The sequence below is a fragment of the Crocodylus siamensis genome, chromosome 4, assembly GCF_052110815.1.
Source record: "Crocodylus siamensis isolate JL-2025a chromosome 4, ASM5211081v1, whole genome shotgun sequence".
In the NCBI taxonomy this organism is placed as follows: domain Eukaryota; kingdom Metazoa; phylum Chordata; order Crocodylia; family Crocodylidae; genus Crocodylus; species Crocodylus siamensis.
Window position 1 is genome coordinate 202661522 of NC_143398.1, and position 252022 is coordinate 202913543.

General features: G+C 42.2%; 3 protein-coding genes across 6 annotated transcripts; all 3 read left to right on the forward strand.

Annotated features, from left to right (window-relative positions):
* Positions 1–22587: 22587 nt before the first annotated feature.
* LOC149867447 (uncharacterized) lies at positions 22588–34587 on the forward strand. Of its 2 annotated transcripts, none has more exons than XM_090045432.1 (2): positions 22588–31030; positions 32356–34587. In XM_090045432.1, the coding sequence occupies exon 1, from the start codon at positions 28121–28123 to the stop codon at positions 28826–28828; it is 708 nt and encodes a 235-aa protein (XP_089901558.1). In that variant the 5' UTR covers positions 22588–28120; the 3' UTR covers positions 28829–31030; positions 32356–34587. The 2 variants fall into 2 exon arrangements, with proteins under 2 accessions (XP_089901558.1, XP_089901559.1); XM_090045433.1 differs by having other exon boundaries at positions 22588–29027.
* A 1178-nt stretch (positions 34588–35765) lies between these two features.
* CHN1 (chimerin 1) lies at positions 35766–192420 on the forward strand. 3 transcript variants are annotated; one of them, XM_090045431.1, is made up of 14 exons: positions 35768–35990; positions 36118–36457; positions 71261–71299; positions 77059–77114; positions 93569–93620; positions 94784–94897; positions 121362–121650; positions 155101–155178; positions 164706–164790; positions 183792–183965; positions 186079–186156; positions 188079–188216; positions 189019–189124; positions 191485–192420. In XM_090045431.1, exons 6-14 carry the CDS (start codon positions 94794–94796, stop codon positions 191654–191656), a joined length of 1224 nt encoding a protein of 407 aa, XP_089901557.1. In that variant the 5' UTR covers positions 35768–35990; positions 36118–36457; positions 71261–71299; positions 77059–77114; positions 93569–93620; positions 94784–94793; the 3' UTR covers positions 191657–192420. The 3 variants fall into 3 exon arrangements, with proteins under 3 accessions (XP_089901555.1, XP_089901557.1, XP_089901556.1); XM_090045430.1 differs by having other exon boundaries at positions 35769–35990; positions 93589–93620; XM_090045429.1 differs by lacking the exon at positions 36118–36457 and having other exon boundaries at positions 35766–35990; positions 93589–93620.
* Positions 192421–220596: 28176 nt separating this feature from the next.
* Positions 220597–238175, forward strand: CHRNA1 (cholinergic receptor nicotinic alpha 1 subunit). The gene is made up of 9 exons (XM_090045434.1): positions 220597–220754; positions 225764–225909; positions 226334–226378; positions 227081–227190; positions 227741–227936; positions 229322–229559; positions 231687–231910; positions 233717–233956; positions 236407–238175. Exons 1-9 carry the CDS (start codon positions 220715–220717, stop codon positions 236536–236538), a joined length of 1371 nt encoding a protein of 456 aa, XP_089901560.1. The 5' UTR covers positions 220597–220714; the 3' UTR covers positions 236539–238175.
* The last annotated feature ends 13847 nt before the right edge of the window (positions 238176–252022 follow it).

Here is a 252022-nt window from a genome sequence, read left to right on the forward strand (position 1 = left end):
CTGTCACCATAGCTGTACTTATGTCATTTTCTTCATCCTACCTATTGGATGGAAGTTCCAGTACATTAAAAAGGAAATATGTTACATTGATTGGCTCCCCTCCTTTTATTTCCCCTTCCACCTGACTTTGGAGCCATTTTCTTTACAAAAGATACCATGACGTTTATTTGTTGCTCCAGTTTGGTTCTCAGGTCTCTTTTGTGGTTCAGTGTCACTTGCCCTTCATTACATTTCTGTTATTACCAACTTCCACTGTGTTGCCAGGCGAAAGGAGGTGCATGGATATCATGTGATCAGTCTTTATTATAAACCTGTTAGCCACCTGGGAAAGCTCATGGAAGTTGCATAAAATACTTATGGTAGTGTTAGAGTGATGTTGCCATGATGGTCTGGGAATTATGCAAGAGGTAAGGATTTCTTAGTGTGATATCTTTTTTTGGATCATCTGCATAGTTGGGATAGTTAGGCAAGCTTTTGAACGCAAGACCTGATGAAGAATGTCTTGCATTTGAAATTTTGCTTAACTGTATCCCAACTCTGCAACTGGTTCAGTAAGATACCAACTTAAGAAATCTTTGCCTCTTGCATAAAATGTTTAGGCTTTGCCTGCATGAGCCTGTTGTGGCAGAAGTACATTTAAACTGATGTAGTTAAAATAGTGCAACTCCTGTATGAACACTCTTCTTTTGTATAAAAGTAACTTGTTTCACTTTGGGTTGTCAATTGGGAACAGTGATAAGTTAAACAAGAAACTATCTTAAACAGAAGCAAGACTGTCCACACAGGGATTTGGATTGGTTTTAAAAAGCTATGCAGTTACCCTACTTACTATAATTTTGCTGTCAAGATAAGGCCAAAGAAACCTAACTTGTATCCATTTTAAAAACGAACAATCTCCATTTTAAAAGCAAACAGTAAACCTGAGAAATAAAAAACTTAGTAAACACCTAGCAGCTAGTGTGGATTTATTAAGAATAAACCAGCCAACTTTATTTCTTACTTTGACAGAGTAACTAATTTTTTGAACGAAGAATTGTGGTGGACATAATATACCTGGATTACAGTAAGGTTTTTGGCACAGTGCCAAATGACATATATATTAATAAGCAAACTGGAGAAATGTGGCCTGGATGGAATTACTGTTAAGTAGATACATAACTAGTAGAATAAGGGCAAGTAAAAGAACTGTAAATGTATCCTTGTCAGAATTGATACATTTATAGTTGGGTTTAAAGTGTCATACCACAGGGGACTGCTCTGGGTCTAGTGCTGTTTATTCCTGTATCCAAATCTTTTACCAAAGGGATAGCTTATTGATCAAGTTTGCAGATAACACAAAACTGGGAAGTGTTACAAAAATTTGGAGGATAGAATTAGAATTCACAAAGTTCTTAACAATTTAGAGAACTGCACTTTATATAGAGAATGAAATGATGTTCAATTTTTTAAAAGTAAGATGCTTCACCTTGGGGTGGGGTGACCATATGTCTCAGGTTAGCCAGGACAGTCCTGGATTTCAGAGGCCAATCCAGGCCAACTGGTGAGAATTAAAATGAGTGTCCCAGAAGCGCAGGGGTGTGGAGCACAATCTGATAGGGAACAGTGCGGGGTAGCATGGCAAACCAGGCAGACATCACTGCTGCCTGCCTGCCTGCCTGGTGCACCACACCACCCCATCCTGTCCTGTCCTGCCCTGTCCTCATTTTTGCCTGTAGCAGTACTGCTGACTTGGGAGGAGGGGTGGGTGTGTCCTGGACTTCCCATTCTCCCATGTGGTCACCCTACCTAGGGAGGTAAAACTACGTGCATGAATACAAAATGGAGAGAGGAAGCTAGCAGTGTTTACTCTGGCCTTACTCCTGACTGCAGAGATGCACCTTATGGACTAACTGAATAAGGCGTGCATAAGCTTTTGTGATCCAGAGCTCACATCGTCAGATGCTATCAGTAGGTTATCAGATAGTGATTTGAATACAAAAGATAGGGAAGGAAGAAAGGGAAGTGAGGTTAGGGCTAAGAAGCAAAGAAGTTTAATGTTTCGATAGCCTGCTTTGTGCATGTCTTTTCATGGCATCTGGTAAAGCGAGGTATGGCTTATGAAAGTTTATGCATCTCTGGCTGAATTAGTCTATAAGGTGCAAATATGGAGTGGGCTTGACAGTAATACTTCTGATCAAGATCTGTAGGTTATGGTGGAACTCTCTCCAGACAAGTTCTATTTTTTTTATTTATCTGGCATCTTATTCTGCTTGGGAAGTGACATAAGTATATTCTGTAATGAGTTTTATAACCATAAAATTCTCATAGATGCAGCCCTGCTTCAAGCTAAGTATACCAGTTGTGGCAGTCCTATAGCTACTCCATACTGTGTTGATTTGCATCTGGAGACCATGAAATGCTTCATCCTCATCATCAACATTAATTATGTGACATCATAGAGGATGGTATTGGCTGGATGAAACTCCGGAAGTGCTCTATTTGTATGATAGACAGTAATGATGGTTTGTATCCTGGTGTTCAGCACTGCTTCCACCATGCGTCATGGCAACAGTTTGAAAATGGTACTGACCAACTAAACGAATTATGGGATATCAGGAAAAGATTGATGGGAGTTTAAGTTTGACCATAGGTCCTACAATTCCACTGGTTTTCAGTAGACTATCCCAAAAACACCACAAGAAAAATTCCCAAATTTATTGAGCCCAGAGGTAAAACATTACACCGTCAAATATCAGGCCAGAATGTAGTGGAGTTATTTAAAAATGCAAAGAATTACATGGATTAAATGAATTGTGAAGGAAGTACATTAAGTCAGTTTAAACATTGCCAAGTGGTTGCATCGGTTTGGTATAGTTACACAGGTATAAATGTAGTGGGAAAACTACATCAGAAAATCTCTGCTGTGTAGACAAACCCTGTGTATCCAAGCACAAGTAGCCCCGGCCTATATGCTATTTGCAGGCAAGCTAGCACAGACGTGTGTATTTGTATAGAATCCCAACACTTGATAACAGTGCGGCAGTAAACATGTTGCTCATTTGTTAAATAGTAAATGTTTGCTTTTCGTACTTTTGTTACTGTTTCCTTGGATAGCAAATTGATATTCTGCTTGCTTGGTGAATTTTGTTGAGGTTGGTGGTTACCATAAAACTGTACACTGATGTATTCCGAGAGACTTTTAGTTCCTTCAGTAGCTAAAAATTAGCTCTTCATAATTCTCCTTTTGTATCATGCCTCACTTTCCCACTTTCAGAGCTAGGGAACCTTCTGTTAGACTAGTTTAGTATTTGAACCTACTGAGAGACATTGAAGTGGCAGTTTCTGGACACTAGAAAATCATCTATATATAATTTTGAGATGCACAACAGAGAACTGCATTGCACCCCTAAATGAGGATTTATTGCACTATAAATAACTATGTAAAGATTTAGGGACTATATCAGTCATTTTCATAATACCATTTTAATTCACAATTTCCAGCATGGTTTCGAATTAAAATGATCTGATATGAGATACAATCATTCACAGGCAGAATATTTAACATCTTTGCTCATGGACAAAAATGCCTTTTTTGTGCTACTAGTTGAAATTAATTTTTACCATAAGGTAACCAGGAAATGCTACATCACATAGCCACTGGAACAATGTACATTTTCCAAATTTTCCTGTTAATTTAAGAATTAACGACACGCCCCACCCCAGTGCATTTTTGTTATGCACAGTGTACTTGACAGAAACTGAAAAGAACCACGATCTAAAGAAAGATAAAAAGTGGAAGGGAAAAGTTTGTAAATTTGCTCGTAAAACAGTTTCATTAATACCTTCTTATCTGAATATGAATGGTAAATTATAAAAAAAAATACTTCATTTTCCACTATAACTTGCTTCCTATGACAGTAAATAAAAAAAAACAGGATTTGTTTTGTTTTTCTCTGGAGCAAAATGCCATCTAGTGGTAAGTGAAAGAGATCTTGAAGAAGTAAGTTTCTTTGTCCTAAAATTCATTAAGTTATATATATTTTGTATATTTTACTATAGTTTGCTGCAAATTATTGTTTTTTATCTGTTCTGTTGGGAAAATTCTGTATGAAGGGTACTAATCTAACGACAATGGAAATCTATTTGAAGAGTCAGATTAGATAAATTACAAATATGAATAGCAACATGAATGGAAAATGTATCTTGTCTATGCACAAAACCCTCAGAGTTCATGGGAGCTGCATCAACTTAAGTAGCTCTGTTTGTAATCCTACTTAAAGCCACAGCTTTTGTGTGTAGTCAGACAGAAAATCCATGCAGCCTTCCTTAACATACTAGTAGTTTATTGCAATTCTCTTCAGGAGGCTAGGTTTCTGTGTGGGGAGAAGTATCAGCCCTCCCCTACTCTCTGAGCATGGTCAGAACAGGATTGTCATTAGGCTACATTTTATGATCTCTGAGTCCAAAGGAAAGAATGATGGCCAAGGAGAGGGTGTATAACTTTTCCCAAATTACTCTTAATAACAGTCCTTGCTGCTGCTCCTGTTGGACTTGCTGGGTGCATCTACACGAGACACTCCTGCTGAGAATGACGAACAAGTTCTATCAAGAACAACACTTTTTTGTTACAGTGGTTGGCAACATTTTGGAGACGGGGAACATTTTAACCGAACTTAGCTCTGAGCATGGGCCACTTCCAACCCAGCCCACGAAGCTGCAGCCTGCTACCACTTCTCCCCACTGCTCAGGCAAAACCACAAAAACACCTCAGAAGCCCCGTAGCTTGGCAGGCCAAATAAAAAATGGCATGTAGGACACATCTGGTCTACAGGCCATTGGTTGGTAACCGTTGCTCTAGTAGGAGTGTTTTCCAAGGCCCCCCCATCATCACAGGAGGCAAAGGCAAGCCTCTGCCTTCCAACACCTGGGATCTTTGGAAAGACTTTTTCAGACCTATTTCTTTAAATGTTTTCTCACCTGCATTCAAACCACCCTGTCCTATCTGATAGGGCCCAGGGCAAAACGCCTGGCCCTTTAGATTTGTCCCTCCAAAGCATCTAGCATTGAAAAAATGAAGGAGAATTACAGATTTCCTAGACTCATAGATTTCATAGACATTTGGGCTGGAAGGGACCCCAGAGGATCATCGAGTCCAGCCCTATACCCTATGAGTGGTAAGTCAGCAGGGATCATAGGATCCCAGCAAGATAAGCATCCACATTTGTCTTAAAGGCGTTCAGAGTGGATGCTTGAACCACCTCCGGTGGCAGTCTATTCCAAGCCTTGGGGGCTCGAACAGTAAAGAAGTTCTTTCTTATGTCCAGCCTGAATCAGTCATGGCAGAGTTTGTGACTGTTTGACCTTGTCATCCATTGGGGCGCTCTGGTGAACAGATGTTCCCCCAGATCCTGATGAGCACCCTGATAAGCTTATAGGTGGCCACCAAATCACCCCTGATCCTGTGCTTTTCCAGGCTAAGGAGCCCCATGGCTCTCAGCCTATCATCATAAAGTCTGTTTTCCCGACCTCTGACCATGTGCGTGGCTCTCCTCTGCACTCTCTCAAGCTTCTCCACATCCTTTTTGAATTGTGGAGCCCAAAACTGGATAAAGTACTCCAGCTGTGGCCTCACCAAGGCCGACTACAAGGGGAGAATGACATCCCGGGATTTGCTTGAGAAGCATCTATGGATGGAAGCCAGCATTTTGCTCACTTTACTAGACGCAGCATCACACTGAAGGCTCATATTCATCTTGTGGTCAATCATGACCCCCAAGTCCCTTTCATCTGTAGTGCTAACCAGCGCAGCACTGCCAAGCCTATAAGCATGCTGCAGGTTTTTCCTGCCAAGGTGGAGAACCTTGCATTTTTCAGTGCTAAGCACCATCAGGTTCTCATCTGCGCATTTCATTAGAAAGAGCACTGATATTATAGGGCATTTTTACATATGCAAGTGTCACAATGACAAGCATTTTGGAAAGCACCCAGCACTGTGACACTTACGGTTGTATAAGCGGCGAAGTGTACATCAGCACTGAGAAAATGGCGGCAGCACATTTCTGAACTAAAACATACAGAAGGTGCTTTAGTTCAAAAGCACACTGCCATTTTCTGTGTGCCGACGCATGTTTCAGTGCTTATACAACTGTATTCAACACAGCGCAGTGCGTGTCCGCTCGTGTGCAGAAGCGGCAGATCGATGCATGTTACGGGACCAAAAAGAATGCGTTTAAATGCCCATAGATGGCATGTATGGACTTCTGTGGCAACAGGTGCCAAAGGTGGCTTTAACTGTACTATTTGAAGACGATACTCTTTTAAAAAGTCAGATTTTGTGTACACAATGGAGTCTTTTCTGTCATTATTAAACCCACAGAGTCCCCAATTGCACATGCAGTATATGTTGATAAAAAAGAGTTCTTTTGCCAGCAGAGCTCCCTTACTTCTCCAAACAGCAATGCAGCTAATGTCTACAAAAGTTCTTTCATTGGCATGTTAAATCTGCGTTGGGGGCTTTGTTAGATTAACTCAGTTGTGTTCAACCAGCATGTCAGCACAGGTGAACACTCCTGCTGCTCACCCTGTACTGCTGCTACTCATTCCCGCTTTTGCCTGCAGATGAAGTCAGTAGGGGAGAGAAGGAGGAAGTAAACAATAACAATGCTCAGCTCTTGGTCTCCAAAACCCTATAAAAACTGTGGTAGCGGAAGGGGAAAGGCAGTAGACGCTGGCCTTTGGCAGCCCCACTCATGCATGTCCATGGAGCTCTGGTACAACACAAGACTAGCTACAGCACTCAACTTTTTTTTGGCTTTTTTTTTTATTTCAAATAAAGCCCCACTGCACTGGAACAGAGCATGGTGCTACTCCCACCATGTCCCCAAAGCATGTGGCTCTGGAGACACTGGTAGAGTACTAGGAATTGCAGGGAGCTGAAGTAAGGTATAGTGGTAGCAGATGAGCAATATCCAATTGATACCTGAAAGAGTTTTTTAATGATCCTATATATTTTGTTTGGTCTTATTTTTGCAATGATTCTGAAGTTTAATTATTTTTTATAAAATTTAAGATGATACTACAAAATAGCAAACTTTTAACTTTGCATTAATAAACCTATCATTATTAAAAGGTATGTTTTCCTTTCTAATATTAGTTAAAATGCTTCATATTAGTTCCAAATATAGAACTATAATGTTTTCCTGTGTGGCCCTCAGCTCATTTCTGAGTGTCAGATTTGGCCCACTTGATTATAGAAACATAAAGGCGCACCACTGGCTTAACTATCAGGTGGGAGTTACAATTTTTTTACATTCCTCTAACCAAGATAGCTTTGCCAACAAAACGTTGTTGTCTAAACCAACTCACAAATACTGATAAGTAATATTTGCTGTCAGAGTTGCTTACTGCAATAAATGTTACTTGCAGTAGCTATATTCCTGGCATGCTCTTGTGGCCCTGAAGCTCTTCCATGTAAAACCTTCTAGCTGATTTAAGGTGATACCTGAAATATATTTGCAACTGGGGAAAATTTTATAAGAGTTGCCTCTATTACATATTCATAACTTTCCAAAGTACTCTCCCTTGGGTTTGTAATTCCCCATGCTTGTCTTGGGGTGAGGGGATATTTTTGAAGAATTAGAGCATCTAATCCATTAATGAATTAGCAGCACAAGCCACTTGTTAGCACAGTTTGACCACAGGGGAGCCCTTCAAACAATCTCAGCTTTCATTTTAAGACAAAAAAAAATGCACCTCCCCATTTTTTTTTAAAAGAGCATTGAAAATATAATTCGTATAAACCATCTGCCAGCATTGGTTGACATGGGTTAATCATGTAGTTGGGCTTCTCTGCAACAGCAAATACCAGAAAGCTAAAGCTTAAATAGTCTTCCTTTTCCATCTCATGTCACAGGAGTCATGCAAGCTTTTAAGTAAAATGCCTGGGACCTGAGCTGTCTGAGGCTATGAACCATTTTCTCTCCATTCCTCTTGAATCAGTGAATCAGTTCCATTTATCAGTCTATATTGTTTTGTCTTCACCTGGTTTAGCAATTTATTGTGATTGATTTATTTATTTATTTACATTCATGTGATGTTTTCGGGTCAGATGTTCAAGAGCAGCCTTCACATGCCTGAGCAAATGGGGGTTTGACGATCACAATATCAGATCCAAAACAAAGTTCATGGTTTATCAAGCACTTGTGATCCCCACCTTACTCTATGGAGCTGAGATACAGGCAAGAGATAGGAGACACCTCAAGTCACTACAGAAGTACCACGGACGCTGCCTGCGGAAGATCCTTCAAGTCCAGACACACCAATGTTAGCATCCTCTTGCAGGCAAACACCGTGAGCACTGAGGGATGATCATCCAACATCAACTTTGGGCCAGCTACATCATCCAGATGTCTGACTCCAGACTCACAAAGCAAGTTTTATTTTCCAGTTCAATCAAGGTGTACACTTAAGAGCAAGAAAGTGCTTCAAGGATGTCCTTAACTTGAAAAAAATGCAACACTGATATCAGCTTATGGGAGATTATTGCCCAGGACATCCCCAAATGGAGGAAAAGGCTGCTGCAAGAATCTCAGAACTTTGAAACTTTACAAAGACAACAGGAAACATAAAAACAGGAGCATTAGAAATAGTGTTTCATGGACTGAACCAAGAACCCAAAACCACCCACCCTGCATAGAAACATGTGCCTGGGTTGCAACAGAGTCAATCGATCCTGGATAGGCCTCATTGGCCATCTTCAAATTTGCAGATAAGACAATCATTCTCAACTGTGACGGATTGCCAATGATGATGTGACTGTGGTGTTTTCTCCTCGCACTGCTCGTATTTCCCAGAATAGTGGTTCATGTTACCTACTTCCACTTCAAACTGTTTTCTGCAATGAATCTGACCCCCTGTTCCCTAAAGAGATTCTGTCAACTGATACAAAAATGCAGTCTACTCAGGTAACAATGGTGTTTTGAAGCTTTTTGAAGACATGATACCAGCCTAATGGCCTGTGAACGGGCTGTTGACAGGATAACAAACCCTTTCACCCATTCTTACTCTTGATTTCTTGCATGTTAAGTAGATTTTACAGCAGTTAGAACCCTATAAAACAAACTCATATATATGGTATATTTAGAAGGTGGGTTTGTTGTCCTGTACAGATTCAGGCATGCTGGCAAAGTCAGACCTGAAATGTGTTAGGAAGTCAACCCTGAAATAAATAAAATCTCCGTTGTCCTAGCCAAAAATACCTGTGAAGTTAGTAGATATTGGACACTGCCCTTAACCAAGAATGCCGTCTTTCTCTGCAGTCTGATCAGCAGACCTTGTAGCTGCAGCAGAGACCCTTAATTTCCAGGTCCTTCCACAGAAGCAAGTTTTAAAGAGCATAGTGGGGGGGGTTATTGTGTTTTGTTTTGTTCTCCCCACCCAACCCACCCACTGGCCTATACAGCACATTCATACTGCCTTGATCTGAAACTAAAAAAGATCTTTAAGTATAAATGGTCTCTAGAATCCAAAATGTTAACGTGTCAGAGGAATGTACTGAAAACTATCAATCTTCTTGGGGGAGTAGTGCAGTTAATGTGTATTTTCTAGATGTAAATGAACTGTGCTAAACAAAGCCCTACCCAAATGAAGCCCATTCTCAGAGCACTAGAATAACATGTTCAAATTCAACACTTCAGTGCTTTCCAAGGATATCAAAACACTTTACAAGCATTAATGTATTAATTAGAGTTGCACTGATAGATCAGTCTGATATTGGATTGGCACCAATATAAAGAAAAATGATTATATTGGACATTGGTCTGATGTGGCTGATAATTGGGCCAATAACTGCCTATGTGTGCAGCCACAGTGCAGCACGTAAGCAGCGAGGAGCACAGCCTGGTCACGTGGAGAGCTGGGTCCAGCTGGTAAGTCTGTAATGGTGGAAGGGTAGGGGGAAGGAAAGCCGTGGGGGATACAGATGCCCCTTGTGATGAGGGAGGAGTGGGGCTGGGGTAGGTGCTGGCCAGCTGGTTCCGGGGCAGGACAGGCACGTGGTGGAGCCACGGCTCATCCGGGGGGTATGGGGAGGAGGGCAGCAGCTCCCGCCACTGCGTGGTGCTAGTTTGGTCTGGGAGTGGCTTGTCCGCTCAAATGGCAGCTCCCACTGCTGCTCCTGCCACTCAACTGGGAGGGCATGGGGGGGCATGTGTTCCTGGATCTGTGGGGTGGGCCAGGTCAGGTGGGCAGGCTGCAGCTGTGGGCTGGGGCCAGGGGCCATGGGCCATTGGCCATGTTGAACTGCACTCAGAGCAGGCCCTAGCAGCGCTGGGAGTGTGGTCTGCAGCTCCAACCCCCTCCCTCCCTTGCAGAACTGGGGGCACATGCCCACCCTGTGCCCTCCTGGAAACAGTGGCATGCAGCAGTGGGAGCCACCCCCCCTCAGATAAGCTGAAGCTCCATCCCCCTGCCCCAGCTGGGCTGTGCCTACCCCAGCCCCACTCCTCCCTCACCACAGGGGGTGCTGATCTGCCCCCCCCAATGCCCCTTCCCTCCCCTTTAATCACAACAGACTTACCAGCTGCACACAGCTGTATCAGGAATTGGATCGGTATCCACTGATATGCCTCCTTAAAAATCAGCTATCAGTATTGGCCCCCAAAATCTCTATCGGTGCACCCCTAGTATTAATAAGAATGTGCTCATACACTGGCTTTCATTTCTAGATCTCCATTAGTTTACAATAGAAAGGAGCGCTATTACTCCCTTCTTTGAGCCTCAAAAGGTAAGTCAGAACCAGAAAGAGAAATAGAAGCAATGTTTCCTGGTGACCTGATGAGAATCTGACTCCTTAGCTGAGAAGGGATTATTACTTGAGAGTGTACCTACTTGATAGAATGTTTTATTTTGTTTTTTCTTCAGGTAAAAGTACAATGTTTCTGGTAAAAGTACAATGTTTCTAAATAATTGTGCAATTTTCAAAAAAAAATAAAGTATTTTAGTGCAGAGTCTAATCAAAGGTTATAGCAATTTCAAAGCTGCCTGTAACTAAAGCCATTTGCTGTTCTATGAATCATCTTACTTAGTTTCCTTCTGTGTAATTATCATAAATATCTTAAAGATTGGATCACCTATGAGGTGTAATGGTCCGTTAATGCTTTTGACATTCTTAACAGGTGACATAATCTTACTTCTTTTTCTTGTACTTTAAAGACATCTTGATCAATGCTTACACGTAGGCCTATCTATGAAGAGTGAAATGAACAGATGTGGTAAGTAAACTGCTACCTGAAAACCAAAGACAGTTTTGGGGGTTTCGCTTCTCATGAATGTTGTTCTTGTAGTAATGAAGGCTCTGGGTCTGTCTGCTGATGGTGATGACACCATCCAGAGCTTGTTTCACCATTTGCTGGATGATATCCTTTCTATAAAAACATTTTTGCAAATTCCTGCCAAGCCTTGAGACAGAAAAAGGAACATTTTTTTCTAATCTTTGAAATTCACTCCCCTTCCAGTTTCAGTAGTCTACATACAAAAAGTGTTAATGCAACCAAGTTACTGGATTGATTTGTACAAGATGAGCATTTTACTTAAGGGCTTGAAAGATGAGCCTTTTATGTATATATAGAAAAGAGGTGGGGACTGAATTTTGTTTGTTTTTTTATTAGATTTATATCTTGCCCTATCCAAAGGTCTCAGAGTGATTTACTGTAAGCAAACAAACAACAGTCAGAATTCCTGAAACACCCAAACCCCAAGAACTCCAGCTACTGTCTTCCTGCCTAAAATGCCACACAAGCAAACCCTCCTGCCAATCCCAACCACACCTCCCAACTGCTAGTCACATCCAATTGCAAGAAACCTTTTCCCATCCATTCCCAAGGGAAGGATACATCTCTCCCCCAACATCCCCACCAATACCACACCCTCTCTCCTAAAGAGGGGCTGCAGCTGTTGCTTTCCTCATCACCCCCAAAAACCCCATCTAAATCCTTCCCCTCCTTCCAGTAAACACAACTCAAATACCAAAGAACCTTAGAAAAAGTAAAAAGACCCTCCATCTCTGCCTCAGGCACTGACAAAAGGCAATGCCAAAAGGAGCCTTTAAACAGCATTTTTTGGTGGTCCCACCTAGGGAGGCATGCTAGCTTTATAGGGCCTGCAGACTGGCTGTCTGGGCTGAGCTTCAGCCCTCCCCCAGAAGGGAATGGGATAGGGAAAGGGAGTGATGGTAACAGGTTCTTCATCCCAGAGAGGACTGCAGGCTGGCCAGGACCTTCTCTTAAATGGTGGCTGAGATGGTGCAAGGATTAGATAGGAAGGATTCATCAAGGTGTGTAAGTTTCCAGACACTGCTCATTTTCCATTCCTGGTCTTCCCTGTCTTTGTCCTCTTTGGAAACTGATGTGTGGGGGGTTTTCTGCATAAATCACAACCTGCCACCTGAATTGTGCAGGTCTACATGGCTTTTGGTGACAAACTTAAGGCCAGCATAGTTACCTAAGCAGCAGCACTTAGTTTGTTCAAAGCAATACACTTCCTATAAATTCACACAGTTGGAAGTAAAAGGTCATTAAAGACATCCCATCATTCTGTCATATATGAGCTAGGCTAGCAGTAGCAGCAAAAATGGGATCCCGAGAGAGAGGTGGAACTTGAGTAAAAACCTTCTCACCAGCACAGAAGCTCTAGCTTATTGGGCACTGAACCTTCCCCTAGATACTTTTCTATTTATAAAATACAAATCCAGTGTCAGTTTCCTTGTGCCTTTTATAAAACGTAAAATTTTTACCCTTTTTAGGAAGTAGTTAAGTCAGTGAAGTCAAATTTTCCACTAATATTAAATGGTCAGTGACTAACTCTCAGGACTAGAATTTTATTGATAATTTCGGTAGAAAAAGCAGCCTAATGCAGTGCAACCAGACAAGAAGATTGGAGCTGAAGTCATAACTACCCCTGTTGACATCAGTAAAAGTTCTTGAGTGCTTGGCATTTTTGACAGTCTGGTCACTTATTTCAGAGGTTAAATATGGATTTAGCAGCATATTTCTGATACTGATAATCTTAACCTAGGATTGATGCTCCAGCTTGCTGGGAAATGAGCCATGTACCTTGAAGATCCATAGATAGATACCTTGTTTTTTAATGCTGCTTTTGCTGATTTCTAGTATCACCACATTGTATCATGCGCCCGCCCCCAACCCCCCAAAAAAAGAAAGCCATGTAAGAAAGGATTATGAAATTTAGTCTCAAGACCTTATTGGGGTTGGTGCTCTAAGTACTTGGATGGTCAGGGAAACTTTCTATAGCTCTGTGGCTGTGCTAAGAAGTGCCGTATGTTGCACTTGGCAGGAAGAAACAAAACCGGCTACATTTATGCCTCCCCTCCATACCTAAATGTGGTCTTACATTCCTCTACTATAGGGTTGCTGGACACAAACCATGTAATGGGGCCAGTGCAAAAATTCCTCCCTCCTCGCTGCACACCCATCTGGGTAGGAAAGTCATGGCTTAGACCTTGATACAGGTTCAGAGAGATGTGCCATGTATTGAATCCTGAGCTGTTGAGTTCCATCATCCTAATTTTGGCCACACTGAACCCTGCTTTACTTTTGATATCAAAATCCAAGGTAACAAAGTGTAAAACAAACCTGTTTTCTAAGACATATCAATCTACCTGAATGCAAAAGTAATTTTTAAATTTAAGAAAATTTCTGCTGTGCATAAAACATCTACATTCATTTAGTGTATTCATAAGTAGCATTAGGGCTGAGGGCTAATGTTTCAATGTTCTGTCTCTTTATGTCCTCAATCACTGCAATTTTAGAGCACCTTCTAGTAGTGCCATGTGACTAACATAATGTGTGGTCTCCAAGTTATTGAGTACTTTGGACATAAGGACAAGACTTTGAATTTGAATTGATAGTCAATGGGCAGCCAGTGTGGACACCAGAGGATAGGTTTGATGTGTTCCTAGTAACCTGTGTTGTTGAAGAAATGTATGGTGTGTTCTGTACTGCCCTGATGCTTTTGCAGGATAGATGATCAGTCTCAATTTCCCCTTCAGTTCCAGTTAAATGCAGGCAAAAATAGTAATGCACAATTTCTGATGGGGTTTGACAGCTGTGTGGTAGAGAGGGATGTTTCATGTTGCTGAACACCATGTAACCTTATCCCCAAAATGATTAAAATTTCAAGGTCTTAAAGAAAAAACAGTAGACTAAAACTTAATAATTGTCTCTTGTAATGGCAATTCAGGGCCAGGATTTCCACTAATATGGTCACATAGCATTCTTTACAGACCTTAGGACCCATCGCAAGTTGATTGATTAGAACAAATTGATTAGAACAATGATTGCAAATTTATAATGTCATTAAAGAAAGGAATATGGAAAACAAAACAGAGAAGACCTTAGAGGGGACCAAATTAATTTATTGTTACAGGTGTCCTGTTTTGCTGTATTATAAATATTTGCAACTATTTTAGATAGGCAAGGGATTTCACAATGTGTATCTTGTGTTGGTATATCATGGAAAACTGTAATAGTTAAAGGTGATTAATCTTGACTAATTCCTCTGAAATCAAGGACATTGTTTAAATCAGGTACTCTCCTTTCTCCTATCATACTCTCCTTCTCTTTAAATCAGTTATCTTCTTTCCTCTGTTGTTACCAGAGGAAAAAGGCACACTTGTTTCAGAACATGGGTGAACTCAAAATTAGTTGCTATTATTTTGCCATTCATTCAGTGTCTTCATGGGTTAGCCTTAGGGTAAGCCTTAGGCCCCTGCTATACATTGCATATATATGCAATTAACTGATTAATAAATTGAGATCAGCCACACAAGCAAAGTAAGAGGGGCCACAAATGCAAAGTAATTAACACACAATTAACTAGTTAAGTGCACAATAAATTTATATAAACCACATGTAAAAAGTAATTATCACACGATAAAAATTATTTTTCCAGCTAGAAAAGGAACCAACCAACTATTAAGTAAGTGCTTAAAAATGTGCAACAACTCTATAGCTGGTTCCTAATCTGCTTTAATTTGAACATATAGCAGGTCCTTTAGTAACATGAATATGCAATGGATACTATATGAAAAAGTGGACTTTTGTCCTTATCATTTTTATGTATATTGTCTTTGCTTTTATGGCAGGGAATTTTAAGATCATCTTTAGAACTTTTTCTTTTATTCAGTCCATAGTTAAAATCCCATTTACTTTGAGACATAATAGGAGTTGAAACTGCCTCAGATTTTCTGACAATATAACCTGTTTCAAAAGAAAGCCAGTTAGCTTTAAAATAGACTTTTTAAATTTACTGGTGTCTCAAAGAGGCTTCTTAGATATGAATAATTATTAAAATCTTAACAATTCTTAGAGAAATTACTTTTGTCTGTGAAACGTATAAAAGGTATTTAAGCATTGCCTGATAACAGCCCCATTAAAATTTGTTGTAGAAAAGAGTTTTTCTTGCACACAAAAGAGGAAATTAAAACCATGTTTTGAAATCTGATGATGATAACAGATCCTCAGTCCTAATCTTGAGTAGAGAGCACTTTTACAGTTCTTTAGGCTAGGGACAGACTTTCAAAAAGCCTGAATCGATTCAGTCTTTGCAGGTTAGTCTAAGAGGGCTAGGCTAAATCAGTTTGGTAACTGGACAGACATCCCAGAAATGCAGGTGTGCCTGCAGTGGCTCAGGCTACAGGCCAGGGGGCACTAGAGCAGCCCTCCTTTCCTTCCACAGCATGGAGCTGAGAGAGGTGTGGCCAGGCTCCTGCCAGAACTCTGATTATCCAAGCAGGGAACTGATAACAGTGTTTATCACCCAATTAAGAAAACAACAGAGGGACACTACCAGCTATTAGTTGGTTCTGCCTGTTGATTCTACCTGTTGATTCAACAGGGATTGTAGCCAGCATGTGGTCTGCTAGCTAATACACAGAAACCTCCTCAGCAAGACAGAGGGGAAGGGGGAATTTCTCCTTAGCAGGGAGTTGAGGGGAGGGTGGAAGCAGCCCACAGTCTCTGGAGCTGCAACCAAAGAACAGAGGGGAGGGCCAGCCCTGCAATGGAGCAGAGAGCCCTGCCCAACCCAGAGAGCATGCCAGGATGATGGGGGTGTCCAGTTTGTCTTAAACTAACAAGAGGCCCAAGACCAACATTGCATAAAACAATTTGAGCCAAATCAGTTAAGTCTGATAATACATTCAACTTACTTCAGACCGGTTCCAGCCATTCTCAAACTGGTTTATGTGCATCAAACTTCTGTACTGTTACAGGTTTAAACCAGTTTCTGTTCACTTAAACCCGTTTATGTGTAATGTCTGTCCCTAGCCTAAAAGTAAGGACTTGTCTTAAATCATAAATATGATGTAACTAATTTTCTTAATTAAGTTAAAATTATGTACCCCATCTAGTTTTTGATAACAGTTTTGGTTTGCCTTTCAACTTATAACTTGAAATCAAAGGTGTCTATTATACATTCTATGCAGAGCACAATTACAGTAAACTAATATTTATATATTGTAAGGGGGTTTTCACGCTGACAGGAGTCACCTAGTCTCCTGGCTGGAATAGTAGTGTCTCATTGTTGTAGGCATCCTGCCACGCCTTTGATGTTATGGGAGATTTGCTAAACACTGCTGGGAGACAAACTGAGAATGTTTATGAACTCAAGACATTAGTGGCTCTTCACAGGGCTCCACCATCCCCATAACCTGCCCTCACCACACCTGATGTTCCAAATGCTGTTAATTGCCTCTAAGGTCCATCACTATCTTTGCTTGTAGGACCTCGACTATGGCCCTTGTCTAAATGGCTGCTCACCCCCTTCTTCCCCACACAGGCCCCAAGACAGCTATCTTTCTCTCTGGTTCTCCCGTCACTTTTGTGACTGGGATCCACTCTCTCTTCTTCTTCCTCTTCTGGGGAAGTAATGTCACCTTCATCTCTTTCTTCCCTTAGGTCCCCGGGGTGGTTCCCTTCACCCACCAGAATCGGACTCACTGGCCATCCAAACCTCCCTGTCAGCCCCAATTTCTGTCTGGACATTGTTAGGTAAGTTGCAGGGTCAGAGCTTGCACTTTGGCCCTTTGATTGATATCCTTCCCTCACCTGCTCTCTCCTCTTCTTCTCTTCTCTGCTTTCTCTCTTCTTCCACCTCTCTCAGGATGCTCCCTCTGCCTTTCTCTTTGTTCTTTTACCATGCCGGGTTTTTTTCTGCCTTGAACTCTGGTGGCTAGGTTTGCCGTGGTAGCCTTTGATCTGCCACATCCCCAGCCGACTCCTCCAATCATCCTGATCGCAATGGGGTTTGCCGCGGCTGCTCCTGCTCTATGAGGTAAGTTTTTCTCTTTTATTCCTTCTTGATTCTGTCTGTGGCAGGGTGTCACATATATGTATTTCAAATTACAGTATACAAAGAAATACTATAAAATTTTAAAGTGAAATAAAAATTAGAGGCTACATTTTGAAGTGTAGGTGTTTTGTGACCAAGAATCATCTCCTTTGATGCTTGAGGCTTGTATTTGCATGACAGAAAACAAACATTTTGTTTAATAAACCAAGAAATAAAAAACAAACAGCTGTTAGGTTTTCTAGAAAACATGCATATAAACATAATGCGAAGCATTTCTTAAAATTCAGTAAATTTGCAGGCAGATTTTTAATAACCTAATAATTTTGCAATTTTATTAATAACCATTTTCCATCAGTGTCTTGAAGACTTAATGTGTACATCCCCTACACAAAGACCCTACACTCTAAGTTTAATTAATTTAGTTACATAAACTTTAATCAAGCTATGTTACCTGTCATTATTTGTGAACTTCCCACTTTGCTATTGCTTGCACTGAGTAATGCCTGGGACCTGTCTATGGCAAAGTAATCCTCACAACATGTTTCTTAACAAATAGAGCTCAAATCAACAAGAGGCTGAGTGCCCACATTCCAGTGTACATTACAATCAAGGAGTTGTGTTTTGCACTTCATTTGAGTGTACTTCATGCACTTCTTGCCAGGAGCAAGTCCTTATTATGTTCTAAAACTGCCACCATGGTCTGTACCTGTTTCCCAAATTGATATTGGTCTCACTTGTTTCTTTGGTCTCCTATGACTGACTAATTGTATATTACTGATTGTAATGACATTAAAAAATTACCAGCTCAGGACCTTACTGGAAGTCTAGTGCTTAATTGCATTCTCTGTCTGATGACTTTCCTTTTCCAGGTTCTAGTCTTAAACAATAGAAACATAGGAAACAGGAAAACATGCCTAAGAATGGTGCTTTTCCTTTCTAACAGGAGAGATTGGAATCACTTTTAAATTTTTGTTTAAATATATCATAGGATCTTAGCTAACCCCAAATTAAGCAATGTTTGTGAAGTAAATATATGACCAACACAGGATTATGCTATCCTATGGCCTGAGCTAGCAAGCTACTTGCCTTCACTCTCAGAAGCACTCTTGTTAATGAAATGGGACACTATGAAATTGGAGCTGGGAAAAAACTAAGGAAAAATACAACAGATTTGGGCTTGGAAGTTGTTTCCATTTCACAGGGTTAAGAAAAAGGCCCAATTTCCCCAAATATGGGAGACAGGTTGTTTTTTTGAGGGGGGTTTTAGCCTTTCCTGGAAATGTTTTCCCATAGAAATCACAGTTGTTGGTAACCAAGTATTTTGGTAACCATTCTGAGAATGGCTGAAAAAGGTTAAAAAGTCACAACATTGTGCAAAGCTTCATTTTTTTAAAGGAATGTTATATGTTGAATGAAACCTCCAATTTTGGGGAGTTGTCTTAAATCATCTCTTATAGGTATAACTGGAATCTAGCTCTTATATTTTAAAGAGGAGACCCAAATATAGTTAGGTAAATATACTGTTATTAAGCAAAATAGCTCTGGTACTTCCCTCTTATATCCCCTTTCATAACTGACCTCTGAATCCATATGCCATATTTACTTGAATCTAAGTTGACCCTAAATTTAAGATATCCCCCCACCCCCCAGTACATATATTCATATATGTACACACTATCTTCAGCAAGCTGCTATTTAGGTAAATGTTATTTCTTTCTCACAACTGAAGTTATTATGGTAGCCAATAGCTTGTAAAGGCTGGTAACTACAAAGTTACTCTCATAATCTACAAACTGGTATAGATCCAGGGTGTCATACATACATACAGCCCACATCAGTCCAGATCTGGCCTGAGGGACTTGACCAGTTCAACTCCCCTGGTATAGATCAAGGCAAGGCACTGGCTGAGACTGGCCTGTAAAGTCTGGCCACAGATGAGTCCCTTTCCTACTCCTTGAGGCAGGGAATATGTCTCCCCCTGTGTTCATAAAGCACTGTGTAAACTATGGTACTAATTTATGCAAATGATTTTTATTATCACAAATAATAAATTATAATGATGTACCTAATGGAAGGACCAAATGCAAATTCTAATACTAGGTCCATCATCCCAGAGATATAAAAACTAGTCAGCACGTTGGTATGTGTATTCCCAAATCTGAATTTAACAGCAGGATAATTTTATGCTTAAATCACTGTGATTTTTATTAATATTCATTTAACCAGAGCCTTTAGAAAGTGAGAGCCATAATAATCCAACTTTATTTATGACTTCTTAGATTATATAGCACAGTTGAATTTCTCTCACTAAACAAGTAGTAGAAAAACTACCTTACTGTTTTCAAAGACGTAAATGTTCCATTACAAATAACTCAAACTCTGGACAGAGTGATGCAGCCTTTGTTCCCTTTTTTCTGCTGCAGTAGACTCAGAGACTACACATTAAAAGCTAAATTAAATTCTATAGATGACACGGGTCTCTATAGAGCTGTTTTCCTGCTGTTAGGAGAGCCTGTCATAGAGGGACTGTAACCATGATAAGATGCCAGCCCTATTCATCAGGTAACATTTCACAATGTCCTCATTTATACTATTTCTCATTAATATTGGACAGCTTTAATTTATCTTTTTTCTTCAAACAATATGATATTTACAAGCTTGAAGCCTTCTTTTATAGTTGTGTATAAATCTTTATAAATGTCAGTCATTAATTTTAAAATCTCATTCATCAATATATGACTAGTGAATTAGTTAAGGTTTGAAGAATAAATGTCTCGTAATTAGGAGTGATTTTGCATCAGGCTTTTAGACCAGGTGAAGGATGAAGGAGAACAGAGCGAAAATCAGGCTCTTGCTGAATTAGGATTTAAGTTGTAAAGCGTGGGGACAAAATACAAAATTCTATGTTAAAAATCAAAAGCAGGTACCAACAGTAGAACCTCTGCTTGAAGGAAGCAGCAGTAAGCTATCAGAATTGAGCAACACTGAAGAGTCATGAAGAAATGTAGTAGGTGACATGGTAAGAAGCTAGATGAAGGAAAACAAGCAGACCAGACGCGTGTGTGTGTGTGTGTGTGTGTGTGTGTGTGTGTGTGTGTGTGTGTGTGTGTGTGTGTGTGTGTGTGTGTGTGTGTGTGTGTGTGTGTGTGTGTGTGTGTGTGTGTAAAGCTAACCCTAGGGAATCTTACATATATTGAGAAATCCACGTCTCTGTGAAGTTGATTATTTTAACAATGTCCTGCATACAGAAGGAAGATAACTGGAGAGTTGACTGATACTCCAGAATCATTATGTCAATGATAATACTGGAATCCAATACTCTTAGCTATGGGTGGATCTAAAATTTTAAAAAGGAGGGTGCAGATGGTGTGTTTTATCATGTAACAAGGCATATATTAGAAGCTTTACTAATATGCTAGACCCTAGAAGATGTAGTAATATGCTGGAGGCCTAAGGCTATATTACTCAGTTTAAGACTGAAGCAAAAACAAGTATATCTTTATTGGAATGTGCATTAATTTGCTATATTGTATATTATATTTAAGAAAAAAGCAAGCTAGGCAAAAATACATTGTTTCATTAGTCCTATAATCGTTAGAACTAAATGTACATAAAACAAAATCTAGCCTACTTGAGCATCTTGACAGTTAATCCAATACTTCACTGAAAGTTATTTCCACACCTGGGTTAATGTTTCCACACCTGAGTTAATGTTTTTAGGTAAAGTTGAAAATAGTCTTCAGGGTTGTGAAACAGGAACTGCATTACCAGCAGCAGCTAGAAGACAGTAGAATTGCAGAAGAAAGAATAGCTTGATTAGTGGAATATTAAGGCGATTCAAAAGGAGAGTGGGGTTGTTAACACCTGTGGAATGAAGAGTTTAGATAGAGTATGGTCAATTATAATGAGCCATGAAGTCAGTTGACTCCCTCACTGCTGCCTGACTAGAAATGCTAGTGCTACTGCCAGGCAGTCATTTTTAAACTTTGGGTGGAGTAGGAATAAAAAAAGGACGGGGGGAGAAATGTAACTACACCCTCCCCTATATCCACTCTTGCTCCTAGCACTGGCACACCCACAGCTTCACAAATTCCCCCCACCCCCAAACATACAACGTACCTGCATCATTCTGAAGTTTTTCTGTGCATTTGAGATTTTAGCTGTGTAATTAAAATGATGATTGAGATTTTTTAATTGCACAATTAAGCACAATTAATTTTTTTTAATAATTATAATAATTTTAATAATTTGACAGCCCTACTTTTGTGCATGGGGCAGAGGCCGGCTGCTTGCTACAGGCTAGGCTCTGTGCCTTGCTGGCTTTACCCTGGGATCCACACAGCATGGCTAGTGCGCAGCTCCCAGAGCAAAGGCGGCAGGGTGCAGAGTCCCAGCCTGCAGTGGGCAGCCTGCCTCTGGCCCATGTACAAATCCGACAGGCACATGCCCTCCCGTACCTCCCCCAAGGGTATGTGCAGCAGCAGGGACTGTGCCCCCCCCCTCCTGCACCCCTGGACAAGTCTCTCACCTGTGGTTCCATCCCATGACCTGCCTCATTATAACTGCCCCACCCCAGCCTCTGCCCCACTTACTCCCTCACTGTGGGGAGGGCCTCGATTTGGCCCCCCTTTTCCCTCTCACTCTACCTTTTCCCTTCCACAGACCCCTGTGGGCCTCCACAGACTTACCAGTTGGGTGCTGCCCTACATGCCACCAGGCTGCGTTCCTGGCTGGATGCATACTACGGCTGCTTGTGTGTCTGTGTCTCTGTCAGTGTCTGTCTCTGTGTCTCCGCGTGCCCCCTCCCTACCCTTCTTGCTGCAGCATTCTGGAGCTTGCGCTGTCCTGTGGTTCCTCTGCACTGACACTGCTGCCCTGCTGGGCAGCCTGAAGGCAGCAGTGTTGGCAGTGGAGCGTGGGTGCGGGCACCAAAGCCACGTGCACAATTAACACATTAAAAAAATTAACACAAGAAGCAATTTAAGCGTTAATCATGCAAGTCAGTGGTGATTAATTGACAGCCCTATTCAAAAGATATCATTTTAACAAATAATAGATAAAAAAAGCAAATCATATATTAAAAATCAAATATCTACTATTTTTTGTTTCAAAAAATTGTTTTTGTCCTGATTTATGATTTATTGAGTAGTGTATTGTAGAGGCAATTTTGTCAAACAATTGTCGAACAAATAGTTTGTTGGACAATTGTACAACAGCTCAAAATAAAGTCTTACTCGTGTATATTGTGTGTAGGGTGGCTGGGAGAGTGTGTGGGGGGGGGGGGTGCTGCCCCTGCGTTAGGTCCCAGGAGCCAGCTGAGGGTGGGGGGTGGAAGGAAGAGGAAAGCAGGGGGCATGTGCAGTAGAGACAGTGTGATGCAGGTCCAGTCCAGCTGCCCCTGTGGTGCCCTGCATGGGTCTGAGCCCTGCCCAGGGCAGCCATTGCATCCACCGACAGAACAGCCCTGACCCTGGCCCTGGTCAATTTGCATAGCTTTCTGGCAGGGCTGCCTTCCACCCACCCAGCTGCACACAGGTGGCTGCTCATCCTGCCAGGTGGCTGAGTGGATGGAAGGCAGCTGGGAATCTAAAGCTGGAGCTGCATGCTGGGATAGAAGCTGCCTGGCTGCAGCTTTCCTCTCTGCCTGATGGGGCATGTGGTGCCTGGCTCAAGTGCCCACAGCTGCCACTGCTTCCCTGTGCTACCTGCTGCCCCAAGCAGTGCAGCAGGGACAGGAGGAGGAGGAGCTGTTGGAGGTAGGGGGAGCTGAGCAGTACCCCAAGTCTCTGCTGCAGCAGCAGCAGCAGCAGCAGCAGCAGCAGCAGGAGAACCCCTGCCGGGAAGCTGTGCATGCTGGCCAGGACTAGGGCAGTGCCATAGGCTGGTGTGGGATGTGTGCAGGCAGACGTGCAGTGTGGGCTGTCCTGGTAGGAGCAGGCAGAGCGTTCCCATACAGAGTGTTGTGGAGGCAACCATGGGCTGAATACAATCAATTGGTGAGCCAGACCTGGCCCAAGGGCTGTATTTTGCCCACCCCTGCCCTATAGGTTGTTGTGGTTCTTTGTGGTCTTTGCAGGTCACCAGAGCATGAGCTAGATTATGGCCCTCCCCCAGCAAGTTACTTGGTAAGAAAATGTGAAAGCAGGTTACCTCATTTTGAAAACTCAAGTCAGTCACAGAACTCCTAGTAAAAGTAAGACATCATCTTAATAAGTAATAGCTGACACTTCTTTAGATTTCAGCCATAACAGTAAGAGAGACAATATCAAACTGATTGAAATGACTGATCAGATTCATCTGAGTGATTGTAACAATTCTATCACTTATAATATTACTATTACTTTCTCTGAACAGGAAGCATTTCTTATGTAAACAAATAGTTCATTAAATAGCAGAAAACTTTTCAGAATAATAGAAGTTCCCTACTTAATTCAAGAAAATTGGATTAAAAGCTTGGCGTTTAATTCCTGGAAATCCAAGAAACAATCTGGGTAAAAATCCAACTCTAATAAAAAAAAAAAAAAAAAATCTTCAGGCAGAAAGCTGACACATTGTTTAAGCAGAATAGAAAACACAAGTTTGTGTTCTTCATTATTTCACAAAACTTTATTTCATTATTTTTAGTGTATTTCCATCCCTTTTTTCTTCCTATTAAACCTTTATTTCTCAATAAAAGAGTAAGTCAGAACATTTTGATGGAAGTCTGTTCCATCAGGATCAAAATGCTTCACAAGATCAAATCAAATTTTGTTAGGATTTAATTTTGGGAGAAATGGAGGAAACTTCCCGCACCCCCCCCCCCATGTCAACAAGTTCAGAATTAAAACATTTGCATTTTAATTTGAACTTTTAGGGTGCCTATACACCAGTGTGGAGGCTATTCCAATGCCCTGTAATTACAGTGTCAGAGCAGATTCATTTGATTGTGTCTGCTGGAGTCTGGTAATTACTGCACTCCAGCCAGCCTCCACCTCTTTTGTATCAGTATCTCCGCGCTTCAAAATGGCACCAGGGGCACTTTATCTAAAGTTTGATAAATTAAAGTGCTCCCCTCCCCTCACCGTCTGAGCACATATATAGACAACCCTTAATTTCCATAGTAGATCAACAGAAAAAAAATTAAAAGATAAATAGATATTTTACCAAAACAAAATGTTTAAATTGACTTGAAACTCCCCAGATTATAGCAATCTGGGCTATAATCACTGATTTGAAAACTTCAGTTACATATTGTCTAAGATATACAAGGAGGAGCAAGAAATTAGTTAAATAATGGGATGATATAAATTATCGTGTTCTAGGCAAGTACCTTCTTTGAGGGGCGGAAAAAATTAAATGTTGATGTGAATGCAACAGCCCAAAATTTGTAGCTGATTTCCTAAAAGATTGTACTCGTTCTATACATGTATTTTAACTTTATCCTCTGCTTATGTGAATGACTTTTATTTATAAAAGCAAACTCCTTCATTGTAGTGGGAGTCACTCTAGACATAGGTTATGTCCCTACATGGCCTGATTCAGAGTGATCTAGCTTTGCTCTGAATCACATACATCTTGTATCTGGGTCTCCTAGCCTCCAGCCAGATAAAAGACCAAGACCCTAACATGTAATATTATGTAACATGTATACTTACATATTCTCTGTACAGAGTCCAGGATCCAGAAAAACTTCCTAGTTTGAAAAGCATGGGTTTCAAGCTGACAAGAGACATTTTAACACAATTCCATTCTCCAAATGAACAAGGTTCAAAACGCTTGTAGAACAGATCTAATATGAAAAGTAGAATTGGGAACTTCTGTTCATAATTTCTCAGTGATCAGCATATGAAATCAGCTTAGTACATAAATAAGAGTGAAGAATTTTTCTAACTACAAGGGCTGAACATTCCATCAGCTCTCCGTGAGTTGAGCTTGGATATTTTCCATGTTACATATTGCCACAAATAACAGTTCTGTAGATAATATTAAGACCACAATGACATCTTGCTACTTCCTTCTCATCAGGGGATTTACAGACATGTTATTGATTGGAATTTATTAAACGAAGTTGATGTTCAGGACCGACTAGAATTCTCAGCTTAGCTCAGTCTTAGCTGAGTTGGCACAGCGGGGCTAATAGAAGTAAAAGCAATAAGAAGTTATTGTTGTCACTGAGCTAAGCATCTCCGACTATGAACACACACATGGGAACAGATCCTAAGTAATAAGTTGTGACTTCTTATTTACCCGCTTTTCAAGGTAAATCTGTACTTCCTACATCTACATGAAAACAGGATAAAAGCTTCAAAGTATTAGTCATGTTGGTTGCATGGCACAGGGCCAGTTTAGAGCCTAGATAGTGCCCCATGCTGCCCCTGTGCATTGGTATTGGGACCTGGGGACCAACTGCGCAGGAGTAGCAAAGGTCCTGGGGCTTGATCCCAGTATGAGTGGGGGTGACAAGAGGTAGCTTGGGGCCCAGTCACAGCCAAGGAAGGTGGTGGAGAGCCCAATCTGAAGGTGGGTGGATGCAGTGCATGGGGCATGACATGGCCAGTGGGTGGCTCTGCACCACCCATCCAGCCCCCCCATACTGAAAGGTTGAACATCACAGGATTCAGTTCCCAAGGCTGGAATTAGAATTGAAAAGCTCTCCAATTCAAGACTCCTATATCTCTAGCAATGCCCATCCAAAGCAGAGCATTCTCTACTGATACCCTTGTAAACACCATATAATCCTACATTTTGCGCTCTCTTAGCAGTCTTCATTTCTGGAACTTTCTTGTGCATAATCTGGACTAGGTCAGCCTCTGTGTGCCAATACTGCAAGAGAAGCAAACTGTTTGTCTTTCCACTTGTGGCTTTTTCTCCCTTCACTCTTGTAATAATAAAATAAAAGGGAAGGAGAAAACACTGCATCTGGCTATTATCTTAATATTTTCTTTCACTATGGATGTATTTGTCAAATCTTGTGTGGAGAGCAGAATGGAGGCAATTTGCTCTTGTATCGCGGTTGCCCCTGAAGGCTAGGAGTATTCCTGGTTTTGAGGCTCTCAATAACAGTCTTTTGTTAGTGTCACTCACACAGGTGTTTTTCTCTTGTTCATAAACTTCTGCACCTTATTTCCCTTTGTAGTGAGTAAGATCAGGGGCTGGTTGAGGGGGTGTTAGAAATATTATTAAAAATGCATTATCAATAAGTCTTGTTAAAACAGCGCAGCTGTCAGCCCTCCCTGGTGAGAGAACTGGGAGAGCTACTGAGAGCTCTTTGTATTAAGGTATCACTCTCTCTTTGTTTTGCAAAGTTACTATCTCTTTGTTACAATAAAGCATATACTCCTCAGCTTTTCTCATGCAGATAAGAGTAAATTGCAATTCTAGCCTTGAAGCAAGGAAAATTCAAACTCTTGTAACCTCAAATATTTTCTACCCATGCGCAATGAATGAATACATATAAGCCTATCCGCCCCGCATACTTAAGTAGTTAATTATAATACACATGCGACGCATGATTTGACGTATTCACATACATGTTTGTATGAATCGGAAATGAGTTGTAAAAGTTCCTCCTTCTGCACACGTGGTCAGGAGAAAGGGGATAAAGCCAGCTGGGCAGCTTCCCTCGGGGGCAGCAGAGTGTTTGATCTTTTGTCTCTCTCTCTGACCCTATTTGCAAATATATACCTTTTGTGTTGCTAATAGAGTGTGTCTGTGGCTGAAGGTTTTTTTCGCCTCCCGAGAAACGAACCGCGATTTTTACATCAATAATTGGCGCCCAACGTGGGGCTTCTCGAGGACTACCCCGGAATTCAGTGATGGAGCGCCTCCGGTACCAGGGGAAGTGCGCACCGAGCCGACTTTGGACTCGCCCCTGGAATTTGAGGTTTAAGTCCGAATATCCGGGAAGTTAAAGGAAGTATCCCGTGTAAATTCTGAGTTTCTGGAGAGGCAGACACACTTTGGAATTTGGATCGAGATCTCTGGGGTATCTGAGTGAGTATACGAATTCCCTTTGCCCAATCTGGTGTACGGATCTAAACAAAGGATGTGTAAGTTTGCTGAGAAATTCTAGGCTCAGCTCTCATTGTAAATCATCTGTTGTTGAGATCTTTTTGGTATTTGGTGTGCCTTGGGCGCATTTTTGTGGGCAAATGGGTACGAGTCGCTCTCGTGTAGAAAACAATATTGATACCCCTCTAAAAGTCTTATTACGTCATTTTAATAAATTTGCAAAGCCGGCCGATTATGGAATAAAAATGAAAAAAGGTGATTTAACTAAGTTTTGTCAACTCGAGTGGCCAACATTTGAGGTCCACTGGACCCCGAAAGGATCCTTTGTGCTAAAAGAAGTGATAGCTATCCATGAAATTGTTATGCAGAATGGGTATTGGAATCAGTTTCCTTATATTGATTGTTGGTTGTGGGTGGTTCAAAATCAGCCACCTTGGATTAAGAATTACTTAGTAAAGTCTCATGTGATGCTTGTTAAGAAAAAGACTCGGGGGGGGGGGCGCCTGTACTTCCTGAGTCTAATGAGGGGGGAGATTCTGAATTGGCTGAGTACCGGACCCGCGCTCCGGTTGCCCTGTTGGGTAGCGAAGATGAGTCAGATGCCTCCTCGGGGTCCAGTCCTTCTGCACCACCGCCCCCTCCCTTAGAGAGACCACCACTGACGTACCAATGCATACCTAATGAGTTAGAGCGTGAGCCTCAGCCAAGTGCCTCATCTGAATCAGGAAATAAGGGTTATTATTTGCGCAAGCCTGTAGAGTCACAGCCAGTGTTGAACTGTCCGATGCGAGAGGTTATTGGGGAAGGAGGCACTGCAGCTTTTGTCTACACCCCATTTAGCACTTCAGATTTATTTAACTGGAAGAATCAGAGCCCCTCTTTTCGTAAAGACCCTGAAAAGATGAGGGACCTGTTCCGATCTATTGGGCAGACTCATCGACCCACTTGGGCTGATGTCCAGATGATGCTCCAGACCCTCCTAACCCCGGAGGAGAGGAGATTAGTGTTGGGGACAGCGGAACGTATTGCGGCGGCTAGAGTTGAGTCAGAAGGTGCTGCTAGTCGTACTCTGCGTGATACCTGCCCTGTAGAGGAGCCAAGATGGGATAATCATACTGCAGAGGGCAGAGAGCTAAGTGCACGGTATCTGGGAATTATAGTGGAAGCAATGGGAAAGGCAGTGCCTCGGATTACCAATCTGTCTAAATTGTATGAGGTGGGACAAGGAAGAGAGGAGGATCCCTCAGCTTTCCTTGGGAGGCTGTATGAGGCGTTTCACAGGTTTTCGGATCTGGATCCAGAAGCCCCGGATAACCAGCGCATGGTAAATCTTATGTTTATTGGTCAATCTGCTGCTGATATCCGTAAGAAGTTACAGAAAACTGAGGGAGGTGCTGGGAAACCGATTTCAGAGCTGGTGGAAATTGCATATAAGGTGTATGGGAATCGTGAGCAAGTGCAGGAGCGCAAGGAGGATAAAAAGGCTCAGTGACAGATGGCAGCACTAGCAGCTGCTATAACTGGAGGGAACCCTGGAAAGGCTGGGATACAGAAGAGGAAGGGAGAAAGAGTGGGAGCAGATGTTTGTGCTTATTGCAAGGAGAAAGGACACTGGAAGAGGGAATGCCCGAAGTTGAAGGAGAAGAGAGAGGGGGAACCGAGAGGTCACCTCATGCGGGCAGAAGACAAGGGTGAGGATTCAGAATGAAGGGGACAGGGATCTAAGACCACTACCCTTCGGGTTGGAGCCCGAGAAGATCCCATGGTAACCATTAGGGTTGGTGGCAAAAACTTTGAAGCCTTGGTGGATACTGGGGCTACATTTTCAATGATTCCAGAAAAACCCCCCTGTGCAGGAACTAGTGAACAGCATGTACTTGTGGAAGGGATTGAGGGAATGCAAACCCGACTCCCTGTTTGTAAACCACTCCTCACCAAGGTGGGGGACCATTTGCTCGAGCACTCCTTTGTGTATTCTCCAAGTTGCCCGGTTGCACTCCTTGGGCGGGACTTACTCACAAAATTGCAAGCTGAGCTCTTTTTCAGAGACGATCAGATGGTGGTCCAGCTACCTGTCAAGCAGAGCTCGAACTATCAGATGGCTCTCCTGGAGGACCGATGCCCTGCAGTAAGTCCAGAAGATCACATGATTGGAGTAGACCCCTCGGTATGGGCTGATGGAACCCCTGCGCGAGCTAAGTTCGTCTCCCCGGTAAGGATTGTACTCAAGGATGGGGAGGGGCCCGTTCGGATAAAGCAGTACCCGCTCAGCTGAATGGCCAGAGCTGGACTCAAGCCGTTAATAGAGAAATACAAGAGGTACGGATGGCTAGTGGAAGGGTCCTCACCCTATAAAACCCCCATCCTTGGAGTGCCGAAGGCAGATGGGGTCTCATACAGACTGGTCCAAGACCTACGAGCTGTAAATAAGAAGGTCCTTTCAGATCATCCTGTAGTCCCGAACCCTCACACGATCTTGACACAAGTACCGGGGGAAGCTAAAATATTTTCAGTGCTAGATTTGAAAGATGCTTTCTTCTCTATTCCCCTTCACCGAGAGAGTCAAAAATTGTTTGCTTTTGAATGGGAGGATCCAGATACTTTCCATAAAGCCCAACTCATGTGGACAGTTCTTCCACAAGGATTTATAGCAGCCCCCCATATTTTTGGACTTGCCCTTCAGAAGGACTTGGGGGAATGGAAGGGATCACACCCTGCAGTGACTCTCCTCCAGTATGTGGATGACCTGCTAGTTGCAAGCCCAAACTTGCAGCTCTGCGAGGAAGCCACCAGGTCACTCCTAAACACTCAGGGGAAAAAAGGATATAAAGTCTCTAGAGAGAAAGCCCAAATATGTCAGCCTGAAGTCACATTTTTGGGATATAAGCTCTCAAAAGGAGTCAGAGCCCTGAGTGCAGATCGCATACAGGCGATTCAAGGTCTAACCCCACCTAAGTCACCCAAGGAGCTGCGGGCATTCCTAGGGCTAACTGGGTTCTGTCAACTATGGATACCAGATTACGGTGGGAAGGCTAGACCACTGTACGAATCCCTGACTAAGGAAAGTCTCACTAAATGGAAATGGAATAAAGAAATGCAGCATGCTTTTGATCTGCTGAAGGCAGCATTAACCCAGCCCCCTGCCTTAGCCATCCCAAACAGTAAAAAACCATATCGACTGTATGTTCATGAGAATCGAGGGGTTGCATCAGGGGTGCTGACACAGCCATCGGGCCCGACCTGGAGACCCGTGGGATATTATTCAAAGGTTCTAGATCCAGTTGCACTCGGGTGGCCAGCCTGTCTTCGGGCTGTGGCAGCCACAGCAGTGGTTGTTGAAGAAGCCCAGAAGATAGTCATGGGTGCGGATATGGAAATACTCACTCCTCATGGAGTTCCCCAGATCCTAGGGACTGAGGGAGGGAAATTTCTTAACCCCTCCAGACAATCACGGTATGAGATATTTTTGCTCTCTAATCCAGGACTTACTTTCAAACATACTACAGCCTTAAACCCTGCAACCTTGCTGCCGAAGCCAGGGCAACCGACGCATGACTGCCTTAAGGTCCTGAATCAGACCACGCAGGTGCGACCTGATCTTGCTGAGGACCCAATTGAAGACCCAGATGTTGAATACTTTGTGGACGGCTCCAGCTCTGTCATCGATGGGAAAAGACGAACAGGATGTGCAGTGGTAACCTTGGATAAGGTAGTATGGAGGGAGTCATTGCCGAGCTCATGGTCGGCACAGGCCGCGGAACTCACTGCGCTCACCCGAGCATTACAGCTGGGGACAGACCAGCGGGTTAATATATACACTGACTCTCGCTATGCTTTTTCTACAGTCCATGCGCACGGACTATTGTGGAAAGAAAGGGGTTTCATTACTGCCTCTGGGAATAAGATTGCTAATGGCCCCCAGATTATCAAACTACTAGAGGCACTCCACCAGCCTAAAGAGGTAGCAGTCATTCATGTGCGGGCCCATGGGAAGGCTGTTGAGAAAAAGCATAAGCTTGGAAATGCAAAGGCTGATGCAGCAGCAAAGGAAGCTGCATTTATTGGGGGAGAAGCGGAAGAGGTATCCAAGCAGGCCATGTCCCATGCCATATGGCCATACGTTCAGGATTTAGTCCCACAGTATTCCCCTGAAGAAGATAAATTTGCACAGAAAGCTTGTGCAGAAAAGAACTCCCAGGGGTGGTGGATAGTACCAGGAGGAAAAGTCATGATACCCAGGCCATTGCTTCGGGAGGTGCTGCAACAGCTCCATGCAAGAACCCATATGGGAGGTTTGGCCATGGGTGATCTAGTGATCCGCCAAGCAGTAGCCCCAGGGCTATATGTAGAAGCTCAGCGCATTGCTACCAAGTGCATCACATGCCAGAAAGTAAACCCTCGAAGGAAACCCCCTGTGCCAATGGGAGGTAGACCCTGGGCAGCGTACCCTGGACAGGCATGGCAGATTGATTTTGCCGAGCTCCCACGGTCCGGACATCACGGGTTTTTACTTGTCATGGTAGACCAGCTCTCTGGTTGGGTCGAGGCTTGGCCCACCAGGACTGCCACTGCAGCTACAGTAGTGAAGTATTTGTTACAGGAGATCATTCCCCGGTATTCCCTGCCTGAGTCCATCGAGTCGGATCAAGGACAACACTTTGTGGGAAAAGTGGTTCAAGAAGTCGCACAAGCTCTCAAGGTTACTTGGAAACTACACACACCATGGAGACCACAGAGTTCAGGACAAGTGGAACGCATGAATAGGACTTTAAAGACTTTGCTCACCAAAATCTGTATTGAAACACGCCTTAAGTGGCCTCAAGCATTGCCGCTAGCTCTTACTTGCATTCGAAACACTCCCCGACGGGGCCTCAAATTGACCCCATATGAAATTATGTTTGGCAAGCCACCTCGAGTCTTACCTCCTGGGATGCGAGAGAATGTAACTTTTGAGTTAGGTAATAGTGAGCTTCATATGTATGTTATTGCCTTGCAGTCTGTCTTGTTTTCTCTTCACAGGTATGCAGCCTCCTTTCAGCGTCTGCCTTTAGATGTACCGGTACATGACTTCTCCCCGGGAGACTGGGTCTTGGTGCAGCGGTGGAAAAAGGAGCCTTTGACTGAGAGGTGGAGTGGCCCTTTCCAGGTACTTCTAACAACCCACACCGCTGTAAAGATTACTGGCCATGATCGTTGGATACACCATACCCGTGTGAAGCGACATCCACGAGCATTAGAGGACATCAACTCCCGAGACGAACTCACTCCGGAAGCTGAGTCGTCTTCGGAACAAGAAGCCAGCAAGTGGAGTTGTGAACCTACTGGTGATCTCCAAGTGCGCCTGAGACGGCTTAATCAGAGCTCAGAAAATTAGACAAGAAAGTAAAAGGGAAAATATGGTGGGAATCTGAATATGCCTTGTTGTTATCTGCATAATGAAAGGAGCAGAATTGAGCAGCCTTAACCGCTGGCTCACACCCTCGCTTTCCCAAATTGCTCCCCCAGGGACAAATTTGTATGTTGATATGATGGAAAGAATTGCAAGTACTTTTAATCTTACCAACTGCTGGGCCTGTGGGGGGCTCCAAGAGGCCAAAGAACAGTGGCCTTGAAGGGCTTTTCCTTTGGCCCCAAAATGGTTGGTCAGTGCCAAGGCGGATGTTAAGAGTACTGGTCAAGAATGGGATGAAAACCGCAGCTGGGATCTTTCCCAAGTGGCATTAGAAGAGTACTGTATTAGCAGTAATGGTACGGGGAGAAGTTTGGAACATAGTCAGTGTACATGGACATTGAAATGGGCCCAAATATGCACCAAGTATGCTGATCAATGGAATTCTGCTGTTAGCATCCCAATCTCCCCGCAGATGCAACAGACCAAAAAGACAAGAATAGTACCTTTCGATCCTAACCCTACCAGATGTCAGGCATATGAAAAGGCCCGAGGTGAACGATTTACCTATGTCTATAGTTGGAAATGGGTACACCCGAATGGCACAGTGGCAAAGTTTAATACATATTGGAGTGCCTTAAATGACACAAATGAAATAACCAAGTGCGAGTATAGGGATAAAGATGGCGTATGGAAATGTCAGTTTAAACGGAGTAACTATTACACTGACCCTTTAGGGCAGACGGGCAACAAACACTATCCCCTTCTTTTCCACAGCCGTGACCCCCTAGCCTTGGGAGGGGAAAACAGGGCCCTGAAAGGACATTATTGGATTTGTGGAAGGAAAGCCTATACAGTACTACCACGAGGGTGGACAGGAACCTGCTATGTTGGAGTAATTGTACCATCTTTCTTTTTGTTACCATCTGAGGTCGGAAATAAGCTGGGAGTCTCTTTGTATGATGATTGGAAAAGAGCCAAGAGAAGTATTGATGTAAGTTTGACACAGGGTGGCTCCCAAAAGTGGAAGGAGGATGAGTGGCCTCCTCAGAGGATTATTGAGTATTATGGACCAGCTACATGGGCTAATGATGGAAGTTAGGGTTACTGGACACCAATTTATATGCTAAATAGAATCATCTGGTTGCAGGCCATCTTGGAAGTAATTACTAACCAGACTGCCACTGCTCTCGAGTTGCTGGCTCGACAAAGTTCCCAGATGAGGGAAGCCATATACCAAAATCGAATGGCTCTAGACTATTTACTCACAGAGGATGGCGGAGTCTGTGGAAAGTTCAACCTTTCTAATTGTTGCCTCCAAATAGACGACAACGGAAAAGCAGTCTTAGAGATTGCCAAAGAGATTAGGAAAATAGCCCATGTACCAATACAAACGTGGGAACCCACATGGAGTAAAGACTGGTGGTTTCAATTATTTGGAGGACCCTGGTGGAAAAAGTAGGATTTGTGCTTTTGTGTGCTCTGACTGGTTTGATTTTTATCCCTTGCCTTATTCCTTGTCTCACTAGATTGATAACCACTACAGTAGAAGGAATGCAGGTCGCAGCAGTTCCTTTGAAAGCACAGACTGTAGCAAAAGTCATGGTCCTCAGAAAAATTCCTCGTAATTATCTTGATATGCCCAAATGAAGTAAAGATCAGAAAGCATCTTGAGGGGGGATATTGTTAGAAATATTATTAAAAATGCATTATCAATAAGTCTTGTTAAAACAGCACAGCTGTCAGCCCTCCCTGGTGAGAGAACTGGGAGAGCTACTGAGAGCTCTTTGTATTAAGGTATCACTCTCTCTTTGTTTTGCAAAGTTACTATCTCTTTGTTACAATAAAGCATATACTCCTCAGCTTTTCTCATGCAGATAAGAGTAAATTGCAATTCTAGCCTTGAAGCAAGGAAAATTCAAACTCTTGTAACCTCAAATATTTTCTACCCATGCGCAATGAATTAATACATATAAGCCTATCCGCCCCGCATACTTAAGTAGTTAATTATAATACACATGCGACGCATGATTTGACGTATTCACATACATGTTTGTATGAATCGGAAATGAGTTGTAAAAGTTCCTCCTTCTGCACCCGTGGTCAGGAGAGAGGGGATAAAGCCAGCTGGGCAGTTTCCCTCCGGGGCAGCAGAGTGTTTGATCTTTTGTCTCTCTCTCTGACCCTATTTGCAAATATATACCTTTTGTGTTGCTAATAGAGTGTGTCTGTGGCTGAAGGTTTTTTTCGCCTCCCGAGAAACAAACCGCGATTTTTACATCAGGGGTGCACCTCTCGAGCCACCCTGATAGCACTGTGCCTGGCTCACCCTCCAGACTGGCTTTCCCCCACCTTCCCTGGATCCAGGACAGGGGTGTACTAATAAGATATTTGCATCTCCCTTTCATTGCTGCTGCACCCAAAGTTTAAACCCAAGGTCCTGGCAGTGGCAGCAGCTGAGGGAGTCAATTAACTTCATGGCCTATTTATAACCAACCTGACGCCTTCTTAGCGAGACTCCTCCTTTCCCAGGTGTGAAGGCCGGGCCGCTTCTGTGCGACGCTCTTCCACCTTTGTCCTGCCCTTCTGTTGTCTGCTCGCGGGAGTCGCAGCCCCGCAGCCTGCTTGCAGCTTATCCCCGTTAAGTGACACGTGCTTTTGCTTCCAGCTTAAACGGGGGTAATACAACCCAGGGCCCTCGCCGACTAGTAAAGCTTCTCTTTGGTTTTAAACTGGAGAAAAATACCTGCTCGTTTCCAAGGGGTGATGCCCCTCCCCACCCGTGGCTGGCACCCTGCGCTGTGCCGCTCTTGCCCCGGGATCCCGCGGGAGGGCGATGCCCCCGCCCGGCCCGGCGCGGCGACACCAGCCGAGAGCCCCCGGGGTTGCACACCAATGTCCCGTTGCTATGGGAACCCCGGGAGGCAGGAGCTGGTCATGTGGCGAGGCAAGATGGCTCCGCCAGGCTGCGGGCTGCGGTGAGCGCGGGGGAGGGATGGGGGGAGGGAGGAGGCAGGGCGGGCAGCGCCGTCGATCAGCCGCGCATGCATCCCCGCCGCCGCCGAGCCCGCTGCCCGTGCCCTGCCCAGCGCGGCGGCCCGGGGACCCAGCGGCTCGGTGCGGCAGCGAGCGGCTCCAGCACTCTCCCTGGCCAACTTTTACTGCAGGGTTTCCCCGTGAGCCGATGAGCCCGAGCCCGTGCAGCGCCAGCCCCGCCGCGAGCCGGGGCCGGGCAGCACTTCGGAGATGGCTCTAACCTTGTTTGGTGAGTACACACGGAAACAATCGTCATCCGTGGTCCCGGGTTCGCGTCCGCGCGGGGCCGGGTCCTGTGGCGGCGGCGGTGATGGCTAGCCAGACGCGGCGGGGCTCTCCCATTGTTTCCTCTCCAGGCAGAGCCGATGGGCGTGTGCTCCGCTCCTGCGCTTAATTTCAGGGTTAGAAACTCCTGCCTAAGCCACAGTCCCTGAGCTTTGCAATACTAGGCGAAGGCAATTCCGGATCGTCTAAGGCTCCAGCCCTGTCTGCACTTACACATCCCTCTCTTATCGCCATAAAGTTTGTGTTTGAAGCCCTGTGAAAAAAAGAAGCAAGCCTCCTCCAGTTTGTTCTTTGTAAGCAGCCAGCTATTACTTCTTTCTGTGCTGTGCACCACATCGTAGAGTTCACCGAGGCTGCTCAGTGCCCTGGACTTTGCACTCAAGTCTGTTTGGAAGGCAATATAAACAAAAGGTATGCTGCTTTAAAATGGGTCCTGGTTGTAAGAGGAATTGTACAGTGGGATGATAAATTAGCTAATGAGCAAACCCCTGCTCTTCTGGGAATATTTCAGTACAGTGCTTAATTGTCCATAAAAATTAGCTGTGTTTCCTTAATGATATTTAATAATACAAACTCAAGAAAGGACGATTTCAAGAGGTTATGGATGTTGGCGTTGAGTGGTTTTGCAGCATCAGATGCTGTGTTTGCAAACAGCGTCAAAACCACAGTTTTAACTGTTGAATATTTTGTTTCTCTTAAGATTAAGCTTTATTGTGCATCAATTAAAGAAAATATGTTGGGTTCAGTTTACCTAATTATGTTAGAACCAACAATACAAAGGGAAGCAAAACTTGCCATGGTTTATTTTAAACATAATGTTTGGAACCAGTTTCATTGCTCTCACAATTAACTGATGGATCCCACTTACTTCAGAAGTGCTTTGTGAGAAGCAGTTTTACATAATTCTCACTTATTTGAAGTGTGCTGCTAATGTTTTAGATCAAAGACTTGACTATTTGTGTAACTATATAATTTGTTTTGATTTATTCTATGACAATTTAGGGGAAATTTTTATAAGAATCAGAATAGCTCTTAGTCTTTTCTCTTAACATTTGATATCTGCTATAAATGTTGCAGTGTTGTGAACCTCCTAAAGACCAAACACAGCCTGCATAGTGAACAGTTCTTTTTTAGCTAAAGTCTAGCTGGGATTGCATGTAGCTGAAGAGCTCTCATTTGAATATATATTTCTTATCTCAGTTTTTTTTCAGGTTGTCAAAGGTTTATAAATCACAGGTCACAGTAGAATAACCCCAAAATCTTTTAGACCCGAATCCTGCAGGTGACTCCTTGCGGTGGACCCTGTTAGGGTTCCTTTGACTTTGGTAGGCTTCACTGTAGGCATAAGAATCCTGTGCGGTGCCATTTGTAGGACTGGGACCAGAGTCCATTCTTTTGTCAGTGCAAGGTATATATAAAGCAGTTATATAGACATTAGACAATAATATGACCATATTACAATAAACCTTTCTAGGAGAAAGAGATGGTAGGCATAGGAATTCAACATGTATTACATAAATGTAATGGTTATTTAATCATACATTTTTTTGAGAGGGTGTAGAAAATATAGGGCCACAGTAGCTTCTTACATTGGTGAGAAAATACTCATCCAGGTAGCTCCATCATGATTTTGGTAAAAAAATAATTAAAACAAACACTGAAATTTAAAAAATGAAACAAAACAGGGCAGGTTACATTATAGTTGATATTTCCTTGTCTCTCTTTGTTTTGTTTCAATAGCATATTTTATCCACTAGATGTGATGATACTGTTCTTTAACAGAAATCTAAACTGCAAAATCAAGCTTAATAGAATATTGAAAAAGTCTAGTTTGTGTTGTTGGACAAAGTGACATTAATATGGTTCAATGGTTCTGTGCACTATTAGCAATCTTAGGTGTACAAACACCTGCACAAGATTAACAAAATGAATGCAGAGATGGCAGATAAGCATCCAGTGTCAAAACATTCTGACCTGTTGTGGTCTTTCTGAGTTCTCTGCAACAGAAAAACAGCTCTCTCTCTTTTTTTTTTTTTTTAAATTATAGTCAAGAAATAAGTAAAAGCTGATATTTTTTAAGAGTACCTTGAATCTAGTTAAGGTTGAGAACCATTGGGATCACTGGGATAACTGAAAATTAATAGGCAAAGACCTATTAAGTGAGGACTATCACTGTGTCCTCTAGTCACCATTATATTTTTCAATATCTTGTAATGCTTAAAGGAAGAGTCCTACAGATCTGAGCTGATATAAATATTCATTGCCCTATTATTTCACCCTTTTTAAAAAAAACAAGACGGTGAATAAAAACAACAATAAAACAATGTACAATAATGTTGCAGATCAGCACAATAGGTGCTAATAAACGCACATGATTCCCTTGAGGAATGGAAGAGAAAGTTCATCTTCATTGCTGCAACTGAATGGAGAGATGTGAGTGGAAACATGCAAGATATGTGCCATATAGTTAGGTTACAGTTGTAAGAACCACACTTTTGAATTCTCTTGCTTTTATGTATATAAATCTCAAGTATAACTTTCTTGTGGGTTTGGGGGTTTTTTTGCGTGTACCACTTTTTATTTCTTCGTTATTTCAGGGCTGCAGTGATTACAATTTGAATGAAGGGCATTATCAGACTGGTGTTTTACTGTAATATTAAAAAATTAGATATTTTTTTCAAATCAGAACAGGTGGGAGAGAAGACTGAAGGCCTGTATCCAAAGGAAACTTCTACCAATATAAGTAAACTAGTGCAGCTTTAGTGGTATAATTTGTTGTATGACTTTTGCTATTCCAGAATAAGAAGCTTATTTTGGTTTACCTTTAAACCTTTTCCAAAGTCACTTGAACTATGCTGAAAAAGTCACTTATGCCAGAATAGGTCTATCTACATGCAGGGTTATACTGGTGTAATTTGTTAGTTTAAATTCACACCTAATGTATACCTTAGACAAGTTCTAGTTTGACTGTTCTTATAAACATCCAGATAAGTTCTAGTCTTATTTTTGTGCTTACCACACGGTCAGCCAAATTTTGCATGCTTTGGGATTATATATACCATTGTGTAATTCACAATCTGCTACAGAGGCTGTAAGTTTGACATAGCTATGTCAATTTTGGAAAAAGTCCGCCACATCTGCCAAGTCCCTCCCAATGCTATCAGAAAGATGTGTATATCATGAAAAGTTTGAGTCATGAAAAGCACTCTTAAAGGTGTTGATGAGACATTGTCACCTAATGATCATAGAGTCAAAACCCCTTGTTTCAGGCTTGAAGAAAGCAGGATGTAAGATTAGGATGATATGGGGCCATGTGCTGTGTTGAAGATTACAATGGAAGTGTGACTATTTGGGAATATAAAGGTAGGAGTGATAGGCCCTCTACACAGTATAGTTAGCTTGAGATCAGCTACACATGCAAAGTACCTATCATGCCATAAAAAGCTCCAATCAGCTCTAAAGTTAAGACATCAAAAATATGTACTAACTTTATAACTGGATGCTATCTAGCTTTAATTTGCATGTGTAGCAGGGTCCCCCCTGCCATTGGATTGCACCATGCCCAGCCAGGGCTAGGAGTCCTGCAACTGAAGGACTCAACACAGCTGCTGCTGATTCTGGGTCCCTACCACACCCTGAAGCTGCTAGAATCCAGAGTCCCACAGCTTTGGACATTGGGTCCCTTCAGCATACCTTCTGGTGCTGGAACCCAGCTGGGTCCTGGCAGCCATGGGGTATGGCTGCGATCTGTCAGATCCAGGGGCACATGGAGTCCCCAAGGCTGGAAGACACAGCTGCCCCAGTCCCCCAGCCGCGGTTGCTGTAATCTCCCTGCCTCAAGGAGTTTCATGTACTGCTGCAGCTGGGAGATCGTGGCAGCTGCCATCTCCCAGCCTCAGGGTTTTCATGCACCCCTGAAGCCGGGAGATTATGACAGCTGTGTTCTTTTTGTTTTGTTTTTTGCCAGTGAATGGGGAGCACAGGCAGTAAAGCACAATAGGATCTAATGTGCACTCCACACAATCATGCCTCCTGGCATGTTACATGTGGAGGTGCAGTTGTGTGGATTGCGCATTGGATCCCATCACCCCTATACTTGCACGTGTAGAGGAACCCATAGTGAAGCATGCTTTGTTCCTGAATTCACTTGGAAGGGGCATTGTGACCTTTCCTTCCTGATAATGGATATTCCCAACCCTGTGGTTTTATCACATCAGGGCTGGATTACTGTACTGTGGTCTATAAAAGCTATACCTGAAGTCCACTTAGAAAGCTCACTAGAGCCAAACACAGCTGCCTGTAGGTTAAGTACTGTTTCTTACATGAACAGGCTGACCCCTGTGCTCCATGATGTGCTCTGGCTGCTGCTTTGTTTCCTGTTTCAGTGTAATGAGCATCTTTTAGCCTCTAAAACCTTGGTGATTTGAGGACCTGATTATTTCAAAGTCCAGGTCATACCCTGCCTTATTTTCTGTTTCATGATTTTCTGAGGTGCTTCACGTTTACGGTTGTTTGGTTTAAAGTTTGCAAGGGTCTTTCCGTTATCCCAGGCCTTGTGATCCATTGGGAAATATGATAGGATTGTGTATAGAGTACATTAATGGAAGAGACACAGAAAAGACTGTTCCAGATAGAGAGAGGTCTGCAGGAGAGTAGCCACTGTCAGACTCTTCACTTAGAGTGCTGACAGACATGCAGCTCCCCACTGTAACTCATAGCGCTTTACGGGAAGTGCCATGAGTTACAGATGTTCTCTGTTGGGTCAGGGTGCTTAGTGGATTGAGCTCTACATTGGAGCCAGTTGCGTGTCTGCAGCTTCTCTCCCCTAGCCCTGCCCCATAACCCTCCCAGTTCCAGTGCTGTCTTCAGGATGGGAGGAGGAGAAGGGAGAGGAAGGAGCTTGGTCTGAAGATAGCACCAGGGGCAGGGCTGGATTACATGAGCCCAGCCCTCTTCCCCGGGCAAGCACTAGCAGCAGTTAATGAAGGCACTCTGCTTTGGAGTGTTTTCAGCTGAGCCCTGTGTAATAAGGGTTCATTTGTCACATGATCGGGCACTTTAAACCACTCTGCAGCTATGCACTTGTGTCATGTCACAGCTATAGAGCACTTTTCGGGGGGCTGAAAATATTACTTCTCTCAGTGCCCATAGTTCCAGGAAATGAATAGTCTACAGACTTCTGTTGGCATAGCTACATCAGGTAGAGGTATGAAGACATGTGATCCTTGGCCAGTCTAGCTGCAACTGCAGAAATCCTGGTTGGATACGGTTATACTAGCATAGTTAACCCCCTTTTTTCATTTTTGGAGGGTCTTACTATCCCAAACAAAGCATACCTTTTCCTGTATAGTACACTGGTATTCTTTGACTGGTATAACTATAACCTAATGAAGAAGAGCCATCTTTTTGCTGTGATTGGATTAAAACTCAGAATATTTTAGATGAAAAACAGCTGTATGAATTATTTACACTAGATCTTGAGTGACCGGGTTGGCATGAGGATTTGCTACTTGTGGTCTGTTACTCCCCTTGTGAAACTAGCCATCCATTTTCAATGGTACTGCTCCTGTTCTGTGAGTGGATGATCTAAAATTTGTTTGAAAAAAAAGCTGTGATTTTATTTTGAAATAAATCTACTTTCAGGCTGTGTTTGTTTCAGTGTTTGGAATTTTTTCTTGATTTTTATGAATGTTTGTTTTTTATAATTCCTCATTAACTTTCTTGTGTGAATAAATAAAACGTCTCAGTTACCCAGAGTTACTTTCCATCATGCAGGTATTTTCCAATAGCAATTCATGTTAGGACTTGTGTTCTTGATTTTTCCAGGAACATTCTAGTGGATAAAAACTTACTGTCTGATTGGTGAATAAGAAATAAAGGGAGTCAAATATTTCACTTTTAATCTTGTGAAGTGCTTGCATTCTATGGTGATGAGCATCATAAAAGCACTGACAGATAAAGGCAGAGCCATGTTTAATGTGCCTGGTAGGATTATTGAAGGCAAAGTTGGACTAGCACCAGAGAACCAGGAAAGATATTAAGTGAAAAGGAATCAACAGTGATGCTAAGATAGGAATCAAAAGTGGAGAAATGAAACCAAATAATAAAATATATTTGTACTTTGGCAAGCGTATGCAAATATCACTGAAATAGCCTTTCAATATTACAGTTATTCACTGTTGCTCAGTAGAATTAGTTCTACAAATAAAGCTATATATTACACTACAGTCCTAAATTATATTAGTTGAAAATGTAATGGTCTGAATAGCTAATTTACAGTTAATTTATTAGGCTAAAATACTATAATGGCTTTTCTGTATCTGAAGTTCTAACTGAAAGGTGTCGTTGTTAATCGCATTCATACTTAATTTATGTTGTCCTTGTAAAACAACTACTAGTCTTACTGCTGCTCTAAAAGGGATACCCTTAAAAGGTGTGTTACACTTATATTTATACTAAAGTATAAATTTTTGTAATGTAAAACTAACCAAGCAAAGATGCTGCATAGAAATAAAATGAGTCCTGTTAGCATGGTCAGTGTTACCTGGTAAAGCCTTTTAGTTAACACTGAGTTTGGCCAAAGTAGTCTAAAATAGCCTTAAAAGTTTACCTTTTCTGTGAAAGATTGCTGGGCCAAAGGCCGATGCTCAGTGCTGGGCCAAAAGTAGGAAGTAGGTGAGATGCCTAAGGATATCCCAGGAAGGGATCCACTTCCAGGCTTGCCCTTTCCTGGCAAGGCTAAGAAGAGTAAAATCAGTTGTGCATCCGTTTGAATGGTTCCCTTTTCTAACCACGTCTGTGTTTAGAGAAGCCAGACTGGTAGAGTATATCAGGAAGCCCCAGTCATGCAGGCGCAGCTTAGACAAAGCTGCAAAAGGGTTCTTTAAGCCAGTTCCCTGAACAGACTATCCTGACAAAGGGCCTTTCTTGCTTGTATAATGCATTTACCCTAGGGCTTTTGTCAGTCACAGGTATGTCATCCAAGAGGGAGAATAAATCAGGCCTCTGACTAACATGGATCTGTTTGCAAAATTTTTAAGCATAGAGCAGGTCAAAGGATCTTGAAGCACTTTTCAAATGTAGGTAAATAGTGTTAAACCCCACTGCACTAAGCCCTTGTCTATAGTAGAAATGTTTCACCAGTGAAACTAAATTGATTTTAAAGCAATCTAGATAAACCAGCACAAATCAATAAAGCAGATGCACTTAAATCAGTTTTAGTCCTTACTTAAATTGTTTTAGTTTAATTCAGTAAGTTGCCAACATGAACTAAACTAAATCATGAACTAGTAGGGGTTTGAACCAGTGAAATTCCACCTGTGTTAGGAGTTTTCACCTGGTCAATGAGATCTATTTAAAATTAATCTAGTTACACTAGTGCAGCATTTCTATTCCGGGTTTTTTTTTAATTCATTTAAAAAAATAGAATGCTTTCTAAAACATGAACAAAAACAGCTCTTGGGACAGATTTAGAAGGCAGTTTTATACTGGTCTCTCCAGCTTTCTGTCACTTAGACTTGGCATGGAAAGTGCATCCCAATCAAAAGACTTTTTGTCCTAGGTGCAGGGCTACCTTTACCTAATTTATAGAGTCTAGTGAAGCAAATAGGACAGTAACCTTGAAAAGGTTTTGCTGGCATTGCAATCTCTGAAAAAATCAAAAGGGAAACCTGCTTAAGAACTTGGAGGAGAAAATTGATCCATTAGCTGGTAAATTGGTATCAATTGATCAAAAATTTAGAGACCTGAATGTAAGCACTTACAAATGAGATGAAAAATGTTAGTCATAGCTCCTTAATTCAGGACCTCACAGATTTGGTTACACAGTGTCCAAAGATAAAAACAGCACTTCACTTGGAATGTAAGTATTGGAAAGGAATCTGAAAAATGGTAATTGAAGTTCTCAGGATTACTGACTGAAGTCTGAAAGGAGTAGTCTAATTACTTGCATGGGTAGTTGATTAATTAAAAGGTGTAGGGAATGGAATTGAGAAATGGAAGTCATTGTAGAACAGTGGTTCTGAACCTCATTAAACTCATTAGCTGGTAAGTCTGTTGGAGTTGGGGGAGGGAAGAGGTGTGGGGGCGGGAGGGATTGAGGCTGGGACAAATTGCCCAGCCAGGGCAGGAGGACATGTTACTCGGGGAGGGAGGTGCAGGATGTGAGTGCGGCAGCACTGGGTGTGGGGGCTCTGCCCTGCTGATGCTGGCCCAGGTTGGGGGGGTGCAATGCAGGCACGGCTTGCTCCGGGCAGAAGGGGGCAGTCAGTGGCAAGACATATCCCCCACTCCCAGCGCTGCTGTGCCTGCGCTCTCCCCTTCCCCCCCATGCCAGTTGGCAAGTGGCAGCAAAACAGAGCCCCTATTCCCAGCAGTCATGGGCATGGCAGCGCTGGGAGCGGGGGCTATGGCCTGCTGCGGCTTGCTCCCTTCTGCCTGCCACGCCCGCATTGGGCTTCCCTCTCCCACACCGGCTGGGCAACTGGCAGCAAGAAAGAGCCCCACTTCCCATGCTGCGGGTCCCACATCTTGTCACCCTCTGCCCCCCTCCTCAAGTAACGTACCCCCCTGCCCTGGCTGGGCAGCTTGTTCCAGCCCCAATCCCTCCCTCCCCCATGCCCCTTTCCTCCCCCTTTTCCAACCCAAACAGACTTACCAGCTGGAGGCAGCTGTGTCAGCTGCCTATTTAGTCTATGGCCTAATCTCTAAAGTGGCACTGAATCTTTCGGATCCGATTCAGCCAAATTGAAATGGGACAGTGATTCTAATCTCCAAGTCGAATCACTGTCCTATGAATCGGCCAAATCTAAAGCGAATACATGCTGCTTTGCGCAAGCCTGGTATTTGCACACCTTATGGCATCCCAGGGCACCACACCAGCCTGAAAGATGGTCATCACTATAGAGAGTCTTTTTAATGTTTATATGTGGAACCTTCTTATGGTGCTCATTGCTGAGCAGAATCTGTGCTGGTCTTTTCAGGAAATACCTGAAATGTTTAAGGATGCCTCAGACCCCAGAGCTATGTGCTGTAATGGACTTGTTCCTTCCCATCAAATAAAGGAGAAGGTATATACTAAGGGGTTAAAAAGTGAGAGAAGTCTGGTCTGTTTGGGCAATGCCTTGCACACTCTTTTCCAATCAATCCTTCCTTCTCAATTAAGTCAAAACAATCATCTCCCTATACCCTTCAGAAATTAATCTGCAAGTCATCATTTTGCGTCCACCATCAAACACGCATAACTTGATGTCAAGGAAGGAATAGGTTTTTGGGATCCTTTGACTTGTACCTTCTGATGAGGAAGACTCATTGTAGTAAAGAAGAATTTTTTGCTGGATATTAGTTTTTTAGTTTTTCAGTGAGGGAACTCAGCCATCTCACGTGACATCACTACAGAGCTGCGTAAGACATGGTCTAGATCTGGGGTAGGCAGCATTTTTGGCCAGAATACCAAAAACACCCCAACCTCAACTTGTAAGATGTTGGTGTGCCAGGGTAGATGGTAGGGGACTGCGAGGGGCCTGATCTTTGTTGTGGCAGTGTAGCCATGACCTCTTTCCCACTGTCTGCCCAGAGGTGTGTGTGCACCAGCAACAAGCCAGGCCAAGGCTTCGCAGACCTCAGTGCAGTAGCTTGGCTCTGGGCATGGCTCTGCCACCCACCATGGAGCCTGGGCTGCTCATAGCAGGTTGTGGGGAGGCTGCAAGCGGTTGCACCAAGGTCTGTGGAGCCCTGATCTGGCTTGTTGCTGGAAGCCGTTGCATGCACACCTCTGGGCAGATGGCTAGGGAGCCATGCGGGGCCTGATCCTTGTTGTGGTAGCGCAGCTCCGGCCCCTTTCCCACTGTCTGCCCCAAGCTGCACATGCGAAGCAAAATGCCTTTGCATGCCACACTCTGGAGTCTAGCATATACTGGGGGTTGCCAACTCCTCATCTAGATCAATGGCTCTCAACCTTGTTAGTCTCTGGACGTCCCTCAAAAATGCCAGCTTTTAGCTTTCATTTGTTTTTCGACTACAGAAAAATAGTAAAGCAGTTCTTCTGTTGCAAAGAACGGAGAAAGTCCACAAGTCAGAATGTTTTTCACAATAGGGATTCTGATTTGAAATCTCAGGGTTTATCTTGTAAATCGCATGTAAGTGTTTGCACAAAAAATGATGTTAATATTGTGTAGCACTCACAACAGGATCTTGCAGCAGTCTAATTGAAAAACACTGGTCTGAATCAGTGGTGCCCTGCAGGCCAGATGAATGTGCTGTCACTGCCTGGACCTGTGCACCAGGATTGGGCCTCACATGCTGAATATAGCACAGTCCTATGTCCCACAGACTGTGGGTTTGCACCCGTGGTGCTCAAGAAGCAGACCCAGCAGCACTGAAGTTTCACTGCTCTCCTCTGCCTTGGGAACTGGGTCTTCCTTTGTTCAGCCTGCTTTTGACAAAGCTGTTCCTTTTGTCCTCTCTTGAGTTTTTGGGATTCATCTTTCCTGCTTTTCTCTTTCCAAGAATTCTAAACAGGTTGCATTAAGTTCAGTCTCAGTGTTTAAATGTATAAACCGCTGCCTCAGCCTTTCTTTGGTAGTGCTCTCTTTCCCTCCTTCCATTCCCTGTTACATCCCCAGTTGTTGCCCATCTTTAAAAGAGAGAGTTTTTGTACAGAACAAAGGAGATGAAGCCAAAGGGACCCCTGGAAACTGGCAGAACTGCCCTCCCTGAATTTATCAATGTTTGAGCTATCTAGTGGAAAATATGCATAAATCTGCTTCTCAGGTGGTAAAGCTGATTAACTGAAAATGTGAACAAGCTCCCAAAAGCTATCTCCTCTGTAAAGCACGGTGGGATTCTCTGACAGCAAAACACTAGGAAAGTGCAAAATATTACCACATGTTTTCGGTTGGAGTAACCACAGCATATAAAGGACTTGAGTGACTTGCCTGGGAGGTGGTGAGGGCTATTAGATTACACCTTGCTTGGAAAACAGAGGATCTAGGTTCTATTTGTAGACCTGGCTACAGTCTGTTAACACAATGTTTGCAGTGAAAGTAGGCTGTGCTGTACATGCATGAAAAGCTAATTTTGCTGCATGGGGTGAGATTTTCAAAAGCACTTGGCTTTATTCCATTCCCATTGAAATCAACTGGGGAAACTGCCATGGACTTCAGGGAGAACAGAGCTGTGTCAGTGCAGAATGCTTTTGAAACGTTTATCTGTGTTTTGTCAGGTGCTCCAGGATGAGCAGACAGATCATTCATTCCTCCTGTACTGGTTTTTTTTGTTTTTGTTTTTTTCAAATAAAAAAGACTGTCTCCGTTTTCTCAGTTTCATGAAATGCACACATGCAAACACAAACTTGGTATGTTTCCAAACAGTTGAAACCATTATTTAAAAAAGGTAGCTGAATAATCACATAATCTACACACCAAAGAATTTAAAAACAAGAAAATACCTCGTTAGAGCAGTCATGAAGGATTTTGTTGCACATATGATCATAAACACGCTTGTATATGATATTAAGAAATAAATGTTTCATCCCATCACCTGAGGCTCATCTTGGATTTGAATATTATTTTCTTCAGCATTCAAAATATAAACCTAGCAGATATCTGTTTTTGAAGATTTCATTAAAGCTGTTCATGGGCATAGCAACAGCATGCACTGTTCAGCCTCAGTGAAAGTTCACAAATATGCATAACTTTTTTTTTTTCCGAAAATGTGCTGCTAGCTTTTCTCTTGCAAGCGGTGCTGGAGTTTGTCCATTTCACTATGCTTTTTCTTAAGCTATTTAGTTGCTCCACCTTGTGGGCAGAGATCACACTGAATCCTCCTCAGAGGAGCTAGTTCAGCCAACTGCTGCCCAGAAAGACAGTTGTGTAGCAATTAAGCAGAGCACAGCTGAAGCCTTCTTTCCCCTTCTTTTTCTCCTTCCTTGCCAGGACCACTGTGTCATCTTCCCCAGCAGGAAATTCAAAAAACAGGAACCTTGATCAATAACTGATCAGAAACCCCAGGGCAAATTGCTAATGGGAATTTCTAACTCTGAAAGCAAAGATAGCTAAAACTTCTTGTGATACTGTATATATATATATTAATTAGCTTTATTTTGGTCCCACTTCATGCTATCAACAAATTAACAACAGAGGTCAAGTGAACTTTATGCATCTAATTCACCGTTTGGACTTAGTAGGAATCCCACCACTCTAAATTTACTCTGTTTGAAAGTGTAAGAAAGGAACTTCTGGACCATTGCTGATTCTGTGCAAGTCATCATATTCATTCACCTGGTCCACGGTGCATAGTTTGCATAGAGAGACCTAGAGCTGGGGATGATGGTACTTGAACAGTGAGCTCATGATTCTCATCACAGCCTAATCTGACATCCAGATGTCTAGTTTTCACCTGGCAGAATACAACTTAGTATCCCTGACATTAGTCCTAATATTTGGTAAGTGTGTAGACAAGAGACTTCTCACAAAGACAGTGGAAATTTATTTGGTACCCCAAAAGTGTGATCTTCTGTATAGCCTCTTGTATGTTTTGTAGAGCTGTATTTAACACTTCAGTGCAATGATATTTTTTTTTTCTTTTACAAAAGTGCAGCTCATAACTACCTCTGTAATAATGAACATAGAACTTTGGTGGTGGAAGGATCATTTTGGCAGAGAAACCAATTTAGTTTCATTTCATTTTCAGATTTTCTTGGGAGGAATTATGAATACATTTGGAAAATTATTAATGCTGCAGGTAATAAAGGGCTTCCAGATCATTTTTGACAAGTATATTAAGGACAAAATATATCTTTGATTCTAACTCACCCTTTCAGCTGCATGGATGTTTGGTTCCCCAGGGACAACTAGCAGCAGTACACCTTGTGCTGCCACTAGTTGTCCCCAAGGAACACCTGTGCCACGCACCCTCTGGCACACAGCAGGTTACCCCAAGTGGGTTAGGGGAGGCCAGCACTAAGCTTCTGTCCTGGGTGCCGCCTTGGACTGCATTAGTGGTAATCCTGCTGCTTGGAGCCGGGCTGGCAGATGGAGCATGGCTCCGGCTAGCCAGGCTCTGGTTTTGAGCAGTGTGCGCTGCCCCTGTGTGGACTGCTTTGCTTTTTTCTTTTTTATGTGCACTGGTTTGTTGTTTGTTTTTTGACCCCTGGATATCCAGGGGTAAAAAGAAACAAACCCTGCACTGCTCCCTTGCAGTGCTGAGAACAGCTGAATGCTCAGTATGAGGTGCCACAGACATGTCTGCAGTGCCACATGCCACACGGCTGCACTTGTTTGGACGTGCCCTTTGTGTCTAGATTAAGGACTGGTAGTAAATAAGGTTCAACTACACTTTTGTTGTCATAGGGAAGCACAGTGAGCGTGGAGTGGGAACAGAGTGTAGGCTTAGGCTGGGCTACACTATAGTGACAGTAGCTCCTGCAGCTATACCCAAGCTATCATTGAACTGGGTGCTTCAGGTATCAATAGCTGTAGGTTGAGCTCTGTGCTGTTAGGCACAGACCTAGCATTGATTTGTTTCTCCTTGTTGCCATTCTTTCGTCTACTGGACTTGTTCCTGTGTTTAGATTGCAGGCCCCTTACAGCAGAATCTACTGCCTCTTATGTATCTGCAAAGGGTTCCTATTTCATTTAGGGCCTGTTGAGGCTCTTGTACAAGTAATACCCATTTAAAACATTCTGTTTCAAACAAGCATTTCATTTCACTCTCTGATCCAGAGCCATACTTTTCTTTAAAAGAAAAAGTCAGGGGGGAGAGAAGGGAGGGTTGGGGCAATAAATTTAAGCTTTCTGTACTTACAGATCAATCTTTCTGTCTTTTGGCTGTGAATAGGAGAGAGTACTTTACTTATAAGTGGAGAGGGAAAGGAACAGGGAGAAATGATTTTTTTTTTAGGTATATGTTACCTAAGTTACTGTCAAAGGCCAATCATTCTGAGTTTTGTAGACAGTTTTCCTGCTCCTTCTGGGCAGTGATAGACCTTTATCTTCAGTTTTCTTTCCTCGGTGCTATTCCTTGCATTCCCCACTCAGAGGAGCTCTTTTTTCATGTACAAAAGAAACTGTAGACAGATGGAGTGCACATGCAGAAAGCTTCTCCTTCTCCACAGTGCTTTCAGAGTTGTTAACTGTCTTCCAGACAATCATTTCTCCATTGCTTTAGTCTGACAAGCTTCTAGGAAGCAAGAGTGGTCCTAGTACATTGATTTTTTTTTTCATTCATTTCTCTCTCATATATAGTTTCTTGAAGTAGAACAGTTTTTTTCTAGACAGAAGGAAGGCATGGCAGTATGACACCATATAGACTGACCTGTTCAAAGAGGCAGGAGCTTTCGTAAGCTATTATCAGAAGGGTGGGCAAAATGTGGCCCGTGGGTCAGATATGGCCCACCAGGCCATTCTATCTGGCCCATGGGGCCCCTAAAAGATTTAGAAAGCTAATATTTATCTGCCCCTGGCTGCCTGTCATGTGGCCCTCAATGACTTGCCAAATTCAGTAAGCGGACCTCCACCTGAAATAATTGCCCGACCCTGTATTATCAGATTCTAATCCAGGTAATGGGATAAAAATCCAAAGCATCTGTGGATGAGTTCTTGCTCTGCAATTCAGCATCCAAGTCAATTTTAAAGTTTTTTGTTCTTTTAGAACAACTGTTCTGTGGGTCTTGTCACATGGGACACTTAACATGTTTAATCTGAGAACATAGTAAGCATTACCATGCTGCATTAAAAGTTATAACATGTTCTAAGCAGTCACGCAGTGGTGCTTACTATGATCGAGGACTGTTTGTCTCAGCCCTTGCACTGCAGCAGAGTCTTGAACTGTGCTGGGGTTGAACCAATGATCAGCTAATTGTTGGTCCCAGCCCCCTCCACTGCCATCCGGGCCAGATTAGAGTCTTGAACTGGCTTCAGTGCAGTGCTAGGGCTGAGACTGACAAACAGTTGGGGTTGTTTTGTTTTGTTTTTTTTCTTGGGGGGTGGGGTTCGGTCAGAGCCTCCCCACCATACAACACTCTCCAACCAACTCAGGTGTGGATTCAGGACTGAGACCAAATATCAGCAGATTGTGGGTCCCAGCCTCAGAACTGCAATTGATTGTATTATCTGACATTAAGTCCACATATGTTACTTAATACCATCTAGAGCAGCGGTTCCCAACCCTGGGTTGTGACCCAAATGAGGGTCGTGGGGGCAATGCTGGCAGCAGTGCACACAAAAGACTAACAGCGCTGCATGCTGGGAGTACCCCTGTGCCTGGGCCACTGCTGCACTCTGCTCCCAGCAGCGGGTTGTGGGGGGGAAAAAAAAGATTGGGAACCACTGATCTAGAGAGACTCTTCACTTCAAAAGACACAACTTGGCTACAATGCAATAGAAGCACAGTTATCCCGTGTTATCCTGCTTGGATGCACTGACTGGTGTTTTAAATGCATTTAACACATGCTGAACATCCCATACAGCATGGGCTTGAGTTCAGAGATGGAACATCCAGGGAGGTTAAAGTGTTCTGCATGGGCCTCTGTATCTTTCTGCAAGTGTTGTCACATTGGTGTCCATTCATTCTTTCGCATAGGAATTGCCCCATCTTTCCACTGTAAACAGAAGAATCTTTGATTTCTTCAACTTGCCTTTGCGTTTCTTAGCAGTGCCCCCTTACTGGGGGCAAATCCTGACTTTCCTCCTTTCTCTATCCTTTGTTTTTAAACTACCTTATTTCTTTCTATTTAGTACTCCTGCTCTCTGCAAGTCCATCTATATCATCTAACAAAGTAGGCTGTTCTCTATAAATGCTCATGCGTCTCTGAACAAGTTGGTCTGTAAGGTGTCACAATACTCTGCTTTGTGCCTAACTTCAGACTAATGCAGCTAACTGCCTCTCTTAGCTTTTTCCTAGTGCAGTGAATATATTGGAGGTAGGGAAAAGGTTTTAAAAGAAGAGTCAAATTGCAAAGCTAAAGTAAGTATTTTTAGGTTCTCACTGAAACACGATTTCATTCAAATTTTTACTAGAAGTTTTATACTGCTTAGAGAAAAGAACTAATACAGTAGTTCCTCTTTTACTCACCAGGATCATCAGAAAACAATAAACAATATGTTTAAAATAGTGATTAACTTTACCTGTATTTCTACTGGGAGCAAGAATCTACATTTTTCAATAGCGTGTGGTCTTTCGAGCATATTAAAAAAAAACAAAACAAAATGGGGGTGGAAAGAGGAGGTGAGGAAAGAGTGAAATTACAAACTTAAGAATCTCAAAAAAATAATCCCACTAGCTGCATAATTCAAATTCCAAATAGAAAAAGAAAGCAAGCTCACACTTAAAAATAATACATTTATTTGAAGATAAAAATATGTCCAACAGAATGATTTTCCTTTCCACCAGCAGGCAGGGTAAATATGCACCTTTGTAGACTAACTAATATCTATGTTGTCTTCTGACTGACTTCAGACTAACGGAGTTGGCTGCCTCTTTCATTTCCACAGCCATGCAGAAGGGTAATCAGATGCTTAATGGTACTGTAACCTGATCACATTACAGGTCTGACTCGGCAGTCTATCCTTCCTGCCCCTAACAAGAGGGATTATGTCATTATATCTGTTCCAGAAGTGAGGGTATAAATACTACTCATTATTTTCATAGGAGTAGGGACTTATGTTTTTGATGGCTTTCAGAAACTAAAAAACCTATTTGTATTGTCAGAAATCATATCTGTTTGAATTCAGATTAAATTGGAGACTTAGATTTTGTCTTCACTGCTAAGATGTTTTTTCATAGCAAGGTGCATAACGTAAAATGGTTCTTCTGCTGTAAAATCACAGAGGAGACAAACTCTTTGTATATTTTACACTTAGGTAGGAGGCAATGTCAACACTATTCCCTCATCAATACTTCATCTCTCAATAAAACTACAGTGCCTTTTCTTCTCAAATATTTTCTGTTGGGTTAGTGAATGCATATTAGTTATCTCAGGATGATCACATCCTGGCAGGTAAGATAAAGTCTTAATTTCTCAATGTAAATGGGGGAAAAAATACAACAGCGATCCACTGATGATAAAGCATGTTTTTGCTTTAATTGAGCACATTTTAGCAGTGATTAGAAGACTTGCACTTCAGGAATGTTTGAAAGCTTTTTTTTAGTTTGTGGCTTTTTGGATTGGGTTGTCTTTCTTTTACGTTTAGTTATAGATAGAACATGTTTATACCTTTATAATAGATTCCCTAGATGACGGTATTTCCAGAATGTTTCATTTACCGGGTCTTATTCTAACTTCCCAGTTGGTTGTATTAATAAAACCAAGAAAAAGCATGTGCATGTTCATTTTGTCTCCACAAATCATTTCAGTCTCTGGTCATTTAAAGGAGTCACTGGTTAGTAGACCTGTTGAAGTTGGTATTTCATAAGTTTACATACCTCAGGGACAAATCCTGACTCCTTTCACCCACACTTCAGAAGACGTGTTACAAGAGGGGTGAAAAATAAGCAAGGATTCTGAACAAATAGATTTTAAAATGCTAGGCATGGAAGGAACAAAATACAAAGAAGAGTTTCTGATTGGGCCAAACAGTAAAGCAAGGATGGAGAGGGTGAGAATTATTTTTGCTACCTTTGTCTTTCTTGCAATCAATTCTGGACTTACTGTAAAAAGGAAGTGGAGTGCAATGTGAGAGCCTTGTTACATGTTGCACTTTGAGCTGCTCAAATGTTGATTGGTGTTAATGCTAGCTCAAGTAGTCATACATTCAAACCAGCAGGGGCTCTAAGGACTAAAAGTTAAGAATCCCCTCCCTTCCTTCCCCCCCCATTCTGGGCTTTCCCCTGCCCTCCTGTCCCTGGGGTGCCCCCTTGCCCCCCAACCCCAGGGCTCTCCCCCTGGCTCTTGTTACGCACCTGCAATCCTCACATGTCCCAGCTTACAGCAACCCCTGCTTAACACTGTTTTACTTAGCACTATAATGCTCATTTTAAATTGATACCTGATTTTACTTAGTGCTCAGCAAGTTTCATTATAACACTCACAGTCACCATCTTGGGGCATTAAAAACACTTGTGGTCACCATCTTGGATCGTCAGATTGTTTTGGTTTCACATAACACTGGTTTTGCTTAACGGTCAGTTTTTCAGGAACCAATTAAGAGCACTAAGCGAGGGTTGCCTGTACTTGTGGCTACCTGCCCAGCCCAGAAAGCAGCCAGGCAGGCAGGTTTTCCTTCTCTGCCTGCTCCCCTAGGAGAGTGCTGGCAGCCAAAAGTAAGCTGGGGGGGAATAAGAGGGGTTGAGTGAGGATCTGGGGTACTGGAGAGGGGTTGAGAAACAGTGGGCCCAATCTGGGGTGGGGGCAGAGTGTCAATTTGGGCCTGTAGATTTCCCCCTACCCCCCTTCCCACCACCCCCCATCTTGCTTTTGGCTGCCAGCACGGTTCTGAGGGAGCAGGCAGGGAAAGGGAACCCACATGTCCAGCCCCTGTTGCTGCTATCACCAGGCTGCCACTCTTCTCTGGGCTGAGGCCAGCTCAAAGAGCACCTATGGGAGGGACTGGCCAGGCAGGTTCCTCTTCTCTGCCTGATCCCGCAAAACAGTACCAGCAGCCAAAAATAAGCAAGGGAGGAAATCTGGGGTGCTGGAGGGGGCAATGGACAGTGGGTTAATCCAGGCTAGCGAGGGATGGAGGGAAGGGGTTGGCGGGCCTGATCAAGGCCAGTGGAGGAGGAAGGGGCAGCAGGGGATGGTGACCCAATCACGGGGGCAGTGGGTCCAATTCAGGCCAGTTGTGGGGAGGGGGGAGTTAGAGGTGGGGTTTTTACACTAACATGTAGATTACAATGGCTACACAGTGTAACAAACTGGGTGACACAGATCAGAGATAAACATAGCTTGGAGTAGCATAACTTTAAGCTGCCTAAAGAGTGCTTAAAACTAGCTTCACGTGTTAATGTGTGGACAGTCCAGGGGTTATTCATAGAATCATAGATTCATAGATGTAGGATCGGAAGGGACCTAGGTAGATCTTCAAGTCCAACCCCCTGCCCTGGGCAGGAAAGAATACTGGGCTTGTGACCCCAGCTAGGTAATTATCAAGCCTCCTCTTAAAGACCCTCAAGGTAGAAGCCAGCACCATTTCCTTTGGAAGTTGCTTCCAGATCCTAGCCGCCCTGACTGGGAAGTAGTGCCTTCGGATGTCTAGTCTGAACCTACTCTCAAACAACTTATGGCAGTTATTCCTTGTTACTCTGGGAGGTGGTTGGGGGAACAGGATCTCTCCCATTCCCTGCTGGTCCCCCCTGGTAAGTTTATAGACGGCCACCACATCTCCTCTCAGCCTTCTCTTGTGAAGGCTGAAGAGGTTCAGGCCTCTCCTTGTAGGGGCTGCCCTGTTGTCCCCGGATCATGCAAGTGGCCCTCCTCTGGACCCTCTCGATGCTGGCCGCATCTCTCCTAAAGTGTGGCGACCAGAACTGGATGCAGTACTTCAGCTGTGGCCTGACCAGTGTCGCCTAGAGGGGGAGGATCACCTCCTTGACCCTGCTCATGATGCATCTGTGGTTGCATGACAAGGTGCGGTTAGTCTTACTGACTGTGTCCTCACATTGGGAACCCATGTTCATTTTGGAATCGATAATGACTCCAAGATCTCTTTCTGCCACTGTGTTTTCAAGAAGGGAGTTCCCCAGCTTATAGGTATGCTGCTGGTTCTTACTGCCCAAGTGTAGTACCCTGCACTTGTTGGTATTGAATCCCATCCTATTCTCATTCGCCCCCCTGTAACCTGTCCAGGTCCAGCTGTATCCTGTCCCCAACTTCTAGCATGCCCACCTCGCCCCAAATCTTGGTGTCTTCAGCAAATTTGAACAGGGTGCTTTTCACCCCCTCATCCAAGTAGCTAATAAAGAAATTGAACAGTGCAGGCCCAAGGACCAAGCCCGGGAGGACTCCAGTGCCCACATCCCTCTAGGTCGAATGTGACCCATTCACCACCACTCTCTGGGTGCGGCCCTTCAGCCAATTTGCAACCCATCTGACAGTGTAGGCATCAATACCAGTCACCTAGCTTTTTAATGGGAATGGGGTGGGAGACAGTGTCAAAGGCCTTCCTGAATTCCAGAAAGACTGCATCTACCGCAACACCTGCATCCAATCATTTTGTGACCTGATCATAGAAGGCAATTGGGTTGTTCTGACAGGACCTTCCCCTAATGAGCCCATGCTGGTTGCCCCTGAGCATCATCCCCCCTGCTGGTCCTTCACAGATGTGCTCCTGGATAATCTTCTCAAAGAACTTCCCCAGGATCAAAGTAAGACTAATGGGCCTATAGTTGCCTGGGTCATCCCTCCTCCTTTTTTTGAAAATGGGGACCACATTGGCCTTCCAGTCATCTGACACCTGGCCAGAGCACCACAAGTGCTTGTAAATCTGTGCCAATTCCCTCAGAACCCTGGGGTGGAGAGCATTTGGACCTGCTGACTTGAACACATCCAGCCCCTCCAGAAGTTCCCTAACTCCATCCTTCCTGACCCTAGGCCTGGCAGAGTCTCTCCTGAGTCTGTCCTGAATCTCGGTGGGGGAGTCCTGGCCCCTGCACAAAAAAATGGAGACAAAGAAATTGTTACAAAGGTCTGCCTTTTCCTCTTGTGCAACCACCAGATTGCCAAGCATATCCTTCAGGGGCCTCATGTTACCCGGTGCCTTCTTCATACTCCCTATGTATTTAAAAAAGGACTTTTTGTTGTCCTTGATGCTAGCCCTAGTTCCGTATCTGCCTTAGCTTTCCTAACACCCCCCCTACAGTCCCAAGCAATGGAGGTATACTCCTCTTTGGTGATAGCCCCTCCCTTCCACTGGGTGTATGCCTCCTTTTTGGCTTTCAGGCATTCCTGAATATCTTTGAGCCAGGGGGACTTTTGAGCACTCTTGCCTCCTTTGATTCTTGTTGGGACTGTCACCCTTTGGGACAGGAGGATCGTCTCATTGAGGAACGACCACTCATTTTGGACACCCAGTTCCCCTACCCTCCAGGACCCCAGTGCCTCTCCTACCAATCTCCTGAACTCATTGAAGTTGGCCCTCTTGAAGTCAAGGGCTACTGCCTTGCTGCAGGCCCTTGACACCCTGCGCTAGATGGTAAATTCCATTAGGCAATGATCACTGTCACCCAGGTGGTCAAGAACCTAGATTCCCCTCACCAGGTCATCGCCTGTGGCCAGGACCAGGTCCAGCAGGGCATCCCCTCTGATGGTACTGTGCACCTCCTGGGTTAAGTGGAGGTCCTGTACCTCAGCAAGGAACCTTCGTGAGCGGTCCGACCTGGCCGAGTGCCCCTCCCAGCAAATGTCCGGGTAATTTAGAACACCCATGATGACTACATCCCTTGCCTTAAATACCTCCTCAAGCTGACCCAAGAACTGGCGGTCCAGCTCTTCCCCTTGGTTGGGTGGTCTGTAGTAGACCCCCACCATTAAGTCCCTTTCCCCATGACCCCCCTGTATTCTGACCCAGTGCACTTCAGGCTGCCCCTCCTCTGACCCCATCCTGTTAATTGAGGATGTATATTGCTCTTTGATGTAGAGCACCACACCTCTGCCTTTCCTCTCTATTCTATCCTGCCTGTATAGTCCGTAGCCTCTAATGTTTACTGCCAGTCATAGGATGAATTCCACCAGGTTTCTGTGAGACCTACTATGTCTGGGTTTGTACTAGCTATCCGGAGGGTGAGTTCCTCCTGCTTATTCCCCATGCTATGAGCATTAGTGTAGAGGCATTTAAGGCCTGTATTGGTATATGCAGCACCCCCCAATTCTTAGGACTATCTGGACCCCCGTCACTTACCTGGGTACTCCTTGTGCATGTCACCTGTCTTGGCTGGGAGGTGTCCTCATGTCCTCCTGTGGCCCCATCCCCCAGCGAAGCTAGTTTAAAGCACACTGTACAAGATCAACCAACCTGGAAGAAGAGACACACTTACCTTTAGGGCAGTTAAGAGTTCCAGGAGCTATCTAAAACGAATGTGTAACAAGGCCCTAAGATGGACATTATATCAATCCTAGTAAAACTGGCCCCTTTCGGTATCCCCAGTCAGAGTTGTCCAAGCTTTTTATTTTGAAGGCCTGATTATGTTTAAGCTTAAAAGTTATCCCTAGATTTCTTTGAAATCTTCCTCTATAAGAATCTAACACACAGTTTCTACTAGCAAGCATGTTTGCTAACTTCCTGCACCACGTAGACATGCCTTTGTTAATGGTTTGGAACTTTCAGATCTGGCTCCAAAAGACTTCAGAAAAATCACTTTGGAACTACAAGAGGCTGAGGCCTAATCCAAATTTCAGTAGGAAAAGGTTTGGAGGACTAAACAACAATCTCAGAATAGCCCTGGTTTAGCCATTGCTGAATGTTTTGTAGCTCCTTTGGCATTAAAGCATACAATTGTATAAATACTGCATCCTGTGATGGTCATAGTTTCTGACTCCTGTGTTAAGCTGAACTGACATAAGGAAATTTCACGTACAGTGAATGTCCACAAGATGGCACTTTTCTTCTTTTTACCTCTATTGCAATTGTACAAATGGATCTTTAATGGCCATTTAAAAAAATTGTATTTAGGGATTTTGAAAACAGGAGGATTTTTAAAATAGTTCATTAGCCATGTTTTCATGTGCAGTTAGTGTTCGCCAGGTGGTTCCATCCATTTGGAGTTTTTTTCCATTGCACTAACAGGAAGATGGAAAGGACCTTGTTACTCTAATCATTGTCCACAAAATAATTCAATTTTTTATGATATTGGATATAAACTTTTATTGTAGGTCCTTGTAATATTACATCTTGATTTTAAATAATTTCTGATCATGGATTAAAAATGTAACCCATTTTCCCCATGTTTCAAATATTCCCGTAACCAGCTGCCAGTTTGTGTGTGTATACATATACATATACAAGATGGCTAGATGATATAGCATCAGACCTACAGAAACTAAATTTGGACAACTGGAGGATAAAGGCACAGGTTAGACATGAATGGATGAAGATAGTGGGCATGAAAAGGGCCTGTAGTGCAAAATTATCGATGCAAGTCAACATCTACAAACTAGCTGGTTCTGGCTTGATTACCTATTCACATTGTTTCAATGAACTGATCAAAGAAATTTTAAAAACAAAATTGACACAATCTGATTTAGTTTGAAAGGTGAATTAATTTTAGCAGTGGCTGTCACTGGCCAAGAGAGTATTCATGAATACCGTATTTTTCGGACCATAAGACGCACCTGACCATAAGACGCACCCAGTTTTTATGGCAGGAGAGACTATGTGTGCCGGTGGCCAGCCATTTTTGTTGCCGGCTCCCGGCCACCGGCACGGGTGCCGGCTTCCGGTGTAAACAAGTGGCGGATGTCCCGTTCGGGCTCCGCCGCCTCTGCGGGCAAGCTCCACCCCGTCTCCCCGGGACACGGCATAAACAAGCGGCGGGTGTCCCGCTCGGGCTCTGCCGCCTCCGCGGGCAAGCTCCGCCCCGTCTCCCCGGGACACACACCTTCGGACCATAAGACGCACCCTCGTTTTCCCCCCACTTTTGGGGGGAAAAAAGTGCGTCTTATGGTCCGAAAAATACGGTATTTGTTGTGTTATTCCATTTAGAAGTTGTAGTTGTAGGTCTGACTCTAGGAGATGCTGGAGACCTGCAGCCCAGTTGCCTGTAGTGGATGGTGAACATATTTAATACCACTTAGCCTTGGGCCTGACCTTAACCCAGTCACAATGGGGGGAAAAAGCTCCTCATCTTACAAGGAAATCTCATGAAATACATTGTCTATCATTAAGCTGATGCCAAAAGCAGCATGTGCTCAGTAATGGAAACAAACTATGACATTGATCAAATGCAGCCAACAATGAGCCCAACTATAAAATGCATCGCCCCTATTGAGTAAACATATTGAAGGTAGCTTACCACAAGGATCAGTTAGTGTATCCCATCTGGATGTGGTATACAGTAGTGCCCATTGCACTCAGTCTCCCTCAGCACTGATTCTCTCCCAAGTCATAGTGAACCACTACTTCTGAATACATTTCAACTTCCTCTTCACTTCCACAGCTGAGCTGTGCTTTTCGTTTCCATTTCCAGTTATTCTCGTTTCTTCACCAGTCTTAAATGTTTGGCAAACATCACCAAACAAGGCCCCAAACAGTTAACCCAGAATCCCTTTGTCACCCCCTTTCTCAGTCTGTCGCATATGCTTAGTGTGATCCTACCCTCCATGAGGTGGAGCTGGACCAGATTGCCCTGCACCTCACTGCATACAAATTATGGGGGATCCCAAGACCAATAACAAGAAGACCCAGTTTTAGTCATGTGTGGGGTGCTAATTAGTACATGGATCCTTTGTGGGGGAGGAGGGAGAAAAATGGTATCTAGTATACACACACATACTGAGTAGTGTTGAGCTATGGGGTAACCATGGCTTGAAATGCTGTTGGCTCTGCTGGGGCCCAGCTCAGTGAAGTGTATGATGAATCATACGCCTTTTGGCTTTGGACTGATATCATGTATAGTTTCTATTGTATACAAGTAGGTACAAAATGCTGCCTAGAAGTGTGTTCATGGAAAATCTGTACTAAAACTTGCAGCAATTTAAAAAAAAGAAACGTAAAATGCATCAATTCTGGATGAACTGTGTCTATGAGTACCCATAGTAACTTGCCTGTATGCAACTAATGTGTTTGTTTCAAGGTCAGTGTTTTAAAATTTGCCCCTCACTTCCATGTCCTCACCAAGGCCTGACAGGGAGTTGCATGGGGAAGAAGTTAGAGGGAGTACAGAAAGCAAAAGAGCCACCTGACTCCCCCCTCCATTGTATTTTCCCTGCTGTAGCAGTGAAAGAGGGATAAATTCAAGGCACCCCTCCAATAATTAGATTCGATACCTGGAAAGCTATAACAAATTAATAAATTTTACATATATAGAATCTAATTATTGAGGGTTGTCTTGTATTCAAGGCCATCTTATATTTGAGTGAACACAGTACTTTTTTTCCCCTAAAGGCTGATTCATTTATTCAGTGTACAGGCTTCCTTACGCCTCTTTATTTCTGTTCAGTATATTTGAGTGCAGCTTCTTTTCTTCCATAAGCAGTGGAACCACTTGGACAGATTCGTTGGAAAATCAGAATCACCCTTTCTAGCCTTCGTGCATTTAAATCACTGTTGCCTATTTTAATGCAGCACTGCAACTTACAAACCTAATTACATTTGTTCAATACAGTAATAACGAGGCTGCACTTGTGAAGTTATAAACTAAGTGAATGCCGAAAAATAACTAAGTTTTGACTCACTTAAAAATGCTAATATACATTATATGTAATTTAGTGTGGTGTTACAGCTGAAAGAGCACTTCTATTCTATCTTGCTATTTTCACTGGCTTTTATAGCTTTCCCCCAAATTGCATTACATTCTTATTTTCATCCCAAATGTGAATTTCTGTGGGAGATATGAAGAAATCCCATTCAGCTGTTTTGTGTTTTATTGCTCGGATAACTCAAAATGATTTAATTTTAAAAGTCAAAGCTTGGCACATCTGTACTGTATTTGCAAAAGATGCTGTAGCAGTTCCATGTGTTGCTACCTAAAACTGAGTCTAGAGGGGAAAAAAATGAAAAAGTTAGTGACCTACATTGTATTTCCTTCCTAAAATTGTTTGAGACATGAACATGTATGGAGCAATGTTGTTGGGGATGAGCTTTAGTCACTTAACTGCAAGCTGCCCCCATTACTCCTCTGCTGATTCCAGAGCCTCCTCCATGGGACTGCTATGGAGTGTTGTTTATCAGGCAGAGGTGTGGGATGCTTTCTTTGTAACTATCCTGCAGGGTTGCCAACCAAAACAGTTTTGTTTTATTTTTTTAATTGACAGTCTACCACGTTTTTACTGATAACCAATCCTTCTTTTTTAACTGACGTACATTTTACATAATGTAGATATTACACTTCTACAAGGCACTGGATAGTAATAATAAAAGCTAGATTCAAATTCAGGGGTTTCATACCAACTTTTGACATAGTCTTACTTAACTCCAGCAATGGTTTTATACCATGCTAACAGTCTTACTTGATGGTCTTACTTAAGACGGTCTTACTTAAGACGGTCTTACTTGACTGCAGCACTGATTTTATACCATGCTACCCTCATCACAGGGGTCCCCTGCTTACCCACAGGCACCCTGATATCCCTGACTGCACCCTACACCATGCTGCTCCCACCCCAGCCCACCCCCCACAGGCCGTGCTCCCCCACTCCTGGCACAGACCTTTACCTACCACCTCCATAGTGCTGTCCCAGCCACACCACTCCTCTCCCTGTTCTGCCCGGTGTCTCACTGCCCTGAGCCACACAGCCCTGCCTACATTAAAGGCAGCAGCCATTACAGGCAGGACACAGCAGCAGCACCTGGGTGGGTAGGAGGGGACTACAGAGGCTCCTGTGGATTCCAGAGTCCTGACAGAGCAGGGTTTCTCAACCAGTGGGACGCATCCTCTAGGTGGGACTTGGGTTGCGGTGGTGAAACTAGAAGTGACATGGCGGGACTTCCAGTTTCACTTTGCGCATTTTGATTGGCCACCAGGGGACACCCCCCTGCTCATTGACCAGTGAGACCAGGAGTTTTTGACCTTACATAGGTGGGACATAAGATGTAAAAGGTTGAGAACTGCTGTGATGGAGAACTCCCTGTGGGGTGCTGAGCTGCACTCCTGCTCAGACACACGGTGGAACTTCTCTGCTCTGCTTGTCTAGCAGCAGTTTTATCCAGCATCATTCTCACTACAGATCTTCAATCAAGCTCACTGTTTCTTAGCTTTTTGCAGACAGCTCCATTTTTTATGAACTTTGTGTTTTAACCTTTTTAAGGACTGTAAATTTATGGACAGTTGGTAACCATGCATCCTGCCCCTTCCTCCACAATATGCTCTTTATTTTAGCCAAAGAATTTAGCCTTCCATGTGAATTTAATGCTTGTACTGACATATTTACTCTCTCACCTGAATATTTAGACTTAAAATGAATGCGTGTCCAATTTCATATATAGGTGAGATATTCAAATAAATATTTGTGTTTTTATTTGGACATGGGTGCCTTGAGAATTATGTGGCTTTGAAGCTCTTGTTACATTTAGGGGAACTGGTAACTCAAGAAAACATAGTGCTTCAACACGTTTTAAAACGTATTGTCTCCCTTTGTGCCTATTTTTCAAAACAAAGAATTAGCATATAAAGAATGGCCCTAAAACAGTGTTAAGGACCAGATATTTTTTTTAAGACATCTATAAAAAATAGTTATGGTTTCTGATTAACTTGAATGGTCATGCTTTACATACTGGTATTATTAAAACCAAAGTTTACTACTTGAGACACCAGCAGAATACATGTCACCTTTCTTTACAAATGAGATATCATGATGCTGTAATAAAAATTACTTAATGTGCTAGCGAGTCTTGGTCCCCTCTGTATTTATGTGCCCCTCCAGAGAATTATGGAGGTAGAATGACCTAATGCTAAAAAGGTTTGTATTCCTTGGGAGGGGAGGTGGGGAAATTGATATGTCAAAAAGTTCAAAAATAGCTTTCATTTTTTTAACCAAACATCTAATCAAAGATAAACTATGGTCAGCTGACTACTTGCTTTAAACCTGATGATACCTCCCGATTAAAACAGGTCTTCAAACCAGGGGCCAAGGCCCACATTATTTACTCGGTCAAGGTTTATTAACCTTTGCACAAAGACTTTGCCTTCATCTGGCACTCCACTCCAACTTATCCTTCCAGAATCAGTAGGAGATCACATACTATTGATAGGAGTCAGAAGTCAACTGTTTTTATGTCTACCTTGAAAATATGAGCTTATTGACCCTATGTCCAAAATTTTAATTAGCCTAATTATTTTTGTCTGAATATTTAGAGTTCCTGACTTCTTATCCTTGCCTTGCTAAAAACATTTCTTGATGAGCAGAGCTTAGTCTTTGAAATTCTGTTGCCATTCTTACTTGAAAAACAGGGAAGGAATGGCATTTCCTGTTTAACTCAGCTGTCTCCTTGGTTTGAGAATCTCATCTCCAAAATAAATAGTGGCTTTATTTGTGTAGTTCAGGTAATCTTTTGAACATCTTGTGCATTCTGGAGGGCCTAACAAATAGGCCCTTGAAGCTGTGAAGGAGTTCAGGAAACTGTTTCAGAAACAGTAAACTGGCCACAGTGATTTCTGTCACTCTTCTAGCCATTATTCTCCCACAAAGTCATTTTGTTGATCTCCTAAGATTATTTCATTAAAAAAATACTAGTGATTTGGGTGTCTCATTTTTATTAGAGTCTACCTCAGGGGCAGGCAGTTATTTTGGGTGGAGGGCCGCTTACCCAGTTTTAGCAGGCTGTCAAGGGCCTCATAGGTAGCCCTGCCCCTTGACAAGTGTCCCATCTCCTGGTCACCATCTTGGGACCAATGTCTTTGGTCCCAAGCCTTTGGGACATTGGTCCCATGTCCCATGGCCAGCACCGGTGGGGCCCAAAGCGGGTCACAGGCTGGCAGGGGTCTGTGGAGCCAGGCTGGGCTGCACCAGCAGGGAGGGGGGGGAGCTGCGCCCCCCCCGTGTGCCTCACTGGGCAGTGTTGGCTGCTGCTGCCCGCCCAGAGCTCACACACTGGGCAGCCCACAGGCAGCGGTGATGGCAAACACTGCCCGGCATGGCAAGTGCAGGGGCCGCAGCTGCTGCTGTCACATGCAGCCCCAATAGGCGAGCCCAGAGCTGTGTGGGGCCCAGGCTGGTAGTGGGGCTGGGTTACGAGGTGGTGCTGCGTGCAGGTGGGGGAAAGCAGCCCCTTGCCCACCCCATGCTGCAGCCGCTCACAGCCTGCCTGGGGCTGCCTGTGCCTGCTCCGGACAGCCCCGCACGGGCTGCAAGTGGCTACTCCAGACAGCCCTGGCCATGGGGCAGGTGAGGGGCTGCTTTTCTCTGCACCGGGAAAGAGCAGGAAAGGAGCCTGGGGAAAGCTGAGTGTGGGGGGGGGAAGCAGCCCCTCCCCCACCTCCCTGCTGCAGCTGCTCACAGCCCACGCGGGGCAGTTTGGAACAGGCACAGGCAGCCCCAGGCGGGCTGCGAGCAGCTGCAGTGAGGGGCACCAGGCACGGGGCAGGGGAGAGGCTGTTCCCCCCCCGCCACGCTCAGCTTTTCCCTGGGCCAATTTTCCCCAGGCTCCTTCCCTGCCCTTCCCCTCCCCCTTCCCCCCCTTTACCTGTGGTTACAGCATGGGGCAGCTGCATGATCCCAGTCCAGGAGCCCTGGCTTGGGCTTCCGACTGGGGGGCCAGGCTGGGGGCCCTGCTGTTGTGGGAGCCCACCAGGGCTTCCCCTGGATCCTACTGCCCTTGGTTCCTGTCATTTTTGACAGAGAAACTTTTTCTAAATTTTTTAGGTGCCCCACAAGCTGGATACAATGGCCTCGCAGGCCAGATCTGGCCCACGGGCTGTATTTTGCCCACCCCAGTTTACGCTCTGTAAGATGGACCTTTTTACAGTGTCTGTACTTAAACAGCAATGCTTACTTGTCACCTATGGAACTTAGGCCTAAATATTTAATCATTAGTGTGCCAATAGGAACATTGCCAAGATCTCCTTTAATATTTTAGGGTATGCAGCAAGGATGAATGTACTGTCTTTTACATGTCTTCCAGAATAATGTTTGAGATGCCTCAAATGTATGATTTATCTCTTCTCTCTCCTTCCAGTAGGAAACTTGCACTGTTCTCAAGGGAGTTTTTGCTCACGAAGAGACTCAACAGAGCATTAGAATAGAACTGCCTCTCTTAGCCAGTTGTCGGTTCTCTTGGGTGTTTCACTGCCCAAAACTCTTGACAAAAGCCTTTATGCACATACAGGAACAGGCAACAATTGTGCTTTGCCCTGTTCTGATTGTAGACCTAATACTTTCTGAATGCTTGTGGAATTCCATGGTAAACATAGCATGGGTCAACAAATGGGCATATCGTCTTTGTCCTGTTCCTTCATTCTCCAGCATTTAAATGTTGACATTCATTGTTGCAGCCAGAAGCAAGATAGAGGTCCGCAGCATTTAAAACACTGGCAATGTGCACTGGCTGGTGAACTGGTCATAACACACAGCAATGTTTTAAGGTTTCTTTCATCTTTTCTAAGTTAGGAGTCAAACCATACTTTTGTCTTTAAGTTGTAAGAAACTTATCTTCATTTGATTCTTTTCCTATTTTCGCTTCGGCCCATCTGGATATCTGCAAGGTTAGCCAGTGAGGAGGTCCTGTCTTTGTTTAGATATGATATTGCCAAAGAACCGGTTTTGGAGAAACATGCTGGCAAGTTAATAAGTAGCATTATTTCTTTTAAAGCGATCCCCAGCATTGTGTTACAGAGCACAATGCTGTTGGAGATGACCTGTATTAAAAGAAAAGTCAAATGGAATTTGCTATAGGAAACCCCACAGCACCTCATGCACAAGTCTCGGGTGGTGCTGCTGTTGTTGTGCATGGTTAAGCAGCTAGTGTTCCACCCCAGAGCCTTCTGACTGTCAGTAGGGAGGTGCGAAATGGTTTTGTTTCTTTCTGCTAAATACATAAATGAATATTTTATTCTTTCTATAAAAGGAATACACAGAGATAAGCAGTCTAAACAGTTTGAGGCAATGATAGCAGCTTTGAGATGTATATAGTTTAAGTGTTCAGTTTGCAAGTGTTAAAGCTAGACTAGTTTTATATAAGGGAGATAAAGGAAAGGTGGCATTGAAAAGAAAAAAGGAAAATTGCAAAGGAAATACTATATTTGAATGTCAGAATTATTTATGTGTCTAGGAAACAACTTAAATATTCTCTTGCAATCTGTATCTGAATTCTTGTAAATGGCTGCCTCTAAAAAGGACTCCATTTTGTCAGTGCTTGTTTGTTTTCCTACTATCAGTGTCAGTTTATCATTCCTTAGTTGCCGTCATTCTGAGGATGAGCTGTGTTGTTTTTGCTTTCCTAAAATCCATCCCTTTATTAAATGATTCCCTTTTCTGAAGGCAAAATGTTCCTCAAGCCAAGTAGGCCACATGTAAAGTTATTTTCTCATGCTCCTTTCTTCCATCCTTGCAGATAATGCAGTCTATGCCCCTATAGGAGCAAGGGGGAGATACGAGGAGACTACAGCCAGACTCCGAAGGGGCTTGAGAGTCAGTTGAGTTAGCTACTGAGGGATGTGCAAGAAGACATAACACAATGTGGGATTTATGTGCTGAGCAGATGGAGTGATGGGTAGACAGTTTGTAGTGGAACTGAGATGAAGCTAAGGCTAAGTACGGACATTCAAAAAGCCTGAGGCAAAATTGATTTAAGTTGCATGGTTTTCTGTAAGCTGCATAGTTTAGATCATTAGGAAACAGAACACATATATTCACCCTTTTGTGGGGTAGGCAAACTTTAGCCTGGGTTTTGCCATTTTTAAACTAGTCTGTGTGCTGAACTTCTGTTTTGGGTATAGATGAGTTTTGTGTGCCAAACTTCTATTGTGGGTATGCACTGGTTTCCAATCACTTATACCAGTAAAAGTGTGACATCTGTACCTGGCCTAAGATGGAGAGCACAGCTTGCAGATAGTGTTGGGTATGGATGGGGGTGAGGTGTGATAGTAGAAATTTCAGGAGTTGCAAATGAGAAAAAGAAGTGCTGTTTATAAGGAAAACAAAGTGGAGGCTAAAGAAGGGTGAAATTTTGTCTGTGGACCCCAAGGCATAAATTCCTTTGCCCGCTGAAGGGAAGTGTAGGATTTTGGGGCATGACCTGTTAAGTTTGTTACTTATTGTCTCTGTGAATGGCTGGAGTCTGATGTCTTTTTAACTGCCATATGTTCACAATGGAACTGAGTGTGGAAATTGTGCTTTCTTTTGATCTGATGGGTGGAGCAGAGACTTCTCCTCTCTCGTGGCACAGGCAGTTCTCTGGGTCTGTGGTGTGGCACTCATCTTCAGTGCAGGTCTGATTCTGCTTTTGAACCAGTGTAGCAGTAAGTTACTGTGGACAGCTCATCCTCATTCTGTTCATACTTTTAACACAGAAGTATCCAACAGTATTTTCCTCCTGTATTGTAAATTGCTTTGGGTCTCAGATTACTGAGTGCTATATCAGTGTAAGAGTTTTTTTGCTGTATGTAATCTAACTGTATAGATATATCTGACAGGTATTTTTAGAAGCTTAAAAGGTTAGGTCAACTATTGAAAAAGCATCTGTTTCTTACTGATCTGGTTCAGGCTGGCAAGTTATTGGATTTCATTGTGGCTTTAGGATAGGTATTTTCCAAAACCCCATTATCATATTTCAAGAAGTACTTTTGCACACCCACCTGCCAGCCTTTTTATCTTTCTTGTTTCTGAACACAGCAAAATTTTGTAGTCTTTAAAAGTGATCACTGCTTGGGGGAGAAGGGATATTGGTAACTTATTTCTGAAACATTTCTGTTTTTAAAGGTACAGTAACTAAATACTCTGTCAGGCTAATCCAGCTAAGATGCTATAAGCACAATTCTGAAAAACCTATTATTCACAAACTTATTATTCACAATTCTGAAAAACTTATTCACAACTTATTAGTGAAGATAGCACTAGAATCCTATTGTTTTCAGTTCGAATTTGTGCATTCATAGCACTAAGCTTTTTACATGCATATTCTTCTGCAGTATTGTCAAACCTTTAGAAAATCGATGTTCAGATGAACTGGACATAAATTTAACTAGAAAATAGAGTAGAGGAAAAAAATGATGCATAAGTTACCATTTTATCAAGAAACCATTTGAGGTAGACCTCACATATTACAGAGTGGAGCTGCAGTAAAATTTCGTGGGAGGTTATAGTGATAGCTAGAAAGTACTGCTATGTTAATGGGAACCTGTAATTTGGATTCAGTTTTGCAGCACGTTTTATTTTCTTTATGTTTGCATCTGGCCTAAATTTCCAAAGCAGTTAGCGATTCTAGCTTTAATTTTTGGATTCTCAAATTAAAACTTTAAAGAAAAGCATTCAAAATGTTAATGCATCCAAAAATACTAATTATATTTTTTTAAAAATAGGACCATATCAATCAGGTTTTTTTAAATGGATGCTAATACTTCCACGTAATGTTTGGACATTTTTTTTCCTTTTTGTAGCAAAGTAGTTTATATCAAATAATAACACTAACAGTATTCACAGACTCAAATGAACACTTAAAACTCTGCTTCACTATCATCGTTGCCCTGTGCTTGCTCTATAGTATTTTATATCAGATAACATTTTTTAAAATTACAATAGAAATAAGCTTTGTTTTTTTATTCCCTAATGTGGAATGGCCTCAGGGCATTCTGACAGTGTTAAGGCAGTAAAACATGCAGACAGACTTTTAAATAAAATACTTGTGCACAGCTGCATAACATAAATCATTCCTTCCAGTTTCTGAATAATAAATGTTTGCTGTATGAAAGTTTCCGTGGTTCTTGTTTGACTTTATCAAGCTGGGGTTTTTTGAGGGGTGGGGGTTGTTTTATTTTGTTTTTTGGTTTGTGAAAAATATTGCTGCTTAATTTTATAATCATACTGCCCTTTGTTGCAATTAGAATATAGCCATGGTGCAATCACAAAGAGGTTAGATTGCCAAGATCCATTTATTTTCATAAGAGTCAGCTCATAATTTACAAATAATATAGATGCTGTCCTTTATTTATGTCATTTATTTGTAAATCAAACCAGTGCATACATTGCTTTTAAAGCAGCAATAGGCAGAAGAAAAAAACAGCTAATAGTGTAATAATATTCAGCAGGGAATATAAAACTGTTATTTTTACACACAGGTTTTGCCTTTTTTCACGTGACATCAGAACAGCACTGAGGGATCATATTCCAGTGCTTCTGGAATGAATCTCCTAACACTACTTTAAATTAAAATATAAAAAAAATCGAAGTACCAATGAATAACGATTTCTGCATCTGCTGCTGCTGATTTTCTTTCACTGATAGAGTATCGGGTGGACAGCTGAAGACCTCCCTCCAGTTGCAAGGCACTTGGCAGACAACCAGGAGTTGGTGGCACATCTGTGTGACCTCTTGAGGATTTTGATAATGGAATTTTGGGGAGCCATTTATTTTACACCTATGATCATTTGTTAGTAATTATTATATTTATAAAGTGCTTTAATATGAAGGCACTTAAGGCACTAGATAAACAATTACAATATCATCCTGTGAAATAATTAAAATGTCTCAAAATATACTGTAAAAAGCTAAATAAAATTACATGATGGAGGGGTTAGGGTGGAACAATTACTGAGCATAGCTGACAACAGCAAAAATAAAATGTCCCTGAATTAGAAATGTTTTGAAATGTCAGTGGATGAGGAGAGATGGAATAATGCTACGGCGCATATGCAGGGAAGAATGTTTCATACTTTAAGGGAATGCTAAACCAAGATTTGTACAACCTAATTTTAGCAGTGGACTTTCTAAAAATATGGATAAAGGATGCCCTAGGACAGATATGACAGTACAAGGTTCATAGAATAGGTCTTAAATATAGTCATATCTCTACATGTCTTTGTGACAGGTGAAAGCTTATGGATATGTTTTGATGCATTAGACAGTATTGGTGCCAGCAGGTATTTGCCTACTAGAGCCTGGGATATAGCAGAAGCCGGCTATCGAATCCCAACCATGGTTGGCTAAATTCACAACAGTCATATCCTATAACATACAGAGTGGCAGTAACTGTCATCCACTTCCAAGGGAGATGAACTCAACTTCTTGCAGGAGACACTTTGGTATTTGATAGGAGCAGGAATCATATTTAGGGAATAATGGCAGGAACAGATGGTTCAGTGATCTGCCACGATACAGCTACAGTGGAGGCCAAAATCTGGTCCTCTTTTGTCAGCTGTGGTATTTTACAGCTCCTGATGAATTGTCAGCAAGTCAAAAGACAGTAAGTTAGAAAAGCAATTTATTTTAGTGACAAATGCCAAAGCAAGTGATCATTAAATTTAGGGGTTGTTAGGTGTCCTGTTGGAGGCAAATCAGTAAGGCATTGTTACTATTGGCATCTGATAACTTTTGCTAATTGGAGCTTGTACTTCTTATAAAAGAATACAAATATTGTTTTTACCTTCCAGAACATTATTAAACCTATATTTAGATAAGTTTCATTATTCTTTCAGATACTGATGAATACAGACCGCCTGTATGGAAATCTTACTGTAAGTATTCCAGTCTTTAAAAAGAAAAAAAGTCTGATAGAAGTCTAATATGAAAAAGTTTCATGTCTGGTGTTTTTAAAACATTTAAAATATATTTTTTCATCAAAATATGAGCTCAGGAAACATTGTGCATTAGTGAAATGAATAGCATGTAACAGGATTTATCATTGTTTGGTGATAACTGCAGTCCTCGATGCCAGAGACCAAGTGCGCATACGTAATTCAAAGACTGGATTCTAGAAAATTTACTAACTTGAGTGACCCAATTAACGTTAGGGGGAATATCCAAATGCAAGAATCTGGCAAGCCATATCCATTACAAACCTGTTGTCACATGGGAAATTTTAGGACCCATGTGACTTAATCACATGTATCCCAGGACTTGAAACTAGGTTTGATCAGAAAAATGCATGTGAAATACTATCTCAGACTTGACAGAATTAGTCCTGTTTCACTCAAGTTCTCTTAGAACCCAGTGAGGTTTGGGGAGCCTGCCAGCCATCTCACCTGCTTGGCTGCTGGATAGCCTGGGCTTCCAACCTGAATTCCCCTTGCTGCAGTTTATGACCATTACTCCTTGCCTTCTCCCTTTGGCCAGAGAGAAGTGTTCATCACCACCCTCTCTGTAGCCACGCTTCATGTATTTGAAAAATATTATCAAATCTTCCCTCAGTCTCCTGTTCTTCTGAATAAATAATCCCAGTTCTTCCAACTTTTCCTCATAAGTCATATTTCTTAGACCTCTAATCATTTTGACTTCACTCTGAGGCATCAGCCTCATGTTTCTTAAAGTGGGTTTCCCAAAACTGGACATGGAAATTCTCATAGAGAATTTTAAAATGTTTTGGTTTTCTTCCTTGAAGGAAAAATAGAAATCCTCTATGAAGCATCACCACCTTTCTCAGCAGATCTCTAGAACAGGCTTCACTAGACCCAGATGAATGAATAAGAGAAGTGTAAAATGAGATATAAAACTATTCTAAAGATGACTCACCTGTATCTTTTATTTCCTTCCTCTTATATATATTAAGAGGAAGACAGTAGACTTGATAAGGTGGGGAGCAATGAGGAAAAAAAGTAGGACTTCCTTTAACAGAAGATTTGACGTACAGTTACTTTTAAAATGCCCAGCCCTCCAAGTCTACACTTGTTAAAAAGTTCAAAAACACATTAACATCTGTTGTCAAGACATATGCAAGTGACACTTAACACAGGAAAAGAGTTTACTTCTCTAGGTTAGGACTTACGATCCAACATCCAAGAGAATGTAGCTATTTCAGCGTGTCTGCATGTCTCGGAACGTGTACTTCTTTTTTAATTATTTTATTTGCATTTTCAACAAAGTTTTTAACAGATATTTTTAAGTATGAAAAGATCCTAAATATTATAGTGTGTGAATCAAAACTAGAATTCTTATTCACTGAAAACATGTAATAGATCTATAAAAATGAGATTGGAAAAGACCTTTTTTAGATAATTCAGTCTCCCTTCTACTGAACTAGGATTGTTCTCAAAATGTAGGTTTTTAAATATGGGTTTATAAATGAAACAGGCATTTTTAGTGTCCGTGGGTCCTGTAGAAGTTGGATGTTGGTTCCAGCAGTGTTTCCGTAATCCAGCTTTCAAAAAATCAGGAGTCTGTCATAAAAAAATCCCCTAAAATAAATCTAAAAATAACAATTTTGATTTCTTTTTTTGATTTCCTTTCTGACCCTTTTGTAATTACAGTAAAATCCCTGTTATCTGGCATTTGAGTAACCGGAACACTCAATTAACCGGAATTTCTGGCACGGGGGGGTGGTATTTTGCATGCTGCAGCAGCCGCCACCCACCACCCGGCACTGCAGCTGCTCTGCGTGCGGCCGCCACCAATTCCCCTCCCTCCCCCCGCTCCACCTCTGGCTGAATACTGCCAGCCTCACGTAAACAGAAGTTTTAGAAACCTGTCATGCCCCATTCCCTACTCATGCCAGATAACAGAGATTTTACTGTACTTGCCTGCAGAGCTGACCCCTGTAGTAAGGCACTAAAAATTACAAGACTCATGACAAAATCATTAGTTTTGGCAATACTGTGTGTTCCTCAAAATTCTAGTTACAACATCATCTTTTGATACTTATTTTAAATAGTTAAAATAAATGAAAATCTAAATGGGGAGCAAAATAAATAAAAAGCTAAAGATATATCCTGGCTGTCTTCAGATGAATACATTTCAGGGAACTGAATGTGTATAACAGCCCCTGCAACTGCTGTCATATAATTGTAATGATTAGAACCTTAGTCTACTTGTGAAGTTTTGTCATATGCCAAGCCAGTAGCCAACCTTATTTGTGGCTTTTGAATTATAATCTGTAACTTCAGTAGTTTGTCATACACCAAGCCAGTCACTTAATATTAAGTCGTTTCAATATAGTGATCTGGAGCAAGCTTTTGCCTTGCAGATAAGAGCTAACAGATAAAATTGGTATACACTCTATCTTCAATATTAAACATCATTACTCATAACTGCAATTCATCTAGCATTCATTACCAAATAGGCTGTTTTGCTTTTAGTTGTAAGTATGAATAATGAATCACAGTATTGTATCTTCTGTGAACTCAATGAATGCTGCTTTTTTGTTCATTTTCTTTTGTGCCATATTCTGTTACAGGGATGTTCAACCTTTATAATCAGCAAAGCTTGCTTTACAGCCTGCCAAGAGGTGAAGGCACACACACCATTTGTAGCTACATAAAATATATTTTTCATTCCTCCATAATGAGAATTAAGTACAAACAACTGCAGACTTTGTTTGTGCTTCAGTCTGTCTCGGTGAATGAAGAGGAATGTAATGTTTAACTCCTCTGCCAATGATTTCAGGAAAGAAGCTGTAGCCAAACAGCTTTGCTCTTCATGCAGAAATTAAAGGAAAGGGGTAGGTGTAACGGGGCCTTCCCAGGGCCAGTCAGAAGTTGGCCTGCCCACCTGTTTCTGGGCTAACCACCCACCTTTCTATCCTGCCCCACCTTGTTGTTTAATAATTGTTGTCTTCATTAGGTGGGAGGCTGCCCTTTGGCAGCTGTGTTCTTCTAGGCCTATGTATGCAGCTCCAACCACCCCTGTACTGCATCCCAAACCTTGCAGATGACACACACACACACACACACACACACACACACACACACACACACACACACGATGTTCCCTTACACCACAGCTGGTGCTCCTGGGTCTCACAGGGACCCTTACTTCCTCCCTGGAGCAACAGGTCATTGTGCTGTCCCTTTAGGTCTTTCTTTCGACCCACACTTGGCCTCCTTGTGGTAGAAGACTTACCAGGGTCAGGACTCGCCCCTGACTCTGTGGTTGAGCCTCCCTTCCCCCCACTCAGCCTCTGGCCCAAACTACAGCCTTGGGCATCCACAAAATGCCTTGGCCTCTCCCCCACGCATGGGACTATGCCCACACTAGGGCCTCTACACCACGCCGTACCCTGGGGTGTTCTCATCATCCCCACAATCAACTACTCATGGGGCTGGTCCTTGTGCTGCCCCAGTTCGGCCCTACCCAGCCCCCCTCATGCACGGCCCTTCAGGCTTACTCCCCTTCAACACTACTCTGTGCGGGGCCACCTATATCTCTGCCCTTCCCAACTGCCCTCCCTCTCACACTACACAATGGGCCACCCTTCTCCAGGGCCACGCAACTATCCCCAGCCAGGGGCCTCTGGGGTCTCTCTCCCCTGCTGACTCAGGTGGCTGCAGCTGTGCCTGGCCCCACTCCTCTCCTGGGCTCTTCCACCCCCTAGGGCTCAGGTGGCTGTAGCTGTGCCTGGCTCTCATACCTGCTGAACTGTTGGGGCTAGGGGTTAAGGTACCCTAACCTGCCTTTTACCGGGCTGGTAACTGGCATGGCTTTTTCTGAGAACTCCTGCACCACCAGCAGCCCCACCAGGCCACCCGTCCCTGGCAAGGTGTAGTTTTAGGTCATGCCCAGAACCAAGAGCCTCCTAGCCATCCCCATTCACTCTTACCTTTACCTCCACATGTTCCTGCTGCAGCAGTGTTTCTGCCTGGGCTGGCAGCAGCAAACTGCAGCCTTTACATACCTACTTCTTAAAATGGCTGCTGCCTTCAGGCATTGGGCAGCTGCCTGACTCTGCCCTTAAAGTGCAAACACCCAAAGGTGCACTGCCACAGTAAGGAACCACTTTTTTGTAATTTAACAAACCAGACAAAAGGAGGACAGTGTTTGAGGAGAAAGTCCTCTTCAGAAAATTTTTCCAGCATTCACTGATATATGTCAAAAAATTATTAGATTAAGCCCTTAATGAAGCTCTACAACAAAGCATGTAGATTCTGATACCTCTTGTATTTTTGTATCTAAAATTTTCTCTTTTCATATAAAATTTGAGAATTCTCCATTGTTCCTAGATTTGGACATGGTAATTGTGCCATTTGTGTTGGAGAAACTAGGGAAATTCTACTTGGGTGCATATAGCTGTTCATGCTGTGCTTTAAAGTGTACTAATTCTGTACCACTCTGCTGTTTTTCATCACTTGCAAAAAAGTGCTAAAGTTTGATTTGAGGACAGTAAAGGAAAAATGCTTTTTTTAAATTCAGAACAATGGGTATGAATTTTTCCAGATTGCTGTTATTGATTGCCTTATCATTCATCACTTTGCTATTTTTTCCATTCTGGTCTTCATAGATTTCAGGCATTTAATGCAGTTTATGGTTACCAAAAAAAAAAATGTTGAGGGTGAATGACAAGCATGGTGTGAGGGGAAAACAGCTCATTGGTTCACCTAATGTATGTGCTTGTTAACTGAACAAAATGACAGCATGTTTCAGAGTCATTTGCATATATTAATGATTGAAAGTTAAAGTAATTTTTAGAGATTATTCCTCTGTTGTCAGGGGCAGAGTACTCTACAAAGAAAACAAGTGTTAACAGACTTAGTTTGAAGGTGATTTGCCAAGTCAAACTACTTGAATAGAAGTTAAATGTGTGTCCTTTACAGTACGTTAGTATGTCAGCACATCGATACAATTTAGTTAAAAATGCTCTAGCATTGTTAAGATTCAGTTTAAAGAAAACAATAAAAATATATATTTTGGTTTTAAAAAACCCAACCATTTATAACCGTTTTAAGATAGGTCAGTGTGGACCCAGTGTGGGCCCCCTTAAATTCTAATTAAAGTTCACATATGCAGATGTCATTTTGTTACTAGCTCAGAAAGATTAGTGAACAATCGTGAAAGGAGAGGGTCTGATTCTGCTAAATCTTGAATGCCTCCTGCAGAGTGCTGAGCATATTTGTCCCCAGGGAACAAATAGACCTATGTGGGAGATGGCAAACACCTTGCAGGATTGGACTGTGAATCCTGTTGCTGAGAAAAGTGTTCTGAAACCAACATATATTTAATTTATTGTAAAATGAAATTTATATTGATCTTAACTTCTGTTATTTTCTCCTGAGTCAAGCATTTCCCAACTTGCCCAGTTATTACCTAGTAATGGATAAGTTGAATTGTTTCTAATAGTGACTGGTGATGCTTGTTTGGCTGGCTACTGAATCTTTTCTGACCTGTTGTTAATCAGTTGAAATATAACATATATCCCCCTGCACAAACTCTTGCTACAAGCTTGGATATTCTGTTTTGGAGGGGGCGGGGGTTAATAAAAGAAATTAACTCTAAGTTAAAAATGCCTGACTTAAAATCTTTCTGTATTAAATAGAAAACTAAACTGCATTTAACTTCTGCCTTCTCTCAGTATATCAGTTGCAACAGGAAGCTCCCCATCCTAGAAGGATTACCTGCACTTGTGAGGTGAGTATCATATCATACCAAAGCTATGTATTGTCCATTAACTACACATCCTGAGTTAACACTGTGCATTCCATACAATTGCTATATGGGAGACGAGCAGTATTATGGAGAAGGTAATTTGAATGTCACTGCGGGGGCCACCATCAGTTTAAAATGAGGTTGATTCATATGCAAGAGTTAAAAGGAATTTCAGGAAGTATACATGTCCCTGAGGAACTGTTAATACTTGCGGTTTTTACAATTTATTTTAAAAATATTTGAAAAATTATTTCACACTCCCCCTTCCCTTTTCACAATTTAAAACAAAAAATATATATTTTTGTCCTCTAGAGTTGGGAAACTGCTTGTACAAGGGCAACTTTGGGCTTGTCTTTAGACAAACTGCTGTGAAATGCGCATACAGAAAATAAACAAAAAGGATAGTGAATTTCTTCTCCCCTGTCAGTCTTCCAGTTAATCATCTGAAGTGTTACGGATGGTGGTAACTATTATGCTTTCTTGCATATAACACCCCCCGCCCAAATATAATACACATCTTGTTTTTGAAAAGCATTGTGAAGAATTTTTCCCCCAGAGTCATCACTGCAAAGAGCAGGGACAGACCCTAATCTTCAGTTGACTCACTGTCCCTTTCCTACTTAACTAAAACCCTAGCTGCTGCTAAAGACTGGTCTCCATGATGATGTCTGATTAATGCCATTTGGCAAGATGAGTGCTTGTTCATAGCTGTTTTGAAATCATAGATTAAAACATGGTAGAATTTTAATTGTTATTGAACAACCGTGTTAAAGTTCTTATTCATAACTTTGTCCTATTGTTATACCCAGGATTTTGGAAAACATCAATTTCAATTTAAAAATTGCTGAAATGTTCTGTTTGACTGTTTTAAACAATATTGCAAAACCCTGTTCTTACCAAACAGCAATTGAAAGTTACTAATTTAAGATTTATTGCAACATTTTCATTGTGCATCAAGAGAAAATAATTTAATCTCTGGAATGTGTTTATCAGTTTGACATAGCATTAAATACAGGAAAGCATACTAGTGTCAGGGGCATTAATAGGTTATAGCTTAGATCATAAAAAGGATTAATTTATTAAATTAAATAGGGATTTATTGGTATTCTCTTTCAAATGGCCAATTGCAGTTCTTCAAAATAGTCTGTCAACTAGTAAGATAAAAGATCTTAGTAGTTCAGCCTGCCTGCCCACACTGTGGCACTTGGCCTTCCTGTCAGACTGTGCCCCATGCCCCTGTGATTTCAGGACTCCTGTTTTCATTTTCACTAACTGGTTGGAACCAGCCTATGAAATCCCAGACTGTCCTGACCAAATCGGGACATATGGTTACCCTAGTGATAGACCAATTTTACATGAAACATACATCTGGGAGATAAATTAGCTTTAAAAAATGTGTTTGGGGCAATTACTGAGTGCCCTGACAAAGAAACTTTACCCAGGCAATGATGGTGATATAAATAAATGTTAATTCAATATTGAAAATGAGATTTTAATTACAAAAAAAATCAGTATGTTCAAAGCCAAGATTCCCATTTCAGCCTTTGAAGGTTGTTTCCTCTTATATATTCAACACAGTAGGTTTTTTCAAGATATACAAAAGGTTGGCCCCTGTACTCAACTCCTTAAGTGTGTGACTAGTCCCATTGAAATCAATTTGATTGCTTCCAATTCTGTGGCACTCTGGCCATATTGAACTCACTGGGAATTTTGCCAGTGATTTCAAAGGGACTACTTATAATCTTTAAGTGTCTGCCTAAATGTTTTGACCTAGATGTATTGTTCTGTGTCCTTCAAACCTCTAGCAGTACAGTTTGTGACACAGACATGAAAAATGCAAAACTTTGTAAGATACTAATGCTTTAAATGGATATCACTTTCTCTCTGTATGTCCCTTTCCCTCTCCGTTCCTGAATTGTTTTCAACAAAATTCCTTTTGCATTTTCTCCCTTTCTAACTTCTTCTTTTGAAGAGGAAAGATATTACGAATTATTACAGTAGGAATAATTTGAGGAAGACTGCACTAGAAAGCTTGTCTAACATCCTAAATGCATAGTTGGTCCAATAAAAGATATTGCCGTCAGAAATCTTTACCTCTCTACAATAGGAAAGTCATTACAAAAAACTTAATAACCATTAAGTTCTGAAGTTCTGAGGCTGCCTGTCACAAATCAAGCCACTTTTGAGGGGAAGCTCTGCCTTGGAACTCCCCAAGAAGCAGGCTTATTTGGTCTCCGTCTCCTGGAGGACCCTTTGAAGCCAGCCCTGGCATGGTTTCTCAAGGAAAGCTACTGGCTTGAGACCTGGCTTCAATTTGTCCCCGACTTCCCTAGTGATCTGATCTGACCCTAGTTCCCTGCCTCAGAGAACTCCTTCTTTTTGGCCAGGTCCCAAAAAGGGGGTATTTTCTTCTTCAAACAAGGCAGAGGGGTCAGAGTCCTGGTGTCCCAAACAGCACTGCAGACTGCTCCGCATCAAATAGTCTTTATTGTGCCACAGTAGTCTCCTTTGTCCTTCTTTGGGCTCCACTCTGTCCTCCCTGGGACTATTCTTTTATCTCCCTCTTTGTCTCCACCCTGGGAAGGACCCTTTCTTCCCCAGCTCTCTCAGAGCCTTACTTTTTCTCTTCAGGCACAGTCAGCAACATTTCCTACAAAGCTGTTACAAAAGTATAGTATTCAGCACCTGAGCTAACTGTCACACAATAAAATTAAACATAATGTCATGGGGAGCTAATCAGTAGGGCCAGAGGGTCAGGGGGGAGAGGGAGCTTTCATTTTAATAACAGATTTTGGGGGGTTTATCACAGAATTTGCATTTTTTTTTTCAATCAGGGAAAACCAGGATCCCTGCTGATTTGGCTGTGTGTTTATTTTATTATTATTATTATTACCCCTGCACACTACACTAACATGAACATTGTGATCTCTTTTCTGGGCCATATCTCTTATTGCACATCAGCGGATGCATCTACACAAAATGTTTAATCCAGAGCTGCCTAATTAGCTCCACAGTAAAATCTCCATGTGTACATGTGTGGCCCTATTAGGTCGTAGTAAACTAATAAATGCTGCTGTAAGCTAGTATGTGTAAATACAAGTACTGTCCTGCAGCAGTGTTATTTACTGCCCAGCAGTGTATCTATAGACACTGACAAGATCGGCTGGGGCACAAGGGTGCTACAGTGTGCAAGCTGCCTGCTGGCTAGCCCCACACTGGAGCACACTTGTGACCCAGCAAGCCTCTCCACAACACATCAAGCTGAATCAGAGCAGTCCCGGGCTGTCAGGATGACCTGGGCCCTTCGCCAGCTAGGGCTGCTCCAACCCAGCACAATGTGCTGCGGTTCTGGGCACACATAAACGGAGTGCCTGGGAGCAATAAACTCCAACAAAATATGCACCAGAATTTAGTGATTTACATTAATTGCAAGTGTAGATGCTCCCACTGTTTGCTAATGTAATAAAGTACTCGCTTGTAATACCTCCACACAAAGGTGCTGGATTCTGCAGTGGTGGGGTACTGCTTAAATTAGTATGGCAACCTCGACATTGAAAACCTTTAATTTTTGTGCAGCCTCACTGTCTTAAAGACACAAAAAAAAGTGAAGTGTGGTAAAAAAGTATGACTGCAGAGAAAAGACTTTACAGGTTTGCAAGTTGTATAAGTCTTGATTTTTTCCTCATTGACAAACTGTAGTACAAAAGAGGGATACCTTTGTTTATCTTATAAGAACTGTCAGAAGAACAGCCCATGCCTGTTCAACTACCAGCTAATGTTTTTAGTCCTGTTAGTCATCGAAGTGTGAGAAAATGAGAAATAATGAATAGGATATATACTAAGATTTGCTTTATAGCATTATCTAGCAATAACACTAGACCACCAAAGCAAGGCATCAAGGTATAAAATAATATACTGTATATGAACATTACTAGTGGCTTTTGCCAGTATAATGATGGTGGAAAAAGCCTAGAATATTAGCTTAGGACTGACCAGACCCACACTTGTTTTGTATATAAAATATGACAAGAACTGGCTCAATGATACTATGAAAACTTTCAAGCATGCAGGTGTTCCTCTTTTAATTACAATTTATCCTGATTTTCTCATCCCAGGTTGTAACTAAAAGGTGTTGTATAGGTGATATATTGAAAAAAAACAATTGGGACCATTTTATAGAGAGAAAAGTGCTTATTATGTAAGTAAGCAGTGCTTATTATGAGTTGGTGACCCAGCTGCCTCAAAAGGTTTACTGAATAATCTGCAGAACCATTCCTCCAGGTCAATGTAATGTCTGTCAGAAGCAATAGAGATAGTGAGAAATGATACAGAGCACCTTGAACTCTGAGTAGTGTCTGGTTGAACACTGAAGTCAGTTAGGAAAGTAAGGAATGGCTGTCTTGAGTATAACCTGAAATGTTCACAATTTTAATCCAAAACAAAATTATAATGTATGACGAGCTTGAATTTTTAATTATAAACATATCATGGGGCGGGAGGGAGGAAGAAGGAATACATTAATTTAGGTTGATTTATAAATAGTAGATTAGGTTACAGTCTTGCTGAAGAACACTTCAGTATACCCACCATTTTTAGAAATTGTGAAGATTGTGAGCTGAAAGAGGCATATTTGCATTTGCTACATAGATTTCTACAGTTTGTAAAGGATAGGTTATTTTTAATAGATTTCCATTTTGATATGAGGAAAAGATTATTTGTGTCAAAAGGTTATTTAGCTCAAAATTGAAGATAATCTAGACCTATTTTTACATAAGAAAAATAACATGTAATAATTTACCAACAAGATGCATATTCTGCTTATCTTGATTGATTTTGTTCTATGGTGCACAACAGTGTTTTCATAATAAGTATTGAGCATATTGTGTAGCGGGGCCAAGTCTGAAGTGAAAATATGTTCAGTGAACAGCCACGTGTTTAACCTTTCTCTGCAATCTAAGCTCCTCCTGCTAGCACTGAACTTTGTGATCTGTTCTTTCTCAGCTGGACTTCTATTAGCAGCCATGAGCAAGGCAGCGGGGAGCAGAATCTTTTTTTTTTTAGTAGTTGAATTATTCACCTGTATAAACAAATTCATAAATATTAGGAAGAGCATTCTAGTCCAGGAATATTAGAGGTTAAGGGGAAGGAAAGATGTGTAATTCAGTAAAATATTAGAACATAAATTGTTCCCTCTGTATTATTTTATTTCTCTTGCTGAAATAAGCAAGAATGATGATTAAAGGAAAAAAACACTTGTTAAAGAGTAATTGGAAATCACACCATAAATAGTTTTTATTTAGGGTGCCAAACATACACACTGCTACAACAGATAATGTAAAGAGTTATAACCAAGCAAATAACCCAGTAAGTTGAAAATGCTCCTACAGTAGTTAAAGCTTGACTCTCCAATCTGTTATGCCACTATTGTATTGGTGTAATTCTGAGGTCAGTGGAATTACATTGGGGTAAAGCCAGCACAAATGACTGGAGAATCAAGGTTTGGATTTATGCGGTGGCATAGTGCAGCTAGGCTGTTAACACAGTATCACAGTAAAAATACCATTTGGAGTCATGTTGTAATATTTAAAGGTCTTTTAAGTTAACATCAGCCTTATCCCATTATAACAGGAGATGTGGACATTGTGGGCACATCTACATGTACAATTAAGGAAAAGGAATAAACTCCAGCGCATATCATGCCAGAATTTAATTTCTCCTGGGGACTGTGTTTACACGTGCGCCCAGGACCACAGCAGATTGAGCCAGGTCAGAACAGCGGGTGGGCCCTGGGGAGTCAGCATGCTAACCCAGGGCTGCTCCAATCCAGCTCAACATGCTTCAGAAGGCCTGGCTGGGGCATGAGGGTGCTACAGCGTGGGGCTAGGCAACAGGCAGCCCCTGCAGTGAAGCACCTTTGTGCCCCAGCCAGCCCTGTCAGATTCTACATGTGCATTGATTTGCAGTAAAGAACTTCGCCACAGGAGTAAATACAAGTACTGTCCTGCAGCGGAGGTAATTCGTTTACTCTGTCCTAATAGCGCCACATGTATAGACAATGACGTTTTACTGTGGAGCTAATTATGTAGCTCCTTGGTAAATGTCTTGTGTAGATGCACTTTGTGTGTCCAAAGCACAGTACCTGTGTGCTTTGCATTTGTCCATATGTATACATATGCTTATAATATTCATAATGTTTGTATGTAGGCTACCTTTTTGCTGTCACATCAATGCACCTCATAATGAATTTGAAACAATTATTTGTGAAAAGATATCAGGCAGATCACATGAGAGAGTTAATTAAAATCACTATCCCTTTTTTACCCTGCAATAAGATGCCATCCTAATTTAGTGCTAATTGCTAACAAGCCGGATTGAGCAGGGTCTCTAAATACAATTGTCAGAGACCTTTATAGGTAGTCCAAAAGCACTTGATTTCACTGAATGGGAGTACCTATTGCAAGTCTTTGTTTTAAGTTATCTTAAAGATAGGTTTATATGGATGATCTTCACCCTGAGTAACTTCCCAACTGCCATTGCAGTGGTAAATGAGCACATTTCAGAATGGGTCAATGTAAGACATTTGCAAGGTTATGCTGTTCATCTGTTTGCTTATTTTATTAGCCATATGTGACTTCAGGGGAAAAGTCTGAAATGAAACCAAAGCCCCTAATATAGTAAACGATTAGCTCCTTTTGGGGGTCTGTGGGCACCACTACAATAAAAGTAAATAATAATTCAACAATACATAACACATACCTCACAATTCAATTGGTTATTTCCCATCTTTGATGCAAGGAAACACTGCCATCTCGCACTCCACAGAGTCATATGGCAAATGCTATTTTCATGTTTTGATTTTTTTTTAACATAGACCTATATAAAAGGTCTCTGATGAAAACACCATTTTTATTAGCCAAATGTCAGTGGTGATGCGTAGGAGGTGCATGGGGGTGCTCACCGCTTAGGTAATGGGCAGGGGGGGCAGGCAGGTGCCAGGTGATCACTGCTCCCAGAAGCGGCCGCACCCACTCCTGGAAATGGCGGCAGCGATTGGCCACAGGGCGGTGAGATGGGCTGCGCCCCCGCCCCGGCCAGCAGGACTGGTTGAAGGAGAGGCACATGCCCCCCCGACTAAGGTGGCACCAGTCACCCATGTAATAGTATTGAAATGATGAAATAATTTACTAATTACTGTAATTTCAGGCTGTACAAACAGCAGTAAGAAATTAAGCCCATAAATAAACCTTTGTAAAGCTTAAAACATTTTGCAGTGGCACTTACCTGGACCTGGATGCAGGAGAAAACAAAGAAGCTGAGATTATGGTCAATGCTCATGTTAAAAAAAATTGATCCCAAAATACTGAGGAGAAAATACAACATTATGTTGAGATGGGACATATGTTGACTGAATTTTAGCTCTTTCAGGAACTGATTTAATTAAAATGATCATCCTCCTTCAGTTGCTTCATTTAGCCATATTTCTTTTCATAGACAATAAGTGGTTCCAAACTTAGAAAGCATTATTTTCCTGCTGTACATGAGGGTTGAGAAGAATGAAACTTAACTGTGGAAAATCTAAAAAGGAGGGTGATTTCTGCCAAATAGGTGTAAGTGTTTTGACAGTTAAATTTTAGACGTTCCTTTGGCTCTGTCCTGGATTACATGGATCTGTCCCACACTGGTGACTCAGAAAGCAGTTTTTGGCAGGAAACTACCATATTTACTTGAATATAACCCCCTTCCCCCGCCAGTAATTAGATTCTACATATATAACGTATAAATTTACTATAATTTTTCAGGTATAGAATCTAATTATTGGAGGTTTGCCTTCAATTTTTCCCTCTCCCACTGCTGTAGCAGAGAAAGTAAATCTGAGGGAGTCAGGTTGCCTCCTTGTTCTCTGCTGCCCTCCATATTCTTCCCCCCTTGCAGCCCCTCCCCGCTACCTTACTGTCAGACCCAGCTGTCCCTGAGCACATAGAAGTGAGAGGCAAATTTGAAAACAGTGACCTTGAAATAAACATACGTGTAGTAATTTGCACATGTACCCATAAATTAACTTTTCTTAATTGATTCATTTTACCTTTTTTTTGGAAACCACTTTGAGTTTTAGCACAGGTGCTCCATAAACACACTTTTAAGCATCACTTTTATACCTGCTTGGATATAGTGGCAAACAATGCTTGATATTAGTCCAAAGACAAAAAGCTTATGATTTACTATATAGTTCATTGAGCTGGGGCTGAGCAGAGGCAACAGCATTTCGAGCCACGATTACAAAAAGCACATATTCAATACCAAAGCCAAGTTCAACACACAAAACAACATTCTGCATAAGCTCACAAATTCCAAGTTGGGAGCACATCCATCTTTGTGGTTAAATATGGCTGCACCACCTGGAGACTGTTATGTCACAATAAACATATTGACACAGCCCTAAATGATGCATGTAAAATTATAGCACACTGCCTAAAACCCCTGTTCCCTGCCTATGTGCACTAACTGGTATAATGCCCCCTTACATCAGGAGGAAGGCAGAAGGTGACATTGACCGGTAGGTCCAACGACTGCCACCCACTATATGGACATCAACCAGTGCACCATCATGTCTCATCAAGAAATAGTTTTTTGTCCTCTACCACTAGTTTTTTGTCCTCTACCACATCATTGACCACATCACCAGAATCAGCCAGAACTACCCTCTGGCAAAAAGAATGGAAAAAAGAGGCAACAAAGCTGGTGAATGGAGCCAGTCAGGAATTTGCCCCCATTGAGGAGTTAGAACCGGCTTCAACTACAAATGGCACACATGGCAGAGCCTGAACAGATTGAGAGTGGCTCTTGGAAGATGCAACTGTCTCATGAAATCATGGAGCCTCTGTGCAGCAGATCAATGTTTTTGTCAGGAGAAGCAAACTATGGATCATCATCTTTTCAGTATTTATGTATACTCCACATATCTCCCCTCTCCCCCAAAGGATTTATGTGCTAATTATCCCCCCACTCATGACTGGAACCAAGTGTTCTTGTCATGAGTCCTGGGAACCTCAAAAAAAATTATATACAGGTAAGGCACAGGGCAACCTGGTCCAGCTCTTCCTCATGGGGAGGAGGGTCACTAAACATATGTGACAAGATGAAACAGGAGTGACAGGGATTCTGGGTGAACTGTTTGGGGCCCCATTTGGTGATGTTCGCCAGGCATTAAAAGCCCGTGAAGAAACAGGAATAATTGGAAATGGGAAAGAAAGGCACAGCTCAGCTGTGAGAATGAAGGGGAAGTGGAAATGTTTGCAGTGTAGTGGCTTACCATGACTTGAGAGTTGGTGCTGGGTGGACTGAGTGTAGTGGGTACTCCCATTTATCTTATTTCGATGGGCTGTCCTAACCTATCTTTGTGGTAGGTTCCTATCAGCATTCAAAGCCTGATCTATGCCTTGAAGGCTGAGAAAAGGATTGTTGACAGGACGTCACAGTATAAGGAGTAGAGAAGGGCGACCCAAAGCTCAAAACAATGGCAGTGGTGGCAAGTAAACATGAGATGGGAAAAGATTTGAAGAGCGGAAATGAAGATCTGGAGAAGGAGAGTAGGCAAAGGTGCAGCAGAAGGAAAGAAAAAGCAGTAGCAACAAGAGCAACGGTGGAGGCAGCAACGATGAGAGTGACGATGCCAGAAGGAAGACACGAGCAGAGGAGAGTGGGAGATGGCAAGAGCAGTAGGAGAAGGTACGTTGGGCAAGAAGCAGAGGATGACATGCTGGCTGACCAGGAGTGGCACAGCAGAAAAACATGGAAGAGACACTGAGAGGAACAGAGGCTGCAGATAAAGGCAACTTTAACTGGTGACAGGAGGCAGATGGGGTCGATGATGAACAGATATGATTTCTTGGAAAAGGTCCTGTTTGAGATTTTGGAGGCGCAGTTAGAGCATCTCACTGGCCTGATTGCTTTCTCTAACCAGAAGACTTGTGAATTGACTTACTGGGATGAAGAAGGGTATGAGAACTTTTGGAAGGAATATGCAGAGAAACATGGGAGGGAGGAATTAAGAGGGATAATAAAGTTCATTGCAGGGGAAAAGTCAAGAGAGACTGATTTATTGTTTGAACATGCATGGATTTACTAGAGGCAGAAGACATAGAAAGATGGATGGAAAACTATGCCCAAAGGGTAATGTTGGTATAGAGAAGAACAAATATGTATCTGGACAGAGTCTTGGAGAGCACGAATAGTGTTACAAGCAGACAAATGGAGACCAGATGGTGTGCTGCGTCTCCCATCAGTGATCCAGATTGGGTCACATCAGGGCTTTATAATGTACCATGGGCAACCAAAACAGTGCAGCAAATGCAGATAGGTGGGGTACCTGTCTGTACAGTCTCCTCATAGTGTACTACAGATGAGGAGGGGTGGGACATAGAGCAGCAGAGTACCAAGAGTCCCTAAAACACACTGTTTGTAAGGAGCTAAGGGTAAAGCGGGTAGAGAAGCCATAAGTGGCAGATTGCAATGAATTATACTATCAGTCTGGGAACAGTATTAGAAATTTTCAATGAATATGTACCACCAGAGAGGGAGAAAAGGAATGTGCTGCTTAGAAAACTAGCGATTTACTTGATTGGTGGGAGACTGCACATAATAGAGATTTCAACTGTATAGTTGAAGTGGGTGACAGAACAGGGAAAGAAGGAAATGGAGCTTTAGACAACTCATCTAGATTATTAACAAATGTAATAAAAGAGGAGTTGCTGAGAGATGTGTGGGTATGGGAGAAAGTTTTCACTAGAAAAGATCACAGTCATGGGTGACTGGTGGTGGGGGGGCACAATACCCCCCCCCCAGTGACCAGTCGCAGTGCACCCCCTGTGAGCGCTGACTGGGGAGTGGGAGTGGGAGTGCTGGATGTAGTGCTGCGGCTGCTTCCGGGTGTGCTGCAGCTGCTTTCTGGTCAGTGAGACTGGCTGCGGGGAGACCCGTCCCCAGTCTCACCGACTAGAACGTAGCTGCAGCAGTCCCGGAAGCGGCCACAGCACTACATCCAGCACTCCCACTCCCACTCCCCAGTCAGCGCTCACAGGGGGTGCATTGCGATTCCCACCTGCCCCCCCATGCCCATCACCTAAGTGGGGAGCACAGCCTGTCAGGGTGTGCACCAGAGCTCTCAGGGGGTGCACATGCACCCCCTGCACGTCACCACTGACCCCAGTGGAAAGAATCAAGAATTGACTTTGTGCTTGTATCAAAAGAAAGAGGTATAAGGAAGAAAGAAATCATACATGTGGCTTTTAGTGATTACTGGATGCTGAAGAGGGAAATGAGTCTTAGTAAGAGCCCCATGAGCATGAAGGGACTGTGGAAGTTAAACGTGTGGCTGTTAGAAGGAAGAAATACATCAAGTGTACACGAGACATTGAGGGGTGGTGAACACTGAAGAAATATTCAGGAGTACCAGAGATTGGTGGATGATGAGGAAGAGTATGGGAGAAGTCTTCAGGAATGAAGGCCAAAGATGTTTGGGGAAAAGCGTAAAAGTGCTAAGAGAACTGCAAAGAAAGATGTAGCTGCTGCTAAAGAAAGCTGCAGGAGGAGGACGGGTATGAGAAGAGCTAGAAGAAACAAGGCAAGAGTTAAAAAACTGGTTTAAAAGCAATATGAGAGAGAAAATATTCTTAGCAAAGGCACGCTGGGTGGGGGAAAACAAAGAGTGGTCCCAATACCTTTCAGGCAGAATGAAGGTGGCAAAAGGAGAGCTTAAAGCAGTGAGGGAAGAAGGTAGTGCCTGGGTGGAAAAGCAGGAGGAGGTGTTGGAGATGACAAGAAGATTTTATGAAGAGCTATACCACAAAAAGGAAAGAGGAAGAAGATGAAGTATTTATTGGAAGAGTTTGAAGAGAAAGTAGAGGAGAAGGAAGCAAAGATGGAAAAAAAACTTAAAGGAAGTGGATGAGTGCTTAAAAACCATTAAAAGAGGGAAATCAGGAACGGGTGGACTGCCTATGGAATTTTACAAGAAATTTTGGGTATGGATAGGGAAGGGATAAAGTGGAAGTGTTCGAGGAAATAACGGAAACAGGAGAGGCAGGGAAAGATTCTATAAGAGGTGTTGTAATCTTACTCTTCAAGAAAGGAGAGAAAGAACTTCTGAAAAACTGGAAACCGATTATCCTCCTTAATATGGACTATAAGTTAATGGCCAAGATGCTGGTTTAAGAATGAGGAAGAACCTCTAGAAGATAATACATGAAGACCAAATATGTGCAGTACCAGGTAGAACGGGGTGGGCAAAATACAGCCCACCAGGCCATTCTATCCAGCCCTCAGGACCCCTGAAACATTTAGAAAACGTTTATCTGCTCCTGGCTGTCTGTCAACGATGACAGGAGACAGGGGCAGTAGAAGCCCAGCCTCACCCTACCCCTAACCATTTCCCTGCCTTCCTGCCCCCACACTGCTACAGCACCATGTTGCTCCCGGCTGCATTGCCAGCCCAGGAGCACAGGGCCTTGCTGGTACCCTGGTGCATGTGTGTGCGCGTGTGTGTATTTTCATAGGGTGAGTCCCACACCCCCCCCCCACCATACACGTACACCCGCACACCATACATGCAGACCCACACAGTCTCACACACCCCAGCCATCCTCCATACCCACCCACACCCCACATATCCACACACGGCCACATGCTCCCACCGCCTTCACACCTACCCACCCCCACAGATGTACCCACATTCACCCGCCCACAGCCTTGCCACAAACCTATACTCTCCCCCCACGCACACAATATACAAGATTAAGTCTTCATTCTAAGCTATTATATACAATCACCTCTATGTACACTACAGGAATGCATGTAAAACAGGACAAAATATTTTTTGAAATCAAAGTAATGAATGTCTTAGATGTTTGCCTTTTAGAATATAATTTGGTACTTCTGGGGGCAAGGGAAGAGACTTCTGATAGAAAAGGTCAGGGGTTAGGGGGCAGAACTTCCTATCCCAAGATGGCAACCAGGGGGCAAGACCCTTGTCAAGGGGTGGAGCTATGTGTGCGCCCCTCGACAGCTTGCAAAAACTCGATAAGTGGCCCTCGATCCGAAATAATTGCCCACCCCTGAGGTAGAAGTTTCTCTGAAGCTATCAGGATGATCAGAGATGCACTGCCCTACTTCAAAGTGGCGAACACAAACAGTTATAGCAAACCTAGACTTAGAAAAAGCATATGACAGAATGGATCATGATTATATATTTGAGGTGCTAGGAAAAATGGGTTTCTCAGAGAAATTTATATGTTGGATAAGGTTACTGTATTAGAGAAGCAGAGAATCAAGTCTAAATTAATGAGCATCTAATGGGCCCATACAGGAACGAGACAAGTTTTATGAGAAGAGCACACGGCCAAATCTGACCAGTCACGTTGCTTTCTCACTTGCATTGATGACCTTTACCTAATGCAAGAAGTCTACAGGCCAATTAGGAGAGAGGCACTGTTGCATCTGGTTTTGGCCAAAGGGGATGATCTGGTGAGCAGTCTGAAGATTGAGGGGAAGCTAGGTGACAGCAACCATGACCGCGTGTGTTAAAACTAGTTTATGGAAAGTAATTAACCTCTGTGTGTTTAAGGTGTTATCTTTCAATGAAAGAAAGTGCCTGAAGCTGGGTTGGAACAAGGAAGAGATCAGAGATGAAGCGATGGAGGAGAAGTAGAGGAAGGAGGATTGGACACACTTGTTTCCCTAAACCAACAGAGAGGATTGATGGGAGGGCAAAGCATTTCTGTTGGTTACTGAAAAATAGAGGTTTTTTTATAAGGAGGGAAGTTGCCAGTTTAAGATCCCAGTTTTGACCATTAATCTCGCAATTCTGAAATGGAATTCTTTTGCCTGTGGAAATTCTCCAGTCCTGTAATACAAAATCATTGTATCGTGCTGCTGTGTTTGGTAAGTGACTCAAAACATGCAACTGAAATCAGCTATTAAAGACTATTTGTGACAGGATTTATCTTTTATAAACTCTTTGCAACAGGTATTTTGCCTTCCTATGTGCCATATAGAGGAGGGGAAATACTTTTTCTCTCTTGCTACAAGGAGTAGGACATGAACAAACAGCTTAAAGTTGCAGCAAAGTAGCTTTAGGTTGGATGCCAGGAAAAAACTTCTTCACTGTTGAAACAGTGAAACAGTAAAATACACTGCCTAGGGAAGCTGTAGACTCTCAATCTCTGGAAATATTGCAGAGAACGTTGGACAGCCACTGATCAAGAATTATCTAGATGTAGCTATGTCTATGTTAGTCTATGGCTTTTTACCATGCTTCTGGGCTTTCCTAGTTGCCACATAGGGCCAGGGGGAATTTTTTCCCCTCTTGCTACTACATGTATCAGGTGTTTTTTAAGCCTTCCTCCAAGGCATTAGGGTTGGCTGCAGCCAAGGCTGGGGATTTTGTGTGAGGTTTGCCAGTGCTTCTGTTGGAACCTAAACCTGGAGGTTCCTGGCTAGAGGGTCTTGCCCCTCCACTTGGGGTCAGACCAATTGTCAAGTTTGGAGTCAGGAAGGAATTTTACCCCATAATCAAATTGGTATGGACTGTGGGAGTTTCTGCCTTCCTCTGTAGTGGAGGACAAGGCCCTCTCCCTGGGATCTCTCAAGTGTATTTGAACCACCCTTACAGCAGCAGGATATTGCCCACTGTGGTCCCCTTGCTTTAGCTGTGGCAGATTAGGGTATTATGTCTTGTGTTGTGTCAGGGTTGACTATGTGGTTTTGCTGGGAAGTTAGACAATAGATTTGTACAGGGATGATCCGGCCTCAGGCAGGGAGTTGGACCTGATCTCTAGAGGTCCCTCCCAGCCCTACTTCTCTGTGTGTGCCGACAAGCGTGGGGGAGGGGGGAAACACCTCCTTTATTGGAAGCAGCAGTGCGTTACTTTGACCTGGCTTAGCAGTGTCTGCATAAATCAGTGGTTCCCAACTTTTGGTTGCGACCCAAATGAGGGTTGGGGGGAAATACCGGTGGTGCCACATACAAAAGACGAGCCGCACCACGTGCCAGGAGCTCTCCTGCCCCCAGGCTGCCCCTGCCGCACTCTGCTCCCAGCAGTGGGTCACAGCAAAAAAAACTGGTATAAATTCTGGTGCTTCTACAGGGCTTGTTGGTGCTTTTATCTAAAGCTGATTCAAAAACGCCCCACTAAAGTGCCCAATATATATAGAAGTTGAGAAAGCCAGGTCCCATTAATGCAATGCCTCCTCTGGGCATGTGCTAGGCTTAGTTTGGGAGCATGCTGAGTTTAAAGTAAAGCATCCCTTCTCCCTCCCCCCCCATCTGCAAGCAGCCTAGCATTCTTTGATTCTCTAAAGTGACTTGATACTACTATATGAATAATTAAGTGTTTATGTATTAGTATTTACTAAAAGGGTTTAATCTTGTCTGCTTTCATATTGCTTCATATGTTAATGAAGTTGGTATATATTTAAAAAATGCCTCAATGTTGCATTTACTTAGCTTAGCCCGTTAATATTAGCATGCTCAAAGTTTAGCCTGTCTTGCACACCCAAATATGTTTCTTTACTCATAGAGGATCACTAACATTATACAAGGCCTTTGTTACCTTTGAAATATGATAATATATTCAGATGCTAACAAGTAGCAAAACAGTTTCTTCTTATAAAGGAAAACGATCATTTTAGAACAGTATTGATCACTCTAATAATACAGAGCAATCAACCATGAGAATAGCTCTCTGTAAATGTGGGAAAATTATTACTTCCAAACTATATCATATTTTCATTTTTGACATCACAAACATTGAGAAAACAAAAATAAGTTATTATTTTTAGTTTGCTTGAAAAAAATGTGAGGATGAAACTGAAGTGAAGATTAACTTGGAATATTTTGCACTTTTTTTAGCTGGATTATCAATGATTGTGAGAATTAAGGTTCTAAGCTATTGAAATCTACTTCCCTGCTCTGAACTCAGAAGAAGAATGGTTGTATGCTTAAGATTATTCATGATTACAATGATTTTCTTAAATGCTTTAATAATTTGTTAGCAATAAGTAATACAACACATTTATGCTAATAAAACATTGCCATGCATCAACTTCAAAAAATCTGTAATTTCCATATACTCTATGTGGATATGCTTACTAATTTGTTTTTAAAAATGCTGACATAAAAGGCTGCGGTTCAGTTTTGCTCCCTCTTTTTTTCAGAAGCCAAATGCAGTGTTTCCTGAGATTCAATATTTGGAGTATTTTCAGGGTGTGTTGTGGAACCTTATATTATAGTTTCATATACTTTACCTACTAAACAAGTTCCAGGTGAAATTATTATGATTTTTGTCTATCCCTTCAGGTACCATCATCTTCTCTCATTTTTAAATAAGTCATAAGATATAAAGATGTTGTGTGTGTGAGCTCTTCCTTAATGTCTTAAAAAGGCTGTTTGTTTTTTCAATAGGTCGAGAACAGACCCAAGTATTATGGAAGAGAGTAAGTAATATCTTATTGCAAAATACAGTCTAATGTGAATCACTGTTACTAATTTTTGATGTTCAGTGAAGGCTCTGGAAGTTCACTGCATAGTTGCTGTATCTCATCTGTATATTTAACCCTGCAGGAGTGTGGGGCTAGTTTAAATTTGCAGGCCCATTTACCTGGCAGGGTGGTGACTTTGCAAGAGGCTGCCTCATGGGGTGCTCAGCATACTGTATGTGCGAACAATCTTGCTGTGGTCATTATCCTTGGTGTCTACAGCCTGAGCAGTAACTGCACAACTCTGCTGTGCCATGTTCCTATCAGTTGTCTCATTGTGCATGGGAATTGAGGAACTTTTATTCCACTTCACCACAGTATTTCTTGCTTACCTGCAGCTTCTTATTTAGGTAATGCTATTTTGTCTACCTGAAATTGCACCTGCTTCAATTGCTGTTTTAGCCAGGAAAATGTAGTGCTTGCTATCTGTGCTGTAGTTTTAAATGCTGGCTTCTTTTCACCACAGAGATGGTGGCTACTGCAACATATCTGTGTGTGCAAAAATCTCTTTGGAACCATATAAGAGGTTAAATGCTATTTTAAATATACATTATTTATATTTCCTTGTACTCTATCATACTATTACACACAGATGGTTACGTTTCATACAGAGAATTAAACCAAATTTTATTTCTGTGTTTACTTTGCTATAAACGTATGTACATTGGACAGATTATTTGGAAGATTATTTAAAATCCTCAGTGCCTGGCAGATTATGAAGCTGCCCCAGAGTAGTACATATGTAGGTCCCTCTAGCACATAATATTAAGCCAATAGAGTAAAATGGACAGATCTATCTACTAAACTGATGTTAGAGGTACACTTGTTTGTAGGGAAAAAGCATTCTTCTCTTGATATATTTAAGCAATTTTAATGATCTAGACCCAGTAGTCATAAATAAATATGTGGGTCAAATTCCAGGCAAGGAGAGAAAATTAACAAAACAAAAAGATTCCTGCAAAATATCTTCAAGTTCAGTGGAGTTTCTTTTAAAAAGCCCGGGATAGTTGTGGCTGTTTTTAAAAAAAAAAAAAAGAGGAAAGAAAAAGATGGAGTAAGATTCTGAAAAGTGTGTTTTGAAACATCTTTGACTGCAAATAAAGATGCACTTTGTTTGCTAGATTTCATGGTATGATCTCAAGGGAAGAAGCCGACCGGTTATTAAGTGTTGCAGAAGGAAGTTACCTCATTCGTGAAAGCCAACGGCAACCTGGTACTTACACTTTGGCGTTAAGGTTGGTAATGAATATTTCACTTAAAAAGTTATAAAGTATAGATAATGGTGGTAATATGTGAACCTCAACCACTTATTTCCTTTGTACATTTTCTTGGAATAGTCGGTGTTTAATGAAGATATATTTTTTTACCTAGTTACAGGTCAATATCATTAGAATCCTTTAAGCCTTCCAGCATGAGATTAATATTTATCATTTGAAATATTGAGATAAGTATTTACAGCTGGTTAGTTTTATTTTCCTATAGATTTTTCCTCCTTTTTCTCTTCTGCCTTTGCTTTCCAATTCTGCCCACGGATAGCCACATGGGAATGTTGAGAAAGGAGGTGAACAGGAATTAGAAAGTGCTTCTGTGTTCTTACACCATTCAACCAACTCTGTAGCAGTGCTGATTCTTCCCTGGTTGCTTGTTTTAAGAGCCTGCCTGATGCTCTGACTTCTGTCTACCATTTATGCAGCTTTCTGTGAACTAGTCTGTATACCTGGACAGTTCTGACCTATCTGGGTATGCAAGCCTAACCACCAATTCTATATATGTCTAATAACAGAACTGGTTTATATCCTCAATGTAATAGGCAGAATATGATTTTATGGTGTCTAGTTATTTTGCTTTCAGAGATAGCTTATTAAATAAATTGACTTTTCAGTTCCATTTCAACTTATCTGCAGATGTCTCAGATCCATTTTTGCATGTGTTTAGCTTTAAGAGCAAGTAGTACTTCAGGAGAACTGCTAGAGTGGCACTGGTCCTGTTTATTAGCGGCCCATCCTGTTTGTAAGCCCTTTTTACCCTGTCCATTTCTGAATCAGAAATGGACAGCAAAAAGTCCTGTTTTTCAGGTCACTGGTGGAAATATATGTTAGTCATTTGTCCTCATGATTCTATTGGCTGTGCCTAGTGGTAGGATGGTGTGAAGCCTGGAGGAGAGGGGATATGAGACAGCTAGGAAGGGAGGGAGATGGTGGCTCCACCCCTTGCTGATTGGCCAAGGAGCCCAGTGCCCATCCCCCCCCCGTCCCTCCATGCTGATTGGCTGAGGTGGTGGCAATCCCATCTCTCACCACTGATGAGCTGAGGGGAGCTACCCCTCACCAAGGGGCTGGTCAGTATTCTGGGGATGAGTCAGTGGCTGCCCTAAGAACTGTTCTCACATACTTGAAATGAAGCGTGGGCTTAAAGTGCTTTCCCAGGTCAGCAGACGCCTTTTCACATATCAGTAATCACACAGTTTTTTCTCAGGCAGATTAGACCAGACAAAAACATATCTAACAAATCTGAATTTTAGTTCATTTCATTTTGTGAAATACCACAAATTCTTTTTCCTACCCTTTTGGAGGGTCAAGATTTTATTTGAATCCCACAACTTACGTGTGGCAGAGAGAAAAGTATAAGGAGAGGGGAAAAAAAAACAACCTCCTCTTCTAGTCTCTTGTTGCATAGATTTGCATGTAATATTTTAATTAGTAGATTGTACTTTACTCATGATCTTTGCAGTGTAAAGTATCCACAGTCTTCTTAACAATAAAATTTAAGACCATTTTTTTTGCCACTACCTTCCCCTTCTTTGGGCATGATGAAGTGCTATTCAGTCCATTAGTAACTATGGAGAATGTTAAAAGCAAGTAAAAGGGATAAACCATGCACGCTGCATGCCCCTGGAGGCTGGGGGGGCATGGCAACCACCCGCAGGTGGTGGTGGCAGGAAGCAATGTCAGGTGAGGGGTGGCGAGTGCCAGCTACTGCAGATGCCACTGGCAGCAGTGCCCATTGGCAATCAAGGACTGCCCACCAGTGCTGCTGGCAGTGTCGGGGGGAGTGGGGAGGGTGACAAGTGGTGACCGCCTGCAGGTGCCTCCGGCAGCATCAGCAGCACTTTTCGCATGGGATGCACCGCCAATCTCAGGGGGTGCACATGCACTCCCTACTCATCGCTAATGTGATAAACATTTTTAAACCCATTTTTTAAATTTAATTTAAAGATTTGGCTGACCAGACCGTTGGACTGTTGCTATTCGTTTAAAATAAATGAATATTAGGGAAATTCTAAAAGACTGGAAGAGTGGTAAAGTTCTGCTAATACCTAAAAAGGGCATGTGGAATGGACTGGGTAGCCATAACCAGATAGCCTGGCATCAGTCCTGAGCCAAATAGTAGAAAAGGTATTGTAGGTCAGGTATTGGGACCTGGATATCTGATAGTTCATCTGATATCTGGTTATGGCTACCCAGTCCAACTCGCTTGCCCTTTTAAGATTACATAGAATCACCTGCAGTCATTTCAGAATCTGAGGTCTTCAGTGAGATGACTAAATAATTAACCCAGTTTACTAGGAAACTGTGCCTAAGTATGCATATAGCACAAGTGAAAAATGTTGTTTCCTTTCTGGCCCTTTTTGCCTTGTTCTTGCAAACAAACCAGTTGAAACTGATGAAATTTCTGTTGTCTGAAGAACAAGTTGCAGTCTCCAACAAGTTTAATTCTTGTAAGCTTTTAATAACATCTAGAACTGCTTGATCACATCACAGCAAGCTCTTGACCCCAAAATTAAGCTCTGTTAGTCGTTCTGCATAATGCCACAAAAAGGTGGGGTTTAAAGAAAGCTACTATGTCAACTAGTGAAACAATGGATAGGAAAAAAGAGTTTTTCTTGAAACTTCCCATCCTCTGATATCAGTGTTCTAGATATTCCACAAAGAAACAGAAACTTTGCTTTCGAAAGTTAAGATTTACTATTGTTCTCAAAGGCCAACTGATAAATTTGCCTCAGATATCTTGAATACCAGCACAGCACAGGACAAGATATGTTGAAATGCTAGTGCATATGAACAGGAGCCTCAGTAATATTTATCCAGCAAGAGTTTATTTTTTGGATAGGCTGGACATCTGGCAGAAAGAAAAATATGATTCATTCTGGGATTGTGGAGAAAAGGTAAGCATACTTTGGGAAATTTGAGGTAGAGATATTAATAGAAGTGTTGAGTCTAAGTAGTGCAGAAACATTTTAAGGAAAAAAATTGCTGCTGAAAGTATTATACAGCAAAAAAGAAATATGATAAAAAAGTACTAGTTTGCATTGTTGTAAATGAGTTTTCTTAAGAACACTTAAAAATAAAAATAAATAAAGGACTGCCAAGATATTTCTCTCTCTAGTAATCAGACTAACAGGGACACATTTATATTGATTTGTATTAACATATGTGAATCCATTGGTGGTATTTATTGTGGTGTAATGGCTCTCTTTCACTCTAGTAAAATAAATTCAAATATGAAAAGAACTGTTGTTTTAATGGCTAATCTAAAGGCAGAAGTTCTGTCACTGAATCCTGGTCCTGCAAAATGCATGGTGCTTTGTGGCCGATGGGGAATTGTGGTTGTTTGGCAGCTTATAGGATGTAAGCCAATCAGTGCCTTTTTTTTTTTAATATGCAATTTTTTCTCAAGGTAACAGTACATTAATAATGCTTTTACCATGTCTGTTACAAGGTAGAAAGAACTGAAAGAAATTCTTGAAGACAATAAAGTGTGTTTGTCCCTACAGAAAAATGTCATAAGGTAGCTCTCCTGCTGATACAAATTTGTTTCTGCTTGCTTGGGGAAAAGTTTTAATATCCCAGTTCCGAAATAAATTTTCAAGTGATGACAAAGCTATACTTAACTTTAATGTCACAGAAAAATAGTCTTTCAGTTTTGCTATGCTCATCAGTTAACATTTGCTATGTTATTAGTTTATTTGATAGAAATTTGCATTTGGGAGTATGCTTTCAAATTGAAATGTTGAAAGTAAAGATGCCACTTTGCCATAATTAAGCATTTAACTAATTGTGATTTTACCAAGGTAAATGTTTTTTCTTGCTGCTTTCTACTACTAGAGCAAGTAAAATAACATGCTGTCTTGGTCATTTCCCTCAGTTTCCCTTGATATTGGGTCTGAAAGTGTTGTATTGTCTTTTATACCTTAGCTTGTCATCTTGCCATCCTTCCCTATGACTGGCATAGCATCTTTTTGATATATTATTCTACCCAGTGCAGAGGATTTTTTAGTAGGGTGCCATTGCATATGGCTAGCTTTCTCCTTTAAAACTTTTACAACTTTCTTGTTTACTATTAAAACAATGAGTACTTTCATTCAAAAGAAGTGCCATATTTATTCAATTCCAAGACAAGGTTCCTTCCGCTCCTCACACCTACTCCCCCCAGTTCAACTTGGGGAAAGAAGCCATGCATCTTGGAATTGAACATGAGATGGCCATGGAGGGCAGGACAGGCAGCTATGGCTCTGGCCTCATCCCCACTTCAAACAAGTATGCGCTTTCCTTACACTACTTGAATTTCAGTGTTTATCTGGATGGACTTCAATTTCATCCACTGTACTAGGTATGGGTGTATTGAATATATGGGCAACTGGTGCCTCCTGAGTTGGGGGGGGGCACTTGCCCCACCTCCCCCCCACGGCCAGTCAGCAACCAGGGAGAAGAGGGGGTCCTCTGCAGCCGATTGCACCAACCTGGAAGTGTAACTTCTGGGTTGGCATGGTCATTGGCCACAGGGGAACTCTCCTCTCCCCTGCCCCCTGTCGTTGCAATTTACTGTAGGGGAGACCATGGGGATCACAACTCTTGGCACCCCCACTCCCTGGCTAGCACTCTCAGGGGGAACACCAGCACCCCCTCCTGCCCCCATTGCCTAAGTGGGGAATGTTGGCTGTAAGGGGGTGCACCAGCACTCTCAGGGGATGCACATGCACCCCAACACATTGGCACTGATTGAATAGTGGGCATGTTAGAACAGATTGGCAGCATTGTGACCATTATGAACAGCACATTGATACTGTCCTGATCAGTCTTTCTGGATTTGAGGCAGCCCTTCATAACTTTTGTAAATGAAGTGCCACCCAATATCAAAAACTAAAATTACATATAGTATCTACGTCTTTGCAGAGGGGCTGGGCAGTGGGATGCAGGATTCTCCAGGCAGGGACAAGCCTGAGCCTGTGCTCAATTTATCTCCTCACACCTTACCCTGGCATTTTGGTTGAGAATCTCTGGCTTTAATGGATCAAATTTGCCCCATTTCTGCACTGCAACTTTTAGGTTGTTTTAGTATAGTGCACAAGGGGTCTCTCTTGCTGTGGTGATTGTCAGCAGTCTCATGGCATACACAACAGTTGTCTTAAGACATGAGGGCAGCGTCTCAGTAGGAATCCTTAAGGCTAATGTAAGGGACAGTTGAGGTTAACAGTAAGTTCACTAATTCAGGTTAGGCCATTGAGACAATAGTAGCTCCTGTTTGCTGTACCAGCCCAAGTTTTGCCACAGCAAAGAGATGTTATACTAGGTCCTCCAGTGTGCCTGTTCTCTCCTACCAATATATTCTGTAATTTTTGCAAGAATGTTGTCCTAAAATGTGTTTTGACTGTGTTTTGGATTTTTTTGGCACATTGGGGCATTGTTTAAAAAGAGTAGAACTAAAGCTAGGTTGTTGTAATGGCATGCACCTTAACTTTGTATGCCCTGTTTTCATATGTTTAAGTCTGCATTGCTTTACTACATTTCCTGATTTCAGAGTTTTAAATTAGCCACTATGCACTTTCTGAAAATGCAGGAGGCACAACTATACCATCTTAGTTCTGCATTGATGACATTTTTGGAGTATTTTATTATACAATATTTTTTGTTAAAATTGATCACAAAATTACCAAATAATGAGAATCAAAAGGTTAAGAGTTATTTCTGTGTTCACAGATTGAAAAACATATCATTATTCATTTTATATACTTTTTTTAGAAATATTCTAATTAAAAGATTAATCAACATAGAAGGCCTTCGCTTGGCTTTGGCTCTTTTTCATCTTTCCCACAATGCAAAGCAACAGTAATACCAGTCTGTGACCACTCTAAGAGTTACCTGTGTGTAAGAAGAATACCCAGGAGCTATGAAACCAGGATAACTCAAATGTGTGGGGCATTCCCAGAGAGAGCATGGGTATGCATATCTTACAGAGATTTCGAATTGTCAGTACAGTCTTCAGGAACCAGCTGTATAGGCTGCTGCTGGACAGAGCAGCCTAGAGACCTGCATTAGCCATATCCCCTTCCGGTTCCTGCACCAAGCTCAGGCAAACCAAAAAAAAATCTAGACCCCTGTGAACAGAAATTTTACCAATTCTATTTCCTTGAATAAAGGCTAATGGACGCTAGACCATCTGTGTGAATCTGAGCAATTGCTTTTCTTCTAAATTGTTGAACCACGCTTATCCTGCAGAGGGATGTATTGTATGTAGGAAGAGACCACCCACGGCCCTTCTCATTCTGTTCCTAACTCCTTTGCTCATTCACACCTTGTCAGACTTTATTCACATAACAGTGAACAGCTCCAAAAGCTATTCAACTTCACTGCTTGAATTTGATGCTAAAGAGTTGCACTTCTGGAACAATCAAATCCAAGTAAAAGTTATGGAGTATAGTGTCAGCATCACAAATCCCACCTGATGTTCCAAATGCACAGGTAAGTAGGCTTAACACCAACTACAGAAGGAATTGGTTTGGCTCTGTGTCAGTAAAGAAATACCAACCAGTTCTACAGTACACTAGCTTTGTTAACTTTGGGAATAGATTGGACAATGGTATTGGACCAGCACTGGAAGTACAGCTAAAATAGGCAAGTCATGCTGTCTGGTTTAGGGGGTTGAATGCTGAGCTCTGGGCCAGAAGGTTCTTAGCCCAAAGTTGGCTCTGGGCACTGACCAGTACATGGGTTTGGGGTGTGCAAGAAAATTATCTCCCTCCCAAGGTGATGCAATCGCCTACCCTGGAAATCTTCAGGAAGACCCGATGATCTTCTGAGGTGCCTTCCAGCCTCGCAGTCTATGAATCTATGCAAGCAAAAGAGTTGTGCAGAGGTTCTCAGTTTCTCTTTCCCAATCCTGCTGCATTTTCCTTCCTTTTTTCTTAGTTGTTAGGATAGCCTGAGGGATGCCTTAGCATAGGGCTAGTCCACACTGAAAATTTAATATGAACTAAGTTAGGGTGTGAATTTAAAGTGTCATTCTTGTTCCTAAATAAATTCATGTGTAAAAACCCCTCCATGCTGGCCTGTAAAAGCGTAAGCCAAAAATGCTGTCACACACTCAACATAACATATAGGCCAGGTCAACTTTTCTCCTTTGATATCAACAAACTGGGCATATGGTATAATGAGCCCTTGTCAGCTATGTATGCCACTGTACAATCATGCTTGGTCTATGGATAATCCATTTTTGGATGGTGTGGACTTGTTTTATGACTAGAATGGCTCCATATTCAGTGATTTGTGCTTTTCTGCACCCTTCTCCAAAAGGCTTAAGCCCTTTGCAAATAATTACCTAAATCTCAGTACAGTTCTGTCTCATTATAGATCTGTGTGTGGTTATCTGGGGAGCATCTTTCTTAAGCACACCCTGCCCGCCCACTTCTGTTCTGAGCATGATGTCCTGGAAATGAAGTAGTACAGCCAGGTTGTTCCCCAACTCTGCTGTCAAGCACTGCTGACAGAAATCAGAGTTGCACTCAGAGTGATTCTGCTGCCTTATTTCAAGGTTTGGTGCAGGTAGGGCCACAGCAGGCCATGCTTGAGAGCTGCGCCCCCCAGAGCACTGTGGAAGGGGACAGATGCACCCTATGGGTGCTTTGCTGAGATAGGATAGCCATGTTCCTATGTGAGTGCAGTTCTCCTACAGTAGACATAGCCTAAGTTAGGGGTGTCAAACATATGGCTTCCTGATTGGATCTGGCCCACAGAGCTGCTCTATCCAGCCTCCTGCTTTACCGATAGGCTACTCAAAGCTGGGGAGCATAGTCTGCCACAGAATTCAGGGCCCAATGGCCCTGCTGGCCATGGCCATTGATGGGAACTCACCTTGCTGCCACTGCCCCCAGCCCCTCCTCCAGATCCACTTCTGCCACCAGACACCTGCCCCTGGACTCCTCACTGCTGCTGGACCAGTTGCCACCATAGAGAGGGCCCCTGTGCCTCAGGCTGTTTCCAGTCTACAGGGAGCCATGCAGGCTGAATCTAGCCTGTGGCCCCAGGTGAGTTTGACAACTCTGGTGTAGGAGGTTTGCTTTAAGAGGCTCAATCTTTGCCTGAGCGCTGAGTAGCCACCACAGTCAGTAATAATATTTAAAAAAGAAAAGAAATTAATGCTAACAGTTCGAAGTCAGGTTTAGAAAAGTACACTTCAGATTCTTTTTAACGGCTGTCTCTGTGCTATTGTCAAATGGGCTTTCCACTTACATAGGGAGCTGCATTTTGATTAGCCCTGACTAGAGGAAAGTAACCGTTGCTATTCAGTTATTTGGCATCTTTACTGTTTTTCTTTGAGATTGAGTGCTCTTTTAAGGTGACACATGAAGCAAGTGCGTTTTTGTTTAAACTCAAGATAAAGGATTACTCAAAGATAGAAGTAGATTCACAGGAAAAAAAAGAAAAAGATAAAGTAAATGCTTTTGTTTGTGTGTGTGTTGAAATTAAGCTGTACTTCAAATGAAATTGATGGTCGGAGCCCAAGTAGGCCTGCAGAGTTGCATCATTTAAGGTATTGATCAGAGGAGAATGATGCAGAGAGACAGGAAGAGCAGGGAACACCAGTCATCAAAGTATTATATAATTTCATCCCTTAATCAGCATTCAGTTTCTCATATTTTATTTAAAGAGAATACAGTGGCAAAATTTATTAACTAATTTTAAATAAGAAAATGTTACTTATCTTTTTTGCAACCCTGAAGTAAAGTTTTAAAAAATTATCACCGTTGCATATGTAGTCTCTGTCAGAGAGTAAAAGTATTATAAAATATATTGTGGTGTAAATTAGATATTCCCAGTGGATTAAAAGAATTAGAAATTCCTAATTAATTCCTGCGGGCATTAGAACTGCTTTAAAGTCAGCAAAACAGTAAGACCCGGCTTAATGCCAGGGCCTGTAGCTGATGATGATAACAATAAGACATCATTCACAATGTAGCCTTTTGTGGTCAAAAACTTGTTTAATAATTAAGATGAGGATAAAAAGGAAATACGGAGAGATTGTGCTAGTGGTAGGCGTTGAAGTGTGATGGTACTGTGTGTTCTTTTGAGCTGATATCTGCAGTAGCAGATTTAGTTGGTTACCATGGTTTCCTTTCCTGCAAATCCTATTGTTGCAATATTGAGAATAAATTGAAATAAGGTTCAGCCACATGATTTTTTTTTAAAAGGTAATTCTGTTAGTCCTGATTATGAATCACAGGTTTTGTTTACACTGTTGGGTTTCAGTACATTGGAGAGTAGGTGGCATCAAGACAGAATTCTTAAGGGAAGTTAAATGTTAGGAAACTTAGTGATCCTTAGTTTGTTTTACTGATTTTAGTATGCATTATACAGGAATTGGAAAAATGTTTTAATGCTCTGAACACTAACAGGAATCCTAAAATGATAAAATGGTATTACAAAAAATTATAACTAATATTCATTATAAAATGAGCCTTCAGCTAGAGTGTACATAATCTCATATCCTATTAATGCATTTACTATACAATACTGCAAAAGCATCTTTTAGATTTTGTAGGACAATTTCTTGCATTTTGGAATGTTGGAATTTTCAAAAGATATTTCATGAGGTTTCAAGGAACACCCATGGGTGGAGGGTGGGGTCACAGCCTGCCTGCAACGATGCAGGTGGGGGCACTTCAGCAGCCACCCAGCCGCCCACTCCCCAGCCCTCCCCCACAGCTAGCAATTGTCAGCAGCAGCTAGGAAGGAAGGGGGAGATGGAGACCCCCCAACAGTGCAGCTCCTGCCCCCTGTAACTACCCCTGCTGGGGTCTTGGGGGGGATCCAAGCTGGGCCCATCAAGTGGGTGGGGGGGAGGGCTCCACTTCCCAGCCCCTCCCCCAGGTCTGGATGCAGCAGCCTCTGCTGCTGTCAAGATGTGTAGGGGGTAGGGCAAAGAAGGGAGCCCCACCCCCACCATGTGGGCCCAGCACAGCTCTCTCCAAGACCCAGTAGGGGTAGCTGGGTGGGAGACGCATCCAGCAGCAGACTGCTTTTCCCTACCTCCCCACTCACCCCTTGCAAGCATCTTGACAGCAGCTGCTGTGCCTGGACCTGGGGTCGGTGGGGAAGAGGAACAGAGCTTGCCCCACCTGCCTGGTAGGCCCTGTCCAGCCTGGCTTCCCCTTCTGGGGTCTGTGAGTGAAAGGGCTCCATTTCCGGCCTCCCTTCCTCCCCCCTAGCTCTGAGCATAGCAGCCTCTGCTACAGTCAAGATGCTAGTGCAGGGGACAGAGGAAATGGAGACTCCCTCCAATGCCAGCCCAGCCCAGCCCAACCCCTCCCCCCCCCAAGACCCCAGTAGCTGGGGGGCTTGCTTCCCTCACCCTCTCCCCCCGCCTGGCTGCACAGGGAGGAGACAGGTTTTCTGTCCCCTCTCTGTGATGGCCCCAGAAGGAGAGGGGCCGATGCGCTCCCCCATGTGAGCACCAGTCCAGACCTGCAAAGTCATGTGGGATGTGGGCAGAATCACCAAAACTTAACCTTGCAGGGAACCTGTACACGGGTTCCTTAAGGCACTCTGCCCCAGAGTGCCCTTGTCATGGGATGAGGGTTAAATTTTTGTGCAACTGGCCATTTTAAAAGTGCTCTGGAGCCATGAACGTTTGTTGTGTGGTAGCTACAGAGTGCTTCAGGGGCCTTATTGTACAAGATATGTAACTTCTGTACACACCCCAAGTTGCAATCCTGCAAAGGTTTCAATTACAGTATCTTCATTAGATTTATACACATCAGGGTAAACTTAAGCATGTCTTTGAAGGTTCAAGACCCAGGACTGCAGACGTCACATTGCTTAGCACAGTAATTGCACAGATGAGATGGAGAAAAGAGGCTAAATCAAGGAAAGAAAAGAACAAGTGTTTCTTACCTGTAGAGCAGCTTATTTTGTGAAGATGGATGAATTGCATTTTTAATTATGGACTATAGCAACAAAATTAAAGTAGATATTACACCTTGATCCATCTTCTGCCTCACACAAGAAAAACAATCCAGAACACTCTTAAGGTTATTGATGTGTCTGCCATCTCTGTTACCTGATTTGTGTGCATAATTACATGTATAGTATAGGCACACAGCTGGGTGTCCATGTTTGAAAATCTGGCCCTCAACATCGTTATTCAGAGGCTCCATTTAGATGAACAGAGATAGTTCATATTGCTTTTACAGTCATCATTTTAAGCTAATGCAACAGCGTACACTGGTTTTCTGGAGGTTATTTTTACGTAAGAACCAAAATATTTTTTCAAAGGGCTTGAGTTCTGCAAAAAATTAATCTTTCCTTAGGGTCATGTAAACAAGCCATGCTGGCTGGGTGTGATATCACACCAAAGCCTTTAAAATTTATCAGCAATCTTAAAAACAACTGGATGTCTATCTAAGTTGTTGTCCTAAAAAGAGAATTTATTTCTCTGAATAGAATTACTAATTAAATAATTTAAGTTCAAATTTAAATAATTAATGTTTGCTCCATCACCCAGGTCAGCTGGATGAAAGGGCTAAATGTTAAGTTGGCAATAGATGATGTGATCTTAAAGGTTAGGTCTTCTCTTAATAGTCTGAGAACAATGTTTAAAAAGATTCTTTGATTTGCAAATACTGAAGCTCAACGTTTTCTTCGAGGAGACAAGAATTTGAGGACTTAAATCTGAAAGAGATTCGTAAGTAGAACTTCTTTGCCTACTCCATGTCTGTCTAGAAGTCCCCTTAGGAATTCTGTGTGCATTGTGAACTAAGCATCTGTATGTAGGTAAGTATGTATTTGTTTATGCATGAAAGAAAAGCAGGGATATTCTTTCTTCTGTTTCATTGCACTATTACAATAGGCCAGCTATGGACTATAATAAACTAACCTCAGAGAACATCCCTTAGACATAATAGATTAAAAACCAAGTTAGGGTGCCTTAAATGCTTTCAAGCAATCAATTGTACAGTATTCCTACTACTCTGGGTTGTAATTAATTAATCCCAGTTGTATTAATCATGGTAGAAGAAGGCAAACTTCCTAATGATCAGAGATTTACTTGGCCTATTTTAGTGTACAGTGTATTAAATGAGAAAGTGTTAGTACATGTTATATGGACTACTCTAAACCTGATTAACCACTACATCCCAGGTGCATCTGCATAAGTGCTTCACTGCGTAGTTGATTGATTAGCACTGTAGTAAAGCATCACCATCTACACGTGCAGTGGTATTCGGGTGTAGTAAATTAACTAACTCCATCATAGTATAGTACTGTGCTGAAACACGCATGTAGACGGTGACGGGTTGTCTGGGGCATGAGGGTTCTGAAGTGCGGGGGGTGCCTGGTGCCTGGCCCTGTGTTTTAGTACTCTCATGCCTCAGCTAGTCCCAGTGCCTCCAACCAGAGCCCAGGGCCTGCCCCAAGCCTTCTGCCAGCTCAGGGCTGATTCACAGGGCTCAGACTGCTGCTGTCCTAGGTGCATGTGGAGATGCTGCACCTGAGAGCAGCCAACTCTGGCAGAGTTTATCACATTGCCTTAATGGCACGTGTAAATGCACCCCCAGTGTAACTCCCTGGATTCCAGGGGAGTTCTTGTATTGTTAAAATGGAGCAATCCAGAGGTGCGTCCTGAGTCTTCCAGAGAGGCTAAGCACTGTACACATATGTTGGAAGGCATAATCTCTGCCTAGAAATGCTTATGCCATAATAGGAAAAAAAGGTAAAAAAGGAAGGGGAAGAAAGACAAAAAAGTAAGAAAGTGGTCAAAATGGCAATTGATTTGATAGTTCTGTTGCAGGCTTTTTAAAAAATACTTGTTGCATACAAACAACCTGTCCTCAAGTCTACTAAGCTATTATTGGCTGGTTTCTTGTAGGTGTTACAGAAGATGCACGATTGAGGAGGGGGTTTCTCTTTGTCTCAACACATCTGCACTCACTATGACCATGTAAATCACCACTCTTCTGGTAGACACTGTAAGATAACAGATGTTAGTTCAGTTCCTCCTAGAGAAATCATGCCCCCTCCAGGGGGAGAGATCTTCCAGGTGTGTGCAGTTCTTACTGGTAGAAATGAAAGCCTGTCTGTAGCCTAGGACAAGCCCTATTGCATCTTGCTGTTCTTGGCCTTCTTTGAGTGGCCAGTAGCATGCTAAGGCCCTCTAAATAGTGGGTTCTCTCTTCCCTTGTAGTCTGAAACTTACTTTCCATCTATGATGCTTGTTTTTTCTGCTGCATTCTGTGGGCCATTTCTGTGGTCTTCCCTTGCCGCTTATTCCTCTGATGTCCAGTTTGCTAAAAGGCTCTTGTAGTTCTGTTATGGCATATTTTTCATCTTTTTGGTTAAGTTAGTCCAGGAGTTAATAATTTCTCTTTTCTTGTTATGTGGATTGAGGTGAAATCACAGGAATAATAAAATTAGGTTTGTGGTTTACATGCTTATCAAGGATGCATCGATCCAGGGCTAGGTTTCTGTATAAATCTAAATAAATGCAGGCTTTGGCAGAGCTTGGATTCACTGATACCAGCAGTAGCCAGGAATTCTGTCTTCTTCAGTCCGCATAACTATGTCATTACCTCTCAGGTGAAGTGTTCCCAGGCATATTTCTTATCATAGAGAGGTGATACTTCCATGTGCTCGGCTTAGAGCCTCAGACATTACTTAGAAGTTCCACTGATTCAAGGTACAACGGCCTTTTAGATAGGCCAGATTGCTGCACCTGTTTTGCACCTGTGCTATGCTCATTACACTTATGTTACACTTTGCTACCAGAAAAAAATTAGTGCTTCCTTCAAAGCATTTCTTCATTTGGGGTTCATAGAAAATGCCTTTCTCTGCCCTATGCCATTTCCCATGCTACTTGTACTGATGGGCAGGAATGCTTTGGGTTACTGTCTCAAGGGTCTCAAGCAAAGGAGCTGCAGCAGGGTGGTGTCAGGGATGGATTCCGTCCTTCAGAACTTGCTCCTCATGGAAATATATCTGTGCTTAGGAATGACTGCACTACAGCGTTTGTTCTGTAGGGCTCTTAGCTTTATTCCAAGTTGCCATTATGTACAGCTCTGGAATCCCCTGATATTAAGATTTCCCTGCCTCTAGCATGGCCGCAGAAGTGATTTTAGTACTATATATAGTTTTGATGCATATATTCCAGGCACAGGGCATGTGCTTGCCTTGTACATGATCTACCTTATGTAAGTGCACCTTTCATATGACTGACATGGTCTCATAAGCGCGTGGAACGATGATAATCCTCTCCTAACCTTAATGGGTAATTAACTGGCTACTTGAGCCCTCCCACAGACTAGAATGCTTTTTTCCTTATGGTTCATGTCTTCTTGCGGTGTTCCTGTTCTCCTTCCCTCCTCTTCCCATCTGTTGTTGTTGTCTGTACTGTTTTCTTTTGGCTAGATCTTCTCATTTATCTGTGGCAGTTCTATAATTTGCAGGCACTTTTCTACTAGTAGAACTTCAGCACTTCCTGTAGAAGCATTCCCTGCTTTGGTAGGGTTTTAATGTCTTGGTAACTAACACCCAAAGCTGTGTTCAGCTCTTGCAGCTTAAGTCATAGTTTCTTGCTGTACATATAGCTCTTGTTTGACTGCAGATATTTCTACGCTATGAATATCTTCTCTAACTCTTTCTACACCATGGGCAGATGGACTTCTGGTTAAGCCGATGGATCCATATTCACTTCTTGGATCTGACACACCTCCTGTGTCATGTAGGCCATGTCTAAACTGCAAACTTGCTGTGTCTTAAACTAGTGCCCTCAAAGATGCACGGCTCTGTCCGCATTACACCCCTGATTGGAAGCCATGTAGCAGTGTACCCTCACAATGCAAAGGAGCTTGCTTTTGGTGCCATGCAGATGAGGCTGTATTACTTCCAGTCAGGGAAGGTAATGCACCTGGACCACATAAGACTGGGATTTTAGAAAAGGAGTTAAGTTGGGTGGTCTGTGCTCATTAATATTCAGTGCATCTTAATCACCTGACTTCTTTGGGTCCTTTTAAAAATGACAACTTTTGATGAAGGTGTAGTTTTACTGTTTTCTTACAGAACCGACCCTCTTCTGAAGGATTCTAAACACTATCACAATCGAAATAAATTTTAAAATAACTAAAATATTAAATAAAAGTCCAGCAGATGAAGTGTGTCACCCCAGATTCTATGTTGTGATCTTTTGCATGCACACACCTGCTCGTGCACTCTCTCTCTCATTTTTTTAGCGGTGGCCTCTACCCTATTTCTTCTATGACTTCCATTAGTAGCACTGTTTTCTCTTGCATTACAAAACCTATGGTTTAGAATTCCATTTTCCAGCCAGTCCTGTAGCTGCCTTCTTCTATTGTCCACTTTTGCAAATAGGATGTTTTATAAAAAGCATTTCAGAAACTGTTTTTAAATAAAGAAAGCTTATGCCTGCCCGGAGGAGTTTTCCGTCTATTGCCTCCTTTGTGAAATCCTATGAAATATGAACTTTCATTTCTATCCAGGAGAACTTTTTCAATCTTTTCTCCGATGCCTGATAAAGGGTGTTTGTGCCTGAAAGCTTGCAATTAAAGGATTTTTTTGCAAAAACCTTGTTGCTCTAATAAAAGATATGATATCTACCATTATCCCTGATTGCATAAAAAAGAAAGCTTTCAAATATTAACTCTTTGCTATTTTGAAAAAAATAGCTTCAAACTGGCCAAACAATGGCTCCATACATTATTTTTTGATCTCATAACTTTTCTTCTCAAAAACCTATTTGAACAGAAAAAGCTCTGTAAATAGTAAATTTATTTGGGCCAGATTATACTTTTACTTATAGCTGTTTACATTCAGTGTATCACTCCTTTCTTTGCCAGAGCTAGGGGAAGAGAATCAATTTTTTTTTTAACTTTATACCTTGAAACCAGAAAATAGATTTTAATAATTCTCACCAAATATAAAGATTTGTCCCAATAACCAGGATATCTATATATCACCTTCATGCATGGAGTGAGTTTTTACTAGTGAGTAATAGCCACCTGAAAAAGAGAAATATAATAATAGAAACATTGCAGTCTTTATTGCTGAACTTTTCAGAGCAGAAAATTTTTTTATCATTTGGTCAAACAATGCTTAGATGTCTACGCACCTTGTATATGTATGTGCTACATAAGCTGTACACACATCTAGGGTCCAGCTGGATAGTCTCTTACAAATTTATTAAGTTTCACTAAATCCTATTAAAATGAGAAATTGCTGGTACAGTAGATAATTTTAATAGGCATATTACTTTACAATAAGTGTTTATCATCTGTTCTCTCCCAGTTAATGCAGAAAGCATTTTAATGGCAGATCAGGCATCACCCCAAAATAGTTAATTTTTTCATAGACAGTGAAACATCAGAGAACAGTAATTAAACTGTTCCTGTGCAGTTTATTTATGTAACTGCAGTCAAGACAAGGAAAGGGGAGTACACAAATAGAGCAATTAATCTGGTTTATTATCAACATAGCACCTATTTTGATAGGACTAAAGCCTCCTATACATTATCCTGAGTATCTTAATTACTATCCTTAGTTTAGTACATTAAATTGAAACTTCCTCCAAAAGACTTCACAAAACCCAGAGTTTTATTTTGTTCTACAAAGCAAAATTCCAAGAGAACAACAGGAAAGAATTCAGACTCTCTTGAACAGTAATTTTATAGTAACTAATAACTGAAGTGTGCATAGCAAGCAAGCCACTTTACATCCAAAGTTCTTAAAAAAAAATCCAACCTATACATAGAATTCAGTTCATGAAGCATTAAATGCAATCATCTTTGGGTGCAAGTGCAGCAGTTTTCAAATGGAATACACCAATATTAGACAACAGTAAGGAAAGAAAAATTGCAATTTCCTCTTCAAGTTAAAACTACAGGATAGTTTTGGAATTGAGGAATAGATTTAAACCAGGATATTAAAGCAAGCATTGCATTTCTTGTGAGAAATATCATAGTAGTTGTAATGACTGCAAATGCTTAGGTTTTAAATTTCTTAAAGACTACAGAATAATATCACATTACCACCACTATTCCAAGGTAATTATGAGAACAGTAGAGGAACCTAGTTATTTGGTGGACACAGGGCAGTGCAGTGCTTGGAAGGCGAGAGCACTAGGTGCTTGCTCCTCCTGTCTTAGAAACCAGAGTTTTATGTCACAATGGGGAAATCACTTAAATACTCATCCTTTGTAAAATGGAGGAAAAGCATTTTTGAGATGTGTGAACAAAAAGAGCTCTATCTGAACTGACGTAGCATCACTTTTATTGTACTGCTTAGATCAGTAGTTTTGAAGGCACCCCTTAAAAGCTTTTCTGAATTTAGCAGCACCTCAGTTCAGAACAACTTTGATAGAGGAATATGAAGCCATATTGCTTTTACAGTAGTCTAGATTTCAAGTTAATTGTCTCTCAAGGAAAAACAAAACTTTAAAATATAGTTTAAAAATAGTATTATTACATAAAAGCTGCTTTTAAAATGAATTGTGCAAGTGAGCCTGGGAAGAGCTCTGCCTCTTCTCGGCCTATCTTCAGATCAGATCTTCCTGTGCTACTCATGTGCAGCCATGGAAGCACACAGCACAGCTCTGTAAGACAATCTGTGACACAGTCCAGCTTTGCCTCCCTTGGCGGAGGAGCACCTGTCACCATACTGGCAGGAACATGCCTCATCAGAGATGCCCCTAGAGGGGCAGTCACAGGATTCTGTCTTCTTAGGAGTTATTTTTTAAACCTAAATTTGTGATCACTTCTAAGCTTAATTCTGGGACCTACCTGCAAAGTACACATGCCCGTCTTTATGTTTTTCAGCTGGTGGTTCTGTGCAAAGCACAGGATGTTTGCTGGGTTCCTGCTGCTTATTTCATGGGCCCCAGCATAGTGAAGGAACAAGGCTTATGCCTGTTCCCCTAGCAGGGTTGCCAACCTAAGATTTTTTTTAAATTTTTTTTATTTTTTTACTGACAAAGGAGTGTTTTGTTTAATCTAACCTGTTTTTACTGATATAGATTTTATATAGGGTAAATGTAACACTTCTGCCAGGCACTGCCCACCCCCGGTTAGAAGGCCTGGGTTCAAATCTGGGGGTTAAACAGCCATCATAGTAAAGAAAGTAAAGTAAGAGTTTCATTGTAATAAAAAGTTTGCAGTAAAAAACTTTTCTTGCATGGCAGTTCTGTTTGACTGCAGCAGTGGTTTTATACCTTGCTGCCCTCAAGCGGTCCTCTGCTTACCTCAAACACAGATGCCCTGCCTGACTACACCCTGTGCTGTACAGCTTTCCCCCAACCCAACATGCAGCCTGACCCCTGCCAGTCTTACTGCCCTCATCCTGGGATGGACTCTAACCTGCTGCTTCTCCCCCCACCATCCTGCAGCTCTATCCCAGCCGCACCATCTTCCTCTTTCCAGGCCTGGTACTGCACGGCACTATGTCTTCATGGTGAGCACTGAGCAGTCATTACAAGAAGGCAATGGCCAAAGTATGCAATAGCAGTGCTTGGTACAGTGGAAAGGGAAAATGAACTACAGAGGCTCCTGTGGACAGACTTAGGTAAATTCAGAAGTCTAGTTACAAAGACCCCTAGCAACCAGCAGCTGGACAATCTGAGAGTTCAGGAATGCTGGCACTTCCTTAAGGAGGCAATTCTCACTGCTCAGAAAGAAGCCATCCCCACACGATCAAAAAGAGGGAGAGGGGCCAAGAGACCCGCTTGGCTCAGCAGGGACATTAGGGAGTATCTCGAGAAGAAAAAAGAAGCATACATGCAATGGAAAAATGGTTCAACATCCAGAGAGGAGTATACTCATATGGCCAGGGTCTGCAGGTATGAGACAAGAAAAGCCAAGCCATGCATGGAGATCAAGATGGCATCCAAAATAAAGGACAACAAAAAAGTCTGTCTATAACTACACTGGAAGCAAAAAGAAATCAAGCTCCACTGTGGGACCCATACTGAATACGGAGGCAAAGCCCACAGTTGATCCCTGCAAAAAGGCAGAGCTCCTTAATACTTACTTCACATCTTAAAACAAGATGGCAGCTCATCGCCTGTCCAGAGGCCCAGAGAATACAGCGACGACAGCAGTCCACAGGTTAAGGTACAGTCCTGAACAGGTAAAGGTACTTTTAGACTATCTGGACACTTTCAGGTTGGTTGGGCCAGATGACCTGCAGCCATCTGAGATGGCTTTGTTAAGGGGATGTCATGCCTAACATACCTGGTGTCTTTTTACAACCAGGTAACTAACTGGCTGGACATGGAACATGAGGTTGACGTCATCTACCTAGAGTATAGCAAGGCCTTTGATACAGTGTCCCATGAGATCCTCTCAGTTAAGTTGGAGAGTACTGGCCTGGACCAGTCAACAGTGAGATGGGTTAGTAACTGGCTCAGAGGTCAATCCCAGCGAGTCATAATCAATGTGATGGCCTCATTCTGGAAGGCCATCTCCAGTGGTGTCCCCCAGGGATTAGTGCTTGGACCCATACTCTTTAACGTCTTTATCAATGACCTGGATGAGGGCATGGAAAGTTTAATGATTAAGTTTGCGGATGACACCAAGCGGTGGGGAAATGCAGGCACATCTGAGGACAGAGCAAGGATCCAGGATGACCTTGGCAGGCTGGTCCTATGGGCTGAATGCAATCAAATGAGGTTCATTAGGGATATGTGCTGGATCCTTCATCTGGGTAGGAAGAACCTTCACCATACCTACACTACAGGGGGTGGTCCACTGGCTGACACCACATCTAAAAGGGACTGGAGGGGTGACAGTCAACCATAGGATGAATATGAGCCAAGAGGGCAAATAGAACTCTAGCATGTATCAGCTAATGTGTTGCCTGAAGATCCAGAGAGGTGCTCCTCCCCCTCTCATCAGCATTGGTAAGACCACAGCTGGAGTACTGTGTCCAGTTCTGGGCACCGCACTTCAAGAGGGATGTGAATAAGTTCAAAAGGGTGCAGAGAAGGACCACCCACATAATCAAGGGCCTGGGGGATAGGCCCTATGAAGAGAGACTCCAGGAACTGGGTTTGTTCAACCTGAGTAAGAGAAGACGGAAAGGTGACCTGATAGCCACCTACAAGTATGTCAGGGGCCAACACCAAGATCTAGGGGAGAAACTATTTAGAAAGGCACCCCTTGGGAGGCTGAGGTCCAATGGGCACAAGCTAGTTGGGGAAAACTTTAGGCTGGACATGAGGAAAAACTATTTCTTTTCTGTAAGGGTATCTAGAATCTAGAACAAACTCTCAGTAGAGGTAGTGCAGTTGCCATCAAAGGAGGTGTTCAAGAGGAGACTCCTCTGAGCCCAATCACTTCCTGCCCATGGCAGGGGACCAGACTGGATGAGCTTATAGGTCCCTTCCAGACCTTTTATTCTATGATTCTATATTTTTTCACACCACAAACTACATATAATGAAGCATGGTGATGACTAATGAGCATATTGTAGAGGGTACATTCATGCATTTCTGCTTTAGTAAGAATGCCCTTGAAAATGTGGATAGATTTGTGGTCACTAAAAAATGTTCCCTTTATTTCACATCTTCATTTCAACATATTTCTGGTGCTGAGACCTAAGTGTTCTCTTCCTGCCTTTGTGTTTAGCTACCATTGCCTCTGCTATTTAATCCAGTCTCCAAAACTGTTATCCTTTTTACCCCACTGGTAGCTGAAAGAGCAAGGCAGAGCAATTCTCTTTCAGACAACTTTAACTAAAATAAGTCCATTAGCTTCAGTTCTGCTGTTTCCTAAAAAATGCATGATAGATGCAATGAGACTGTTCAATGACATGATTTTATTTTTTCTTTGAAAAGCTTCTAATGTTCCACCGTCAAACAAAAAGAGGGTATATATTGTATGCATCCTGTTTTCTGTTTATTAAAGTTGGGAGAGAGCTGTATTGTATTTAGGAGCGTGTCAAGAAGTGGAAGCACCAACTTGGTGACCTACTTAATGTGGAAGCAATGTGTAAAGTAACATTAGGGATAAGGTAAAATACTAAAATACTGAAAAAAATTAAAGTCTCAATAGAAAACAATACTGTAAGGATTTTTTAAAAATTCTAATCGAGAACGCTTGCTCCTGGACTAACAAGAAATAGGTTATATTTCATTAGAATAGTAATTATGGACTGGAAAATATAAATGAGTACGGGTGAAGCAAAACCTGGAACTGGTGAAGAGGTGGAAATGCTTTATGGACAATAGTAACTATATAAAGAAGCAGATGTATTTTCATGATTTAGTATAGTTTTTCTTTTCTCTTTGCTAGTACTATATTACTTTCAAAAAATGCATCTCCACCTGCTCACCAGGAACAGTTCTAGGGAAGCAGATGAGGTTAAACCTTACTTTTCAAGTCTGACAGAAAATGCAGAGGGGTTCATTCAGTCACCTTTTTCTTATTATTGTGGTACTGATTCTATTTTAGAAATGCACACTAGATCTGCTTATCTCAATACCTTGCTTCAGGGGATATCTATCAAATTACAAAAATGCACTATAAACTGATTAGTTATCTTGAGAAGATTCTTGAACAGAAAGAAAGGAATGTATGTGATTCCCCACATCCATGCAAAAGAAATAATGGGATCAGTTTGTCAGATGTATGAGAAGCAAGTGCATTTGGGAAAGTGGATGCTGGGAATCTGATCTAGTATTAAGACTGGGGCAGTGTATATGAGATCCAGTGATGTGGTATTGGTCTCTGAGGGGAGGAGTAGTATGTACTGTTGGAGTGTCTTTGCTTTTGAGATGAATGCAGCAACCTCAGCTGATACTCAGCATAGCACTCACTTTTTGTGTTTAAATATTTCTTTGGGGCATGATCCTGTTTTCAGTGTTTTGTTTTGTTTTGTTTTTGATAAGAAGAAATCGGTGTCTTAAAGTTTAACTCTTTTTATCTTTCTTCTGTACCTGGCTTCTGGTTTTTCCAAACTTTGACAACATTCTTCAGATATTAATACAAAATCAAGACATCATGTGACAGATGATGTGGCTTTATTTTCTCTGGATTATATTAACATAATGGTTTCCTTCCTAGAAAGGCTAGCAGATTTATAAGTGACCATCAACTTGTCTTAAACTTTGCTATCCATGTATTAGTTCTTAAGTAGCATAGAAGTGTATGTCACAGATTTGAATAGCATTTGCTTGACCACATCTCTTAATAATCATGTATTTTGTTTCTTTACTTATAAGGTTCTTTATTCTAGCATTTTAATTATATTTCAGACTTGCTCCATTCTGATCTCCTCTCCGTTCAAATCCTAAAACCCTGGACATGTAATGTCCATGCTTGCTTTGTGCGTGCTACATTTGTTGACTTTGGTGGCAGTTAGTTAGGGCTGCGCAAGTGGAATCTAGTGTCACCTGGTGTCAAGCACCCTTAGGTCACATTGACTATGTTAGAAGCTAAGTGCATGGCTTAGCACTCAGGATCATCCCCGAGAGATTCATCCCTAACAGATCATATATACTGCACTCTTAAATCTAAGAGTTTCTGTCACTGTGTTTAGCAGAAATATTACTTGTATGGCAATAGCACCTGGGAGCACCTATTTTATCACAGCCCAGGGTGGGCAAAATAAAGCCCACGGAGGCCCTCAGTTCTGCCTGACCCAGGCACTACCTAGTCGTGATATGTCCTCCTGCCCGCTGGGCACACAGCAGGGCTGGGGTGGCTCCACGGCTGGACTGCCTTTCTAGGCAGTCCAGTCAGCAGCAGCTCCTTCTGGCTGCTGGGATTACTGGCCCCAGCCCCACAGTACTGGCAGGGACCCACACACAAAGCCCCAACCTGGCACTCCCCACACCTGCTCTGGATTTGCCCATCCAGGCTTAGCAGCCGTGGCTGCTGGGCAGAAACTGTTGCTCAGCATGGAGGAAAAGTGGCCCCTCCCCCTTGTTGTCGTACGGTTCTTGGTGCAGCTGCCCTGATCCCGTGCCACGCTACTGCTGCTGCTGCTTCTGCTGCTGAGCTTGGACGAGCAAATCTGGAGCAGGCATGGGGAGTGGTGGGTCAGGGCTGTGCTTGCAGGTCCCTGCTGATACTGCAGGGCTGGGGCTGGCAGTGGCAGCAAGTGGAAGGAGCTGCCCCAGGCCCGCTGCGTGCCCGGGGTACAGCAGGACACACTATGGCTGAGTGGTGTGGAGCAAGGGCGGGGTGCGCTGTGCGCTGTTGGCCGTGGCAGGGACATGCTGCAGGGTGCACAGGCTCCAGGCAGTTGCAGGGCGGGTGCTGACTGGCTCAGGAGGGCATACACAGAGGCTCCCATGCACACCCCTCAAAACTCCTGCTACAAAACCCACAACCAGAGATGACTTGAGCAGGCTGCAGGACCCAGGGCAAATCAGCCTGTGTGGGGCCCCACCCCTGTGCGCCTGAGGTGTGAAGAAGTCGGCAGCAGATTTGGCAGGGGTGGATGTGGGGTGCTGAGTGGCCAGATGCGAAGCCAACAGTAGTGGCAGCACTGAGCCGCCATGGCCACTCTGCCCAGCTCTGCAGGACCCCCAAAGTGCGGGGCCTGGGGCAGTTGCCCTGATTTGCTCCCTCCTAAGGACGGCCCTGTCCACAACCACACCTCCCCCCACACAATCCCATACCCCACTAACCCCCCACCCCCCACACACACCCATGTACCTCTAGGGAGGAGTACTGCTCCCTGCTACATGCACACATCCCACCACACACATGCACACACACACCCCCTCAACACACCCCACAAACCCATACTCACCCACACATGTGAACTGTGCATGCTCCCAGTGGCTGGAGGGTCACAGCAGCAGTGGGAGTGCAGCAGCAGTAAAGGGGCGAGCTCCTGCAGCCACTGTCGGCGGGGGGGGAAGGAGTTGCGAGTGCCGACCAAGGGTTCGGCACCTTTTTGCAGGGGGTGCACCACCACGCTCAGGAGGTGCACATGCACCCATGTGCACTCCCTACGCGTTGCCCCTGCCCGCACATCCCCACAAACCCCCAATACTCACTCGCCCACATCCTTTATTCAGTTCAGCAATCTGTCTGTATCTTTGGTGTGACATCTTTCCTGAAGTCTTTCATGGCATGTTATTGGCACAAAAACAGACATGCTGTTACAATGGCCTTTTGTCATCCTAAGTATATTTTATATACTACAAGACAAATTTACACTTGTCATTTGCCAGGTATATGGTGAGATGATGCTACTTGTTCATTGAAATTTAATGTACTATTTATTCTCTTGTTTAATCATTTGACTCTTTTACCCTTAGGATCTTATAAGCTCTCGGGAGTAGGGATGTCTTTGTAAATAAGTCTATCAAGTGCTTATTGGAGTGGGGTGCTAATCCTTGGATGATGCCCCTGTACTCTCCTCCATAATAATAAAAGGAATATAGGAGTTGCCATGTCAGATCAAAAAAATGTTTTCTCTGTTTCAATATGCTAACTCTGAAAGTGACCTGCATTGGATGCTCCAGAAGAAACTCGTGAACTAACAGCCTTAGAAAGAAATACTTCCTAACCTCTGCCAGTTATTGATTGGCTTATGCCTTGAAGCATGATGCTTCATATACTTTTAATATGTTTTTAACACATTCTTATGTAACTCTGGATGTTTTCACTACCCAATGAAATCAATACTATTTACTTGGTCTCAGCAGTATCAACAGTGTCATGTAAATGAATTCTGTGGGCTAATGTCTATGTTTGTGTTTCTTTCTGTTATTTTTAATTCACTGCTCTATCTTTTCTTTTTGTTATATTAAAACATAAATAGAAGCGCCTGCCATATCTTCCATACATCATTCTCGTGTCCCATGTTATTAGTGAGCAGGAAGGAAATTACAATGAAAGCCTTTTCAGAAACTTTTCTGAGTATTATTTTTGAAGAATGGTACTTGAAGTTATAGTCTTTTCTAGTTTATCTTTTTTCTAAATAAATCAGAATATATTTAACTGGATGCATCTACGCGTTATTGATATGAAGTAGGCTTACTGTGCAGTGAGTACTTTACGCTGCCCAGAGCTGTCTGGGACCTGCAACTCCCCTGCAGCTCTTTCCCAGCCCCATGCCCCGATCAGGCAATGGAGGAATGGGGCTGGGAAGAGCTGAGGTGGAGGGGCAGGCCCCAATTGATTAGTCTGCTGTGCAATAAAGAGTCTCGTGTAGACACACCTACTGAGAATCAACTCTTTTGACTATATTATAACATTAAAGTTCATAATTTTTCAAGACAGCTAGTGATGTTGGTTGAGGAATATGCATTATTAAGTCTAAGTGCTAATTCATGTAAGTTGTGTTTTCATCTATTTAGGTAGTCTTCATTAAAAAGGACTCATTTTAGTAGAGCCTGTATGTTTCCTGTATTTTCCAACAGCTTTCTTTCTGAAAAGAGAAGAGCATTATACTTTCAAATTTTTGTTTTTAATATTTGGCTTGATATTCTTGGAGAATCTAATATCCTGAACAGCAGCACCTGCTGCTGTCTGGCCAAGGAGTGACATTGAAGTCAGCTGTGAAAGCAGCGTCTTTCCTCCATCCTGCCTGAAGGAAAAGTGTTGGGAGTTGCCAAGTACACACGTTGATGTGTTCATGAATGTGTGCAGATTGCTTCATAAAGCAAATTGTTCAAGGGTGTAAGATTTTTTAAAAGGTGCTTTTTCGGGTAAAGCCAACATACTCGTTTATGGTTATGGAAAGGTTATAGCAAAATACTATTCAAACCAGGCTGCAGAATTACTAATGTTGGATAGCTTATAGGTTATATAGCCCATATATTACAAGGATTTACTTGAATCTCAGGACTTAACAAGCATAACACAGAGGGACTTTTGTACAAAGCTTGAAGAGTTAGTCCTTGGCTTTTGGCCAGAAATAAAGAATGCTTGCCCTTGTGTCATTTTGTCCTACAGTGTTCAGATTTTGGCAGCAGTTCTACTTCAGTGTAATTGTTGGCACTAAAGCTGGACTGTACCCTGAATGGCCTCTTCCTACAAAAAGGCAGGGGTGCAGAGGTCTAACACAGCATCAAACCTCTGTATTGATCAACTGTAATAGAGGACTGTATATGAGAGTCCTTCATATCAGAGAGGCAAGCAATTGAACATAGAGAAGCAGCCCTAGAAAACAAAACAAACTTAGTGTGAAGTATTTTTCAGTTTTTCCATGGGATAATGAAGGGACTAAAAGGATAAGAGAACAAATAGCTCCTTCTGGGGCAGACATTAGTTTGGCTATCCATCCACAGTTGTTGTTAGTCTACCCTTCTTATTTGTACTCAGGAGTTGAATTTTATGTTCCTCATCCAGCCCATGTGCAGAGAGCTTGGTCACAGCTTTTAACGATAAGGTATTTTTATTGTTTGCAAAGGCTTCACTTGCTTACTTTTCTTTAAAAAAAATACTTTCCCATTTCATTGAGGCAGATTTGGAAGTCAAACCAGAAACTTCAGACTCTACTACGATGGAAAACACTTTGTTGGGGAGAAACGTTTTGAGTCCATCCATGACCTGGTGACAGATGGATTGATTACTCTTTATATTGAAACCAAGGCAGCTGAATATATTGCCAAGATGACAATAAACCCAATTTATGAACACATAGGATATACAACTTTAAACAGAGAACCAGCATACAAAAAACATATGCCAACCCTGAGAGATGCACATGATGGCAAAGAGTCTACAGGAGAGGATGAGGTAGCAGAAAAGAGGGTAAGCAATTTTTAACCCACACATTTTTTTTCTGTTAGACTTTAATATTATACTTTTAACTCAGTGCCTTTGAAAAAGATTAATTATGTCTAAAGGTATTTAATATAAATAGTTGCATCAAATATTTTATTAATAATAATATGCTAAGATGTTTTAATCATGTTTTCAGGTTTTAATGCTGATGTTTGCTTATTGCAAATTTCTCTGATACATAAACTTAGTTATCTTTTACTTCATTTTTTAAAAACTAGTTAATTACAGATGTTAAGTTGCCCCCTTGATATTTCAAAAGGAAAGGAATTTTTCATCTTAAAATTATTTATAATGTAGAAGAACAATTGCCCTTTAGTACAAAAAATGCATTCTACAATTTATTCAGCTTTCTCCAAACAATGACAGTGAAGTTGTCCATTTTATAAATAAGTCTGTTCATTAACATGATAAAATGTTAAAACATTTCACATGACTAAGTTCAGCCTGTCAGAAACTGACAGAACTATTTTTGGCCTCAGTGAGACTTATGAAGAAGGATTTCTCTCTTCAGAGAGTTGCATTATCAACTGAAAACTAACTGCATTGTGGATTTAAAAAAATAGAAGCAATGCAAGATAAATTTAAGAGTATATACTGCCATGGAACTTCTTGAATGGTAATGTAGAAAACTCTCCCAAAAGCATTTGCTTGTAGCTTCATTAGTTTGATAACTTCTCTTTTTAAATTCCTATAGAAGTTAAATGTTAAATCATTTAAGAAAAAAATGGCTTCTTCCTAATGATTTAAAAGCCCATAAATTGAAGCTTTAAAAATGTGTTTTTAAAGAATTACTTTAAATCTCAGTGTGTTTAATAAGTGGTTCTATGCTATATTGTGTATGCTTTCATCTTATATTGGCATTTGGCTCTCAAGTAGCAATGTTGTTAGGAGTATCAGTAATTACTGTAATACACACAAGAAATACAAAACTGAGATTTAATTAAATGTTCCTCTTTCCAATCAGATTTCAGAAATGCATCTATAATCCTTTTTTAACTTAATATTCTGTATATGTATTACTACTAACAGAAGGGGGTTTTTTAAATTAAGAGGTTATTGGTATGCCTATTGCTTTTAACTGACCATTTAATCCCCTGAATTTCTTGCCTGCAGACTAACAGTGGCATTGGTTTGATTTCACCAGCATCATTCATAGTTTCATAATTTCTAGGGTTGTAAGGGACCTGAACAGATAATCAAATTCAGCCCCCTGCCCTGGGCAGGAACGAGTGCTGGGATCATAATACCCCAGTCAGATATCTATCCAACCTCTTCTTGAAGACCCCCAAGGTAGGGGAGAGCACCACCTCCCTTGGGAGCCCATTCCAGAGCCTGGCAGCCCTAACTGTAAAGTAACTTGCTAGTAATATCATCGTCTTGATGGTAATGTTGGGCAAGTCACTGCCATTCTGTGCCTCAGTTTACTTCCCTAAAATAAAGATGATAATACTTACACACTTCTGTAGAGTGCTGAAAGACCTGATGTATGTAGCCATATATGACTGTCTCTTGGCTGTTTTTATTTGATAGGTTGTCCCCAAAACAAAATCCATCAGTGCTGCCCACACATGGGGACCATCAGGTATTTTCAGGTATTTCAGGAGGCCTAAATTATCCTTTTTTTTTAAAGGGGTCACAAATGGCTTCTTACATAAAACTCTTCTTTTCTTTTTACATTAAAAGCATGATAGGGCTAGAGTAGTTTTAATACTACAGAATAATACAGCTTAGTAATATGCAAATGTAAAAAAACAGGCCTTCCCTTCAGTGGCCACAATGAAGTGTGTGGGCATCAGGTATAGAGGGGGGTTTGACTTAAGAAATTGTCCCCAACCTGAAAATCTCTTCAGGTGGTACCATTACAGCCATCCCCAAATATTAACTATAGCTTTCAAATATAGCCTCTGCCACACTCTAAATAGGTTGCTTTTACACATTCCATTCACTAGGAACAGGGAATCTAGGTTCAAATGACAATACTGATGAAAAGTTTGAAGTATCAGTTCTGACCTTCTAGGTGACAGGTATAAGTAAGGTACCTTCTGAGTGGCACAGACTGGCTAAATATCATTGTAGACTTTTTCTTCACTGTTTCAGAACCTACGAGGCTCCCTATTCCCATTGAACTCACTGGAAATAGAGGATGTTCAGCAGCACCTTACAGTATATCATGCTGTTTGTTCTGAATTTAACAAATCCTAATACTAGGAGGTGCTATTACAAGAAAAGCAACTTATTATTTATTGGTAAAGTCCAGCCTAAGACAAAGAGCTTAGGCAGAGCTATCTATTCCAGTGAAAATCCATGGAAAAGACTTAATAATAGAGGGTCTTGTGGGCTTTTTTCATTGATGTGGATGTCATCCTACTAATGTTCATTATAATGCAAACCCTGAATATGAACCTTGGACAAAAGTTCTAGAGATAACCAGATAGGTTTGCGTTTTGTGGGGAGTTGATTGGTTTGGCACATATAAGTCCTGCTACCTTTATCAGATTTAGGTGCCACTACCATTCAAAACAAGTATAATTATCACAGTCATTTTTGTGAGGAGGTAGTAGACTTCTGCTGTGTAGTGTTGTGATACTCAACACTGATGGAAAGGTTTGTACAGTGTAAGGATTGCTTAGGAGATTGTTATCGAAAGAGATTTTTTTTCCTTAGAAAGAATGCTGTCAAGTCAGACTTCCATCAACAAAAATGTGCTTATATTTTCTCAAAAAAATGCTACAGAATAATTAAGTAGCTCTTTCAAATTGAAATCTTAGATAGAAAAACTCATAGGTTAATCATGTAATTGCAGCATCCCACACCTTTTATTTAGAAATTATACACAGTTAAAGTTTTTTCATATCCAGAATGGCACAGTTGTGCCTGGATTGGCCTGAAGCCCAGCTTTTAAGAGTCTGTTTTCTTTTGTGTCTTGGAACCTTATTGAAGTGGACAGAGAAACAATGAGACACATACTGTGGTACAGTTACATGCAGAGGCAGCTTCTTTATTTAAAACTGGGTATTTGGATAACTACACCAAACTTAAATAACAGAGTTGTTCATGGAGCTCAACCAGGAGCAGCTAGGGCGGTTCCCCATGTGCTCCCTCTGCTTCCCTCTCTCCCCTTCACTTGCCTTCAACATGTATGTGAAAGCATACACATGCATAGAGGTGTGGGTGTGTATCAGGAAGGACTACAACTGATTCTTCCTTTGCCTTCTCCCATTTTGGACTCTGTTTTAGCTTTCAGGGTTCTGGGTAAGCTTGATGGTGTCACCCCCATCCTTAGCTTGGTACCATCTGGCAACTAATAATTTATTTTCTGCAATGGAAATGTCCAAGAAATCTTAGAAATATGCATTGAAAAAAGTTTATATGCTTTTCCAAAAGTTAGATTTTGTTCTTTTGTGGTTCTTTAATACTTCCCAGTGTTGCTTTAACAGGCTGTACTTATAATTTATTGATGTTAGTCTATCATTTATATTAGCATTAATGATAATTAGAATGCTTTAACCATGGTATAGAGGAACTAGTACTGCTCAGAGAATGTGTTTTATAAATGGGAAGTTTGTCTTTCTCCTCCATGATAGAAAAGGGAATACCAAATCCCTGTGGCCCAACATGAAGTGTATCATCAAATTGAAATTCGGCAATTCTAATAAAGGGTTCATAGAAAGTTGAACAAAATAGGAAAGGTCTTATGATCTGAAGAGTAAATGGTGCTTGTAACAACTTTCAATAAGGAGAATTATGCCAACAGATGGAAGAGAAAATAATTTCTGCAGGGTTCAGTATTTGGTATGCAGGCATCTTTACCAGCCTTAACCTGAGGCTATGTAGTTTCTCCCTGATTTTTCTTTTCTAAGGCTATAAATTTTTATGTTTTCTCCAAAGCACAAAGGAGAAACAAGACTCTGTATCTTGAACAGAGATGATCTATTCTGTGATCATTCAGATCCAGATCTGAGTTTTGTGACTCTTCTAAATCAGAAGCTAAGCATGTGAGGTGTAAAAATATATCTTCTGGAGAAGAACATACTGTAAGGACACATGGCCTGGCTGGAGAACAGCTGCTGGGACTGCAATTTCACATTCTGTCATAAAAGTGAGTAAAGGAAACAGGGCAAACGCAAAACACACCTCAGACTTTCAAATAGAATATTAAAGAGCTCTAGACCTAGCAGTTAATTTGGTAAAAGGTAACAGCTGGGAATCAAAGTCTTGTGAAGTATTTTCTATCATGTAACATTGGGTCTTCTCCCACCTCCCAAATACAGGTAATTTAGAGCAGAACAAACGGGCACATCTTGAGTTAATTTTAAAAACTTCTTGTGAGCAGGGTATTGAAAAGCAGCTGTAATAGCTGGACTTGAAAGGCAAAAATAATTCTATTGTTACATGAGGATTGCAAGATGTAAATCATACTGGGTAGAAGTACTGAGTCCTGTAAGAGACCAAGTTGTGGTGTGATTTAAGATAAAGATTTTAATGGTAAAAGAATGAGAATATAATCCACTACTTGGCATATGCGTTGCTGATTACTAAAAGGAATTTAACTGTTTGCTGTATGCTAGTGCAAATAGAAAAAGAAAAGATCTCTTGGTTTATTGATAGATGACTTTCATGGCTTGTAATAAAATTAAGAAACAGTCAAAGAGATACTGGAGGGTTTGAGACTGGAATAGGGAAAGGGCTTGATATGGTTGAATGCCCTGAACATATAGCTGCTGCAAAAATGATAAATCCCAAAATAGGCTGCAGACTGGTTCAGAAATCGAGGTTTTGCAGCAAGTATATAAGCCTCTGACTAGAAACACTTTTGAAAGTGTGCTCCACTGGAGGGTTATGTTTGTACAACCTGAACCAGTGGTGGCAAAAGTATCCAGTACCACAGAACTACAGCCATTTCTGCTCTTCAGCCCTTAAGTAGCTTTTGGCACTTTTGTCTTTGGGTATCTAGGGACAATAATCAATCCAGTAGGAAAAATATGGGAAAGCAGATACAATGTATATGATGCTTTCTACACTTGCTAACAAAAAAAATGTATCCTATAGTGTTTACCCTTTAGCTTTGTATAAAGCTACTGAGCCCTAAATTATTCCATGGGTTAATTCCCTGAGATTGTCAGTCCTTTTCGCACAGATGTTCCATCTTAAGTCTCTGGGTGGATGTCCGTGACAATCACTCCTCATTTAATTTACTTTATAAATAAAACAAATCAGTGGAAGGCATAAACTTGTGTTTGTTTCTCTAGTCTCATCCTCAGAGACTTCCAAATGTTCACAGCTTTGCCAACAGGAACATGGGTCTAGTAAGGTCCACGCAGGCCATCAAGTTCAATCCCTTGCATTTGCAGGCAATCACTCTGAACCCTCTTACACAGCACAGTGACATAGTGCTTTATGGGGGTGGAATTCAGTATCCCACAGGTAAAGAGTAGGTGAAACCAAAGTATTGGCACTGCCTTTCTACTTTGGTGACAGGGAATTAGTTAAGCCATGTTCAGATTTTAGGAAGAGGGCTGCATCCTACGGATGGAGTCAAAACTCAGAATCTTTACCAAGCTAACCTGGGGGGAAAAAATCTTTCCTGCCCACAAACCTAGAGTCAGTTTAACTCTGACTGCATGAACAACACCCTCCCAGCAGACACTGGAGAGGTTTTTAAGTGCTGTTAGGAGTACCAGGGCATCCCAGCCACATTCTCTTCGGTATCTGTAAGCAATACATAATATTGCAAAGGAATAAGAATGAGTTTTCTTTCAACTTCAGCAGGGAAACACTTGAATCCGTATATCATATGAACTGAGCATTACTCCATGAACACAACTGGGTATCAATTTGATTATGTACCACTCTTGCTTTTTTTTTTACTTAAATAGCTCTTCTCCTTCTCTAAGGCTGAGTATAGACATTCCAGGGAGGTTAAATCAAGTTAAAAACGGCCACTCAGTTTAAGGTAAATCAGGATGGGGGTGGGGCTAGCCTGGGGGGAAACAGGTTCCAGGGCGGTGTGAAGGGGTCTTCAGGAGGATTTGGGGGGACAGGTGGGGTATGTGGGGGAATTGGAGGGGGGGCTAGCTGAGTCTGTGGGAGGGAGGGATCCGGGAGCAGGGAGTATCTACAAGGGGGGGTTGGTAGAATTCAGGCAGGCATCATCTGCAGGACGGATCGGGGAGCTGATGGGGTCTGTGGGAGATCAGGGGGGCAGGCAGGGTTCATGGGGGAGTTCCTGGGGTCCAGGAGAGTTTGGTGGGATCAGGGTGGCTTGCAGGGTCCGTAGAGGGCCCTGAATAGATGGGGGACTCTCTCCCCCACTCCCTGGGACAAGGGGCTATTTTAGCCCCTGAAGACTGATCAAACCAGCAACAGGAGCAGCTTGTGGGATGCAGGGGGAGGGTTGGTGGGCTCAGGTGGAGCGGGGTGATGGCTGGTCTGCAGGGCAGAGAATTCTCTAGCTGGGGATGGGGTGACGGGCCAAAAATAGCCTGGTATCAGGGTAGCAGGTAGGAAATGTGCAGCCCCAGGAGTAGGGACAGCAGCTGGGCTTTCCTGCCCCTGGCGTTTCCCTGGGAACTGTATAGAAGTTTTGGTTAGTTACATTATTCTAAAAATGGCCAATCTGATATTAGGCTACATCACAGGTAGGTTGGTCTTAGATTGGGGTGGCCATTTTTAGTCCAGGCTAACCTTCCTGGAACTTCTGTAGAGTTGCACTTAGATCTACCTAACTAGGGATCCAAGTGTAAGGTCCACACCTGGGCAAGCTAAGTTAGATCAGGTGGCCATTTTTAATGCAATCTAATCTTCCCCAAAACTCCCTGATTGTCTGTGTTCACCTTTATAGTCATCCTATGTATAGTCATCCTATGTATTTATGACGAGAAATTATATCCCCAGTTAGTCTTTGCTTTGCTAAGCTAAATAAGGGTAGAAAGCAAGGTAGATATGCACCTTATAGACTAACTAAATCAGAGATGCATAAACTTTCATAAGCAGCAACTTACTTTATGAGATGCTATAAAGGGACTGCAAGAAGCAGAGCTGCTGAATAGAAAACAGTGATTAGAATAAAAAGGGTAGGGTGGGGAAAGGGACAAGGCAGGGGGACGTAGGGCCAGTGCTGGGGGAGACAAGATGGATAGAAGAGAGAAAAACAAGTCTTTTGGTCTCATGTAAAACAGATTTCCTCTTCCCTTAACCATCCTATTATCCCTTCTTTATATATATTCCAGTTAAATTCCATTTTTTTTACTAGGTGACCAGATCTGTAAACAATCTTCTAAAAGGTGACAACAATTACTTCTTCCATATCTCTATTAAACATATCACTACTAATACATCCTAGAATTGCATTAGCCTTGTCACACTGGTGGCTCATGGAATCAGCTATTCCCTCTGTCTCTCCATTGCCTCTATTCTGTGAGCCCTTGGCACTGTTAAACTCTAGAACATTTCTACTGATCCACTCTACAAAGTTGCCTAATTCTTTTTCTCCAGTTTAGCTAATAAAATCCCATGAGGTGTTGCTTAAGTCTGGAAAGATTAGATCCACTGCATTTCACTTATCTAGCAAGCCAATTTCCTGACCATTAGGGGTGTGCGAAGTGGGCCCTATTTGATTCAGATTCAGCCCAAATCAGGGACAGTGATTCGATCAGTTGATTCAGATCACTATTCCTGATTCGATTTGGCCAAATCCTAATTTGAAGATTCGATGCTGATTCGGAGAATCAGCAATTCAGACATAGACACAGCTTTAAATATTTTTTTCTACCTACCTCAAGGTACCAGAGCAGCTGGGGCATATGGAGCATCGAACAGGAGTGCATGCTCAGTGCCAAACCCGGAAGTACTTTCAGTCCACTTCTGCGTCTGCTGGGGAGTGCACAGGGTCCACCCCTAAGCCCCCTCAGCTTGGCCATGGTGGGACCCCAGGTGCCCCCCAGACACAGGACGAGTCTGCAAGCTGGTGGGCCCCCCTGCACTCTCCCCAGCAGACCCAGAAGTGGACCGGAAGTGCTTCCAGTCCACTTACAGGTCTACTGCTGAGCACTCTGGGGATTCCCCCCACACTTCTGTGGGACGCTCCATGTGCCCCTGAGCATAACAGCATTCATGAGCCACCTGCTACCTAGAGGTATGTAGAAAAAACATTTAAAGCTGTTTCTATGTCTGAATTGCTGAATCTTTCCAAATTGATTCAGAGGGTTCCGACTTGACTTGAAGAGATTAAAGGGTTCTCCGATTCGATTTGGATTTGGAGATTTGGCCACCGAATCGAGCCGAATCTCTGCCAGATCAAACCAGGGACTGAAGCTTTGCATAGCCCTACTAATCATAACAGGATATTACATTGGTCTGCACAAGCTTCTTTCAATAAACTTTCATTTTGTTCCATTTCTGTTCCCTTCCATGCCCTTGGTTATTCCTTCTTTCTTTTAAGGCCTTCCATCACTTTTCCCCCTTTTTGTAAATAAAAGCATTTCTTTTGCTGTTCTCCAACCATTGACTACTGTCCCTAAATCAACAGATTCACTGAAGATCCTTGCTAAAGGAGCTGCTTTTTCATGTACAGGGTTTTTCAGTATTATAGGATGAAATTTATTTAGGCCCCCAATTTTGCCAGAATACATCATTTACATTTAACTTCTATTTTAGATGTGGTTGTTTCTGTTACTGCATCCACATTCCTATTTGGCCTATCATTCTTCTCATTTACAACTTCACGTTATTGAAAACCAAGTTTAATTATTTGTTCAGTAATGAGGCCATACTTAGAATAGTCTTGATTTTCCATTTATCTTCAGTGTATAGAGGGCCCAGTTCTTCCTGCCCCATTTTCTTTCCATTTATATGAGTGAAAAGTCTTTTGCCATCTAATTTCATTTTCTATCATGAAAACAACAAAAACAACTCAACAAAGTCTCTGGCTATTCTCAGTTTATTTTCTGCACTTTTTGAGTTGGACAAGATATCCTCATTATTTTCTTGTAGATCCTCTGATTTCTTGCATACTTTCAATAGGATCTTTGTTAATCCAAATAGGTCTTTAGCCCTTCCATACTAATGCTTCCTCATGTGATGCAAACTCCAGGTAGCATTTGAACTTTACCTTAAATTAATTCCATGCTGCTTCTACAAATATTTCCAAATGCAGTTGTACTTCAGAACTAATTTCCTTTGTTACTCAAAGTTTGCCATCTGTGCATGGGGTGGGGGCAGGCTGCCCACTGCAGACTTGGGCTTGCTGTCCTGCTGCCCTCCCCTAGGTTTTCCATGGCCCAGTGGATGGGATCTGGTGTGGCAGGGCAGAGCAGAGCTGGACGGGGAAGCTCCTTGCCACTGCGAGTCCTGCATCACTCTGGCAAGGTATCCCCTGCCTGCCTTGAAGCAGCAAGGGGCACAACCCCATGCTGCTGTCCCCACTGCTGCCAGGCACACAGAGGACACCTTGCCAGGGTGATGTGGGGCTTGCAGCAGCAAGTAGTTTCCCCGCCCAGCCCTGCTGTGCTGGGTCCCACCCACTGCACCACGGAGGCCCCAAAGGAGGGCAGCAGGGCAGAAGGCCCAAGCCCACAACAGAAAGCCCACCCCCACCCTGCACACAGATCTGGGTGACCCCCCTGGAAGTGCATGTAGTGATGGAGAGCCAACCTGTCGCCCCCGCCCGAGCCCACAGCAGGCAGCCCACATATGCCCCCTGCCCCCACAGGCTCCACTCCACCTGTGCCACCCACAGGGGAGGAGAAGGTGGGCTCCATGCTCTGCTCCACATTAGCAGTCACCTGCAGGTGGCAGCCGGGACTCAGGTGCTGCTGTGGGGGGGGCAGGGCTGGGAGGCTGTTGCTTGGAAGTGAAGGGCCTGGACCTAGATTATGGTGAGCAATGGGGGCAAGGGAAACTCTGATTTTTCCATGATAAAATAGCCAAAGTTGAATACCAAAATTGATAGGTGTTTAGAATTTATTTTATTATAGTGACGGAGGCAATGGTAGGGTTCCAAATTGCTTTAAAATTGTAAATATATCAATAAAATATTGTGTTCAACTGATACTTGTAGTGGCTTTTCATTCTAATCATGAATTTAAAATTATTTTTTATCAGAGAAAACCAGGATCCCTGTTAATAATTATTTCAGCCTAGTAACAGCCTTTAATTTTACTAAATGTTTATTATAGTTAAGACTTGGAGAAGATGGGTGGGTCAAATTATTGATGGTATCTGTCAATATGTAAAGTAATATCTAAGGCACGGAGCCTCCGACAGTGAATCTCAATCTGTCAGAGGCTACATGATCAGGAGCGGCAGGACACACGTGGCTGGCCTGAGCCATGCCCCCTGCTCCTGGGGCGGGCTGGGTGAGGTGGGTCAGAGCCCGGGGGGAGGGGGAGGGGAACAGCTGCCGGGGGGCAGGGCGGTAGATCCTGGGGTGCCTTTTACTTACATAAAGTGATCTTCACCATAAAAAGGTTGGAGACCACTGATCTAAGGTATCCTTTCTGAAATTACTGAAAGAAGTGGATTTTCCATTTATAGTAAGTTAAAATAACATGAGCTTTTATTCAGTGGTCTTAACAAAACTGATCCATAAAAAAGAACTATACAGAGTATGCCAATTTTAAGATTCGAAGCTTCTAAATGAAGCATAAAGAGATTTTTCTTAAAATAATCCTATAAACTGAAATATTTCTTCTTTCAAATCCCTCTGCTTCTTCTTCACAAAGAAAAATTTAACCAGTTACATTATAGCCAGTCTTTAACTGGACTACATAGCCTCCAGTACCAAGCTTCCTTTCGCAGCCCTGCATCTTTTCCAAATCTTTCTTCTCTTTTATCTTTGCTAACTGAAATCAGACACTCTGCTCTCCACTGTTAATTCCTTCTCTTTATTTAATAGGATGTGTACATAAGGATACAGCTAATTCCAGATAACTCTTTAGGATCTTACATGACCAGCCAGTAACTACTGATAGAATCCATGTCCAAGGAATGTTAGCTTAATATCCATGAAATGACGTCATTAAGGTGAATCTAAAGTTGCAGATCCATGTTCAAGGATCAAGTGCATATTGCCTCACCAAAACATAAGAGCTAAAAATAAGTAAATGCATAAATATGCTAATTAGAACTCTAGGAATTGCATAATTCAGATTTAACTTGTAGCACAAGACAGACTTTGCTCCTGGAACGATGCTGGCCTATTATCATCCCTTCTTTGCAGGTATGCTATTGAGAATATACATTACAGAGAAGTGATTCGGCTATTTTTACAGATATGTTGATGTTTAGGGAAATATCCCTCTTTTTTTTGCTGTTATCACACTGATACTTGGGTAGCATAACCTAAGAAAATAAGGTTTATACGTGAAGACCTGTTAGCTCTGTGGGTATATGGGTAATTGATTGAAATGTGGTTTCACAGGATCCAGTCCTGTAAAGGAGCTGAATGTTCTCCTGCATTCACCAAGTCAGACTCATCAGCAAAAACTGAGGCATGACTGCTTTCAGTGTGTCCTTTGTCTATTCAAGAGTTTAGAAATTTCTATATGAGTACTATATGTGGCTCTTTGGAAGGCTGTAAAACAGCCCAATTGTTGTGCAGTTAAGAATAAAGAATTTTTAATCGCTGATAAAATGAAACTGCTATGGGATGAATAAGAAATAAGAATTAATAATTTTTGTATGTCTCTCAGAACATTCCTATTTAGGCTCAGAGCAAAGGTAGTTTGAATGCCTTCTTGCTGAAGTGCAGCTCTTTCCACTGCTTCTAATGTCTGAAACTTTTTGCTTTGGTTTGTTCGCTAACTTGTAATGCTTTTGAAGGATTTTATCCAGTTCAGACCACTTCAGGAAGCATGATATGGGGCAACTGCCTTATTTTCTATCTTCCTGAAGTCTGGAACAGGGTAGCTTCATCAATGGGTACTCCTAACATCCTCAGGCAAAGCAGAACTTAGGCAAACACCCAGGGAAGAGTGCAGGTGCACGTGTTAACCCCTGGGAGGCCTTTGAAGACTTGTTAAGACTTGTCATGGCCCCACAATCCTGACAAGCTTTAGGCTCTTCCCACAGGCCTTAAGTTTGTGGGCTTCCAACAGCCTGCAGTAGCTTTAAAACAGAGTGGGAAAAGCGAGCTACTCCACTTATGCATCTGTAGAAGGAAAAAAAAATACATTATGTCCAAATCACAGCCTTTGCAGATCTCTTCACAGATGTCTTCTGTGGAGTGATGTGTCTTCCAAAATTTGCTGGAGCATCTAACTTCCTGTAGGTCAAGCATGTCTTAGAGGAGTAATCTGGTTTCTCTTCCGTGACTTCTTCACCAAATGTCAAATGTATTGTAGCTTGTGAGTGGGAATTTTCACTGCTGCAAACAAATTAAAGTGAGTTACAGAGATGATGGGTCTAGGCAAGAATTGGGTTAAGAGATCAGATCATCCTATTACTTGCCTCAGATCTGCAGGGAGAAAAATCCCACAGTGAGGCATAGGAGGCGAATCATTCCATAATACATGGCTGTACCAGCTCTTTGTACAGTTCATCACGGTAATTTTCCATTTTAAACACAAAACATTTTGTCAGAAAAAAGAATTACAGAAGCCTGTGTGGTTATTAAAAGAAATAGTGCAGTATATACTGATTTTTGCCAAACTGTCATAGCTGCCTTGTCCTACCAGTGGTCATGGCTAAGGAAAGGTAAGTGTCTTGTTCAGTATTTCTAAACTTGGTATTTAATGATCATTTCATTTGAACAATGGGGCTACTTAAGAAACATCCCCAAGCTCTGATGTATGGTTGTTGGTTTGCTCACTGTCAATTCCATCATTTGTTAGGCTGTTTCCTGAGCTGTAGAAGTTGTTTTCGTTTAGCTCTCCTTCTTCCATCTGGCTTCTCCTAATTATTTTCTATTACTAATCACTTCTACAGGAAACAGGCTGGATTGCTGAGTTGGGAGAACTATAAAGGCATATTTTTGTTATTTACAAGTTTCTTACCTTGCTTTGACTTGATAATGTGACACAGTATAGCTGGTGATAACCACAGTGGGCTATAATTGTGTCTTATGTCATAAACTATGCTGGGTCAGAGTTGGTCAGTATGTGGATATAAGATCTTTTAATTAAAATTCAGAGGCTTTAAGAAATCTTGTTAATGGCTCTTTTCACTCAGACACAGTTTTTCACAGTGCCCAAGTTTCTAATGCCTTATGTTTTAAGAGGTTAACATGAGATCTTCTACACTCTACAGCTCTATAATAAGAAATTACAGATACTATATGTTTTTACCATGTCAGTGTACTATGCCTCTTTTAATAAATCTCTTAACCATTTTCTGCTTCTCCTTTAATGTATGGAGATGTTGTTCATTTAGATGGGAAAACAAGTTTTATAGCAGTCACCCTTTAAATCACCCCAAACAGAAGTCCACATCATAAGTTCTTATGCAGAAATCAAAAAGTTATGCAGCGTAGTGGCCTGGAATCCTTCCCTTTTTAGTTAGATAATCCATATTAGGCAGACATATCTGGTGCATCTACAATTGCCCACTCACAAGTGATCATCCAAACCTCAGAGACCTATGAGGACTGAAATGCTTGGGCTGAAGTGATGGTAGAAAGAAAATAAATCTAAACATCAATTAGAAACTGAATAGAGAAGCCAATAGGAGATTTGTCAGTTTATTGGGAAATAAAATGAGGCCCCTTTGATTAAAGCTGTTCACCTTATTCTTATTGTTAGTTAAACTCCTTTAAACTAAAAGGTCCCCAAATTTTTTTCACATTGAATTTCTCATGCTTAGTCTAAACATATAGTTGACATGTTTTCTGTTGAGTTTGAACAAAGCAGGGAGAACGGTACTACTATGTTGTTACCTCAGTAGGTGGAGTTGGTTTTTATTACTCCAACCTAGTTGCACTTTGTCCTCCGCAAGGACCATGACATTAGCAGGTAGGCAAATCTGGAAAAATCTTTTTCTTTTACTTTCTTTGATATCAGCACCAATTACTTTGAGCTTTACAGCTTTTAATGATCAGTAGCATGCATCTCCTAATGTTTGAGCAGTGAAAGAACTACAACAAAAACAAATCAGAGTCCCATTTTAGCACTGACTTGTCATCTTAACCTTAATATTCTTGGCTTTCAAAGGGGCTACTCACATGCAAAAAGTTAACAGCAGGTTGAAATGTTTTCAGAATGAGACCCAAATGATCAAATTATACTTTCAGTCAATAACAACATTATAGCAATTTGGTTGGAATAGACTCTTCCCAGTTCATCTTTTCCCTTCGGATGTTAGCACAAGCCATTAGGAGATGCATGTTGCTCCAAGGTACACAATGGTATTGTTTCAACTGGAGATGTGTACAGTCCCTATTGCACCCCCTGCTTAAAACCTTTCAAAATCACTGCATCTATTTCTCTCCAGCCGGGGGAGACTGCAGGGACGAAGAGTATGGGGAACCAGGAGACAGGGGAGGGGCAGCAGTGAGGGCTTGGAGTTTGGCAGGGCCAGTGGTAGGGGCACAGGGGTGTAGTGAGGAAGGCCAAAGATTTATCAGGGGCCTGGAGCACAAGGGAAGGCATGGGGGTTATGTAGTGGCAGAATATCCTACTCTCTAGGCCATAGTCCCCTGAACCTCTTTTCTATCCCAGGATCAGAAGTAGAGAGCCTGGCTTCAGCACCAGCGTGGACTCAGGGTCTGGTGGAGGGTGGGGGAGGGCGCAGCAAAGAGGTCATTCAAGTACGAGGAGTGTTCCAAGTGCCCAGGGTGCTCCCCAGGTGGAGAGTGCGCAGGAGGAGTCTAGTGGGAAGTGGGGGGAGGTCTCAGAACTAGTGCAGGGCTCCCACCAAATACCCAAAATCTCTCCTCTCCTCCTCTTCCTTAAGTGTAGAGGGGGAGGGGATTGGGGCTGTAGTGCCTGGCAGTGGTGTGGAGCCATAAGAGCAGGACAGAGTGGCTGGAAAGCTGTTAGGCTGGTCACCTAGCTGTCCTTCCCTCCTTTTCTTTTGTGTTGGGGGCGGAGGGAGTGGGGCAGAGTACTGAGTATTGTGGGATTCTGGACAATCTATAGATCTCCATGCAGACTTAACAAAAAAGTGAAATGTTTCAAAATGGCACTTCATTTAAAGAAGTAATATTGTTGAGCATTTCAGCCGCTTTTGGAATAGGTTTGGAATATTCCAAAAGGCTAGTGTCTAGCTGACCCTTTGAAATGTTTCAAAGGTATTCAGAAAGTTACAGTTTTTACATCTATCCACACCATAAGGAACTGTCTTCAGCTTCTTAAATGCATGTGACTTTTTCTCATACTTTTTCTTAGTTTTAGTTTTTAGAATAATAGCTTACGAAAGCAAGCAGCTTTGCCCTTTCCTAGAGTACTAAGGAAAACTTAATTGCCTGTTTCTCTAGTAAACATTTTAGTAAAATGTTTAAAAGTATTCTATATTATATTATGTATCCGATGTTTTATTGGTGAGGGAAGATTTTTGAATGATTTTTACGATGCAAAAGAAGTCATTGTAAACCAATTACCTCACTGCCGTGTTAGCTTTGGTCTATTTTCATTCAAGCAATGTTATGATTCAGATGCAGATTACAGAAACAGTATGTTTAATACACATGCATGAAAATTGCAAGTAGCATCATAAGTATTTGTATCTTTCAGATTTTAAAGTGTTCAGATTCTAAATGGCAGCTTTATATTTACTTCAAACTCCAAATGCTTGTTAACATTTCAGTGTCAATGCTGCAGCTTGATGCTTTGAAACTGACAAAAGAACTCTGAACTAACAACCATCTTTGTCATAAGCAAAATGTTTAAAAGCCTTGTTCAGCAAGTTAATATATTAGCAGTCTACCAAATAACTTGGGATGAGGCTCTGATTTAATTTTCCTGAACTATTTTTGCAGCTGAGGATCCAGATAGGTTTCTGTATGATTTATACTGGTATACTGATACTGGTAGTACTAAAATAAAAGAGATAAGCTGCAATGGGGGAGGTGGAGGTTAGTGTTGGTCTCTCGTTTATTCTTTTCTTCTTTTTTTATTTAAAAATTTTAGGGGAAAAAAGGTAAAAAAAAAAAAAGAAAGAAAGAAAGAAAATGGGTAAAACAAAAGAGAAATATTATAGCTAAATAATCAACCTAAAGTATTTCTGTTGATAGAGGATTTAATTTAACCCTAATAAATAAGGAATTGAAAAAAAAATCAATGGCTCTTTAAACCATTGTAACATTTTTTTACATTTATTTGGCCTGATAGTTGCAAAAAGATGTTCTATTCAAAGATCTTACATCTCTGAAATTCCAAAAGAAAGGCCAGACCTTTGTATTGGCAATGGGGCCTAAGGATGATAGGTTTGCTTGGCTTCAGCTGAAATGCATGTTTTATGAGTTACAGTTCCATTTATTCTAAAAACAATAAACCAAAAAACCTCAATTGAGATGGAAGTTAATCTGGCTGTTTTTTGTTTTTTTTTTAGCCAAACACTGCTGTGTTTCACCACAGTTTCACCAAGAGCAAGAGACAGTTTCCTGATCCCTTGAATGCCTGACTCACAGTTATATACTTGAAAATTTTAAGGAATACAATAATGTTACGTTTAATGGCAAAGTTTAAGAGCCTCCAGCAATTAAGATTACTTCTGATTCTTCCTCTTCTCTTGGCTCTTTGCCATTGACCCTAATTCATCAAGGAACATATATGTACATCAGTAATGCTCAGTGCACTGAGTTTGAGTTGGGTACAGGTTTACAGACCTTGCTGCATTAGTTGCAGATGGCAGAAATCTAACTAACCAGTTCCTGGGATTTCTTTAGAATATTTTCTCACATTCAACATACCCCAGAATATAATGCCCACTTCTTTTTTGAAAGGCTGGATATAGTAAAAAAGATCTCTCCTTGTATTAAATAACTGAGTAGCTGGAGCTAGGGAACAGAGCGTGCTCATCGTTCTACCCCCAAGTCATATGCAGATTTTACTTTTACCATTGCCAGTAATTGAGAGAAACTGTTCTTATCATATTTGTTGCATATGCTGTGCACTGAAATTTTCAGCAGTTGGTTTTGGGGTGAAAGTGTGTGTTGTATGTGAGAAAATATAATATTTCAGTTGCTGGAGATGTGGGATCAAAATGACCTCATTTACTTAAGTTTTCAATCAGGTGTCACTGTTGCCATTGATGGAATTACACCAGATTTACACAGATATAACTAAGAACGTATGCATTAAGGCAAACAGAATTTGGAACTTGATCAGAAGCTGATTCATTTTTCTGATTCTACACTTCCCTTGTATAAGATCAAACTTGAACATCATTCTGTAGTTCACTGAGCACAAGCACAGCTGTGCCTATGCAGAATCCTGCATGTAGTAAATTGCAGGAGGAGCGCTGAGGTATGGTCTAGCACACATTTCTGACATCCCACTTTCAAACATTTTTCACTGTTGGGTGAGCAACAAAGTACTCCATAATAATGATGAAATTACACTGAGATCTATAAGCATGTTATTTTCAGATTATCACTTGGAGTTTTTTTGTTTTGTTTTTGGGTTCTTTTTTTTCTTTTGTAATATATTTTTTTAAGCTGTGAATCTACCAAGATTACTTGGGTTAAATCAAGTATTATTTTAAGAGGGATTAAGAGCCTTAGCACTTTTCAATTATATTTATGCTAAACAAGTATGATTATGAACTGAAAGTATGCTAGAGAGAGAAACTCTGACAACACATGTATCTTAGCAACATGGCTTACTTGGGAGGATGTGGATGAATTCAGAATACAGGATGTGCCAAAAGAACAGGTGTAGTTTGAAATACAAAGAATGTTTAGAAATTAATGAGCTGCTGTTTTCAATTATAAAGTGTATTGAATCATTTTTAATTGAATTACTAGACAGAAAAAAGCTAATATTGGGGGCATAAATGCAGACTCCAATGAGAAGATTGATATGGAAGTGAAATATTTTGCATGAGGTAATAACATTTTAGTGAAAGATAAAGAACTTACATAATGCCTACTCACATTATATCCAAGACTCAGCTTCCTATTCCATGAATGGCACACATTAAAATCAAGTAAAAAGAAAGCTTCGCAGACCAAATAATTATCATCAGCTCCAAATGTATATTTTTAATTACAAATATGATGTAGAAGATCAGTGAGACCGCTGCTTGTATGAGCGAGCAGGTCTGATACAGGAGTAACTGTAAAGTAATTATTTTCCATAAAATTTTGGCACCATCAGAAATTTCATTTCTTGAAAATAATTGAGGTCCCTAATAAAAGGCACTACATAAACTCTTCAAGATGCACATATTGTGCTCCTCTGTATTCTGGGGAAATGCTGAGCACATTGTGGTTAGAACCAGAAATAAATCATCGTTGTCACCTAAGGCTTCTAGCACTAAATGTAACTAATGAAATTTTGTCTGTCAGCTTTATCACACAGATAAAATATCAAATGCAATATGTTACTGATAAAGCCATTTGCAGGAATAGTACAGTTTATGCAGGTGTTGCTGTTCATTATATTTTGATTATTCTCTCTACTATAGACCAAGTTATGCCATGAGGTTTATAACCAACTTAAAAGTTCTTGCTGAGATAAAAGTTGCCATGTAAAACTAGAACCCAAAAGGGGTACACTCCTGAAATTAGCACTCCCAGTGGCACAAATCTCTACTGGCTGGGTAAGGCAGAATGGCAACAAAAGTAAAAAAAAAAATGTGATGCTATTAACTGGAAAAAAAATCAAAATGGGGAGTAAAGGCAGGGCAGCCAAACTAGGATGATAGCTGGATAGTTGCCCTTTAAGTGCAAAATTGTCTCAGTCAGGAACTATCCAGAATAGTTTCTGGATGTTGTAGGTAATACTTATTTCTTTGCATTATGCTAGAACTTGCAAAGCTTAGCCATTTACCAAAGCCAGATTGTGCTAGGCATTGAACAAACATGAACTAAAAAAGACAATCCCTGACTCAGACACTTTATGGTCTTGGTTTGTGATGAGGCAAACAAAGTGCGCACATTTTGGTGGAAATGGGAAAGATGAGGTAATAGTGAAAGGACTGTATTTGCACAGGAAACAATGATTCTGCCTCCATACTTGTCTAGCCATGTTCTTTTGTGAGTGAAGCCAGCTTAAGACTAGAAACAGGCTCAAGGCTATGCATTACCTCCTAAAAGAACTAAGCACCACTGCAAACCTTACCAGCTACTGCTGCAAGTGAAAGGCACATTTTGCTTTTTCAAGCTCTGTGCATGTGTGCATGTTTAAAAAAAATTCAAGCAAAACAATGCATTCTGCAGGGAAGATGAGAAAGCAAAAATGTGACAAATGTTTGTCCCACTACTTAACATGCATCAGGAAAATCGTGGGGTGCTATGGTGATAAATATAATATGATTATATATATGTTATATACTAGTCTAGGACCCTGGAGTGCAAGATGCAGTCAGATAGAAAATACGGCATTAGGAACATCAGAAATAGGACTGGAATATGTTATTCAGATTAGAGGTAATGTTATGGGTAGGCTACTGATAAAAGAGGCAGAAATAGGTCTACAGCCCAAACTTTTATTTGCTTGCATCTTAAAACATGAAAACAAACATTTATCCCAAAATCTGTCTGACTACCCATGACAGCACAAAATAGATTATCACCTGTATCAGATAGGGAGACTCGAGAGGTGGGAGGAGGGTGGTCAGCAGGTCTTCCTGAATTTTGAGGATGCTCCAAATTTCCCTCCCTTGTATGGCCAATACTTATAAATGGCTGGTATTCATATTCTAGTAAATGATCCCTGACTGGTTCTATTTACATTAGTTTCACTAAGACTTTTGAAACTGGACTGAACCAGATCTCATGTGGACTTGAAAGGTGTCAATTAGTTGGAATTTATATCCTTGGGAAAGAGGGAGGGTTTCTTATCTCCTTTCCTTCCCCATTGTGGAATGCTTTTCCTGTTTCTTCCTTTCCTTTCTTTATGGTCTTCTCTGACAAAGCTGTATTTGTTTTTACAAATGATCTAAGCCTTTTAACAAAAAGGTATCTATTATAGTAAAATAACATCAATACATTTGGTAACAGCTATCACTACTACTATTTTAAGATAAAGCTATGATAGAATATATATGGATTATGTAATGTATTCCCTTATTGCCTTTCAGGCCTTGTGGTTTCTTTAATTGTGTTTGTTGGCTTCCTTTACCTGTTGACCAAGTTGGTTGTCACAGCTGCAAAGGTTTACACCACCATCACTCAGAAACAAGTTTTGGGTCTTCTGCTTAACAACACTTCTTTAACTTAGCCTAGGCCCCTTAAAAATGGTCAAGGCTGACAACAAAGTGACCTTCTGGGCCACTAAGTCCAGGCTTAGTTGTTACAGGCAGCCATCCTATGCAGTCCTTTTCATAAACTTATCTGGCTCCAGCCTGAAGCTAATTAGTTTTTTGCGCCCATTATCATTCTTGAAAGACTATTTTAGACTTGCAGGATAAGCACATTAATGTTTCTTCAAGAACTTGAGCACAGTGGAAGATCGCACTTACATGTCTAAGGATTATAACGGGATCTGGCACAATGTTTGAGTGGTTTTTAAGACAAAGCTTCTGGTTTGTAGAGGCTACCTAATAACTAGTTATTTGAATGGCTGATCTCTCAAACTGTTCAGCACTGAGTGCAAATGATAGCAAATTAAGATCCTCTTCAGCCTCATAGAAACGGTGAGTACTCTCTTCCCTTGAGGCTAGTCTCAAATGAATGGCCAGGTGTAAGATCCCATGAAGAATGCAGCTCATACATACAGGGTGGAGGTTTCTGTCCCAGGAAAAGTAGGTCTGGGAGGGACCTCAGGAGGTCAGCCAATACAGGAATAGCCAACCCAAGGCATGCACACCACAAGTGACAGACAGCTACTGTATCTGGCCTGCAAGCCCTGGGTTCTCAGTAAAGGGAGGTGCCAAAATGGAGGTAGGAAGGCTTTGAGCCGGTGGCCACATGGATGAAGTGTGGGCAGGACACTGTTGTGAGTTGTCAAGTGCCACTGCCAAGAGTCAGTTAAACCCTTCCCTGGTTCTTCACCCATCACTGAATTCAAGACTTTGGATCTTCACTTGCTATATAAAACTGTGGTGGTTGTGGCTCCAGGGAAGTGTTAATCTGGCTCTTGGTGGTGACACCTCTCTTGTGGCAACATCCTGCCTCTGTCTCCTCTTTGCAGTTGAAATCTCAAGGCCCCCTGCCTCCATTTCAGCACCCCAAGGCACTGACTCTATCAGGTATTGCCTCTAGGGAACAGGAATCAGAGGGGCATTTTGGGAAAGGGCAGAACTTAATATGTGACACACCTGCTATAAAAATTGGACACCACTGATCTAGTCCAACCCCTGCTCAAGGCAGGATCTTACCTAAGCCACCTGATAGAAGTGTTTGTCTAACCTGTTCTTAAAACTACATGACCCAAACCCTTATCCTTCTAAAAATATCAAAAACACTGTAACTTGCAATAGACTTGAGGGTTTGTGGAAGATCAGTTGAGTATGAGCTTGCAATGCAATAATAAGACTAAGAGGACTGATGCAATCTTTGGATGTAGAAATGGAAACATCAGGGGGTAGAGAGCTACCCATCTGTGTTTGACACTAGTGTGATTGCTGCCAAAATACTACATCTTGTTCTAGCAACCACACTTTAAGATAGATTTTGGAAAAATAGAAGAAGTTGAGAAAAGAGCCCCATACCTTATAGAAGGACCCCAATCTATTTTGTTTCTCAAATAAAAGGTTATAGGTTAATCTCTGATTTGATGCATTCTTAAGGGGGGAAAAGAAATTAGTAATAAAGGATTCTTCAGTCTATTGGACAAAGAGCAAGATCTAATGTCTGGAAGTTAAAACCATGTAAATTGAGACAGGGAATAAAGTGCAGTATTTTTACCATGAGGATAATTAACCATTGGAACAACATATCAAGGGAGGTACTGGATTTTTTACTACTAGAATTTGTAAACTCAAGATTTGATAGTTTTCTGTAAACTCGGTTAGCCACAGCTACTGGACTTGAAGCAAAAATTAATTGAGGAAAGTCCTACACAGAGGTCACGCTAGATGAGTGGTGCTCAATCCCCAGTCCACAGAGCCAAATCTGGCCCCTTGTGCCATGTCATCAAGCCCTGAGGCCTTGCATGGGAAGCCCATCAGGCAATGGCTTGGTGCACTAGATTGGGCACTCGGCTCTAGATGGGGATGCCAGGGCCCCAGGGCCTGATCCCAGCACACAAAGCAGCGCAGGGCCACGGGACCTGATCCTGGCATGAGGGGGCAGGCAGCAGCAGTGTGGAGCCCTGGCATCCAATCTGGGTGTTTGGACCTGATTATGGCATATGGGGTCCAGTCTGGCCTGTAGACCAGGCACACGCTATTCATCTGGGCTGTAGGGCCAAAACGTTGAGTGCCACTTCACTTGGCGATTGTCTTTTCTGGTCTTACAGATCTATGAAGTGGTTTCGGAGAGTACTTTTTTGTAGGTTTCTGTTTAAAGAATGAGGAAATTGATAAAATTCTAAATCATACTAGGTCTTGTAAAAAGGCACAAGAAGAGAAAGATGACCTAGGACAGTGCTCTCCAGTGTCAAAGCAGCCAGGGGCCATATGCCCTGTAGGTTGCACTAGTAAGGACCACACACAATGAAAGCAGCACTAGTAGCAGCCATGGGCATGCAACCTTGGGAGGCCCAGTGCAGCCTCTTGTGGTGGGCATTCAGTGCGGCACATTTAGATCTGTGCAGGATCCCCTGTGGCATGGTGCTACATGAGCGATCCAGACTGGCTCCCCTGGCACTGTAGGCTGTCTTACACTGCCTTACCCTCTGGGTCAGAGGCATGCAGTGGAAGCTGGGAGAAGGAGGGGGAGCAAAAGAGGCAGCAGCAGCCAGGTGGGAGCCCAGGAGCTGCATGTTACCCTGCAGGCCCACAGACCACCAGTTGGACATTGATCTCTGGAGGAGAAATAGCACAGTGTGGCTTCTAATGGGGGAAAGGGGTAGAAGGTATGGATTAAAATCAGTACTGTAAACGCAACATTAATTCTGAGGGAGTTTTTCTGGAAGATCCAACAGTTTTATTATGGATAATTTCATCTTGATACTCCCCAGATTTGCTCCCCTACCAGGAGGCTACAGTCTCCAGCCCTATGTGATTTCATAAAGAAAAAGAAATCATGTCAGTTAGACTCCACTTTTCCCTGTCCCTTGTCTTAGACCATTGTTGGGCCTGTGCATCTAGATCAAAATAAACTAAGAAATAAATGTGATGGGGTTTTCTTTGCAATTTAAAAAGTATCTTGTTTTAATAATGCATTTGTATCCTTAACCAGAACAGCCAATGTTAACTATTTCTGCCTTAAAATTAATTAGAGGGAGAAATAAATGGTCACAGTAGATGTTCTTGCCAGTTTTAAATTTCTTCTTGTCATTTCCAAAAGTCCAATTTTGATAACTTGTATCTAAAAGTTTCTGTAATAGATGATGCTGATTTGTTTTTCAAATCATTGCCAGACTGTCCTGAACTACAGCCATTGGTGGGATGTAAAACGACAACTGCTGAAAAGCAATTTTTTAAGTTGGCTGCATAAAGATTATTTTAGTTTTATATGTTCACTTGCATCTGAAGACACTTGCACTTGTTATCATAATTCAGGATACTTCTAAATCTTCATTTTTTAAAAATATTATTGTGAACCTAATATTCTTTCTTAAACAATCAGAATGTTTATTTTCTGCACATGTAACATATAAATATATAGATAATTCATTTTTTATGCAGTACTATTATAAAACTAAGATATATTAGATTATTTTTATGCTTCTATTTGGGTTCAGATTTAGTCTTACAATTAAGGATGTCATGTGAAATATTTCATTTTATTAACTTTTTTGTTAAAAGTTCCATTGAAAACAAATTTTTCGTCAGTTGTTTGCAGATCTAACATTGGATCCATTTTTAATACTTTGGAATAAAAATAACTTCTATGTTACCAGATTTTTGCAGAAAAGAACAGGTTTTCATTTCTTAACCAGATAAAAAAACAAACTCATGTCTGGGTAAATTTTTAACTCAGAGTTGCATGCAGAAGTTATGCATGTCTTAGTATGTTCACAGTGTTATATAAACATTATGAAGCCATTGTTCAACATAACTGGAAATATATTTTTTTTGAAGATGTCTTTTTTTGGGATACAATGTAATTGGTCTTGTATTTGGACAAGTGGAACCTTTTTTGAATATCATTGCTGAAGCAGCAGCAACCATTATCCTAGTAATTTAAGGCTGCATGATACTTTCTATTCTAAGATTTCTAAAAAATTAACATTCCAGGCATAGGTTTTGTGTGGATTTCCTGTGCCTGAAAATCCTGAATAAGAAAGTCCATTTTCAAGTTAAGACAAAGTGTAATAAAAATATTCTTGTCACAAATTCTAAAGAGAGTGGGAACTTTTGTCATCTTTTTGGAACAACCCTTTAGCTGCAATGACAGGGAAAATGAGATTTGGCATTGAACTAGCCTTCAGTGAGGAAAAATGAGTAGTATTATGCTGGAGGAAATTGGGCTTGTTTTCACAACCTGACCAATTTATTAGCCTTTGAAAATTGTGTACTGAGCCCATAAAATATGCTCATAAAATGTGCAGGCAAATATGGATTTTCTAAGCATCTGTGCATGGCAAATTTAGCTACACTTGAGGGAAAAAAGAATGTTATTGGATGTACTATACCTAAGTGCATATAAAATCAGGTTTGTTTTAAATGTTTTGTTCCCCGAAGTGTGCATAAGTACAGTTGTGCTGTTGATTGCAAATAAATTGTATACTGTATAACTGCTGAATAATATTATTTAAATAAATTCCTTGGAGGGAAGAGAATTTATTATATTAAAGTCTAAATCATTACAACAATGTAAATACCATATTAGGATGGAAAAATTGCAAGGTATTGCATATGTATATCTAAAGTTGAAAAAAATATGATACTGTACTGAGTTTGAGAGAGGAGCCGGCTGGTCCTGAAACTTAACACCGCCTTATAATGAATTTGCACAAGGAGTTAAGATGGTCCATACGTACAGACAGCTTATTCTTTTATTCTGAACCTTCTATTTTTATATCTTTTATGAAAGTTTTAATGTATTATTTAGCAAATTAGCAATATATTGACTTGCCCTTTTTTAGAAAGGTATAATGTGTGATACGTATTGAATGTTATGACTAAATTAAGCTTTATAACATTGGCTAGTCATAGTCAGAGAGTGACTAATTAGAATTCATTGTGAGGCATGGAAGACTATCCAAATCATTTCTGTAGATGGGTCAGCATAAAGTTAGGCTCACAGCTTGTGAGATTAGTAAAAGAAAATGTGTATATATAGCCTAAATAAATCTTACATACAAAGAACAAGTTGCAAGTCACCATGCTCTAGAATGACAAAATCTGCAACAGTGCAAAAGCTTCATAAATTAAAAAACAAAGAGGAAATATAGTAATAGTAAGTAGTGGTTATAGATGTTTGTATAATGGTATCATAGTAGATACAGCCCTATGCCTGAGGTTTTGTTATGAATTGGAACATTTAAAAAAGGACAATCTAGTTATTTTTTCTCCTAAAGACCTTAGGTACAACCATTCGACAGATATCTTAGAATTTAATCTTTTTTATACATTTGATACTCAGTTAAGTTACTTAAATGCACAGACCTATAGATGATATGCTGGGTTTGAGCATCAAGGCTAGTATTATCAGCTGTTTGCAAAACCACTTCTTCCTTTATAGTCAGCCTTAATCTTGTGAAACTGTAGCCTCAAATACCTTCGACAAACAAAAAAACCCTGCTCCAGTCCTCTCCCTCTTGGGACCTAAGTGACATACAAAGGATTGCTCCCAAGTAATCTAGTGGTTTGTAAATTGGAATCACAAACCATTATAAAGAAGAATCTTCCTTATTTAAAAAGAGAAAGGGAAAAGATCTTCTCCCCAAATTCCTATTTTATATTCAACTAATATATGGTATCTGGTATCTATTATTTGCTCTTACTAATAAGGTTTGAAATATAGCAAGTTCCAGGTATGTGGAAGCATAGTGTATAGTCACAAAGAAAAGCTGAATTGCAGGAAAGAAGGGCATCCCCCAGGTTTTGGGGAGAGGGTAAGAGAATGAGTTTAGGGAAAAATATTGTGGGTAACTTCTTTAAAAAAAAAGAAAAAAAGGATTTCATTAATTCTGTTATGATGCTCTAATGCCTCCATGTTTGGGAATATAAAGAGACAATATAGTAGGGAGGAAGCCTTTGGTTAAGTACAGACAATCAAAAAACCCAAGGCTGAATCAATTCATCATCCCAACTTAGTCTAAGGCAAGCTGCATAGATTGAACCAATAAGCAAGTGAACAGACATTGACTTTTGATTCCAGAAATACAGCCACATGCCTGCAGTGGCCCAGGCAAGAAGCTGGGGGCAGGTGCTAAAGCATGCTTCCCTGCTCTGCTGAAACAGACAGATTGAGCCAAGGCTAACCTGCCCTCCCTTGAAGAGGGGATTTGCAGAGGATGTGCAAAACATCCTGGAATACTGGGGGGCTGTGAGTTAACTCCCACAATGGGAGGGTGTGGGGCAGGGCAGGTGGGGGCAGTGCTGGGGAATTTAGGAGTGTGACTATAGCCCACCCTATAGCCACCCCTCCTAGTAATGCCACCACCCACCTCACCCCTGCCTGTTCAGAGCCTAGGCCCAACCCAGCCTCCTTACTGGGAAGAGGCTAATATAGCTCCTGGCTCCAAGCCCACAGTAGGCAACCCAACTCTGCCCCACACACAAATCTGCTGCTCCCAGGGTCACATTCACCACCCTGGCTGGGCAGTGACTGACCCTGCCCCACTTCCTCCCTCACTGTGGGGACCTTGATTTTTCCCCCACACACCCCTTCCCTCCCCCACACCCCTTCCCCCATGGACTTACTGGTAGGAGCCTGCTCTCCAAGCTGCCTGGCTGCATTCCTGTAAATCGGCTATTGGATCGGGATCGGGATCAGCCAATATGGCTGGTTCATAATTAGGCATCAGTATCGGCCAAGAAAATATCAGTGCACTTCTAGTAATTTCTGCCCCTAGCCTTTATGTCTTACAGGTTGCCTTTTGTCATCCTTTGAAAATTGGTCCAAATCTGGTCAAGTTGCTCTTGTTATGGTCCCTGCCCCCTTGGTGCTCCAGCAGCAGGGGCAGGGTGCTGCCAGAGGCTGGCCAGCAGGGCCCCTTAGCCAAGGATGCAGGGAGGGACTTAATCCTCCCTCCCTCCGGCATCTGGCGGAAGGAGCAGGGAGGATGCTTATCCTGCCCCTTACTGCCAACGGGGAGCAAGCAGTAGTGACAGCCGGGGCTGGCAGACCCTGGCTGCAGTCCCCCAGGGGAAGAGGGGGCAGAAGGGGAAATAATCCTCCCCCCTTTACTTCAAGAGACAGCGTCTGGCCAGGCCCCTGCCTCTGCCTGTCCCTACTCCGGCTAGGGAGCAGAGGGGTGGGGCCAGCCCTGCTCTGTTGGAACAGAGAGCACAGCCCAGCCCAGAGAGCATCAGGAGATGCTGGAGGATTCTGGTTTAACTTAACCGAGGAAGGGATCTGGGACAGAAGTTGCATAAACTGGTTTGAGCTCAATCAGTTAAGTCTGATACTACATTCAACCAGGTTTATCTCAAACCAGTTTCCGCCATTTTGAAACTGGTTTATGTGCACTGAACTTATGTTCTGTTACAGATGTAAACCAGTTTCTCATCACTTAAATCAGTTTATGTGTAACTTCTATCCCTAGCCTGTCTCTGCTTCAGCATTACACCCTGCTTTTTCCAGCCACAGAGCTTCAGTTAGCACTGGCGGCTTAGAGTTTTTACAGGCAGCTCCAGATTTTTACAGATTTTATTGACAGGCTTTGTTAGCCTGATTTTTTTTTTTTTTTTTTCTGACACTGTAAGTTAACAGACAGTTGGTAACCCTGCAGAAGACTAAGGGTGAGAAGAGAATAGGGCAGAATCCAAAGTATGCACGGCAGTAGGAAGAAATGGGAAAAGAAAAGAAGGAGTTATGGAGGTGGATGGGAGCTGAGATCCCCAAAAGCCACAGGGTAAAAGTATGGGGGTAGAGTGGAGAAATGGAGATAGTGGAGAAGTGAAAAGCAGATACAGCTAGATACTGTCCAGGGGCACAGGGGCAGAGAGATGAATAATCATTTAAAAACACTTCCCAGTGGATCCTGGAATTGGCCTCAGAAGTTCTCTGTCTCTGCATTCCTTTACTGCTACCGTACAGAGACAATCACAGCCTACTCCCAGATTATTCCAGTAGAGGAGAGAGAGATTCTGTGGTAGGGATCTATTTAGTTAATCTCAAGGTCTGAACCTTGTCAGTGGCCAAGCTTAGGTTACATAAAATAGAATTTTTATTTTTCTATTGATAGAATGTTATTGTTATAATTTGGTTTTTCTTAAAAATTACTTTGTTCAATCAATAAAATTATGATAGAAGAACATTAAGGTTGTGAAGGCAACCACTGCAATGAAAGTTAAGAGAAGTCAAATTGAAGACTACTTGTGTCTATGCTATTTAATATACATTATGATACAGGTCTTAATTACATAGCCACTTACTGTTTTCTCTAACTTTGAACTGTCTGATTTTGCAGCTTAAACATTCTTTTAGGATTGTGCTTCAATGTAATAATGATGTATCAACAAGTATAAGGGATACCTATTATCTATTTCTATCTTGTCTATTTCTACATGGAATAATCAGAAAATCCCTTACCCTGAGCAGTGTAGAGCTAAGGCCAATAACCGGCTTTATATAAATGTATCTTACATGGACTAGTTTTAGATTAAGATTCATTATTTTAAACTACTTTTCAGATTTCAAACCTTTTTCATAATATCTGTAGCAAGAATATGACCTTTCCCTGTTGGGTATTTTTTGTTTACCTTTTTATTAGTGTTCTCAAGATTAAATTTTCCAGGACTCAAAACTTTTTTTCTATTAATTTCTATTAGTGTGATTCTAAATTATAGCTGAAAATAAATCTGTCTTTTAGGACTAGGGAAAAGGAAATTGATGACTAAGAAATATGTCAAAATATAAATGTGCCTTTTGCCAAAGGATAGAAAGGAAAAATCAACATTCTTGTATACTTAAGTAAGAATATTCTTTTTTCACAGTTACAAACAACTCAACGGGTGTGTTCTGATGGTGTCCAGGTATTGTCTGGATGCAGATTTCTTTTAAAGGATAACTAGGTATTGAACTAGAAAATATATTGTTTTCTTGATAGTTCAATGTAGTCTCAGTAAATGAAGTTTCAGTAAAGTTTCTATGATTTTTGTGTTTTTATTAGTGGATAAGGGAATAGGAATGTAGAAGCTTGTTATGAAACGTAGTATTCTAGAAAATCATCTAATACACCCATGAGCTATCCATTTGCTTGAACCATAGTTATCCACAGCTCTTTGGAATCGGTATGCTCAGCCATTGTGAGTCAGGTTCAGCTGTACATTATTTCCTACTTACTATTTCCAAATACAACACTGCAGGGATATGTCTTCTAGCCAAAAATATGTGGGAAGAGGTGAAGCCCAGAATTTCAACACCCTAAGGAAGTATGCATGTTGTATGCCCACCCAATTTTCATATATCCTGCATCCATTTTCATTTCCACCTACTTCCAGATGAATGTTACAGCAACCTTTGCCGGCCCCTGCAACTTGCCTGCAATCATTACCTCTCCCTGTGTACTTAAGGCTGTATTAACCATGTGGGGAATGAGAGAGAACAAAAAAGGGTACTTACTATTCATTTTAAGTATGTCAAAACTAAGGTCAGATACCTCAGCAGAAAGGAATGAGAAAAAAACTCACAGATCAAGTCAGCAGTCAGGCAATTATTTTTAAATAGAGTGATGGCAGAGAAAAATTCCCACAAGTCATTTTGGCAGCAGTATTCAGAGTCTGGTTAACTGATTGCCACATGATTTGAACTGAACTACTTATGTGACCAACCTAGGAACCCCCTCTGCATTACAGCTACATCCACAGACTACTTAGCTGCTAAACCCCAGCAGTAGCAGTGGGTAAAGCTTCTATATTGTACCTAAATGCACCTGAATGAGTAGGTTTGAGGTGCAGTATATTTTACAAACCTTTGAAGAATGTTAGTCAAGAAGGGAAATCAGAAAATTCTACTCCAGCACCTTCGCTGTCTAAGCTTACATCAGTGGGCTGTTCCACTGGCAACATTTCCCTCACAAACCTATATGAGATATCCACCATGGGAAAATGACTGACCACCACAGTCTGCTAGCTGTACACAGCTTCAATACAGCAGTCTTCACACTTAAGCTCATCTTTTTTGTTGTGCTTTGGCTGGTGAAGGTTAAATATTGTTCCTTAATGGAGACCCTGCTAAAGGAAATAAGGGGTTGGATTTTAGCCAGTTGTTCTAGCAGCCATCTGCAGGATGGGGTCCTCTGACTCCATGTTAAGTGTGGTGGTCAGCCACAGCTGCAGGAGTCAGATCCTCTAGTACAGGCAGTCCTCAGACTTAAGACACAACTGGTTCCTGAAAACCACGTCTTAAGTCAAAGCATCGTAAGTCAGAGCCAATTCCCCCATAGGAACAGTGTTACAAATGGCAGATTGGTTCCTTTAAGATGGTGGATACAGCAGCCTGCAGCTGTAAGTGAGTTCTGTTGTGTTGTGGTGGAAGTAAAAGGGGAAGGGAAAAGGCGTGGGGGAGCAGCAGATCAACAACCCCCCGCAGTGGGGGAGGGGCTGGGGTTGGGGCAAGCACTGCCCAGCCAAGGCCAAGCCGGCACAGAGAGGTGGAGGTGGAGGTGGAGGTGGAGGCTTCCAACACTGTGAGCTCCTTGTGTGGCCACTCAACCAGTGGTTTGCACCACTGCCCTAACTGCTGGTCCAGGAGAGCACGGGGAGGCATGTGCCTCCAGATCTGTGCAGGGTGGGATAGGCGGGCCAGGGCTGCACTGTGGCCAGACGGCAGGGGCTTCTCCAGGCAGACAGTGAATTTTTGGGTGGCTCCAATTTCCCCATGGACCCTGCTCCACTACCTGCCCTGCCCTGATCAGCAGGCACACAACCCCCACCATGCCCTGCACCGCCTGCCCAGCTGGGGCAGGGCGGGTGCTGAATAAAGCAGCAGGGAGGCGGGGGCCGCTTGTCTACAGGCAGTACAGCAGCTCTGCTCTGTGCCCATCATGCCCCAGCTGAGTAGGCAGTGGCAGGGCATGGGCGGGTTGTGTGCCCACGGACTGGGGGGCAAGCAGTGAAGCAGGAGCCATGGGGAGGCTGCAGTCACCAAAAATTCACTGTCTGCCCACAGTGTAGCTCCAGCCTGCCCACCCCACCCCACGGAAATCCAGAGGCACATGCCTCCCCATGCCCTCCTGGATCAGCTGCGAGAACAGTGACATGAACCACTGGGCAAGTGGCCACATAAGCAGGTCACAGCAGCAGGAGCCTCTACCTCCCCTCCTCCTCCCTGTGCCCACCCAGCTCTGGCTAGGCAGTGCTTACCCAGCTCCAGCCCCAGTCCATTAACACCACATGCCCCCAGAGGCTGGCAGGGCATAGTGAGCTTCCGCAGGTGGTGGTGGCACTGTTGGTGTTGGGGGGGGGGTGGTAACAAGCACCAACCAGTGGTTGACGACCACCTGCAGATGCCGCTGGCAGTATCGGCAGTGCCTTTTTGCAGGGGGTGCGCCGCCACACTCAGGGGGTGCACACACACCCACATGTACCCCCTACACATCGCCAATGCCCCTCTCGGTGAGGTGGTGTTGATCTGCCCCCCCCACCAGCCCTTCCCTTCCCCTTCCACGTCCACCACAACACAACAGAGCACACTTACCAGTTGCAGGCTGCTGTATCTGCCCTCATAAAGATGAAACCCACATTGAAACAACGAAATGGTGTCAATTTATAAATGTTGTAAGTGTTGTTTGTCGTAGCTTGAAACATCGTAAGTCGAGGACTGCCTGTACCCTAAACATTATGTAATCTGTTTCACCAGTGTAACATCTGATTTGGTAGCATTTTATACCCACTTTATCCTCATTTTGTGCTGATGCAAAGAGCTACACAGGGCAAGGCAGCGATAAATCCAGTCCTAGGCCTTTGGGTAGAAAGAGGCATGGACTTAGTAGCATACATTTAAAGTGCTGAGAGCTGCATGAGGTGAAAGAAAAAGCTAATACATGCATGCAGTCGGTGGTATTTGGTTGATAAATATATTTTCATTTGACAAGCACAGAAAAATGTTGTTTTAAACAAAAAACCTCTGTGGCTCTAATAATCGCATTAAGAGAACCAGAAGTAGGCTCAGCATTAATTTCAGTTGCCAGCCTCACTTAATAATTAACAAAATCATAGCTGTTTTCCTTAGCCTCTCCTAGTTTATCTCCTCACAGTATTTCTAAGCACAAAAATGTATTGCAATCTTCTCAGCTTTTAAATGGCAAAAAGATGCCATTTTGTAATGATGCATGACTCATTCATTGCTCATTATCTTCCTGCTGATATTTTTCCTTGAGCCAGCAAGAAAGTCTTACATGGGAGGAGGGAGAGCGAGTGAGTTGAAGAATACAGTACTTAAATACTATTGCTGTTTTTTCATTGGTTTTCTGTCGTCTTAATGTAACCAGTCTAATCTACTGCTGACTGCTAAAGCCCACCCCTTCACCTCCCCCTTGCTAGACTGAGGTTAGCAGTGTGTCTGTTGCTAGAAACTGACTATATGCAGTATGTGAGCATCTTTCATTCAAAATGGACATCAGTATGTTGAATAGGAAAGAGAGCTTTTAGAAATGCATGATTTGACTAAATAACGTGGCTTTCTAAATGGAAGAAGAGGCTCTGGGTTTTCTGATGTTAACACTGACTCCAGTTTTATTTGTATCCAGACCCTTAAGTTTTTTAAGCTCAAATTAGAGCCCTTTTAAAAACCAGAAACAAGAAGAATCTGTCTAGTTAAGTCAGTCTTTTTATAAGTGCAACATCATCATTATGGTCATGTCTTTTTTCCGCATCACTTTAGGTTTCTGAAATGTTCATTTTTGGTTTTTGAATTTAGCTTGATCCACAGAGAGCACAAATCAATATAGGTTTTTGTTTCTCTTTTCTGTCAGTTTCAAAATGCCATCCAAAGAGCCTTGGTCAGGGCAAAAAGCTAATAGATCTGCAGTTCACAACTCAAAACAAGAGAGCCGTCAACAAGATTTATTGATAGCAGCCTTGGGAATGAAACTGGGTTCTCAAAAGTCATCTGTGACAATTTGGCAACCTCTTAAACTCTTTGCTTATTCGCAGTTGACATCACTTGTCAGAAGAGCAACTCTGAAAGAAAATGAACATATTCCAAAATATGAGAAGGTTCACAATTTCAAGGTAAGGAAAAAAGCCTACTTCTTTCTATTTATATTTACAGAAACTGTTTTACTGCTTCTAAAATTGGTTCAGTATTGCAAGTGAGTAGTTTAAAAAAAATCTTACGCATCCCAATTGAAATCTTGCTAGTTAAGGCAATTAGACATTCTGAAACTTAAATTAGCTGTAAAGTCAGCTGTTATGCTTAAATTACATGTATTTGTTTTGATACTACTTACAGTATATGGGGCACTATTAATTAAAATTATTCAGATACAGAGAGAGGAGGTGTTAGCAGTGAGATGTTATGGAAAAGTTCTCTCAATTCTAATTATTTTAGTTTAATTTTGATTTGTGTTGCAAAAATGTCAAATAACCTTTGTTCAGTATTTGCTTAGAGGATTAAACAGATCTCATTTCCGTTCATTGATGGTAAATAGCTTTGGATATAAGAAGCATGTTCTGGTGCTTCTGGATTGAGCAGATGGTCTGCATTTCCCTTAGTTTCTGGCTTTTCTCCGATGTTAATGAATTGACCGTGATGAAAGGAGCATGGTTTACCATAGGACTGTTGAAGCTAGTGATACTAACTACAACTCTTCATTTGAATATCATTTACTTTCACTTTATATTGCTTCCAATTACTGTTTTAATATGTGTTTATAAACTATATCCCACTTTCATCTGTTAAGTGATGTGTATCAATAAAAAATAAGTATATTATGTGTGTGCATGTGTATGCTTATAAATAGTCTCTAAAGTCTTGGAAATTCACCTTTTTGCAGCCAGATACATCATCATAATATTCAGCTGTTATATGCAAGACTGTATAAATAAATTGATTTTGCACTGAATACATTAAGGGATCACACCAACTAAAAGTGTCTGAAATACAGACTTTCTCATATAAAATGCTTATTTTATTAATCTTCTAGCAAGGGGAAAATCTTGACTATAATAATCTTGACTATAAGAACAAGAAACTCAGACATTCACTTGCATAGTGTTTTTGAATTCCAATATACATAGTTACTTATATTTCTAATAATCAGATACTCTGATTTTATCAAACAAAGCTGCTTTTCAAATTCATAGCATCACTAACATTTTAAACTGTATATGATTGCAATCTGTTGTTTGACTTGGGTCCTCCAGTAAAGTATAAATTGGAACACCATGCATAGAAATATTATATAAAAATGTTTTTATATGAACACAGAATCATTCTGTTGTCAGTTAAATCAACAGTATGATTTCATAAGGTCCTGGGTTGTACAGTAATTCTTTGCAACTTAGACTTTTGCCTTATAATTTGAAAATAATCCCGGCACATGATGCTAGAAACTGTCAAACAGCAAGCTTTTCAGTGTTTCTTTCCTGTAAGTCAGCAGGATCTGTCAAGTCTCCTGTATAGCTGGATCCTCTCAACAGAGAATGCTTTCTCTTAACCTTTTGCATATGTTCTTGCATTTTATGGAAACTATGTAATCCCAGAAGAACACAACTGCAGTTTGTAAATGAAGATAGCCTTTCATGTTGCTGAGACCTAACCTATTAATTGGTTTTAAACATAAGGCTTTTAACACAGAGCAGAAGCAGACTGGAAACTGCATTGTAATGATTTCAGTGGAAAATGGATTGGGCTTTTGGACAACACAAACTTACTGCTAAGTATTTATTCCAATCATATCCCACAGACGGTATGTACAATCTTGTACACTAGATCAGACAAATAATTTATATAACCGTGCCTCGACTGAGGGACATCAGAGTACTTGGGGTCCCTTAACATGCATAATAAAGAGAGAATAAAGCATTCTTTTCAGACTAATCATGAACATTAAAAGGCTATGTCGAGTGGTGTTCTAGATATTTCATAACTCCATATTTCCACATTCAAATACGCCTTCAGACTAAATTAGTGCTGCACTACTTCCCTAAAGTAAGGAGGCATTTGTGTATGTCAGACAGGACTAGAATCGCGTTTCCCTGATTTTTTTTCCCTAGGATGCTGCCTTATTTATTTTGTAACGGGTAAAAAGGCCGTCTGTTTCCAAACAATATTTAATATTTTTGTGCAACATTTGCAACTGTTCTACTTTTTTTTGTTGTTCCTGTCCTGCCTGCTCCATCTGCTAGAGCTAAAGCTATTGGTTGCAAGTCTGCTGTGGTAAACCTGGGAGAAGCAAGCTAATTTAATCTCTTTCAGACCAAAACTTCATTTCCCTGGGGCACATTTTCCACTGGTTGACTTAGTTTATGTCACTAGAGATGTTAAGGAACATTCTTCATGTGATTCCCTTACATTTAACTAATATTTAGGCATTGTTACAACACTGTTCTTGAAAACTAAATATTCTAAGGGCCAAATACTACTTGCCTTTACACTGGAGGCAGTGGGTTTGTTCAACTCACTGCTATATGTGCTTTAAAGGCACAGATTTCAAGTGGGTCAAGTCTGTACTAGAAAGGATTGCCAAACTAGCTATACCAACAAACTAGTAGCAAGGCTGTTTTGTGCTACCAGGAGTCCATTTGTAGATATTGATTATCCCAATAGCTGCAAACAAAATAAGCTAAACCAATGTATATTCAATCTTTCACTAGTATGAACATCTCATGAAGAATTGCACTTCTGAATGACATTATACCAAAAAAGGTTTCTAGTGAGGCCTTGCCTTTAGAGTGAAAGGAGTTGAAAGATTCAAGACATCACACCTACATTGCAGAAAGAAAATAATTGATGGCAGACATGTACGGTGTTAACTAACAGCATCTTTTTATATCATGTCTCATTTAGTTTTATTTTTGATCGTTTTGGATTTACAGCCAGATCAGTACCGTAGTGGCGGGAGAAGTAGAGAAGGTAAGTGACCAGAGCCGGCACTGTCTCACAATGGTGGGCAAGAGTGGGCAGCCAGCTCTGCCCCATACACTAAAGCTGCACAGGGCCCAGAGCTGCTCTGTTACTCCTCTTGGCCAGATTGTGAACAGGGATAAATTTGCCTGAAGCTGTACATCTGGTCATGTCCCTGCAAATAGTTTCAAACCAACTTTTAAACTATTCACTACATTTAAATTAACATTCTGAGAAGAAGCCACGTGCTTCAACCTTTATAAAAACACAGTGTACTGAGATAAGTTGTTGTGTTACATTTCCTTTGAGCTAAGAGAGCCCTAGGAAATTGGAGGTTTCCTTTGGACACTTAGAATTTTAACAGATTATTCAAAGGTAAAGAAATACCTCCCTCCTATAAAGAAATACCTCCCTCTTACAACTCTAGAGAGAAGAGTTTTCTTTTAGTAAAGATCTGCAGAGCTTCTCTGACAATCTCAAAGGTACTATAAACTCATAATGTGCTACTCAGCAGTTTAATGCCATGAGCATTTGGGCTTCAGTGCATTCTCCTCATCTAACGTATTTCTTTAATGTTTCTTTCATCCTAGCTTGTTTTTCAGTCAGTTTCTTTGATTGCCATACAACAAATACACCATTTTTGTGTGTTAGATGCTAGCCTTTTATTTCAAGAGTCTTGTTGTTTAAAAACAAACTAGCTGTTTTTTAAATATTTGATACCTGAGGCAGAAGTAGCCTTATACATCCTTATACATCTCGTGGCATGGCTTATGTGTGTCCCCAGAAGCTGAATAGTTCCTGTATATGGGGAAGCTTAGAAAGGCTCTAATGAGGCAGTCAAGGCGTTTGCCTGAAGGAACGTATATAGTATGTCACAGTCTCTCATCATCACTTACTTTCCTCCAAGTTACCTAGAGCATCATAGCAAAGTAAAGCCCCTTTGTCTGCTCATTCAGAGGAGTCCTAGATGTTTTTTGTATACATGGCTTTAAACATCAACGCGTTCTGCAGTTCTCAACTCTGTGTTCTGTGTTTTTACATGGACACTGTACTAAGTGATTTGGACCCCAAGTTAAAATGGCACATATATTTTACATCCTAAATGCTAATTTAAAGAAGAATATGCTCTTCAGTTGGAAAAAAAAATGCTATTTTGTTGATATTTTATTGTTATCTCTTCATCTCTCCGTATCACCCCTAAGTTTAGCACTACTTAAATACATTTGCCAGTTGTTCTCATGTCTGTTGACACATTCAGCACAAACCAGGAAATAAACAAGATCTGACAGTACTTGGAGTGGATGAAGGCCTGCACATATGTACACCTGCTCAATGTTCAAGTCAGCATACCCAGGTGCTGTTTATATTTGACACTGATGGCGGTGCAGCATGTCCCCACATCTCAAGTAATACTGGACAAACTTGTTAACACAATACTGGACCAGTCCTGTGCAGTTAACACCAAACCTGATACAATCATGGCCTCGTCTTGTGTTCAGAAGATGTACGCCGTACTGTTAAGTCTTTCACTTCTGTTCTGTCCTCGTATGAAAGCAGCTGTTTGTATGTGTTATTTCCCTTACCCTTTATATCTTCATGACTTCAGTTTCAGATTGCACTTGGGTAAAGAGTTCAGGTCTTAGCTATAGAAATTACAGATGGTTAAGTAGTACATTTACTTTCTAATACTTGATAAAAGCTCGTGTCATACAGAGCACAGACATGAACAATGTGGGCTGAGTTCACCATTTTAACTGACATGTTTAAAATGCCTTGGAATACAATATATATGCAAGCATGCAGGTTGATATTGTTGATATTTTACAAAATATTCAAAGTATTCTCTCTTCTACTCTCAATTTTGGCCCTGTTATAGCACTACTTTAATATAGTTTCCATTTGTTCTCATTCCTGATGACATCTGTATGTGTTTGTATTTTATAATATAAAATATTCAAATATATTGTATCCACTTGAAATGGCAGGGGGGTTTCAGTAGGCAAAACTTAATTGTCAAAACCAGAATATAATTGTGGGCTCTGAGCTAACACTTTAGCCTATGATGCTATTGTTGCCAAAAACAATATAGGATTTTTAATAACTGCACTTCCAGCAGAACAGGACACCCAGAAGACCACATCAGTTTATTAGTTCAGTATTGACATGGAAGGTGTATCATTTGTTCAGACCCTAGCACTACTTCTTGTAATATCTGAGTTTCCATAGAGTTTTCCTGTACAAGCACAAGCCAGGCCTCTATCTGCGTCCTTTGTCATTCAGATGAGATTTGCAGGAGTGGTCTTTGACGAAGCTCTTCTAATTAGTCTTTTTCTATCACATCATATTTTTGAAGCATTGTCATTGTTTTCCTTCATAAGTTATCTAATTTGTTTTTGTTGTTAGGGTAATGGTTAACAGGGTTTGGGTGGGGGGGTTGTTTTTTTTAGCTAAAATAAAAAAGCTAGATTTAGTCTTAATTGCTGGCATTTTAAGTATAACAACGTTATCAGTCTTACCCCGTTAGTAATTATGAGTTTTAATGATTTCATCGCTCTTTCATTAACCTGGCTTTCCTAAGAGCAGCCTAGTAGTTTCCACATAAGATGAATATGCTGGAAAATGGAGTCCAAAAAGCTATAGACAACTGTATCTTCTGGCTGGTATGTCAGTGGTCCATTTTAACAAGGCCTTGTGAAAATAATTGCAAATGAGAGCTGCTTAAGCATGTCACACATGGCATACTGTACCACTGGAGTCCTCCGGGGAATTATTCATTTGGCTTTCTTGAAATGTCAGTCCTTTTGCCATAAGCATTTCATAATTATGTAATTAAAAACAACAAAAATAAACATACTTAAACATAGATGCAATAATAAATCATAGGAGTTGATCTAGATTTTTTTTCTTTGTAGTAAAAAATGACTTTCAAGAAAATAATTAAGAATTACATAAACCAAAGAGACAAGCTCTTGCCCCATGTCTCATCACAGTAGTTCTGTCTTCTATACCTCACTTATACTCTGGAGAGTATGAGACGGTACAAATGTAAGAGAGTACAAACATACCTATATTTAAACATATAGGTAAATTTATTTAAACAATATAATATATATATATTAAACAATCTATATTTAAACATATAGATGCCACAAATAACAGGCAACTCTCAGTGGAGAGCCGTCTACCTTGGATCTTGTTGTCCTGCCTGGTCTGACAGAAATAATCAAATCTGATATGGGGTTTATCTTTTAAGGAAGGTTATGGAAATGGCTTTAGGCTGGATTGGAAATGGAAATAGATTTAGGCTGCTTTTGAGGCAGATCTTGCCAGAATTATTTTTTTCTATCACATTATATAAATCTACATGGGATTTAATAAATTAAGACATCAAAATAAATTAATGTATTTTCCCCCTCTTCTAAGACTTCCCTGAAAGACAGTTGTTGGATGAGCTCTTGAAGAGAAAACAACCAAAATAAGATTTTTGGAGGTGGGAAATATACAGTCACAATTGGCAACTATGCTTTCTCACATCTTATAATGCAGTAAAATCTGCTTTTGGCTGAAGCTTTTTTTAGTAAGCAGAAAAAGCCTACAATTTAAGTCAGGATCTTTGAAATTCTGCAGTTTTCAGGTATTTTTCTGGAAAACAGTTTTTCAAATGAGGACTTGAAATATTAAACAGAAACAGTATCTCTTTATAAATATAATGCTGTTTGCAGGTTCTATCACTGTAATCAGCAAAAGTAATACTAATTCATGTTCTAACTCGTGTATCTATTTACCCAGTTGCCAGATCCCACTTCTCTACATGAAACAGAATTGCAGGGTTGTTCCAACTTTAAAAAAACAATTTCTTGCTATTTTTTGGCATTACTTACTGTATTTAATTTAATTTTCAGATATTTGTTATAGCACAAAAATATACATACAAAGCACTGCTGATGCCATTACACTTGATAGTAGTATCGGCAGATCAGACACATGCAGGGTTAAAAAACTGCCATTCGCCTCAATGGCCCTGGGAAGATTAATCCACTAGGTAAAGGCACCAAGTAGCTATATAAATTTTATTTATTTGTTAATTTTATTACAAAAAAGGCATGGTCTTGCCCTTAAAGGTTCTATGACCTAAGTCTGCATACTGGTAATGCACACCGTTACGCTCAGACTGAGCCCCAATGAATTAGTTTTCCCAGAAAAATACCCCATCCAAATTAAGCCAAAGTATGAAGAAGATATATAAGTGTTTACTAATTATATAAGCTGTTTTGTAAGTTGTTTTTAAGTTTGTGTTTAATTGGCAGTCAGAGTGATGGACATGTAAGTAGCTGTATTTCAAATGGGCCAGTGGGGCTTGCTGTGAAGGTCAGGTAATGGTAGGCTACTGTAAAAGGTTGGACAGTAAATTTAGTTGCATAAAAAGACAAGTTTGTTTCTTAGGGACATGATAAAAAAGTTGTGATGTCATCTGGACACATCCTGAACTAGTGGTATGAGGGAGAACAAAATGTCTAAGATGATAGTCCTAAGTAAGAAAATGAATACTCTTGCTCTCAACAGTGACCAAGAATGTGGAGGAAGAAGGAAGATTGGAGAGGATTGTAAAGGGGCTAAAGGAGGGGCTCCTATGTAGAACAGAAGAGGGGAATAGGAGGGTCCACCAGGGTGAACCAAGAAAAGATGGAATCATGAAAACCAAAGGAAAGCAATTCGCAAGGAGAGGGGGATCAAAAAAAACCCAAAACAGCTAGGTAAAGAGGGGTGAGGGACCCAGAGAATTGGCCAGAATGAAATTTGTGAAGATAGTGTGAAGTGGAGAGGGCGAAAGCCAAAGTGCAAGCAGAGCATAGAATGAGAGGTGATGGTTTGAATGGCAGTTTGATGAATTTGAGGCTCGATTGAGAATGGTAACCAGAGCAAAACATGTTGCTGGATGTGTCTGGAACAGAATTTTCAGCCCACCAGAACATTAACTTTTCAAATTAGTGTCTGTTCTGAACTGAAAAAAAAGCCAAAACAGTAAAGCATTTCAGGAACAAAGATTTCCAGAAAGCTTAACATTGGAATAAATAGGAGGAAAATGATCACTATTTTCAAATAGCACATTAGAAACTGACATTTTGAAACCGCATTTTAAAAATAAGAAATCAGGGTTTAGTTCAAGTCAACATTTCCACCATGGAAAACATTGATTTCAACAAAACATGATTTTCTGAGGGGAATTTTTTGTTTGAAAAATGTTAATGAGCTCTGTGGGTGTGTTGTACGTAGTAGAGTGCAGTGCCATGAAGAGAATTGGCTGGTACAACACCAAAAGCAGTGCCTGTGTTAGTATAACATGCCACGCAAACTAATTAGCCCTGCTGAAAAACATTATTTACCAAACCACCCATCATGTTACAAGAAATAATTCTTCATTGGCACAAAACGTCTGAGGATTTATGGACACTAATCAAGATTAACCAGAAACAAGTGTCGGCCTAAAAGTCCACGTATTGCTCTGGAATATCATGTTGTGTTAGTACGGCTCCAGTTCTGTTTCCTTTTAATTAGAGTTGTGGATGCTCAGTGCCTCTGTGAACTGGATTTCTTCAGATCCTCTGGTTATATCCACTGTGAAGTCTGTGAATTTAGATTCCTAATTTTAGACACTCAAATCTGGAAGTTGTTCAGCTTTCCCTTTGATTCACCTTATCATAAGATTACTCTCTTTTCTGCTACCCATTCCAAATTTAAGTAGAACTAAGCAAATTAAGCCTTAAGTGTTCTTGACTATAAATGTCGTTGCTTTGTAATCAGCAGTTACTGGTTTTCTCTGAGATTTCTGTCTATTACAAATAGTCACTCCGAGTCTGTTATGCTAGTTAACAGAATACTGGTTTTCTCTGTTAAGAATCGTGTGGTTTTCTACAGCAGAAAGCCAGTCAAAATAAAATCAGATGCAGCTAATTGTGGCTTCACACAGGCACAGAAATTTAAGATTGAGAAGAGCCTTTCTTGCTTAAGTGGTTTCTTGTTTATTTTCCAATCCAGGCCTGTAAAGGTAAGTTACATAACCATCACCTGCAGAAAAGGTAATCTTTCTTTACAGTTACACCAAATCAGAGCATTTTTGGCCTGTGTGTTCAGCTCTTCTGCTGTAGGTTCTCTGTCTCTGCCTTGCAAGTTTCTGTCAGGTTTAGTCCCAGACCATTAAAACAAAGAAGATCCTATAACATAAGAAATCCTGAATGGTGGGAGGTATCCCTTATTGTTTTCTGTTCTGGAAAACATTTGCCTAGTAGTTCCACTGACTATGCTGAATCTCATACATTGGTAGGGAAGGAAAGGAAGCTATGGCTGCCTTTCTTCCACATCTTGGAAAAATGAGCCTCATCCAGGTGCACAGGTGTGGTTCAGGTGGGGTGGAAGTATCCATTATAGAGCCCTATAATTGGATGATGGAAAGTTCACATTTTCATAAGTCTGAAAGAATCTGGGCAGTTAAATCTTTCTCTTAAGTTTCTGTCATCTTTCCCTGTAGCAATTAAACATAGAATCAGAGCAAAGAGTAACAAATAAAGCTTTTCCTTTTAATAAGGGGGAATTTTTGCCCATTGTACCTATTCCTGCTTTGTGTACACTATTATTATGTGTATGAAATAGCAAGCCATTTGCTATAATTTTCCTTTCTGCTACTGTTTTTCAGGTTCACACGTTCAGGGGTCCACACTGGTGTGAGTACTGTGCCAATTTTATGTGGGGCCTCATTGCTCAGGGAGTAAAATGTGCAGGTAATGGCAATTCAGTCTTCTCTTCCTAAGACAATCCTAATGTTGTAAATCCTTTGACATTCTGTTTGTTTCAGAATCAACCCGTACGCTTAGGCCAGGTACAGACATTACATTTTTCTCAGTATAAGTGATTGGAAACTGGTCTATACCCATAACAGAACAGAAGTTCAGCACTCACAGACTGGTTTAAAAATGGCAGAACCCAGTCTAAGATTTGATCCCATCACTAAAGGGCAAATGTGTGTTCTGTTCACTACTGATCTAAACTGTGCCTCTTACAGAAAACTGCGTAACTTAGATTGATTCTACCTTAGGCTTTTTGAATGTCTTTACCTAGCCTTAGGGTCTGATGGAATGATGTCCAAGTCTTTCACTGATAGTTGTTTTAGACACTTATATCACCAATATCATGCTACTACTGGAGCACTTTCCAAGCATTCAAAGATAGAAATAATCGCGCTCTCTCCTTTTTTGCAGCATGGAGAGAAATAGCTTGATGAGTTTTTAGGTTAATTTACTTTGTAACAGAAATTTGTGAAACTTACTGATGAGCTCAGTGTGTTATAGCTAACAATTACTTAGGGGGTAGATATTTTACAGATGGATATATTCAACTGGGAATGTAAACCATGAGTCCTTAATCCTAGTTCTTCTAACTAGTAGAGCATGCATTTTCTGTCTCATTTCAAAAGTTAAATGAATGGATTGAAAAGAAAAGAAATAAAGACAGTATACAGAAACTTCATAACAGGGGCTATGTTATAAGGAATGTATGGATTTAGTCTTTCTGTTATAGCTAATAAAACCTAGGTAGAATAATTCAGCAGTTTTATTGATATCCCCTGGAAGGTGAAAGGGAATCTGCCATTGCGTTTAGGTTGAAGACCAAGGTAATCAGAAAACATGTTTCATTGTACAGGCATACCTCGTTTTATTGCGCTTCGCTTTATTGCGCTTCGCAGATATTGCGTTTTTTACAAATTGAAGGTTTGTGGCAACCCTGTGTCGAGCAAGTCTATCGGCGCCATTTTTCCAACAGCATTTGCTCACTTCGTGTCTCTGTGTCACATTTTGGTAATTCTCGCAATATTTCAAACTTCAGCAACCACCACCCTGATCAGTCAGCAGCCATCAACATCGAGGCAAGACCCTCCACCAGCAAAAAGATTACAACTCGCTGAAGGCTCAGATGATGGTTAGCATTTTTTAGCAATAAAGTATTTTTTAATTAAGGTATGTACATTTTTTTTTAGACATAATGCTATTGCACACTTAATAGACTACAGTATAGTGTAAACATAACTTTTATATGCACTGGGAAACCAAAATATTTGTGTGACTCGCTTTATTGAGATATTCGCTTTATTGCGGTGGTTTGGAACCGAACCCACGATATCTCCGAGGTATGCCTGTACAGTGCAGCATATGATGCTCCAGTAACTAAATTGACAAAAATGGTACAAAGATATGTTGATGTACAAATGCTGCATTTGTTGCCCTGGAAACTGAATTTTCAGGCTAATTTAAGACAAGTTACTGCATCAAAAGCTTTCTGAAATCTTGTCTTGGGCAAATAATATAGACTGTATAACAATGGGCAATGGTGTAAACTTATGTGGAAATAAATGATGTGAAAGAAAAACTGTACATGAAAAGCCTGGAAAGTGGTCTAAGTATTTGACATATGATATTTTTGTGTGTTGTCAGCGTTAGCAGACTCTCCAGTGTCCATAACATTTGCATTCACTAGTTACAGAAAAAAATGAAGGAAAAGTACAGTGATTTCTGTAAAAATGGCACTTGCTTGCTTGCTGTGTATATCCAGTTGTATAGCTATGTACTTCACTCATTAAAGTTTTTTCCCCCCATGTTTCACTATTATTAGCCTGATACAGCTAATAAAGCTCTGGTGAAAGGAGCTTGACTTTCGCTCTAGCTTATGCAGCAACAATGAAGTTGTTTAGCTACATTTCCAGAGAGGACTCTATTGTTGAGAATACATGAACATCACACAAGCTCCCTTTCTGTTCTCAAGTTGTATCCGCAGTTAAAAGAAATAATGGGGTTTTTTACTGCTATTTTAAAGAGCTTTGATCTGGAAATTCAAGACAATAAGCACGAGAGGCCATAAGCTAACAATATAGACTTTACCATCAAAGCTACTGTACTACTTTTCCACAAGTTTCCTTTATAATTATGGTAGGAAACAGAGTTCTTCAGATTAAGCTGTTTTCCTAGTTTGCATTTTAATGTAGATTTTTCTCACAAATATCCTAAGGTTTCCCACAGTGGTTTTGGGAAATAATTATAGTGCTTTCTCTTTGTTTTCTCTTTTGACTCTATATACAGAAGTCATTATGCTAAGAGAATATAAATTATCTTGTTTACTTGAATCCAAGATGAAGGTGTTCCCCCCGCCCCATTCAACCTGGTGGGGAAAAGAGCCTTGTCTTGGATTTGAGTTCATTGTGGGATAGTATGGGTGACAGCAGGTGGCTGCTACAGTTCCATATCTGGATTCAAATTCAGAGTCAGAGCCACAGCCCCTGTGCCACCTGCCTCCCACCTTACCACCACTTACCTCTGCCCCCCTACTATAGCTTGCCCTCAGTCATGGCTGCGTTTCATATCCTAGCTAGGCAATGGCTCTAGCTCCAACCTGGACCTAAGGATGGTGCCATCGCTGCCTGGCTGGGTGGGAGCTGGAGCCAGCATATGCTCTGTGCCCAAGCTAAAACAGGGCCAGAGCTGGAGTCATGACCAAAAATAAGCAGCAGAAGTGGGGAGTGACCAGGTGACAGGCGGGGCCAAATGGAAGAGGTAATTCGGGGGGGCAGGTGCCAGAGGGTGCAGGCCCTGCAGGGAGGGGCAGGTACAGGGGAGATGGTGGCAGGGGCAAGTCATAGGGGGGCAGGTGGCAGTGACCACGATGGGGGGGAGAGGTAAGGGGCAAGGTTCAAGCCACTTGACTTCCCTTCTGCTTCCCCCCCTCCGCTGCTGCGGTCAGCAAATTAATTTGAGATGCCCTTCCAATAATGAGATTCTATATGTGGAGGATTATAACAAATTTATACATTTTCCAGGTGTAGAATCTAATTATGGGTAATTGTCTTAAATTCAACATCATCCTGGATTTGTGTAACTACAGCATGTGGCTTTAGAGTTGCAAGCCTAAAAGAAGATTTCTGTCTGTCTTTCTAAGGTTGTCTTACTTAACACCAAATAAATGCAGAGATCTTAATTTTATTTATAAATCCCACTTCACAATATCAGTGAAATGTGCTAAGGAATAAAGTATTTCTGAGAGATTGCAGTAGTTCCTCAGTGGTTAAGATGATTTAACTTATGATTATAAACCTCATGCAGCACTTGAAACATGTAATGAAGTCATAGACATGCATGGGTATCATACTTGTGTAAGGAATAGCAAATGACAGGATGTGCAATAGTGAGATACCCACATGACTGTTTTTGTGCTCTCAACTCACTGGTCAGCAGATTACTTAGCTCACTTGGAGGTAAAGAAGAGAAAGGACCATGTGTTAATAAGCAAAGAGCCTTCTAGCAAATTGTGGACAAATAGTTTCTGAACTGGGGAAAGTTCTGTCATTTTCAGCAAGGTAAAAGACAGGGGAAAGAACCTGAAGAGATGCAGCATTATGTGCAGGAAATTGGAAATAGTGAGACCTTGAGCACATCCCTCACAGATAGGTAAGGAGCAACTAGCTTCAATTCCATGAAGACCTTTAATGAATTGAATGTGGTTCTCCTCTGAAAAGTGACTGTGGAAATGTGTCACCTCTTGAATGTGGCAGACCTGTTCTCTGCACATGTACAGAGGAGTCTGGCTTTCTCTGGGAAGAAAAATAACTTTTTACTGCAGTTTCATGTGAGCCATCACAGCTAATGGCAAGTTGGATTCTCCCTTGTTTTGATCACCTGAATTGTTTATTTGTTCTAGTTAGTTAGACTCCTGTGCATGTGTGTAACTAAGAAGACATGAAAAGAGAGCTCTGGATATCTGTTATTACTAGTGCACAAGAAGGAAAGATCTTAGGCAGAGCATCACAACCCAGACTGAGTTCCATGGGCGATGGATTATAAACAAATAATCTTTTTGCTTCTAAACTAAGACATTTTTATCTGGAAACCATTGCGATGCAATTACCAGGGAACCATGCAATCCCATCACTTTCCAGAGAAGAACAGTACATTAAAAATTATAGGGCTAAGCAGGATGCAGCCCACTTGCATTCAAATTGAGCGCAGCGCTACTCCTGGGAAGTTCACAAAATCTGACTTGTGGTCTGTATAATAATCTCATTGAAAATGCTTGGTGAACAAAACAGTGCTGATTATATGTATTTTATACTTTCCAAAGCATTTGCTTTTTAAAGCAGACAATTACAGATCTCAATAGGAATCTATTAGCTCTACAAAAGCGATACATATAACAGCTGTAAATGAATGCTGCGTGGCAACACTATCATTTTAAGTCTTGCTCTCTGCAGGACACAGAAAACATACACTGGAATATTATAGGATATTCCTGGATTCCCCTTACAAGGATAAATGTCACCTAACGCAAAAAAAATAGTAGGAGGAATGGAATAAAAGGTAATACAAGAAGATTGTTACTAATGGTATATGGATTATTTTATAACATAAGAACATAAGCAATCCTTTTAAAAATAACCTAGAGCCAGAACATTCTCAACAATGCATATTGGGCCATAGCAACTAGCAACCAGCATGCCATAGCAACTGGAATGCACTTACTCATTCTTTTTTTAAATTTGGCATGACTACTTAATCTCCAGCTAGAATATGACCTGGTTTTTATCCATGTTCTGTCAGATACTACCCATATACATGATGATTATCTTCTCCATGTCAAATTGTCAGTAGCCCTTTTATGGGTTGTGTAGCAGGGAAAGAAGTGTGATTATAGTCACCATCCTCCATGAAATCCTATGATAATCACAATTCCAGTATCTCCCTGCTAAGTCTGCCAAATACAGAAATTTGAATAAGAGCAGATGCTGCCATCTTGGCCACAAATATTTCCAGAATCAATATGTTGTTCCTCTGCATTTCTTGAAACAGAAAAAGATTTCAGCCATTCAGAGCTAAGACTGGATAACTACTTTATGGTTCATGGTCTGGTGAAATGAGCTAGCAGACTTAGTCTGTTAATTCATTCTCCATTTTGTTAACTTCATTATTTTTGACAATTGAACTATGTGAACCATGCCTTTCCTTTTTTGCATTCTACTGCACTCCCATACATTCAAGTGAAGACTTCTCATTCCCTCCCATGCATATAAAAACAATACCTTTTGCCATGAACTATCCCAAACGTTTTCCTTAAGGCTCCTGCTACAAGTAGGAATGACTGAAGATGTAGCACAGTCTTTGAAAGTCATGGTGCCAGATAGTAACTTGTGTAAATTGTCAACACTGGTAGTATGGCAGTTTACACCAGCTGAGGATCCAGCTGGTGAACTTTAAAAATGAATCCTTAATTAAATGCATATCTTACAAGGCATCCTTTGTGATTTCAGTACTCGTGCCAACAGCCCAAACAGTCAGGAGTGCAGTGAAAAAAAAATTCAAAACAAACTTCCAAATAAGCACCATGAGGTTTATTTTTTATGAATGATGCATGTACATTACCATAAACACTAATGGGAGTTGTATGTGTTGTTATAAAAAGCATTACATTAATAGTGATGGTGTCAATATGCTGTATTGGCTGCTAGATGGCTAAGTTGTTTGTATATTTATCCCTTCCTTTTCCCCTGCCATTACAATGTTTTAACACACTGTACAATAAGCTCTTTCTTTAGCATCATTTTACTCATTGCTTTTAATGAATAAATCATTCCATCAGTGAATTATATACACCAGGCTGATTTAAGGATATTAATTGAATATTAATTGGCTTACATGAAAAGGAAGGCTTCCAGGTTTTAATGGACTTACTAGGTGTTTTCAGTACTGCTTCAGGCAGCATGTTTTTCTATCAAGCACTTTTAAAAAATATATTTAAAGTGATCCAGCACTCTTCTTGCTGCCTTTTATATGCTCTGGATGATATCAACCTGTCACCACAATACTAGTTGCCTATCTCTACTTGCCTTGTAATAGATGATCTACCCCACTTAGAAGATAGCAGACGGCCTCTCTGGTAGCAACTGGCTGATATTGAAATGTGACTGAGCAGGAGCTGCCAATACCAGAACTAGTTATCGCAGTGTGGCCCAAAAGCAGAATTGTTTTGTGATTACTTTTAAGCATTTATCTCCCACTTGGCACTAGTTTCCTTCTAAAACAATTTAAAAGTTCTCGTTGTCATGTTCCACGTGTAGGAACGTGTTTCCCCTATTAAAGCTCTTGGGCTGGGTGTTGCCGCAGTGTTCTACGGGTGTGTAAAAGTTTGAGTGAGCACAGTGTCCTTCCTTCCTCCTGTGCCACATCTTAGGGTATAGCATGACCTTTATGCTTCCACTGGGGTGGGGCACAAGGCCTGTGTAGTGCCTTGATTCCACAGGACTACCAGCGTCACCAAAGCAGAGGGCACAGGAATGGATCTGGTCTGCGGGCATTGCCCAGTCTCCTAAAAGTATGGCATGTGCTTGAGACATGATACCGCTAAGAATCCCCACTGGCCAACAACTCAGAGTTATTCCTAATAGAAATACTTCCGCCCCTTTTTTCCCTCCCTTTGCTTTCGCTTTGGTAGCTGTATTGCCTGTCTCTGTGGTTCTTTTTTCTTTACCCCTAAACCACAAACTGATTCTACGTTCAGTCAAAGGTAGATGCATTCACTTCTCCACTGCACACTAAGCAGTAAAGGCCAAGGTTGCCAGCATTGAAGTACAGCTTGAAGGGGGAAAGAAGAAAAGAAAAGGCCATGGAGATATCATTCACAGTCTGCTGCTGTGGGAGGTGAATTTCTGGCAGAACAGTCAGTTCACTGATTTCAGGAATGAAAGCACAAGAGCCAGGTTGAGAAGGCAAATTCCATCCCGCAGATTTTCATTACTCAGAATCTGATGTTGTTCCAATTTTGAAGAAATTCTAAATTTTGTATTGCCTTTGAAAGGGAACGATAAGTTCTGGTGCTCAAGGAGTCTAGCAGCTGGGCAGCTTTAGAGATATGGATCCTAGAAACTAGGCACCTAGAGTCTAGGAGAGTTCATGTGCTGTCTCAGTGTCATAGCCTGTGCAGTAATCATGGGAAATAAACCAGGAGTTGAAAACCCCTTTTGCCACCATGGACCCAGCCCTGCCAAGGTCTACACCTCAGCATTTCCCTAGCAATCAGCACATGATGCAAAGGGAATAGATTTGAAAAAGCAGGTGCTAGGACCCTGGAATTCCTTCTCTTCTGCACCAGAGAGAATAAATTGAATGTAGGAGGCAGTAAGACCCTAGGGATGCCTTCTCTGCTACTGGGGCTGGAGCGTATTAACAATTCCCAGATCCAGTCTGTTCATGGACCAGATACAGCCCACAGGCCATAGGCTGCCAACCCCTGAACTAAGCAGCAGAGCTGGCAAGAAGCCAGGAACATTTCTAGCAGATGCCTGTCTGGGTTCTCTCAGAACCTCAGCAAAATAAAACCCATCCCTGCAAAACATTTTAGTATTATGGAATTGAAACTGTAGCATCTTATTTTTTCCAACCAGTTCTAGAAATTACAACTATCCAATTTTTTGGCAAGGGGGAGCTTCAGAGGAAAATCTCCAATATCCCAGATTTTTATGTGGTTTTAGCAATTCTGCTACTGAGTTGCCTGCTAGGAATAGCCTTAGTGACTATATTAGTGACTTGGACAGGGGGGGTGAATAGCACCCTGTTCATATTTGCTGATGACACCAAGATTTGGGGCAAGGTAGGCACGCTAGAAGGGAGGGACAGGATACGACTGGACCTGGACAGGTTACAGGGGTGGGCAAATGTGAATAGGATGGGATTCAATACTGACAAGTGCAGGGTACTGCACTTGGGGAGCAAGAACCAGCAGCTTACCTACAGGCTGGGGAACTCTGTTCTCGAAACACAGTGACAGAAAGAGATCTTGGAGTCATTATCAATTCTAAAATTAACATGGGCCGCCAATGTGAGGATGCAGGCAGTAAGGCTAACCGCACCTTGTCATGTATCCACAGATGCATCACGAGCAGGACCAAGGAGGTGATCCCCCCGGTCTATGCAACACTGGTTAGGCCACAGTTGAGTACTGCGTCCAGTTCTGGGTGTCACACTTCAGGAAGGATGTGGCCAGCTTCAAGAAGGTCCAGAGGAGGGCCACTTGCACAGTCAGGGGGCAGCAGGGCAGGCCTTACAAGGAGAGTCTACAGGACCTGAACCTGTTCAGCTTCCACAAGAGAAGGCTGAGAGGGGATCTAGTGACAGTCTATAAACTTACCGAGGTGGGGGGATCAGCGTGGAATGAGTGAGACCCTGTTCCCCTGAGCAGCTCCCGCAGTAACAAGGAATGACGGCCACGAGTTGATTGAGAGTAGGTTCAGGCTAGACAGCCAAAGGCACTACTTCACAGTCAGGGCGGCCAGGATCTGGAACCAGCTTCCAAGGGAAGTGGTGCTGGGTCTTTAAAAGGAGGCTTGATAATTACCTAGTTGGGGTCATTTGAGCTTAAGCTTACCAGGGATCATATGAGCCTAGTATTCATTCCTGCCCAGGGCAGAGGGTTGGACTTCATGATCTGCTCAGGTCCCTTCCAACCCTTACATCTATGAATACTTTCATACATCAAGATACACCTTTCTATCAGTTTGGAAACAGTGACACAGAGTAGGGCAAATTGATTTGGCTTTCATTCTTAAACCCTGCTGTTCTCCTGTTGTGACTTAAGAACAGCCCAAGCCAGCAGTTGTACTGCAACGACTGTCAGATCAAAGCAACTTATTCACAATGGTTATAAAGAATAATGTAGCATTTGTAAGAAAAAGATACTCATAAGTGGTCAAAAAACTAAAGAATGGCAATTGATTTTGTGTGCTATGGAGATTATAAACTTTAATTCTCATGCTAACAAAACAAATATTAGACTATTAAAAGAGGAAAACTGAATGATTTGCTAGAGCAGTATGAAAGTAATAATAATGATCATTAGTACCTACATAATATTCATAACCAGAAGATCTAAGAATGATATTATCCTAGTTGGTTCTTTGGGAAACTGAGGTGCGAATCCTAGGTCACTTGCCCAAGGTAGCATGATGATTCATGCTAAGCCCATGAATACAGTACATCCATGGTTATCTGAACCACTTTGGAAAACACCTGCTGAAAATCTATTGGGTATCTAAAATTGTTAGGAGCAGTGAAGCCACAGCATTTTGTGAGAAATTACACATGCTAATACTAATGCACAATGTAAAATTAGGCCAAGCTGAACAATAGAGATATCAAACGCAGCAACACTTAGAGCAGTGTGTTGTACAGTGCCAGCAGTTGCAAGTTATTGCAGCAAACTTTAGGTACTGCACTCACTGTACTGAGTAGCTCTTAAAACAGAATAACAGTTATCCGTTACAGCAGGGTTGTCCAACTTGCAGGCAGGTGGGGGGCACATGGACCAGAGTCCCAGAGGCCATACAAGGCATGGGCTGCAGACTTGGGGCTGCTCATGGTGTGGGCAGCCCTCACCCTGGGCTCTACCCAACCATAAGGGTAGTCTAGTGCTCCCACTTTTTCTCTTCCCCACTGTGCACACAGCATTGGCAGCCCAGCTTCCTCTCTTTTTGGCCATGCAGGCAATCTGTTCTGCCCAGCTGCCCCATGTCACGCATGCAGCACCCCTCTCCTCTCTTTACCTCTCCTCTGCTGGCCTCTGACCCACCTGCAGTGCAGGCAGCCTGGCTTATGCCTTGCTCACACAGCAGCTCAGCCCCACTCCCTGCCATGCATGCAGCACAGGCAACCCGGCCCTACCATATGTGCAGCTCAGGCACCCCAGCCCCCTCCTGCTGCACCTCCCCACCCTTAGAAGCAGGGGGAGGACAGAGGAGTCCTAAGAACCCAGCTACTCCAGCAGGAAATCACAGCAGAGGTTTGAAAGGAAGGCAGTGGTGGTCTAGGAGCCTATAGGCCACGTGCTAACCCTTTGGAGCCTGCATGAGGCCCAGGGGGTGCCAGCTGGACAGCCCCAAGTTACATCAGAGAAGTGCCATACTGGATCAGACCAATGGTCCACCTAGCTGAGTGTCCTGTCTCTGACAGTAGCAAATGTGGATGCTATACAGTAAGAGCACTGAACAAGGTATCTCCAGAGTGATCTAGAGATCACTCTGTGTTCAATACGCTTCCTAGCATACACATTTTTGGGGTTAGAGATGCCAGAGGAAACATCTCAACCATTCTGTTCAATAGCCATTAATGTATCTATCATCCTTTTTGATGATTTTATCATTTTTGAATCTGTTATAGTCTCCACCAACTCCTGTGGCAAACAGCATAAACTCTTTGAGTATTTGTTTACAGCTTTTTGAAGAAAATGTAAATACACTTTCAGTTCCCACAGCTTCCCTTCAAAGAGACAAAATACATACATTTTCTTCAATGTACTATATAAATAAAATTATGGTGCTATTTATTGTACCTGATATAGTTTCAATAGAGCATGCTCAGCAACCAAATTTACCAGTAAATCATACGCCAAAGGAAATCTAAAACTGACTCAAATCAGCAGCATAACAAATAGTGACAGCTATTTTATTCTCATAAACTTGTGCTCGTGGGCCAGTGTTAATATATGAATATCATTTGGCTCTGCTCGTAAATTAATATGAGCACACTATTTCTTCATTCAGGTCACTGGACTCTGGTCAGCATTAGTTGTTTCTAAAATATTAGGAAATCTTTTTCTAGGCCTCCTGGAAAAGTTTCAGGCTCTTTGTAAATGTAATGCTTCTCATCTGTCACAGCCAGCCTTGGATGTTAGCATCAGATAATATGGTATTAAAAACCAAATACAGTCCCTGAGATTTTTTTAAATCAACATCAAAAATAGCTGTTTAATTGCTAAATTTGTAAGCTTTCTACCTGCTCATGAATTTCTAAATGTATTTTGATAAAAATGGCTGCCACTGGATGACAGTATATATAAATCAGTTTATGAATCCAGACACTGAAATGATCTTGTAAGACGAAATTCTGGGATTACTGAAGTCAATAGACATTTTGCTTTGCCGTGTGTGGGCCCATGGTTTCACCCAATATCTTTTAAATCTTTCTTTCATTCTGGGCTTTACTGGGAGATATGGTATTTTAGTTTTTGCATGATTTTAACATGTTTCCCTTTCTAATTCCTATGTAAGGTAATAGAAACACACTGATGAATCTAGGAGTAAATAAAGGGTAAATGTACTGAAGTGATGTTACTCCAGATTTATTTTGTTGGAACTAAAAGGTGAAAGTCGCCCTATGGATAAAACAAAGTAAACTCTTTTAGGTCTAAATCTTCCTTACTTAACTCATACAAGTTCAAATGAAATGAGTGAGATTACTTGGGTAAATTAGGAAAATACATTTGACAGCCTGATCCCATGAGATTTTGAGCTCCGTATAGCACAGAATTAGACTTGTTTGGCCCTTCTTAGCTGATTCAAAAACAGTGAGGTTCTCTGATGCCATAAGCTGTGTTGCATTCTGGCATGAAAAAGCAAGACATTTTGTTCAACAATATATAAGCTGCTTGTAACAGGGAGGGCCTCTTTGGGGTCTGTCTACTGGTGACCCCACCCACTTGTTATGGGCCAACCGCCCACCTTCTTGCCTGTCATGCCTTGTTGGTAATTAGTTAAATGATGTAATTAAGCTGGGAGGCTGCCCGTTTATTGCCCTGATGCTAGGGGGCGCTATCTGCGGCTCCAGTCCTCCCCTACACCGCAGCCCAAGCCTCGCAGATGGTATTTGTAAATTCCTCTTTATGTTGGGGTCTAGGCTGCTGTGGGCCTACCCCTTTTTTCTCTCTCTAGAAAGGGCTGTCAGTCAGAAAAAACCCCCCCACTAATCAGGGTTTGATTCCCAGGCTCTAACTCTCAAAAAAAAAAAACCCTCACTCGGGCTCCTGCCCCTCTGTGGTGCTGGGGTCTACTCACCCCTGAATACTGCGCCCTCTCTGGCGTTGGGGTCAGCTCAACCCCAAATTCTGTGCCTGCTCTGACTCTGGGGTTGGTGCACCCAAAAATGTTGCACCCTCTCTGGCACCGGGGTTGGTGCACCCCAAATGCTGCACCCTCTCTGGTGCCAGGGTCAGTGCACCCCAAAACGCTGCGTGTTCTCTGGCACCAGGGTCAATGCACCCCAAAACACTGCAACCCATATGGTGCGCCCCAAAACCAAACAACAACTGTGTACCAGAATGAAAACACACCGAAAATCTATCAAAGACGAGACTACCCAAATACATGTGGGGGCACATTTCTTACAAGAAAACCATTCTCAGTTCTAATCCTCAAAGGGAATTTACAAAACACCTTTCACAGACAAACCTACAAAGTTCACTGCATCAACTTACTGGATACAAAAAATCATGGACTAAAAAATCATCACCAGAGGAGAAAGCAGACCTCTTTAACCAATTCTTCACCTCCATTTTCTTCAGCAGGGACCAGGACTTCCCCATCGCGATGCAAGATGGACTCGAGGGGAATGCCTCCAGACCTCAGGTTGGGGAGGACCGGGTTAGAGAGCTTCTGGAGGGGCTGGATGTTTTCAGATCAGTGGGTCCAGATGCTCTCCACCACAGGGTGTTGAGGGAGCTAGCAGGGGTTATTGCAGGGCCCTTGGCACGACTTTATGAGCGCTCGTGGTGCTTGGGCCAGGTGTCAGATCATTAGAAGATAGCCAACGTGGTCCCCGTCTTTAAAAAAGGGAGGAGGGAGGACCCGGGCAACTATAAGCCCGTCAGTCTTACCTCAATCCTAGGGAAACTCTTTGAGAAGATCATCATGGATCATCTGGGCCAGCCTCAGATGTGATGCTCAAGGGCAACCAGCACGGTTTCATTAGGGGCAGGTCATGTCAGACCAACTTGATTGCCTTTTATGATCAGGACACAAAAGCATTGGATGCAGGTGTCGCCATGGATGTAGTCTTTCTGGACTTCAGCAAGGCCTTTGACACCACCTCCCACCCCATCCTCATTAAAAAATTGGGCAACTGTGGCACTGATGCCTACACAGTCAAATGGATTGCAGATTGGCTGAAGGGTCGCACTCAGAGGGTGGTGGTGGACGGGTCATATTTGACCTGGGGAAAAGTGGGCAGCGGAGTCCCCCAGGGCCCGGTCCTTGGGCCCACGCTGTTCAATCTCTTTATCAGCGATTTGGATGACGGGGTGAAAAGCAACCTGTTTAAATTTGCTGATGATACCAAAATCTGGGGTGAGGTGAGCACGCTAGTAGGGAGGGAAAGACTGCAGCAAGACTTGGATAGGTTACAGGGGTAGGCTAGCAAAAACAGGATGCGCTTCAATAGTGACAAGGTCAGGGTGCTGCACTTGGGCAGTAGTAACCAGCAGCACACTTATAAGATGGGAAACTCCCTTCTTGACAGCACGGAGGCAGAAAGGGATTTTGGAGTCATTATTGACTCCAAGATGAACATGGGCCGACAATGTGAGGTCACGGTTGGCAGGGCTAACCGGACCTTGTCGTGCATCCACAGGTGCATCTCTAGCAGGGCCAAGGAGGTGATCCTCCCCCTCTATGCAGCACTGGTCAGGCCACAGCTGGAGTACTGTGTCCAGTTTTGTGCGCCCCACTTCAGGAGGGATGTGGACGACATTGAGAGGGTCCAGAGGAGGGCCACCCGCATGATCTGGGGACAACAGGGCAGACCCTACAATGAGAGACTGCTGGTCCTCAACCTGTTCAGCCTTCACAAGAGAAGGCTGAGGGGGGACCTGATGACTGTCTGTAAACTCACTAGGGGGGGACCAGAAGGGTTTGGGTGAGACCTTGTTTCCCCTAGCACCCCCTGGCATAACAAAGAATAACAGACACAAGTTGTTGGAGAGTAGGTTTAGATTAGACATCCGTAAGAACTACTTCACAGTTAGGGTGGCTAGGATCTGGAACCAACTTCCAAGGGAAGTGGTGCTGGCTCCTACCCTGGGGGGTCTTTAAGAGGAGGCTTGATGCCTACCTAGCTGGGATCATTTGAGCCCAGTTTTTTCTCCTGCCCAGGCAGGGGGTTGGACTTGAAGTTCTACAAGGTCCCTTCCAACCCTGCTTCTATGATTCTATGAAATATAGACATTGGATTTATGACACATTATAACTTGCCTGACATCTGACTCCTCAGGTAACCTTTCTGCCATTTACCATCTATATTCATCCCCCTCCCCTCATACATACACCTGTGTCTCACCCATCGACTGCCTCAATTTAGATTTTCACTGACTGGCTTTCTCTTATGCATACTGACTTCTGGTTTATTTACTATTCCATCCAGGAAGAGCACAGACCAATTGCAGATGCTTTGTCAACCTGATGAAGCGTATTGGTACCCAAAAGCTTGCAAAAAAGATTTTTTTCCAACTATTTGAGTTGGTCTAACAAAAGATATCAGGTTTACCCAAAGAGCCTATGTCTTGTCTGCCTATGTCCTTAGACCAACACACCTACAACCTATACCCTCTCATATATTAGTAAATTTATTATTACAACACTCCTGTTCAATGGTAGATATTTTTATCATCCTTATTTTACAGAAGAGAAACTGAGGCACAAATAGATTCAGATTAAGGGTCTTCAGAGAATTTAGCACTGAAGCTTTACACCTCTACTGAGTATTTCATACAGTTTTGAACAGAACTCAGGAATTCCTTGCTCCTAGTGCTGTACCTTAATCACAAGACAATTTTCCTCACCTCAGCTATCCCAACACTGATAGAACTAAATAGAATTTTAATCAGCCGTTTTGTTTGGAATGGGTTTTGCATAATTTTTGACTGATTGAAGGTAGCATGTTGAATTTTAATTGTTACCAGGAGATTGAGCTTAGAAAATTCTAAGCAACAAAAGCTTTTAGCTTTACAGCCCTATTAAGTATACGAAGTGGGGGGTTTTCAGTAGCCCATAAATGACTGAGCTGTAATTAACCTTAGTCACTAGCACTTGCTTTTGCTATTATTTTGTGTAGTATAGGCACAGCATCTATGGAGTAGATTAAAATATTAACAAAATCAACAATTATCCAAATGCAAGACAACTACCATATAGACCAGGGGTGGGCAAAATGTGGCCTATGGAGTGGGCAGGCATGGGGCGGGGGGCCCGCTTCCCCCCCCCTCCATGCTCAATTTTTCTTCGCGCTTCTTCCCTGCTCCTTCCTGGCATGGAGGAAAGCAGCCCTTCCCTGGCCCATGACTAGGATTCCTAGCTGCAACTGCTCGCAGCCTGCACAGTGCTGTCCAGAACAGGTGCAGGCAGCCCCACGCAGGCTGCAAGTGGCTGCAGCGCAGAGCGCCAGCCACAGGGTGGGCGAGGGGCCACTTCCCACCCCCCGTGCTCAGCAGCACCTTGTAACCTGGCCCTGCTGCCCACCTGGGCCCCGCACTGGCTCTGGGCTCACCCGTTGGGCTGCCCCCCCCCGCTTGCTGTGCCAGGCAGTGTTTGCCACTGCTGCCCCTGTGCTGCCCATCACGCAACCTTCAGGTGGACAGCAGGACCCAACACTGCCTAGTGTGGCAAGTGGGGGGGCTGCTGCTGCTGCTGCCTCCACGCACACCTCTGATGGGCGAGCCCAGAGCCAGCATGGAGCCCAGGCTGGCAGCAGAGCAACGTTACAAGATGGTGCTGAGTGCAGGGAAAAGTGGCCCCTAGCTTGCCCCGTGGCTGGCACCCCATGCTGCAGCCGCTTGTAGCCTGTGTGGGGCTGCCAGTGCCTGTTCCTGACAGCCCCGCATGAGCTGCGAGTGCCTGCAGCAGGGAGCACCATCCATGGGACAAGAGAGGGGCCACTTTTCCCCATGCTCAGCACCAGCTCGTTCCCTCCCAGTGAGCAGGGGGCTGTGGCTATGCACTGCCCCCCCACCTGTACTACAGGGCACTGGGGGTGAGTGGGCAGGGAGCCAGCACGAGCACGAGGCCAGCGCTGGTGGGGCCCAGAGTAGGGTGGCAGGGGTACAGGGTCCCGGCCAACAGGGGCTCTATGGAGCTAAGCCAGCTCCCCCATCTCCTTGCTGGTGCACCCCAGCCCAGCTTCACAGGCCCCTGCAGCCTGTGCCCTGCTTTGGGCCCGCCAGTGCTGGCCCTGGGACATTGGTCCCAAGATGGTGACCGGGGGCAGGACACCTATCAAGGGGCAGAGCTACCCATGCAGCCCTTGACAGCCTGCCAAAACCGGGGAAGCGGCCCTCCCACCCCGATATAGACGCTCAGAATTACAGATAAAAAGCAATACTCTTAAGTCTTTTACCAAGGCACTTATCCTGCAAATGCTTACAAACGGGCTTAACTCTAATACCATGAGAAGGCCTACTAGTAGGGCTAGTCTTGGTAGCATTACTGAGCGTATGCATAAGTGTTCACGGGATTTGGGCCTGAGAAAAACTGCATTTCTGATATAGCAATTCCTCATGTCATCTAGAGCCTGATCTTGCAAAGTGTCACACTCCTCACTGGTAATCAATAACAATTGAAAATACTCAGCATCTTGAAAACCTCTTGGGGTGTATCTATATCACATTCCTGGACATTCCCAAGAATGGACACTTTCAAGCATGCCCCTCCCATCACATCTCACATCTCACTTGCTTGTACCAAATCTGGAAATACCCTGGTGACATCACTCTAGGAGCATTTCCAGTGGCTGCACTTAAGCGCAGTGAAGACACTGGTCTCGAGAGTGTCTGCAGGAGGAACCCCTGAAGTAGCTTCACGACTGCATATCTAGGTTTGGTATGTGGGACTTGAAATGAAACGGGGGGCATGCTCAGGAATGTCATAAAGTATCAGGGGGACAGTATAGGCCAGAGTCTTTACTGCCAGGCACCAGAGACCCTGATAGAATGGCCAGTGAAGTCAGAAAGAATTCAACTGAGCTCTGTGCAAGACAATGTGTTCATCAAATTGAATTGTTCTACACATCTTCACAGCTATTTCTTGTGTGGCCATTGTTGGTTTCCTACTTTTTCTGCAAGAGGACTCTTAGTGCTGATGTTTATGCTTGACACAATTTTGACAATTTTAGTTACATTGCACTCTAAAATGATTAACATTTAATTTATAATATAATTACAGTAACTCTGGTTTTATTTTTAAAGAAAATATTTCTTAATTCATTTTAACATAAAATTATTTTGTGATTGCTAGCATTCTCATTCAATGATAGTATGTGAAACAGCATTTGAAATAAAACTATTGTGTATTGATACTTTCCCCAATGTACTTGCTCAATAAGAACAAAAGTTTGCAAGCCTCGTCCCCTATAAACCAAATCCATTTCCAAACCGCAGAATAGATAAGAAAACTAACAGTGTTAAACTTGAGTTGCTTTTCTTGGCAAGGAAGGCCAGTCTCCAGTAACATGCAAGATATGATAGATATAGTATCAGTGCAGGGCACACATAGTGAAGAAGGATAGTAGTTTTCTGAGGACACAGTGTCTGCCAGGTCTTTCCTTATTTTGCTCAGTAGTATGGTAAATGTCATGGCCTGACAGGTGCTAAAATACCTGTATTTTCTCATATACTACACACCCTCAAATAAGTCTCATGCCTCATTTGGGGAAGGCAGAAAATAGAAAAAAAGATTTTTCCAGACTTGTGACTACATAGAGTAAGGACAAGACCTAATCTTCAGTTCACTTGCATTCCTTTTCCTCCTTAGGTAAAAGCTGCAATGTAAACCCTTTTACTGCTGAATTGTCAGCAGCTCTTGGTTGCTCAGCCAAAAGCTAGAACTAGCTGCTGCTGAAGATTGGATTCTATCAACAAATCTAGCATCTTGAAAACAGCTAAAAACAATCTGCAGGGCTATGAAGTGGGAGGCTAGAGACCAGAAGTAGCTGATCGCAGAATAGGCTGGAGAAAGGAAGGCTTGATTAAGGGAACCTCAAAACTATTAAAAAGGAAAGAGAGTGTAGAATAAAGAGCAATTAGCAGGAATCAGGTAGATTGTAATGAGTTAATAAGTCAGTTGATTCCCTTAGCCCTGCCTGAATAGAAATGCCATTGCTGCTGCAGGACAGTTGGTTTTAAACTTTAAGTAGAGCAGGAATCCAAACAGATATGGCTGTATTGCCCTTAGATCTGCCCCTTCTGGATTCTGCCTCTCCCTCCAAGAGGTCGTTTCTGGAGGGAAGAGAAAAAAAAAAGAAGCAGAAGTTATCTTCTCTTCTATTTTGGGTAGAAAAATAGACTTCCCTGCTTAAGATATGCACCCCAATTTTGCAAGGCTATTTTTTGGGGAAAAAGTGTATGTGGTATATGAGTAAATACAGTAATTGTGAAGGAGAGGAAATAAAGAAGCTTAGATCGTAGACTAGTACTGCAAAAATGTAAGAGAAAATGATTACTTAATGGTAGGTTTCTTCCCAAGGCATAAGTCCTATTAAATATAATAGGGTTTATACCAATAAGGTTCTATATAAATTACTATGAAAAGCTGTCAGATTTAGTAAATAATTATATCTTTAATATAGATTTTGAATTATTTCATTTTCTTTAGTCAATTCTATATGTAGATTTAAAAATCTATAAAAAAAGTTATTATTTCTTAAACTCTATGGGAGTAAAGATCTGTTTTTGACTCTTAGAATGGGAAAGTGGTGTTTGATTAACAAATGTTCTTTAAAATCTTCACCAGTTCTATGTAATTTACTCACATGAGTGATCCTTGCAGCAGTAGTGGCTGCAGGATCAGACCCTGTAAGAATAATATCTGCTTTTCAACACTGACTTCATAATACTTTTTTCATCCAGCACTGGGTTAATTGTCTTTTCATTTTTCTCCCAGATTGTGGCTTAAACGTTCACAAGCAATGCTCCAAGATGGTCCCAAATGACTGCAAGCCAGACCTGAAGCATGTAAAAAAAGTATACAGCTGCGACCTTACAACACTAGTAAAAGCACACTTCACTAAGAGACCAATGGTAGTAGACATGTGCATTAGGGAAATTGAATCTAGGGGTAAGGCACAGTTAATGGACTTTCATTGCTTTGCTAGTAATCTGTTTAGATTGATCTGGGTCATCTAGATTTTTGCTGAATTTATGATTTCTTTTAAAACCATTTTACACAAGGTGCTTCCCTTGACCCGACAAACGTTCGTCCGGTCGGTCAGCAGGGGGCTGGAGGCAGCCAGAACCAACCCAAGCCAGCAGGTGGGGATGCTCCAGCAGCCTCCCAAAAATCTGCCAAACCACCCTCCCAACCCCTGCCCCCAGCTCTGAGGCTATCAGCGAGGGAGCTCCCACCTGCTGCATAGCCAGAGCAGGGGGGAAGGGCAGGAAATGGAAGATGGGGTGAGCCCCCTCACCTCTTGGGCCCACACCAGCTACCCAAGCTCAGATATTGGGAGGAGCTGGGTTTGGCCCCCAAGGTAAGGGCTCCATTCCTCCCCCTCCTACCAGCTGAGGGCCAGAGCCGAGGGGGCATGGGCAGGGAATGGGCCCCCTTTGCCTCATGGACCCACCCCAGCTACCCCCAGCTAAGATACTGGGGAGTCAGGTTGGGTCTGTGAGGTGAGAGGGCTCCATTCCTCCCCCCCAAACTCCTCCCTCAGCTCTGACCATTCAGTACCCCACAGCTCCCTCCTTCCCTCTGACAGCCCACCTTCCACCCAAAAGGTGAACCCTGTAGGGAACACAAGTTTCCTAAAGTGCTCTACTTTTGAGCCTCTTAATGTAATACCTGATTTAACTAGTGTTAATTTATTGTGTAATCAGCCATTTTTAAACTACTCTGCAGCCATGTCCATGTGTTAAGTCATGGCTGTAGAGCACTTTCAGGGGCTAGATCACTCTAAAACTCACTTCTGTGTGTGCCCACAGTGTCACTTAGGAATAGCTGTTTCTTTTCATTATCTGGGCCTGAATAATCTCCTGTCTTATAGGCCCTTGACAAACGTTCACTGTAAGACATGATAGGATCTGATCCATGATCCCAACAATTGCACCTCCTGTCATTCCACATCTGTATGGCAGAATGCATGATTTTGGTAGATCTAATCGTGCTTTACTTGCTGGTGCAGGGGATCCTGGGATCATGAACCCAGGCTCTCCTGCACCAGCAGATGAAACTGAGGTGCCTGCAGCCAACTGATAGTTAGCTGGGGCCAGGAACCAAAGCAATCACAGGCTACAGCCAACAATCAGCTGATTAGCAAAACCCTGGCTGGAGGGCACAGGACCTCTGAGATCAGGCTGTGGCAGCCCGATCCTGGGGTCTCCATGCACTAGAAAGAGCAAAAACCCTTGTGCCGCTCAGCTGGGTGGCACATGTGATTTTGGCTTTCCCGGCACATGGGAAGCCTGACATTAGGCTGTGGCAGCCCCTGTAAACCAGGACCTGCCCAAACCCCATGTGCCACCCAGCTGGGTGGTACACAGGTTTTTTACTCATCCTCAGGAATGGGAACCTTGGATCTGGCTGTGGCAGCCCAATCCCTGTGTTCCCCTGCAGCCTGTATCATCATCACACCTCAGTTTGACATGTATGTGTGTCCAGGTCACTTTTTAAGGTGTGATTAACCTGTTAACCACATCTTAAATTTAACGTGTTCGGGGCCATAGGGGCTATGTGTATTTTTTCTTCCTATTTTTCCAGGAATATTTTCACCAGGAGCATTGACTGAAGCATAAATTAAAAACAAAACTAGTTGGTGCATTTCATGTTCTCCTTTCTTCCAGTTCACGTTAAATACTGTTTGCAAGCCTATTTGTTTTGCTTCAAAAATATTTACAGTAAAAGCTGGTGTACTAATCTCAATCACCTTCTTAAAAAGAATTAGCTTGCAATCGGGCTGGTATATTTTTCACCCCGGAGAATGATTATTATAAACATGATTGCACAAAATGATTGGATGCCGAGCAGGACGATAGTGAGCAGCTGGTGCAAGGGTCAGGGTTAAAAGGATGAGAATTAAATTGTTTCCAAGTGAGAAGTATGATAAGCCTTTTAAAACTTAGATGATTCTGACCTACTGCCTTAAATGAAGAATCTGGCACAGAGCAAGTCTATTTTAAGAGAGATGTAAAATTAATACTTATTTTAATCTCATGAAATTGTTCTTATTTAACAGGTCTTAATTCTGAAGGGCTGTATAGAGTCTCAGGATTTAGTGACCTCATTGAAGATGTTAAAATGGCATTTGATAGAGGTATGTTCTTGAATATTTGCTGCAACTTGATGCTATTATATTGTAAAGGATTCTTTTCAGTCCAAGGGTGCCTCGGCAGTCGTTCCATTTGCTTGCTGGGTTCTACAGCAGCAGAGGCTGGATACTCTTCTAAGCATGCATTTGGGAGCTGCCTTCTGCTTGGAAAAGCAGATGTAAAAGCAATGGCCTTCAACACTAAAGGCTTACCTCTTCCCCACAGGAGAATTTATGATTCTATGGTACCTGAAGCTTGGGAGTGATGTCACAGGGTGAAAAGGTATTAAACGTTCAAAGTTACTGCCCTCACTTACTAGCAAACCCATCTTTTTCTAGAAGTCAACTGGAGAAGAAGTCCTCTCTCTGGAAAATAGATCTAAAATAGTGATACAACCATAGGAACTAAACATATCCTCTTCCACTGAAGACAGTGATTGAAGTTAAGAGTTTCCATTCTCACCACTTGATAGTAACAATCAAGGGCAGGACTGCTCCCTTCGGCTATAGAAATTCCTGCTAGGACTGCTCCCTTCGGCTATAGAAATTCCTGCTAGTACTCTTCCTTTCTGCCTCTCCAAAGTAGCAGAACTACAGAGAGAGATCTGACAAATGTGTTTTTGGCACAGTGATTAGCAGGGTTCTGGGTTTTCCATTTGCCACAGAAGAACACACATTTTCTCCTTTAAAGGAGAACCCGGGGCAAACGGCAGTTTCCCCTTGCAGGCTGGCCGAGTTCCATCCTGCAATGGGCTACTGGGAGCTGGGGGGAGCAGGATGCATGGGGCAGGGGGAACCAGCATGGGAGGGTACACCACGCAGCCATGGCTGCCAAAGTGAGGTACCCCCTGCCTGCCCAGCAGTAGCAGGTGGCACAACTCCATGCCACCATTACTGCTTCACCTCACCTTGGCAACCTTGGTGGCATGGCACTCCCTCCCCTGCTGGGTCCTGTCCGCTGCCTGGAGCTGGTTCAGCCTGGCTAGAGCCCTGAGCCACTGTGGACACAGAAATCTGGAGGGGAGCACATGTCCTCCCCCCGCCCTGCCAATGCATTGCCTGTGCCCCACCACCCCCTCCCCCCCATGTGTTGCCTGTGCTCACACCCCTCTTCCCCACATGCCTGTCTCCTTCCTCACACACTGTGGGGGCTGGGGCCGGGGGGTGAAAGGCAGTAGGTCAGGAGTGAGGGGCACTGGCAGGATCAGGGGGCTGCAGGTCAGGAGTGAGGCACCAGCAGAGCTGGGGGGGCTGTGGCTTGCGATTGAGGGGCAACGGCAGGGGTAGGGCAGCAGCATATCAGGGCTACTCAGCGCCACAAAGCAGTGAGGGACAAAGCTGCAGCTGGACCTGCATCCTGGTGAACAAAGGAGGAGAGAAGGAGCTCTGATTTTCTATAATAAAAAAACCAAACTCAAACGCCAAAATATATAGGTATTTAAAATTTATTTTATTACCATGATTGAGGCACTGGTAGGCTTCCAAATTGCTTTAAAATTGTAAATATATCAATAAAACACTGTGTTCAACTGATACCTTATACATATAATGGTGTTTCATTTTAATCATGGAAAAACATGGATTTGGGGGTTTTAAAGAGAGAAAACCGGGATCCTTGGTGATTAGGAATAGCTGACCTGCAGCAGAGTTGTTGTCAAAACAAGTCAAATGGGAAATTCCTATATCTTTTGTCATTAATTTGAGATGAAAAAGGGACTGGTTCTTATAAAAAAGGGTTTTAGGTCTTTGTTGTGAAACTGAACTTCCCAGTCAAAAAGCAGTTTTGTAAGTTATAGTTTACAAGCTCGAGAGTCTGGCCTGGTGCTTATCTTAATACTGTTTGCTAAACAGACTAGGCTTTCTCATTGCATGCTAGTTTAATTATTTTTAATTCTAAAACTTTAACATCAGCTGCCTTCTACCTGCAGATGGGGAAAAAGCAGATATTTCTGTGAATATGTATGAAGATATCAACATTATAACAGGTGCACTTAAACTGTACTTCAGGGACTTGCCAATTCCACTCATCACATATGATGCCTACCCAAAATTTATAGAATCTGCAAGTAAGTATAAAATATATTTCTCCTGTTTTTCTTTCTGTTCACTTTAATTTCTCTCCTCTTTATTTATGCCTTATTTATTAGCAGTGACCTTTAGATTCTTCACCGGGCTCTATATGTTATGCTTTAGCAGGGCTAATCACATACCATGAATAATAAGAGTTAAGTATGGCACTTCTTGGATACATTTTTTCCTCCCATTTTTCTCAAATACTTCCTTTTGCCGTACATATAAGAAATAAGTCCCAGTTTTACCAGCCAACAATATAATTTAAAGTGTGTCTTTATTTTCCTTTACTTGCAACAAGGTTACTTACAAAAGTGATTAGAAATAAAGCAAGAACACCTTTAATCTGTGTGAATGAAGTTCTGATCAGTGGGGAAGATAAAATTCCAACTGACTTCAGTAGGGCCAGGATTTCACATCTTGATTACTTGAGCAAAATTAATCCAGTCAGTAATGGTGAGAGCATCTTTGTCAGTAACTTATGAAGAATGTTTGGTGGACTCAACCCAGTTCTTAATGGACAGATATTCACGTCCCAAAACCCTCACTGGCTGTGCTTATTCTTGGCAATGCATTGGAGAGGTTATGGAATGAGAGGTTATTGTGACAGTCAACCCATCACTTCAACGGGAACTTTTCCAGAACGTAGTGTGAGGCTTATAGATATGTTTGGAGGAAAACAAATTTAACTATGAGAAGTTGGTTCCAAATGTTTTGTGCCCCCCCCCCCACCCACTAGATGGTTCTGTTCTTCTGTAATTAACTATCTGCAATGATATTTAAATATCTTTCTTTCAGAAACCACAGATCCTGATGAACAGCTGGAAATCCTTCATGAAGCACTGAAACTTCTGCCACCTGCACATTGCGAAACCTTAAGATATCTTATGGCACATTTAAAGAGGTAAGTGGTTTATTTAAACCAAAGACTTACTAAATTTAATGGAATTAAAAGCCAGTGCGGGGCCTCTGAGAGAGAGTTGAAGTTTTAAGGATGCATTTTAGAGCTTGCACGGGCTTCCATGAAGCAAATTCCATGGAGTTTTTTTGTAACATTATAAACAATGGGCATTGTTATACCTGAATGAATAAACAAATCTATGTGCATAATAAAGCAGCAACGTATTAAAATGCACCAAAACACATACACAAACATTGTGCTTTCTTCTGTTCTCTGCTTCAAGAGGCTTCAAAAACTTAGACCAAAAAAAAGATACAGTTTTGAAGTAAGAAAGTAATATGCCTAACAAATTTGCACTGAATATGTAAGTACTGGGAATATGTACAAGGCAAGAAACAATTGCTCTTCTGCCACTACAGAGAGTAAAAAACATGAAAATTGGTTAAAGCATCTATTTTAGCTTCTTGAGTGACACACACGTAATGGCATTTATGAATAATTATCTTTTGCCTTATAAATAGCTTTGTTTTAAGACTGTATGTAGTGAAAGCATAGTTTAACTTTAGGATATGCTGCCTGCTAGGTACAGCTGGAAAATACATCTCCAGAGCTATTACCCATTCTGCATCAGGTATGTCAGTGTCCATTTATTACAGTGGCCCTTTCCTTGAATGTATTAGAACTGACACAGGAATAGGAAGCCTGCAACAAATCAGTTGCAAAGCAATAATTTTCTACATCCTGTTGTTCAAGAGTTGATGTTGCTGATCTAATTAGCAGGTCACTTCAAAAGTCTTGGATTGCTGCTCAGAGTAAGCGGGAAGAAGGAACAACATAAATCACAATATTTCAATTGTATTTCATTTCTAATTTTTTAAGATACTTAGTCTAAAGAGCTGTATGAGGGAATAGCTCATTGTCTTTGCCAAATATGGCTAAACATGCATTGGACCTTATAAAATGAGGACATTGAGTTTTGGAAGCTTCGGTACAATTCATCCAACCAGGAAAAAAAAAATCAAATCTTGACAATAATTTTATATGCCTAAAGGGGTTTTACTCAGATGGTGCTGTAATAAAAAAGAACTTCAACCCATGAACTTCACAGCAATGGATATTGAGTCATTTATGAGAATCCTGATGGATTTAGGTTTTTTCGCTGTTAAAGCAGTAATGTACATTAAATCCTCTATTTAATCTGTGAACTAGCTCATTGTAGATCTGCATTTGTTTTACGGAGAGAAGCAATTAACAGCCATAAACCAAAGCAGAAGCTTAGTGTCTCTAGACAGTGGTTTATTTATTATCGTTCTTCAAGTAAGCAGAGGTTGGGGAGGCCCTCATTCTGTTTCTGTGCTCCATAAGCATGTTCAGTCTAAGTACACTCTATAGATTCTGTCCTGTGTGCATATATGGCATATTACATTCTGTTGTTCATCTGAAGTTAATAGAGTAACTGGAAAAGGCATCATGAACTCCATGGCCTCCGCTGGTGGAACCTAGGTTCCAGAATCCAGCAATAGAAAGTTGCTCTAAGCCAGGGGTCAGCAGCACGGGCAGCCTCTAATCCTGCTTTCTCGGAGACCCTAGAGCAAGTTGATGACCCAGAACTGGTGTAGACCTTCCAAAGTACTGTCTTGCCAACTTTGTTCCATGGCCTCTACAAATAAAAATCTAGTGGGGCCCCAGCTGGATTTAATACTATCACAAGGTGATTCCTTCTGTAGGTGCAGCTGCCTTATATGTGCAGCAAAGTGGAATTTGCACTATCTGTTCCTGAAGGAGAGATTCTGATCCATGGTGCATCACTGCAGCGGCCTGTAGGCAGCAGATTGCAGCTCTGCCCCATCCGTGGCCCCCATGCTGTCACCGCCCCAAGATCTGGGGACCTCCCCAGCCATGCCCGCCCATCTTGCTTCTGGTGGCACCCCCAGCCCAGCTGCCTGGTTATGCGCGCTGCCCATGCAGGTCACACACCTGGTGGTGGGTGTAGGGAGGACAGGCTCTGGTGCCTAGACAGCTGGGGTCATAAATGGACTCCAGTTGGGTGCATTTATAAGCTGCACAAGCAGTATTTCTCTGCATCCACCTCTTGTTGCCTAGGACCGCTCTTTCCAAATCTAGTCATTCCATAGTTATGTACAGTGCTGGCAGTCACTAACCCCTGGCCACTGCATACAACCTCTGTGTGGTCCCTGTTACAAGAAGGATCCTCTCCATGGGCTTTTGGAAAGGTGAAGAGCTTGCTCCTTGCTCTTCTCTTTGCCCCTGGATTTTCAGGCATATGCCTCTGTGCCCCATCGTAGCAATCAGTATTTAGCAGGAAGTACCTGGTGTTTAACAAAAAACATTGTCCTTTGCAGGGTTACACTTCGTGAAAAAGAAAATCTCATGAATGCAGAGAATCTTGGCATTGTTTTTGGACCAACCCTCATGCGGGCACCAGAACTAGATGCAATGGCTGCACTGAACGATATCCGGTATCAGAGACTTGTGGTGGAAATGCTTATAAAAAATGAAGACATTTTATTTTGAATTGTTTGTTTGTTTGTTTTTGTAAAAAGGAAAAAGGAAACAACAATATTCTATAGATGAAGGGATATTTTAAGATAATTTAATTGGGTCTCTTGTAGCTGAATTCCATATTTGCTATAGCTTTTGATGTATGCAGGATAAAAATGAAGGAACTCTGTGTCGTTTCTGTAGTGCCATTCAGCTGATGTTGACAAAAGATTAACACATACTTTCCAGTACTAGTGATCCTGGGTGTTTATCATGTTTTAAAAATAAGTAAAAACTAAACCTACTGCATGATTGGCTCCCTGTCCTCCCTGTTTTGGTGAGGGTATGTCTGCAAAGGAAACAACAGAACTGATGCAGCATCTTTGTTCTGGATAGTTTGTGATTGTAATTCAGCATGTTTCTCAGTGTAAACCTGTTGTGATTTGCTTTTATGTTCTATGTAATTGGTTTCTAATACTAAAAAGAAAGCAGATTTCTGTGAAATGGGGCCTCTGGCTGTACCTTGACATTTCCTATCATCCTTTTCCCACTTTCTCGGGTGATTTCTCCCTAATTCCCCTCAGTTCTTTTGCCAGGTAGTAATTTGTTTTAACAGGAGCAAAATGTGTACTTTGAATGTAATTTTAAATAATTTTCCATGCCTTTTATGGTGATTGCAGTAAAACCTGCAACACTGAACGATGTTTCCTTAAGTATTATTGTTATTTTGGTTGTAATTTGTATTTTTATCTGGCATGCATATATTAATTTATTAAATTTTGCTTTTAGAAATCTTACACACCATCCTGTTTTCCTGTTTAATGAACATGGTTTAAAGTGTTTTTCTTTAACATTTATAATTAGCACTCCGTCTATCAAACAGAGTTTTACTGAAAAGAGACAATTCATAGCTACTGTAATTTTTGCAGGACAGTCTTAATCTTATATAGCTTCTAGTCTGATAATTGTGTTTTGGTTCACATATTAGATTCTCATTATTATTCTATTTGAAAAATGCTTTAATTATTGACCAAAACATTTTTAAAAGTTCTTCAGTATGTCTTAAAAAAGGGGAACTAACAAACAAAAGTACTGCACAGACATCAGTACCTCAGAAAAAGATAATCTCTCCCAAAAGAGGTTTACAGTTATGTTTGTCTGTATACACCAGTATTTCAGACAACAGTTATATAAATGTAGACCCCCAGAAAATCCACTGCTGAATTTCAAGTATACAGAAAATATTTACTTTCAGCTTAAATTGTTCAACACTGACCCCTCACTCTCCTTCATATCCTCCAAATAAAGGGAATATGACAAAAAATAATAAATAATTCATCTGTTATCTAGGGCAAGAGCAATGCATACAAATTGCTTTTTATCAGCCCTTTTGCAGTCCCTAGGATATAACCATGCCATGCATTTACATTGTCTCTAGAATTGCTTCTTGGTGCGTCAAGAAATATTCTAGTACTCAGACGGGAATCTGACTGAATAAATCAGTATTGGTCAGACTAGTATGGTTCGATACAAGCATCATTCTTTCAGTTTTCACTGTTTTTAAAAGACTGGTGTTTCAGTGAATTTTGCTTGGCATTGCTGAAGTTCCCTGGACAGTAATAATCTCAGTCATTTTTCATGTTTAGTATCATGGCTTTCTAGTGAACTAAGAATAGCAGACAAGATGCATCCACACCCCATGTGTAACTGAACTATGCTTTGGCCTTATCCTAAAACACACTACATCTGATTCTCTGTTGATCTGTCTGTGTGAAATCATATAGAGCAAAATGAGTTCAGGCTGGATGTAAAATACTACTAGTCTCGTTTGCATTTATTACAGTACAAGGATGAACATTCAACTTAGTATTTCTCTGTAATGCAATAACGGGATCACTTTATCTTATCAACTCTAAAATCTCAGGGACCGCTGAAGGCATCAGCAAGGACACCATTAAAGCAAATTAGAATTCTGGAAAAGAAAGACTCCCCAGACTGGCTAGTGTCGTAGGCAGAAGAATCCCAGCTGTCCCCTGTTGCTGCCTACAGATATCAGAATTTGGCTTGCTGCTTGGAGAAGCTGTTTGTAGCCTGGAGTCTAACAGAAATATGAGAGCCTTATAGAGGGAAGGGGGAGAAACAGGGGTCCAGAATAAAAAATAGAATGAAGGGAAACAGGAGAGAAAAGGAGGAAAGCTGGGGTAGAAACAACAGGGACCAGAGGAACAGAACAGGCCTGGGGATGCAGGGATCTGGTATTGTGCATTTGAAGAGGATTTGGCTCATGAGGGGATGTAGGAAGGATACAGAGGAGAGAAGCATATAGATGAGGGGCAAAGTCATCAGCTGCAAATGCGTGAGAAGTGGCTGTGATAAGGACCTAGGAGAGGCAACTGACTGTGGAAACTGTTCAAATTGGGAGAGAAAAATAAGACCCCAGGGATGAAGTATGGACCAAATAGAAAAAAAGGGATGGAGAGGGGAGACAAAGCCTCTGGCATGGCAAGTGGAGAGTTGGGCAGGAGATGGCTACAAGAATCCCTGCCACTGAGAGAAGAATAGTAGAAAATGGCACGAGGGAGGGGGCATAGAACTACTGAGTCCTGGTGTGAGGGGAAGGGTAGAGTCCCTAAAAATAGAGGAGCTTTGGATGATGGCACAGGCAGATCGGAGGCAAGCAAGGAGTTTCTAGTGTGCGTGATGCACTTCATTTATATGAGTTACAGTGTGGACAGTCTTCTATTAGATTGGCACTGACTTGCCCTGCTCTGGGCACTGGTACTCACTAGAACCGAAGAATGGCACATTGATACAACTACAGTGTTGGATGGAATTTTTGGCTGGGGCTGGTTTAGGGATTATAAAAGAAACTCCAGCCTTCGGTCAAATTTTAGCTGCTGAAGGGGAGGGAATCCTCCTCTAACTGGCTGCCTGTTCCATTGTCCGCACCCTGGGATTCACTCAAGGCTGCTCAAGAAGTTAGATCTGCCCCTATCTAACCCTCCACTCCCAACTAAAACCCTGATAAAAAGAAAGGAGGGAGCAGAAATTGCCTAGCAACTCAAAGTAGCTTTGACCACCCTCATTCTAGTCCTCTTTGTAAGCAAGAAGGACCTCACATCTGCTCCTCCTCTTTTCCTTCCTGAACCACCTGGCCTGGAAGAGGAGTAGGGGCCCTAAGGCAGCTGCAATTTTCAACTGGAAAGTGGAGAATGAAGGACACGTGAAATGCAGTGTTGCGCCTGGGGAAAGAATTGCTGGAGGATCTGGGAGGGCACTGGGCAAGGTAATAAGCAGAGGCCATGGTGTGGGGACAGGATGGACAGGCAGGTTCAGAGATAGAATTAAAGGCTGGGAAGGGGATGGAAGGGTGTGGATGAGAATTTCTGCAGAGCCTAGGTCACATCAGTGAGTTTATGAGCGTGGGCAGCCCTGATTGCCACACCAAGAAACAGAATCTAATTTTTTGAAAACCCCTCATTATTAGGAGTGGGGGAGGATGTGAGGGTGTCCAACTATGATTTTTTGATCGCTTGTGATACTGTAAATAATTTACTACTGCAATGTGCATGTTAATGAATATGCATTGCCTGCATAAATGAGCTAACAAACTTGCAGCATGGTACATGCTTTAGAAACAGGTGCAGTGGTGGCGCTGGAGTGGCTGGGCTACTAGCTTCTAGCCCATAGCTTGAAGTGCTCTGTGCCCCTTTCTCCTGGGTAGGATGTGGTTGTAGTTGCTGAACCCTCCCATGCCACAGCAATGGCTCTATGTGCCCTGTGCCACAATCTCCAAGTGAGCTCATATGCCACACAACGTTTCCCAAACACCCTCAGATGGTCTGTGCCAGAATCCTAGTCTTCACTCCCTTGCTATGTAAACTCCTGCCCACATTTCACACCATCCTACTCGAAATGTTATGTGTTCATATTACACTGTTCAGCCTCAAAGACATCTGTATTTTTCCATTCTCAGCTCCAGTATTTAGCATTCCTGGACTGTCTTTAGGTTTGTGAACAATATTTTTTAAAAGGCTTGCCAGGTATTACACATCTTCAGGTTTTATGCATGCTTGCCAGGTTTATGCATGCTTGCTGTGCAGCTGTGCCTCTAGACTGATTAGTTCAGTTTCTTCCCAGCATTGTGTCATATCTCCAGGGTATGTCTAGACTGTTAGTTAGGGGAACTCTTAAGACCACCTGCCATCTACATTGAAACCCCCCTAAACCAACTTTGAGCAGCAGTCTGAAGTTGGACTGCCAAGTAGCCCTGAGTGGAACTCATCCAGGTACTTCAGGAAGTCCTCCAACAATTCCCTGTTCCCATTTCCCTTCTACACTTCATTTTGTCTCTTTAGGGCACCTTTGGGAGGAGACAAGGGGCCCTCAGACAGAGTTCTTCTTGAAGACCATGAGCACAGTGTATAACATCCACAAGGTAACAATAGATGGGGCTCATGTGGCTTGGATAGTTGAGGGAGACCTTCAGGATTGACCCTGAATATCAGTGGCAGTGCATGCCACCTTAAAACCAGTGTAGTCAGCCATAGGATTATGGTCTTAGCAGTGTGCCCAGAGACTGATCTGTCTCTGGGATTCCTTTGTTCACTAACAATCCTGGCTACTGTAATGGCTCTTAAATCTTTTGGCAGCCAGTGTAATTTAGAGTAGCATTTAGTGAATTGTCCAAGGAATCCACTACAAAATATCTATTGTTGAAAGTTCCTCTGTGTGCAAACTTGAATCACATAGTTAAAACCCATCTGTTCAAAGAGTATTGCAGGAACTGCACAGTAAATTTGTAAATTAAAGTAATTAGGATAATTACTTTGTCTACCCATCCGCATTCCAGTATGAAATGCATCACTCCTTGGATGTGAGTGCAATAACAAATTGGCACTATTGGTAGTAATATCTATATGCTTCACTTTTCAGAAAAGCTTTTGGAAGCAACATTGGCAGCTCATCAGAGCAAAACTGGATCGGACCCAAAATGAGTCAGAGAAAACACACCCAAAATAGCAGACATAGATTGGACTCTTAGAATACTCAATAACTCCATCAGCCAGCAAGCAAGCAAGCAAGCAAAGCTTTAGGTTAAGATGTAATTGAATTTGTACTGGCATGCTGCTAGAATGCCATCTATCCTTTATTATAATAGGAATTTTCTAGACTGGGTAGTTAGTGTTCAGTCATTATAGACTGTTACCTCACAAGGCCCCGGGTTATATAAAACCAGTTCAGTGTTAATAAGATGCATTTACTCTGTGGAAACAACAATGAGGCTTAGAAATAGGCCCATGATCATGGGAGACCTGTACGCTTGGCCAGACTGGTCCAGTAAGGGAAAGAAGCCAAACTGGCAATGGCTTTTAAGAAATAAGTAAGTAGTCAATCCCCTGCTTGATTCAAATTGCTTAGTAAGAGAAGCATAAGTTTTCCTTCCTGTTTTCATAAGTTTGCCTCCATACACCTCTTTTGAGATAACTAGTAAGTAGAGAAAATGTTATTCTGCAACTAGAATATGAACTTCTGGTTCTGGTACCTGCATCTCTGCTGTAAGGACAATGTTTTTCCTGGATCACAAAACATAACTAACTATACATGGAAGAAATTGCACCACAAATGGCGCTGTTAAATCCTGTGAATATGTTTAACACCAAATCATCTCAGTGTGATGGTGTCTGAATAATTAAGAGTGTCTGAACATTTCTGATAAACAGGCAGGTACCCAAGCAGCAGAGGAAATAGCACTTTCTGGAATGTGTAGCCATCTAGAGTGAACGATCTGAGTTAATTCTATTTAATATTACATGCCTCATACATTAATTTAGAATGATATTTCCCTTTTAATAATAAGGCTAATTACAATCATTTCAGTGGAGTGATTATTTATCATTAAGTCTTGTCAAAATGAATCAAATGTGCATTAGGTGCTTACTGACTTGCTTTTCAGTACTTGAAATGCACATATAGCATTTCATTTAAGAACTGTATCTCACATTCCGATATTCAGATCCTATTTTTCCCTAGTAACAATAAAAGCTGGTTGACTGAAATATTTGATTGACTATTAACCACTGGAGAACATGAGTCAGGGTAGATTGATTTAAATTGCTGTCTTATATGCAATTTTGATCTGAACAAACTTTTGTTAAAAATCATTTTGAAAAGTGCTTGCATTTTTAATTACCATCCTAAAGAAAGGCAGATCCTCCCTGCTCAGTGGTAGACATTGAGACTGTTTATTTAATTTGCACAGCTTTAATCCTTAAGTAAGGGTGTTTATATTTGGGTAAATAGGTTAATACCCTATACACATACGTAAGTAATGCTGTAGCTCAACATACCGCTACACATTTTATTAATTTTTACATATGATGTTGGATAACAATGAATGGCATTCTAATTCGCTAGGTGATTATGCTTTTTTAAACTACTGTTTTGCATCAAACTGCTTTTAGAGAAAAATAGAATTCAGTTAAAATGTAGGAAGAAACCATTTAAAATTGTCAATTATAAATATGCTGGATACATATAGATTCAACATAGTCAAAGGCCATGTACAGACATTCAGTTCTCCTGGAATAGTTGCTCCCATGAGTGTACAGATGTTCCAGATTTTTCTCTCAGAGCAAAAATGGAGAAAAATAACCCAGGAACAACCAGAGTTTTTCCTGGAAGAATGAATGTCTATACCACTTTCCCTCTTAAAAGAAGCCACAGAACAGTCCTCCAGCATCTCCCATGGAGACAGTATGTCACTCAGGCTGGACTTTACTACTACAGTCGAGTGGAAAATAGAAAATGCCCCTTCACAATCCCACATTGTGCTGCAGGGAGACACAGGCTGACTTTGAACAGTCTGGTTCAGCGAATCAAGGCTGCTCTATGCACTGCTGCCATCTGTCATGTGCAGAGTGTGCTGAGATGTGTGCACATGGATCCCCGGCCGCCCAGCATTAACAGTGCGATCTCTCTGCTCTTCAGGGGCTCTGCATTCTTCTGGCTGTTCAGGCATCTCCAGGTGAGTTTTTCTACCAGAAGAACCAACCAGGGAGAGTTCTCCTAGCTCATTTGAATGTGTGTACACAGCCATACACAATGTGTTCAGTTATCAAGACACATTTTGATTTCAAAACCAAGTGGCTTATTAAGTAAAAAATGTTTTCTTCAGGTAGCAAATGGAATTGATTGTCTCTAGTTACCCTGGATGTAGTTATGTGGCACAATGCAACAATACCCTTGCTCAAATACAAGAAATATTGCCCGATATATTTAGCCTCACTAAGAAGCAAGACTAATAAAACCATGTGGAGACTTGTATTAATATAGCTCTATTAATTCAGGTATCAGGGCTAGCACAGGTACCTCTGCATGGCTATGCATTTTGCCATATAGACATACACCACAATTGTCAAGATTTTAGAACAAATAGATTCTAACCTCTAAAATGGCTTTAACAGTAAATGGATTAATTAAGTTTAATGAATAAACTGAAACAAAGAAAATATTTTCCCTGCACCTGAAGAAAGAACCACAGCTGTCAAAAGCTGATTTTTCACTTCAATAAACCCTGCTTCTAGGGGCATTAGCCAGTGACTCCCACAGTTCAATGGTTATATGCTACCTGAATACTATTTTTATCTCATTTAAATTATTGTAATAGACCATGGTAAATTTAAGACCATGGGGTTGTGATTTTTATTTTAAATTATTTATTTAAATATATATATATTTGTCTTCAATAAGCAGACAAGGTTCTGTGGGTAAATTGGATATCTTTTATTAGACCAACTCAAACAGTTGGCAAAATTCTTCTTAGCAAGCGTTCAGGTACAAACGCCCTTCATCAGGCTGAGGTAGCATCTGCAGATAGTCTGTGCTCTTCCTGGATGGAGTGATAAAGCAGCCAGAGGCCACTACATATGGAAGTATGTATGTCTTCAATAAAAAATGTTTCTAAATATTGATGGCCTTTCAGAATATAAAAAGAAATCACACATTTCCCTCCTGAGCTGTATTTGAATTTCTTGAATTAAAATTATTTGTGATATTACTGCATCATGTCATGTGTTTAATTGTCCATATTGCAAAACTTCCACCTTAGACTTGACTGATAGTTGTTACATGAGAAACACATTGCTAGAAAAAGCAGTGGGACTTCAGGTTATGTTTTGAGATATGTGGACTTTATGGGGTACTGCTTTAAAAGGTAAGCAAAAAATGAAGCTGGTTCTAGAGATAGGAAAGGAGGGAGCAAATCAAGAAAAACAGCTCATTCTTATTTCCACAGGAAAAAAATAAGGGCAGAGAAAGAAACATGATTTTTGGTAACAAAGTGCTGAAGGGGTACAGGAGTAGAAGGGAAAAATAAGTCTAACAGGTTGAAATGTATAATGTTTCCTGAGTCCTAGTTATGATGTTATCATGTTTCCTGAGTTCTGCTTCAGTGCCTTATTCACAAGATGAGCCTTCATTTATTGGTTTCTTTATTTGAACACTTAAGGCACCTATACACATTCCTGACATCTGCCCCCACGCGTTCCCCCTAGACTGTGTGAGCGCAGACTCGGCTGAGTCTGCTGGAGCTAATTAGCATGTTCCAGCAGCCTTGGTGTCACGTGTATTCAGCATCCCTGCCCTTCAAATATTGCCCAATATATAATGGTGGCAAGGAGGTGGTTTAACTAAAGCTCATTGAACGAATGCTCCCACTGCCATTTTGAAGTGAGGGACACTGAATATGCAAGATGCAGTGAGCGTTTTAATTAGGCCAGCTCCCAAGAGCCACTCTAATTAAAGCACAGCCCCCAACCCCAGAGCATTTGTAAAGATGCCTTCTATGCATTTATTGTCTGGAAAAGTGAAAGATGCTCTTCTAAAAGCCACTATGTAGCTCTGTGAAGTGGCTGTTAAGTAGTGCTGGAGAGGAATGCAGTTGAATCCCTCCTTCTCCCTGGGCAGTAGGGTGTGAAACATGATGTGAAACAGCACCGCTCCATTTCAACTTCCATTTTGCCATTTCAAAGAGCCAGTGTTTTGTTTCACTGTTTTCTTTTAATTTTGAGGCACTGTTTCATTTCGTTTCGTTGAAGCTGTTTTGACACGTTTCAAAGTTTTGCCCATAGGCTATAATGGAGAACCATGAAAATGCCTATAACTTTGTAATTTCATGCCTGATTTGGATGAAAATTGCAGGTCTGGTAGCCCCTTCTGAGGGCATGAAGCGTGCCAGGTTTCAAGGAGATACGTGCATGGGTTTCTGGGAAACTGCACCTCAAACTGCTAAAAGCAAAACTTGTGTCACCTGCCAGCAGCAGCAGCCTCCTGTCATCCAGCATGCAGATCCAGGGGCCCATGTCACTGGGAGGGCTGAGGGGCTGTGCTGGACTCCTCCTGGGGCTGTGGGCCCCCAGATCTTCATGCACAATGACAGGAGGCTGCTGCTGCTGCCTGACACTGGCGCTGGGCACAGCCCGCACCCAGCACTAGGTAGACTGCTGCCGCTGACCACCGCCTCCTGTCATCTTGTGTGCAGATCTGGGGACCCGCACCCCTGGAGGAGTCTGGCAGTGCTGGGAGGGTAGGTTGAGCTCCACTAGCCCCATGGAGCCACTTGGAGTGCAGCCCCAGCAAACAAAGTCTGCCAGCGGGAGTATCCACAGCCCCGTGGAGCTGAGCCTGGCAGCAGGAGGCAGGGGAGAGCCACTGGGCAGGGCTGTGTTCAGAGCCAGGGTTGCATTCAGAGTGGATCCACCACTGGCTCTCCCACCACCTCCCGCCATTGGGCTGAGCTCTTTGGGGATGGGGGAGCCACTTGGAGCACAGCCCTGCTCTCCCCTGCCTCCTGCCACTGGGCTGCTTCAAAACTTGAAACATTTTAAAACTTTTGAAATGTTTCGAGTGCCCTCATTTTGTTTCAAAGCTGTTTTGAAGCCTTTTGTTTCATTTAGATTTTGCTGTTTCAAAACGTGTTGAAACAGCTTTGAAATGAAACACCCGTCAAAATTTTTCACAGCCCTGCTGGGCAGCACTGGAAGGCACTGTAGTTGCTGGGCACTCTGGAGCTGCAGCACTTATTGTGCCTGACATCCCCAGGGGGTGAGGTCCCATGCCTGGCCACAGCGCTCCAATATCCCTGCTCGCTCTGATTCAGGAGAGGCCTCTGAATTCATGGATGCTGGAGGACTTCAATTTGATGGAATAGCTGTCTGGAGTGGCCACACCTTAATAGAACAAAATCAAATTAGGTAGATTAGAGATAATCCTGCCCTGGAGTGACATAACTTTAAACCAAATAATGAAGGCTGTAAACCACTTAAAAGGTATTAACATGCAGTCAATCCAGTGGTTAAGAGCTCCAAAAGCAACCTAAAGTTCCTATGTAACAAGGCCCTCAGTGTCACATGATATCTGTACTTGCCTAGGAGGACCAAGATTCAAGGTCACTCCCAGGCTTTCCAGTTCTGTGTTTCATTCATGGCTCTGCCATGGGCTGCTGTTGCACTATCTAACCTGCCAGTGCCAATCAATCTCTCCATGTGCATAGTTGAACACTGAAGGCTGAAATATAAATAAATAGTTCAGTGACAGACAATAAAGTGAACTTCTGCTTACCCCTGCAATAAATTGGTAGGAGAGGAATCCTATTATTAATGGGATTTTTGCTATACCAACTTTTTAAATGACAGGCGATCCAATAAAAGCTCCTAAGAGGCAGATAGCCTCTGTGTCACTGACCTAGTTTCTGTGCACTGATGAATTCTGAAATGTTTTTTTTACAGGCATAATTATATTGTAACAAGAAAAATCATCTAGTGAACCTAACAATCTTGGGGTTTTTTTAGTCATGCAAAATTACTGCTTAGCAACTGTGCAGTAGACCTGGAAAGCTTATATAATGCAAGAGAATGAGGCTAGGAAATATGTTTTGGATTAAGATCACTGGTGAGCAAACAACGCAAGCAGGAGTTTATTAGAGTGAGGTAAAAGGAGTGTGAGGAAACAGAAGGGAAATATGCTTGAGGCCAGGCTAGTGAGAAGTTTCTTATGGGCCCACATAAGTAGCCACATTTCTCAGTGAGCTGCATTTTACAGGCATTGACTGCTGCAGGCTGATTCATTTGTTTAGTTGTGAAACAAGCTCACGTCTGATGCTGTAAAATTATCTTATTCAAATGACCTGCTGCTTACAGGAAAATCCCGATTGTGCCCATGACACACACTAGTGCTCTGGTAGAACCGGAAAGCTCATGCATGGGTTCTGTACCACTGCGCACTATAGAGCCCAGCTCACTGACATATTTAATGCCATACATGAATACAGGTGATGCTTGTAACAACAAGAGCCAGGTTTGTTTTGATATGCTGCACTGCCATGCATGGCAAAGCTGACTCTCCAGCCCAGGCAGGATAAGTTTCTCTGTGTAGTGTAAGATTCTGATTACAAAGTCTATTTAATTTTGGTTTATGATTACAATTAAAGGTGGAACAAGAGTTTAATTGTTATACAGTTTAACAGAAACCAAAGTTCAGTTTTTTCCAACCATAGAAAAGCTCAAATTAGACTGTTCTCCAAAGTTCTCACATATATTTTCTGTCCATAGCATCTTGACTTTTTCTTTATTTTTTTACCAATAAAACTGACATAGACCCCTTGCTGTACATCACTCTTTGTGATTCATCTTTCTTATAGAAGATGCCAGAGAGCAGCTCCATAAACTTCTCTAAGTGATGTTGCTGATTTTACACTTGTAGTACCATAACTCTTAATTTGTTTCTCCCAGATACCAGTAAAGTGCTGAAGGATGTTGTTTAAGGGCTCTGTTTTATTTCTGGATTCTACTTTTTATAACCTCATATGTGTATTTTGTCTCAAGGACAAATTCAGTTTCCTATGTTACTTGGGTCTCTACCATTGGAATATATCCACTTTATCTCAGTGGATTGGAGCAAATGGTTTTCAGGCCTCTGGGATTCCTTGATTAATGCATTTCCTGAGGCAATTAGGGATTGTTTTTGAAAACTGCATTCGGAAGCCAGCAAGGAATTACTTTTTAAAAAATATGAAGTTGGCACTTTTTTTCCTCCTTTCCATGGCTTCTGGAGCTTTGGTTTTGATATTTTCCGTTTTTCTTTGTAGCTGATGCATTATAATTTACTAATGTCAGCTACACAAATAGGATTGTCCAAGTCCATTACAGTTATCCAGCTTCTGAGTTTATTCATTAATGTGATGCACTATCATGAAGATCACTTTATGGATCCTGTAACAGGGAACCCTATCCCTGTTACCAGAAGACAGATCGCCCCTTTAAGATCAGGACTTTCTGGGCACAGCGTGCTGGTAAGGTAGGGATTAAAAATTGAGCCCGGCCAGCTGGTCAGGTGACCAGAAGGGGGCAGGCCAGGACTACAAAAACCCTGGGCTGGGCAGCAGCTGGGGTGGCAGCCAAGGGAGAAGGAGTGCGTGTGAGACCTCCACGGAGAGGCTGGGTGAACGGTCCAAAGCCTGAAGGAGGGGAACTACTGAGGAGCCCAGAGAAGCAGCTGCAACCCTGGAGGAAGGACTGTAGGTAATGGTGGGGAGCAGAAACACGACCCCTGAGTAAATGTAAGCTGGTGTGCTGCCTTCCTTAATCATATTTTTCTGGTGGCAGTTATAGGCTGTGGACAGACTGTTTATGGGGGGTTTTTTAATAACACCAGTGGTTTGGGTGAGGCTAGTGGGGAAGGAGGAGGCCTCATTGGGATCCCACTACACCATGTGGGCGCAGGATTTGGGTTGTACTGACCCCAGCACCAGAGAAGGCACAATATTCAGGGTACATAGGCCCTAGCACCAGTGTGGGTTCAGGATTTTGGGGTGTACAGACCCCAGTGCCAGAGGCCTGGTGCACCTGAGGTGCAGTTTTGGTTTTCTTTGGACTGGGACAGTGTGGGTGTGGGTCCATTTTCCAGCCTTGAGCTTGCGACCCCCTAGCTGTGGGGCCAGTGGCTGGGCCTCTGGGCCGGGGAGGCTGGGGTCCAGACTGGAGCAGAAAAGAGGACCACGAGCCTCAAGACAAGGAACAGAGCTAGAGCCTCAGAGTCAAACCCTGTTGGCTGGGTTTAGACAGGGAGGCCTAGCTAGAGAAAGGCAAGGGTCAAGGCCCGTGGAGGCGGAAGACCCCAACATACAAAATATAATAGGCAGTCTCCCACCTACGAGAACATCAGTATAATAATTTTACATCAAGACGTGGAAGGAGAGTAGAGAAGCGGGACACCAGAAACCTTAAAGGGGACTCCAAGGGTGCCCCACATAGGATGCAGATAACAGGGAAGACGGTGTGGGGGAAGGCAACCTGTTACAGATCCCTTCACTAAATGCAAAAGGATGTAGCATGGCACTGTCAGGTTGCATATACCATAATTGTTGCTCTTTGCTGCATCTCCTCTGTGAAAAAAAAAAAAAGGATTTCTTTTGTCTTCTTGGTACATCTGTCGCTCTTCTATTTTATTACTTTGGCTGCAGACTTACCTGCCAAAATCATTATAACAGCTACTGTGAGCAATATACCTAACATAACATAGATTCAAGTGCTATATATCAACCCACACAGACTGCTGCTGAGCATATTAGCTGCCACTAATATCCCACTGATTCAGTGCAGCACACACAATGGGCACACATGTGTTTCTTGCAGCGTCTCAAACTCCTTTAGGATGCTGCAAGAAGTACGTGCAGGAATGAGAAAATGTTCCCCACACTGCAAATTTGCAGTGCGGGGGCAATATTAGACCCCTGGATATCCAGGAGTCAAAAAAACCTGCACAGAAAAAAAGCAGAGCAGGGCACAGTCTCAGACTGTGACCTGAAGCAACCAGAGGCTGGGTCCTCCATAGAGATGCTGTGGCTGCCAGAGCGTCTCTCTGGTTAGCCCTTGCCCTGGTGCTGAAGCACGCTGCCTGCCAGTGCGGGCAGGCAGTGTACCAACAGTAGGGAGTTGGACCCAGGCTCCACTGCCAGTAAGGGATTGGGGGACTGGAGGAGGGGACCATGGGGGGAACCCCACTGGCCCCGCCCACTCTCCTAGCCCCCTGATCCCTTCCCCACCCAGTCCCCTGAGCCCCCTCTATCCATTCCCTGCTTGGCCCCATCCCACCCCAGCCCCATGAACCCCACCGATCCCTGCCTCCCCCCACGCCAGCATTGGGAAAAAGAAAAACCAAAACAAAACAAAAAAACCCTGGCACTTACCGGCAGTTCCAGCTACCGTTGAGGTCACTGGTCCCCCCCGTACAGTGCAAGGCAGGGTGACAGCCCCAGCAGCCCCAGCCCAGGCCCTGCTGCCCCCCACTGCCCTGTCTTGCCCAGGAGGCCTCTACCAGGAGGCCCCATAGCCCCCACAGCCCCTGCTCAATAAGTAGAGGCTTTTTTTTTTTAAAGTACCGGAGGCTGGGGTTGAGGAGACAGCCATGAGGGGCTGAGGGTGCAAGTGGGAGCCAGTTGGGACAGACATAGAGGGCCTGCAGGAGTGGGGGGGTCTGGGGCTAGGTAGGGCAGCCATCGCGGGGGCTGCAGAAGCGAGCGGGAGATGGGGCCAGGCGGGGCAACAATCGGGAGGGGGCTGGGGGAGCAAGCGGGGGGGGGCAGGACATGTGGGCCCAGCCATAGCCCCCGTGGGAGGGCTGTAGCCCCTCTGGGGGTCCATGGCCCCTGTTGGGGGCTGTAGCCCATGTGGGGGGGCAGCAAAATATATATTCATGAATTCATGAAATATGTGTTTAGAGTTCACTTTATTTTTATGATAGAGACACTGGTAGTCTTCCAAATTGCTTTAACACTGTAAATATCTCAATAAAACATTTCCCAACTGATCTCTCTCTCTCTCTCTCTCTCCCTCTCTCTCTCTCCTTATAGTGGTCTTTTGTTTTAATTATGGAGGAACATGGATTTTGGGGTATTTTACAGAGTGACTTTGGGATTTTTTATCAGGGTTTTTTCAGTTTTCCCATAGGGAACACCAGAATTCCTGTTAGGGGTACCAGTGGCAGGACCCTGCCTGCTCAGAGCTGGCACCTTGGACCCAGCTGGCTGTGGCTGACCTCCTGGCCAATTAGAGCCAGGACGACATGCTTTGACAGTTCAAAGCAAGCCACCACACCCGGAATATCTTCCAGGCAATAGTTGCCCAGGTGGCCAGGCAGGGGGCACACGTGGCAGTAGTGCCGCACAAAGGCCAACGCTGCAGCCACTGCCCATTGGCAGCTGTCCCAGAGGGGCAGATGCCTCATCCCAGTCTGGCGGGCACACAGAAGGTCACAGCCATGCAGCAGCCCCCACTGCCAGACTGCTGTAGTGGGTAGAGGGTACAGGGAATTCTCAGGGCACCTTCAGCAGTCCAGCTGGCACAAGAGGTAGTATCCCCAAGTACCAATTAGCTGGGCCCCAGAAGCTCCTGAGAGTGAGTAGCCCTGAGCTTTTTGTACTGCTGGGGCCAGGACAGGACAGCTTTTTATACTGCGGAGACAGCACAGGTGCTGGCCCTGGGGCTCTAGCTCCCCCTAGCTACAGATCTGGGAGGAACCAGGCAGGGTTATTTTGCCCCAAGTGGCACAGTTTGCTTCACAACAAAGTGCATGTCCAAGCACATGCACTGAGGCAAAAAGCCCCAGCTCCAATTTGCACGCTTCTATTTGAGCTGCTGCAAGTGCACATGCTTGCATGAGTGGATGTACCCAGTGAGGATCAGCAACCAAAAGGTTAAAGTCAGCCCACTACCCTCATTTAAGATCAGTGTGCCAAACATAAAGCATCCAGGAAAGTCCTAATATCTAAAGCAAGCTGAATTTTCTCAGGGAGTTGAAATTCAGTCTGCAAATAACTTCATGAAAAGCTATGACTAGTAGTGTTCTTCTGATAGTGGTTCTCTTACCTGTCAGCTGAGCATTCTATTTAGAGGAAAAAGGCATCAGGTTTAATATCAATAGAGGACAGAGTAGCAGAAAACCAGAATATCTTCTATGATGGCCACCCTAATAAGAAATGGTTGTAACTGGGGTCCAGAAGACGGTAGCCATGGGTGGGCTGTGTTCAGGTGAATATTTCAATGGCTAACGGTAATGAGTACATTTGAAATGTAAGCATTACCCTCAACATTTACAGTAGCAGCTAACAGCTGACTGATGACAAAGATTTGCAGTTAATATCTGTCTCCTCTTTCCACTCCGTACAGCATTTATACAGCATTTCATACAGCACTGCTGCCATTACTAGTACGTAATAGTTTTAACATAACTTACTATGGAATAATCTTAAACCAAAATGTAAAAATTGTCACAAAATAATGTCATTATTGGTTGATCTTATCGGAAGCTAGTTATAAATTATTTCTTTAGCATTTGTCTGATCATAAGGTGCTACTTAAGAGCACCCCAAGCCAGCAGTTGTACTGCAATGACTGTCAGATCGAAGCAACATATTCACAGTGGTTATGAAGAATAATATAGCATTTGTAAGAAAAAGTGTATTCTTCCTTTATAGTGTTTCCATACACAAACTTGAATGGCTTCCATTAAACCCCTGTGTGGACATACTTACTTCTATATGTAGCAGTTTACTTTGCCCCTTTAAATAAACTGATATAAACCATATTTTATATCAGAGTAAGAATGGCCATATTCAAAGTTGCACCAATTAAACTACACCAGTTTAGAATCTCACCTCTAATAAAATCACACCGCTTTGTATGTTACTCTGGATCTAGAGAAGCGTGTTCCTTTACTTTTAATAAACCTTTAAAATCTTAGGCCCATCAGGAATCACAGTCTTGTTAGACTGCATAGGATGGAGCACTCTACCTCACTTTGTCATGGTCTTCTCTAGTGGATGTGTTGAGAAGCACTGTTCTCCTCAGCTAAAGTGAGGCTCACCATGAAATTAGGTGTTTTTATAGGAGAAGAGAAAGGAAAGAGGGAGCCTTCAGGGTACCTCTCTGAAAAAAACAATTCCTTATGCTCAGTTGCTCAGTCATCCATGTGACATAATGGGTTGTTTTTTTCTTCTGGTAAATCAATTTCAGTAGATCTTTTTAACACAGCCTACCGAGTGATCATGATTATAGGAAACATAGGTACTAAAGGCCTATTAGATCACTGAGTCCATTGACCTAGAAGAACAGGATATATGGATCTGCTTAGCAGCTACATTACAGATTAAATTCATGTGTGGTGTTTGTCACGGAAATATTCAGTATCTGTTGAAAAGATGAGTTATGCAAGCAGACTCATACTTGAATAGTAGCCAGGACAAAATTGTTAAAGCAGTTGCACTGTTTTTGAGGCTGATTTTTCTTGCATGTGAATTGCTCTGTTAGTTATATTCTAGCTATAATAAGTATTTCATTGCCCATAATAGTCTCAAATGGCTAACGGCAAGCTAATGAGGTTTTGGTGAAATACCTTAGGGTTTGTTACTCCTGTTACACCTGGGTTAGCTAACAACGACTGAAAGGCCTGCTGAAAAGCCAAGGTGGATTTCTGAACTGCATGTTGGAACTCATCTACTGTGCAGGGCCAAAACCAAAGGTGGGGATCAATGGAGTAGTTACAACCCCTTCCCAAAACACCCAAAGTTTAAAACCAGCTCCCCAGCAGTACCAGTAGCACATCTCTATGGGCAGCAGTGAGGGAGTTAATGGACCTAATTTCTATTAATCTCTCTTCATTCCACAGGTATTGATGACTTTCTCTCCTCTTTAATGGTCTTATGTTCCACTAATAAACCTATCCTCACTTCTGCAAATGGCAAGCAATATGAGGAAATGCTGACTCTTCAGACTGAAGAAAAGAAGGCTGAGCAGGGACCTGGTAGCAGCTTACCACTACACTAGGGGAGTACATAATGGGTTCAGTGAGCAACTGTTCACCAGGGCACCCAAGGGGAAAACCAGGAGTAATGGCTACAAACTCCTGAAAGACCGATTCAGACTCAACATTAGGAAAAATGTATCCGCAGTCAGGGTGTCCAGACTGTGGAATAAGCTCCCTCCAGAGGTGGTGCAATCATCTACTCTGGAAATCTTCAAGAGGAGACTAGACAGTCACCTTGCTGGGGGTCACCTGACCCCAGTTATCTTTCCTGTTTGGTGCAGGGGGCTGGATCTGATGATCTTCCAAGGTGCCTTCCAGCCTTACAATCTATGAAAGTATTAATTTTGCTGCTAGCTAGCTCCTGCTGATAATGTAGTGCCTATTTCACAGCCCTGCGGACTGCTTTTAGCTATAGCTAAAATATTAACTCAGGTGTGGAAATAACTGTCAGTGAAATGTTGGATACCCTGTTATGGCACTCCAGAACTAAGTACAGGTAGTTAGTAAGATTGAGGCTGAATCTATTCAATCTTTTCAGGGTTGTCTAAAATCTGTAGGTTAAACTAATAAGCAAGTGAACAGACATTCACTTTTGATTCCAGAAATGCAGCCACAGGCCTGCAGTGGGCCGGGCCAGAAGCTGGAGGCGGGGAAGAAGGGCAGGAAGACCTCTCCTCCTCAGCTGAAGTAGAGAGCTTAGATCAAGGCTAGCCCACCCACCCTGCAAATGGGGGGTTTTAGGGAAGAGGCAAAGCATCCTGGGATGCTGGCAAACTGTGAGTTAAGTTGAATCTGGAGGGGATCTGGAGAAGAAGTTAAGTAGTCTGATACTACATACATACAGGTTTATCTTGAACTGGTCTCAGTCATTTTTAAAGTGGTTTATGTGCCTTGAATTTCTGTTGTGTTATGGATTTGAACCAGTTTCCAATCCCTTATACCAGTTTGTGTGATTTCTGTTCCTAGCCAAAAACACTAGATTTTGATTTATAAATCTGACTAGAAGTACATTTAATTCTAATGATTACAGCACTAAAGAAACAACATCTTTTGATTATGTCTGGCCTAATTTGTTGTGTTATTGCTACATAATATATTATTTAGTGAATTTATGCATATTCCAATTAGGTTATTATTTTTGTTTAAATCTTAAACTGAATAATATAGTCCTCTGCCTGAAGCATAGAAGAAAAGCTTCTAATTTGTTTGGGGTTTTTTTAACTGGACAAAAATATTTGTCATGTCATACATGATAATGTACTACACCATATGCACCCCTCTTTTCAAATTCCTAGATCCACCCATGCTGCCATGGGAGGCAAATATTCAAAGGAGCTGAAACCAAGCAGCTGCTTTTGGTGGCAAATATTGATTTGTCATTAGTATTTGATTCTGGCAACAGCAGCCAGCTTTTTTAAATTCTTCACCCTATGAAATTCAAACCTCAGGGCAATCAGCAGAAACCCCATTCTGCTGTGATAATCTGTAACTCAGTTACCAAATGGCAGTTACCCTGTGTATACTGCAGCATCCCCCACTCATTTGTCCTTGCCATGGATTATGTACAGATTTTTTTTAGTTTCCAAGCAAATTTCTTTCCAATGTCCTACAAAATCATCAATCCGTGTTCACCAATGTAAACACTGTGCTGGTACCACGGGTGTTATGGTCGATCCCTGGTGTTTAGTCTCATTGTTCTTCCTCAGTCACCTGCTATGCCTTGATGGAAAAATAGATATATTAAGAAAGAACACAAAGCTTGGGAGGTGGTCTTCCTAATACGCCTTGAGGTATTGACCAGAGTTTCTTCACAAGGCTCCTACCTTCCCTTCACGGGTCTCATGATTACAAGTGTCTCCCCGCTTCCCTTCCTTCCCTCCCTGTCCCTTTCTTGTCCTGTCTCAACTATCCCTAGGAAGATGGCATTCCACTGCCCTCCCTCGGATTGGAGCTGTTCTCTTCACAGCCCCCATGAGGACTTAACAGCATTTTGAGGCTCTCAGCCTGGGAGAACTGGCCCTTAGATCCTCAGGGTCCCAGCCTCCATGACTCTTTAGTAATTTAGGCAGATGCCTACAGTTCTACAGTTATTCCCAGTCCCCTTTCCCTGAATTCCCTCTTGGTAATGAGGGTGGAAGAGTTTGTCTGCCTCCCCGTACCTCCTCACTTCATCTTCTCCTGTCTTCCCTCCTACAAGTGAAGCCCTTCCCTTCTGACTCGGCACTCACCTGAACCATCACTCGCCTACTCTTCCTGGACATTGCTTCTGCTCTTCAGTCTTTAGTAAGTACCTTCAGTAAGTACCTCAGCTCACCATTCCAGGTGCACTGCTTGTCGCAGCTCCATCTTCTCCAGCTGGACCCTGCCCTGGGGGCAATCTGTCTCTTTTCCCTTTTTATCTTCTGGCTCCTCCCCACAGGAGCCAATCTGCCATGTGTGGCCCTGCTAGAGTCCAGGCAGAACTTCATTGGGATCACCTGGGGTCCCAGTGCTCAGTGTTGTCTCGCTTTTCCCGCCATGGTCCAGTAAGTTTTTCCCTTCATTCCCACTGGTATATCTCCTTTTCCCCCATCCCAAGCACCATATCGGGTGCCCTGTTACAACCAACAATATACTTCTGTTTGATTCCAATCTTGAATTGGTCTAGAATCTAGTTCTGAAAAATTCTATAAAAATGTAATGAACTGGATGTGAAAAGAAAGTAATCAGTGCTATAATTTTTATACTATGCCACCTTTTCAATATCATAACTTCTTGCCTGTAGTGCTTCTGTAATAGGGTGCCTTTTCCCCATAGGAGGGGGCTGCCAGCCTTGTTGAGTAGTTGTAGCTGTGGGGAGGCTGCTGATAAGGGAGTGGTTCACTGGGAGCTTAAAAACGCAGAGAAAAGAGCAGCAAGGAGTGAACTGTTAGGTTACAGTTGTGAGCCAGAAGCAGTGAGATGATCTGTCTGCTGCATTGAGGGGTCTGACTGCTGTGCTGGGGCCTCAGCCACAGAGGATCCTTCCTAGTATCCAGAACAGGAAAACAGGGTATTTGTTCAAAACCTGTTATATTTATGGGAACTGGCTGAGGATTTTTATCTTACTGGGGTGATCTGATCCCAGCTGACTTCCTGACCCTTGGGCAGGGGGCTAGACCTGATGATCTTGCAAGGTCCCTTCCAGCCCTAATGTCTATGAAATCTCTGAGGAGCCCCTGAGGAGGCAAAACCCACTTAGAGAAGCTTGCAGGTAAAGTAACCTGCTTACACCTTCCTATTTAACAATGTAGAGAGGGTTATTTTCACCCCTGACACTTGTCTGTAACCCTTTAGTAGTCTGAGAACAGTAAACTAAATCTGATGGCCCAAATATTCAAATCTGGAGGATGTCCAAATAAGTGGCCTGATTTCCAGAAGATCTGAGCTCCTTGCAAACTTAACTGGCAGCAATGCTTAGCACCAGAGAAAAGCAACATACAGTACTTTTAAAAACACGCATGTGTTTATTTCAACATGAAAATGTCACTATTTGAACACATACATTATATCAGAAGTAGGCAAAATGCGGCCCGTGGGCCAGATGCGGCCCGCTAAGCCATTCTATCTGGCCCACGAGGCCCCTAAAAAATTTAGAAAATTAATATTTTATGTCCCTGGCTGCCTGTTGTGTGGCCCTCAGTGGCTTGCCAAAACTCAGTAAGTGGCCCACTGCCTGAAATAATTGCCCATCCCTGCATTACATCAAAATACTGCCCAAAGTTTCTTTCACGCATGCCCCCTGATTGCAGGGCTTGGGTGGTACATAAAAAAGGATATTGATAAGACTGTACACAACAACAGCCAACATTTTCAGTCCAGTAATGCCAAGTTCTACTTCCCACCACCTTCATCAAAATCAAAATAGCACCACTTCAAGTAATTTTATGAGGGAACCAAGGCAGTAGAAATGGTTGTCTGTTCCTTAGGAAGGGGCAGCCAGCCCCGTTTTCAGATGTGTGGAACTTTGCTAATGAGGGAGTGTCCCACTGAGATTTTTTTTAAACCGTCAGAGAGTGCTAGAAGTGGAGGACAAGTTGGGGGGCAACAATTTGCAAGAAGGAGAAGGCAAGCTGCTGTGCTGAGGAAAAGCCAGAGGGGAAAATGGCTTTTCCTAATATCTGAAGAGGATAGAGGATTTTGGTTTGGTTTTTTTTTTGTGTTAGAGATTGAAGTTTGTTTGGTGAGAAATGAGCTAACTGGCCTTCAAAAAGTACAGACAGTCAAAAAGCCCAAGGCTGAATCAATTCAGTCTTTGCACGTTAATCTAAGATGCAGAGATTAAATTGAGAAATAACTGAACATACATTTACTTCTGATTCAGGAAATGCAGCCATATATGCCTGCAGTGGCTCAGGCCAGATGTGCTAGAGCATACCTCTCTGACACAGCCAGCATGGGGGACTGTGATTTAACTTGAACCAGGAAGGGGTCTGGAACAGAAGTTTCATAAACCGATTTGACCCAAATCAGTTAAGTTTGATATTACATTCAACCAGGTTTATCTTAAACCAGTTTCAGTCATTTTGAAACTGATTTATGTGCACTGCGCTTCTGTTCTGTTACAGGGTTAAACCAGTTTCTAATGACTTAAACCAGTTTATGTGTAACTTCTGTCCCTAGCCCAAAAGGTATCAGGATAAAGGGTTTCTGAGTAAATCCATGCAACAGCTGGCAACAGAACTTCCTTGTCCCTCTACTCTGAGGCTTGAAAATGTTGGCCATACTGTGGTGTGTGCCTTACAAATTTCATCTATTGCCTGCTCAAAGCAAGCGGCAGAAACAACTATGCTGGTACTAAAAGGGGTCTGAAAAGCCGATCTAGGCAAACAAATCAAATGAAACCAGTGGGGAAATGTTTGGCACGGGCTCATCATAATGGCCCAAGTAGCACTGTGGATACCATCTACAGTGAGCTGGCTAGAGGTTACATGATTTAGCACAGTGCACTTATCAGTCACTTAGACTGACCATCCATTAGGCAGTTCTTCCTGGAGTACAGCCCAGAAGTCTCAAGTAGGAGTGTTGTAAATGAGAACTAGAATTGAATTTCCCTTTTTTTGCATAATAGTCACTCAGAAAACCAGTGCTCTGTCTGAACTACATATCACTGCAAAAACTAAATACTGTCTGTAACAAGCTGATAGCTTCTGCCTGAAACACTGTTAGCTTATGTAGATGTGGCTGGGAAATTGTTAAGGAAATTTTCACTGATTTTGTCATGTAGGTGGCTCCATACCCTGTCTAGCTGTGGATGAAATAACTTTGGTGATCTTGACAGAGAGAAAGCTGAATCCAGCAATACAAAGCAGGCTTTGTGCTAGTGTCTCCTGTTTCTCCTGTTTTTCTCACCATTAGAGAGATGTGCAGGAAGCAATATAGCTGCAGTGCTCCCGTGTCCTGCCAAAATGGCCTTGTGGGAAACAGAGACTGATGCAAGCTAAAGTAGCACTTATGACTGGAGGCCTTGCTCCTTGTGTTCCTTTTCTCAACATGAGTTTTGCACTGAGCATAACTCAGGCAAATTTGAGATTTAGGCACTAATTCAGAGTTAGGCTTGGCTGCTTCTAGGGCTTCTAAGAAGATGGTTTACACTGAGTTTGTGATCTCATTGTTAACTTTTTGTTAATAAAACCAGACTAAAGAAATGGGTGAGTTTTGGTCATGTAGAATATTAGATTAGGCCACTTTCAGTAACTGATTAACCTATGTTTAGGTCAGCTCATCCAGCTGGGCAGACTCTTCCTGTGTATTTTGCAGTAATTATTTAATGGATTATGCCTAAAAGAAAGGTAGTCTGACATGTTTAGATTAGGTAGTCTGAAGCTGATGCAACTAGAACAATGAGATGTTTTTACCAAGCCTTTTAAGCGGGGCTTTTTGGTGCTTTTATCTAATATCTGACTGAATCTACTATTAGTAAAAGTGCCAAAAAGCCAAAAAGCTTTGCTGAAGTGCCCTATCTATACAGATGCTGAGGAGTCGGCTGCTTCTTCCAGTAAAGTACACTTTTGTTTTGTTTTTTCATGTCTGTAAGCAGCCTTTGTGGCCACCACTCTTCTCCTGCAAGAGTAGCTTAGGCCCTCTTTCTCCTCTTTTTCATGCCCCCCATTTAAAGTACATTCATGATTATATAAATGTAATAAATCTATTCCAACATGGAGGAAAGGCAGCAAGAAGGCACAGCAGCCCTCTTGGCTCTCCAGGGACCTAGTGGACCTCCTACAGCTAAAAAGGAAAGCCTACAAAGGATGGAGGATGGGATTCACCTCCAAGGAGGATTATTCTGCACTGATCCGGTCCTGCAGGGAGCAAACCAGGAAAGCCAAGGCTGCAACTGAACTCCAACTAGCTTCAAGCATCAAGGACAACAAAAAGTCCTTTTTCAGATATGTGGGGAGCCAGAGGAAAAGCAAGGGTAACGTTGGACCCCTGCTAAACCAGATGGGGCAACTGACAACTGACGCTCAGGAAAAAGCCAACCTATTAAATAGGTACTTTGCATCAGTCTTTTATCAGTCCCAAGGCACGCCCATGCCTGCTATGGGACAGGGAGATCCGGGTGATGGGGATTCCCCTACCCTCCATAAATGCTGACCTCGTGAAGGAACACCTTGAGAAGCTGGATACCGTCAAGTCAGCCGGCCCTGACAATCTGCACCGCAGGGTACTCAAGGAGCTGGTGAGCGTCATAGCCCAGCCCCTGGCACGGATCTTTGAAAACTCCTGGCGCTCTGGTGTAGTGCCCGAAGACTAGAAGAAGGCCAATGTGGTGCCTATCTTCAAGAAAGGGAGGAGAGTGGATCCGGCTAACTACAGGCCCATTAGTCTGACTTCTATCCTGGGGAAAATCTTAGAAAAGTTTGTTAAGGAGGCCATCCTTGATGGACTGGCCCAGGCTAACATCCAGCATGGGTTTGTTGCGGTAGGTCTTGTTTGACCAATCTCATTTCCTTCTACGACCAGGTGACCTATCACCTGGATGAGGGAGAAGAGATTGATGTCATATATCTTGACTTCAAAAAAGCTTTTGATCTGGTATCCCATGATCACCTCTTGGCCAAACTGGCCAGTTGTGGCCTTGGCTCCACCACGATCCGCTGGCTGGGAAATTGGCTCCGTGGTCGGACCCAGAGGGTTGTAATTGATGGCAGTCACTCATCATGGTGCCCTGTGACCAGTGGGGTCCCTCAAGGCTCTGTCCTTGGACCCATACTGTTCAACATCTTCATTAATGATGTGGACATTGAAGTCAGGAGTGGACTGGCCAAGTTCGCCGATGACACCAAACTTTGGGGCAAAGCATCCATGCCAGAAGATAGGCGGGTGATCCAGGCTGACCTGGACAAGCTCAGCAAATGGGCAGACGAGAACCTCATGGTGTTTAACACCGAAAAATGCAAGGTTCTCCACCTTGGGAGGAAAAACCTGCAGCATCCTTATAGGCTTGGCAGTGCTACGTTGGATAGCACTACAGAAGAAAGAGACTTGGGGGTCATCATTGACCACAAGATGAATATGAGCCTGCAATGTGATGCTGCGGCTAATAAAGCGACCAAAATGCTGGCTTGCATCCATAGATGCTTCTCGAGCAAATCCCGGGACGTCATTCTCCCCTTGTACTCGGCCTTGGTGAGGCCGCAGCTGGAGTACTGCGTCCAGTTTTGGGCTCCACAATTCAAAAAGGATGTGGAGAAGCTTGAAAGAGTCCAGAGGAGAGCCACGCGCATGATCAGAGGTCAGGAAAACACATCTTACGATGATAGGCTGAGAGACATGGGACTCTTTAGCCTGGAAAAGCGCAGGCTCAGGGGTGATCTGATGGCCACCTATAAGTTTATCAGGGGTGACCACCAGGATCTGGGGGAACGTCTGTTCACCAGAGCGCCCCAAGGGATGACGAGGTCGAACAGTCACAAACTCCTGCAAGACCATTTCAGGCTGGACATAAGGAAGAATTTCTTTACTGTCCGAGCCCCCAAGGTCTGGAACAGTCTGCCAGCAGAGGTGGTTCAAGCACCTACATTGAACACCTTCAAGAGTAAATTGGATGCTTATCTTGCTGGGATCCTATGAGACCAGCTGACTTCCTGCCCTTTGGGCAGGGGGCTGGACTCGATGATCTCCCGAGGTCCCTTCCAGCCCTGATGTCTATGAAATCTATGAAATGTACATCTATGGTGTAATATGTTCTAAGCGTATGATGTATGAAAAGGCCAATGAAATACTACAGAATCTCAGCTTATCATTTTATATATATATAGAATTTATATATTTTCCTTGATTTTCATTGAGAGAGAGAAAAAAACTGATCACAGACATATTGGAAATATCATTAATAATACATATTCACAAAGGGGTTCAGAGGTATCTGACATGAAAGCTGTAAGTTTGATTTTCCTGACATTCATGGAATTAAAATCCTATGCATAATGTTGCACTAATATAGGTGTTTGCAAGAATTAATGCCTAGTTTGTCCTTACATACTTTGGAACAAATGTAAGAAATGCAATCCAATAAGATCTCAAGACAGTTGTTAATTCTTTGAATGTGTCTCTGCTAGAAAGTAAATATTTTCTCTGGTTTGGTATTTTTAGTGATTTGTTTGTGATAGTTATCTCCTAAATGCAACTCATGTGCGCACTGCATCTTTTCTAACCATCTGTTGCCATCTGCTGGTGATGATATTGAGTTGCCAGACTAGTGTGTGGTTGTTTCCAGTAGAAAATGAATGCCATACTGTATATAAATAGGGGCAATCTGGTAACAAACACATGGCAAATTCACAAATTACATCTCAAACAAATCTGCCTTCTGTTATCAGATATTGCCATAATCTCCTGTCACCAACAATGCCATTTTTCTTATACCAAACTGAATTATACTGAATTAAAAGCTATAAAGGTATTTCCAATTTAATTGTAATTATAAATGAAGAAAATAAGCTTCATTATTTCACAGTTCTTATCCCCCTCAATTTTCCAGAGGGTATATTTACCGAATATTCCAGTTAGGAAAGCTTAAAGTTCATATATGCGCGCGCACACACACACACACACACACACACACATATACACACTCTTATTTTTATACTCTTTCTTCTCCTCTGTCTCCCACATTATTCAGGAAGTACATAGATGTGAGTGTATATTTGAATCCTTTATGTGTTTTAAATAGAAGTCTATATTACTCATCATTCCATCTGAAGGATTTGATAAGCAGTTGATTTGTAATCTGATTTCATTCTGCTGTTAAATCTGCAGAGGGGACTTGCTTACAATAGTGCCATTGATTTCATTCCAGTTATGTTGGCTTTAGTCAGGCTATATTGTTAATAAATTAAGGTAAAATAAATCCTAAAGGTAAAATATATATCCTAAATTCAGCTCCTTGTGAGTTAAGATTGTGTTATAGCCTGCCTAAAACCCCTGTCCCTTCTGTTCACTTTCTGTGTGGCTATGGCAACTCCACTACGCAAGGAGATGGGTCTATGCGAGAGGTCAGTGTCATTACTAAAGGCCTAGAAAGTCAGGGTGTCCACTCTCAAAAACTTTTAGGTTAGGCGGGGGTGGGTATAAGGTCAGTATTTAGCCCATACTCTTTTAGAATAGACATTTTTAAAAGGCCTCCTGAAACTTGAAAGGTGTGAAAAATGTTCTTAGCAATACAAGGGAAACTGTAAATTCAGACAAACTCTGGATAGCTTGTTTCAGTCACTACCATAGTCTGTGGCCTAATGTTAACAATAAACATCTTGCTTTTCTCTCTGTGTATATTTAAAACTCTATGTCCAGATTTCCTTATTTTTCTGAATGGAGCTGTTGTATCTGTAACGATTAAGTCCCCTCCAGTCAGGCTGAGTCTTCCAAAGGCTTCTCCAGGAAAACCACTGCTGCAATGCCCTTCAAATGCGGGCATGACTTCTAACTGGTAAATTATAGGTAGTTATCCCTGATACAGCACTTAGCTTTCAAGCAAAGGGGTCTGGTTTTAGGCCAATGCAGATGCATGAAAAAATAAGCCATGTTGAGTGCACACATTTTCTGAACCACTGACAAATTCATACTCAGCTGATTCCAAACAGAAGGCAGAGTAGCGCAGCTACATCTTTTGGAATGATTGAAACTTATGTTTTATTAAAGCTTATATTATAAGACAAGCCTGGTAACATTTTTCCGTACATTTGTTTGGACCTGAACCTGCCACACTGGGTGCACAAGGAATGCTGGGTCAGACGCTGTGTACATCTGATGTTGCATTATCAACATGCCTGTGATACCATCATGAAATCATATCTTTGTGCTCTGTCCTGCTGGGGGTTGGATGAAACCTCCTGGAATCCACTGGGTGTAAGAGCTGTCCTTCTTTCAGGACAAATAAATGTCAGAATCTGTTAACTGCCTTTATTGATTAAGGCAGCCGAAACAATAAGAACCACTATTGAAACACAGGCCACATGAAATGCCAGTCAGAGGTCGAGGTATGTGAGAAGTAGAGAGGTTTTATTGGATGCAAACACAGATAACTGGGCATCTTTTTTTGTTGTGGCGGGGATGGATAGTGGAGGGAAGATGAGAGAGTGGCCAGCAGCAAGAAATGCCACAGAAGCAGAAAAAATGTAGCAGAGATGGTCAAAGAAGTATATGCAGCATAACCTACAGACAAAGCTAAGGGAGAGAATTTTCTGTAGCGTGCTGGCTGGAAAACGAGGCTTAGAGCACTGAGCAAGGAATTGGTTACCTGTAATTTCATTACTGCTGTATTTATGGAAACAGGATTTTGTGCTAGATTTCATATCTAAAAAGAACTTCAGTCTGTTAGTCCTCCCTTGCCAAAACAGCTCAGAAAGCCTAAAGTTTGGCAGATCCCTCAGGTCAAAAGGGGTAAGGCAGAGCTTAGCATTTTTATGGTGAGAATGTTTTAACTGCCCCTTACTCAGATGCTACGGTACTCAATAAACAATCTCCTTCTACTACAGAATGTATTGCTGTTTCCCTGTAAACCGGAGAGGATGTTTCAAACTGTGTGTTCTTGTTTTGGAGCTAGTGCAGTGGGTCTCAGCTGTTATTCCCATGAGCAGGTGGTGTAAACCAATAGCTCAATAGCTCTATTCTGTAAGTACCCTAGCAGGAAGCAGCATAGCTGTCCTCCGGGAGAGCCCTTGAAGAGATTCCTCTTGGTGTGTGTGCGGAGGGAAGCCAGGAAAGGACTACATGATGAAGTTCTACTGCAGACTCCTGTTGTTTTGCTCAGGTAAACTCTGAAATGAACCAAATGAAACAGCTGGTTCATTTAGGGGCTGATCCATGTCTTCTGTGTAGCACCACAACTTGCTATGTATAAATTGACTTGTTCTCATGTGTGTTAAGGAAATCAATATACTCGTAGGAAAGTTCTTTTTATGGACTGGCATGGTTGACGCTGAAAAACTGTTAAATAGTTGCTTGAAAGTGTGTGGTACCCGCTAAAAATATTCACATTTTAAAGACTTGCTTAAAATACATAAGCTGGAAAGTTTCATATTTAATCATGTATGCACTATTTTCAAGACGAGAGCTGCTTTTCCCCCTCTAAATACATTTTGCCATGCCATGCTCTAGTGTAGCACTAAAATTACATAGACATCTGTGGGGATTTTTAGTAAATATAATTTGAAATGCATTATATTATAACAAGCAACTCCTTTTATTTGTGGAGAATACTGATAGGAAAATGGAATTGATTGACAGCTGCATGTGTTGTACAGAGACTTTTCATAATTCCTATTAAATTTTCCCTTAAGAGACTAATTCTTTTTGTAATTTTAAATACTCTTCACCAAGCTAAAAGAAAAAAATACTTACTAGATTTCTGTCATGTCTTATTGGAATAGACCAGTATAGATAAATTTTGTTAATTGGATTCTTAAAATCCAATATAACTCTTGACCTAAATATGACTCTGTGATCATAACCTACTAGCTGAAATACGACACCAAATACTAATCTTCCTGCCCTAGAAGCAGGAAATGTTGATGCGTAGCAGGCTATCAGGTATACTTCCTGTTGATGTCATCCGAGAATTTTAACAGTAAGTTATTTCATTTCAGTAAATATGATCTGTTTGGAGAAGTGTGTTTCAAATAGCATAAAACATATAAGAATAGGAGCAGGGTAAGGCTGAGTTTGCAGAATCAGCTTAACCAGCTAAGAGCACCTCACTAAAACTCACGCAGAATCCAAAGGCTGAAATCCTGGCTCCACTGAACTGCAGGGCCCGGATTTCACCCAAAAGCCTATGTGAGGGTCAAAGAAAAGAAAGCACGAGGTTGGGATTTCCAAAAGCACTCACTGCTGAATTAACCCTCCTTTCACTGGAATCATGATCTATTGCTTGCAAACATCACTGTTGAGGAACAGAAGGATTTGTGAAGCCTGTCTTTCCCTTCTGTATTGTGCTTTTGACACTGGCTTAAGCTCATGATATAATATACCTGTTCTCACAGATGGCCTTGTAATGTGCCTCTACGGAATTGTAGCTCATAAAACTACGCTCCTAGTGGCCACATCTATATGAGACATGGACTGCACAGTAGCCTAATACTACTGAGCAGTAGCATTACATGGCAAAAACCTTGATGGAATTTTATTACGCAGTAATATTAGTCTACTGTGCAGTAGCATCACAAAAAAAGATGTTCATTAGCATTACTGCCCATTAACTCAGGTTACTGGGCAGTCATTAGTACTTGGTTATACTAGTACTTGTTTAGTATTAGTATAACCAAGTACTAAATGACTGTACAGTCAGCTTCTTGTGCAGATGCAGCCAGTGAAAATGGCTGATAGTAGCTTATAATGTGTTCTTAATGCACTGCATGTTAGATGTTCCCAAACTGATGAGGGCTTGTGTTCCACATTATGCAAAATGTACAAGCTACTTCTACATAGTAACTCTTAGCTTTCTATCCATTCTGAACCAGATGTATACAATCACCTTCTAGAGAAGAACTGAAAAATCCATGGGAAGTAGACTGTAAAATAGTTCTTAAGGTTCTCATGACCATAAAATAAAAAAATGTGTGCAAAAAAATCTCTAAATTTGAGTATTTCTGTATACAATATTTACTCAAATACAAGATGAGGTTTTTTTATCCCAATCAGCATGCAAAAAAAAGTCCCTTCTCTTACATTTGCATACAAGGAAACCTCGTTAAATACAGTGTCTATTATTAAACTGCTACCATAAGCAGCATGTGCTCAGTAATGGAAACCAACTATGAAGTTGATTAAATGCAGGCAACAGTGAGCATGACCATAAAACACATGACCTGTATTGAGCAAACATTCTGATGGGAACCTTTTTTATGTACAAATTTTATTAAAAACACGCGTACCCTACCCTTATTAAGTATCCTTGTTTTACCAAAACTTTATCCCACAAAAACAACTATATATCCAAAAACATACAACTACATATATTAAACCCTTAAACAACATACATCAATCTCCCACAAAAAAACCATTACAGAACTCTTTTTCTTCATACAGAACCCCACGAAAAACTATTACCTCAGTAGCAACCTAAAATTCTCCACCTGAAACTCTCCCCTCCCCTCTCTCTTTCATCAGTGCTTTCTGTTGGTACAGTGAAACAAGTTTGTCCAGTCCTTTTTCCTCTATTTCTTGTCCACCTCTTCTTATCCAATCTCTTCTTTGTCCTGATCAATGTAATATTTCTTTCATGCAGCCTTAGCTTCAGGCACTCTCTTTCAGTGAAAGCCAACCCCTTAAAAATCCAGAGGTCTCTTACTTTACATAAACTAGTTTTAACACTTGCTCATAAAGTCCTTAATAATGTTTCCTCAGATCCCTTTGGTATGAGTCCATTTAGTATCATCTCCTGTGCTAACAAGTTTATTTTGGTGACGCTCAGAAAGCAGTGCACCCTTTCCCCCACTTCCTTTGCATATATACATTCCTCAAACATATGACCCACTGTTCCTTCTTCCCCACACCTCTCCTTTGGGCACCTTGATGAGCTTGTCAAGCTCTATCTGTGTTGCACCTCTCTCACCAGCAAGATATTTCTTACAACCATACATGCGAGATCATCATGTTCCCCTTTTAGTTGTTTACCTACCACCTCTCTCCACACCTTCACTTGTTCTTCTGGGAAGTTTCCCACTGGTACCATCCTGTCTTTCTCTCTCTTACCCCTTTCATCAATTTCTTACAATACTTCAGGACCTCTACCCCTACCTTCCCTATTTTATACCCCTGCACAAAACCTTCCATCCTGATGTAATGAGTGAGCAGTTGCAATGCCCATTGACTCTTCAAAAGTCTGAAAGAATCCCCATTTCCTCAAAATAGAAGCTGAGTGAAATTGGGTGATATGCACTGCTTTCCCCTCTCCCTCCATTAGCACCTTGCATACTGGTCTTACGTATTTCACATAGATGAACAATCTTAAATTCAGCAGCCCTTGTCCACCCTTCTCTCTTGCTTTATACAATTCATATCTAGCCAAACTTTCTCTTCTGGCATTCCAGAAGAACACAGGTATTTCCCTCTGTACTTTTGCTGTCTGCCGCCATTTCGGTGCATAAAAGTGTGTTTATGAAGTACCTGTGTTAAAACTTGCAGGAGTTTCAAAACAGGTAAAATGCATCAATAGTGGATGAAATAGTCCTAGGTACCCATAGTAATTTGCCTATATGCAAATTATTAAAGGTATGTTTATTTCAAAGTTGATGTTTTCAGATTTGCCTCATTTCCATGTGCTCAGAGAGAAAAGGGCCTGACAGTAAGGGATGTGGAGGGAAAGGGCTTCAGGGGTAAGACACTGGGAGGCAGCAGAGGGTAGGTACCTGACCACCCCAGACTTACTTTCCTTGTTGTAGCAGTTGGAGGAGTTGACAAATTCAAGGCAAACCTGCAATAAATAGATTTCTGAATTTGAAAATTATAACAAATTTATAAAATTTCTAAAAATAGATTCTAATTATTAGGGAGGTCACCTTTTATTCAACATCATCTTATATTTGAATAAATACGGTAGGTCAGCTCACTAGGACCTAGGAAGAGAAAATGAGATGAAAATTAAATAAAGATAATGTAATAGGTCTGTCTTCTCTGACGTCATGCAAGTTCTTTAACATAAAATGAAAGCTTTTTCTCCTTTTTCATATGAATTTGAAATGGCTCAGTAGCATGTTGTAATATTTAAGATTTATATACTGAAGATACATACATAAAGCTAGATCAGTAGACAGGAGTAGACCACAAAAACATAGTACTAACATCTTCCTCATGCTCAACCGTGCAGAGAATCACTCCCAAAAACTCCCAGCATGCAAAACATAAGCATACATTTGCAGGTGCAAAACAAGCCACCAGATGGCATTTTTAGATAAAACAAATGTATGTTATTCTTGCGTATATACTTTAAACCTCCAATTTTATGAGCCCAGACAAAGCTGTAGACCTAAAAAGAAAACAAATGAAGTGCCTTCATTTTAGTAAGTCTTTAGTTTACCCAGTTGTCCAAAATTATTTAATATATTTCTAACTGGGTGAGACAGAAGTAGGAGTTTAACAAAGCCTGATTCCAACTTAGGGGAATTCTTAACTTTTTTTTATCTCCTAGTTAGAGCTGTGCATTATTCAAAACGTATTTACCATGCCAGGAAACACAGCTCAGAATTCGACTGGATGATTATACCTGCTAATTATGAAGTGACTATCGAATTGCTCATCAAGAATGAAGGGGGCAGGGGTAGGGGAAACAGAGCACCACCACCCCACACCACTGCCACCTCCCAGGACCAGGGGTAGGGGGGAAGCCTGCTCCACTGTCCCCTCTGTCCCCCTCCACCAGCACCCCACACCACTGCCACCTCCAGCACCACTGGCCTTGCCCACCCCACACCCCCAGCCCTGCTCCTCGGAGGCAGCGGAGCGCCGCCATGGCAGCAGGGGTGGAGTGGGGGGGTGAGGCCAGTGGTGCTCCATCCCCTCTGTCCCTGCTGGCATTGTGGCACTCTGCACTCTAATTGGTTGTTTCACTAACCAATCAGAGTGTTCCAAGAGCATTACGGACAGACAGACGGACTAAGCCTTTTATTATATAAAGATGCATATTAAAAGGATCCATAAAATAATGAATGAACCTAATTATGTTTGCATTCCCTCACTGAACTAAAACTGATTTTACATCAGTATATCTGTATATGTAGCCTGGTACTACCTTGAACTGATGCCCTATCTTCTGTTCTGCAGCTGGTCTGGTACTGAGCTCTGAACATGAAACTCGTCTAGTTAAAGATTTATTCCAGAACTATAATAAAGTGGTGCGCCCAGTTGAAGATCATCATGATACAGTTGTAGTCACAGTTGGACTGCAGCTTATTCAACTTATTAATGTGGTACAGTATAAATTATTGTTCTCAACTCTTTAAGTTGGGGTGCTTGCAGGCCAGATCCAGCCTGCAGTATTATGTTGTCTGGCCCATGGGGCTCTCTGGAGGTCCAGAAATTTGGAGGTAGGGGAGTGGTGCCAAATCTCCAGACCCACAAGCAGCCATGAGCCTTGCATGTTGGATCTGGTACTTGATTCCAGCCTGCAGGGCTGGCCAGGGGGTGATACTGGGCTCCCAGGACTCAACCCCAGTGTGTGGGGGGCTAGAGTGGGAGTTCCAGGCCCCAGGGCCTGATCTAGCCTATAGACAGGCCCCGTATCACTTACCTAGCCCGTGGGGGCAAAAGGTTGAGCGCCACTGTTTTAAGTGATTTGTCTTTTGTTCTGAATAACACTCTTTCTTCCTTAATCTGTATGTCTGCGGTTTTAAGGATGAAGTAAATCAAATTGTAACAACCAATGTACGCCTGAAACAGGTAACTCTTAATCTCATTAATCTTTGTATTCCAAACTGAACATATACAATGGATCAATTAAGACTATGCTAGTCTCCAGAAACTGATCTCTCACACACATGCTCATATGCACACACGATTTTCTGTGATAATTTCCTAAGCAAGTTTAGATGGATGTCATAGGTGACTGAGGGTTTCTTTCAGCAGCATAAGAACATGGCTGAGTGCCTAGGGCAGCAGCTGCACAGTTGGGCAGTGGTGATTTCCAGTTTCTGCTGTCACCATGATTGCAATTGTGCAGCTGTGGCAAAAGCTGTTTCCACCCCCGCTCCCCACATCCACCCCCATTGGCACCTGGGGAAGTAGCCTGTCTCTGCACCCTAGTTACACCACTAGTTTCTTTGTAAGACTATGGAACCTTGAATTTCCATTTGCCCTAAAGAGCCACTGAATAACATTGAGGTCTGTAGAGAAAAACTGCATGAAAAATGTCTTCTTTTGATAGTGATTCAAGCAATGAATTAGTGTTAGAATTAGAATTAATCTCTTTTTAGGTTTTTAAGGAAAGTATTATGTATTTTTAAACAAGTATAAGGAAATGGTAGAGGTACACAAGTCAGTGCTTTTGGGCCTATTTACATGTGTCAAAGACAATTAGTAGCTTTTTAAAATATTTACTTCCAGCAATTCTGATTTTCATTAGCTACAATTCTTCTTCTTTAGCAATGGATAGATGTCAACCTAAGGTGGAATCCAGAAGACTATGGTGGTGTGAAAAAAATTCGTATCCCATCCAGTGATATCTGGCACCCAGATCTTGTTCTTTATAACAAGTGAGCAGTCCAGATTGCATGCAGTCCCAAATGAATCTGAGCTTAAAGGAAAGACACCAGTGGTCAGGGGATTTTTCTGCTGTAGATGTTTGAAACTATTTATTAAATTGGTCTCTTGCGTATTTATAGAGCTGAATATCTGCACACTGGGTATCCAGCAGTCTACTTCTATAACAGTGATGGACCTTGTTCTGCTTCCATCACTGAGCATGTCTCGGAAGAAGTTTTCTTATAAGCATGCTACCAGCTGGCCTGATTCCAGCATGCTGGGACTAGGGAAATAAAGAAGCAGAAAACATGTCCATTCTTTGACGAGCAAGAACAAATCCTTGCCATTCACCCATCCTTGTAGCATGATGACAGTGGAGTTGCACCTCAGTCCTGAATTTGATTCCTAGATTTTGTAATCAATGGGTCAAATTCTCCCAAGTTACACAAAAATAACTAGTGCCCAGCATTTTACTCTTTCTATGTTGTCTTCAGTTTAATGTTATGCTAAACATATGCCAATCCTGTCCATACCATTGTTAATGTCCTTTTCCTTTTGCAGTGCTGATGGTGATTTTGCTATTGTTAAAGACACCAGAGTTCTTTTAGAACACACAGGCCTGATCATATGGACACCACCAGCTATTTTTAAAAGTTACTGTGAAATTATAGTTACACACTTTCCATTTGATGAGCAGAACTGCAGTATGAAGTTGGGCACTTGGACGTACGATGGTACAGTGGTTATTATCAATCCGGTAAGAAACAATTTTATAAAGGGGAATATCAGTAGAGACTAAATACTTTGATTTGAATGTTTTCTGCTCATCCATCTTTAGGGAAGTCTGTGTTTTAAATTTTAATTGTAATCTTCTTTTGATTGACAAATAAACAGGCACCGGAATTATTTACTATTCATCTCAAAATGTAGAATGTATTAGGAAATATAAAACTGTATTAAACTCTACAGCAGTTAACAGCAGAACTAAAATTCTCAGCTCAGCATAGCTCCATTGGTGTCAATATAGCACCTAGACAAAGATATTAAGATTCATAAGTACAGGCCTTATCTCTTAACTTCAGGGTAACCCTCTTAGCTGTAGAAGCATTACAATATAGCATTATTGAACTAGAAAACAAGCACTTATAAATGGTTAGAGTCCTCCAACCCTACTTTAAAGCTATATAACATCATTAGTTACCTGTCCATACCCTCCCTTATTCACCATAGCAATTAATACTGAAGTCTCCAAATGCAACCTCCAGCTCTCATTCAAAATTGCCCTTTTGGTTTCCACAATTCTGCACACACTTGCCCTGCTCTGTTCCACAGACAACACCTACCTTTTTTCATTTGCGGACCCATAAAAAAGTTCGAATTGAGCTGAGGACCTCTTTGAATTGTGAGTGTGGTATATTCAGATATATTTGATTGATCAGAGTCATTTTTCATGGACCCTCTAGACATGGTCTGTAGAACCCCAGGGCTAGAGACAGACATTACACATAAACTGGTTTAACATAAACTGATTTGACAGACGTTACACACAAACTTATTTGGCTCAAACAGGTTTATGCAATGTCTGTCCCAGACTGCTTGCTGGTTTAAGTTTAAATCAGAGTTCCCCAGCATGCTGTCTGTACTGGGCAGGGCTCTCTGCTCCACAGCAAGGCTGGCCCCTCCCCTCTGTTCCCTAGCTGGAGCTCAGCACAGATTTGAAGGCACAGCAGGGTCTGCCTGGCTTCCCCGTGCCCTCCTCCTCTCCCCCTCTCACCCCTCACTGCTTAAGCAGAGATCCCTTCCTCCTCTCTGCCACAGCAGGAACCGTAGCCAGCATGTGGCAAGCTATGTAATGGTGTCTGAACCTCTTTCCCTGTTCCTTTCTAAGCTAGTTCCTCTTGCTTAAGCTATTACGTTGCACATTTCCTTTTTTCCTTCAACTTGTTTATAGCTGACTCTCTAAAGTATTTTGTTGAACCACATTTAAAAAGCAATATATTAAAATAAAGTAACATAAAAAGGAAAGGTTGGTTTGCTTACAATACCAGACACAAGATTTGTTTATTAATCCAATGAGTCTGTGATGAGGTTGGATAACAATTCAATAAATCCAATTTTAAGAACTCTCATTTATCCTGCCAGGAGAGTGATCACCCAGATCTGAGTAATTTCATGGAGAGCGGTGAGTGGGTGATGAAATACTACAGAGGCTGGAAGCACTGGGTTCGCTATGACTGTTGTCCTAACACGCCCTATCTAGATATTACCTATCACTTCATCATGCAGCGTTTACCTCTCTACTTCATTGTGAACGTCATCATTCCCTGTCTGCTCTTCTCATTTTTAACTGGGTTAGTGTTTTATCTACCCACAGATTCAGGTATGTGTATTTATTCATTTTACTGCAGTAAGTACCTATTTAGGTACTGACAGAAGTGATATTTGTTGCATGATCAGAGCCTTGAAAGGACTCTCCAGACTTGAAAGCCTTGACAGAAAAGCATGGCTGCAGAGTACTTTAAAAATGCCCAAACACATGACAAATTAACCCACATTTAATGGGGGTTCAGATAAAGGTGCTCCCAGGAGGAGTGCCTTCAGTAACTTCCATTTGTCCCTGCGATGCTGTCTGTAGGATGGGACAGGGGAAAGGCAGGAGAAGGAGCTCCAGTCTGGGGTTTGCCCAGCCTGTGCTGGAATGTGTAGGTGGGAAGATTGGAGCCACACCCCCAGGAGGGGGGCTCCAAAATACCCATTCCCCTTCCATCTCCTATCTACCTGCCCCCTCCACCCCCAGCACAGACTGGGCAAACCCCAGACCAGAGCTCCCTCCCCTGCCTTCTCCCCCTCCCATCCTGCAGACAATACTGGAGTTGGGGGCATGGCTAGGGGAGATAGGCTCCAGGCAGGCACCTCTTTCTGCTGGATCAGCTCCAAGGTGGAGCTTGATTTTTCCCACCCCCTCAATCAAATAGTGAATGCTTATTGAGTTGGGGGAGTCACTGTAACTCGGGCACTCTGTAAAGCACCATGAGTTACAGTGGGGAGTTGCATGCCTGTCAGCACCCTTACTCTCAAAGGAACTCATGACAAATGCCATTCTTCACAACTGGCCTGGTTCTGAGAGATCCTCAGCAGCTATAACTCCCACTGAGATCAGTGGAGAGGTGCTCAGTGCTAGTGCTTGCCAAGATCAGGCCCATAGACTAGGATGATAACTATAGGCCTATCTTTAAAAGTTCTGAAACTGCTGGTTTTTGAGTAAATTAAGCTGATCCTGATCCTTTAGATCAGGATCAGCCTAATTTAATCAATGGCAAAATGTCTATTTAACTTCAGTGGCAGCAGGATTCAAACAATTGATTTTTGCCTTGTAATATATTTAATATATTAGCAGAATGCACAATAAACAAGTTAATGGTGCCATTGAAACCTTTGAAGTAGTGTGTTAGCATTCTGGGAGGAAGATTATCAGTTATTTTCAATTAGCTTCCCTGATGTCACAAATAAATTAGTAACCCTGGTTTCCTCCTGGCCTGTAGTGTGTCCCATGGTTAACCCTGAGGAAAAAAACATCTTTTTATTGCAATGCTTGCCTATGCAAAATTAATTTTAATCCATGTCTAGAGTTTTCCCTATCTGTTAGTAATTTAATTCCCTTTAATGAAGGACTTCAAGGAGAGGTTTTAAAAGATGACTTGCAACTAGACTGAATAGACAAATAGTATTGTATGGATTGGTTTTGTCATCCTTACTCCTTAAAAAAGTCTCAAAGACCAAGAACAAACGCTGTTTTGTCCATCCCAATGTAGGATTACCATGTTGCCACCTGGAGCAAAACTAAAACATCTAAAGGAACTGAGATCAATCCAGTGACAATTTGATATGTTCAGTTACTTAACTCCTACAGATCTTTGGAATACATGTAACAAAGAAATGGTCAGTGCTTTCAATCTGTCACCAGACCCAGGCATGCTGTGGCAGAGTCAAGCTTGAAGCTGAAGGATGCTTACAGAAGTGCAGTGAGGCTGCTCCGACACGCTGTGAGTACAGCATGTTAGAGCAGACTTGATTTACCGACTCTGCTGGAGTGTGGTAATTACCGTGCTCCAGCAGACTCCAACATCACATGTATCAGCATTCCTGTGCTGAAAAAAGGGGTGCTTTAACTAAACCTGATTAAAGCCTCCATTTTTCAGCAAAGGGATGCAGGTGCTTTAATTAGAACAGCTCTTGAAGCTGTTCTAATTAAAACGCCACCCACCTTCCCCCTCCCTCGGAGCCTGTATATAAATACCTGAAGGTTTTATCCAACCTTGGTTCTTCCATAGTGGTACAAGGACATTAGTGATGGAATAGCTTGATTTTCTTTTTTGGGTTGTGAGGTGTTATGAAATGGTATAAATGTACAACAGCCACGAGATCACATTTCTCTACCTGAATAACACTCTCTTCACTATATGTTGTTATGATGTTAACTGCAATCTTGCTCATTTCTTCATGGCAGGTGAGAAGATGACCCTAAGCATTTCTGTTTTGTTGTCTTTGACTGTGTTTCTTCTGGTCATTGTGGAGCTGATTCCTTCTACCTCCAGTGCAGTGCCCTTGATAGGCAAATACATGTTGTTTACCATGATATTTGTAATAGCTTCAATCATCATTACAGTCATTGTAATCAACACCCACCATCGTTCCCCAAGTACTCACACTATGCCACAATGGGTCAGAAAGGTGAGAACGATTATTTACTGACAATTTCTCTGTTTCAGCAAAGCACTGAATATTTCACTGTGAGGCTTTCTGATAAAAACAAAAACAAAAAACAAAACCTGAAAGCATTGGGGAAGTAAATACATTAACACTGTGTCAATTTTAAGAGATGGAATTAGAGCCAGTGTTTACTTGCTCTTTACAGGGAGAAATATTGTATCGTACCTACCTTACCAAGACAACTCTAAGTGAAGTATCACAATCCAGGTAAAACTCTGGGCAGACAGTATCAGGGCCCCCCGCTCTTTTAAATAGCTAAATGGTCTGTGCATAGATAGACTTTCAAAGGAAGGCAGATGAGGCAAAAGGAGGTGCCATCAGCAAGCACAGAGAAAAGGAAAGAGGACACTTGTACTTGGTTTAGGTTAATTATGTAGCTCCTCATGAGAACATATGAACAAGGCTGCCCAGCTGATGGCCTGCAGGCCAGTGCTGCTGCCTCTTCTGCTGATGTACAGCAGAAAAGGGTCTATGAGCAAGCTGCATACCACCAGTGCTGCCTCCATAATTGTGGGGCCAAAGAGATGGACACACACTACCTGTGCAGCCCATGTGGCAGGCAGCCATGTGCTGCCCATGCAGCAGAGCTCAGGGGGCTGTGCACTTCCACCACTGCCCATGCAGCAGGAAGACAATCATGGGGAGCTGCAAGAATCCCAGAGGCCTGCTCCTGCAGTGTATGACTCATGTGATATATGGTCCCCAGCCACCCTGAAGATGGATAGCCCTGCCATAGGACATCAGGCTTCATAATTTCTGCCCCATTCAGTGGCCAGTTTCATCAACCAGCCAAGAGGTCCATCTGCACCCGCTATGCAGAGTTTATGTGAGCTTACCCATGACAGCTCCCTACCCCATGCTGCAGGAGAGTGACTAACAGGACTCCAGCTGGAGCCAAGGGATTCTTCCCTGCTCTCCCATCACATTGCACCACTTTGCCCATTGGAAAGACAGGGAACCCTCTCACTTAAGCCTAAAACATGGCCACTGGACTTAGTTTCATACGTATGTTACCACAGGTTCTCTTCCAGGGAGACCAGGACCAGATTTGCTGACTCCGCTATTCATTTTAACTCCTGGCTTGCATGCTCTAGCATTACACTATGTAAGACAGATGTGCTACACACCAAACTTGCTCTGAAAATTGTGCCTGACTCCCAATAGGAGAGAACTGTTGGATTTGCCCTGCAGTGTAGAAAATCTGCTGCAGAATGGGAGAAATTTCAAGGGCCCAAATCTATACATTAGCTTGACCTCAGAGAAAAAACCTCCATTGATTTAGAGAAACTTGAGATGATCCGTATGTGTGCATGAGTCTGTAAGTAAAACATGTGTAACAGGATAGCCATTGTGAAAAAGAAGCCAAAAGAATTTCTCTGCAATACATCTAGACACGATGAGTCAGATTCTCAGCTGTTGTGTTTTGACATAGCTCCACTGAAGTTAGTAGGACTGTGCTAATTTATGCTAATTGAGTATCTTGTCTGTCATATTACACTTCACTGAAATATGGATATATATTTTATTTAGCAGCAGAAAATTGTTTCCAGAAAAAATGTGCAACAAATTCGTGGATGAATGGGTCTGCCCCAGGGCATTTGATTTTTACAAGACAAGTAAAATGTGAATAAGGCATGAGTTATGGCATACTTCTGAACAAGGAATTTCTATCAAAACCAGCAAGGGACATTATTTGGTAGTTAGGAATTTTGACTTTGTCTTACTGATGTGACACTGAAGCAATCTTTCTAACCTGATCTTTTTCAGATCTTTATTGATACAGTGCCAAATGTTATGTTTTTTTCAACAATGAAACGGCCATCCAGGGATAAACAAGAAAACAGGATTTTTACAGAAGACATTGATATTTCCGAAATCTCTGGAAAACCAGGTCCTACTACTGTCAGCTTCCACTCCCCACTCACCAAAAACCCAGATGTGAAGAGTGCTATTGAGGGAATCAAATACATTGCGGAAACAATGAAATCAGACCAAGAATCCAAAAATGTAAGCCATTTTTTTGTACGATACATCTCTTGCTTTTGAATCAATGTAATTTCTGGCAAGAAATCTTGCCATTTCTTTCAAATGCACTTCACGTAGAGTGTCTGCCTTATTTCAGAATCCTGTTTTATTTTTCTTGATGTAGTCAATAAAGAATGATAAATAATAACTGCAAATGACGAGTGAATCTTGGCCAAAGGATTGTGTGGCTAACTTATTATACAGCACTGCTAATTTTTTCCAAGTGTAATACTTTAAGTGACAGAAGGAGTGATTGAGAGGACTTGAAACAGTGTCAAGGAAATTAACATTCCAGAAGAGTTTCTTACTATATCTTTGTTAAGTAATTAGCAGCTTACAGCATATTACCACTAAAAAGGTAGGGGGAAAAACCTAAACAAAGTTAAGTGCTAACAGAAACACTTTTTTTACCACCTCAGAGTTCTTAAATGTGACCTGTAAATGTTAACTCCAACTATGACATACTATTATATTTTGTACTGGATACTCTAAATAATCCTTGTAAGAGAGGCACATAATAAGCATTTTTTAGAATATTTACATTTTCTATATCACTAGTCAAATGAAGGTACAGAAGCTCACAGAGATGGGTATGACAGCTTTTCCTTGAAAAATCTTGCTTTCCCGCCTCTCATAGAAAGTTAAGTATCTGTGCTGAAAACCAAGGTTGAGAGAGCCAGGCTGCAGGGAGTCATCATTAAAGACAGGATCATGACATGCTCGGTCCAATGTTTACATCATGTGCCTTTTACTGCTTTACTCCCAACAGATGCTACTCAGAATGGCAGCCTAAACAGCACCTGGCCTAAAGGGTCTTGCAGTAGTCCCAGTTCTGGCAAGCATAATTTGGCAATCATTGTCCCCCACAGCTGTGGATGGGATTTAGGTCCTTATAAAAATGAGGGGCCTTTAGAAGAGGTAGAAACAGATTCATAGATTACTGCTGGGTGAAAGAAATGGAGCCATATGAACAATAAACTCTTCACTCTTTGACCAAACCAAAACATAGTTGCGGACAATAAATGTTTTGGCTTTATATTTTTAACACTTAAAAATACTGACATTGCCTTTTTAAAATAAAATTAAAATGTCATTTTGAAACATTTTAAATGAAACATTTTTAGTTTTTCCAAATGAAAACAAAGAAACAAACTAAACTATTTAGCCAAATTTGACCTAAAATGCATTTTCCCTTAAAAATGCATTTCTAGTGAATAAATTGTTCAATAAAAAAATCCCTTAGTTATAAGGGAACCATGACCTACAATGTTCACTCTAGAACAGAGGTGGGCAAAATATGGCCCGTGGGCCCACCAAGGGATTCTTTCTGACCTGTGGTGGGTCCCTCAGCCCCACGCAGCCCAGGCAGGGGGAGCCACCCAGGCTGTGGCACACATGGCCAGTCCCACTGCCCCCAGGCACATGGCAGGGTGGGAGCAACACAGCAGCCACACATGACTTCCTGGCAATCCCTGTGGCAGCAGCTCACTCTGCCCGGCTGCCACAGCCAGTGTCTCTGCCATCACTGCTGGACCTGGCCCCACTGCCTGGGCACCCTGCCCACCGGGGTCCCTCACCCACCTGCCTGCCCTCTCTGTCCAACACCCCCAGCAGTGGGTGCAGGGCAGATGGACCTAGGGCTGGATAGGATCAATTGCTGCTCCTGCTGAGCTGAGTCAGCACCCCTCTTCCCCCGCTCCCTGGCCCACAACAGCTTACCAAAACTCCTTAAGTGGCCCTCCCGTCCAAATAATTGCCCATCTCTGCTCCAGAGGCTGCCTGCACATTGTATTGCACAGTGGAGTGTGACAATGGGGAATGTTCAAGAATTTTGGTCAGAAATACCAGGACAAATCCCTGATGTTATGAAACGTGCACTATGATCAGCCTGAAAGAGGGGGGCTCAACCCACAGCCCATGGACCAAATCCAGCCTATAAAGCCGTATCATCCAGTCCCCAGGGCTCTCCATGGGTCTGGAAATTTAGCAGAGGAGCAGTAGCAATTAGTACTGCCACCACTCCCCCACCACCAAATTACCAAGCCCCATATGGCTGGCTCAGCTCGAGCCCCACACACCAGGATCAGATCAAGGCAGGCAATTGCTGTGTGCTGGGATTAGGCTCACAAACCAGATCTAGCTTGCAGACCAGTTTGGCATTTCTCATCCAACCTGGAGTGTAAAAAGGTTGGCACCACTGGCCTAGAACACATAAGACCTCTGGTTTTCAGGACTCAGTGAAAGGAAAGGATGAAGGATTAAGTCAGTCTGGATAGCATAGGTGTTTCAGAGCACTAACCTATTCCTGTCAGGAACATGAGTATTTTTCCATACTAATATTTGAAATCAGAAAAAACTCAGTAATTGCTGAAATGCACATAAGAAACATAGCTTCTAGGAATTTCTAACTATCTCTTTTCTTTTAATCCTAGGCTATGGAAGAATGGAAGTTTGTTGCAATGGTAATTGATCATCTTCTCCTCGGTATCTTCATGTTAGTTTGTATTATTGGAACATTAGCTGTATTTGCTGGTCGTCTTATTGAATTAAATCAGCAAGATTGAACATGATGTATACCTCTGGTCTGGGGAGCACAGTTTTATTGACAGCATTGTCTTTTACTGAATACATTCTATTGTGCCACCCATTGTATTCAGCCCAGCAGTCTGAAGTTTCCACAGACAAGAATTCATTCTCACTGGGAATAAATGGTGAAGATAAAAACAAATCTTCCACATTTAGCATGTCTGGGCCACTTCTTGAAGGCTTCTCTTTCAAAAATGCACATTTTTGAGCTGGTAGTTTGACAGGCCTGGGGAACAGTCTGCAACCTGTTTGGATACATTTTAATGCTAATTTTAAAAAACCTAAAATATATAAATAGAATGTTTACTTTAAAACAGCCTCAAAGCCAAATTTTGTCCCCAGCTGCAGCCTCCACCATTATCTGTCAATAAAGATAGGATTTTTTACTAACATGCTTTATCTGGGTTTTAAATCAGTATCTAAACTTTTAGGTTACAAGCTGATTTCAAAGCTCTGCTATGTGGGTTCTGTATTGGCAGCATCACAAATTAACCTTCCACTAGCAAGACATGCCACAGCACAAGGCTTAGAAATGCCATTGTTAAGCTTAGTTTTCAAACACTACTCAGAAATGGCTCATGATAAGTGCTTTTCTGTTCATGGGAACTCTACGTGGCTCTGTGTGGAGGAGGCAATTTTACTGTTAGGCAGTTATGGAGAGAATCCAGCCCAGTGCAGTGAATGCACATGAGCATTTTTTGCTGCCACACTTCCCTGGAGCCAGGGCAGGCACGGCTGCAGGTAGCAACTGTGAGAGAGAATTTGCACCTTTGGCACAGAGCCCAGTTCCATGATTGGCTCAGAGACCCAATGTAAGGGAGCTAGCTGTTAGAAACAGGGCAGAAAGATGATCAGTATTTAAAGCAGTCCAGTAACACTAAGCCTTTTCATCTGATTGCAGAAGGCTGTTACCACCATAGTTTAGAACAAGAGCTCAGGAAGGACTGCTTGCAGGTAAATGTGTTGGCTTCCATTCCCCTGACCAGCCCCACAGAGTTCCCTGAACAAAGCCTGGAATTTTATCTTATATACAAGGGGAGTTTTACACAGAAAGTCAAACAATAAACCTGACTCCCATCTGGCATCCCTCAAGTGAATCAAACTTGCATGAAGTTGGATTTCCATAACTAGATGTACCAGGTCTTCTCTCCGAGCCCAACATCAGATTCCCTTGCATGCCTCCCTCATTGCAGTCTTCCAGTCTCTACTGAATGAATCATATAAGTATATGAATTCAGCCTCTACAAATAAATTCTAGGTTGAGGGATTTTTCTTAAACAGTTTGTTGCGAATATTAGTCAAAATTCTAGCTATGTTGATTTTTTGTTATTTTGATACACAGATAGCATGGTATTTGTTTGGTTGTTTAGAACTAATTTGTGAAGATTTGTATTTCTGGTCAATATTTTTTATGAATATTCTCTAATATTGACTTAAAATATGTTCAATTCACCTGCTTTCATTTTGTTCACTGATTTATTATTGGGAAATGTACACAAAAAGGGTGTTGAACATGGGGGAAGAGAATCAAGTTGTTTATTTGATTATATATTCAGAGCTTGAGCATACATGACTTGATGTATCCATCTAATTAAAATCAAGAATCTCACTTTAATCAGAAATCAGAATGTTATTCTCTGAAAGTGTCTGGGTGCAGGTTAGCCCAGGGTACTTGGACACAAAACTTTTTATCTTTAGATTGCTGGCTTCAGTCCAGTTCAGTTGATTCATAATTGTTTGGTGACTGTTGGTTTTCCTATGTGCAGACCCAGCTTCTATAATTTTTAATTATAAAGTGCCATGGAAGTGTGGCCTCTGGCACATGGCCCTCCTATGGCCAGTCTGCTCCGCTTGTTAGTATGGAATGGAGGGGAAAAGCCATGGCCCTGATTCCCCACTTCTCTGTCATCATGGCTGGTGCCATGGAAGTCCTGAGCAGTCCTTGCATCAAGGTGAATGGAAAGACTGGAACTGTGACAGGGCCCTATGCAGGGCATAACTCCTTGTACTCTCCTTATCTGTGCATCCCACACAGCAGCTCTTCAGCATCCAGCTCATATTAATATGGAAAGAAATACTCAAGCAGTTATGGGACAGCTGACTGGCTACATGCTGCTGGCTCTCTCTTTACAGCTACTAAAAAGTGTTAAGAAAAACTTTAAATCCTTAGTTTCCCTTGTGCTTATTTTCCGCATCTTTAGGTGCCACAGATTATTATGTGACTGCAAATGGGAGGGAAGGTCTGTGTCATCGAGTGGGAGGCATGGTATCCATGAAACAGTCTCTCCATTAAGACATGCTTTACACTAGAAACATTGACATTCAGTCACCATTTTAATGAATAACTAATAATTTTGGGTGCCTTAAGTTTTGGGCTGCTCGTTTTGACATCTTAAGGTCTGTCAGCACAGTAGTGCAGTATAGTTATTCAAGCTACTCACACAAGAAGCAGTGTGACTGTACTAGCACAAAGCTCATTCGTTTTTCTTAAATTAGTGCAGATGGAACTCCGTGTTCAATGGGGTTAATTAGCTGAAGTGGAACCCTGTGCTTCGACAGATAGACTGCTTGATTTAACTAGCTTGGTGATCTCTACTATGCAATGAGGGTGTAGGGTCAATATTGCCTTGGGGCAGTGATTCTCAACCAGGGTTCTGCAGCACCCTGGCGTGCCTTGAAAGCCTCTCAAGGGTGCAGTGGGATGCCGCACAATGTTAGCACAGTTACAAACATGCTACACAAGATAAACCCAGAGTTTTTAAGTAGGAATCCATGGCATTAAAACATTCTGCCCTGTGGTGGGCCTTCTGAGTTTTTTGCAACAGAAGAAACATTCTAGTATTTTTCTGCACTCAAAAAAGAAAAGAAGAATGAAAACTAAGAGCTGACATTTTCTGAGGGGTGCCTTGAATCTCAGACTGCTGAGAACCAGTATTCCAAAAGTGCGAGAACCCCCTGGCTGAAAACCAACCCTTAAGAGACACACACACAGAGTACTGAAAATCAAAAAGGCAAACCTGACCTTGATCCAACTCCCTTTGAAGTCAGCAAGAAAAATTACCCCATCCATTAGTACTGGATTATGCCCTAAATGCAAAACACTGTTTCCTGTCCTCTGATAGTCCATGCATGTGGTGTGTTAGGTTTCCATGAATACCACCCCCCCAAACTTGCATACATCATGCATTCTTGTGAAACATTGTTTCCTTTTAAGTATGTTTGCTAAGGGAAACCACTCAACCAGTGTTAACAATATTAATGTTAAAGCAACAAGGAATGATTGTAAAGGTACTATTAAAACCAATAAAACTATCATTGTTAATGCATTTGTTTAAGCCTGTGGTACCAGAAGTATCTCAGGCGTCGTTACCATCATGTTACTGCTAGATCAGGAACGAAACAAATTGGCAAGAGTATCGGGAAATCTTATTTTTCTCCTACAGAGGCTCTACTTGGCATGAATAGATAGAGAATTCAGTCCCCAGTGCTGTTCAGAACGTAATTTAATAAGCATGCAAGTCAAATTAGAAAAATGGACATCTCTGTATACAGCTTGATTATGTTGAGTCTGTGGAAAATCTAATATAGGCAGATATTTTAAATACGTTTGACACAACTGTGAAATAAAACTACACCATTTTGAGCAACAGAAAATAAGCAAAGCAAACCTACAGTAGTTTTTCAAATGTTGGACAGCAGCTCACTCTTGTGGTAAGACAGAGTACTGCTGCTGTCATGAGTGGTTATTGCAGAATTTTTAGTAAATATTGACCTGATGTAAACAACAAATATATATCGTTTTCTTGAAGATAACACAATATGAGATTCTCCCTCTGGTGGCTTTTTCCCCACAAAATGAACTGAAGTGAAAGGGAAAGGATTTAAATGAATTGCTACTTATTCAAGATAGCTGCTTACATCAGCAGGATTGCTGTGATAATTACTGTAAAGAACTTTCAGCCACTTTAATTTTAAAAACGTTCTGAAGAGAATATGTGAGTTGTTCTGTCAGAATACATTGTGTGTTTGGCTGAAAATATGCAACATACTCTGGATAAATTCATCTGTACTGTGGTTTAAAGCTCTGTTGAACTATATTCTTGGTATTTTCTGTCTGAGCATTTTTTTAATGAGCAGCAACCCCAAAATGACACCTGAATTTGCTGTCTGACTTAGTCTTGCCATTTGCAACCAATGTTCCAATGGTTTCAAAAGAGAAAAATCAACTGAATTCCTTTTGAGCAGAAGGGAATCTCCCCCTTGAACCTTGCCATCCTCTTATACTGTGGAATAATTAATTCCATCACTTCTAATTCCAAGAGTGCATGAGAGGGAAAAAATGTATCGACCCAAAGACTCACCTTTGGTAAGTCAGCACACCAAGCCTTGGGTTTACCCAAAAACTGCATGTAGCCACCCTATGCTCACACTATCTAGAGTCTTCCACTGGTGAGCTGTGACCACCAATTAAAAATAATGCCCTTTTAAAACAATGGTGTTCAATGTTAACATCAGGAACAAAAGATAACATTAAAAGGTGGGATTTAAAAACAAAAGATATCTGTGCACATGCTTATGCTACCTACAGTTTAATCATCCTGCTGATGGGGACCCTTGGCAATCAAATTTTCCCCTGACTTTCACATGGCAAAGTCTAGATTTTCTGTCTCTAAATCCTAACACTCTTCTTGAGGACATTCTCCTTTCACAGGAACTGTGACGGGTCTACAGGCCTCATGAGGGGGCCAGGAGGGAAACAGGTAACTAGGCAACTGGGGATTGGGCACTGCCCAGTCAAGATACAAGGCATGACAGGATTTCAGATATAAAGGGCCAGAATGGAAGTCAGAGAACCATTAATTTGAGGGTGAGTTTGTATGCAGGCAGCTGGCTGGGCTGAGATCAGGTAGCTGAATTGCTGATAGATTTAGGATTGACAGTTCATGGACAAAGTACACCCGGGTGGTTACATGCTGGAAGACTGACTCTGACAGGAATCAGAGACTTTGTAGAATCAGTCGCTGGCCCTGACTGGAAGCTGGCTTGGGGAACGATAGAACAGAGGTAAAATGGAGATAAAAGGAGATGTGGATTCAGAAAACAGATTAGACACGTTCAGGGAGAACAGGCTCATTAATAGCTGTTAAATAGAATAATATGGGATGTATCCTCTGACATCCCTAGACCAATGATGGTTGATGCTAGGGAGGGTATTATGGAGGATGGGTTACACTGTACATGTTATATAAATATACTCTCCTGCTAAAGCACCTACCCCATGCCACTATCAAAGAGACGATACTGGGATAGATGAATAAGTGGGCTGACCCAGTAGGCATTTATGTTCTTAACCCCCTGCCAAAATCAATCCTTGGGAAACCTGCCTACCTAGCCAACAGGAGTTCACAACAGAGGACCAAAGCAAATGGTTCTTGCATGGTGTCTCAAGTGTTTGCTGAGATTAACCTCTCCCTTCTTGGAAGCCTCTCTTGACAATCCTATTGAATTAAATGAAGGTATGTAGGTAGAAGATAATGTCAAAAGAACCCAGTCCGCCCATTATTCTTAATTTAAGGGCAAATCCAAATTGGTCCCGTGTGGAATTTCTCAATCCACATTCTTTCCTGGTGACTTGTACCACTTCCCACTGCTCTTCTGTGCCTGAATCCTTTGGAATGACTTGGGACATGCAGCTTTTAGTGACAGGCTAAGCCATCTAGTACTCTCAGAAGTGAGGGTAAGTGACCAGGAACTGTGTGCATCTTGGAAAATTGTCTTCTTTTCCACAACTTTAACCAAGGAAGGAGTAACCCAATTCCTTTAAAATGCACTTTACTAAGAATGCTTATATACCTATGCCCCTTGCCCTCAACAAATAAGAGGATACTGAAATTATTGAAATTATAGCCCAGTTTCCAGTTCATATAAGCCAAAGATACCAGCAAGGATAAACAGATGTTTTTTTTCTCTACGAGGAATTTTTTTTTGAGGAGAAAAAATAAACACCCCTAAACCGTATTTGGTATGATCTTGTGCACCCTAAAGGGACAACACTTATTCTATTAATGACAAGAGCTGATTTTACCCAGAGGGGACTGCCATCAGAGGTAGGGAAATCATCCAGCCTTCCCTTCCTGGCTAGTGGAATTTTAGGATTTGACTGTCATTATCTTGACAAAGAGCCAACTCCAGCATGTCATTGCTTCAAGGTGGAATTACACTCAGATGTTGCACTTTAATCTCTCCCATTCTGACTCACCTTGCAACCTCTCTGTTTTCCTAAGTGCTATTACATCAATCCCTTTATAATATCATAACCAGTCTAACCTGCTGTTTATGTGTAACTAGAGGTCTTCTAATTTCTATCCCTACAATATCTCCTTAGAATCTTTAAACTCTATTCTCTCCAACTTGTCTATCATTACAATAGCCTAATTTCAAGATCCTACATCCAGTATCGTAGTCATAAAAAATAATGCCTGTACAATCCCCTTTTATTCAGACTCTACTGCAAATTACATTTGTGCAACTTCATTACTTTCAATAGGCAGAATTACGTTCTATTTTACTAACAAATCTCTCATTGGGCATGTGAGACCACAAACCAGATCCTACACTCGTGTTTCCTCTGCATTAAGAACAAGAGAAAAAAGCAAACAGAGAAATCCTAAAGTTGGTGCTACAGTAAATACACAGGAAACGCAGATCTGCAGGTGCAGTTTATACAGGGAGTTGTATTCTGAGTAATTGACTCACATTTTTCAATTGATAAAGCAGTTCTTGTTCACTTCCATGCTTTGCTTACAACACTGGTTTATGACTGTAATACAGCTTTTGCCTGATAATTTCTGATTTTTTAGCTATGGTCCTTTTTCTATTTTCAGTTTTCAGAGACCTTTTAACCCTATTACCCATATTATTCTCCCTCCCTCGCGTTCTATTGTGCCTTGAATATTTTACCTTCAGACATTTTCAGCTATTCCTAAACTCTCTTCTTCATTAACACTCATTCTGTCTAAGAGCCCTGACCCCCTAACTCCTAATGGGGTTAATTCTGCATTTTAAAAAGTCCATTATCCTTAAAAGGATTCCAAAGCAGGAGTTCCCTCCTGCATGTGCCTGGAAGCTGCAATCAGAATGTGCTACTGCTCTCAGTATTCACAATGCAAATCAACTTTTGCTGGCCTACTCAGCCTGTTACATCTCAGATGTGTAAAACACAGCTGAGCTGAAGAGGATATGGTAGAATGAGCAGGAAAGTGACAGCTGCCAACTCTAAGTGTCTGATCATGAGCTCAGATATGTCAGACTGAAAGTATTTCCTTCTGATCATTCAGCTGGGACAAATAATTGGAACAGTTTACTAGTCCTGTAGCACTTGCTCAGGGCCTGATGAAGTGTTTCTTTTTCCAGCAGTTCATGAACTACTGGATATTAGAAAACAGGAGTCAGTTAATACATGCAAGTGTTGAGAATTAATGTAACAATCTGAATGTTTTCCCCAAAGCTTCAGTTGCTTTTTGCTCTTTGCTGCAGTTGCCTTTTGCTCCAGGGCTAGGGACAGAACTTATGCATAAACCAGTTTAAGTGATCAGAAACTGGTTTAAACCTGTAACAGAACAGAAATTCAGTGCACATAAACCAGTTTCAAAATGACTGAAACTGATTTAAGATAAACCTGGCTGAATGTCGCATCAGGCTTAACTGATTTAGGTCAAAACGGTTTATGAAACTTCTGTCCTGGACCCCTTCCTGGTTCAAGTTAAATTACGGTCCCCCAGCATCCCAGCATGCTTTGCAGCCCTAGGCTTGGCTGTGCTGCCTGTTCCAGAAAGCAGGGCTGGCCCCACTCCAGTGATCCCTAGCTAGAGCAGTGAGGGCTGGCTGACAAAGGGGGAGGGGAGGGGAAACCCTGGCTGGGGTCTGGAGCCAGGGAGGGGGGTTAAATTTCCCTTCCCCCAGTCAAACTTACTACTGGCTGCAACTGCGTACTACAAATCCCATCTGGAAGCAGGAAGAGGAATTGATGAGCAACCCTGCAGAGTCCTGGTATTGTAAGTCTGGACTGCAGATCCCAGAGACCTCAGGGGCAGCATGAAGGGGAAGTGAACACGTGGCCCAATAGCCACGCTCTAGCATCCCCTGGCTTCTGGCCTGAGCTACTGCAGGCATGTGGCTGCATTTCCTGAATCAAAGGTAAAGTCTGTTCACTTCTGTTTCAATTTAATCTGTGCAGCTTAGACTAACCTGCAAAGATTGAATCAATTCAGTCTCAGGCTTTTTGATGCCTGTACTTAGCCTAGCACTTATGGTGCTACTGACTAAGCAGTTCCTGTTTCCATATTTAAGGGGAGTCACAACAGTATATTGCATTTAAGTATAAGAAATATTGGACTTAGAGGGAATGAAGGGGGAAAAAGGTAACAGGATTCAAGTTGCACTCTGTGGTACATAAGCATTGTTCTGAAACTGGGAAATGGGAGGCAATTCACTACTAAGACTTTGTTTGCAGCTCTGAACTACTACATTTTAACGCCATTGCTGGTATAATCTTTCTGGCACTGGAGATTTCAAACAGCAAATCTATGTAACTTTTGATCTCAGGATACATATACCAGCATATTAGGACAGCATAGGAATTTGAGCAGTAACTCATTGTGATCCTGTCACCCTAAAAATATGTTTTGAGACAGCTAGGTATTCTCCACATTTGTAAATCGGGTTTCAGCCTTGGGTGACCTCCCCTTTTTGGACACTCACAAGGTTTCTGTAGTTGGACCCAGTCCCTGGGTCTCATGCTCTTTTTCTAGCTGGATCTATACAGAATCTAGGCCAGGATTGTCAAACATATAGCCCGCAGGCTGAATCTGGTCCTCAGAGCCCTATAATCTGGCCCCTGGAGCTGCCTCTTTTGCTGTGTTAAACCATCCTTGATTGCAGTGCCTGGAATATGCCCCAGCAGCAGTGCTTGCTGGGGCCAGGTCCTGGGCTCCAGTGCCTGTGGACTGGCCCAAGCAGGTGCCACCTGTACTGGATCAGATATGCAGGAGGCAGGGGGAACGTTCATGGGCCTCATCTGGCCCATGGGCCTGGCCCTACACGATTCATCCAGCCTGCAGGGCCAGATGTGTTTAACACACTGATCAGGGGTCTCTGGGCCTCTAGGCATATTCCTAAGGTATAGATTTTCCCTCTCACTTCCTTTCCTGAGAGGGACTGATTGGTCAGCTGCATTAAGTCAGATCTCCCTGTAGCCGTTACACAAAGGCCCACCAAATCCCTGGTTTACTTTTCAGTGTTTGTGTAATAAATGACAACTATGGGGCAGTGCAAGAAAGGAAGACATGCCACTTGGCAAAGGTATTTCCTGAACCAATTACAGTTTACTCCCAGATAAAAGACAAAAACTTATAGATATCTATAAAAGATAACAAACTTGCAAGCCAACCCATGCAGCCAGAGTCTTTACCACTACATAAGCCCTTTAGGTTTTGATTTCAAAGAATCTCATCTCCTGCATAACCTTGCCTTCTTGTTCCAGCCTCAAAATAGTCTCGGACAGACTCTTTTTTATCACTCCTTTTGTCATCCCTTTCAGGTCATTCTCCTTACCAGTTTCAAACACTTCATGGCGTAACCTACTGTAACAAGGAAAACTGGGTCCTTTGAGTGGGAGCAAGCCTATTATCCTCAGGTTCTTCCACTTGAATGGCACATCTTGTAGGCTAATACCTCTTGAGGACTTAATCCAAGATGAACATTAAAGTTAAGTACAGACATTCAAAAATCCCAAGCCTGATTTGATTCAATCTTTGCAGGTTAGTCTGACCTGCGTGAATGGAACTGATTTGCAAGTGAACAGAAATTCACTTTTGATTCTGGAAATGCAGCTACACGCCTGTAGTGGCTCAGGCCTGAAGCTGGGGAAGCACTAGAGTGAGCCCTCCCTTTCCTTCTGCACCAGCTGCAAGGTTAGAGGGAAGCTGACCTGGGGGGCAGTAATAGCCAGGCCCTGGCTTGCCACTGAGTATGACTGGGTAGGGGTTTAAACCCCCTCCATGGCCTGCAGGGACCCAAGCCAAGTTGTGCCTGGAGGGGGAAGAGGGAAGCAGCCCTTACCAGGCTTATCCCTGAAGGCGTGGGGCAGGTCCAGACATCAGCCAGAGCAGCACCTCAGGCAAAGGGAGGGCACAGAGGGAGATTAAACCCCCCTGTCTCCCCCTTTCCCATGGGCACAGGGACCCCAGTCGGGGTCTGCCTGGCTTCCTGCCCTACTGACCACTGACATGGCAGGGGGTGTGGCCAGAGCCAGGCCCCACTTTTCCCAGGGCTGGGGCTGGGGCTGAGCCAGGCCAGCCCATGGGTGCAGCTGAGAGCGGGCAAGGAGGGGCCAGCCTGGGCTGGGGCCACAGGAACAGTGCTCCCAAATTGCTCCCAGCTCCCCACACCTAGGCTGGGCTGGGTTGAGCTGTCATGGAGCTGCAGCCAGCTGGGAAGGGCCCTTACCCATGGCCCAGCCCCAGCTGGCCCCTCCACACCCACCCTTAGCAGCACCCACAGTTGACCCCACTCAGTCCAGGGCAAGCTGGGCGAATAGTGGGGCTGTCCCACAAGAGCAGGGCCTTTCTCAGCCGGCTCTAGCCCAGTCAGTATGAATGGGCAGCAGCTGGCCAGACAGCAGCACAAAGGCAATGCTGCTGCAGCTGTGCTTGGCAGCTGGAGTGGTCACATGGGACAAGTCCATCATGCCTGTAGCTGCCCAGGATGGCTTGGAGGCACCAGTAGGCCCAGAGCCTGGCAGCCACACACCGCAGGGTGTGCCCTGCATGTCCCCTGCACAGTGCTTGTTTGTCCATGCAGGAGGCCAGTGGCAGCGGCAGCTGCAAGCACATAAGCCCCCACAGTGGGCAGCTGCCAGGTTCCAGCTGTGGGCACATGAGCCCCCACCTAGGCAGCTGTGGCCACAATGGACTCCTCCCATGCAGCCAGTCTGACTGCCACGGCATCTGTCCACAGCTGCAGCGGCATCACCTCTGTGCTGCTGCCTAGCCAGCTGTCACCCATGTGCGCTGAGCCAAGCTGTCATGGAGCCACAGCTGGCTGGGAAGGGCCTTGCCTGTGGGCTGGCCTGATTCAACCCCAGCCCCAGCCCCAGCCCTGGGCAAGACAAGCCCATGCTGGTCATCTCTGGCCACACTCCAACTGCTGGAGCCATGATGGAGGAGACCCTGACAAGGGGTCCTCCACCCTGGTCAGGCAAATCCCAGCTACAGTCCCCCTGGGAGGAGAGGGGAGGAATAAACTCTCTCCCTGCCCCTTCACCTTAGGGGGTCATCCCGGCTGCCATGTCCCTGACCCTGCCAGGGGCTGAAAAGCATGCTGGGATCCTGGAGGACTCTGATTTAACTTAAACCAGGAAGTGGTCTGGGACAGCAGTTCTATAAACCTGTTTGACCCAAATCTGATACTACAGTCAATCAGGTTTATATTAAACAAACCAGTTGTGGCCATTTTGAAGCTGGTTTATGTGCAGTGAACTTCTGTTACATTACACATTGAAACTAGTTTCTGATCACATAAGCCAGTTTATGCACAACTTCTGTCCCTAGCCCAAAAGGTTACACTGAAAGGCACAATAGCCTTTTGCATTCAAAACAGCATTTACAAAAAAAGAAGCTGTTTAATTTACAAAAAATGAGACACATACATGCACTAATTTGTCATAATAGCTATTTATGTAACCTCCAATCCTGTTCTTTTTTCATGGGTATGATAAGCACTGCCTTCACCAGCATCTGGACACATTTGGTCCCTGATACAGGAGAGGACGAGAGAAAGTATATTGTAAAACATATCTCTGTGGATGAGGCTATCTTGATGGCTGCAAGCACTGTGTCTGAAGTCATGAGATATAGACAGCACCAATTAATCTGCTGTGTGGGTTCACCAGCTACTGACTAAGTGAATCTAGCCTTGTGAAACTGAGGTAGTGACTGCAGTGAAGTGAGTGGGAGAATTTATGCCCATTTATTTTCATTTTTTCAGTACATATCTTGCACATCTCAGCATTTATTCTCAGCTACTTTGATGCTAGGAACAAGATTTTCCCCATATTCTCAAATAAGTCAATATAAAATAAATATACCATGGCATAATTTACTGTGTACACATTAAGGAATGAACAAATTCTAAGATTTCTCCAATGCAGTCAGTTGGGAGCTATTTGCCTACAGCTGGTTTTAAAGTACTTTTAGCTAATGCTGTGACCCAGATACAAAATCTAGTACTTAGGGGACTTCATGTAGGTTTGCGACTTTCTTTAGGGGGTCTTTGGGTCCATCAGTTCATAATGGCTATAACCACATACTTGTCCTTTTTCCACTTTTGGTCCTTGTAAGAGGGGTAATATTCTTCATTTGTGAACCTAACTAATTTAAGGGGGTTGGAGGGGAAGTTGTTTAAAGTCTTTAAAATACTTTGTGTGTGATAATACATGGAAATAGCCTATATCAAATATCTGAGGTGTCTGCAACATTACAAGGGATGGTCCTTGTAATATGACATTATTATTTTGATATGAATACAGCCTGCTTCCATATAGTGCAGCCCTTAATACTTTCTTTAACTACTAAGCTCTTGGTCAAGAACAGAAGTAACCTGTAACTGGTTTGTTCAGTACACAGATATGCAAACTTTGGCCTTACCATGATGTAATACTTGAGCATACAGACTGAGGGTGTGGAACAGGACTCCATGCAGGAAAGAAGCACTAATTTTTCAGATTTTCTTAGATGTCTTTTTGTAGTAACCTTAACTGTGCTTCAGATAATGCCATTTTTCAGTTGCTGAAATGCACAAGGTTTGTACATATACCACATGTACAAAAGGTCTAAGTGAGGAAAGATTAAAGCTTATGGACTATGCAAAAAATGGAAATTGTATAGGAACTGAAATGATTGCAATGGGCTTAGGTGGGCAGTGGCATGCACTGGAGAACCCTTCTAACACTTTTATCCAAACAGCTGAAAAGTGCTGCTCAGAAATGGGGGGAAAACAACAACAACACCCCCCCAAAAAAAAATAAAATAAAATAAAAAAATCCTCATAACTCCCAGCTCTTCTCCAGCACTTTTGTTTGGAGCAATTTTTCATTGAGGAGCACATCACTGGAACCTAAGATATAAAAACAAGTGTTCTTTCTAGAAAACTGGAGGAAGCAAAGGTTAAAGGAATAAGGAAGTAGAATCTATTGCTTGGCTTTTAAAAAGTTTCTATTTGAGTTAATTGATAAGAACAACAAATCTACTCAAGGGCATCATATGGAGAGGGGTAATTGACCTCCCCACCCCTCTGCATAGTGAAAAGCTTAAGAGAGAAAAAGTAAGTATCTCTTCCCCACTGTTTAATTATGTTTGCTTTCCGCTGCCTGCCTTTCTGCCTGCAGCATCATTGTCCCCAGAGCTCCACTATTCTCCCCCTGCTGCCTGTTATCAAGGCCAACAGAGGCAGGTAAGGAAAATAAACTGTCTCAGGAGCTCTCTGCACAGAAACAGAGCATCTAGCCTTGGGATGAAAGACAATACCATTTAAAGGGCTTAAGGACTTGTTATTTTAACGGAAGGTCAAGGTAATGCCAAACAGGACAAGATAGCATGTAGTGCGCACACAGGTGTGGAACTCATTGCCACGGGATAGCACTGAGAGAGCCTAGCAAGCTTTAAACAGGATTTGCCATTGGTATTGGAAACAAGTGTATCCAGATTTCTAGTGAGGTTTTATACAATAACAGCACTTAGAATTCAGGGCAAAACCAGCTTCTAACGGCTAAGAACGAGAAGGATTTTTTCTTGGACCTCTGTGTTTTGCTGGTAGAGGCTACTGAGTGCTACTGTTCACTTTATTATAAATTGTTGAGATTTTCTGCCAAATTTTCTTTTTCCCATCTTCACCCCAAACCCTAGTTTATTTCTGGAAGAAAATTTTGTAAATAAAGAACATATAAAATGAAGCATCTTATGACCAGCTTAAGTCCCTGGTCTACCACAAGGCACAAGAGGCATGGTATATTCTTCAGGTAGTACCCAATCACCTTTTTCTTTCTGTTTCTTACCCACTGCATAACTATCCGTGTGACCATTATCAGACAGTCTTTTAAAAAAAGGCTTGTTGACCACAAAGGGATTCATCAGGCATCTGATTAGACCTCTGGCATGTACACCATGATCCAGAGGGTCAGTGGTTACCTACTATTCACCTATTTTTCCTCCAACTGTTTTTTCATTTTGTCCATTGGAAGATAGTGATGGAAGGTATTGATTGGACAGCTTAAGAAATCTTATTTGAAAGCACTGTCTTTCACTAAATTTTTTATTTTCCAGTTTTGGAAACAGTCTTTGAAATGAAAGCCATTTTTCTTGTTATCTGCAAACAGTAAGACTGAACCACAGGAAATGGGACTTGTGTTTATTCATTATCAATAGGATTTTTAGTTGTATAACTGCCAGAACAGCATCTCAGTTATCTTATGAAGCCATTGTGAATATATAAACTTCCAAATGATAGAAGGGCTAAAAACCCTCTGATAATTCCTACCAAGGTGACTGGTATCTGAGCACCATTCATCTAACAAACCTCTAGATCAGGGGTAGGCAATGTTTTTTGGCCAGAGTGCCGAAAAAACCGCAACATCTACCTTGGAAGGTGCCAGAGTGCCGGCATGCCAGAAAAACAAAATTGGGGGGAGGTGGGTACATGGCAGAACGAACTGCATATTAGTATATTTAATAATCATAAATGTTGCCTTGTTCTGTATTCCTTTTTTGTTGAGCATGATGCAATGAGAGAGAGAAAAAAAGAGATAAATAAGAGAAAGAAGAAGGAGAGCAGAGAGAGAACCAGGCACATGCACACAGAACCATGTTCACAAATGCAGAGAACCAGAACATACCCAGAACAGACACATGCACACAAACATCTACCACCAGACACACGTGTGCACAGACACACAGAACCAGATGCTGGGCTCGGAGTGTGTGGGAGTCAGGTGGGCTCAGCTGCTGCCAGCCACAGAGCCCAGGATGCTCCCAGCAGGCAGGTGGGCAGTTGCAAGTCCTGCTGCAAGCAGACCGGGCTCCATGGTTGGCAACAGCTACCCAGAGCCTGGACCAGTTGCAGCCAGGATGCTGCAAATATCTGCTCCAGGCTCCAGCGTTAGCTCCATACTGGTGGGCGTGTGCACACTTTAGAGCACATGGTGGGAATAGGGCCTGAGACAGCACAGCCCTCCCGCTATCTTGAGGACTGCCTGTACAGCTGATATGTATAATCCAAAGCCAGGGGACTTTGGAAACTGTGGCCAGCTGACTTTCTAAAGGGGGTGCAGCCCTGCTGAGCCAGATGAAGTCAAAGCAAGGTTTGAGGTGAGTTGATATCTGGTTTGGAACAATGTGGGTAGCTGTGGGA

Bases quoted from the DNA above. Each gene is read 5' to 3' on its own strand.
- LOC149867447 (XM_090045432.1), top strand. From the start codon at position 28,121: ATGCGAGAGGTTATTGGGGAAGGAGGCACTGCAGCTTTTGTCTACACC.
- CHN1 (XM_090045429.1), top strand. The intron at 77,115-93,588 runs GTGAGTATCATA...TTTTTTCAATAG, and splicing joins GGATTACCTGCACTTGTGAG to GTCGAGAACAGACCCAAGTA. The intron at 183,966-186,078 runs GTAAGGCACAGT...CTTATTTAACAG, and splicing joins TAGGGAAATTGAATCTAGGG to GTCTTAATTCTGAAGGGCTG.
- CHRNA1 (XM_090045434.1), top strand. From the start codon at position 220,715: ATGATGAAGTTCTACTGCAGACTCCTGTTGTTTTGCTCAG. The intron at 226,379-227,080 runs GTAACTCTTAAT...CTTCTTCTTTAG, and splicing joins CCAATGTACGCCTGAAACAG to CAATGGATAGATGTCAACCT. The intron at 227,191-227,740 runs GTGAGCAGTCCA...TTCCTTTTGCAG, and splicing joins GATCTTGTTCTTTATAACAA to TGCTGATGGTGATTTTGCTA.